The following is a 288,358-nucleotide window of genomic DNA, read 5'->3' on the forward strand; positions in this document are numbered from 1 at the left end:
GAAAGCTGTAAATTTTTTACACAGATACATGTGGATCAAATGTCATTTCACTACTGGCTGCTATTCTGGAGAGAGATTGGTGGCTAGGAACAAGCCAAGCTCACTTCCAAGGGGACTATTTAGCTTAGAGCCATCCGATGGTGTTGGGGGAGGAAGCTATATTCATTGCCACTGGCTAGAACAGATATTAGAAGGATAAAGGGAGGGACGGGTTTAAAAATGGAGGGACCAGTTTAAAAATTAGAAACTCTGTACACGTGAAGGGGGAAGGGAAGACAGAGAATGTTCAAGGTTCATTCTCATAACAAACCATAGTAAATCATGCCTGAACGAACCCAAGACACATACAGAATGTATAGGTGACTGTTCATGAGTTCTTCCCTATACATCAAAAATGTATATAAAAACCCTACACAAGAAGCTAAGCCACATCTTCAATCAGATACAGGGTTGTGATATTTCCCTCTTCCCATTCTTTCCAGCAACCTTCTAATGGAGGAGGAGCGGACATAGGATTTGGAGAGGCAGCTAGGTACAGGCCACAGTTGTAACATAAATGAGTAGCTTAGAATTTCAGGTTAGAGGAGAGAGGGGTTTTCCATAGTTGCCATGAATGTATATATGCAGTTATGCACTCAGTACATGTATTGCCAAGAAGCAACTGTTCTTGACCAACAAAGGATATGGAGGCAATAGACACAAATTGTGTGGGAAAATAGATTTTATTAAAACCTCTCTGGTGATTTACGGAAAAGAAATCAGAAGATTATGCCCCTTCTGCTGTCAGGAACCCTGAAATGACAATGGATGGATCCTAGAACTGGCCAACTGCACAGTATTACTCCCTGGTTTCAGCCTGGGCTGAAGTTCACAGTTGGGGTGGTCCCCCAGAACTTACAGAATATTTGGGATACATGAATTTTACCTGATAAGCAGTGGCATGTGATGCTATCCACCCTCTATTTCAGTACCAAGTGCGTAAGTTTAACATATAAACAACCCACTCCCAGGTGCAATAACAAGAACATAAAAGGTAAAGGTGCAAGCACCGAGTCATTACTGGCCCATGGGGGGATGTTGCATCACAACATTTTCTTGGCAGACTTTTGTTACGGGGTGGTTTGCCATTGCCTTCCCCAGTCATCTACACTTTACCCCCAGGAAACTGGGTATTCATTTTACTGACCTTGGAAGGATGGAAGGCTGAGTCAACCTTGAGCCAGCTACCTGAACCCCGCTTCAGCCAGGATTGAATTCAGGTCGCCCTGACTCGTGAGCAGAGCTTGGGCTGCAGTACTGCAGCTTACCACTTTGTGTGAGTCAAAACTCAGACATACTCTTTTTTACTACCATGACTTTAGCTGCTTTATAGCAGGTCAAAGTTTAAGAGGTGCCACATTTTCTAGCATGAAAATGACATCCTGGGGAAAGCCCCGCCTGTTTATGCTGACACTGTAGGTATGAGCCCTTCCCATGGGTGGGTGGAAACATGGCCATCCTGGCTTGGATACATCCCTGCACTGCTGGTCGAGTTATTATCAGAGCTGGTAAACTAAACATTAGGAAAATGCAGAAAGAATTCTAAACGCAAAGAAAAGACAGTCAAGTGCTGTCAGGTAGTCAGCCAACCACACAGAACTACGTACAGTGCAATCCTACACAGTAATACTGGTCAAAATCAGGGATTAGAGCCGAGTCAACCTGCAGAGGGTTGCATTATTAACACTTTTATACGCTGGAAACATTTAGAAATAGGAACTATTTTAGCTGCCAAACTGCTCTTTTTGTACTCACCCAAATGAAAAAGGATGGACAGTTATGTAAGAGGGACAATTCAAGGCAATTATCTTTTCTGCTCCAAACAAGCTTACGATGTGAAAGCTCACAAGGATCAAAATGCCTCCTTACGCAACACAGTAAATATGACATTCCTTTACCAAATGCGCCATGGCTTTGAAAATCTTGGCTCCTTTTATTTGTTTGCAAGAAGGGAACATAAAACTTGCTGTGCTGGATCAGACTAAAAGTTCCTGCAATCCAGCATTCTGTTTTTAACGGCAACTCACCCATGGAAAGCTCGCAAGGAGGGCATGAATGCGATACCTTTCACCCTACCCTACTACCTATTAACCTGGTAATCAGAGGCATACGCTGTCTGGACATGGAGATCCCATTTAGCTATAGTTTACACTGGGGGTCATTATGTAGAGTTAAGATTTTTAATATTCTTTTTATTATAAGGGTTTATAATCTTTCATACTTTCATATACACGGGGCTTTTTCTCTGGGAAAAGAAGTGGTGGAACTCAGTGGGTTGCCAGCACAGGGGGCAACTCCTGGCAGGAGGTGGTGCCCCTGGTATCACATGTGCGTGCGCAAAATGCACGTATGCTTCCAGGGCCAATGATGTCACTTTGGGTCAGCTGGAACAAGGGGGGAGTTTAAATCGCCCTGGGCGAAAATGGTCACATGGCCGGTGACCCCGCCCCCTGATCTCCAGACAGAGGGGAGTTTAGATCGCCCTCCGCACCAGCGGCGCAGAGGGCAATCTAAACTCCCCTCTGTCTGGAGATCAGGGGGCAGGGCCACCAGCCATGTGACCATTTTCAAGAGGTGCCGGAACTCCGTTCCACTGCGTTCCGGCTGAAAAAAAGCCCTGCATATACATATTCGTAGAATGAATAGTGCTTGCAACCCCCCCCCCCTTCTCTTTCACTGTTCCATCTTTGCTGAAAGTTGCTTCAGAACATCACAACTGGCCGAAAATGTTTCTCTTTTCTCAGTTGCCTAGAGAACTTAGTTAAGGCCACACATTCTTTAGGCTACTGTCTCATGAGAAGGGAGAAATAGATACAAGAAGAGCACATTCACTCCCTCTATCTATAACTCTGGATTCTAAAGTTTGGAAGTCAGCAAGAAGTAAGAAATTCAGAGTAAGCAATAGGTAGTGACCAAATAAGGGGAATGAAAAGGTTACATTGATCGCGAGACTAGTTAGAGACCTGAGAAGTAGCCAGTTGAAAGAACTGTAGAGATCAGATGTATGTAATGACCAATTGCAAATTAATCTGCAGATAGTTCCTTTTGTACTGAAAAAAATGACTTTAAAACTGCTTGTAAGCTTTATGTTCTTTGGTACTCATGGCTCCTTTGAAAGCTGGGTACCCATATTGCAATATTCAATACAATCATTCAAAGAAGCACTTATCTGTCTCCTCCTTTTGCTCTGAAGAATCTGGGAAAGGGCAGAAGGGCACTTTTTGTGTAACAATTACCATGTCTTATGTTGATGTTATTTCTGTGATTAACATGTAGTAGGGTTGCCAGCCTCCAGGTAGTGGCTGGAGATCTCCCAGAATTACAACTGGTCTCCAGGCCACTGAGGTCAGTTCACCTGGCTATTTGGGGGGCGGGGGGTAGACTCTATGGAATTATGCCATACCAAGGTCCTTTCCGTCCCCAAACCTCACTTTCTCCAGGTTTCACCCTCCAGATCTCCAGGAATTTCCCAACTTTCCCTCCAGGAGATCTCCCAGAATTATAGCTGATCTCCAGGCTACAGAGATCAGTTCTTCTAGAGAAAATGGCAGCTTCATAGGACAAGTTCTATGGTATACCATAGAGTCTAGATGAAATCCTTCCCCAGATTCTCTCCTCCACAGGCACCACTCCCAAATCTTTAGGAATTTCCCAGGTGGGAGTCGGCAAACCTAGTGCAGTGTCAAGAAAAGGCTCCAATAAATAAGAAACGAAGGCTGCAAAGATAAACTGTGCAAAACTTTTTGTTGACACCAGTTGTGCAACTGTGAACCAGACTTGAGCTTTTGAGTCTACACTTTAAAGGCCATCCATGGGCAACATCTGCTGAATTAAAAGGCAAAGCAGTATTTTTGTGCTAAGGGCATCTGAATGAAACTGAAGTAACTAATTGGAATGTGTGTGGGACTTAGGGCCACTTAGGGTACATGATACACAGAGTTGGGTCTGGGTTTCTTGGACCTCACTAGTTTCCCACTAGTAAGTAGCCACCACCACCAATTCAAATGCAGGAGCCCTAAATGGGACAGGTACAAACAGCCTCTGCTGCAGAGTCAGCTGCCCCCATTCAGTGAGTAAGGGCAGCTGGGGCCCCGCCCAGTTTCAGACTCAGGGCAGCTGCCCCTGTGGTCCATTGGTTAAGATTACTTCTGAGCAGGGCTTTTTTTCAGCAGGAACGCGGTGGAACGGAGTTCCGGAACCTCTTGAAAATGGTCACATGGCTGGTGGCCCCGCCCCCTGATCTCCAGACAGAGGGGAGTTTAGATTGCCCTCCGCGCCACTCCAGCTGTGAAGTGGCGCTCCAGCGGTGCGGAGGGCAATCTAAACTCCCCTCTGTCTGGAGATCAGGGGGGGTGAGGTCACCAGCCATGTGACCATTTTCTCTGAGGGCAACCCACTGAGTTCCACCACCTCTTTTCCCATAAAAAAAGCCCTGCTTCTGAGGAAGTGTCATTTTTAAAATGGGAAGAGGATTCAGCTTGTAACCGCAGTGTGGAGATAAGAGAGGTTGCTGCCTCCTCCATATAATTTCCCCAAGGCAAAATAGCCCAGGAAACCTAGACCATGCTAGCCAACAATAGTATCTTGTAGTTGGGCCCTTAGATATGGGAGACCTGTTCAGCCACAAGTGTTTCCAAATAACCTTTCAGCTGCCTTGGTCTAACTTACCTCACAGGGTTATTGAGGGAAATAAAGGGGGTGAGACCACATACTCTTTTGAGACAGGGTGGGATAAAAATGTCATAAATGCATTGCTAGAAAGGGAGGGATTCCCCTGGTTGCTTAGAAGGTGAGTTCTATTATAAAGATTCACATGCACACAGCTAAGAACTTCAACTTGAATTTATTAATCAAATAAATGCACACATCTCATTTGGAAAAAAGAAAAAAGTCTAAACAGTCATGTATTTTACATTTTTTAAAAAATATTTCTGATCTGTTGATGGCTTGTCAGTCTTCAACATACTCTTTTTTTTTCAGTAAAAGCAAGTACTCCTGCCCCATATATAGGAAGTGGGAGCTCTTTAAAAAACACATGGGGGAAGTTACATAATGGGTTGGAGCATAATAAACATTGAAACTACTTATTCCTATTGCCATAGATATTTCACATACACTGACATTCAACGAATGACAAAGATGACTTGTTGCTATGTACTTTGATAAACAAAGCTGCAGCATGTAAGACCTTGATGGGACTGTGAGCCGTAAGCGGGGTTAATTGATGTGGGAGAGCATGTTTGTGTAGGAAGGAGAAGCTGACGTGATGCTGTTGCAATCTCAGTTTCAATAAGACTGGATCGGCTCATCTTGATGCTGGAAGGGTCCTTGTGGCAGCAGTGAAGAAGAGATGCCAGATGGTCAGGGGGTCAAAGACACCGGATCTCAAGGACCAAGAAGTTCTCAGTCTTCTTCAGTAGTTCAACATCGAAGCTCCAGAAACATTTGTAAACTTGGATGGACATTTGCAATCCAGGAGCAATTTCAGTGCAAAATCAGTAGTAGGTCGGTGGGTTTTTTGATGGGCCACTTGCAGCCCTATAATCCAAGGGGCCAAGAGTCATGGTCAATTAAAGGTAAACACTCATTGCATGCTGGCTATTTCAGCACCGTTTGAACATGGAGGAGTTACATGTGCTGCTCGCAAGATCCTTTACCTCCTTAGCTGATCCCTTCAAGGCAGGAGCTATATCAGATTCTGTATATGCACAATAGCAAATATTCCAGGCCCTGAACTCTCTTAGGGGACAAATACCAGATGGGGCAGGAACTTCAAATGACCAAATAGGGCAGCAGAGACAAGAGAAAGAAGATACAGATCGGGATCATGTTCCACACAATCAGATGGATTGGCATCAGCGAGAGAAACAAGGTTATCTGAATTATGAGTAACAGGTACTATGGTTGATAGCAAGGGATTTCATAACCAGTTTTGGTTGCTATAGCAGCAGAGTAACTTTCACAATGGCTGGATTTCAGAGGAGCCTTTATGTACCATGAGCAAGAATGATGACTGTCACATCTCTACCACCTAAGATTAAGATGTATGGAATTTAAAGGGACTGTGGTCTTAGCAGGTAAGCTGTTCACTATAGGCTATTCTGCCTGTTCCTGCGCCAGCTGAGGGACCTATAGCACATCCAGACAGTCTTAGGTGGGTTCATGAAGCTGGGTTCTCAGACTCCCTGGGGTTGGATGCAGACTAAATTTTCCATCAGTAATATGGAAGTTTCCTGCCTCCCACTGATCTCCACAAAATGCTGTTTCTGGAAGATAATGGACCTCACGGGTCTACATGAAGGGGAATCAGTGGAAACTGTCGATTTAGTTTGGATCCAGCTCCCTTCCTGAAAGATCTGAAACACAAGTCAGAGGTTCAGCAGTTGCCAGCCTGTGCTCCTTGGGGAAGTCTTCGGGGAGGTTCCTCCTCAGAATCAACCTCAAAGTGGGTTTGGAAGTGCTACAGGTCTTGCTGGTTGGTGTTCCTCTGGTTCAAGTTCACTATCAGAGGGCCTCAGGAGCTGCATCATAAAAATACGGGATCTAATATGAGATGTTATAACAATGGCTACTGAGACAAAAGCCCCCAACTTTAAGATATAGATGCCCCTGGATTTTTGAGGCCTGGGATGCTACTATGCACATTCACAACAGTATCGGAAACAGAAGGCATCATGACACACGTAGTTTCCCGAGTGCCTGACCACCCACCTTCTCCCAGCAACATATAGATCTGACTCGAACTCTGGGAAGCAGCAGGATATATATATATATATATTTGTAAAAGTGAATCTTACAAGAAAATGTTCAAAATTAAATCGGCTTTTGGTGAATGCAATTACACAAGAAGGAAAGAGCAAAGGTTGAAGGGGAGGAAATGCAAGGAGAACTTCAGGCACAGGTGGCTTCTTGATTGTCCACAGGTATCTCATTACCATAGCTACTGTCTCCATATTGGCAGTAGGGAGGTATCTGAGGAGCTTCTATGATCAGCAGCCCTTCTGGTGATAAGGAAGCAAACACTGTGGTGGGATCGACCTCTCCAGGAAGCCTAGAAAAAAAAATCAATGGAACATTTGATGATGTGTTCTTATTTAGTCTCAGTGCACAGCCTCCTTCCACCCCCCACCTCCCACTTCTATTGTGAGCACACTATTGATTATTGTGAAAGGAAAGACTACAGCAGCTCCAGTTTATTTTTTCCCCTCTTTAAGGTTGAACTAGACATGAAACCCAATATGCAGCTACTACCGAAAACAGCAGTCCTGTGTCAAAGTTCTTGTCGTTGTAACGCTCAACAGACTTACCTTTTTGTTACCCAATAAATGGTAACCAATGAATCAGAACAAGATGGGGGATGCACAAACATAACAATGTGTAGTGACACTGATCCTACATGTTATGGGGAAGATGCCAGTTTCAGTAGCATCTTTGTAGGGGTTTGCCACATTCTGCCCTTTGGGCCCATCTACACTGAAAATTGAAACAGCTTTGAAATTAACTTGGCTTTCCCCAAAGATTTCTGCTGCTGGCTAACCATGAAGCATGGTTTACCATGAAGTGTGAATGCTATCTTAAGTGGGGGAGACGAAATATTTAAAGACCTGTTCTTGAAGATACTCAGGATTGCATTACAAGAAAAATATAGTTTAACTTAACAGCATCTGCAGGGGTTTTTTTTCATCTTGCCCAGGGCTCATTTCGAGGGGGAACATGCAGGAATGCAGTTCCGGCAGTTCCCCAAAGAGGTCACGTGTCAGGTGGCCCTGCCCACCTGACCCTCGGCCATTTTGGGCCAGTTTCAGCCTGGATTGGGGCCAAAACGGCCTGGATAGGGCTCTGATGGTTGCTGGATCACTCTCCCACTCAGCAGCGGCTCAATCCTGACCATTTTGGGCCCTTTTCCAGACATTTTCAGCCCCTTTTTTGCCATTTTGGGCCCAATTTTGGCCCTGAATGGCCAGGATTGGTTCCAAAACAGCCAGGATAGGTGACATCAGGGGGTGTGGCATATGCAAATCAGTTATGCTAATGACACACTTCTGGTGATGTCAAGGGGCATGGCATATGCTAATGAGTTGTGCTAATGTGTTATGCTAATGAGTTCCTCCAGCTCTTTTTCCACGAAATGACCCCTGATCTTGCCTATAGCCTTTTCGTTTTTATTACCGGGCATGCCTGGTAGGGTTGCCCTCGGTGGGCAACCCACAGGAGGATCGGGGACCAGAGACAGGTATCAAAGGCATTGCACTCAGTTGTGGTGTCATTTCTGGCTGGAATAGCTGAAGTGACATCACTGCATTGCATCACTCAATTCTTTCAGCCAGAAACGACATCACAGCATTGTGCAACGCCATTCCCCCCATTTTCCCTCCACCACCCCAGTGACTGCTGACAGGGGAGGCAGGCAAATGACAAACCTAGCATCTATAACTCATAGGTTTTTAAACAAAACAAATTTATTTATAAGGACAAGAAGAAATGGCCTGCTGACTATTAGCACAAATGCTATTAAAAACTGACAATTGTTTTGCTGTTACTTTGCTTTATTTCCATTTTATTTCCATTGTTTTAAATTTTGTGACCGTAGGCTGACCCTGATGTTCCAGGATGAAAGCCAAAGAGAACTGTTCAGTAAATTGTTGGCAGCTGTAGAAACTCTGTGAAAAAGTTATAAATTCATTACGTTTGAAAAGTCCATTTCATTGTTTCACACCAGTAACTGATTTATTTTTGTAATTAGCAGAATCCTCAAAAACGTGATGATTGAAGTATCCTCTTTAACTTGTTCTAATAAAATTAAAGATTTTGAAATACTTGCTCCAATTGACCAAATCTTTTAAAAAAAACCAAGTAAATGATCCACTCTACCCACCCCAGCTGATCCCTAAACAATGGAGAAATAAGACTTGCACCCAGAGGGTTTATGGCTGAGGAGGGGTAATATCCAAAATTAACGTACTTATTTGCAGTTTCCCACTGACTTTGGACTAATGATTAATGAAAGAAATCTCCTCCTTAACTGATAGGGGTTACTTTAGTGTGAAACATTAACTGAAGAAGAGGGTGGAATGGTGAGGGCTGAATTATGCATACTTTTCTGCTGAGAGGAGAACCCATCCTTCTCCTGGTATTGTAATTCTGGCTTTGTGTGAGAAAAGTCTTTGTGTAAATCTGTGTAAATTCCTTGGCAGGCACCAGTTTGACTGGAAGCTGTTCTCATCTGGGGCAGTTTAAGCCAAGCAGAACACTCAAGAACATTTTGCATTAGAGCAGAAATGACACATGTCCAAAAAAGGAGCTCCTCCTCAGGCAGCAGTTAATACTCAAGAAGAGACAAACAGAGGCTGGCCTACTTCTCATTAAGCTAGTAAACCTGTGCTTGGGCAGCCTGTCCCTAAGGTTGCCAACAGGTTCCTCTAATGGAGGTTTAATGAGTGGAAATGGGTAGCTTTTCATGGCATAGGTCAACCAGAAAATAACATCCTATTAAGCCTTAATTAAAGGGACAGGACATTTCTTTTCTCTAGGCAGTTGGCAGGTCTAGCTGTACCTCTTCAGGCTGCAAGTGAGGACTCACATGGCCAAAATGTCCTTCAAAATCATGTTCATGTAGTCATTTAATTATTTTTATTTTCATTTATACCCTGCCTTTCTCCCCAGTGGGGATCCCAAACAGCTTACATAGTTCTCATCTCCATTTAATCCTCACAATAACCCTGTGAGGTAGGTTTGACTGTGTGACTGGCCCAAGCTCACCCAGTGAGCTTCCATAGCAGAATGGGGATTCAAACCTGGGTGTCCTAGGTATTAGTCTGAAGCTCTAGCCACCACATCATGCCACCATGTTATGTAAGGACAACCACCAGGGCAGTCTTTGTGATTCTGGGGCCCTGGGCAAAAATCAAGGATAGGACACCAGAATCACTGCCATCCCCTGCAAGGCCTCCTGCTGCCTCTGTCTCCGAATACCAGGATCCAGGGGCAGCCCTTGCCCCAAGTGAGGCTGGAAGAAGTCGCTGCCAGAAGCCTCCTGCCTGAGTTTCAGATGATTAAACTTATACCTCAGGAGGGGTCTATAAGGAAGAACACCCTCCTTATATCATTGCTTAAACTTATACCTCAGGAGGGCTCTGAAGCGTTGTGTGAGTGGAAATAAAAGTGGTTATAACCAGAGCCTTCCTGAGGTATAAGTTTAAGCAATGATATAAGGAAGGTGTTCTTGAGGTAAAAGTTTAGGTAAAGTAGAAAACACCTGAAGCTTTGTGTGAGTGGAAATAAAAGTGGTTATAACCAGAGCCTTCCTGAGGTATAAGTTTAAGCAATGAGTTTCAGATGGGGCAGCTGCAAGTGACTGATGCTTATGATTGCCAACCTCCACACGGGGCTTGGAATGACAGTTCCTCTAGAGAAAATGGCTGCTTCGGAGGGTAGACTCTATGGTATTATACACTGCTGAGGTCCCTTTCTTCCTCAAACCCTGCCTTCCCCACGCTCCACCCCAAATCTCCAGGAATTTCCCAACCTGGTGTGGGGCTGTGGGCAGTCAGCTCCCCCTCCCGGCATAGGGCATAGGGCACTTCCTTTGTTGCCTACTGGTTAAGGCCACCCCAGATGGCCACTTGCTTATATGCTTTAAAAGAAGATTTGATTGATTCATGAAGGAGAGAACCTTCTGGAGGATACTGGAACAATTTGTTAGGGAGAGATGGCACAAATAGGCATGTACAGAAAGATCTTAAGCCCTTAACCAGGAGAAATATTCAGCCTTTGAGCCCAGAAGTATTCATTATTTATTTATTTACTTCATTTATACACTGCCTTTCTTCCCAGCAGGGACCTAAAGCAGCTTACATCGTTCTTCTCTCCTCCATTTTATCCTCACAACAACCCTACGAAGAAGGTTAGGCTGAGTGTGTGTGACTGGCCCAAGATCACCATGGCAAAGCAGGGATTCAAACCTGGGTCTACCAGGTCCTAGTCCAGCACCACACTGGCTCTCTGGTATGAGAAGCATTCATGAACAGATCCCATTTGCTTTAGCTTCCAGTCCTATACTTGGGATTCCTTGCAACTCTGAGACTTCTCTCTATGCCCCTGCCAGGAAACGATTTAAAACAAAATACTTGGATTTAAGCCTGTTCAACCTTGGATATGTCAACGTTGATAATTTCAGTGCCATGTCACTGATGTAAACCTTTTCTGTCTTGCCATTAAATGGAATTGTTTCATGAACAGTTTTTCAAAACCATACACTTCTTTTTGCAACCTGTAGAATAAATTGTTTATTTTGTAGATGCTATCCTTGACATATATCTCTTTCTTTTGTCATGCCCCTCCCAATAAAACAATTGTAACAGAATGATAGAGATTACTGGGGGAGGGAGAGGAAGCTGACAAAATAACTTTTGTTCTTGATTCCATTGTGAATATTTTTTGTTGAATGTCAGGGACAGTTGTTGCAGAGACTTGGAGGCAGGCAAAATGGGGAATGCAAGTTTTTAAAAACCACTAGGTCAGCTTTTGTTGATGTTGGGGAATGAAGAAAATGAGCCCGTGTGAGATCAGTTGGGTAGTACTGGTTTAGCTGTGGTACAGGAGGTCTTCCAGTTGCTAGAAACTTTAACCGATTTGGAAACTTATTTGGACTGTGATCTGAATGTTTTCAAAGGAGGGGTGGGTTGTGTTCTTTCCTACAAGGGAACTGTGTCATCTTGCCCCAAAAGGAATCTTTGCTTCTTAATTCTAAGGATATAAGAACTGACTGCAGCAGTTAAACAGGGAGAGAAAGACATTCTGTATATGCTTAGAAGTACTTTTATAATCACTCTGTAAGTCTCTCTACACAATACTTTTGATACATGTTCTTCATGTGTTAGGAGACACAATGTTAGCTAGGAAGCGTAGTTTTAAAAACAGAGCCAGTGGAGATTGTTTAGGAAGGAATGGATTCTCTCATGGCCCTCTGCCGCCTCTGGTGTCTCCCCTTCTGGAGCCTTTGCCCTGCCAAGGCTTGGTTAATTCAAAGTTTTATGCAGCAAGGGTGGCAAGGTAAAAGCTGCAGAAAGGGAGACAGTCCGGCATGCCAGAGGTGGTGGATGGCAATCTCTGGTGGCTCTGTCTTTCAAAGCTACGCTTGTTAGAGAGAGACTAAGGCTGAGGCATTTACTTAATTTAGATGCAGGTTTTGGCACAGTGGGAAAAGATGTTTCTCAGAATGCAGTGTAATCCCCCAGAATCTAGAATTTAGGTCAGCTTAATTAATTAAAAGCATCTGGATCGACTAAAAAGGTGGCCCTTATTAATTGGTCAGAATATTTTAAACAAAAAAAAAGGATTTTCAATGCAAACCTTTATAAAAGAATAAATGGCAGAAAAGTTTCTAGAAGAGGCATTCCCTCTTGTGTGTGGGAAAGAACTGAGTTCCAAGGACAGAACTCATAGCATGCATCTGATCGCCAGGGCCCAGGCAGGGCACAATTAAAATGTAATGTTTAGGTTAATGCCTCTGTGGTTTCCAGAGAAAGGATAAGAATCTCAGAATGAAGAGACATTATTTCCTGTTACATTTGCCATCCTCTAGGTAGAACCTGCGTATCTCTCAGGATTACAGCTGATCTCCAGACAACAGAGATCAGTTCCCCTGGGGAAAAAATGCCAGCTTCAGAAATAAAATTCTAGGATATACCACAGATTCTAGGTGAAATCCCTCCCCAAAATTTCTCCTCAAAAACACTGCTCTCAAATCTCCAGGAATTTCCCAGGTCCTAGTTGGCAACCCTATTTCCTGCTTGTTTCAAAAGCTCTGCTCCATCCCAAACTTTCAATTTGTGTTCTGCCTTTCCGTTGACCTGAGTATCATTCCTTCTCTCCACTAGGTTCCGTGCCATCTCAAGTAGGTTCCAGCCCATAATCTAAGGCAAAATTTGCACTAGCCCAGTGATAACCAAGCAGCTAATATGCGACAAAGTGTCCAAAATATAAAATAGTATGTATTACAGGACATGCACCATCATTTCCCCCTCTTGCCTAATGTGATTTCACTTCTAGTCTATTGAGTCAGGGAGGATATAGCAACACAAACCAGGAAAGGCAGGACCCCACAGGCTGCCTTGCTCCTGCTTGTGAGAGTCATAAATCCTATCTGCTGCTGCCTCTTTTGTGTGCTTCAGGCAGGTTGGCCATCAAGGCACAAGTCAATTCCATTTCAAAAAAGCCTCTGAGCCTTGCAATCCCGGGGCTTAACAAAATAGGCAGAGAAAGTTCTGGAGCATGACTCAGTGTTTAAAAGTAAACAGCGGGGGCTAGAGACCGTGATGCATGGATTCCTAAATAGATTTTTAAATGGTTGCTGGTGATGAGTCACTTTCTAGGGTAACTCTAAGCCTAAGCAGGAAGTCACCACCACTCAGCCACCTGTTTTCTCAAAATTCCCCTTCCTTCAAGGGCCATGAGCCCACAATTTGGGACAACCTGTGGGTCTTTCTTGGTCATCCTCTGCCTAAGGACAGATTATAAATCTGAACACACCTGTCTGTTAGCTACCAGGATTTCGACTAGGGTTGCCAGCTCCAAGTTGAGAAATTCCTGGAGATTTGGGGAGGTAAAGACAGGAGAAGGCAGGGTTGGGGGAGGGAAAGGACCGTGGCATGGCATAATTCCATAGAGTCCACCCTCCAAAGCAGACATTTTCTCCAGGTGAACTGATCTCTGTGGCCTGGGGCTCAGTTGTAATTCTAGGAGATCTCCAGCCACCACCTGGATACTGGCAACCCTAATTTCAACTGCAGATGAAAAGACACTTAAAGCCAGGGAACTGTTCTACAGATTACTGGGGTCTTCACCTGGTAAATCAGGTCCCCTAAATAGGGAACATGCTTGTAGAACCAACACCAGCTTGGGGGAGGGCTTGGGTTACAGTCTATGAAAGAAGGATCCTGGAAGATAGGAAGAAACAAAAACTCAATTGGTGAAGGAAAGCAGGATGTGTGAATGGAATGAACACTGTAGATTCCCTCTTGCTATCATAGGAGACTCTGGAGCAGAGGTATCTTACAGGCAACTTCTTGAGCTACTGGTAGCTTTCCAGCTACTGCAGAATAGCTCATGCATGACTTAAAAGCAGGGCTTTTTTTCAGCAGGAACGCGGTGGAACGGAGTTCTGGCACCTCTTGAAAATGGTCACATGGCCGGTGGCCCTGCCCCCTGATCTCCAGACAGAGGGATGTTTAGATTGCCCTCTGCGCCATGCCAAGGGCAATTTAAACTTTAAAAAACTCTCCCCTTGTTCCAGCTGACCCAAAGTGACATCATCGTGCAGTCCTAAGTTCCACCACCTCTTTTCCCAGAAAAAAAGCCCTGCCTAAAAGACTTAGGAAAAGATCTCAACCTGAAAAGATATGCTGTGTTTTAATTTTTTTTAAATGTCATACGATTTTTCTTCGTGCTGTTTGTACAGAACAAAACTTGGTAACATGCCAAGGGGGTGGGGGAAGTAACTGTCATTAAAAAAAGGTTGGTGACCCCTGTTCTGGAGCATACTCTGATTTGGTATAAGGCCTGGTCAACTCAGAGGCCATACACTTGGTCCCTGAGTTGGCCATTGGCCACATTAAGAGAGAGACAAAATGCCAGCACTGGTGTCACTGGGACTGCCTGGCAGCTGGTACCAGTCATCATAAGCCCTTGCCCAGATGCAAGGTGGGTCAGCTTTGTAAGTGTAAAGAAATATGCAGAAAGGACGCCTTATTAGTATTTCTAACTCTCCAAGATAGACACACAATAAATCTGTATAAAAGAGCCTGTTTTTGTATTATTCTCTATCATAAAATGGATTTTAGACAGACAGAAGTTTACATCTGAAGTATTTCTGTGTGCTTTTTGGCCCACAGCCTTTTCCTTTATTTTTAAAACTCTACTTTGCTATTCTCTTTTTGGTTTTTATGGGTCATAAGTCAATTCCTCCTTTTTAGAAATATCTTTAATTGTTTTAAAGAGGAGGAGAATGATGGCATTGGGGGAGAAGAGAGAAAAGAAAGAAAGATGCAAACATTATGCCGTGTCACAGGCGAAGGCTAAAGATATCCCTTGAAAAGACCAGCCACGATTGTATGGGCTGTTTCATAAAAGTTCTAAAGGCCAGCAGTATAGAATTGAGATCAAGAGCTGAAAATAAACAGTGCAATGATGAATACTAAATCCTATAGGCCTAACAGGGCTATAGGCAAAAAGCAAAACCCTACAGCATACAGAACAACATCACAAAGCAGACAGAACAGCATGGAAATTAGTGTTTCAGACATTGGTACGGCCACAAGAGACAGTGCCAATGTGACTGTTTTTTAAAGGGCTTTTGTTGTTTAAAGGCTGTTGTTCACATGATGCTTAGGGACTGGTGAAATATTACCCTTACAGGGTGGGGTTCCAGCCAAACACTGTGACGTAAGTACCAGAGAGTTCCCAAACATGAAGAGTGCCCCATCTTGAACCTCTTGTGGGGTCTTTAAAATTCATAGCAACTTAGGCCACTATCAGAAGATAGTGAACCTGGACTATGCTACTATACCAGGTTGCTGGAACGGTCAAAATGGTTTTAATATTATTGGCACCCTCCACCCCATATCAGTTCGACAGAAGAAAGTTTCAGAACTAGGACAGGCTGAGGGCAAAGAAGTTTGTGTGCCGCTTTGCTTTCCTGGGGGACAGCTTCTGTATGAATCGTGCCAGACACAAATACTCATTCTCCTGCCATAGTCATTTACGAACACAGAACAAAGGCCCAAACGGGTGTAATATGATCTAGAATGGAGCCTTCCAGCGTTTTTAAATGGCAACAGCAGTTTGTAGGGCCCTCTTCAAATCAGGGCTTTCGGGTGGTGGTACAGGGGTCTAAACTTTCCCTTTTGACTTCTTTGATCAAAACTGATACCCACAAGCTATTATTAGACAGGAAAAGAGAAAGTGCCTGTCTTCTTTCCCTTTTAGGGATAATAACAGTGGAAGGGGCAGGGTGTTTTTCAGTTGGTGAGACTACATGAGCCAGGGCAAAGTCCCCCCACCCCATCTCCCCACACTGCAGCTGCTATTGTCCTTTTAAAAAGCTGGGAAGATCTGTTCATGTATCTTTTGGATCTGCATCTATTTTGGCCCCCATGTTCCAATAAGGTGACCGTGTGAATCCTGTGGATTTGAAAAGATGCACTGTGCTCCCTCCACCCCCGGTCCCTGCAATATTCAGTCCTTTCCCCATACATTTAACAATGATTCAATGCTAGTCAATACAGTAATCAATGTTGCTCATCAATATGGTCATCAATCATATATACTGAAATGTATCACTGATAGGCAAACCTGCCAAGGAGGTGCGTGTCCCTAACTTTTAACACAGATACTGAATGTAGAAAAAGAAAACCCGCCATGTTTATGTAATACACACGATCCTCTCCAACCCTGTGGTAGAAAACACTACCACACAATAAGCCAGTCATCTGTATTGCTTTCAAGGTACATAGTGCTCCATTTTCAGATTTTTCAAGCATAGGACTTTAAGAAGTGACAGCGTAGGAGTGAAACTGTGTATTACACTGGCTGATTCCGCACACGTTGGATAATGCACTTTCAATGCACTTTATCAATCGTTTGAGGTGGATTTTTTGTTCTGCACACAAAAAAATCTGTTCCAAATGATCTATAAAGAGGATTGGAAGTGCATTATCCAATGTGTGCGGAATCACTCAGAGGGGAACATATCCTCCCCGCTTCCCTCATGCAATGGTCCCAGTCCAAATTAGTCTCTCTCACACTTGCTATATGAAAAAAAAAAATCTGGGAGCTCCATTTGTAGAACTACCATAATCATGTGTGGTTTGGCCCTTAAGGAGCCTGACTTGAGATACATGCACATGGTAACTTTATTTGCCAGTGTCTTTTGCATCTCCTTGCACAAAGGGATGCATGTGTGAAGGGGTGAATTGCAAAGATCCACACAGAGATACATGAAGAAGATCAGTAGAACAAAACTGCTAAAGGCCTCAATACTTACTGGATTTTCTTAGTGAAGTTTTTGGAGACTATTCCTCCTTCTTCTTGCTGCTCTTCATGTTTACCTGCCAATATTAGAGTGGTGGGGGAAAAAAAAACCTTCAGTAAACTCAGACAGAACACGTTTCCAAACAATACCTCTCATTAAAAAAAACCATTCTGGGACTTTCCTCATGTCAGCTGTTACACTCAATTCATTAGACCCTCCATCCTGTAGATTATAGCTAGCTAACTCCTTTTTTAGTCTACTCTTGCTCCATCATATACAACTAGGGTTGCCAGCTCCAAACTGGGAAATTCCTGGAGATCTGGGGGGTGAAACCTGGAGAAAGTGGGGTTTGGGGAGGGAAAGGACCTCGGCATGGCATAATTCCATAGAGTCCAGCCCCCCAAAGTAGCCATTTTCTCCAGGTGAACTGATCTCTGTGGCCTGGAGACCAGTTGTAATTCCAGGAGATCTCCAGCCACTACCTGGAGGCTGGCAACCCTATACACAACTCTTCCCTCACCCAGTTTATCCTTACAACAACCCTGCGAGGTAGGTTAGGCTGACAGGAATGACTGGTCCAAGGCCATTTTGTAAGCCTGAATTGGGACCTGAGTTCAAACACTTTAACCACTATATGACGCTGGCTGTCTTCTACCCAATTTGAATTCTATTAGCTCTTTACCTTGTACAACATCTTACATTAACCTCCCGTTTCAGTGGGGGCCAATAAGAACCACCACATTTTATTTTTGCCTACTGCCTTGCAAGAGACTGTCTCATTTAATGCTGGAGAGATATTTACCCTTCTGCTGCCTCTCATATTCACAGAAGGAAAATGCTATCCTTCCCCTCTTTTGTTCCAGTAATTTGGTACACTTAAAAACCTGTTCTGCATCCAATGCCATCTAAATTAGTCCAATTTAGTCTGCAGCACATCTTGTTTTCCACGTTGACATTGCAATTTCAGGTCACTGTACTTTGAATGTACGAAGCTGCCTTATGTTGAATCAGACCATTGGTCTATCAAGGTCAATATTGTGTCCTTTGACACTACAGAGTCTTGGCTGGAGGCTATCCCCTTCACCTACTACCTCATCCTTTTAACTGGGAAATTCCAGGGATTGAATCTAGGACTTGGTGCATGCAAACCCCTAAAGGCCTCACTTCGAAACAAAGCATTTCCTCTCACTCTGCTTTTTTTTGCCTTTCTTTCTAGTGAACATCCATCCTGAAGAAGAGTTTTAGAGAAGTCAAAGGCCTGTAACCATGCTTCAAGATGCACACCATTTTGTGATGTTTGGGTTGGTACTGCATGATTGTTGCTTTTGGAATTTGTCTGCAAACCAGCATAGCTACTTGGTTGCAACCTGAACTTGCAAATGGCTCACTTCAGGTAGGACTACGTATTATGTAGTTCTGTAATAATTTTTCCAAGAGATATTCTTTTCTTTTACTGATTGCAGGATGGAATTTTAAAAAGGGGAATGGTGGGTATATGATTCTTTCCCCTTATCTTATTTTTTTGCCCCAAATTGCTCCCCTTCTGCTTTTACTCAGTGCTGGAGAAAACTTTCCCTGAACACTGAAAATTAGATACCAAAGGAAAAGGTTCTTGCCCCCTTGACAAGCTAGTTTTCTCTGTTCAAGGGACTCCGTAGGAGCAGTCCATCACATGACTGATATGTGATATCACCCCCACAGTCTAAAACACTGGCCCAGTTACGGTTTCAGGATTTCCATGAGAGTTAACTAACTTTAAACTAACTTACATTGTAGAGATACCAGCTCCTGGCTGAGAAATTCCTGGAGATTTTGGAGGTGAAGCCTAGGGAAAGCAGGGCTTGGGGAGGGGAGGGATCTCAGCTGGGTATAATGCCATAGAGACCACCTTCCACTGCAGTCATTTTCTCCAGCAGAACTGATTTCTGTTCCTGGAGATGAGTTATAATTCTGGGAGATCTCCAGCCACTACCTGCGGGTTATGTGAACCCTAGTTTGTTGTGAGGATAAAATTGTCTTGCATGAAGAGTGGGAAACAGCTCTGACCAATTAACTGACCCGAATTCAGTTTATTTTTCTCTTTAAGCTAAGTTTTGGAAGCAACTCCCTGTTACGTCATCCAAGCATGTGGTGTTTGTTTAACAAGCTGAGTCCTCGGGAACAGGTGTAGGCTGAAGCAGCTTAATATATAAACACTCAGACGAACTATGAGCAGTGGCATTTTCAGGCAAAGACAGGCCCATAGCCTACTGCATAGCAGACTGACTGGCTCTGTTTTACTCCTTGCCAACTTCAGGGTGCTCTAGCAAAAAGTAAAAGGCGTAGGTGAGAGTGGACACTTCCCAGATATGACTTTGGAGGAACAGCTGAGGAAATGCCTCTATGCACAAAGAGCTCACATTAATTTTGGAGCGGAGGCCCCCATCCGTTCTAGAGAAGATCACATATGTTCAGATTACAAGACTGAGGACGTTGGGCCTCGGGATTTAATTTGAGCGAAATTTCACTGCGGCAGCCTGAGGCAGTCAGGGTTGCTGAGAGCCACCACGGCCCCCCAGACAAAGATTCCTTCTGGACTTCTGCTCTTCACACCATATTTGGGCTCCACCTCACATTCAGAAGAACACACACAAAATGCTAGATTGGAACTGCTATCCCCCCATGTGACACTTTACCAGAGCCCCCAGGATAAACTGGGAAACCATAATTTTGTACCCGTGGGCAGCCTTGTTTGGAATTTTATGCTGGAATCCTCCAGATGTTGTTTTGGCTCTAAAACAGCTGTGGGACATCTGGGCCATGTCACTAGAGAAAGAAAGGATGATTCCCCCTCCCCTTCCCCACAATTTCCTCACTTGAGAATAGTCTGTCTAAGCTGCCATGGCAGGGGGAAAACAGTATTTACACTGGCTGCTTCCACACACGTTGGATAATCCACTTTCAATACTTTTTAGTGAAGATTTGAAACTGATTTTCCATGTGTGGAACAAAAAATCCACTTCTGAAGGATTACGAAAGTGCATTGAAAGTGCATTATTCAACGTGTGTGGAAATGGCCATTGTGTCTCAATGGCTGGAAGGGCAGAAGAATCACACACACACACCCAATTTCCCCTAGTAAGTAATCTGCGGAATTATGGTGTTAAAAAGGAGTCATCAATAAAGGTAGTTGCAGAACTTAAAAAAAAAATCTACCCCAGCTTTTCTTTCTGCTGGTATGCATGAATCTTGTGTCCCTTGTGTAAGCACCGAGTCATTACTGAGTACTGACCCATGTGGGGGGATGTCACATCACAATGTTTTCTTGGCAGATTTTTTGTTACGGGGTGGTTTGCAATTGCCTTCCCCATTGTCATTGCCTACATGACAGTAGGCAATCAGATATAACACATCCCTCTTTACTAGAACTTAAGGGGTACCCTGTGGAATTGATGGGCAATAAATTTGAGGCCGTCAAAATGCAGTACTTTCCCCATCTATGACTAATTAATTGTGGCATTCATTGCCAGGGGATGCAGTGATGGCCATGAACACAGATGGCTTTCAAAGAGAATTAGACAAGTCCATCGGTGGCTACTAGCCATGATGACTAAAGAGAACCTCTGAATACTAATGCTTGTAGGCATTGTCAGGCGAAGGCCTCAGCCCCATTAGCTGGCCCTCCAGGCCAACAGAGTAAAACGGAGTGCTAGAGATGGACCACAGGTCTGATCCAGAAGGGCTCTTCTTTTGTGTTCTTCTTACCACAGACTGGATCTTCATGGAACTTTACCCACAATGCCCTTCACAGCAATGCACTCAAACAGTGAGAAATCAAATAATTTACATGCACAGTTTCAATTGGTCCTTCCTTAGTGGATTTGCTTTTTTGTGGCATAGGTGGGGAATTTCAGGGTTTCTCTCCACATCTCACATTTTGGGGGACCTTTTAATTGTTTTAAAGTAGTTCCCCTCTCATCTGTTTTGGAATCCCGGCCTCCAATCCCTGCTCCCTTTGTCTCCCTCGCCAACTCTCTTTGGGCTTTTTAAGATGTTGTCAGGTACATGAAATTTAATCAAAGATACAAAACTGGGTTGGCAGCAGTGCTGCTTGTTCATCTCATTCCAAAGCCTGGGGGAAAGGCAGATCAAAGGAAAACCCGCTTTTCAGAGCTGCAAATAAGACAGCTTGTAAGAAGCAGGGAGGGAAGCACGGCAACTCAGCAACATCCTTGCCAATCCCTGATGATGTGGCATCTGGAAGTTAATTAAAAACAAACCAAAACATAAGGAGAATGGCCCCATTTTAAAATTGGAGAACTAAATCTGAGACACAGTCCTGGGGCGTACAAAGCAGAGATAGGGCCAGCGCACTTCCGGATCTAGGACTTGCACATTCTTCTGACCCAGCCTTCTGTGCCACCCTGCCGCCAGTCCTCTTTCCCACCGGAATCCAGTTTGTTATAGCAGGCTAGGAAGGAGGCTGGTGCATGAGGGCAACCTGCACGGAGGCATAGTTTGGTGAGCCAGTTGGGTGTAGTGGTTAAGAGCGCAGGACTCTAATCTGGAGAGCCGGGTTTGATTCCTCACTCCTCCACTTGAAGCCAGCTGGGGGACCTTGGGTCAGTCACAGCTTCTAGCTCTCTCAGCCCCACCCACCTCACAGGGTGTTTTGTTGTGGGGATAATAATGACATACTTTGTAAACTGCTCTGAGTGGGTGTTAAGTCATCCTGAAGGGCGGTATATAAATCGAATGTTGTTATTGTTATTTATTATTATTAATTATTATAGCTGCACTTGGTCCCACTAGCCTTGTAATATTTCAGCAGGATCTCCAGGTTGCAATCTGGGGTCTCTCAGATTCAACTACAAACTCTGTGGCTAATGATGGCTCTTAAAAAAAATCTACCAAAAATGAAGGAGTGCAAACCCACTAGGGTTGCCGTCTTTCTTGAATGAAATGTGGCCCAGAAAAGTCAACCTTACATTTTTCCTTCCCTGCATGAAGATGCTGTGTTGCGAGAACTTGACGTGTCCCCTTGCTGCCTGCTAAACATCTAAGACAGAGACCATCTGTCTTTAGAAAAAGGTGGCAATCGTATTTAACCAGGGCTTTTTTTCTGGAAAAGAGGTGGCGGAACTCAGTGGGTTGCCCTCGGAGCAAATAGTCACATGGCTGGTGGCCCCGCCCCCTGATCTCCAGACAGAGGGGAGTTTAGATTGTCTAAACTCCCCTCTGTCTGGAGAGCAGGGGGCGGGGTCACCGGCCATGTGACCATTTTCAAGAGGTTCCGGAACTACGTTCCACCGCGTTCCTGCTGAAAAAAAGCCCTGTATTTAACAATGGCACACGCCCTTTTAAAGAATTGCTTTCTACTGGGAAATAGACAAGAGGAGGGCCTGATGCTTTCCCAGTGGCTGATACTCTGTATTTAGCCCAGGAAACACTGGTGTGTGTGCAATTAAGATATTCATAAGGGATATGGTGGTATTTTGTATATTTGGTATATATCAGCATTTAGATATAAAACTAAGCTTCACCTTTCCACATGGGGGCAATTCCCCATTGCGCTCTCATTGCTGTTGCGGACACAGAGACATTCACAGCTGCAACGCAGTCTCCACACATAGGAATGTGTATGTTTCCCCCCTGTGCTTGCCATTTTCTCCCCTCGTTTCTGCAGTTCCTCCTGTAGGTTTTTCAACCAGTTGCAAGTATATTACTATAGTTTAATGACACTGCAGATTTTTTTTAAGAAATGCAGCAAAAAGCCTGGCATGAGGAGAAATGGAGTCGCACCACATCTGAACTTGAAGGTGTGGAAATCCACGTCTTCTGATCCACATGAATCCCAAACTCATTTTGGGTAAGATCTTTCAGAAAAGATCTGAAGCAAAGCAGGTTTGCGAAAACCCTCAGATGAGACAATGAAGACCAGCAAGGTCTACGGCTGCACAACAGTGTTGTGTTGAAGCACACCCCAAACCACTGCAGTTCGAGGCGGGGTGGGGTGGGAAATGTGGAACAAAAACTCCATGTGGAAGTAACCCCAATCTCCATCCCTTTAAGACTCACTCTCCTGTTGTAGGAGCCATTCAGGGTTTCTCAGTGTATATGCAGACGCTGCTGGCTCAATTCAGACAAACCAGCAAATTGCAGGATCTGAACCACTCAGACATGTGACTCATTTTTCCCCCTGCCTCCCCTCTCATGTGCTGCATCCTTCTCAGAGCCAAGCTACAAGTGACGCCTCACACAGGTTGGACACTTATCAGCTTCCCTCAAGTTTTGATGGGAAATGTAGGCATTCTGGTCTTGCAACTTTAATGGAGAGCCAAACTGTAAAACCAGGATGCCTACATCCCATCAAAACTTGAGGGAAGCTGACAAGTGTCCAACCTGTGTAAGGCGTCACTTGTAGCTTGGCTCTCAGTTTCCCATTTAATGCTCTCAAATTTTGCCATAATATATGAATTTGCCAGTTCTAGCTCGGTTAAGAGTCTAGGGGTTATATTGGATCCAGCACTACTACTAGAGAAACAAGACAGCTGTAAAAAATGCTTTCTACAATCTCACTCTAGCCTGGAAGATGGATTCTTATCTCGACACAGCCAACCTGGCCACCTAGATCCATGCTATGGTAACATCAAAACTTGACTATTGTAACATCAAAACTTGACATTGGTTTTCCATCTAAGTTAACTAGGAGGCTCCAGTTGGTGAACAATGCTGCCGCTCGACTGTTATCAGGAGCGCGCAGGAGCATGGACATCACTCCCATCCTACAGTCACTCCATTGGCTACCTATCAGTTACCGTGCTCAATTCAAGGTATTGGTTATTACATAGAAAGCTCTTCACGGCCTTGGACTGACATACCTATGGGACTGCCTCCCTCCCTATGTTCCTCCACAGCAACTTCACTCATCTGAACAGGGTCTCTTGCAGGTGCCAGCCTGCTCATGGGTGAAATGAACAGCAGCCTGTACATGGGCTTTCTTTGTGGTGGCCCCTGCTCTATGGAATAGCCTGCCTGAGGTGGTCAGGAGAGCCTCCCCCCTCTTCTGGCTTTCTGCAAACGATGCAAAACCGAATTACTCACAAAGGTTTTTTACTCAGATAGGAGGGCCGTATTGTAGGGAGGGGGTCTCAGATGTTTTGCTAATGCGTTAGGGACCATAGACTTCACCATTATGTTGCCTTACATATTATCTATTGCTTTAAATATGTACGCGTATATACTACTTGCGCTTCATCATGTTGTCTAATGTCAGTCCTAGAATTGATTATGTTCTGTTTCAGCAATTCTTCAACCCCGTATTGGAACCTTGCTAATGCTATGACTTTGTAAACTTGTATTCATTTACCCTATGACATTGTTTAAGGAAAAGTCCTTGACACTGTATGGAAATGCCTGCCATTGTCCTTGCTATCTCACACTATGTAATCCACCTTGAGTCTCAGTGAGAAAGGGCAGACTATAAATGATGTAAATAAATAAATAAAATAAATAAATAGCTAGCATTTGCCTTCCAAACCAGATATGGGAGCTATAGTTTGAAGTGGGTTTCCAGTTCTAGATTTGAAAGGCTAGAACTAACTTTATTCATTAATTTACTTCATTTATATACCACTCTTCTCCCCAATAAGGACACAAAGTGGTTTGTAACATGCTCCCCATCTCCATTTTTATCCTCACAACACCCCTATGAGGTAGGTTATGTTGAGCATGTGTGACTGGTCCAAGGTAAGCCAGCAATCTTCTATAGCAGAGTAGGAATTTGAACCTGGGTCTCCCAGATCTTAGTCTAACATTCTACCACACTGTACCACACTGGCTCTGTATCCATAATTTGACCATTCTGATGTCATTAAAACTATGATTGGTGGTGGAAAAAATGAAAAGGGAATCCATTCACAGGATGAAAAATGAGCATATTTGTAGCTTGTTGAAAGGACTGGATGAATAAACCCTGTAAAATCCCGAGTATTCATCTGTCCCTTTCTTGTTGAGTTAAATCAAATAAAGGTCAGCACAGAACTGAGTTTTTGAATGCAGATTTGTTTTCCTTCCATTGACATTATCCACAGGAATCATAGATGTTGTGTTTTAGAACACATGTGCTTATTTATCAAGAGCACCTCTATTTCTGGCCAGCTCAGTATGCGTCACTTGTTGTAAACATTTAAGTAGACCTGTGTTCTAGAAATACACACCAAAGATGCAAACCCCTTTTCTTCTGTTCTTTTTTTCTGTAGGACCGTCAACATTTTTTAGTTGATTGATCACCTGCCTTTATAATGATCAATCCACTGAATTAAGGTAATTTGATTTAAATGTAATGAAAAGATCAACAGGGTTTAGATTCTGAAACCTAAAATAACTTGTGGATTAATTATCAAAAGCTACTACATGCTTAGTAGGAAAGGCCATTTTTTAAAGGGCCACCCTTTCCGCTTTTAATTTTAATAACACATCAGAAGCAAAATAGCTCCCTCCTCACTGAAGAACAAACAAGCATTTGCCCTCTAAGCCAGACCTGGGAACCGTATCCTGAAAGGGATTTCCTAGTCTGACTATAATTTACCAACTCATAATTTAAGACCAAAAGTACTATGAAGTTAGAGATCTTTGATTTAATTTAGTCACAAAAAACAGCTGCTGAGAGGGGGAGGGAGGGTGAATAGGGGCTACAGTACTCGGGAGATGGGGTTCTTTCCATAATATTTCCCCAATCAAAAGTGCCTCCAGCTGCTTTTGGTTTGGGGGGGGGAGTAGGGAAACCCCATAGGTACGACATATTTAGCTGATCGGCTTACCTGTGCATGCTTGTGTAGTGTAGGGGGTTCAAATGTTGCTTTGGGGAGACAAGAGTTCGAATCTCCATTAAGCTATGAAATACAGGCCACATTCTCTTCTCGGCTAACCTATCTCACAGAACGGTTGTGAGGATTGGGTAGCAGGGTAGACAACCATATATGTTCCACTAACCTCCTTTATAGGATGAGCATGTACAAAATAAACAACAGCAATTAAACTTTGCAATCATATCCCACCCCCCCAAATCTAACCATAAAAAACTTCTTATGACTTATACCCACCACCCCATAGGTCAACCAGCACCCTTGCTTTATTTCCCTTTACCCACCTGACACTTCCACATAACCGTCTTTGGTTTTCACCGTCAGTTCCTCAGGTTTGAAGCTTTGCACATTGACACACACTTTCCATGGCTCTCCAGAAAAGGATGAAGGGTTTCCCCCAAAAGGAGCCCCTTCTGTGTAGCCCCCAAACCTGGAGCCGTATCCTGGTGGAGAAAGGCCAGTGGTACGAACCATTCCAGATCTCAGCGGGCCTGGCCATGCTGTGGTCAGCCGTGGACGAGCCCAGTCTGGCCAATCTGCAGTTAGGTCTCCTGAAAAGGGGGACATTCCAAAGTCATCATCCAAAAGTCGAGAAGACAAGCTGGATTCTCTGAAGGGGTCTCGAAGACTCCGGTGCCGCCCGGGATAGTGGCAGGAAAAGGGCATCTGGCTATCAGCCATGATTCACTTTTTGTTGGAACCCACAAAGGGGAAGAAAAATCTAAAACAGAAAGAAAACGCAACAGCTGTACTTAATTGCCCTTGAAAGTTTTCAAGTAGTCCTTTCTAGTCCTGGACACAAAAGTGGCACTTGAGTGACGTCCAACAGCAGAGATCTGTCTGCTCAGCTCGCAAAACGTCGCAGCTGTCAGAAAGGTGGGGAGGAAATTAAATTTCAGCTTCAGGATCCTGTTTCAATCTTCACAGCCTGTTTATCCCCCCTTACCTTGCAAGGCAAAATTTTTTTTAAAAAAGATTTAAATCTGAAATAATGAAGTGCGGCTTCAAAGCTCAGTCTTGCACAAATTAAGTAGAGGTCTTGTTTGCTTGAATTCCAGAGAGGAAGGAAGAAATAATTCAGCTACAGGATTAAAAGAAGTTCACCTTCTTCCCCCTCACTGGCTTAAAAGCCTCGTCGCCTGGTCCCAAACAGGAACTTAAATATACTTTTCAGGGAGGAGCTGAGAAGCTTCTCTAAAGTTCCAAACTACCGTGTGCTCTTTTTATATATGCTTTGTGGCTGGGGGATGTTGCAATTCCTGCCTGGCAAGCTGTATTTTTGGAGAAGATGAAACACCCCTGGAGAATCCGAGCAGCAACAGCTGACCTCATCCCAATGGGGCAAGCATACCGAAATGGAGATCCAAGTTTAGGCAGCCTGTCTTATATGTCCCACCCTCTCTCCCCCTCCCCTTCTCTTGGCACCATTATATATACTGCAAGACAAGCGTGCTATTCTTAGCTTTGGGTGTCAGGCCTGCCTCCCTGGGCATGCCTCTGAATATCGACTCTTGGGACTTGCCAAAACAACCTAGTCTTAGTGCAAGGACTGGGAGCTTTTGTTCAGAAGAGTTGTCCCCCATTTTTTACTGATTCCGTTCCTGCACTTCAACAGAAATTAAACCAGGTAAAACTCCTCTTCCCCACCTCCCCCTATGCCTCCACTCCAGGAAACTTTTACCTTAATTTCTGCATATCAGCCGATAGTGTAACTAGGGTGATAAGGACATAAGAAGAGCCCTGCTGGAACTAGCCCAGAATACACCAGATGCTTCCAGCGCCTTTTTTTAACAGGCGATTTTTGCTGCTTTTGGCCCCATGCTTCTTTGGGTTTTCTGGATAATTAACTCCCCCTTCAGATTTCAATGTGGCGTTTGGGTTCTCTTCTGAATCCCCCCACACACACACACAGAAAAAGCGCAGGCAGAAAACTCGGAAGAGAACCCTTGAAACGCCGTATTGAAATCTGAAGGGGGAGTTTATTGTCTGGAATTCAGAGGAAAACCCAAAGAGGTATGGAGTCTAGGGTTGCCAGATCCAAATTGGGAAATTCCTGGAGATTTTAAGGGTAGAGCCTGGGGAGGGTGAGGTTTAGGGAGGAAGGGACCTCAGCGGGCTATAATGCCATAAAGTCCACTCTCCACAGCAGCCATTTTCTCCAGGGGAACTGATCTCTGTGGCCTGGAAGTCAATTGAAATTCTAGAAGTTCTCCAGCCATTACCTGTAGGTTGGCAACCCCAAATAGGGGCCCAAAGCAGCAAAAATTGCCCATACAAAAAAGGCCAAGGAAGGCAAGAAGCCCTCTTCCAATGTTCCCCGCTACATGGCAAACAGAAAACCAGCATAGCAAAGAGGAATGTTCTACTATCCCCCTCTTTGCTTGCCATACTGGATTTCTATTTGCAGGGAGTACTTAACATAGGTGAGTATTCCAAATGTGGTTCTCCACCTGTTTAATCTGTTCTGCCATCATGTTATCCTGCATGTGTGAACAAGGCTGGCGCCCTTGCATTAAATGTTATGAGGCTTGGTAGCTCCGTATTTATCATCTGACACAGAGCTCTGCCCCAACAGATAAAAGGAAAAACTGAAATGCCATACAACAATTAGTCTTAACAAGGCGCAATCGTTCGGCAATCCCCAGAGGCTGCTGGCTCCAGCACAACCAGTGTTTGCAGGTTGGCATTCAACTTGCTAACATCACATGCAAGGTAATTATTGTTTGCAATGAATTAGCCAACTCCAGTCCTAGTTAAGGCCTGAAGATACAGCTTCAAAACTGTCAAAATTCTCCATCTTAAGCAGTTCCACACCCCATCAAGCTGGCGTAACACAGTGGCTGAGAAGAGTATGAAATATAAACTGTGACAAATTCATGACAGAGAGTTCCATCGGTGGCTGCTAAATAGAACCTCCTGGTTCTGAGGAAGTATATCTTGGAATACCAGGGTCTGGGGGTAAACAAGGGCAGAGGCTTGTTGCCTTCATGCTCTTCTTGTGAGATGCACAGAAACATTTGGTCAGCTGCTACTAGAAGGATGCTGGACTAGGTAGAACTTTGGAACCTCCATGTTTAGGGGCAGTGTACCTCTGAATACCAGATACTGTGGATGAACAAAGAGAAGGCCTATTGCTTTCATACCCGAGAATGCTGGGCAAGATGGTCTTTTGGTTTGATCCAGGAGGGATCTTGTTTGCACAGGAGTCAAGTAGCACCTTAAAGACTTAAAATGTATTTCAGCCTCAGATTTCATGAGTCAGAGCTGACTTCTTCAGATGTATAGGAACATATACCCAGTTAAGCCTGATTCTATAAACTGTGTGGAGGTGGGAAGTTATAAAGAATGGCTGGTTTAAAACATGAGCTAGTCAAAGGAATAATTCATATAGAGTGGGCTTCCGGGGACCACAGTTCTCTTTGTCAGATGCATCTGACGGGGAGAGCTGTGGTTATCGAAGGCTTATACCACATTGGAATTGGATGGTCTGGTTATTTTGTTGCTACAAACCAACACGGCAAACTCCTTTGAAGCCTCACACAAGCCAATTAATCTCCACACCAAAAGGTGATGTTTACATTTACTGGCAAAGGAATGTTTTGGTTGCATCCTCCCTCTCCCCCCATAACTGCATCTTCTCTCTCCTCCTCTCCTCCCCGCTCCTCTTCTATATTTGACCAGTTTCTGTTCCATGCATCTGACGAAGAGAACTTCATTCTCGAAAGCTTATGCTACAGTAACATTGGTTAGTCTTAAAGGTGCTACTGGACTCTTTTTGATTTTGATTCATATAGAGTGGGTGTGAGACATGCCTTGGTCAGGCCTTGGTCAGGCCACACCTGGAGTATTGTGTGCAGTTCTGGAGGCCTCACTTCAAAATGGATGTGGACAAAATCGAGAGGGTGCAGAGGAGAGCGACAAGAATGATCAGGGGTCTGGAGACTGAGCCCTACGAGGAAAGGCTGAGGGCCTTGGGAATGTTTAGTTTGGAGAAGAGGAGGTTGAGGGGGGACATGATTGCTCTCTTTAAATATTTGAAAGGCTGTCATTTGGAGGAGGGCAAGGAGCTGTTCCAGTTGGCAGCAGAGGGTAGGACCCGAAGCAATGGGCTTAAATTACATGCACAAAGGTACCGGCTGGATATTAGGAAAAACTTTTTCACGGTCAGAGTAGTTCAAAAGTGGAATCAGCTGCCTAGGGAGGTGGTGAGCTCCCCCTCACTGGCAGTATTCAAGAAGAGGCTGGAAGAATATTTGTCAGAGATGCTTTAGGCTGATCCTGCACTGGGCAGGGGGTTGGACTAGATGGTCTGTATGGCTCCTTCCAACTCTATGATTCTATGATTCTATGTGCAACTAACCATTGCAAAGTAGAAGACACTTTGGGGATTTTCTTCTGCTCTTATGCCATACTAGACATTTGTTTAATCCATTGACATATTGCACAGGTACAGACTTGTTTTGAACATCAGAAGGAGAATGCAGGTGAGGAGAGTGGAATTCTTCCCTACCTTATGTTACCTAGCCTGACTCCTATACAAGAAGTGAGCTGGTCTGGGAGAAAACAATCTGAGGAAATGATGAGGGGGTGGAGGGTTCCACTCACCTCGAGTCGTTCACACTTCCTTTTAATATTAAAACCAGAGCCTCCGTTCCTCTGCTTTATACATGAACAGGGCAAATAACCTGGTTCAGCAACAGCGGCTGCCATTACCATATCTAGTTGGACCTACTGTAACCTTAGGAAAGTGGCTGTTTTTGCCAAATCAGTTCCCCCATCTGCAACATGGGCTTAATAACAGTGACCTACTTTGTAGTATTATCATAAGGCTTACTGAGATAATATATGTGACACCTTTTGAATGCTCAGGAGTGCTGCATCCATTTTAAATTGTTATCGATCCTTCAGGAAAAATTCCAACAGAGTGGTTGTATTTCCAACAAAAGTGTCTTTTTCTGCCCTAACGATTAAACAAATGTGTTCATCCCCTTCGTGCCCTATCTTTTCTTTAAGGAACCCACAGGGGGATCATTTTATCCTCTCAACAACCCTGTGAGGTAGATCAGGTTGAGCAATAGCAACCAGCCCAAGGCTGCCCAGTCAGCCAGATGTGTTTGGTCCAAGCCTAGCACTTGATCCACTACATCCCATGGCATCTTTGGGTCAATTCTCACGGTAACGTTTTTATATGAACCTTAGATTGCTCCATATGTACCTAATCAGCCTGCCAGTTAAGATCTTTGGGAGAAGCTGTTTTCTGCATCACCTCATGCAGGTAAAGTAAATGCCCACTGGTGGGGGTAGACAGGGCTATGTGCCCTTTCCACAGAGAGATTTGCATGGTCTGTGTAGCTTTAGGTGCTAAATAAAAATAAGCATTTTTCTCTCAGACTTTTAGTTGACATCCCCCTTTTCCCTCCAAATCCCCTTGTAACTGCCCTTTTATATTGCTATTACATTGACAGAACAGAATTTTAGATCTCTCACAGTTTTAACTTTTGCCCTACTGGATATTACAGTTGGTTGTTGTTATGTTGCGGCTGTTCTAAAATGGGGTTTCCTCTTTTTGTTTATTGCTGTGTGCACCTCCTGGAAGCATACAGGTTAAGCACACAGGGTAGAAATATGTAAATAAATAAATGAGATAGTTTAAGCTCACATCTTTAAAAAATACCTTTCAGGTTGTGCTTTTGAGGAGAGGTGGCAAGATTCTTCTGTACCAGCAAAGTTCTTGGTGGGCCACTGGAGGCCAGGATGAAGCAGAGACAAGCCCCGGTGGTACTGGCAGGGCGTCAGGGGCTGCTTAACTCAGACCCAGAGGCTGGCAATGGTGAGAATATAAAGTTGTGTGTTGCCTCCTTCTTCTCTGCTGCCAGCCCTGGTGGTAGTGGTGGTGATGGTGCTCCATAGGGGCTGTTCAACATTTGATCCAGTGAGCTCTGGTTCATGAAAGCTGATGCAGGAATCCGTGTCTTTAAGATGCCACTGGACTCCTGTTTTATTTCATTGCTGCTGACTACGGCTACCTCTCTGGAATTATACACAGATCTAGGTGTTCCACTGAATACATGGAGGTCAAGGGTGGAGTTTACCACCATGATCTCATCTCCACGCTCATTCCTTATTTCCCCCTTGGAACCTCTGGTATGGGTTAAAAGGAACGAACAGATGGCAGGGTTGCAACCTTATAAATTCAGCTTTTTGTTTGACTCTGTGTAATGTGCAACATGACCCTTGGCATACATTCTAGAGAGTGTTGTTTTGATATTTACATTAGAGAGTCACCTGTTATCATTCGGCTAAGAAGGGTGTGGATGTTGTGTGTATTACATGAGGGTACCTTGCATGCCCTCTCAAGACAATCCTGCTGGTAGATGCTGAGCCCCACACTGTCAGGACTGGTGAGCATGTTTCTGCCCCACCAGAATATTAACCCCATGTGCAGGGCTTTCTCTCATGGGGGTGAATGGCCACCATTCATTTATATGGGAGCAAGTAAAGGAGTGCATTCTGGGCTAACATTGGGACAGGAGCTAAACAGGACTTGGATAATTCCAGCAATGGGAATGGGAAGCATATTTTGTCCCATCTCAAAATCACATCCCAGGTTGAAGCCCATTTAATTTGCCTCACAGAACTGAATGGGAGCTGCTGAGAATCAAGCCAATGCTCATCTCCATAGCCCCTGCCTCAGGGGTTCTGCTTCTTGGTCATGGTAGAATGTAAGTGGATCAGGGGCAACAGGGGCAGCTGCCCCAGGCCCTGTGGTGGGAGGTTGACCGTGAAGCCAGAAGTGACATCATGACACCAGGTAGGGTTGCCAGCTCCAGGTTGGGAAATTCCTGGAGATTTGGGACGTGGAGCCTGGAGAGGGTGAGCTTTGGGGAGGGAAGGAACCTCAGCAGGATATAATGTCAGAGGCCACCCTCTAAAGCAGGCATTTTCTCCGGGGGAACTGAACTCTTGTCACCTGGAGATCAGTTGAAATTCTGGGAGATCTCCAGCCATCACCTGGAAGCTGACAACTCTAACACCAGGAGTGGCACTCAGAGATTTGCCAGAACTCTGTGGTTAAACTCCATTTCCCCTCATTTCTCCCTGCTGGGCTTTGGCAGCCAATGGATGAGATTACCAGGGGGAGGAGGGGAGACCTGGCCTCCCTAATTCCTGCAAAGGTTAGGATAACACTTCATGTAAATAAAGATGAGTAGTCATGCTAGTCTGTATGTAGCAGTGTAAAAGAGCAAGAGTCCCGTAGCACCTATAAGATTAACGAAATTTGTGGTATGTTATGAGCTTTCGTGATTCACAGCTCTGAAGAAGTGAGCTGTAATGCATGAAAGCTCATTCCCTATCACAAATTTCGTTAGTCTTATAGGTGCTACTGGACTCTTGCTCTTTTAAACTGCATGTAAATAAAGTGTATCTCTTTTCTTCTCTCTATCACATCCTGGAGGGTAATTTGACATTAGCGACCCTTGAATTGTGGTGGAACAGAGACAGGGTGGTGGTGTTGACAGACAATCCTTTCTGCTGTTTGCACAGATGGTGTGACCTGAGGACTTCTGGTACTGTTAAAATAATGTGTTTTAAGAAGACAAGCAAACATTTTGGCATGGAAAATCCACTTTGGGAGAACACTCTGTTTCAATTGGGAGGGGCAGGATGCAGAGACAAAAAAAGGGCTTTGGGAATAATATCCTCCTAGATAATGAATGTAAACACAAGCATTATCAACAGTGCTGGGGCCTCTGCATGTCTCGCAAAGTGACAAGATCAAGCTGGCATTAGCATGTTAACAATTCACAATGGATTCTTTTTTATTTTTAAGAGAGTGACATCATTTCCAAGGAGTCAATCAACTGATTCCCTGTGAATGGATTAAACCAAGGGTGGGATGAATGCAGCCTTGGTTGGTCTACTTAAAAAAAAAAGTTCAGCCCTTACGGTTCACTAATGTATTTTAAAGTTACAAAACAAGACCAGTAAAGGGGCCACACAAGGAAGCTTGAGATGGCACGGTAGAAGAGAATTCTTAGTCGGTATATTCACCTGCTCCAGGCTAAAGAGGCCCACTGGAAGTGCCTTGGCCAAGGCAGCCCCTCGCTCCTAGAACGTACAAGGACTTGATGGAAAGTTACTTCAGTGTTGCAAACAGAGGTACAAAGGAGGTCACAAATGCACTTCCCATGGGTTTCTCTCTGGTGGTCTCTGGAAGTGGGCAGGGGCTTTCTCTGAATCCAGTAAGATGTTTGCAGGGGACTCCGTGGCCCTATGTATCTGGTGGGACAAGCCCGCAGCCTACTCCCCAAAAGGAGTGGTGTTGGGTAATGGGCAGCTGCCAGGCTCTCGCACTTGTGGGGAGGTGTATCTGCTTCCCCAAAGGAGAGGGGAAGAAGAAAAGCAGTCTCTGGAGAAAGCTGACATGTTGATGAAGTCCTGGTGTCCTTCCCCTCTCTGTTAGAATCGCTGCCTGAAAAGTCAGAGAAAGCCTGCGATCTTTGGGGGCGGGCAGCTGCAACTTTCTCCCTTCCCTGGGTGCCCTCCTCAGTTTCACCAACATGTCAGCTTTCTCCCCCCCCCCCACCCCCCGAGCAAGACGATTTGCAAAAGCTGCTGCTACCGCTGGCTTTCTCTGTCTCTTCAGGCAGTGATTCTAACAGAGAGGGGAAGGAACAGAAGGAAAGGGGGTGGGGGAGAGGGACTTCAGTTCCCAGAAAGACTTGCGAAAATGATCAAGTGTCCTTCACGTGAAAAATGTCACTTGTAGCGAGGCAGGCTTTTGCCTGCTTTGCACCAGGTTGTTGGAATCGGCGACTCAGCCTGCCTTTGGACACTGGGAGGCGCTGCATGTCTCTTTGAATGTAATGTATAAGTCTAGCAATCTGCCACTCTCTTGTCTAAGGTGGGAACGCCTACTGACTCCTCCTCTCTTGCCTGTGGGTCTCTTGGGAAATCTCTCTCTCCACATGGTCCTTCCAAAGAGGAAGGATGTAAATCCTCCGTGCTCCTCTATGGAGCTTCTTTTTGTCCACAAACCCACATCTACAGCCTCGCTGCCTACTTTTTCAGGCTGTGGCATTAGAATAGGGAATGCAACTCTTTAGGAGCTTTCCCTTCTTATTACCAGAAGATATTGCTATGGAAGAAATCTGCTACAATAAACTGTAAGTTCTATCTTTCTATGATTTTGTCTGAAGATTAATTAATTAATTAGCACGTTTTTAAGGGTTTAAACGCTTCAGACTAAATAACTCTGCTAAATTACTAAACTAAACCAAACTAAATATATATTCCCAATACAGGTGACCCCCAGAGTGTGGTGATGGTGGTGGTGTTGGAGTTATTCTGGGGTCTTATCCTGGAGGTATCAGGGCTGGGCAGACCCATGGCCTCAGAATCACTCTCTGCCCTTGCTGCAGGCTTCACGCTTGGAGAAGAATGTACAGAGCTTCAGAAGCAGTAGATTCCCCTTCCCCTTCCCCTTCCCAAGAATCTCCAAAGTACTACAGGGATGTCCAAATCTACCAACCCAGCTAAGTAAAGGAGGGTAGAGGATTATCTCCAGAGCCGCACCAGGCTTTGCAGGTACTCAAAACACCTCCAAGAAAAATGTGACACTACAGCAATACCAACATGTCTATTTTGCCCTTTCTTAGCATTAGGGGTTGGTTGTCTGCCACTGCAATTTAGAGCTAAATCGTAGAAGTGGAAGAGAGAGTAGGATGGAAGCCTTTTCCTGTTGCCATGCGACTATAGGGAAAATTTCCAACATCATCAGGGTGATGTATTGTCGAAGGCTTTCACGGCCGGAGAACGATGGTTGTTGTGGGTTTTCCGGGCTGTATTGCCGTGGTCTTGGCATTGTAGTTCCTTTTACGTTTCGCCAGCAGCTGTGGCTGGCATCTTCAGAGGTGTAGCACCAAAAGACAGAGATCTCTCAGTGTCACAGTGTGGAAAAGATGTAGGTCATTTGTATCTACTCAGGAGGGGTGGGGTTGAGCTGAGTCATCCTGTAAGAGTTTCCCAGGGTGTGGAATGCTAATGGCGGGAGGCTTCACTGTATCCTGAGGAGGTTCCTTTGCATATGGATTGGTACTGATAGGAACTACAATGCCAAGACCACGCCAATACAGCCCGGAAAACCCACAACAACCATCATCAGGGTGGCCTGGATGAAACTGGAACAGATGTGCCATCGCTAGGCAACAGCAGATGTTTTCCTTCCCCCAAATCAACAACACAGCTGGCTGAACCAACAGTGCATACGCTCACAGGATGTTGGAAGCAAGTCATAGAGCTAAGAAAGAACAACAGGGACCCACACTTTCCACTTGAAAATAGTCAGTTAGCTGGCAGGACCAGGACCAAATGGGGGAGGTGCTTTATCTTAGCATCACTATTTATTTATTTACATTTATACCTCACCTCTGTATAAATAGCTTTGAGGCAGATTATAACAATAAGCATTCTTAAAAAACGAGATAAAAATATATAAAGAGCAACAAAACCAAAAAATGAAATGAAATAAAACAACATTAGATTCAGATTTGCAATCCTAAAGCAACCAATATAAAGCCAGGAAAAGCCTATTGTAAAAGCCATGGGATAAAAGCAGGCCTATCTAATGAAGCATTTAATTAAAAAAAATTGAAAGAAGGATCTAAAAGAAGAAGAAAAATGTCTTTGTCTGGTGGCTGAAAACTTGTAATACCAGATGAGCTTCTGTAAAGGAGGACTTTGAACTTGGCTGCCTCTGCTGAGAAGGCGTTGTCTTTATTGTTTACTAGACATGGGCACGAACCAGAAAAAAACCGAACCATGGGGTTTGTGGGATTTCCACAAACCACAAACTGGCACGGAACTGGCCCAGTTACGAACCAGTTCATTGTTTGTGGGGTTTAAATGCCCCTTTCCAGCAGGGAAAGGGGGATTTAATAATTTAAAAAGCCATTTCCTGCCACTTGCAATGGGCAGGTCCCTTTAAACGATCAGCTGGCAGGCGGCGAGGGGGGAATCCCCCCCTGCCACCTGCCAGCTCATAGTTTAAAGGGACCTGCTGCTTGCAAGTGGCAGGAAACGTTTAAATGGCCATTTCCCCTGGGAAAATAGCCATTTAAACTGGCCCTTTAATATGACCCAATGAACCAGTAATGGAAACGAGCTTCCACGAACCCTGGTTTACGACCCCCAAACCGGGCTGGTTTGTGGGTTTTTTTGGTCCGTATTTAGGTTCATGCCCATCTCTATTGTTTACCCACCTAGCCTGTGAAAGTGGGGCCACAGGGAACAGAGCCTCTCATAACATTCTCTATTTGTGAGCTGGCACATACAGGATGAGATGTACCTTCAGGTCCTCAACTGTGAAGCGCTTCATAGGTAAGCAGTTACTGTTTTTAAAACTGATGAGATGAGTTTTCTGTAACTTATACCTGTTAGTACTGAGCTGGGCAAGACCAGTATTGATCCTCACATCCCAAACCACTGTTTTCAGTTAGAAACCACAAGTGCCAATACAGCTGGCACTGGGAGAGAGACCCATTGGTTTCTGTAGTTTTTTGAAGAGCATTCTCTGTCAACACAATCCAACAGAGACTGTTGAGAATAGGGAAAGTTGTCATTGCTTAAACACAGTCCCTATTTTGCTTTTGAAAAAATATTTGCACATGCCTTTTAAAATACTTATTAGCTTGGACTACAAGTTCAGGTTCCGGTCTCTTTCTGCCAGTCTCTTTCTGCCAGGATAAATCTCCATGGATAGAGGTGGGCATGGACCGAAAAATGGACCTAAATTTGACACAGACTTGCCTTGTTCAGCATTTGTGAACAGGTGGCTTGTGGGACACGCATTTTTCATGGATGTCACAACTTTTGGGCAGGTCTGTTGGTCCATTGCTCCATGAACACAGACATCCTGGCGTAGAGTAATCAATTCTCTAGGCAACGTAGGAGCCCCCTGCAGACCTTTTGCTGCCTTTAGAACACATCAATCTTAGCACTGAAAACCTTGATAGGCTGCCAATCAGAGAGCTCCCATTATTCTCTGTAAGCGTTTAGGGTGGAGCCGCAGTTTCACTTTCCAGCCCACAGTTACCAAGGGAGGAACTGCTTGTTGCAGTAGTTTTTTTGCATTGTGCATTGCGAGAGGGAGGCTTGGGGCTTGTGCTGCAGCATTGCTCTGGGAGCAAGCTTATTATAAATTATTGGGTTTCCTCGGCTGAGGGCTCACTCTTCTGTTTCATTTCCCCCCATTTCTGTTCTTATTTGCTTGTGGGTGGTGGGCTAGGGCTCTGAGTTTCTGGAGTTAAACCTGTGTCGGCTGACTACATTTTTAATTGATCTGTAGTTTTTTAACACAGAGCTGTGAGGCCCCCTCCAAAACATGTGCACAATGGGGCAGCCCTAGTTGAGTGTGCTTGCTAACTGGCCAGCTTGCCCAAGGAAGATGCAGGAGGAAGGCAGCAACCTGATCTAGCTGCCTCTCTCCATGCTGTTCTGATCATAAGGCTGCTGAGCTCTGCTTGCCTGCCTCCCCTTGCAGAGCCTAGCGTTAAATCTACATTCAGAGAGGGGAAGGCTTGGACTCAGCTTCGGTGGTGCTTCTTTGCAAAAGGGCCAGGGAGAGGGAGAACAAGACAGGCATGCTGGGCTTCTGTGGGCATCTAGTTTTCACCCATCCCAGCTCCTCCTAGTTTCCTGAATCCATCGCCGTCAGCATTTACAGAACTCCGTGCCAGCTCGCCCAAGGAAGATGCAGGAGGAAAACAGAAACCTGATCCAGCTGCCCTTCACCCCACCTCTGCCTTTCCAGCATGCAAGACTAGGACTGACCCACTGAGAGGAAGTCGGAGCCTTCCCCTCTCTGCATGTTTGCTAGGCAGGGCAACATGCAGAGAGGGGAAGGCTCAGACTTCCCCTCAGTGGGGAAGCCCTAGTCTTGTGGGCTTGCTTTTCTCCTGCTCTCTCTCACAGGAGGAAGATGGGTAACCTGGCTGGTGAACTTGGTTGCTGTCTCCCTGCTGTTAATTGCACCCACCAAATGTGTTCAAGGGGTATCACTTTGCAATCCTTACTGTGTACAAAACTGAATAGATTTTGTAGTGTGAGCTGACTTGTATTTGCTTCTTTTGGAAAGCAGGATCGAAGTGATTCATGAGCATGTTACTATCCTGGCAAGTGGCGGCCGGGGGTGGGGGGTGGGGATTGCCTGCCTTTGGACACTGGGGGGCGCTGCATGTCTCTTTGAATGTAATGTATAAGTCTAGCAATCTGCCACTCTCTTGTCTAAGGTGGGAATGCCTACTGACTCCTCCTCTCTTGCCTCTGTGCCTCTTGGGAGATTTCACACCTTCCCTCATGCTCTTCCAAGAGAAAAGATGTAAAGCCACCATGCTCCTCATGGAGCCCTTCTCTTTGTCCACAAACCTGCACCTACAACCTCGCTGCCTAGTTTCAGGCCGTGGTAGTCGCCTAGAGAATGTAACTCTTTAGATAGGATCTTTCCCTTGTTATTACCAGAAGATATTGCTATGGAGAAATCTGCTACAATAAACTGTAAGTTCTATCTTTCTATGAATTTTGTCTGAGGATTAATTAAAGCACGTTTGTGAGGGTTTAAATGCTTCTGACTATATATTACTCTGCTATGTTACTCTGCTAAATTACTAAACTAAATATATAAAATACCATAATCTCTAACAAATTGCACCCACCAAATGTGTTCAAGGGGTATCACTCTGCAATCCTTACTGTGTACAAAACTGAATAGATTTTGTAGTATGAGCTCACTTGTATTTGCTTCTTTTGGAAAGCAGGATCGAAGTGATTCATGAGCATGTTACTATCCTGGCAAGCGGCGGGGGGGGGGGGGGGCGGGGCGGGATTGCATTGTGAAAACACCTAAATGAAAGCACAGATTCTGCCCATCTTACAGACCCTGCATGGGGTCCTGTAAATGCTGATGATGATGGATTCAGGGAACTTTCCAAACTAGAGGGAGTCAGATTTTTGGGGGGGGGGGGGAGGACTAAGCCACAGAAGCCCAGCATGCCTGCCTTGTCCTCCCTCTCCCTGACCCCTTTGCAAAGAAACGCCACTGAAGCTGAGTCCAAGCCTTCCCCTCCCTGAATGTAGATTTAATGTTAGCCTCGGCAAGGGGATGCAGGAAGCAGTGCTTGTCTGCCTTAGGATTAGAACGGCATGGAGAGAGGCAGCTAGATCAGGGCTGTTTCCACACAGCTTACCTTCTTCCGAAAACTTCCGAAAACCAGCATCTTTGCAAGCTGTTATCGCACGAAATTGTGTAAGAAGATGGGGCAGGCGAAAGGCAGCGCGGGTGGCTGGGAGGTCAGCCGCGCCATTTGCCTGCCCTGCAGGACAGGGGGTGCGCGACAAGCCGGCCACCCGCTGTCCTGCGGGGCAGGCGAAAGGCAGCGCAGGTGGCTGGGAGGCTGCTTGTGCCATTCGCCTGCCCCGCAGGATAGGGGGCATGCGGCAAGCTGGCTGCCTCCTGTCCTGTGGGGCGGATGAATGGCACGGGCGGCCTCCCAGCCACTCGTGCTGCCGCTGCCAGCTCCATGGTGCGCCAGGACAGCTGGCTTGCCATGGGGCGGCATGCACCGCCCTGCGTGATGATGTAACGGAAGTGATGTCATCACACAGCGCCAGGAGCATGCGCGGGCGGCTGGTATTTGGTTGCCCTGGGCACCAGCAACTGTAGATGCGGCCCTGTCTAGGAGCAAGCTTATTACAATTTACTGTGTTTCCTTGGCTGAGGGCTCACTCTTCTGTTTCATTTCCCCCCTTTCTATTCTTATTTACTTGTGGGGTGGTGAGCTAGGACTCTGCCCCAACCCAGTCTCAGGGCATGCAATCTCCCCATGCTCAGGTCTGCCTCCTCATGATAATTCTTCTCCCTCCCAGAGTCGGCGCTTCCAGACTCCCCTCAGCCAGCCTGATGGGGAGATCTTCAATATTCCCTCAAGGAGACTTTCCTTCCCCCCAGGATTAAGCTCCCCTCATAGATTGCCTCTGTCCTTTCCTGTTCCTGCCTCCCCAAAGAACATCCACTCCCTCCCCCCAAATTTAACCTTCACTCATAGATTGTCTGTGTCCTCGTGTGCTTTAAAAGAATATTCCTCCTGCTGTCTCCCCCAAAACATCTCCTTGCCCGTCCCCTCAAAGAGCACTTCTCTTCCTTCCCATTCCAGCCCCGGAGCAGGTTTCCTGCTCACAGGAACCATCATCCCACTCTGGGGCCTGTCATTCTGTTCTCAGAGGAAGATTCTCCAACTCAATCCCACATTTTCATAGCAACTTTTTGATGCTGCAAGCCAATGGAAGTCCATTGGCATTTGCAGCTCCTGTTCTATCTACTGGAAGTTTCCTGGGATAGCGGCTTTGGGGGTCTGTAACTTGGACCTACAAAATGCAATCTTGGCCAAACTTGGAGGGAGGCTGGAGGAGAGCCTGTTGAAGACTCGCTGCGAATTTGGCGTCTGTGAGTGCGAAGGGGCGGTACCAAGGCCCCCAGAAGTGATGGACCACGGACCAATGAAGCAGTCCACGAATTGGGGCAGGTCCGTAAATAGTCCGTGGTCTGTGTCCGTGGTTCGGGAAATGCGACAGACCATGTGCTGATGGGCCATGGGTTTTCCCCAGTCCATGCCCATGTCTAGTATGGATACAACTTTTTTTTACCATATATGCATGTAAACGTGAGTCCATGAACCTGTTTTTGAACTGTTGATACACTGAAGGACAAATTATTTTGAATCCGAAAGGACAAACACTCCTTTAAGCTTCTGGTGGTGCAATCCACAGCAAAGTTAATACCCTTCTAAATTCATTGACTTCGACTGAAAAGGGTATAACTCCACACACCAGATCTTGCACTGCTCACTGCTGCCAAAACCTGCCCTCCCTTTCCTCTGTTGTGTGTTCACAAAAGCACAGCATAACAGCAGTGACACCAGCTACCCTACAGCCTGTAATCCCTCTTTCGTCTCACTTTCCCTTTCTCAGCCCAGCCATTCTGTAAGATACATTGCAGTTGACCAGGAAAAGGGAAAGTGCCCTTTAGAGGGCTCAGATGGGCTGATGGCACACAGCAGCCAGAACCATTTTGAAAGAGGAGCTTAGCTCTGCAGTGCCCCCCCTGCCCCCAGTGGCAGCACCTGTAGAGTGCAGACTGGCTTTCCACCCACAACCACTTTTGCAGTGGCTTCCTCCTTTGGATTGCAGAGGGTTTGTTTTTGATCTGGTTTAAAGGGTTGTGCTCAGAAGGGGCTTCCTTCTCTCTGTGGGGCGAAAATTCCAGCATGGGAGCATTTTAAGATGGCTTTAAAAGTGGACTAGACAAATTGCATGGAGGCTAGGTCTAGCAAAGGCCATGATGGCTGGATATAACCTCCGTGTTTGGAAGTAGGGTATATTGGTCAGAGGAGGGCAAATAGCAGAAGATAGCTGTCCATGCTCAGCTTGTGGGCTCTTGGAGGCTTCTGCCTGGCCACTGGGAACCTTTCTTCTGGTCCAGGAGGCCTTTTTGTGCTCTGCTACGAGTCCTGGCGCTTCTCTCCAGTGGCATTGCACTCCACCCAGCCATACGACTTAATTGCACAGTGTTGAGTTGTTCAGCAATTACCTGCTGTAGCAAATCCACAATCATAACCTGTCCCTTTGGCAGGATTGGTACAGGAGCTGGTTCCTCCCGTTTGCTCGTCTTCCAGTTTTCTTCAGTCTCGGAAAATGCCTGGCTGGGATTCTACCTCTTACTCCAATGGCTCTGGGACAGAAGCTGCTATTTTCCCCACGGGCAAAACATGCACGTCCTGATGGCTGAATGCAAGTTTGCTCAAAGGATCAAATTAGTAGCTCAGGTCAGGAAAGCATTATGGGGCTGGAGGCTTAAGCTCCAACTCATTAGGGTTGCCAGGACCTGATACCATTCTAGCTGGGGGGGGGGGGCTAGTACTCACTGGGATGACGATTCTTCTGGAAGTGACATTATTGCGTCGGTGACCAATTCAGCCTATTGGGTTCCTGTGAAGAGAGGGAGCGCTCCCGTGGCCAGCATGATGATGTCACTTCTGGAAGTGACATTGTCGTGCCCCTCTTTCAGCATGACCCACCAGCACCCTTGTCTGGATTGCCTATCAGTGGTGAGTGATCGTGGGGTGGTTTGCCACCTTCAGCAGTCATTGGGCAAAGGGGAAACCACTGGGAGTTTGCCTACCACTGGCAGTAGGACTGCCAATTCCCCAGTGGGGGCAGGGGATTCCCTGCTGCCAGCCTCTGCTCCACCTTCATTCACCGGGCTAGGGGGGGAGGAAGGCGTGGGGAACAGGCCCAGGAGGCAAACTATCTCCTGGGCAAGCCTGCAGCAGGCGAGTCCTGGCAGGGTGCAGTGACATAACTTCCAGGAATGATGTCATTATGCTTTATGTCATTATGCATTATGTTCCCATGCTTTGCTTGAGGCTGATATAGGATCATTCCCATGGCCAACGTGATGAGGTCACTCCTGGAAGTGATGTCATCGCACCAGTGTTGGGAGCTCGTGCACATGCAAAGTTCTTCAAACTGATAAGTACTAGGTCCTCCACTCCAGCTAGGAGGGCAACACTAACCCTAACATGGGAACCCTAGACCCCATGTTCCTGGGGATTGAGTCACCAGCGTGGAATTCCAGCTGCACATTTGATTCAAAGTCGTGGTGGTGGTCACATGTCCACCAGATGGACTTTGTAATGTGCGCTCCCATTAGCCACTCTCAACATTCTGTTGCTTCTAGAGCGTATTTAGTCTTCCTCACTCTGGGTCTCCCCCTCTTGATTAAGCCAAAGTCATTGTTTTCTGCTTAATCTGAGAGTTCCTTGTGTCGATAAGAGATGCCACCTCTTCTGTAGGTGGCCCAGTTTTGCTGCTTTTGCTAAACAAGGGCCAGTTGAATATTAGAGTGTTATTAGTTCCTTTACAGAAGCTGCAGGGACAGAGATGGAAGGATCTAGTACTAACTGGGCCTGGCTAAAGGAGAAAGGCAGAATCACAGGAACAACAGTACTTGCAAGAGGGCATTTTCAGGGTAGGGGGAGACATACCATGTAGGCCCCATATATTGCAAAGTCTTTTATGAATGACAAGTTCTCCCAGCAGGCGTCTCCAAGACTACTATAAGAGCACAATCTCATTTGAAAACCCATGACTTAAGTATGTGCTGCTCTGGCACAGCCTCTACTCATAGGTGCAGCCGCAACACAGTAGGCTGGGCCATTTCTGTACATAATTCCAGGGTTCTCCTGCTAAATGGGATGCAGGCTTGCCAAATGGCTACTTTTAAAACTCAGCCTAGCAAATGGTTATTGGAACCAAACCACATAAACATATAGCTGTTTGGTCTGCTTCTCTTTTGATATGACAAAGTCCACCAGCAGTTTCCTTCGAATGGAGGAAACAAGAGGCTTTAGTCACATCCTGTCCGTAGTCTTCAGAAAGAGAGTAAGGGTTGGGTCGAGATGAGCCACGTGACACTAGCTCACCAGGATCTATTTATTTATTTAGAGTATATCTTGGTTTTTCACCCCAATGAGACCCAAAGCAATTTACGACATCATTCTCACTTCCTCCATTCTATCCCCACAACCCCCACTCTGGGAAGTAGGTTAGGGTGAGACAGCATGACATGCTCACGGACCCTCACCGAGCATCTGTGACAGAATGGGGATTTGAACCTGAGTCTCTAAATCATGTTGCCTCCTCAGTGGGGAGAGCTGGAAAGGTTCCTATGCAAAATAAGCATCTAAGCATTTCAAACACAAACTGGCAAATAAGCTGCATGTACAACGTGGTAGACTTTCTCTCTCTATTTTAAAGGCAGCGGACTATGGTAAACCTGGCTCAAAGTGCCTCGCACCTCAGGAAAACTGGCCCTTTGAAGAAGAAACCCTCCTCAGAATTTTCAGAGCCTCATGCTGGTTTTCATTGAGGTATGGGAGGAAAATAATGAGGGGGCATTCCATGGAGGTGAAGTCTGCATTCTCATGGGGGCACAAAAACGCACCCCTGCCATAGCAGTAACAATAAGTCAGCCTCCCATTGCTGAGCATCTCACAGCAGCCACAATGCTGCCTCACCCCGCTGCTCCCCCTTTCGCTCATCACACCTGTACAAAAGTGCAGACAAAACAGCGATTTCCCCACCCTTGTCCTGAAAATCCCCCTTTCCCTATTGAGTTATGCTGCAAACATTACAGCATGCATCAGCAGGGAAAGGAGGGAAGGTCTTTAAAGGGCTAAAAAGTGCTGGATAGGGGGAAGAAAATCTAGCTCAGCTCTGCCTGTTTGCTGTTCCATAGGGGAACTCATGGTTAAAAAGTGGTTCCTTGATGGCTGAGGAGCTCTTTGGTGTTTTTCAATGAGATACCCATTAGAACTTGAAGTAGGTGAAAGGAGGAGCAGGGAGTCAGCAAAAACAGCAAGCTGGCAGAGACAGGGAGGAGACCGAGGCAGAGAGAGTGCAAGCGGAGCTTTCTGACCAGAGTTATCTGGAACTGGGGAGAGAGGTCTTGGGGAAAACTGCCCCAGGTGCTATCCAGAGGATCCTTTGCCCACATTGAGAGTGCCTCTTTGCCTCTATCTGCTCTGCTGGTACATTTGCAAATATGACAAGCCATGAGGATTCTTAGGTCCTCTTTTATTAAAAAGAAACCGAACGCTCAGAAACAAAACCTGGAGGTTCTCACCACTTGGGGAAGTGGGGAAAATGTGCCAATACTTGGGAGACAGGTACAGTTAGTGAAGCCTGTTCCCTCCTGCAACCTGAAGCACCCTTGCTTTAGCAGTGTCTTACCCACAGTGCTCTGGCAGGAGGGTCCTGGCGATGTCCCGTTTCCTGGTGCTGCCCAGTAGGCTTTGGGGCTCCGGCTTCCAACCCGGCAATGGCAGTTGCGGAGCTGAGTCAGGCAGGCACAGACCTTCACTTCTCTGGCAACTCAGCAATGCAGAGAGAAACCTTTTGCAGTGTCCTCTGCTTCCCTGGGCACGCAGCCACGGCAAGCTGTGTTCTCAGTGGGCAGGGGTGGAGCAAGGCAGAGAGCCAGGGAAGCAAGCCGGGCCCCAGGAGGCATCTGGTTTTTAAAACAGAAATGCTGTGGCTCCTGTCCAGCTCTGGGAAGGCCTGTGGTTCCTGAGTCTGACTGGTGACCCTGACACTCTGAGGCTAGAGGAAGGAACTGCACTTGCTGCTCTCAACCATAACTTGTCCCACACAGCCAGCTGGGTAGCACCTGATTTATACAGATTATGGTGGCCACCTGATTAGAGGAGAGCCCCAGCTAGGCTTTCAAGCTAGCGGGCAAGGAGATTCTTTCAGCTTTGGTGAATAGACTGTTTTTGTGCCAGGCTTTGTCTCACTTCCAGGATACTACCCAAACTATCAGATAACCACCTGGGGTACTGGGGGTGGGGGTGGGGGGTGATGAGCAGGGGGCACCTGTCAAGGATTCAATAGCTGCAACAAATAGCGCAAATAATTCCTTTTCCCTTGTAATGGTGGCAGCACTGACCTAGGCAGATTCCAGATGACTAACCTTAAGGCGTTTCATGCCGCCCTCTTCCGGATCGCGACGGGGAAAATGCGAAATATTGCGTTTCCTCACACGAGTTTTGCGCGACGACGCGCAAAACTCGTGTGAGGAAACGCGATATTTCGCATTTTCCCCATCGCGATCCGGAAGAGGGCGGCATGAAACGCCTTAAGGTTAGTCATCTGGAATCGGCCCTACATTGTGACTAGTGTTGCTTTCATGTCCCCTCTTTTTAAAAAAAAATGTGGGGAAATTTACAACTTGAGTGTCTGTCAACAAACTCTGTGCCTGTGAGTGACTCTGGTATCATAAATGCCCTGAACAAAAACAAAACACAAGATCGGTAAATACCAAATCCCAAACAGATCGGTTTTGTTTTTATTTGCTTCTATGGGGCAGGAATAAATAATAAATTTATAGATCCTAGTGTGCCAGTTTGGAAGCATGTATGAGCTTAGACATGTTCCTTGGCAGGATCCAACAAGCTTTTCCATTGGTGAAAAAAGGAGAAACGAGTCCCCCAAAAGGCTATGCTTGGAAGCACGGATCCTGCCTGGATAAAAGTCATGTGGGACATGTGATGTAATAAGCAGGGGAATCAAGTGAGAGTGAATGAAATCCTGTGTGTGCTAGGGTTGGCTTTGCCTAAGTTCCACAGACCCACTCAACTCTGCTGGATTCCATCCAAGTGCCCGATCTAAGAGCCAGACTTTGATTTCAAGGATTAGTAATTAGTATTGAGATCCACAAGTTAAATGAAGCAATGCATACCACATAGGAGCAAGACCACAACCATGGGGAATAGTCTGGGGATCCTCCCCCCTCACAATTATTCCAGGAATCTTCCTTAAGTTTTCAGCTTTTCTTAAAACATTATCTAGCCCATTTATCCGTAGAAGCCTCTCTACACAAGACATCTTACACGGGGATGCTCAAGTGCGGTCTTATATGAAAGTATATTCTTGTCTCCCTAGCAGTGCGTATGTGTCCACAATGGGAGAACAAGTGTACAGTCTTTGACACAAGATCCCTGTGAGATGTCTTGTGTAGAGAGACTCTTGGGGAAAGCACAAAGGCTGTATAATAGCTCTTTAGGAAGACCAGCTCTCACCTTCCACTGCTTTGAACTATCCAATGAGTGCCAAGACTCTGGGGATAATTAATAACGCCAAGCACTTATGGGAATGGCAGAGATGAGAAGATCCAGAGAAAAACTTTAAAAAGTATGAATTCTGGTCATAGTGCTGAAAAGCAACTGTAAACCTGTCAGAAAGCACGTTGCTAAAAAACATGCAGCAGTACACTATTTTATAACATTAAATACTGCCCCATCTTTCCCTGTGCTTTGCTTGTAAAAAGAACAGGCATGTGCTCCTCCTTAATCCTTAGCTGGTAGAGACTGCCTGAGTTTTCACCACCCTTACAATCTGTGTTTGAAGGGCAAACACCAGCTGGTGTGTGTGTCTGTGTGTGGAGGTGCTCATATAAAATTCACTATGATGCAATATCTGCTTTGAGCATTGAGATATCCCAATGAAACTTGGTATTCATGTTCAGGACACAGTTCTGTGTTTCAAGTTCAAACATCAGTTTGACTCTTGCAGATGTACAGAGAAAGATGAAAAGGCATGATTATGCAACAGGTCCCTTGTTTACTGAGATATCACAGTGCAACTTCTCATGTAAATGCACAATGTAATTCTGCATTTGAAATTTTAACATCAGCTGAAATCCTATGCTGGGGAGTAGGATGAGGGAAGTAATCATGCGTATTCACCGAAAGGGGGTATCAAAAGCTTGAACAGTGATTTACTATAATGCTACCTCAAACAGTGCCCTGACCTGGATAGCCCAAGTGAGCCGATCTTGTCAGATCTCAGAAGCTAAGCATGGTTGACCTTGGTTAGTAACTGGATGGGAGACCTCCAATGAAGACCAGGGCTGCAGGCAAGCCACTCTGTTAGTCACTTGCCATGAAAACCCCACCAGGGGTTGCCATAAGTCAACTCTGACTTGAGGGCACACTCCACCACCACACCCCAAAGAGTGCTATTATAACAATGTTAAAACAGTACTATTTATGCACTGATGCATTTGAAGGGCTTCTGAGAAACAGAAACAGACAGAAACAAGTTGTGAGAATGAAACACTGCTGGATCTTTTATTGTACTTTCGAGCGTGTGTGTATGTATGAAAATTCTCCAGGAAGACTAAGAATACAGCCAGATCAAAAGGTAGTTTGTAAAATCTGAAGTCCAATGAATAAGATTGCCAAGGGGCTCAGGAACCACCATCCATCATGAGAAAACAAGGGAAATGCATTTCCCCCTCACCACCATGATCCCTCACCCTGCTTTGCTTTCATTTCTAATTTTGTTCTAGAATATTGCAGTTAATATTACATGAACTTGCCTTGGGGAATTCTTGCAGGGCTAAAGAATCTTGAACAATTGCGGTTCTTGTCAGGAGGTTTGTGTGGGAATTTGCCCGAAGTTTGTGTGTGTTCAGGCAGGGAGTGCTCGCCTATAACTCAGGAAATGCTGCAGGAAATGCCTCCTCCGAGTCCAGCATCTCTCTTCTGTTAAGCAAAATGAAGATGCTTTCTGAAAATGAGTTGACAACTGTTCCTCCTAAGCCTTTTCCAGTGCGTTCTTCCTTGGAGGCTTCAGCCACAAGATATGGATGGTGTTGCAGAGAATGCCTTGGGTCCAGACATTTGTTTTGGAGGTTCTCTGCCTAGGTCGAGCGTTTCTTGCTAGACTCAAATTTCTTTTTCTGAGGACATTCTGTTGGGTGCAGAGGGTCAGTTCCCCCCCTCCCCCCAGTTTTTGGTAATCCGTCTGCAAGAAACCCAGTGGCAGGACCATTGTCATTAAAGAAAGCAATCCCCAAATAAATACAAAGGAATAAATAATAAATAAGAGGAGACATCTTATCTGTTTCTCCTTAGATATACAGTGCATAGCAAAAATAATACCCACTGACTGGAGTCAGAAACACATTGATTATAACTTGAAATGAAAGAACAAACAAATATATAAATATATTTCACAATCGTAGGACAGAAAGAGAAAGAGAGTGAAACTGCCAAGGAATATTAATCTGGATGTGGAGAAGGCTGCTGTTCTAGTCCCAGCGAACTCAGTGGTTCTTGGACTTGGTACTCCTGCCCTTGCAGCTGGTATCATTTGCTGCTGTCATAGTGGTCCTCTATCCTGTTTTTTTTTAACCTGTACTTTTATATTGAAATATTTGATAAGTGCCAGACTTGTCAGCTTGTAAAACAGGCTAGTCTTACTCTAATAACCTTTAGAGTTAGCAGAGGCCACTTGGACGGACACGTGTCAGATGGTAATATTTCCCTATCAACAAGGACCGAATAAATGTAAGGATCTCCTTGAGTGGTTCCACTGATGCCAGTTTAGCCTCCATCTCATCCACGCGCTGCCCAACTGGACTTGTTTGAATTCTGTGTCTCAGTTCCTCCCTCTTTTCCTTTCCTCTCCAGCATTGTTAACATGAGCAGTGGTGCCTGCCCAACAGCAACTCTATATAACACCCCACACCAAACTCAGAGCCAAGCTACAAGTGATGCCTTACACAGGTTGGACACTTGTCAGCTTCCCTCAAGTTTTGATGGGAAATGTAGGCATCCTGGTTTTACAGCTTGGCTCTCAATTACAGCTGCAAGACCAGGATGCCTACATTTCCCATCAAAACTTGAGGGAAGTTGACAAGTGTCCAACCTGTGTTTGGTGTCACGTGTAGCTTGGCTCTCACTCATGCTAGGAAAGTAGCACAGATATATTAAATCAGGGATGATCAACTTGGATGACAGGGTGGGTGGGTTTGGACCTTGCTTGGTGAAAGGGCTTGGTGGGCTGGCCATCTCAGGCCATGTTAGCCTGCTGAAGCATCACTTGAGGCACTGCTTCTGAAGCTGTCACATTATCCCCAAGACCTCTGTGGCATCATCTCATTTTGTGCGGGAAAAGGGACAAGCTAAGTCAGCGCATGTCTACGCCGAGCTATTCCCTGAACAAAGACAGCAGCTTTTGATTTGAGACGGGGTGGCATGAGGAAAACAGGGAGCAACAGGTAAGTAGCAAAGCGTCACCTGGATGAAGCTTCTGGGATCCCAGTTGTTCATCCCTGTGTTAAATGAAACAAAATAGCCCCCCCCCCCAATAACTTAACATTCCTTAAAACTGGTTATAAATTAACCACAATAACCAGTTCACACTCATTCCCACACAGAATTCCAAAGATAATAAATAATTACAGTAATCAATAAATAACTTAGAAATATACAATGTACTGGCTGACTGGGGGAAACCGAGGAGATTTTAGCTGCCATGGAATAATATGGCTATGGACAGTTGTCCTGCTGGGGTCCACCGAGCCACACATTTCCCTGCCTCATATTCTTCAAGCAGTGTGTGAGGGTATGCAACATGGGGTTTTGTTCTGACATGTCCCCCAATAAATAAAGGAAACCAATCAAGCTATTTGCTTCTATTTACACTATTTTTAAAAAACAAAGTCGTCTCTTCTACTTTCTACAAGGATCAGTTCTCCCCGTACAGTATTTGTGAGGGTGGCTCATTCTGCTACTGAAATGTTAGCCGAGTGTTGCCAGCCTCCAATAGCCACGTCACAGTAGGAAGTGAGACTGTGAAATGCAGTGAAAATGAGTAGAAGAAAACTATATATTTTTTTGTCAATTGCTAAAGACGGAAGGAACGTCTGCTTGGTTCCTTTCCTTTTCTTATTTCCCATCTGCAAGTGCTCTTTTGCTCTGCACCATCTCCACTGTCAAATCACATGCATTTTAATCGCTTAATAAATTACTTTATTATCACTGTATTATTACTTTCCTGTCAAAAAGCTGACAGGAAAAATTGATTCTTTCAAAACATGGTGCTGGAGGAGAGTTTTATGGATACCATGAACTGCCAAAAAGACAAATAAATGGGTTCTAGATCAAATCAAACACAATAATGCTAGGAAAAGTTGAAGGCGGTAGTAAAAGAGGAAGACACAACATAAGATCGATTGGCTCTAAAAAGGAAGCCGTGGCCTTCAGTTTGCAAAATCTGAGCAAAGCTGTCAATGATAGGATGTTTTGGAGGTCATCAATTCATAGGTCACCGTAAGTCAGAAGTGACTTGACGGGCACATAACACCCCCTTACAATAAATTACTTTGGGAGGACCTGAATTTGAGAACTACAGTCATGGAGCTCCTTTCCATAACTAATCCAGCATTTGGCACACAACTTCAGTGGAGTGAGGCCACAGTAGGCTCAGTGACAAGTAGAGTCCCAGCACAACATTACTGGTTCTGCTGCTGGTATCTCTACTTGGCTAAACTAGAGGAGACAGGAAGAGCCACGGTTTTATTTCTTAGGTTGTTTTTATTGGCTGGGTTTTTAATGGCTGTGAATTTTAAACATTTTATATTTTTATGATTTGATATTGTTTTACTTTGGCCGAATCCACACTTACCGGTACAGCGCTAAGCAGGCAGAGTGAGAGCGTCTTTCTGGAGTGATTTATGACATCATCGCGCCATGATGCCGCTCTTGTGGTGCAATGACATCATAAAACACGCCAGAAAAACGCTCTCACTCTGCCTGCTTAGCACTGTGCTGGTAAGTGTGGATTCGGCCTTCGCCTGCCTCCTCGAGCAGGTCTCTGAACAGGTGGCATACAAATGTTTTAAGCAAACAGACAAATTACATGGCTTTTGCTTTCATGTTGACAATTGGTAGCTTTTTAGAACAAAAGTGTGCAAGTGAGAGGAGTTGAATCCTTATGACCTAGCCTCCAGGCACTCTAGCCTGATTTAAATGTGACATTGGAGGGACAGAAGAACTTACCTATACAACATTGCATTGGTCAGTGTCTCATCATAGGCCAATACATGCACAATAGCAGGCCAGAGATCTGTAGTCCAGATGCATGCTATATCCAGTACCAGAAGTCAGGGAAAAGGTGGTTGAGGCCATGGGTCTTAGGGATAAACCACAGAGGAGGATTCAATGCCTCTTTTGGTATGTAAAGATCCATCCAGCCTCTGCTTTATACATAAATTAGGAAAGATGCATGAACAAACAAATATAGCTGACTTAAACGTTTACTCCTAGGGGAAGTGCAGGAAGGGGTCTCTGACAATCTTCAAGGGGAAGAAAGTAAGGGTGAGTTATTGTAAAAAGCCTTTGGAAACAAGTCTAAGGTGCAAAGTAGTAGAGTCCAGTAGCACCTTTAAGATTCACCAACACATTTGTAGCATAAGCTTTCGAGAACCACAGCTCTCTTCCTCAGATGCAGATGAAGAGAGCTGTGGTTCTCAAAAGCTCATGATACAAACAAGTTGCTGAGTCTTAAAGGTGCTACTGGACTCTTTACGATTTTGCAACTACAGACTAGACATGGGCACGAACCAGTTTGTGGCATTTTCATGAATCAGGAACCACGAACTCCCATGAACTGGGGAAAGTTCATGAACCAGTTCGTGGTTCATTGGGTTTAAATGCCCCTTTCTGGCTGCTTAGCAGTGGCAGGGAAAGGGGCATTTAAACCCCCAGATTAGCTGCTTGTCGGAGAGATCTCCGACAAGCAGCTGATCAATTAAACGAGCTGTTTAAATGGCCGCTCCCAGCAGCGGGGAAATGGCCATTTAAACTGTGGGTGGGGCTTGGTTGGCCACCCGGGAGTTCCTGGCCGGGCAGCCAAACCCCACCTGCTCTTTAAATGGCCATTTAAACAGTGGGGCTTGGCTGGCCAGCCAGGAACTCCCGGCTGGCTGGCCAAGCCACACCCATAGTTTAAATGGCCATTTCCACGCCGCTTCAAGCAGCGGGGAAATGGCCATTTAAACTGCGGGTGGGGCTTGGCTAACTCACCGGGAACTCCTGGCCGGCCAGCCAAGCCCCGTTGTTTAAATGATCAGCTGCTTGTCGGGGATCTCCCCAACAAGCAGCTGATCCACAGGTTTAAATGCCCCAAGGGGCATTGCTGCTTTAAAACGATCCAAACGAACCAGTAGACCAGATTGCGGAAGTTCATAGAAACAAGCTTCCATGAACCACTGGTTCACGAACCATGAACCGGGCTGGTTCGTGCATTTTTTTAGTTCATATTCAGGTTTGTGCCCATCTCTACTACAGACTAATACGGCTAACTCCTCTGGATCTAAGTCTACAGTGGTGATTAATGTTGGTGGTTGCAATGTTTTAATGTTTACAGTTGTATCTATATATTTTTGGAAACTGCCGAGTGTTTGTCCAAAAAGTAGTATATAAATATTTATATAGATATGGTAAGCAGGATTTACTGTAAGAGGGCCAACAGAGGTAGCCATCATTATTGATTAGAATTTTTTTTCTCAGATAGTAAGATGGGAAACAAGCTGACTCAGATCACGAATTTGGAAGTGACCCATGGGATTTGCTAATCTAAATTTCCATGTTTTACGATACCTACACTTTGAATTTGATAGGGCCTAAACCAATTTGCTTTTATGGATCAGATGCGAGCAAATCCTCTGAATCTTCTATTTTCCAACACTCTTTGGCCATTCCCACACGGCTTACCTGAACCCGGAACGCTGTGCAGCATGCTGAAAAAAACATGGAAGATCGCATTTTCTCTCGCAAGTTTTGCACGATGTTGCGCAACATCGCGCAAAACTCACGAGAGAAAACGCGATCTTCCGCAGGTTTTTTGGCATGCTGCGCAGCGTTCCGGGTTCAGGTAAGCCATGTGGGAACGGCCTTTGTGAACTACAATGTCCAAAACTGAATGGGATGTTCTGAGCTGAGCAACATCTTAGCCTTACAGAACAGAGTGCTAACAGAGAGCCAGTTTGGTGTAGTGGTTAAGAGCAGCAGGACTCTAATCTGGAGAACTGAGTTTGATTCCCCGCTCCTCTGCTTGAAGCCAGCTGGGTGACCTTGAATCAGTCACAGTTCTCTCAGAGCTCTCTCAGCCCCACCTACCTCACAGGGTAATTGTTGTGAGGAAAATAACACACTTTGTAAACTGCTTTGAGTGTAGCATTAAGTTGTCCTGAAGGGCAATATATAAACTGAATATTATTATTATTATTAACACTGGTTTCTTCAGTCTATTGAGAAAATCAAAATGGCCTCTGACACATTCAAGCCCTTGGAATTATTCAAAGTAATCCAAGGAAAGGAACCATGTTTATATCAAATGTGTGCAATGGCTTGGATGCTGAGGCTCTCTTAACCCAAGAAACAGCAGTTTGACGTCCCAGGCTAGAAAACTTTTAACAAATTTGTTAACAATCGCTTCCTTGATCACTCACTACAAAGGAATACTTCTGTAATTGTTTAGTTTACTGGGAAAGATAATGTCCCCTCACAGGTGGGTCCAAGCAACCACCACAATGGTATGGAACTTACTTGAAGGGTGGCAGCGACGGTATGAAGACATGGCTGCCACCAGTCAGAGGAGAGAGAAGAGAGTCCTAGCAGGTGAGACAGCAAAGCAATCCTCCCTTCTTTGGGAGCAGCATGAGCTAGCTACATGACCTCCTGAGCAGTGAGGGGGACTAGGGTAGAGGCCCAATTACGAGAGGAGGGCACAGCAAGCTGGTGGGACCTTTAAAGACTGGATTGTGCTGTTTCAGCCTTTCCAGTCCTTGCAGGAGAAATGTGCCAGGTGATCCAGCTTGCACTGGTTGCCCACTGGTCCACAATTGACAGGCACCAGCTGCATGGCTAGCTTTACAAGCAAAAGGAGGCACTCTCCATTTGCTCAATTACCATGTAAAGTTGTTTTGGGTCCGGTCATCATGGAAACTGCCATTTGGTTTTGCCCTTAGAGAAAGGCAACTGGTCGACTTGGAGTAGGAGGAGAAAAGGAAAGCCTGTCCAGCCCCTGGGTGCAGGACAGCTGCTAACGCCGCATGCTGTCGCAACTGCCTGCTGATTCAGAACTCCTGCTGCAGCTTCGACGGCTGTTCCTTGCCCCTGAGCTACGGCTACGGCCCCCATTGCAGCTCCTGCTGCTCCAGCTCCTGCTACGGCTGGTCCTGTCGCTGGAGTGGCTGCGGCTGCGGCTGGGAGAGTGGCTGAAGTTGCTGTACCAAGAGGAATAGCTGCTTGCACTGCTGGGGGATGAGGAGGAGGAAGGGCTGGGTCTGTAGTAGGGGATGGGACGTTTCCGAGCACTGCAGGGGAAAAAAGGAGAATGTCAATTGAGTGAATACATTCCTATAAATCATGTTCTGTGAATATTAATGTTCAAATCTTCTCCAGATGCTTGTACATTAGCTGAGCATGCACTGATTATTTGTTATTTGTATTTTGTGTTCTATGAGGTTTTAATATTGTTATTTTATTATTAAGTAAAACACATAGGAGGCTGTATAGCGCAGAGCAGGGCTCATTTCAAGGGGGAACGCGCAGGAACACAGTTCCGCCAGTTGCCCAAAGAGGTCCCATGTCAGGTGGCTCCGCCCACCTGACTCCCAGCCATTTTGGGCCCGTTTCAGCCTGGATTGGGGCAAAATGGCCTGGATCAGGCCTCTGACAGGTGGTGGATCACTCTCCCACTCAGCAGTAGCCCACTCCTGACCATTTTGGGCCCCTTTTCAGCCATTTTCAGCCCCTTTTTGCCATTTTGGGCCCAATTTCGGCCCTGAATGGCCAGGATTGGTTCCAAAACAGCCAGGATAGGTGATGTCAGGGGGTGTGGCATAAGCAAATCAGTTATGCTAATGAGTTCCTCCAGCTCTTTTTCTACAAAATGACCCCTGGCGCAGACTACCCCAAGCTTGGAAGCTACGCAGGGTTGGTAATAGTTAGTACTTGGATGGGAGACCACCAAGGAAGACTGTGGCCGCTATGCAGAGGCAGGCAATGGCAAACCAAGTGTGAGTTGATTGCCTTGAAAATCCCATGAAGAGTCACATAAATGGGTTGCAATTGATGGTACTTAATAATGATTAATACACATAACCAAAAAAGCAAGTGTCTTTCTGATGGAATATTAATACATCTAGAATGCCCCCCCAACCAGATAAAAGAGAATCTGTTTATCCACAACTGTTACTTGCTTATATATACCAGTTCTTTTTCATACTTTGTTCAGTTCCAGCAAAAAACAACATTTTAATAAGTAATTCCAATACTGCTGAAGTAGTTAATTTCCTCCAAAATCAATCTTTGCAGCAACTTGCAGCATCAATTTAATGGCTACTTGATAATCTTCATCAAAATAATTGAGAAGAAAGGCTAAAAGATCAAACTTCAATTGAATTCTAGTAGTTGACAATGCCAGTTAACATGAACAATTTGAGATCTATATTCCTGAGCTGAAACACAATCCTGCTTCTGGATTTCAGTATGTGATATTTAAGCCAAATTTGTCCAGAATGTCTGTCAGGTAAAAAGTAGGTTGAATGTTGATCTTTCAACATTGGCTTTGAATTACTTTGCAAGTGGTCACTATTGGAAAGGGGGGGAGTGGGTTAAAATTAATGTCATTCAGTGTTTTGACGCCTGCAAAAATTGTCTCCGCTAAACAATGGAAGAAAGACGCTTCACCACCTGTGGTGATGAAATGGCTGATTAAAGTTCTGCAAATTGCACACAAGGAGAAAGTGATGGGTTTAAATCACTAAAGAAATGGAGAAGTGATCTCTGTTTTCCAGAAACTGTCGTTATTTATTACATACATTGCAATTAAATAAGACCGAACCTAAGATGCTATCTTGTAAGATATTTACTGACTAGCAAGTAAAATGAAATATATTGCTTCTTTATCATATTTTTGTCCTTCTTCAAAAGCCAGCCAAAACCTGGCTTCTAAAAAAAAAAAAATAATTAAAAACCTGTATCGTTACCAGTTAAAAAAATCTTTTCACTTGGAGGTTTTCCCATGGTTTGGGTGCTGACCTACAGTGTTTTTTCTCCCAAGCTTTCTCACATCCATTGGGTGTCCCTTCATTGTTTTTCTGTGTTTTCTCAAATAGGATCAAAGGTGTTTGAGAAAGCATGAAGAAATGACAAAGAAAACATGGAAAGACAACAAATGAAAAACATGAGGAAAGCTCAGAGCAAAAATACTGTAGGTCAGCACTAGAGGTGTGCACCCAAAGTGGGAAAACAATTTGGGATAACACGAATCCTGAAGCAGCAAGATTTGGGAATCTTTATGGAGGACACTGAAGCTCAATGCCGTACTATTCTTGCAGTTTGCAAATGGCAAGAAAAGTGTTGCTTTCAAATGCTGGCCACTTTACAGCTGATGGGAGCGGAATCCCCCTCCTGTAAGCTGAAAAAAGCTGCTGGGGTTTGAAAGCAGCAACAAGAAAAGTGTTGCTGTTTCAAACGCCCTGCTTTTTTCAGCCAAGGGGAGGGAGAGGAGGGACCCCCCCTTCCCCACTCCACTCAGATGAAGGGGGGGGCATTTGAAAGCAGCAACACTTTTCTCACCATGCAAGAAAAGTGTTGCTGCTTTCAAACACTGCAGCTATTTTCAACTGACAAGAGGAGAATTCCCCTCCCATCAGCTGAAAAAAGCTGCTTTCAAATGCTGGCAGCTTTTTTCAGCTGACAGGAGAGGGAGAAGAAGGTCAGCACCCACACCATGGGAAAGCCTCCATGTGAAAAGGCCCAATAATACAATAAAAATGTGCTCTTTGATCCACGTGCAGTGAAGGGTTCCTTGGCTGCTGCCCCTTCTTCCTCTGATGGCAGCAGGCAGCTTGAGAGAGCTGTGAGGTGAAACCAGGGATGATGGAAGTGTGTCTGCTACATCTCTTGGCCTCACTGATGGAAACTGGTATCTGGAAGTCTCTGGGGATCGCAAGATTTTTAAAAAAGAGGAGGCATAGCAGAGGATTATAAAGTTGCATCATGTATCTTAGTGGTTCCCAACCATCTGGATAGTGATCCACAAGTACACATTTACTTGGTGCAGTGACCCACCCAGAGTTGGCCCAAGGTTTTCTGGCACCCTAAGCGAAATATGACCTTGGCACCCATCTAGTCCCGCATTCCCTTTTCTACAGTGGCCAACCAGATGTTTTTGAGAAACCAACAACCATCATATCCAATTCCAGGCAAGTAGCATTCTTTGCATATGAAGTCTATATTCTGGTTTACTCCTTCTAATCCCCTTTAAGATTCTAAGAAACTCACTCAAGTAACCATCATGACGCATTTTACTTGATTGTTTATCAATCAACATGAATATGCAGTAAAGAAAAAGTTGCCAGCTAATGTATGACATGGAAGACACTGTTTCCCAGGTCAAGTCTTAGTTTCTAAAAAACAGGTTAAAGTCTTGCCTCAAATTAAGCACTGAAATTGGTTCTTATGCAGAATCACACATGATGATATTCCTACAGAAATATTATTCTACATAGGAAAATGTGTCCCTCTCGTTATTGTTGCTAAGTGGGGAAGTGGGAAATTGAAAGCTGACATGGAGGAAGAGGCCAGAAAAAAGGGGGTAGGGGAAGCCATTAGGGAGGGCAGGCCTCACTTTCACAGGCTTCACGACCCACTTCTGGGTCCTGACCCACAGGTTGGGGAACACTGATATACCTAATTCTGAACCTGGCTGCAGAGTATGGATCAAGAAATCAGGGACAGATTGGGAGAATGTTTGTATAAACCCAGGGGACCCCTCAAGTCTGCTAACACCCAGCTGAAAAGTTAATTTTTTTTTTTACAAACTGAAAATTAGAGAAGTAAGGTTTGTGCCTGCATGGGGCTCATAACTGAAACAAACAAGCAAAAACGCCAGCCAAGATCTTGCAATTAATAGTCACTATTACAACCAGGCAATTTAAAAAGTTAAGGATGGCCAAGGAGAAAGAGAGAAAGCAGTGCAAGAGGGTTGGGGAAAAGAGGACAACAGGGCAATGGTGGGAGGGAGTAAGAAGGCAGAGGTAGGCTGGGGGGGAAAGAGGTGGCAGGAGACAGTTGGTGAGGAGAGAAGAAGAGAGGGAGTGAAACGGCCAAGGCCATGATGGGGCAGCGATGGCAGAAGAAGGAGGAGAAAGAGGAGGTAGCAATAGCATAGAAAGGAAATGTGGATCAAAGGGGGAGGCTTACAACAGAAAGCCAGCAGGATAGGATTTCTGCTCTCAGTCTCCTCCCCCATCCAGGTGACAATGAGTCCGGCTTGCAGCGGAAAGAATGTCTGGCAGGCTTTCTTCTTCAAGACCTCTTAAAGCTCATGGAGGCAGAAGCTTGGAAGAGGAAGCCCTTCTTGCCGTCTCAGCTCCAAGCCCCCACATCATCTGGTTGGTAAGTGGGGTGGGGGGCTTGCAGTGGAAAGTGTGATGTCCTTTCAGATCTAGCCTGCCCACTCACTCAGTCCATTAATGGCTACCAAATCTGGGGAAGCTTGGAACTGGATTGTGCTGTAGGAACTTAAGGACATAGATGGCCTCTATTCATCACTGATGCAACATCTTCCTTTCCTGGGAGCTCTCCAATGATTAGTTTACGTTCATGTATGTGATTGTACGGGTGTGATCTAGAACAATGTGGTTCTGAATTTTGAGTAGAATTTTGGTGAGCCTAGATCCACAGGGTGTTGTAGGTCTGGAAAAGGCAAAGAAATGAGCAAATAGAACAATCTAGGGATGGGGCACCTTCCCTACAAGGAAAGGAAAAAGGAGTCTGGGGCTCTTCAGTTTAGAAAAGGAAGATGGTTAATGGGGGACATGACAGAAATGCTTAGTGAAGATAAATGGATTCCCCTCCCCCAATTACTGGAGTTTAGGAGTCACCCAATTAAACCAATAAGCAGTCGATTCAAGACAGTCCAAAAGAAAAGATTTCATACTACGCATAATTATCTTATAGAATTCACTGCTGCATGATGTGGTGCTGGCTAAGGGATTAGATGGCTTTAAATGGAGATACTGTACAAATTCAGGAATGACAGGTCTAACAAAGACTATGCCTTTGGACACTGAAAGAACTCTGGTCTGATCCAGGAGAGCAATTTTTGTGTCCCTAGGTGAATTAATAGGGGGATTCCTCACCTTGTTATGCGCCGTGCTTCCAGGTGGCTTGGGGAATCTCTTCTGCGTTTCCTCATGGGGGAATAAGATTGTTTGCGACATCGACGGTCATGGTGTCGGTGAGATTCCTTCCCACTGGAACTATACTTGTGATCTCGTTCATGATCCCTAAGAAAAGATCATTCCAGAAAGAATCAAAATAGATTGGTTTGGCTCACCCTTGTGTGGCTGTATGACTCATCTTCTTTGAGTGTCCCTATGAAAACAATTTCTGCCACCTCTGAATACCAAGTCAGGTCCCTCTTCAGTTATCATCCCACTAGAAGCAAGGCCTTTACAGTGGTGGCCCCATAACTATGCTATGATCTCTCTTTCTCTCTCTCTCTCTCTCTCTCTGGAATTGTTCCTCTTGCTTTTGCTTAAGAACATTTGTAAATCATTCTCATCTTGCTTGTTGGCTGGGGATGTGGCTTGTGTATTCTTTTTACTGGCTGTTTGATGTGTCTAAAATTGTTTTGTAATAGGAAAAAAAACCTTATTTCATTGGACTCTCCATGTCCAAAGGCAATGGTCCTCTGCACACCAGCTGCTGTGGGACAGCAAGGGCAAATTATTGCTTTCATGCCCTACCTGTGGCTAGGTGGTCATTGTGGGAAACAGGATTCTGAACTACATATGTCTTAAACAGTTTCTTGTTTTCATTGTTTTCTAATTCTGTAGCCCTAGCACTGTTTATTGGATGCCTTTTGCTGTCCACTTGAATTGTCTTCTGCAGTTTGTAATCCACCTTGAGCCTCAATGAGAAAGATGGGTTTATAAACAAATTAAGTAAATAAATACACAGACCTTTGATCTGATCCAGCAAGACTCATCTTATATTCTTATGAACATATGCAGATCTGGGATTATTGCCTGAACTCGGTCCCTGAAGCAAAATGGTCTTTCAGAACATTTATTGATTAGATGTGTTTGTGTAAATTTTCGATGTGACGAATATTCAAGCCTTCGGGGAACCCTTTCCACATCTATTTGTCTGGGATAGTGGATAAGTGGTTTTGGGAAGGGTGGCCTACTATTACTGATTTTCTTATTGAGGAACACTGACAGCTTTCCAAAGAACACCAAGCTCAGGAAAACAGTTTGCAAACTGAGTCAAATTAGACACAATGGAGGACACCTATCATAATTTAAGATACTGCTACAGCCGTGCAGGATACTAATTTCGATGAGGGCCATATGGAGAGATAAACTCTTCCACCCCTGTATGTTCACTAGTTGACCCTCCCCCTATATTTATTAGCTCTGTAAAAGGGGGGGGGAAAGGTTACATCAGTGTGGGGAGCCGAGTTCTGATTAGCAAAACCACGTGTTGGTAGAAGTGTTAAACCCCTCTCTCCATTCTCTATACAGTCCTAATCCAGACTGGGCCATGTGTGCCTGTTATTGTACTTTAAAAGGAGAGAGGAAGATTCCATCACGGATCTCTCAGCATCTGATTTAAGGCTTAGAGAACACTCACCGTTCTATAATTATATATTGCGTTTGCAGTTTCTTTTTAAAAATGTTTTGATACCTATATACACAGAAGAGATTTTTATAGACATCCCTGGAACAGCGCTAAGAGTAAGTACATAGAGATAGGAAGCCGAACCTCTCAGGGCTGTATCGAGAATAGCTGGGACTTCGGCGTGATCTTGAGCTCCGGCTTCCAGAACTTCTCCTGCATGACTTGGATGAATAGCTGGGGGAACGTGAATAGGATCTAGAAATAAGGAAGAATAATGGAACAATAGGGAATAGGCAGAAGAGAAGGGGTGGGATTCAGACCCAACCTAAATCACATGTATTGGAAAATTGCTCTTATTGTGCAATCCTAAACAGAGTTGCTCCAGTCTAAGCTCATTGATTTCAGTGGGCTTAGACGGGAGTAACTCTGCTTAGGATTGCACTGCTAGGTTCATGTACATAAATATGTATGATTTACTTTCTGTGATTAGTTACTTGGAGTTAGGGTTAGTGGTGCTGCAATCTTTACAAATATGTTAAAAAGAAATCAAAGATATCCTGCTTGCATTGCTTGTTTTCTGTTGAAAAGAATGTTTTCTATTGAGCATCATAGACGTGGCATGCGTAGGTCAAAGTCAGCTATATTTCAAGCATATGAGCTGCTTTTTGTACTTGCGCAATAAGTTCATCAAGTTGCTCAGAATGTACTGGAGAATGTACTGGACTGATCTACAGTTCCCAGGTGGCAGTGCAAAAAATTAAAATTTGTAACTCAATTTAGAACTCTCAATGCATTGTTTGGCTTTGGGCAGACACATGTCTGGAACAGTGGGGAAAAAACAAGGCATGCAGCTTTACTTCCCATCTCAGTAGTACTGAGACAACAAAGAAAAGTACTTCTTTGGTAAGTTAATTTTTTTGATGGGTGGTGGAGGGGAATAGCCTTGGTAAATCAGTGCAGAATGTGGAAGTACAAACATCTGCAAAAAAACTGAAACAGTTTTATGTGCTGGGTAAAATTTGCTTATTTAAAAACATTTACTTAGAAAAGCTTTTATTGTGCTTTTCTCCTATGCAGCTCACAATATGGATCATGCTGCAATTTGAGAAGAGGGATGATCAGACATCACAAGCTAGACTTCTGCTTCACTATGCATTTTCTGTGGATCAGTACATGCAAGCACTCTTCCTTTTATCCTTTCCATCCTCTGCAAAGGGTTAATCTACACTGTATAAGCCCTTCTTTAATTTTGCCACCAGTTCTTACCGTGCTGCTCTTACAACCAACAGCACGACTACTTGTGCACGACAACAGCACAAGTAGCAGAACAAAGCACTAGCTCACAAAAATGATCCTGAGAAAACTGGAGTCCTTTCTTCAGTCTCAAGCGTCAAGAGGAAGAATGCATTCCACTTCTGTGGGAAGCAAGAACCCTATATTTATATAAGCAACCAACCATGGAGGAAAGTGAAAAAAGATAATTCACAGAAGTGAAACCTCAAGGAAGTATTTTCATTGAGCCATAACACAAAGGAGAGGAAAGCCTTGTGAAACACTCATCACACAAACAAACAAAATCATTCTAGGATCATGGAAATTCTTCTCTAGTGGGTGTATTTGGGGGGCTTTCTGACCTTTTCTCTGACCCATCTAAGCAACATGATTTTGAAAAACAGGCAGTCCTGCCAAAGGAGGCTCACCTTGTTCCTGAAGAGCAGGATCTGCTTTGGGAGGACCTGGGTCCTGCCTTGGGATGCAGCAAATGGGAATGGCTGGACTCTGCTGATGATCTGCTGGTGGAGGACTCATTCCGGACACATGATCTAAGCGGAGAGCTGGAAAGAGGGATGGAGGCTGGTCTGTCTCTCTTCTCTGAGCGTCTAACAGACTGCAATGGCCGACCTCTGAAAAGAGACATTTTTCATCCAGAAATGTTACACAGGACATTGTTGCAAAAACAACACCCTGGCTTTATTCTAGGATTAGTCATGATCCCATACCAAGCGGAGACCTGGACACTGATGCCAAGGGATAGATGTCAGAGATCTCAGAGAGCAGAAGGGTGCCTGTGATCCTGCACCTCTTTCCACAAAGGAGCCAGAAATGTAATCCATACTGAAAAACCCTTGTTTTTAATCTGGACCCAGAATCCAGTAGAATAGACTCTAGATGCAGGCCACCTGAATCCGTAGAACCTAAACCCCTCCAAGACCTGACAGGCCATTTATCCAAAGCATCATGAATCCACTAAGAGCACCACCAGAAAGCGCACCACCGTAACTCCCCTTTTCACACCTTAGAGAGGAGGCACAACCCAAAACTGAAGGACACAAGTGCTTTGTACAGCTCTGGAACTTGTTGAAGCATGTTGTTACCTATCTTGGAGCTGTCCTTGGTCCTGAAGAGCTCACCTCTGACCCTGTCTCATTTCTTGCCATACTTTGGTGCTTGTACCTAACAAAAGCACCCGCAAATGAATAAATATACACACTTCTAATAATATTATCACAATATATTAAGATCTTTAAAGTGCTTCATGCTACAAATGTACAAAGAATCAATACTCAAAGAAACAACATTCCTGCAAGGAAGTCCCTAGGGTATCATGAGTCCTTCACTACCGTGTTTTCTTGCTTGAAGAGCTCAAGCCCAAGGTCGGGATCCCAGGAGGACATGGTACAACAGCCAAATGGAAAAGACCTGTTGAATCTTTTTCACTTTTTCTTTTTCTTTTATATTCCAGGTGAAAATCAAGAAAATAGGAGGAAAAAGGCCCCAGAGCAGGGCTCCCCTTACTCGACTCACAAGTAAACGTGGCACAGCTGCTGACTTGAAATTAACCTTCTTAAATCTGCTCTCTTTTTTCTTTACAGGTTGAGTCAAGAAGACAAAAGGGAAAGGCCCAGCCGGGCTCCCCTGGCTCGGCTCTACAAGCTGCCGGCTTTATAACTCAGCTTGTTTCAGGATGCTCAGTCTTCATCAGGAGCCGCTCTTGTATCACCACAGCAGTCTTGAAACTCTATGACTGAACCACAAGCATTCATGTGCAGAAATTCAATGCACAAACTGAATCATGAAAGAACCCAAGAGTTGCCAGTGCCAATACAGTTTATTGATACTCAGTTTTCACTTGCAGGAATCCTTTGAGGTAACAACCACCCATGCCAGGAAACTGGGGGCACTCCCCTTAGAGAGATGCAGGGGTTGAGCATCTCCCTCCCTCAGCATGATGGTTGTGCCACTCAAATGGTGACTTTTCAGAGAGAACTGGAAGTGAGGGTTGTGTCCGATTCTTCTTTTTTCTTATCTTTATAGGCAATCTTCCTGCTCTCTCAGCCATCAAACTATGGAGAGCAGACCCTTGGCAGCAGTTGAGATGACAAACAACTACTTCATAGTAGCAACTGGGCTGCAGAAGTAGCTTTGAGGGCATTTTAGTTGCTGATGAAACAAAGATAACTGTATAGATTCACATGGCATGGCTCTGTCTTCAAATACGTTTTGAGTCTCCTTAGAAGGTGGGATCTGTTATCAGAGTCATACTCAGTAAAGCTGGTGAAATTAGAATCAAAAGAATGTCCGGCTAGCTTTCATCACTATTCTTTCTAGAAAAGAACTACTCCGTTGAACACAAATCTGAGAACAGTTTTCGCCATCTCCAAAGTGCAAGGATGGCAAATATTTCCCTCATTTTCATCAGCTGCCTCCCCTGCCAGCATTCTTTACAGGCAAATTGAACAGCTTGCTCCAGAGCAGGGTGATATGTAGGCTGGCTCTGATGCTAAGGGCAATCACTTAAAAAACAACAACGTTTTAATATAATTTTAAAACAAATATTCAAAGTTTAGCTACACACAATTGCAGCTGTCAGCAGGAAAAAAATCCTGCAGTGAAAGAGAAGAAACAAACCGTGGAAAGAAGAAAAGAAAGGAACAGGAAGAGAGGAGGAGACAAGAGAGGAACAAGGGCACTTTTCAGTGAGTGATCTCTCCCCTTGGAGAAGATGTGATCGATGTACTTTCATTCTGCCACCAGAGTGAGGGAGGGCACAGGAGGACAAAGGAAAAAAGGACCTCATTTAAAAATGAAGAAAAGAAGTATATAAGTTTACTCCACATTCAGGGACAGAGTTAAGGAAAATGGCTGCCATGTGGGCCAGAAAATCCAAGTTTGCCCACCCACAAAGTAGCCACCCATGCTTAACTGCAATCTTTCCCAAAACTGCAGAGCAAAGCAGGCTTGAGAAATATTGGAGACAAGCGAGGGGAACCCTAGGAGGTGCATGAATGTAGAAGTGGGCTGGAGGTGGGAGTAGCTTCCCCAGAGCATTGAACCTGGGGCACATAACCGCTGTAGAAATGGCCTATTAGGAAAAGTGATACCAATGTTCGAGTTAAGTTTCAGTTGCACAATTACTCCACTAGTCTGGGCAGTCACTTTACCTATTATTACTCACCTTTGATCCTCTGCTTGGAAGTGTGGAGATGGGCGTGGATCTTCTAAAGTTGCTCCCTTAGTCCGGGAGAAACAGCTGGTGAAGGAATTTCCTGAATCCGAGCTGCTGCCACTGTTGACCTTCTCAGAAGAGAAAGCCTGGCCAAAGCCATTGTGGGCTTGACAGCTTGCTTCCTGGCTGCTCTTTGACCTGGATGAGCTTGTCTGAGTAGACGGAGGGGAAGAAGTATCATTTCCTGAGTCATATTCATACTGTTCTCCATTCAACTTCTGTCTGGCTAGCTTGCCAAACTGACCCTCTGCTTTTTTAAAGAGGACAGCAGAAGACCCAGACTCTGAAATCTGCAAGCAAAAGAGCCATTGGTGTTTAAATGGATTTGCAACAAACCATGTTAGTTTTGTCAATTATATATATCTATATATGTACATATTTTCAAATAAACCCTTTTTTACCATCATGATGCACAGTCTGTAACCAAAAGAAAGAGAGGAAGGAAGAAAAGAAGAAGAAAGGAAGAAGGAAGAAAGAAAGGAAACAAAGAAGTCAGAACTAAAAGCACATCTCCCTGAAAGAAAACCACTGAAAGAAGAAATGACTTTTCCCCCCCGGATATAACTGGAAGATTTTAAGGCATCATGCAAAGAGTATTAAGCATGCGAACCATGTTGAATGAAAGATTTTTTTTAAATGATGTATAAATAAAAAGGACTCAAAAATCAAAAGATTTTTCTTAAACCAACAAAACAAAATATGTTGCACTTGAAAGAAAATGATATGCTCCTTAGAAATCAAACAAAATAGGGGAAAAAATCCAGTGACCATGAGTCAGCCAAAGCTAAGCACTTCTACATCCCATGGATTGCAAAGGGAGAGATCTAAGAATCCCGCTTAGATCCTCTCCTATGCTCAAACCAGCCGAGTTTAATGTTGCAATCCAAAGCACACTTTGGGCACGATTAGATGAACTCATGGAAATTTGTGATCAGATCTTTTGATGTCTTTTTTAAAGGTTAAACAGCAGATTTGGATCAAGACTACAGTGCAAGGAAGGGGGATTAACCCTCCCCCCATGCCATGTTCCCAATAGAAATCAGCATCCTTGAGCTATTAGCCTTGGTACTCATACATACTTGTCTTTTCCCCTAATGGGGCAAATAGCAGATACTTTTATTGGGGAAACTGTACAGGGGAAAGGGTTAAATTCACCTTCCCACTGACCTGTAGCCACGTCCCCTACTTAAACTTAAAAAAATACATCAGGAGATCCAATCTTGGATCTCCCATGTCCCATCCAGTTGTGCCCTAGAAAGGAGTAAGTTCCATTAAACACAGTGGGGGATTATTTCCAAGTATACATACATTGGTTTGGGCTGTGTAAAGGGTTCACTTTGGCTGGATCATGCCCTATATGATTATCTCTCATTTGTTTTCAAAATGTGCCCTCAGTAAGGATAGAGGATGGATATATCCACAAATAAATAAAAATGCATATTTAGGTATGAAGAAAAAAAACTAGCAAACAACTTTAATAATTAGTAATTGTGAATAACTGAATAAAAAGGAGAAAAGGAAAACAAAACAAAAAAAGAAAGGAAAAACTCCCTCTAGAGAAAAGGTAGACATATATTGCTTTGTGTGTTTTTCCCCTTGTAGAAGGTATTTCTAATATTTTTGAGTGACCTCTAAGAAATGCCCTAGGATCTTGCGTTTAGCATCCACTTACCAATCAAGAATTCCTCCTTTAGTAGGGTAAGGTGTAAGAAAAAGGGAAGAGCGGGCAATGTAAGTCCAACATTAGAGTCTCAAATTACAAGAGAAAAAAAACATAAACCCTCTCTCTTCAATCCACAGTGCCAATCAAGTCTTTTGATTCCTTTGATTGTAATGCTTCATTATTGTTTTAAATTCATCTTTCAAGTCAATTCTTTTAGGCTTTTCATTTTTAGTATCTGGGATTAAAAGGCACTAGTTCAAATCATCACCCTGGATTTTTATGAGGGCCCACAAAGAATACAAAAATTAAAAATAGTAATCAGAGAGAGATGATCAAAAGGAAGGTTTCTTGGGGTTGTGCACTGAGATTTGCAGGGGGACCCTGGATCTTGGCAAATCCTTGGGGCCCCAATATAATCAGATCCATGTAGACAGGGATCCTGGATATAGGAGTTCAGATCTGCCCCCTCCCTACCCCCCATGTTACAAGATCTAGCAAAACATTCCAGCTCTCACACATTGTTACAAGTTTGCACAGAAGCCACATTCGGTACATGGCCACTATTTACTGCCAGTAGGATACCTGCACCATACATGCTGAATCTCTTCCCCCACTCATATTAACCTTTGCTTTCTGACTAATATCTCTTCTGGAGAAGCTTTTCTATTTGTTTGTCACATGGGCTGCCAGGAAATTAATGGTATGATGTGCTCAGGCATTTTGTAGGATCAGACTCACTAAATCAGGGGTCCCCAACCTATTTGAGTTAGCAGGCATCTTTGGAATTCTGACCTAGGATGGTGGAGCCAGCCACAAAACATCAGGGAGCAACGTTATGCAAAACTTTAATACTAATTATGCAACATTTCAGGCAGAAGCTGTCTTTAATAGGATGCCTTTTAATCTGCACAGCCAATCAGATCTCCAGTGGCTAATTAGAAGCCTACTGGGCAAAAGCTCTGTCTGGCCCTACCTACTTTCTAAAAACATTTGGTAAGCTCCAGGAAAGGTGTCAGTGGGCACCACAATGGGGATCCTTGTGGTAAATTAATGCAACTGATACGCACATCCCTTCCCAAAACCACTCTGGGCACAATCCAGAACCAATTAGTTAAAACAAACATGAGTGTTATAGCACCTTAGTGACTGATAGATTTATTGTGGCAGAAGGTTTTATGGACTAGATTGTACTTCATCATTTGTATGCAGTGTTGTTTTTGATTGCCATGCACACACACACACACACACACACACAAACTGGGGACCTGTGAGGAATCCCAGGAGAGGGAGGCATTATGGAAATCTCCCAAGTCACTCCCTCCAGGATTCTCTAATCTCTCAGGAAATTGTGTAGGCTGATGTCTTGTTCTCTCTCTTTAAACTGACAGCTGCTCTCAATATTCTATCCCTTTTGGAACAAACGATGGTCTGGGACACACAGTTTTGAACCCCCACTCTGCCACAGAAGCTTTCTGGGTAACCAGGCTGTCTCAGCCTAACCCACCACACAGGGCTGTTCGCGAGAGTAAAACTGGGAAGAAGAGAATGTTTTAAACCACTTTAGATCCTCATTGGGAATAAGGTGGGGTATAAATGGAGTAAAGAAATTGGACAAGGATTTTTAAAGGGTTTTACTTTTTCCCTACAAATTACATTTTCCTACAAACATGAAGAGTTTCCTCAATTCGCAGAGCCCACCGTCTTGCCTATGCGTGGTGGCTCCATCTTGCAGCACTGCTTATCCTCAAAAGAGCCACTTTACTTTCAGGAGATAGATACATGTGGGAATAGAGAAAAGGGAAACAGTGATGCCAAAAGCCCTGCAATGGAAGGAGTAATAGGTTGGACCTTATGGATCTATTCTATTATTAGAGGTGTTTTTACCCTGAGCAGGGAGCTGCACCCTGTCACAAGGAAGGTTCCTCATGCTGGAAGAATAGCAAAGAGTCCAGTAGCCTAACCAACTTTACTGTAGCATAAGCTTTTGAGAACCACAGTTCTCTTCGTCATGCTGGAAGAAATTACCTCAAGTAGCAGAACAGATCAGTGGGACCCAACACAATGTGCAAGATTCCTATGCAAAGCTCAATTGTACACAGCGGCTCATTCACAACAGCAGCAATTGCCAGGAAGACGGCATTACCACCAGCAATAGCTGTTGTGATCCTTATATACAACAGAGCTTTGTATAGAACTGACTCAGCAATGGCCCTTTGTTCTTCATGGTCTTCTGGCTGATAATTGTTTATATTTCTTGTTCACTTTTCTATCTTAATATGAATGCCTACAGCAAGGCTTGTGTTTGGCTTCTATATCTGTCGAACAACAATAATGTTTCATGCATCTGATGATGTGGGCTCTAGCTTTTGCCACAATAAATCAGATTGGGTCGAAAGACTCTCTTTACTTCTAATGCAACAGTTAGTGTCGCACCCATCCCCAAAGCATGCCGCCATGGATTCCTATTTAAATTAATGGGCTTGATAAATCATCGCTAAATTCCATTTCATTGCTTCAACTGGGACACAGGAACAACTAACAATAGCTAGATTTTCCTTCTTTATGTGGCTGCATCCTAAATCAACAGCTGGATGCCTTCTGTGATTCAATGCAAGCGCAGGAAAAAAACCCACATACACACATGATATTTGATATTGGGTGAACAGTTCACCCCAGCCAAATATTCAGCTCTTAGGGAAATCTTTGAACCTAAAAGTGAACTCTGTAAGGTTCCAAGGTTGCACAGTTGAAACAATGTATTACGCACAATAAAAATACACATTTGTTTGAGTTACAGAAAAAGGGAGCTATCCATGGTGTCAATGCATTAGGGAAAAAATCCTAAAGCAGCAATAAGGTAATACCCTTAAGAAGGACCAACTAAAACACCCCAAAGTAGTGAGCAAGCTTTCAAGTTTGGCAGCACTCTTCTTCAAGTAGGATATTCAGTTAAAAAAAAAGAGGGGGGAGTTTGATGGAAAAGGAACAGCGGGCAGATGGCAGAACTGTCAACTTGTGAAAGCAAAAACTCTGGTATCTGCGCAGGGTCTGGAACATTCTGGACCCAGGGACAGAGCCCTGAGCTGGTAAAGAAGATCTTCTCCAGAAAGATGGGTTTCAACTCCGCACAAGCATTGCCTGTGCTAATATGTACTGCTAAATACAATACAGCAGAGGGGGGGAAATAGACCTTGCATCAGGCCTGGCATAGACAGTGGGCATCTTCGTCTGTCTGCTAAGGTCCTTGGCCAGTGAGGAGCCTATCTACCTCCCAAGAGATGCTTGGTCCACCTGTTCCCACTTGTTCAGCCATGAAACTCACTGGGCCATTTGGGCCTGTCAATCTTGCTCTGCCTAGCCTACCTTACAAGACTGTTGTGAGGATAAAATGGAAGCAGGAAGAACCAGGTATGCTAAGATCCTTGGAGGAAGCGGGGCTAAAAAGAGTAACAGATAGGTAGAAATAAACATTACAGGATGCTGTTAATCCCAGTTGTCCATCCCTAACCTGTTTAAGATTAGTGAACATCGGCTATGCAGTCGGATAGCTGCCCCCAAACACTACATCACTGAGCTCCTGTCCCTTGTCTCCATGGCTTTCTCTTTAGCTGATAGCCGTGACAGTTTTTAGGTTGGCAGCCAATGTGAACTTCCAAAAACAAAAACAAATCCGTTCCTATCTTTTATTTTAAACCTGGGTGTGTTAAGTTCATTGTGGATGCATGTTTTCTCCTAGCCTCACCTTTACTTTGTCTCCTTTTTAGTAGAAAACAGGAAAATATTATCTGTCTAGGTTTTCATTTTATCAGTGTAGCATATGCGAAATGCACAATAGCCCCTGGGACTGATTTATTTGGGAGAAGCACAATGACAAGGGAGTTAATCCCACTGAACTCAGTGGAACAATGTTTGATTAAACACAGTTCAGACCGGACTATTATTATTAAGTTTTAGTTTGGTCAAAACATGATTTTATTGGGGCTGGGGAAGGTGGGGGGGGAGAGAAAAGAAAGAAGACTTCCACTCACACCTCAGGCTTTAATTTCCATTGAATGCTTAGCTCAAGGGGCCATGTACTTAATAGGTTACAAAAGTATAATCATAACCAGTTTTCCAATTAAGCTAAACAGGCCCCATTTGCTGTGCTTCAAAATGGCCCCTTGGAGAGAGATGGAGATCAATTTTCTGAACCATATGGAACTGGCAATCTTACAACACATTTAAAACACTCCTTTTTAAATGCTCTCACTTCAAAGTTAAATTCCCTTGCCCTAAAGGAGATGCCTTAGCAAAACAAACAGAGACCAGGGTAAAAGAATAAGTGCCATGTGCATGTATATGTGTATGCAATGCTTTCTCTGTGTCCACTGTCTCACACTCTCCCCATTCCTATATACCTGTATGCATACGTACAATGTTACATGGGACTTTTACAAGTTTAGTCTAATTGTTGGCCAATTCTTGAATAATACTGCATACTCCCTACTCTACCTCCCAACAGCGTACAGCTTACCTGCCCCCAGGTCTTTCGTGCTGACTTTAAAAAGATAACAAACTTCTGATAAGTTTGAATGTTCATGAACATTCCATGCCTCCTCAATACCCGAGCCAAAGTTTTGGGCTTGCTCATTTCAATGTATGATCATTTCAATATGCAGCCAGAGATACTATGTTGCTGTGCAAGACTAGTTGAGCACAACTAAATATAGATTTGACCCATAAAAAATAACAACTATATAAATGCAAAATCCTATATCTATAAATGTTATTTAAAAGCATAACAGTAAAAAAGAATCTCATTTATCCCCAACTACAAAATGCCTTCCCAAACTTAAAAGTCTAATATAAATGCAATGGTCAGATGCTGTTAAACCTAAGTTCCAGAGATGGATATGGCCCTGTGTAATATTTATGTTTTTCACGTGGGATACTTAAAAGTTAACTAATGACAACTAATTACTAGCAGAAGCCACGTTCTGAATTGGGCAAGAGCCAAAGGGCTAGTGACTCTGGCTTCATCCACCAATTCACGCCCCTATGAGCCAAGTTGCAGGCAAAGGGCTCTGCACCAGTGTGGAGGCCTTTGCGCAGACCATTTTACTGCATACCTCAGCTGCTCGCTTCAAATATGTAGGCAAAGGCCTCTGTCTCTCACTGCAGTGAGTATTAATAGCAGAGTGCTATTAATTAGAATGCTCTTCTTACATTCCTCAGGAGCTGATATCTTCCTCACAAGCTAAGAAACAGGCAAATGGGAGTGGCTGAAGAGCATAAGGAGAGAACTCTGCTTGGCCTCTGTTGCCCTTCACCCTGAGGAGAATGGGGTTAAAGAGGCTTTTCTCTGCATCTTGTTTCATACTCTAGAAAGTAGGGGAGGTTCATCAAGATTTTGGTATCAGGGGCTATGATGAGTAGCAAATAGGAAAACCTTGTGGCCAAATTAATTTTCCCAGCCCTCAGTAGGAGGCAGAGGTCTTTAAGGTATGTAGGGAGATTTGCCAGCTTTCTCACTGTCCCTTTGCCTTTCATAGTAACCTGACACACAGAAATGAAGCTTTTTCTGACACAGAGAAACAGCAACAGAGAATGCTTTACCCGATCAACTCTTATGAGCTTGCTTACTGTTAAAAGCATAGGAGCAGGGACAACACGAAAGCTGGCAGGGTTCAAGCTGCCTAAACTTTGAAGGACCCTAGAACTGAGCACCCTAGGAGCTAAAATTGAACAGTATTCTTTTTTAATTACCTCCTAATTAGTGCCTTTGCAAGCTATCTCAACAGGGGGTGTCTGAATTAGATTTTACAAACAACACATTAATACTTAAATCTAAAAGTTCATCCTCCGAGCATGGCAACACAAAGCACATAACAACAGCTTCATTTTAAAGCATAAGAGTTGTCAGTTCCCCTTCCTCCCACAGCCATTACAGCTGCTATTTGTCATATTTCGGCCCTTTCCTCCTAGGTCTCTAGAAGTGACAGCTCTGGATTTGGAAGGGGGTGATTGCACCTCATTTCTAGCATGCACACATGAAAAGACTTTTGCCAGAATGGTAAGGCTACAGGGGTTGGATCTGTGGACCTGCCCCGTTAATGACGGTGCTTTCCTCTTTCTGAGGATGCAAGATGTTCTCACGCTGGAAATAATCACGGCCATTAGCAAAATGGGTCCATGGAATCCATTCCATGTAAAACACAGTCTGCCATTTCCCATGACCCAACATGATGGGGTTCATTTAGTGTGTTAAATGTGATCACAGACGACAGGGCAATTGCTTTTGTCTAGTCTATTTTTTGTCAAACAGCTTCTTGGCTGTGCACGTTGAGCCATGACAAGAAAAATTAAGACAGTGCACAGGAGACAATAGAAGAGCAATCAGAAAAGTGGGGCAGCTGTTAGGGCTCAGGGTTTCTAGTAAGGCCCACTTCTGCCACCCTCCCCGCCCGCTCACTTGCTACCATTCCATCACACCAGCTAGGATTGCCAGGTCCCCCTACCCCTGGGTGGGAGGTTGGTGTCCTGGCACCTACCTGTTTAATGGCCTTCTCATGCACAGAGCGCATGCACGCTTCCGGTCTGTGTGATTGCATCTGGGAAGTTATGTCATCACACAGGTCCTATGCCACCCTGGGAGCACTCCAACGCTCCACAGGGGTCTGAATCAGGCCCGATTTGGGCTGATATCAGGCCCATCAGGTCAGAATCCAGTCAGGTAGGTGGGGGTGGGGGTGGGAACGGGGGATCCCCCGCCCACCCAGGAGGGACTGGCAACCCTAGCCCCAGCTCCCCACTGCATGCATTGCCTAGTGCCACTGGGAAAAGGGATACAGGCTGCTCTGAGCATTGGCAGTGGTAGGGCTCATAATCAGACCAAAGAGGAATGCACAAACAGGTGAGAAGCACATGGGGCCCTGTGGATGACAAAACCTGGAATTGGCCTAGGATCCTCAGAGAGAGGATAGGGGTGTTACAAATGTCAGGATGTCTCCTCCGCATGGCCTGTTTGATTCTGCAAGGCCTGTTTGACTCTGTGTGACTCTGAGGTTAGAAGCTGTTCTCTGCCTGGAATGAGACAGCCTGCTCATCTCCTCCTCAGCCTGCAGTTTTTCTTTCACCTGAAAGACGGTCTCAAGGTCTTGGAGTTTCTCACACATCATTTCTGCTATGTCCTGCTGTTCATTTATTAAGCTTAGCTAACTGCTTACTAAAGGGAGGGGATGGGAACTCTGGGGATGGGCTTAGACTCCTATATATGTTATGTGCTTGTAGAGAATCACCATTCCCGGCAAGGAGTATAATAGGGAGTGAACTAGTAGCTTATCAAATAAAACGCTTTAACTCATGCAGTTCCTGGACTCACGCAGTGAAGTCTTTGAGAGTTACTTGGCGGAACGTCACAACAAAAATGTTTATATCTGTTCAGTGTTAGAAGGGCAGCTAACGTGAGCCAAAACACATGACAAGTGGGGATCCATTGGTGGGGTGGGGACCCAGGGGAAGCCAGGGATTTAACTCTTCCACCCCCTGCACAGTTTACCTGATTAGAAATGCCTCCCCTCATAAGGATAAAAGACAAGCACGATATAAGTATCTGTTTTGATTCCCTCCTGAGATTTAAAGGCAGCATGAGAAGGTCATATGACACAGGGAAGAATTACCCCTTGCCTTCCCCAGTACTGTGCCCAATCCATATCCCCCTTTGCAGCTGCTTTTTGCAGCTCAGTGACACATCTATGGATCTGAACAGCATCTTCTATGGTTTGGCTCCCAAGTGGGAGCACGAAAGATTTCCTAGAGATAAGCAATTTCCTCCTTCTTCCCACAGTACAATCTCCCCATCACTGCAAGAAATCAGAATGTAGAACTGCAATGTCTCTACCTGATGGGAAGGCTGACATTGGTTTGAAGCTTCTTCCGTTTAGCCTGGAAGTGCTGGAAGGGCACACATGACCTCTGGAGTGAGACTCCTCTGGGCCTGCCTCGTGTGCAAATAGACCCTGCTTTGAGCTGACAGCACATGTTGGACCCAAGCCAGCATTCTGTCTCCCGCACATAAGAGGAGAATGCCCTTGGGCCTGGAGCATGCATTTTCCCCTTGGATGCTCGCTCAGCACTTACACAGCCTCTATTACTATCAAGGGAGCAGCAAGCATACTTGCTTGTAATGGGGTGGGGTGGTAAACATCTCCTCACCTATAACTGTCCTCTCCCCCACACCCTGTCAGATGTAAATGTTTTCTTTTATAGGTTTAATCTTTCATGCCTGGAAGGTCTGAACCACTGGGCCCAGGAACCAGCTGGGAATGATCTCATCCATGGTGCAGAAGAGGTACATAACAGACACGTCCCCGGTAAAATATCATTGCCTGAGGCCACTTCCTTGGTAAATGTCTTCTCTTTATTATTCATGGGCTAAAGCCTGAGCAATCTCCCCCCTCAAACCCCCGCCAGCCCTTGTGCAAAATGCAGGGGGGAGGAATGACTTTTAATACATCAGAGAAACACTCCATTAATAATGAATACAACTTTAAACCAACTTCGTCTTAACATGGCTGTAATTGAGTCATAAAAATTTCACACGGGCTTCTTGGGCCTAAACTGAGGAAAGAAGCAGATAGGAGAATACTTACAACTTCTGTGGCAGAGGGAAAGCTGTTGTTCTGGACGGCATGGCCGAGAAAAGGGGGGTCTGTCACCTCTGTGGCACCATTTGACTTTCTAGTGCTTTTCGAAGAATGCTGCGACCGCTTCCATTTAGCCTTGCGGCTTTCCTCCTGCAACCTGGCTCTAGGCCTAAGTGGAACACAATGTCGAGCGGTTACAGCAGAGCCTGCTTGGAAGGGGCACCTTTTGTGCAAGATGACTAGAACTAGGATGAAGGACAAGGCCAGCTTGCATGTGGACGAGCAGATATAGGACAATGAAGGGATAACGTTCAGCAGGGCTTTTTTTCTGGGAAAAGAGGTGGTGGAACTCAGTGGGTTGCTCTCGGAGAAAACGGTCACATGGCTGGTGGCCCTTCCCCCTGATCTCCAGACAGAGGGGAGTTGAGATTGCCCTCCGTGCTGCAGCGGCACGGAGGGCAATCTCAACTCCCCTCTGTCTGGAGATCAGGGGGCAGGGCCACCAGCCATGTGACCGTTTTCAAGAGGTGCCGGAACTCCGTTCCACCGCGTTCCTGCTGAAAAAAAGCCCTGATGTTCAGGCTTGCCTAATAATCCTAAACCTAGTATGCTTACCTGCTTCCATAGCTTTCCGAGAGGGAATTAGTGCTCTCTGAGCCAGAGTGGTAATGATGGTGGCGGCGGCGTTGGGATTTTCGTGGCCGACTATGAGTGCTTTTGAAAGAGAAGTCAGGAGGAGAAAAAAAAGAACATTAGTCTCCCAGGGGTGTTAGAACAACTTGGTAAGCTGCTCCCAAACAGGTTTTGGCATAGATTTTCTGTAGCTATATAAAATTAACAGAAGCTTTATATCAAGATATGAGGCAGTGGCTCTGTGTGGGTCATGCCTCTCTGACCAAGCAAGGAGCTATGTGTGGGGAACTCCAATTATGTGCCTGCAAGGGTCGCTTCTACCCACACATTTCCCAAAGTTATTATCGGAACTGTGTACATGCTGCAATTGAATGGGAATAAAAAATGAACACAGATGTACTCTGCTTAGATTTCAGCATCCTGGGAATCTGGTTTGGTTTTTAAAACTGAGATTGTTTCTAGTCCTTGTATTTTTCAAAGGTCTGTTTAAAAGTGCCTGTGGAATCTCAGAAGCCAGAGGGATTTCTGAATACATTTATTTATTTTGCTTGGGAGGAGAGAAGAGGTTCATCTTCCTGTAAATGTTCTATGCTCCTGTCTATGAGCAGCAGAAGCAGAAAAAACGTACCAAATTATTACTGTTTCAAAAGTATGCAAAATAAGATTTATGCAAAGGTGCTAAATTCATACCTATTTACCCGAAAGGAAGACTAGGGTTTTTCCCCCATATGTGCTGTCAAGAAAAAGAAAGCACAATTTTAAATTCACATACAAGTTATAGTAATGTACATTAATTAACAAAAAAACCCTTTTGTGTATAAACGTTTCTTTATAGGGATTGTCCTACATTTACAGTACAATCCAGTGTAAGCTTACTGATTTCAGTGGCCTTAGACAGGAGTAACTCTTCTTAGGATTGCATTATTAGGGTTATCTTCCTTTTGGGTAAATATGGTAATGTATACAGGCAGTTTTGCTTGGCATAGAATGTAAGTTACCTCTCATATCTATTTGCATACCCAGCAATCAATGGGATGAATACTGCCATGTTATATATTTATTCGGGGTCGGGTCGGGGGATTGTTTTGTAGCAGAACTTACACCCTTTTTTAAAAAACTGAGTTAATAGTATTCACCAGCAGTTGAGAAAAGTTTAAATAAGAGGAGTCTGGAAATTTCTAGGATCATTATTTCTACGGATAGCACTGAGTTGGCACAGAGGAGTTTTTGAAGTATTACATTTCGGCTCACAAATCATGTTGGTGCAGCATAATAAACAGGCAAGTGACAAAGCGACAGATCACCCTCTGCGAAAACAGTAGAGAGAAAGGGAACCTGTCTTGCTACGGGGTGGTAGCATGACTACAAAAAAGGTTGACAAAGAAGAACTTGTTTGATTCACTATTATGATTGTGTGAGCTTTCCTTACCCATCCCAAGCTTTCATTACTTTCCCAATCCTAACAAACATATTCTTATCTAAAGGCAAAAAAAAAAAAAGTTTTCCAGGAATACTGATGGGTTGTATAACTGCAGTGGGATTGGTATCCATAATGCTAGTTTTTTAATTAATAGAGATAATAATAATTAAAACCTCCTAGAACAGGATGTAGGGGATTGATTACATTTAATAGCCCTCCCATCCTGAAGATTCAAGCCAAGCAGCAAAAGCAAAGACCCCCACCATGACACAAACACAGAAAACCAGAATGAAATCTCATCAAATACACTGAAAACTCTCCCATTTTTTTCCCCAGACGAGGCCAAGTCAAGCTCCCCAAATGTGCCAAGTTTGGCTTGCACTTTGGTAGATTGGTAGAGTAATGAGACGGTGGGAGGAAGTATGTCACACTTAGGGTCTTCAAACAATTCAAAGTGCTGAATCAAAAGTGCATGCCGGATACTGCCCTAGCTCTGTTCTTGCCATTCTGAACTCAAAAGTACATGACATCTCACACATCAAACTAATATGGCAGGTTCGTGCTATTATCCTGGACCTGCTTCATGCACAAGGTAGAGAAAGCAAAGCATCAGCAGAGTAACGTAATGATGATGCTAGCCAACCCTCGTGTATCCACCCAGGCACACAAACCCACGCACTGTTTAGCCATGGAGCACTGATGAATCCATACATGCCCCCTACTTACTGTTTCTTGTGTTTTCTTCCTTCCTTCCTTTTGCTTTTCGGGCTTGAAGAGCTAAATAAAAAAAGAGCCGATTAATTATTCCACTTAATGAGCCACTTAAAGGCTAAGGGCCAAGCTACACATGACGAATGACACTTGAACAGCAAGTGTATTTCTCCCTGTTCACTTGCCCTCCACTCAATCCACTTGCCGTTCAAGTGTCATTCGTCATGTGTAGCTTGGCCCTAAGATTTAACTGGGGCATGCATCACAATTGTGAAAAGATCACAAAGCTTGTTTGTGTATAATGGTCATTTGGGTGCACGAGCACAGCCACAAACACTGCTTTCAAAATGACACAGGGTCCAAATGTCCTTATTTACCAAGCACAACCATTATTTTCTGGCCCATGATGACACTGGTAAATCCTTATGACACTGATAAATCCTTATTTTTTCCTCTTTTTCGAAATGTACTTGTTACAACGTTGTGAGTGTAAGATGTCATTATTCGGGGTTCAGCCCCTTCTGAGTTTCTAGAAGTTAATACAGGGGCGAATTCACATGTTACAAAGTTCACAAGAGAGATTGACTCACATGACTGGACATTCCCTTCCTTGGATCTCTTGATTTGGATTAGGACCACACAGAATGGGGAGGGGCCTTAAGCCTCCCCCCTGGCCCCATGCCATATTCTTGACTTGAAATGCCACAAGGAGTGGCTGTATTCTTCACTGCAGAAACTTACATGTTGCCTGCTGGGATTATGTATGTAATTTTTCTCAGTGGAGCAAATAGTGGCTCCATGGAGGTGTTTCTGGTTGGTAAAACAAACAGGTTGGGGGTGGGGACCTAAGACCCCTCTCCCTGCATGCTGTGGTCCCAATGCAAACCAGGTTTCCACATGCCAGTAGGAAACTCCCAGCACCATCTGATTGGAAGTCTTTGCCGTGGTCACAAGGGTTTTGTAACATGTGCATTGGTCCTAAGAGTGTATAGTAGCACCTTGTGTCTAGTGTACATCCTGGTAAATGCCTGCACATGAATGCTAAGGTACCACGCAGTGCACAGCCTGCCATTTTGCACACTGCTACTGCGGTTGAGGTCTATTTTGAACTGCTGAACATACATTATAGGACAATCATGTTTTTCTAACAGAAAGAACCATAATAACTCTCTTGGTTTATCAATGAGGGGAGGCCAGGCAATTGCAGAGGAAATGAATTTACAGCATGCACCATGGAGGAAAGTAGTTTCAACAATAGCGGAACTAACTAAGTGATACTTGGTATGATCAGAGGTGGTCTTAGTGACTCTGGGACCCTGAACAAAAGTCCAGGATGAGGCCCCTGAATCACCACCATAGCATTGGTGGTCCCCTTGCCAGGATCAAGCAAAGGGTGGCCCTCACTCCATACAAGGTGGATAGGAGCCACTGCTGACCAGGGCTTTTTTTCTGGGAAAAGAGGTGGTGGAACTCAGTGGGTTGCCCTCAGAGAAAATGGTCACATGGCTGGTGGCCCCGCCCCCTGATCTCCAGACAGAGGGGAGTTTAGATTGCCCTCCGCGCCGCTGAGCAGCGCGAAGGGCAATCTAAACTCCCCTCTGTCTGGAGATCAGGGGGCGGGGCCACCAGCCATGTGACCATTTTCAAGAGGTTCCGGAACTCCGTTCCACCGCGTTCCCCCTAAATAAAAGCCCTGCTGCTGACACCAGAAGCCAGTTGCTCAAGCCCCAGATGGGGCAAGTGCAAGTGGTGGCAGGAGCTTGCTCTGCTTATCTCCCCCTTGGGTGGGATGTGGGCAATTGGGGCTCCCCCAAGTATGGGGCCCAAAGTGGCTGCCTCTGCCACCCATTGGCTAAGACTAGCCCTGGGTATGACAAGAAGAAGGGATATTGCATGTCCCTACTTTTGCCTGTGAAATGTTGGAGGAAACAATACGGCAAGGGAAGCGGAGAGAGAAATTAATTGAAAGGAAGGAGGGAAAACCTCTGAACCTGCCTTCTAAGCAGCTTTGAATCCAAAATGTAAAGAGATATTTTTGCTATGTTAGAACATTGCCTGCTGCACATTATGTTCAGCAAAACTTGGTACATCCAGGGGGAGGTTTCCAGGACACACAAGGCTTCACTGCAAAGGGGTGGAGGTTTCCTTTGCATCAGTGGGGCAATAATTGGCCAATGCAAAGCAGAGCTACTGGGGGGCGGTGGTGAGGTGAGCATGGGCCAGATTATGGACAAAAAAACTCACTCAGACCAGAGAAGAGGAGAACAGGCAGACAGGAGAGAGAGAGTGAGATTCAGGGCAGACAACAGGCTTGGGAAAGGAGAGGGTGAAGAGAAGGACAAATACACAGGCCAGTTTAGGGATAGAAATACTGGCAGAGAGAGGCATAGCCACGGAGTTCCAAACTCAGGCTGCTGATCAGCCTTCCAACAGCCTCTTCTGCTCACTTTGGTAAGGGGCTGCTTGGAGACAAGAGCCAAAAGAAAGCAGGGAAGTTCAAGAGACCTCAGTTGAACTTGTATGCCAAGCGAGGGTAGGGGACAGAGCATGTGGAACACTTTCCAAGAATGAAGAGAGGTAACTATGGGTTTGGACTGGAGTTCCTTCATGGGGAAATCGTTCAGATAGGATCAACCTCTAGTGGACAGTCACATCTGCTTAAGTTTCTAGCAATATCCTAGATTGGAGAACTCAACATGGTACCTTTCCTGGTACCTGCCAAGTGTTTTTAAGGAGTGGGACCAGGTAGGGATTTTAACCAGTAGGGCTTCTGATAGGGCACTACTGATCTGAAAGCCAAGCTACAAGTGACGCCTGACACAGGTTGGACACTTGTCAGCTTCCCTTAAGTTTTGATGGGAAATGTAGGCATCCTGGTCTTGCAGCTGTAATGGAGAGCCAAGCTGTAAAACCAGGACGCCTACATTTCCCATCAAAACTTGAGGTAAGCTGACAAGTGTCCAACCTGTGTAAAGCGTCACTTGTAGCTTGGCTCTCATTGGCTAAACAGAATTTTTTTTTAAAAAAAACCCTGTTTTTGGCAGCAGCTGCTACCACAACACAAGGATTTTTGCTGTGTGATTGAAGGTAAACTATGTATATACAAGAAAATATTTTAAAACAGTATGTTCATTTTTAAAAAGAGAACTTCTGCCTGAAATGCTGAAGTGTTACTATCTATATAACCTTACTTCCTGACATTTTATGGTTGGCTCTGCCTCCTGTGGCAGCCATTTTGTGGCTGTGCCCATTTCGCTATGTCAGAATTCAAAAGGGCTTTGAAAGGTTGGAGACCCCTGTTCTAGATTGCTTAAGTAACTACCAAAATGCTCAATGTCCTCACCTGTGTCTTTTCTTCTTTGAAGATAACCTGCAAGAAAATTGAAAATAAAAATCTGCAAGTGAGCATAAAAACACAAATGGACATTTCTGTATAAAGTCAGAAATGTTTAGGCACAAAAAAGGACTTCCTGGTAGGTCTCTTGGACTTGATATAAATTATAACCTCAGTTTAATGGAGAATCTGAACAACGTTGATGGCGGCATGTTGCATCCCCGTGTTTTACTGGTGGTTCTCCCATCTTTTTTTCAAACCTGATATTTTTTTTTTCTGTATATAACATAAAATGCAGTCACAGCTCCAAGCTAGTCAAAGTGCTACTGAAGATTCGTAGTGCCACTCTCTCTTTACATTTTCCTACTCTCATTGGCATACATTAATTAATTATCAGTTCTTTGGGGGGGATCATTAAATATTGCTTTTCACTTTGCAGCCAAAACCTCTTTTTATTTTATTTTTCATGTTTGTTATAGTGCTTTTACAAACTTTTAATAAAAATTAATGAACAGTGGATTTGATTGCAAAGTGCAAAGCAGTACTCCTCCCACCTTATAATTAAATATTGATTGCGGAATACTGTGGCAACAGTAATTAAGTGCAAATGGAAGACTGCAGAGCGATGCAGAACCTTTGCTAAACAGGAGCTACTTCCAAGTAAACGTATGTGGGAGTTCATCTTGCTGGATTTTATGTGTAATTTAGCACTACGTTGCTATGTGAAATCCCATTTTCAATTGTGCTTGCCACTGATCGCAGAAAAGGAATGTCGGAGCAGTAGAAAAGTATCCTAATGTGGAAGCAGCTGGGATCAGCTAGCAGCATCTTTCCTCCAAAGTATATCCTCTCCGACTCCTTTTTAGACTGCATCAGTGGACCAGACCAAGGTATTCTGTCCAGCATCTCCTTCGATCTTCAGAATTCAGTGGCAACTACAGTCTTTTGCAATAAGGTGCTTTCCCCTCTTTTGATTCAGTCTCAAAATGATGGATCACCCTGAGCAGGAACAAACTCTGAAGCCACTTAGGAAAAAAAAAACAGAACAGACATACCTGTTTCTTTTTCTTTTCTTTGAATTCTTCTTTTTCTTTTTCTTCTTCACAGGGGAGGGGCTACAGGATGGAGATCTAGGGAGAAGTCATTAGGCAATGTATTTGTTTCTTAGTTGGCTGATACACAAGTGTTGTTTGTGGTGAAGTGCTAGGGATTCTGCCTTTCTCTTTTTCAGGCTGCATCCAGGTGGGAAATTCTCCCAATCAAGCACTGTATGACTAAACCATAATCATGTGATACTGGGATGACCGGTTGCTATAATAATGAGCCACTCTTTCTGTTGTGCGGGGGATTCTATATTCAATTTGGTCCTATCTGAGCACATAAGAAGAATCCTGCTCTTTCGGACCAAATGTCCATCTATTCCAGCATTCTGTTTTCAACAGTGATCCAAGCAGATGTTTCTAGGAAGTCCACGAACAGAGCATGAAGTTAACATTCTCCTGCCATTTGTTTCTAAGCAACTGGTAGCTAGATGCGCTGCCACTGAATGTTGAGGATTCATTTGGCTATGGTAGCTATTGTCAGACCTCTCCTCCTCCACAATTTTTTGAATCTACTTTTAAAGCCATTCAAACTAGCGGTCATCATCACCATAGCTTGTTGCAGGCAGTTCCATAAGCACTGTGTGAAAAATTCCCTTTGCCTGTCCTCAATTGACAGTCCATCAATTTAATCGTGCAAACAAGTTCTAATATTATGGGAGACGGGAGAAAAAGTTCTTTCTAGTCCTTTTCCCCTCTCACAGTAGAATGTTATAGGTAAATATGTACATAGGTATAGTCTGCACATTTTTTTTTTGTGCAAAATGCCAAATCAGTATGTGGAAGCACTCTACCACTTATATCTGTGGGGGGAACAACCTGTATTGAGTTCTGCTATTTTGTTGGTGAAAAAGTAGGAAAACATTTTGCCATAAACTTTGGAAGGACTGTCAAGGGCTATATAAGATTGCCCTGGGTGTCAGAACTTGCCCAGGGACCATCAGCTGGTCATCCCTGATGCAGCGGAAAGAAAACACAGTGCCAAGAAATATTGGAATTCTAAGAAGTTAGGAAACTGCTTTATGCCTAATCAGATTATGGGCCAATCCAGCCCAGTTTTGGCTCTTCTGATTGGCAGTGGCTCTCCTGGGCTTCAGACAGGACTTTCCCCCAGCTTGGTGGTCTAAGATCTGCCAAGGATTAACCCAGGACATTCTCCATGAAAAGTATGTCCTCTTCCACAGAGCAATGGCCCCTTCCAAGCTAAGGCTGTCCTCTCGCCAGCCATACCACTGAAGACCATCCATCACCCATGCAGGAGCCAGTCATAAGTGTGATGCAGAGAATGATGCAAGAGCCAAGCCCTGTGTCTAAAATGCTGTATTTTAATATTTATATCTGCCAATTTTAATTGTATATGGAATAATGTTTTAATGTTTTTATAATGTTTTTATTGCTCAATCTTTATGTAAAAATCATATGTTGTTACACCACCCTGAGCCTGTCTGACGGGGAGGGCGGTCTAGAAGTGTAATAAAATAAAAAATAAATAAGTTAAATTCTGTTTTATGACAATCTAAATTATGCAGCATTAACTTCCTAAAATGAAGAAAATGTGCATATGCTATTTTGCATAATATGAACTGAGAGTCTCACAGTACAATCCTACAAACACTTTCCTGTGAGTAAGACCTGAGTAGAAGCCTAAGGAGGCTTTTTTAGGATCGCTCTCTCAGGAACATAAACTCTGTACCCTAAGTGTCATTGCTTGCAGTCCCAACTTCCAAAGGTATCTGCAACACAGTTGATGATTTGGATCAGGTTTCTTCATCCAATGTGGTGTAATGTTCAGAGTGTCAGATTTAAGATCCAGCAGACCGATCCAGGTTTGAATCCTTGCTCTGCCATTGATGCCTGTTGGGTGACCTTGGGCAATTCACACCCCCGTTCAAACTAACCTATGTCATAAGGTTTTTCTGAGGATAAAATGAAGGAGAAGAGGAGGATGTAAGCCACTTTGACTCCCCTTTTGGAAGAAAGCTTGGGTATAAATGAAGTGAACAAATAAACTCTAAAAGTGATTTTTGAAAAGTGGGATATACATGAAGTAAGTAAATCAATACATTCACAACTTGAAATATTTGTTCAGCCCCTCTCCCATTGCTGTCGTCCCATTACAGTGTTACATGTGCTATTGTTGGATTTCTCAAGCATTTGAAGCCCAAGCAGGAAAACTGATTTATTATTGCATTCCTGTGCTTGATAAAACACGTATGATTTTGGCCTTAGACTATCAGCATGAGGACGAGCCCAGCCCCCATATGGCTTGCAGGCATCACTGTCAGACACACTGATTTAGCTGAACTGATGCTCACAGACCCTTTTTTCTGCAAGCCAATTCATCCCTAGCGGTTGCTGGGTATTTTGCCTGCCTAGGGAAAATTTATGACACTGCTGTGGACTGTTCTCCAGATATTCCCTAAATGTATCAATATTTCTTGAACATTCACCAACCATTTGTTATCCTATGATATTTTAGTTCAGTATTTGATATTTGACTGCATTAGATAATTGACATATGATGGTGTTTAATTTGATGGTATTTAATGATGACAATGTATTAATATTATTAACAATATCAGTTGCATGTTACAAATGTTGTGAGCTGTTTTGTGGGGTCCTTGGCCAAAAAGCAGGATACAAATTCTCTAAATTAAGTAAAATAATATTCGAAAGGTGCAACAGTACTTAGCATCTGAATCTACTTGATATAGCTGCTACGCAACAATATTTGCTATTTGTAAGTGTATGAGATTTCATATCTGAATGACTGCTAGAAACAATTAACATCTTAGAAAGTGCAACCCTATGAAGAGTTATGCCGTTCTAGGTCAATTGAAGTATATGATCTTAGAACAGTATAACTTTGCTAAGCATCGCACTGCAAAGCATTGGTGTTACAAGGTAAAAATCTGCATACAGAATGCAAACCTGAAATTTGCCATTTGATATTTACAGATGTAAATTGAAAATTCACCAAACTTCTGTTTTGTTTGATTCTATTCCTTTCTCCACAGGGAACACAATCAAATAGCTAACCAGTGCCCAAGTATTTTTGCTACCTTTTTATTCAAAACTATTCAATTCTATTAATCTTTTACTTCCACTCCAAAGGGATTTTTCTTTCCGTAGAATGAGAGTAAAGCAAACCTACATATTACACTCACCTCCTTCTCTTCTTCCTTGTTGATTTCTTCTTCTTTTTCTTCCCCCTGGCAGGAGGTGGTGTAAACTCCTCATCATAGGATGGGCTTCCAGAAAGAGAGAGAAGAATAAAAAATTAGATCCCAAGTTTGCAGGTGTCAATCATGCCCATTTGTCAATTTCCTTGACAGCACTGATCTCTGAAGTGTGGCTGTTTGTGAAGGATGGCATTTTGTGGCAGATCTGCAATGTAGGGTGAATGTTTAATTGCCACGTTGTAGGTAATTTGGTCATGCTTGAAATTAACTATCTCCTCTAAGGATTTAATGCAGATATAATGGGAGAGTTACTGTATGTTAAGTCAGTAGGCACTGAATTATTTAAGCCTTATTTATTGAGGTTAAGCACTCCATAATAGATTTATACATTCAGCTTCCCTCTGTAAATATGTTTTAAAATAAATTAATCAGCATTTAATTTGCATAGGATGATGGTTGCAAGTCCAGGCACCCGCTTAACATCTTGTTAAACGAGAGCTAATGCACATTAAATAGCGATGGCTTGTTCAGAACTGTGAGCATTGTGGCATTCAAGGGGGTGGGGGAAGAAGGACTCCAGACCCATGAAAACTTCATTGACTTACTTCTTTAGATTTTTACTTTGTCTTATTTAAAAGGCTCATGGTGGCAAACAGTTTGAAAGAAAAACAACAGACTATCCACAAGAACATAAGAAAAACCTTGCTGGATGAGACCAAAGATCCATTTTGACCAGCATCCGATGTCCCACCACTTCCACCCAGATCCTTCCAAGAAATCCACAATCAGAGCGTGGCTGATTCCGCACACGTTGGATAATGCACTTCGAATCCTCTTTATAGATCATTTGGAACGGATTTTCTCATGTGTGGAACAAAAAATCCACCTCAAATGATTGATAAAGTGCATTGAAAGTGCATTATCCAATGTGTGCATAATCAGCCCATGAAGGCAATGTTCTTCCCTTTTGGTACGTACCCAGCATCTTTGTTTTTGGTCCTCAGAGATAGTGTTTATCTAACCATGGACTAGCAGCATAAAACAGTACTTCCCAGGATGGTGTTTGGCCCTAAGATGGGATTTGTGGGTACAGCTGTCCTGATACTGATTTATTTGAAAATATGTGCCCTGCAAAATTCTCTGCCAAATGGCTCCCAAGGGGGCTCCAACTTTTAAAACAATAAAAAGCTCATCCATTAAAAACATCATCATGGAATAGCAGCATAAAATAGCACTTTAAACTTCCCATAATGATGAAAACCAGAGTCAATAAACTGCTGAAGCGTAACAGTTGAGAGCAGAAAGATCTAATCACAGCAGTAAAACATATACACACATACACATCAAGTAAAATACTTGATTCTAAAAAAGTTGTCACTACCTAAAACTGGATGACCTATTCCTCGGAAGAGCAGCTGCAGGGATTTTCATCATCAAAGGGCCACCACGGAAAAGGCTCTGTCTCCTGTAACCACTTACCTCACCTCTGAACTCAGAGGCAAATTGAGCCGAGCATGTGTAAAAGAACTTAACTGATGGGCTGGGTCCTATGGGAGTGGATGGTCCTTTAAATACATAATGCCCAGGTTATTTAGGGGCTTTAAAAGTGGCTTTAAAATGGCAGCTAACAGCTCTCCAAAATCCATTGAGGTCTTAACAATGTGAGACCAAACAAGGTGCAATGAAGGCTTCATTGCTGTGAGCTGGTTCGTGCTGAGAGAGCCTTTAAGGTGGATTTAAAGTGGTGTAACGGAGGGCAGCTTTGCTCTCCCATCTGTGGTTCTTAATTCAGGCACATATTGTAGTTTTCTTATGGGAGATCACATCCCATTATCGCTGAAAGAGCTCCTTTTGCTTTTACTTTTCTCCCTTTAAGGGTTTCAAAGATTCCAAGGAAGATTTGTTAACAGTTGCACATGGCACATGCTGCTTTTTTGATAAGGCCTGAGACATACTATTCTATCTGCATTAAGATACAAGAGCTATCTTTGCCAGGTGCCCTGCTGTCTTTCTTTAAATTAGATTACCTTTTCAGAGGCTTGAGTTATCAGCACAAATGCAATGCAAAAATGTCAGTTTCCAAGAAGGAGCTCCCCCCCCCCATGTTTTCCTTTCCTTTCTGGTGACATCCCAGGTACGGATTTGGGTGCCTCTGGACCAGCAAGACCGGGGCATTTTTGTCTCTACACCAACATTGTCGCTTGACAGAGCAGGGGGTGGCTTCTCTGCTTTCTGCTGGGCTTCAGCGCTAGCCCTGCAGGCGACTCAAAGATGATATTGCAACTATCTGCCCAACAGGAGCAGGTGACATGGACCAATGGGTATATCCCTTGGTCCTATGACTTACTTAGTACATTTACTCGTCATCACTTTTCTCCCGGAAGGAACCCAATTTGCTGAGTATGGCATGACTTTTCTGTCTACTAGAGCACCCATCCCTCCCATCAATCTTTCAGAATACAACTCTGACTTCCGCTACCCACCTCCTCACAACCCCCCTACCTTAAGGAAAAGAAATTTAGTGTAAGCTACCTGTTTCAAAGATTTGTATGGCTATATGAAGCTGCTGTATACCAAGTCAATCCATTCATCCAGCTAGCTCAGGGCTATCAAATCTGATTGGCGATGGCTCTCCAGGGCCTCTGGCTGAGAAAGGTCATTCCTAACATCTGCTATCTGAGACTGTCTAATTGGCAGGAGATGCCAGGGATCAAAACGGGGACCTTTGGCATGCAAAGCATGTGCTCTTCCACTGAACCCGGGCCCCTTTTGGCCTTTTCTGGAAGCAAAAGTATTATTATGGCCAATAAAAATATCAAACTTCCAAATTCATCTAAACTCTTCAGCATGAAAAGTTTTGACAAACTCAAACGCTCATTTCTCCCTTCTTTGTGACTTGATAATCCGCTATAATAACGGGCCTTCTGCTATTGTTGCTTTTGGATATTTTTTTCGAAAGGGCTAATACCTGCTATGTTCAGGTTACGCGACAACGTGGGACTGAACCGCAGCACTGTGAGTTTTCGGGCGGGCATCATGACACCTTGCTAACATGAGAATCAAGCCTTAGTTTCTCCTGAGGTTCTCTTCTTAGTTATTTCCAGGGCTCATTTCCAGGGGGAATGCACAGGAACACAGTTCCGGTAGTTCGCCCAACAGTCAGGTGGCCCTGCTCACCTGAGTTTTGGACATTTTGGGCTGTTTAGGCCTTGGTTGGGGCTGAAATGGCCCGAATTGGGGCCGAAACAGCCCGGATCATGTTGGTACCAAGCGGGAGAAACGTCCCCTGCCCAGCACTGACCATTAGGGCCTGCTTCAGCCTGGATTGGGGCCGAAACGGCCCAGTTCAGGTTGGTGCCTGCAGGGGAATGCTCCCCTGCCCAGCACTGACCTGGTTCCAGTCGTTTTGGCCCCGAACCGTGCCCATTTCCACCAAAACCACCAGGATTGGGTCGGTCCCTGGTGGGGCAATGAGCCTATCTGGGCTGTTTTGGGCCCGATCGAGGCCAAAATGTGCCCCAAATGGGCATTTTGAACCATTTTGGGCCGTTTCAGCCTGGATTGAGGCCAAAATGGCCCTGATTGGGCCACTGCCAGGTGAGGGAACACTCCCCCGTCTGGCAGCAGCTGAATCTCAGCCATTTTGGCCTGATCAAGGGGCGTGGCATATGCTAATGATTTATGCTAATGAATTCCTGCAGCTCTTTTTTTAGGAAACGACCCCTGGTTATTTCTAAGCCATATATTACCCAGAGAGTCACCAGAAGTATGTTACAGGACTCCTCACAATACAAGATGCTGATCCTAGCCTAGAAAGTCATAGGGTGGTCAGGGCCATCCCATGGCTTGCACACTATCTCCTCCACTTCATCTCGCTGCAATCTGCCGCAAGCGCTTTCTTAACCGTTCAAAGCAGTATCTCCGTTACGTGATTTATTTATGTAGAACATCTCTATGCCAATTTATCTCCTCAGACTCAGTGTAGCTAACAAAGTAGCAATGAGGACTTGAATTATAACAGTCTAATCAACAACATAAAACAGATTAAAATACACCAACTACAAATTTAAAATCAGTCAAAATTTAAAACACACAAGCATTAAAAACACACAAGATTAACAAATACATAAGAGTAGAACGAGCTGAAACAATTTATTCTCCACCCAAGGGTGTTATTCCAGACCATGTAAGATCACCTCATATGCCTACCTAAATGTAGCCAGTGAAGGTGCCCCTCCTTGTCCTCTTTGGTGGTGGTGGTGGTGGTGGAGGGAGAGCCAGTTTGGTGTAGTGGTTAAGAGTGGCAGGATTCTAATCTGGAGAACTGGGTTTACCATCTTCTGGGCATGCAGTAAGGGTCACTGGACGTGTGTGTGGGGGAAGTAACTGAATTTCCTGCATGCGCAGGGGGTTGGACTAGATGACCTTAGAGGTCCCTTCCAACCCTATGATTCTGTGATTCTCCACTTCTCCACTTGAAGCCAGTTGGGTGACCTTGGGTCAGTCACAGCTCTTTCAGAGCTCTCTCAGCCCCACCCACCTCACAGGATGATTGTCATGAGGATAATAACAACACACTTTGTAAACTGCTCTAAGTGGGCATTAAGTGGTCCTGAAGGGCAGTATATAAATCTAATATTATTATTACTATTATAATGTGCTGTCAAGTCATAGCTGACTTGTGGCAACACCTGGTAGGGTTTTCGTGGCAAGAAACTAACATAGGTGATTTGCCAATCCCTGCCTCTCCAACCCTGGTCTTCGTTGGAAGTCTCCCATCCAATTACTAACCAAGGCTGACCCTGCTTATCTTCTGAGATCTGACAAGATCAAGCTTGCCTGGGCTATCCAAATCATGGAGTTTATTTTGGTCAGCCATTCCAAAGAACTCTGCTGTGTGACAATCATGGCGGTTGTTCCACAACGATCACAGAACTTCTTTCCCCTGAAGAATCAACTACCTCCAGGCCTGGGCGTTTGCAAGAAGTGCTGCAAGACTTTCTTGTTGCTATAGGCCTTTGACAGCCAGGGTTGAAGCTGGTATCATTCTATTTAGCTGCAATGTGAGCCTGCAGTGCACTCAGCAAGCATGGAGAATGGGACTAGTAGGAGAGCAGCAGGAAATAAGAAATACGTGTAGGCTCTGAGCTGGATGAGCTAGCCAAATATTGTCAGATCATAGAAACTAAGCAGGGCTGGCCCGAGTTAGTACTTGGATGGGAGACCACCAAGGAAGACTAGGATCTCTAGGCAGGATCACAACCACCTCTTGCCTTGAAAACCATACAAGGTTGCCATACATTGGTTGCAACTTGACAGCACTTTCCACCAGCAGTAATCGTAGGTTGTGCAGAACCTTCAAGAGCACCACATGAATGCAATGTTCAATGCTCAACCTAAGCCTTATGTTCCCTTCTCAGGTAGGGCCCAGTAAGCTCCCCTGTTAGAACTGGTTGACCTCAAGTGACAGGGGGATTTTTAGTGGCAACTGTAAGACTATAGCGCTCCCTATCCAAGAAGATCCATTCAGCTCCACCTCTTCTGGTCTGGTGATTAAAACGATCAACCTATGAGCATTGCGTTTGGCACGAATTATTGTTAGGTTTCATTTTGCACAGGGTGCTTGTTTCCCTTGGGTGCCTCCCTCTTCCATTCTCTTGGGTCTTGGTGAGACTTTCTTATTTATGACTGGATGTGATAGATTATTCATTCTTTATAGAGGAGAATTAGTCATTTAAAAATTGTGGGGAGGGCATGGCATGGCAGCACCATGCATTGTTGTTTCCCCTCCATGCTTTTTCAAGTGCCAAAATAGTCACTGGTCCAGCACTGCAAAAGATATGGGGTGGGTAGGAAAAGATCGCACAGTGCTGCTGTGCCATAGGACCAGTTAGCATTTGCCCCTGCAGCGATTTTTAAACCAATAAATTCTCCTCTAAAATGGCGCCGGCCATAACATCAACCATGATGTGTAGTTTGGCTCTGAGACTGATAAATAAAGACCACGAATGAGGGTAATACCCTTGGCATTATTTGGCATATTGAAGCAGATTTGACATGAAGCCTGAATATCATTTTCAAGAGACAACTTCTTTGCCTTTGATGTCTCCTCGAGCTGATCTAACTTTAATTGTTTCTCCCTGATTGTAATCAAAGTCTAATTAAAAATGTGCCTTAGATCATTGCTCTGGCTGGAAATCTGGAGATACGTAGCAAACTTGCTTGCTGGCTTTTCCCTTCTCCTGGCAGCTGTTTGCAGCAAACTGATATACTTTAATTCCAGGGACAGTGTAGCAAATGAGGTCCTTTAAATAACTATTTGCTTCGCTACTGACTTCATTTCTTCCTTTTGAATCATCAAAGAGTAAAGACTGCGAAGATCAATCACAGAAGGAATGCTCACGAATTAGAAAGTGTGGAGAACCAGCTTGGGTTTCCTCCCCATCATAATTCATACTGAGCAGTTTGGGTCTCCCCTATCAATCACATTTTTATCTCACCGTTCCTCCAAGGAGCTCAGAGCAGCATATGGAGTTGTCCCCTCCTCATTTTACCTCACAACAACCCTACAGGGCAGGTAATAGAGGGTGACTGGTCAAAAGTCATCCAATGAGCTGAGCAGGGCTTTGACTACACTCTCCCTATTCTACTGTTATACACTAACCACCACACTTCACTTTCTAGCTATAGGCCTTTCTCATACGCTGTTAAAGGGACGGCCCACTCACTAAATGCTGGCAGCTTTCCCCCTTGACTCCAGATGCCTCTGTTTTCAAAATTGTTGCAGGCTGCTTGGCTTCTGTTTTTTTGGTGCCTTTTCTGGGAGCACACTTTCCCACGGTCCCAGAAAGATGCCAAAAAAACCAGAAGCCAAACAGCCTGCAAACAGTTTGAAAATGGAGACATCTGGAGTCAAGGGGAAAAGCCACCAGCATTTGGTGAGCGGGCCGTCCCTTTAATGACGCATGGAAAGGGCCATAGTCAGGGCCTGGAAATGAGGGGTAGTAATACCCACTGAACACCCCTGTTTATTAGGGACACCCCTAGGTTTTGGTACCTATTAGATTAAGTCTTTTGTGCACGTCTTTAAAAAACAATATTAATATAGGTATGGGGATCCAGAGGGGCCCATGATTTCTTGGTCCTTCCATCCTGTTCTGTGGTCCCAGCAGAGGCCCCAGGGCTGGCAAAGTTCTCAGATGCAAGGAAGGAGTTAACTGCTGCCACTGCCACCACCACCGCAGCAGCAGCTGCTGCCATTTGGCCCCTTATACAGGCCAGGCTTAATCTCATGCATGCCCAACTGCCTTCCCCAAACGTATCTATTATAACAGGGGGATGGGCATTTCTAGATAAAGTGTGTTTAAAATAAACTGCCACTCTGAAAGCCTGGAACAATCAGGAGCTCTGGGGAGCTGAATATATTTAGGTCTCTCCCTGGGGGCTGATTTGGGTATATAAAGTCCTTTCCAAGAATATGTTAACTGAGCAACCTAGACAGCCTCATGCATAAAATGTGGGTGCAAATGGATGCCTCTTAGGCAGAACTCTTATTAAATTAAAATGTTAAATTAGAGAAGAAGCAGAAGACATAGTGCATTAAAAGTTGCAAAAAGAAAAGCTTACATAAGCAGATGCATTAATTCACAGTTTGACTTGGTAAAAATTATCAGCTAGGGCTCACCCCCCCCCCTTCAATCTTACTCATTCCAAAAGTCTTTTGTTCAGGACATTTCAAAGAGTCTAAGGTGGCTCTGATCAAGTGAAGTTTTTAATGATGCTGGACTTTATTCATGCAGGCAAAAAGAGAAATGAGTGGCTGTTTTGCTGTTTAATAGTTGTATTCTTAATGTGGTATTGTTCTTTTGTGGTTTTAACTTGTTTCTGCTTGCACTGAGGGTCCACTTTTTGGAATGAGAGGGCAGGATATATTTATTATTATACCAACCTCTTGTCTTTCTTCATGTACTTAGGAGTGGTTTGAGTGCCAGAATGGGATGGAAGAGATCCAAGTTCAAATTCAAATGTGTAGGGCCTAACTACACATTACACCAGGGGCCAAGCAACCTGTGTCTTGGGAGCCAAATGTGGCTTGACACGGAACCCAATATGGCTCTGGTACTCACTTCCACAGCAGATGTGCTTCTTGTGCTACTGTGGGTGATACAGCAAAGCAGGAGGCAACCTCAGGTTGTCACATGAGCTACGGACAGGGAGCGGAAACACCCAGAAGCAGCAAGAGCCTCTTATCATGTGGAATGTTCTCATGCAACTTCAACCTGCTCAGCCACTCCTAAGGGTCACTCTAAACATTACTTCCTTCATGAGTTTGCCACAGAGCCAACCTGGGCTCTGCACAGACACACGGCAGCTCTGAGGAATGACTTGTATTAAAAAAAAATAGAGCCTCAATGGGCTTGAAAAGCTGCTGCTGGGGGAGGAGAGCTCCTGCCTTTCTCCCAAGCTTTTTTCCCATGGAAAAACAGTGCGGAGGGGAAGTTTTCCCATTTCTGCTGCTACACATAGAGGTATTGTGTGCATGTGCGGCAGCAGAAATGGGAAAGCTCCCCCCACCTGGCAGGAGACTTGGGGGGGGGGAGAGATGGAGGGCACGATAGCATTGATGACTTGATGTCATTTCTGCGTTGAGCCCCAAAGTGACATCACACTGTTGATACGATGCTCTAGCCTTCTAAGTGAATACTAGTGTGTCACATGGGCAGCGATTTTGGGCTTTTCCCATCAAAAGATCTGGCAGCCCGAAATTAGGCCCTAATTAGCCATGAAGATTACTAGGTGATCTTGGGACAGTCACACATTCTGTCAGCCTAACCTAGAGAGAAGAGAAACCATGTGCGCAGACCTGAGGTTCTTGGCAGAAGGGCAGGAGGAAAATATGACCGACAGAAAAATAGGAAGCAACATACATAGGTTTCCCAGGAGCTTTCTCATCCAGACCAGCAATGTTTTAAATGACCAAACAAAATTAACAGGTAGCTGTGCAGAAAGACATGTCCCCCCTGCCCATCTCATCCCTAAAACATCACTTCTTGACCTCCCCACCCCCAAATACAATGCCTATGCACTTCCAGTGGGGCCCGTGTCTTACCTACGTGGTTTGTTCCTGGCTGATTCCCGGCTGTCTTTCAGCCTCACACAACCATTGGTTCTGTTGGTCTCTTGAGCTGGTAGCGGCTCCACTGGGCGTTTGTCATCTGGAAGTGACAGGCTGCTTGGTGCTTCGCAGCTGTAACAGAAAAGCAAAGAAACTTTTCAGTAAAACATTAGCAGCACAGAGCATTATAGGCAGGCAGTGTAGGATATGTGGCAAGCTCCCTGTGGACAAATAAAAGGCCATGTGGCCATCTGGGGCCAATGGAGAAGCACGGATGAGCTTATGCTAGCAATTAATCACTTGAATGCAGCTAGAGCTATGTATGGGGGTGTATTATCATCAGGGCAGTTTTACGTTAACTTTCATAGTTTTCCTGGGAATTGTAACTGGAGGCTCCTGAGAATTCATGTGAGAACTCCAGCCACTTGAATTCTATTTCTCTTAGTTCTCTGGGAAGAGATACTGATTTGTTAGCCAGTTCCACTTTTTAGTGTAGATAAATACTCCTTCATATTTTCAGGTTACATCTAACTTGTGTACCACTGAAGGACGGCAACATTTTTAAGCAGAACTGAAACAAAGGTTCGGTCAATATGGTCCCCTTAGGTACAAAAGCACTTTAGCACATAGAACACTTCCTCCCAACATACCATCTTATTTATTTTTTATTTAGAATATTTTACTTATCTTAATAGATAATTGGGTAAGCGTGTTCGAGACGACTCATATTTTATCCCCACTCAGGCGCACTCGCAGGGATAAAAAGTGAGTCTCGCCTTGCCTTTCTGCCACCATGGCAGCCTCCTTGGAGGCTGCTAGGTGTGACGACATTCCCTGCACCCGTCTCCAGCAGCTGAAAACTGAGTGGGCAGAGTGCCCCAAGCAGCAGGCATAGAGGAGGAGCTGCTGAGCAGGAGCCTCTGGCACGGGCCCCACAGAAGCCTCCCAAGTGGCAGCACTGCCCCTGCGAGCGAGGAGGCCAACCGAGACCTCCTGGCGCTTCAGGTTTCTGGGCCTTAACAGGTGGCCAGAGGAGGCTAGAAGCAACAGGGCTGGTGCTGGGCCTGACTCCAGCTGAGGGCCAGGATTTCTCAATGCCCTCATGAGGCAGCGCACTCTTAGGGGTGGAGATGGAGTTGCATGCCACCCCTCTCCATGCGAGCACTGGTGGGGCTCCAGAATGAGAAGCAGGCAGCCGACAGCCCCCTGAGCCCACCGCACCCTGCAGGTGCTTCAGCAGGCCACCATGTTGCCAGCTCCAGGTTGGAAAATTCCTGGAGATTTGGGGGGTGAGGCCTGGATAGGGTGGGGTTTGGAAAGAAGAGGGACTCAGCAGAGTGTAATGCCATAGTCTGCCTTATAAAATAGCCATTTACTCCAAAGGCTCTTTTAAATAATTCAGCCTTATGTTTGTTTTGTTCCTAAAGAATTCCAGGGATCACTTGCCACACTTCTCTAGGAAACCCCAAGGGCTGGGGCTGACATTGAAAAGCTACAATATGAGCTGAAATAATCTCACCCTCACTCAGCACAGGGGAACATAAACTGTCCTTGTTGTAACAAGAACAGTTCTCTTTTTCTAGGCTCAGATTGTGTTACCAGAACTGCTCTTTATTATAATGGGGAATTAGCTGCAGCAGTCTGTAACTTTAATATTAAGCGAGGATCATAACCTATGTATACGGAGGTCCCGATCCCAGACACTCTAGTGAAAAAGAGGCAGATAAGGAGTAAGGTCCAAACACATGTATTGAGTGTAGCGTAAGCCTAGCTTGCACAATCATACAAAGAACATACAAGGTCTAAGAAATACAGAGTAGGAAATACAGAGACGTTCGCATTAGCGGGTTCCCAACGATGATAAGGGAAATACTCACAATCCTGGAGCGAAGCAGAGACACGGCAGCGAGGGTGGCCCAATGCCAGCACTGGGACCACAGACGGACAGCAAGGAGGTCTGGATAGGGAATGGCCGAGCACCGAGTGGTCTGGGAGACCAGCTTAAATACCCCAAAACGTACCCTGGGGCTGGTGCTGTACTTGGTGGTTCTCACAGATTAAAACAAAGGGTCTAATGGGCTACTGAATGGCTTGGATGGGCCACTTTGGTAATCAGATTGTGGTAAGTGACACCTCAGGAAGAGGGGACAAAAGAGGGAGGGGGAAATCCAAGTGGGCTGAATGGATGTTCCAGCGGACAGGGCTTGTCCTGATGTCATCAGCTTCTGGAATGCGGAGGTTTCTTTGAGATGCATTCTCTAAGTGCTTGGGATGGTCGGCACTTAGTTCCTTCTCCGGGGCGGCTCCTAAGATATGCATAGCGGGGCGAGGGGCTCTCGCTGTGGACGTGGTGTGCCCGCTTCGCCGAAATGGCTTCCCAAGGTCTTCTGGCTGCCTGAGAACATGGATGCCGGCTGGGCATAGTTGGGGCTGGATAGCAGGCTGCCCGGTAGCGAGGGCAAGCTCGGCGACCGGCTCGCGGGAGGCTCCAGGCGGGAACTGACCAGGGAGCGCCTAGCCAGGCCCGCTGGAGGTTTCCCCGGCAGGCGCCCGGCTGCTAGCAGCGGCTTGGGCCCATATGAGGCAGGCTTCCATGGAGGCAGGGGAGCAACACTTTAAAACACAGTCCAAAACAGGGAACAGGCACAGTCCGTGGCAGATGGCAATGCAGGCACGGGGCACACTTGTAACAGAGTCCAAACACACACTGGGAATTCCAGATACAGGTCAGGGCAGGGCTGCCCAGAAAGAGAGTCCTTTGTGCAGTTATCCAACATGGAGTCAGTAAACTACACAGTCTATTGCAGCAGCAGGGTAATTGACACGCAGGCAGGAAACTGACACGTGTATCAGAACACACACATGCAAAGCAGTCTTTGGTGTAGCAGTGAAACAGCAACGCAGGAAACTTTAGCACAGTTCATAGCAGGCTTCAAAGCAGGGGAGGGGGCCTACTTGGCAACAATTCCCCCCCTCGGAGACCCCGGGACGTCAGGCGCGCGGGTCTCCGAACTTGACTTCAAAGGCGAGGTGGTCGAGCTTCGAGCGAAAGAGGAGTGGGAAGGGAAGGAGGGGGAGGCGTCACTCAAAAAAATTTAGTTTGGAGAACCACCTAACCGAATAAGTGCAATTTCGATCAGCCAATGGGCTGCAGGTCTCTGGGTTCACACCAGGGGGTGTGCTAAGTGCAATCGTCAGAATAAATAGTAATAATTCATAAGTAATAGCAATTCATAGTAGTAGGCAGCAATGATCAATTCATGCATATAAATAGCAATAATTCATAATTGTGTACATTGATTAATTCATGATTGAAGGTAATTCATACGGAATTCATGATGGGTTAAAAGCACTAAAAACCAGGAGCAATTCATATACATGGATCAATTCATGGATAATTAAAATCATAAATACATAGGACTAAAAGCAGGGATAATTCATACAGGGTAAAGTGAAATGTGCAAGCATGGCATAATTCATTGAGGGTAGGCTAATTCATAAATGGTTAAAATCATAAATACATATATGTGATTAAAAGCAATAGTTCATGAAGTCAAAAGCAGCAAGAATAAAAGCAAGTGCGTGGAAACAATTCATGAGGGGTAGGCGGCGGAAGGGCTCATGGGGGGGCAGAAAAATACACTCTGCAATTAAAAACCAAATCAATATGGCTGGATTAAAATCAAATTCATAGACTAGAACTGCCTCGGCGGAGGGAGTCGGGTTAAGAAGGCAATTCAAAAGGTTAAAACCAAATTCATCGGGATAAAGTTCATGGGCGCACTCGCAATAGATAGAGAGAGGGACTAGTTCGGGGCTAAATTCATGGGAGTGAAATTCATGAAAGCAATGCAAAGAAATTCATAAAACAATAGAGCAACAAAGATCACAGACGGCTCAGTCCGCAGTACAGCTGCTAGACTGGGTTGCATATTTACAAGAACAAGCAGGCTTAGTCCATGTGCTCCAAAATGCACTTCCACCCCCCCTTGCTGTCTGCGTCAATCCGCAGAGCAGGGTCGGTGAGCGGCGAGAAGGGCTTCAGGCACACAGTTCTAGTCCTCACGGAGGTAGTGCCGCTAGCAGTCGTTTGTAGGCTGGCCGTGGGCTGGGGGGCAGGGAAATATGTTCCCCCCTAGTCCACAAGAGGGCCTCGGAGCGGTGTCCAGCAGCAAAGCGTCCATGGGGCCGGTGCAGGATCCATACACATAATAAAACATAATCACAGTTCATAACAACGTAAGCAAATAAACAAGGGTTAAAGGAGGGCGCCAAGAATAACCTTTAGGGCAAGAGGAGGTCGGGGTTGTAATGATCCAAGCGGTAAGACAGCTGGAGTTGCTGGAGCTGTCGGCGGCTCCAACAGCCCAAATAAAATAGTGAGGCACATAACAAAACTTGGAAGGCCAAAATAACGATGATCGGGTGCAAAGCCAAATTGTAAATTCCAGTGGCAGTGGGGCTCCAGCCAAAGAGGGTCTCCCACCACGAATGCTCACCGGTGATCTTAATTCGCTGGGCAAGATCCAAAATTTCCTTGCCGTTGTGGGACACAACCAAAGCAGTAGTATCCCCGTCCCTCTGGATGCTCTGGAGGGTGCGGTGGAGCTGCGGGTGGGCCAGGAGCTCGTGGATTAGTTCCAGGCCGATGCCAAGGGATACTGGCTTCACATAGCGATAGATGGAGGGTGCCACCAGGATCTCTTCTTGGGTCCAGACCGGTACCGTGTAGGTGAAGTCGCAGGCTGCCACCGAAGACAGGTTGCAGAAGCAGCGGTTGACTCCCGGGATCACGGGCTTGAGCTGGAACAAGTTCAGGATCACAAAATCGCAGGCCGTTCGCACGCAGGCACATCCTTTCCCAATGTAGACCACAGCGGAGCTGTTCTCCCGGACGACCTCGAAGGGGCACTCGTTGAGGGCGTCGACTTGCGGGGCTACACAGGGGTGATGAGGTGCAAAGGCTTGGTCTTGGCAAATGAAGCCGGTCTGGTCTCGATGCTGGCACCCTTGGAGGCTGACGAGCTGCCATCCGGTCGGGGTGAAGCGGGCCCAATGGTCGGGGTGGCGAGCGTAGAGGACTTCGGTGTCGCTGACTTGGAGTCCCAGAGGCACGACTGGATACACATGGAATGACTCGTGCGCACTGGCCGTTAATAAAAATAATTTAAGCTCCTGGGTGGTCGGTGAGAATGAGGAATTTACGAGAGACCACCAGGATTCAAGCTCCAGTTCTATGGGTGACAATTTGGGCACAATCAATCTTTTAATTTCCAGGGGCAAATGCCCGTCCGTGGCTTGCCGAATTAGCCCCATGGCCACAGCCTGGTTTAATTGTTGGGCTTGCATACATGCCATGGCTATTGACATGTTGCGTTCCAAAGACTGTGTTCCTTTGAGCAGCAGAGAAAAATCTCTTTCAATTTGACTCTCCCAGTTAACTAAAATGGAGCTGATCTCGTGTTGCCCATTCGAAATGGAATTTAGGGACTGCACCACCGGTTTACCTAAGTCGGAGATGCTAGTCGTGACATGGGCAAACTTATTAGCGAGAGTCTCAATATTGACCGAATCCATGATTGCTAAGCCTCCGGCTGCAGGAGCAGTCCAGTCGGCAATGCTTTGTCTGGCACGCGAGAGAGATGGGGAGGGATCGATCCACAGTTGTAGCCATGCATTCCAACCCTTGCTACCGGCCTCCAGATAGGGAGCGCACTGCGGCAGCCTCTGGGTTACATTTAGCTCAGCTAAGTTATTGCGGATCTCTTTTAAAGACATTTGCGGGCGGACTAGAACTCTCTCTCGAATGTCAGTTTTCAAAACATGGGAGCCCACTATATGCGTGCCGCCTTGGCTTAATTGTTCATTGCTAGCAATCAAAGGGTCAATTTGGATGGTGTGGGCCTCCTGGGTCCGGATCAGCAGGGAATAATTGCCTGGTTCGTGAGTCAAATTTACAAAGAGCAGCCCAAGCCGGTGAAATTTCTCTACTAGGGGCTTGGTTTGGCATTCGGGCGTCTGTTGAACCAGAATCCAATCGGGTGGGCCGTGTTTGGCTAGGTCTTCCTCTTTTACAATCCAGGTCAGGTTCTCCCAGCGCTCTATAGCAAAGAAGAGAGCCGTGCCTGAAGGGGGCGTGATAGTGACTGATGCAGATTCAGTGGCAGTGGTGCCTAGTAGGATGGTCATTCTAAAGGGGTCTCCCGCCTTCCATACTGCGGCCGACACTAAAATAACTTCACAGTATGGTCCGAAAGCCTCAGTGACAAATGGCGAGGTTTCGAAGTTGGCAGGGGTGGTATATTTGTCTACCACCGGGACTGCGGTGGGGGCTGGCCTGACACGGGGAAGAAACATACATGGAATCGGAGCAAGTGGTGAAACCGTATCAGTAGTTGAATAGCACACTAGCTCCTGGGACATAGTTTTGACTCCCACACATAAAATAACAAGCTCTGGGGGTCGGATCCACTGCTCTTCGCAACTGCGGAAGTTAGTGCGGTCCATGGGGGTGGTCATATTGCTCTGCTGTACAACTTTGCAGACCATCATTTCATTCCCTGCCAGGGTATTGATACATCTCCAGTGTGGGTAGGGCATTAATTTGGACGGGCGTCCCTCTATTAGGGTGCCTGCCAGCACGAGCAAACACAGAGTAGCCAGGTGCCTCATCTCCTGGCCTTCCTTTTTCCTTTTGTGGTGAAAAATATCCTGGGGAGACCTGCGGATATAAGTACAGGTTCCCTGAGTTTCTTGCAGCAAAATAAGTGAAGTAAAGCGGGGAAAAAAGGAGGATGTTTTTCTGCCAGCACTGTCTATTAGGTGGGGCTCGAACGAGAAGTCCCGGAGCACTAAGCGAGCCTTCCAGCTTGTTGCTCTGGGGAACTCCTGTACGAAGGCTTCTTTCTAAAGCGTGTATATTTCAGAGGGTAACGTCTTTACGTCGGGCAAGGGTCGGCTGTGCGTTAGGCGGGATTATGCAAACTCGCCCCAGGGGTCCCTGGGTGCCTAGACTATGTGGCCTCCAGGTGCCCCTTGCTCGGTGGCGGGCTGCTTTTATTTTGCGGGCTGAGAGCTATCGGTCCGGCTCGGCCTGGCCTTGCCGTTTTAAAACGAAAAAAAAACCTAGAGAGCGGCTTTCATTAACTATAAGGGTTGCTGCAGACGGGGGCCCTCGTTTTAATTTTTCAAAAATAGGCCTTCGTCATATGTTTGCAGGACTAGCAATTTTTGGAGGGACTCCCTCAGGAGGCCCCATTTTCTGGTTTAAAAAAAAAAAGGTACACCGGGCAAAAAGAAAAATACACTGAGCAAGAAAAATATAAGGAGCAAGAAGCATACGGGTGTGGGGTACTTTCAGGTTGCCCTCACTTGGAAGGCCTGGCAGGGCTTCGTTATAACTTCAGTATGTCTCCCCCCCTTCTTTTCCCTTATACGGTACGGGCAAGGGAAAAGATTACGTGGGGCGGGCGGCTGCTGGCGGAAAGGGCCGAAGTGGAGCCGAAGGTGCTCGGCAGCGTTTATCGAAAAGCGGCGGAGGCGGCAGAGATCGGCCGGCGCCACTGGGTCTGGGTGAATCGGGGGTCATCTTGGCGCGGGGGATTCTGGCTATGTAAATGAGGTACGCTGCCCCTTGTGCGTGGCGAACGCACCCCAATAACACATTCCAGAGGTAACATATTTACAAAATACTGGCGGGTCTTTTACTTTTGCACTAAAGCGTACTGGCTGGTGGCGCCGTATAGCAACTCACCGTGACGGATATGAACATTAGTAAAAGAGGGATGTTGGGCTATCTGGGGGTCCTTTTCCAGGGGAGGCACGGCCCTCAAAGCCAAAGCCGACCATCATGCGAAAGCGTGGGTCTGGCAGGTGAGACCCCGAATCTACGTAGATGCGGGATCTTCACCAGCACGGCGGGTGAAATGTTTTCAAATACAGAGATCACCTTTATTGGTGTGTCTCCAATATTGGAAATGCATTCACTCTTGGGCTAAAGCCTCTCCAACTACTTTCACACAGCAAATCTCTTTTGCCTGTGCAATTTTTTTCCGAACATGCGGCTTACAATCCAATTAAGAATCACTTTCGGTGGTGGTCCTATTTGGCTTTGATTGCCGTGTCTTTCCCTAAGGGTCCCAACTGTGGGGCCCGCCTAATGAAGTTAAAGAATAGAACTGACAAGAAATAACAAAAACACTAAATGATTATATGAAGCCAAGTTGGCTTTTTATATCTAATTTCAAAAGGGAATTGGGCTTCACACATAAAGTTAAGACTGCACAACGAAAAGGGACGGGGGCTGCAGGGACTTGAACTCAAGTCTCCTTAAGGTGGCTTTTCCACTCCTGGTTCCAATCCCTTCCAAATTCTGACAGGGAACCAGTGATTACATTTATTTGGGCTTACTCCAGCCTGGGAGAGGACAAAAGGACGAACTGGGAGGAGGTCAGAATCCTGGTCTGGCCAGTTTTTCCATTTCAATGAGGGGTGGGGGTGCAACGCTGAGTGGGAACAGTCTGTTTTAGATGCTGCTAGCAACTGGGAGTCTTTCTGGAATTTGCTCACTTGCCTTATTACATTCCTGACTGCACTTACTGCTGGAGGCTCTACCTTTTCACTAAGTTTTGGGCTTGAGCCTTTTAAAATGAGGAAACAGATACACAAATATCTCTGAATTAGCTCAAGCACTACTAAACCACACAGGCACAACATAAGGTTTTCTTCAGGGGTGTTAGTCTGGGAAGGCTGAGAGAAAGCTATTTGGTGTGTAGTTGCAAGCACTGGATTCTCAAAGCAATTTAATTCTTTTAAAGGAACTGCATTTTTACTCTCGTCTGTTTGGTTTTCAGGGTCATTGCAAGAGGGCACAGTCACGGTGGGCTGTGTATAGCTTGGCTGGGGGCAGTCTATGGGAGCCAAGACAATTTCTTGGGGAATGACTTTTAAACTCTGCACATGCTCAGAGGCTAAAGTGAATTCTGGCTTCTTGGGCGTGGGGGCTGAGGCAGAAATTGGAGGCAAAGGTGACTGACTACCTGTTTCACTGCCTTTGGCGGGGCGGGGTACTGATTCAATCACTGATTGTTCCTCTAAAGTCTTTAATCTGGCCTCAGTGAGTCTCTGGGATTCCAGGAGATTTTGCATCAGGGTTTTTAAAGTGGCAGTTTCATTATTCTGGTTCTCCAGCAAAGTCTGCATGTTAAGGAATTTATTGTGGAGCTGCTCTTTCTCTATTGTGCAAGCATTTAATTTTTCTTTTAATTCCTCATTCTCTTTATTAAGATAATTTATTTTTAAATTCTGTTCCCTATTTACACTTATGAGCTCCTGAATTTTATTTTGCAGCTCTGCCAGATTTCTTTCAGAGGTGTCTGGCAAAGTTGGTGCTGGGTTCTGGGTGCGAATCACCCTTTGGAATCTTTCCTTCTCTCTTTTAAGTTCCAAGCTATTTTTAGTTCCCGGAGGTCGAAGGCTAGCCTCAACCTTTGGTTTTCTCCCACGGGCAGTTAAGTGGGGAGAATAATGTGTGACCCCCGGGCATCCCTATTGGAAAAAGGGGTTCCCAGCTGGCGGTGGCTCTCCTAGGTCAGAGGGCTCCTCATGGTCCTTTGGCCGCAGTCTCCAGGAGTCAGCCTGACTTGGGGGAGGGTAGACCTGGTGATTGTAGGGGTGAGGTGCCCGAGGGGGCGGGGGCGCTGAGGGCAGCGCAGGTCTCCAGGGCTCAGAGGGTCCCTGTGGGGAGGAAGGGTAGCGACTGGGGGTGGGCGCAAAGGTTACTCCTGGATGGGAGTCCCTCTGGCTGCGGCCCCGAGTGAAGCTACCGCTTCTACCACGCAAGATGCCACCTCTAGGCTCCGAGTACGAGCTATGCCCTTGGGGCCGATATTGGGAGTGGGGACCATGGTTGGCATACGTGACTGTGTTGATGGGCTCACTCTCTTTCCTATGGGGGGCCGGGGACTTTACATGGCGGATGGCGCCGGTTTCTCGCAACAGGCCAGCAATGCTCCTGATGCGGGCTTCCAGGTCTCCCCATGAGATGCTCCCGGGCTCCACTCCTGCCAGTGCTAGGCGGGTGGTACTATTGAGTCCATCTAAGACTGCTCTCCTGAATTCTAACTCGTCAAAGTCGGGTACATCGCTGGCATCCAGGTCCACTTCGTCTGCTAGCTCTGCAAGAAGCTGTTTCCTAGCTAAATATGCCTCTGGGTCCTCTCCAGGTTTCTGGGACTCCGCGATATACAGGGCTTTCAAACTCTTGGTGGGCCACAGGAATGCACAAATTTCTTTAATTGCTCCATACTGGCTGCGTGTGGCTAACCTTCGGTTAGAGATATAGGCATTGAGGGCCGAGACTATTTCAGGGGCAGCGCATTGGCGAGCCAGTTGGGCTACATCGGAACCACTAGCGGAAGGCTGAGAGGTGGTCACATGGGTGAACCACTGGATGGCTGTGTCTCGGTTTAGGGGTCCCATACGATCTGCTATGGCTTGGAGCTCATCGGGCCTCCAATTGCGGGTTTCTTTAACGACCCGGTCTGTCTTTCTGCCATCCTCGTCCATGGATACTATTTCCTTAGTAGCTATTGGATGGAGGGGCTGTGGGGCTTCCTCGGGTTGGGACGACTGAGATGCCCAGCTATCCTTACTATCTTCTGGGAGGGCCAAGAGGGCTGAGGGGTGCACGGCGGAAATTACGGCCTGTTGCATCCCCAAGTGTCGCTTTAGGGCCTCTAGCTCCCTCTTACAAGCTGAATGGTCCGCGGCTGTGGTTTTAGACTGGTTGTGGTCCGCCATGAACCGGGCGGCATGGGTGAGCTTAGTAATCTCTTCTTGTCCCTCCGTTAACGCGTGCTCAGCCATATCGGCACGAGCGGTGGCCGCTTCAGCCTTGTGCTGAGCGTCCTGGAGGGCGGTAGTTAGTCCTTGCTTCTCTAACATGAAATTAACGCGTTCTGAACGCCACTCGGCTGCTTTTTCCTCATGTTCCTTCTTTTCTCTCCTTAGCTTTTCTATCTCCTGTTCCTGTTCTTCCTGAGCTACTTGGAGCTTATTAATTAGGGACACGCTGTCCTGTAAGGCGGTGAAAAGTGCCCAGGCTCCATACCTATCCTTCTTACTGGACCTAGGTTTCTCTTTTTCGCAAAAATCTTGGAAGGCGCTTCTGACTATCTGGAGCGGGTCAGGTCCCTTGAAGGAACCGGCTTCCCAGGGGCAATCTCCCTTCTTCACTAGCCACTTCTCCAGGCAGGGCACGGTGGGGTTTGCCCGGTACATTTTTCCTTTTTAGTTTAAGGCTGATCTCGGGGGAGGTTAAAGAGTGGATCAGCGACACCAGGGGTGGGGCGATTAAAACTGCTCAAGGGTTTTAACAACTTCTTCCTCTCTATGTTCCTTTTGGGAGGTTTATCCTTCCCTCAGGTCCTCAAGGGTTTTCACCAGGGGGTTTTAAGGTTCTACTTTTAGGTTCACAAGGGTATTTTTAAGGGTCCTACACTCGGCTCTTCTCCACCGGGGGAGAAGGAAAAATTCCTATTCCCGTTTCAAGCTTGTCTACAAGCCACGGGACCAGGAAAAGTGTACTGGCTCAGAGGGTGCTCTCAAGCTCTCTAAGCCCAAGAACAAAAACGCTCAGTGCTTCCAAGCCTCTGCTCAGAAGCCAAAGCTCAGGGGTCTCCCAAGCCTCTACTCGGAAACCCAAAGCTCAGGGGTCTCCCAAGCCTATGCGCTCAGAAAACCAAAAAGTGTTCCCAAGCCTCTGCCCAGAAACTGCAATTAAGGGGTCTCCCAAGCCTCTGCTCAGGCAACCAGAAATGCTCCCAAGCCTCTGCTCAGAAACTACAAATGCTCTCAAGCTCTCTGCCCAAGAACTAAACTCAAAGTGTCCCCAGGCCTCGTGCTCAGAGACAAATGGTTAAACTGTCTCCAAGCCAAGACCAAAAGACTGAAGCGCTCAAGGACTGCCTCTGCAAGTCCCCAAGCAAAATTGCTCAGGAGTAAAGCTTACTGTACTCCCAAGCGAGGTGCGCTCAAGAGTTCTACCAACTCTCAAGCAAAAATGCGCCCACGAGTCTGACTTAAAACTCGCAAGCGGAAAGGCGCCCAAGAGTCTAACTTAAAACTCTTAAGCACGGTGCGGCCGGCTGCCGCGGGGCTTCAGGAACCTGGCTTTAGATTCCCAAAGCTAACTGACTGAACAAACGAACGGACTATCGATCCCTTCACGTTTCCTCCGGAGCGGGGATTGAAGCCTAAGTGCTGGCAGGAACGGGGTTTGGACGGACTTAGGAGAGACGGGGGAGGGCGGAAAAGAATTTTATATGTGCTGCTTCAGGATATATATAAATCTATAGAGCCTACTTCTGGGATCCCACCCACATAGACGCGTTTAGGCGGCCCGGAAGGTGGCCAGGAACTTCACCAGTTCAGAGGTCCTCACCCACAGTACACCGGTTATAACGGCTGGAGGGCCTCGCGGTGCACCACAAAAGGCAAGTAGTCCAAAGCTGGCTGAAGGAGGAAATGGGGAAAAGCCAACCCACAAGATAGAAATGCTCACTAGAGCCACACACAATCACACTTTTAATTCCCTGAGCTAAATTGCGCTCTTTACACTGAGGTCTGGAAAATTTTCCTCTAAGTCAGTTCGCCGAAAACACGCGTGTCGACTCACGTGTATTCACACGAACTGGGTTATGCCCGCATATTCTCCACCAGTAAACTGTTACCAGAACTGCTCTTTATTATAATGGGGAATTAGCTGCAGCAGTCTGTAACTTTAATATTAAGCGAGGATCATAACCTATGTATACGGAGGTCCCGATCCCAGACACTCTAGTGAAAAAGAGGCAGATAAGGAGTAAGGTCCAAACACGTGTATTGAGTGTAGCGTAAGCCTAGCTTGCACAATCATACAAAGAACATACAAGGTCTAAGAAATACAGAGTAGGAAATACAGAGACGTTCGCATTAGCGGGTTCCCAACGATGATAAGGGAAATACTCACAATCCTGGAGCGAAGCAGAGACACGGCAGCGAGGGTGGCCCAATGCCAGCACTGAGACCACAGACGGACAGCAAGGAGGTCTGGATAGGGAATGGCCGAGCACCGAGTGGTCTGGGAGACCAGCTTAAATACCCCAAAACGTACCCTGGGGCTGGTGCTGTACTTGGTGGTTCTCACAGATTAAAACAAAGGGTCTAATGGGCTACTGAATGGCTTGGATGGGCCACTTTGGTAATCAGATTGTGGTAAGTGACACCTCAGGAAGAGGGGACAAAAGAGGGAGGGGGAAATCCAAGTGGGCTGAATGGATGTTCCAGCGGACAGGGCTTGTCCTGATGTCATCAGCTTCTGGAATGCGGAGGTTTCTTTGAGATGCATTCTCTAAGTGCTTGGGATGGTCGGCACTTAGTTCCTTCTCCGGGGCGGCTCCTAAGATATGCAGAGCGGGGCGAGGGGCTCTCGCTGCGGACGTGGTGTGCCCGCTTCGCCGAAATGGCTTCCCAAGGTCTTCTGGCTGCCTGAGAACATGGATGCCGGCTGGGCATAGTTGGGGCTGGATAGCAGGCTGCCCGGTAGCGAGGGCAAGCTCGGCGACCGGCTCGCGGGAGGCTCCAGGCGGGAACTGACCAGGGAGCGCCTAGCCAGGCCCGCTGGAGGTTTCCCCGGCAGGCGCCCGGCTGCTAGCAGCGGCTTGGGCCCATATGAGGCAGGCTTCCATGGAGGCAGGGGAGCAACACTTTAAAACACAGTCCAAAACAGGGAACAGGCACAGTCCGTGGCAGATGGCAATGCAGGCACGGGGCACACTTGTAACAGAGTCCAAACACACACTGGGAATTCCAGATACAGGTCAGGGCAGGGCTGCCCAGAAAGAGAGTCCTTTGTGCAGTTATCCAACATGGAGTCAGTAAACTACACAGTCTATTGTAGCAGCAGGGTAATTGACATGCAGGCAGGAAACTGACACGTGTATCAGAACACACACGTGCAAAGCAGTCTTTGGTGTAGCAGTGAAACAGCAACGCAGGAAACTTTAGCACAGTTCATAGCAGGCTTCAAAGCAGGGGAGGGGGCCTACTTGGCAACAATTGGGAGATGTTGCCTAGGGTTCCCAGCTCCAAGTTGGGAAATTCCTGGAGATCTGAGGGGTGAAACTTGGAGAAACCTGGAGAAAGTGGGGTTTGGGGAGGGAAAGGACCTTGGCATGGCATAATTCCATAGAGTCCACCCCCCAAAGTAGCCATTTTCTCCAGGTGAACTGATCTCGATGTTCCCCTCAAAATCAGGATATCTCCCTGCCAGTATTTGAAATGACCATCTATTTACTGTATTATCTCTTTAAGAGATGGGAAATGATAGACCTTTTCCAGCAGAAACTCTGGGCATGGCAGGTTCTCCCCAAGCTGAAGGCTATGGTTTGGGAAGGTCTGCCTTGGAAGAGGCTGGTTTCAGTGTTGCTTGTGGTAGGCAAGAGCAGTGGTTCATAAAGAGGTGTAACAGGCAGCCTCTTCTGAGGGTGGGTAATTCTGCCATGTTATTGCATCAGTTATGACTGATTTGGTCACATGCAGAGATACAGCACAACTACCCCCTCCCAGCAGAAGGAAATCCAGAGCATTAGATCATGCAGAGGTACAACAGGGAGCCTCCACTGTGGGAGGGTGCTCCTAGAGGCTTTAATTACTGCATTCCTCTACTTTTCATGGTGGATAAGCAGCTCTCTTGAGGCGAATTGAGAATTACTCATTTAAGGCGTTGTAAACCCCTAATTTCCTCCGTATTTTATAAGACCTAGTAAAACTATATGGTAGAAACGAGGTTCATGAGTTATTTATTCATTTGAAGGATTCATGAGGCCGCTAAAGAAAAGTCTCTCATGGGATAGTATCCCTTAACCTACCACATTATCCCGATTCCAAAGCCTAGAACTGCACAAACAGAGGCCCATGGGGAAAGAATCTATTGAGGTTTTGTCTTCATCATATGCATTTGACAATTGCCACTCCCTAATCTCCCCACCACCCTGTCCAATTCTCCCTGGAAAAGCTGCTTTTGGCAGCTGGGATGAGAAAACAGTAAACCAAATCAACCCACCCAGTAAGAAATATGGTCTGGGGGCTGGATGGGGTGGAGGAGCTGCATGACTACCCGCTGGATTGATTGGGAGTGCAGAATGCTGGCAAGCACTTCCTGATTTGCACGGGCCAATGGTCTTGTCAGGAAGCATTAGCAAGCCACCTGTTTCATTGTGCTGTGATCAGGCATCTAAGGAGGGGCTGTTAGCCCTGGTCATGCAGAGGCCCTGCAAGGTGAGAGTCAGCAACACAAAGGAACAAGAATGTACCTGTCCTACCTGCAGCTAAATTCAATGTTAACCAAGGCTTTTTTTCAGCGGGAACACGGTGGAACAGAGTTCCAGAACCTCTTGAAAATGGTCACATGGTTGGTGGCCCAGCCCCTGGATCTCCAGACAGAGAGGAGTTTAGAGTGCCCTCCGCGCCAAGCGGCGTGGAGGGCAATCTCAACTCCCCTCTGTCTGGATATCAGGGGGCGGGGCCACCAGCCATGTGACCATTTTTGCCGAGGGCGATTTAAACTTTTATATACTCCCCTTCTTGTTCCAGCTGACCCAAAGTGACGTCATTAGCCCTGGGAGCATGCATGCCCTTTGCGCGCGCACATGTGGTACCAGGGGCACCACCTCCTGCCAAGAATTGCCCCCTGTGCTGGCAACCCACTGAGTTCCACCACCTCTTTTCCCAGAAAAAAAGCCCTGATGTTAACTATATCACCACATGCTCCAAACTCCACAGGTTGTGTCCAAGCACTTTCAAGCAGATATGCGTTGTGAGATCTCCACTGGGAACCCAGTTCCTGGGTACATGGGGGCTCAATTCAGAGCCACTCCCCCAGCTATTTAACTGATATGAAATGGTCCCGGACATGAAATTTGCTCTGTTGGGGGCCTCATGTGGAATAGCACCAGGACCATTTCAGGCTGTGAAAGCAGTTCAGGAGAATGAAGGTAGAAACACCCTGTCTTTGTTTGCCATGTTTGTGATCCTGGGGCTCAACCCATGTCCTCTGGAAAGTCCTCATGGCAGAACTGGATTCAACTCAAGGGCTTTGATTGTATAATTAGACCCTTAAATAAACCCGGGACCCTTTGTTTGAAAGTTGGCAGGCACTATCTGTTGGGCAAAGGGAGAAGACTGTATTTCATTGCACTTGAGCGGAAAGCAAAGATGTTCCTTCCAGATGTGTCCAGCATTTAGTTGACAGCAAAACAGGGACCCTTTGTTTTAAGTGTCCAAAGTTTGGCAGAGAGGATCCCCTGGATAAGGTCTGCAATCTCAGAACAAAAGAGTTACAGCTGGATATAGGTTTCTACTGAAAGCCATGGCAATGAAAAGAAACAAAGGACTAAAAGCAAAATGGGATTAATCACAGAAAAGATGAAAACAAAGGGCATTTTTGAAATGAATTGTATACTTCTACCAGGAAGCTCATAGCTAGGTTGCAAGTTCCACTTTTTAAATCAACATGACTTTCCTCCCTCAGCCACCACCTCCCCCCTCCCCCCAATGACTTCTATGAGCCTCAATCTCCATTCCCAAACCAAGGCTTAATTGAACTATGACTCCCCAGTGCTTAGCCCCAGCTTGCACGTAAATAATAACCACAGCTGTCTCAAAATCTTTGGCTTTCTTAGGGCTGAACTACGTGATACATTGCTCTGAATACTTTGCTCATTTACGTCTTTATTTATTGGATCTGAATCCTACACGCTATTCATGGAGTTTAGTACTTCTTATTTTATCCTCACAACAACCTGGCATGGTAGGTTAAGCAGATAGTTTCTGGTCCAAAGTCACCCCGCTTCACGGATGAGAAGAAATCAGTTCTCCCTGGGCTACTCAGTATTCTGTTTTCTAAGCCACACTGCTTCTTATGCTGTAAAGATGAGTGTTTAGGAATTATGTTCTTTTCCTTGTCCACTCAGCATCCACAAGCTCCCCTCCATGTTTGGAAGGGGTTGCTTTTGAACGGGAAGGTGGGCTTTAAGATTCCTGTTAGGTGTTTGGGGGCAGTTTTAAACCACTACATTTTCTTGTTGCAAACTTTTATCATTAAACTTCCAAGACCAGCTGGTTAACAGAGCGCGCTCCCCAATTTTCCATCAAACGGTTTGTGCCTCCTGCAGTACCTGGGGAGGGACGGGCTTTGGGCATTTCTCCTTGATTGCATTTCCTGCAGGGAGCTTTGTGATAATCCTTTCCTTTAAGATTAGAATAATCGTTCATATTAAATTGCAAATGCTCCCCCACCACAAACATGAAAGTCTATGAGGGAAAAAAAACCTTATCCAACTGATATCCCAAGAGCCTGATCCAAAGGGATTACTAACATTTTAGGGCTCTGAGAAGCTCTGCAATTCAGTGAGAAGGAGAACTGGGTGGATGTGAAGGTAGCCTTTGATGGAACTGGGGAACAATTATTTCCATCAATAATTGCTTGCAGCCTTGAGGGAACAGCTCGGCGCTCAGAACTCCTTCCAGAACAGTCACACTCGATTGTCTCAAAGCTAAGTATGAATTAACCCTAGAAACCAATCACCATCTAAAAAGTACTGCGGAGAGAAAAAAATATCCCATTGTTTAAACTTGAAAGTATTATTTAGCTACTCCTTTTTCCTGCCACTGTATTAATGGATTGCTATTCAAAATCAGGTGTCAAAACACACACAGCTTATTAGAAAAATACTCAAACTGTAGGATTAAAAAAATCCCCTTTTATTACAATCAACCAATCACCACAAAATAATGAGCCTTACCTCTTATACCTCTGTAATAAAAAAAGATGAGAGACTTCATTTATAAATGAAAACTGTGAACTCTGAGGTGCGACTAGAGAGTCAAAAGATCATTATAGTGTTATCACGCTGTACTGATTTAGCGAGGGAATCCCCCTGGTGGTGAAGAAGGAAAATGACAACTTCAGGGGCGGAGGCAAAGGAAGTGGCACAGATGTGGGTGGGACCTTCGAAACTACACATCTTCCTGTCCACATGGCACACAAAGATGCTTGTATTGTGATTGTTTTTTTAAAAAAATCATATCAAACTAGGTTTAGGAAAGATTTCATCGAAACAGGGAAACCAGTGGAAAATTAAAGGACGATGTCATGTGGCTGCTAAAAAAACATCCAAAATGAAACCACAACTGCAGTGTGGATGCCAAATGGGAATAGTCTGGGCAAGTTGCTGGCACCATACATCCTCCCACTCTACTGCCCTATCCTCAGCTCAGTGGAGTCACAGGAACAAATACCTGGGGGAGGGTTGCCAGGTCCCCTTACCCTCTCGGGGAGGGGGGATTCCCAGCACTCACTTGCGATGACATCATTGTGCAAGCCTGGGAGTGTGTGTGTTTCACACCAGGCCAAATTGGGGCCCAAATTGACCCCATGCAAAACATGGGAATGCTCCCAGGGCCACGCAGTGACATCATCTATGGGAGAGACATTGTCATGCCACCCCGTGAGTGTGCCTGGGGGGTCTGTTCCATTGCCATTCCCCCCTGCCAGCCAGGTGAGTGGTGGTGGGGGCGGAGAGTGAGAGTGGAAGATCCCCTGCCCCCACCTGGAGAGCAGCAACTCTAGAGAGGGGGCATTGCATAATGCTCTAGGAATTCCCCAAATCTCTATAGTTTTTACCAGATTTTTGAGAAACTCCTGAAGCACCACATGATGACATGATGTCACTCACCTGGAAGTGACATCAAGGTGTCACGTGACACCATTCCCCCTGCTCTCCATCCCTAGATGCTCCCCTCACCCGGCACCTTGGCTGGCAATCCTAAATAGGAGGAAAACCTCTGTGTAGAAGCATCCTGAAATGAAAGCTTTCTTCTACATTGTGGCTCAAAAACAAAACAAACAAAAAGAATTGGGAAGTATAGTTCCTTAGGAGAAGATGCCAATCTTCCCACCTACTAACTGGGTCACCACTTGGAGGTTCAGGGCCAGATATGGATGTAGAGTGTAGTAACAAGCATAGAGCTAGAAATACTACAGTAATCCCAGTTTCTAGTTTAATCTGTGAAATCCCTCAGTCTCTGCCTGATGAGGTGGAGCAAGCCCTCCTCCCAGCAAGAACTACAAAAAGCAGCACAATCTGGTGGGCGGGGGTGGTTGTAATTGGAGGTGCATGCTTGACCCTTGGTGGTGGAAGGACACTGTCATGAATGGCTGATGCTAAGCCCATGAGGGTAAATCAGGGGCAAACAGCAGGGGTTCTTTCAAAAATGTATTTATTTATTTTTGTATTTTATATTCCACCTTTTGACCCAAGCAGGGCCATCAAACCTGAATGGCTACAAGGCAAGTGGTGTCCCTTGTGCAGAGAGTAGACCTGCACCAAAAGGGGTCTTTTCCTATATATACACCAGGGCCCTATGGGTACTACAATAAGGAGGCAAGAGAGCCAAAGTGGGTGGGGAGAAAAACAGGCAGAATCGACTATCTCCCTGACTCTATTGCAATTGTAGGGAACAGCAGATTCAACAGTCAAGCACAATAATGGGGATTTATTATTAACAAACAGACAAACAATGGAATCGTTACGATGGTACAAACTAGAAGTTATATAAACAAAAACATAAGAAAACAGGGGAATATTCACTTGTACACACTCCGTATCTTATACAGTTACTGATGATGCACAGTCATAGCTGCCAGAATGCTAAAGCTGTCCTGATTGGTCTAATGTTTCTGTTTCTAAATATGTTGGTGTATATATGGGTATGAGTGCTACTTTTATACTATAGGCCAGGGCCTTTTTTCTGGGAAAAGAGGTGGTGGAACTCAGTGGTGGAACTCAGGACCACACAGTGATGTCACTTTGGGTCAGCTGGAACAAGGGGGGAGTTTTTAAAAGTTGAAATCTCTCTCGGCGAAAATGGTCACATGGCTGGTGGCCCTGCCCCCTAATCTCCAGACAGAGGGGAGTTTAGATTGCCCTCCAAGCCACGGTGCGGAGGGCGATCTAAACTCCCCTCTGTCTGGAGATCAGGGGGTGGGGCCACCGGCCATGTGACCATTTTCAAGAGGTGCAGGAACTCCATTCCACCGCATTCCAGCTGAAAAAAAGCCCTGCTATAGACTATCTTCACAAAATGTAAATGAAACTAGTTAATATGGACATGGTATGTGCCTCAGTCCAGATTGGGCAATGTAGACTAATTCTGGCTACGACTGGACATTTAGATCTTTAAAGATATAATGGAAAAACGGGATGGATAATTGATTAGGTATAAGAGCAGAGAAGAGACAGAACACTGGATACCTGGGGGTTTAGGGTTGTCTGATTTCTGTAATGTAGGCACTCAATTGCTAGTGACACAGCTCTGTTAAAACACATTGTTTGATAGGATAGCCGGAATGGATTCTAAGGGAGTGAAATCCATAGCCTTGTAGCAATTAAATATCCCTTTGTAGTTTCGATGTACAAAGTCAGCCAGTCAAATTTTAGTATAAGTTGCAGGGAATTGTGAACATTAACAAAATGGGGGATCAAACGGTCTATTTAAGTGTTGAATGGGAATCCATCTCATTGAACTGACTTAAAAGTGATTTGGCTAACTACAGCCAAACAGCAGGTATAACTGCCAAGCCCATAAAGCTATGGGGCAGGGGTGCAGATGAGACCAGTGGAGTCTATTTGTTTTCAGACCTCTTTGATTTCCCGTGCATATAGGAAACCCCAAGTCATGCCTCCAAAGTGCTGAATTCCTCCACAGCTCCCACTGTTCCGATATATTGGGCTGTGGACTTGGGTTGTTCTTAGCCATTAGGGTGTGTGTGTGGTGTGTGGTGTCATCCACCGAGTACAGCTGCACCCATTTTAGTAAAGGACGAGGTTTTGTAAAGGATGAGGTTGCCTTTGGGATATCACTTTTCTTGTGGTAAACATTCTGTGTTATAGTATTCAAATGAGTGCCTTAGGGTTTATCAATATGAATGCTGTGACACCACAGTGGAACAATATGAAACCCTTCATAAAATCAGTTAAACCCACCAATAAAACAGGTATAAAAACAGCAATTAAAACATAGGTCGAGAAGGGGCGGTCACTAAGGGAACACCAAATAAAAAGGAAAAGTCTTCACCTGCGAGTGGAAGACACTGATGGATGGGAACTGATGATTGTCCCAGGAGAGGAAGTTCAACCGTTTTCATGTCATGAATGAGAAGGCCATCTCCCGCTTTGCCACAATGCCACACACCCAAACTCAGAGGGCAGGGGCACCCAAAGCAAGAACTTAGAAGATGATTGTAGTGATCAGGTAGGTTCATATGGGAATAGTTGGTCCATAAGGTACGCTGGTCCCAAACGATATAGGTCTTTAAAAGTCAGTACCAGCACTTTGAATTGGACCCAGAATCAGAGTGGGACCCAGTGAAGATAGATCAAAGCTGGAGCAATATTGTCCCTACAACCCACTCCAGTCACCATCCTGGCTGTAGCATTCTCTGCCAAGTGAAGTTTCAAGGGCAGACCCATGTAGAACACATTGCAGTAATCTAATCTAAATTAATCTAAAATAGTGATTGTGTGTGTTTTAAGTGACAGGCTTTCCAAGCTGTACCTGTTGAATAGCATCTGTTTTTCTTCGATGCATCCAGATTGTGTGCAGGAATAGTAACACCAGAGCAGTTGTTTCTACTAAAAAGAAAGAACAATGTTTGGCTCCCACTCAGCGAGTTGGCTGCTTTTTGGAACTGAAAACTTAGCAGAATGGACCAGAATTAGGACCCAGGCTGATCCTCCTGCTTTGCACTAAGCCTGATTAAGTGCTACTCCGTCTTTCGATATATCATGCCCCTTAGCCAGCATCTCCAGAGGGCTTTTGGAATCTGTCTCTTTTTGGCCGCAGAGCAATCTTCCCCCTTTGATTAACTGCAAGTCACTCATGCCAGTGCAAGCGTCTCAGAGGCCTCTTGTTGCTGGCATTTCCAATTGATGTGTTTCAATGATGAGCAGGCACGCCAAAGGGCAATTATATCCCCCCCCCACTCTTCCAATGAGGACTGGGACTTTGCGATTCCAAATTGAAAACAAGTTCTCCTGCTGCCTTGCAAGCCTAGTAGCCAACATTCCTGCCATTAGGGCTCATCCCTCGCTGTATTTCATCTCCTCTTTCCAATTGATGCTGACTTCCTGGAGACATCCCTGCCTCTTCCATTCTATCATTCACGCTCGGCCTGGCCCCAGGAGCCCCTCTCTGTTTCTGATGGATCTGACTCGTGCAGCACTTTGAGGATAGGTTCAGGCCTGGCTCCTCTCTCTCTCTCTCTCTCTGGCTCACAATACAGTCATAACTCCTTGGTACTTCATGGCAGCTTCCACTTGGGGCTGCAAAACTGCCCCTGCCTTGGGAGCAGAAGCAGCAAGTAGTGCAGGAGTGGGAGAGAACAGCACTCCTGCACTCCTGTCCCTGCACCACTTGCTGTACTGCCACCTACCCACCCTGCTCCTTCTAGCATCGCCAATTTCCAGGTAGGGTCTGGAGGTTTCCTGGGATTACAACTGGTATCCAGGACACAGAAATTAGTTCTCCTGGAGAAAATGGCTGCTTTAAAGTATGGACTCGATGACATTATACCCTGCTGAGTTCCCTCCACTCTCCAAACCTTTCCTTCCCTAGACTTCACCCCCAAATCTCCAGGAATTTCCCACCTGGAGTTGGCAACCCTAGCTCCTCCTTGTGTTTGCACAAACATGTACGCTTGATGATTATGCTGGGTTCCCTGCAGCCCCGAAACCTCCCCTTTCTCCTCACTTTCCCAACCTCCACTGTCACATGGCTCAGCAAGTGTAGCGGCGTTTGCGGGAGATCTTTGTAAATCCAAGGAGTTCAAGGTGTGCCACGGGTTCTCCATCTCGTACCTAACTTGCCTTGTGAGCCAGGCCTGAATATTCTCTTCTGTCCTGGAGATGTTTTTCTGTCTTGACCTTGTTATTGCATTTCGGAGAGGGTTCGTTTTTGTGTTAAACTTATGCACCTTGTTGTAGAGATGATAGTACACTCTCCACATATTACTGCTTATCACTTGGCCCTGAATGTATTACTCCCCTTTAAGGCCAGTTAGAAGTAAACATGCACATGCATTGGTGAAATCAAGAACCAACTTATATAAGTCCCATGAGTACACCCCAATAGTTAATCTCAACTGTGGTGCAGTGCTGTGCATTTTACCAAAAGGAGCCTGTCTGCTGTATACATCTGGGATTTCAAGCAGCTGAAGGGACATCAGCATGTATTATTCTGCCGCACGGACTCTCCTATGAATCTGATTTCTTTCCTGTAGACTTTTCTAAATAAATCTTTCTTTTCTAAAAGTGTCTTCATTGCCCCTTGACAACACAGAAGGAGAGGGGAGGGGACCTTTATTGCTAAGGAGGGAGGGAAGAGTACATAGCAGTGAGTTGACCTGTGCCATTTTCTCCTCCCTGCAGTTGCAATGGAGGTGCTGCCCACATGGTCACACCCTGGCGGTCGCTCTACAGATTCCCCTGTTCAACTGGAGTAAAGCAAGTTGATACCATTTTCCAGTTTGAAGGGGAAGGCCCCAGGAATGCCATAAGTCATGCTCAGAATGAGCATGAGGTCATGCAGACGCTTCCTTGTAATGGGGGGGGGGTTGCTTCCTGCTTTCTCCATGGGGAGAATCCTGATGTGGACGTATTCCACATCATGCAACAGAGAGATCAATGAAATATTATGATAAAGTTGCCCCGTGGCAGGGCAACACCAATATTCCCCAGCCACATTATTGCTGAATCAAGGAAGAAATCCAGATGTTATCGTGGAGTAATTGATTTGATTTTTATTTTGTTCTTCCTTCAGGGAGCTGAGTGTGCAATGTGCACGGTCTCTTCACCCCTTCCCCATTATCCTCAGAACAATGAGGTGGGTTAGGCTGAATCAGTTGATTTATGCCTAGAAGGATGTAGCTTATTCTCTGAGATGCTGATTAAACAAATGAGGAAGTCCCAGGCAGGGAATCAAATCTGGCAACTGCTCAGAATATGACTGTTCAGGGAAGTTAATGCCTTAGCCAACCGTGGCAGCTAGCACATCAGTTTAGGTTACCATGGGGGGGGCGGGGCGGGTGAGGATGGCAGCAATGGTGCTTTCTGAGACCCTCTTTCTTTTCCACTAAGCCAGCTCTCCTGCTTTAGGTCCCACAACCTTCATTTAATTTCGTATAGCACATTTCATCCTTTCTGCTTTCAAGAGCCCTCAACAATATGATCAATAAATGCAACCAATTAACACTATAAAATATAAATCCAGAAAATCAGTAATAATTAGTCACAAAACTAGCACAAAATAGCAAAAAAAAATCCTGCAGAATGGTCAAAACCAGCTAAGAAACAGCAGCTAGCCACTAATAGCGTAGTCACTACGAGGAATAACATATTCTAGAAATGTTAGGGATGCCAGAGACTGAAGGAGCTCAATGCTCGAAGCGAAACCTGTTCTTACGGAGCAAAAGAGAAGGCATTCTTTCTCCTACCCTAGCTGTGTTGGTCCATGGCAACATCCAAATAAAAAAAAACCATTTAATTAAGGCTAATCAAAATAACTGTGCACACTGTGCACACACTATATTTGGTTGATCTTAATGAAAAGACATTACCTGGCTTTTTGTTTGTGGATCCAGCCCTTATACAAGGCTCACATTTTTCTGGTGTGCCCAATTAGTGAAGCAAACTGCCCCACCACAGCAAGCAATGCAGAAATTGGACATAGGGAAGCTGTTTCCATCTGTTCCCACACCACTTGTTACTGCTGCTACCTTGGCAAAGGCGCCTTTTCATGCCCTCCCCCGTGTGGAACCAGCCAATGTGCAGAGGACAGTGAAGGGGCTAGAAACAATGGAGTATCTGAGAAATAACCACACACTTTCCCCCTTAAATACAGCCCATGGTTGATGTCCCCCCCCCCAAAGTATCTTGTGTCAGTCAACGTTAGAGATGGGCACGAACCGGAAAAAAAATGAACCATGCGGTTCGTGGTTCATCAGATTTCACGAACCATGAACTTTCACGAACCTGCCCCCCCCTTCACAAACCGGCTCATTTGGTTTGTGAAAAAATCACACCCAGGTCAGAAAATTATCACTTCCAGGGCAGCAGAAGGTCACTAGTGGGCCAGCAGAAGGTCTGCAGGAGGTCCATCCCCTGTTGCCTAGGAGACTGATTGATCGGCACCAGGCTGTCTGCAGTGATGAACCAAAAAATGAACCAAAGGAACCAGCCTAAAGTTCGTGGCAGTTCGTCAGAAATGGGATCTGATGAACCACTGGTTCGTGAACCACGAAATGGCCTGGTTCGTCATGAATTTTGGTTCGTATTTTGGTTCGTGCCCATCTCTAGTCAACGTACACCAGTTCTTTAAAAGGGGAGGCATTCATTCATTCCCAGCTAGAAATGCCTTCTAGATAGATGCAGATTGATTAAATCAAGGGGAAATCAATTACATTTAAATAGGGGGGAGGGGAGATTAGAAATCAGGCACAATGCTTTCTTAATTACAGCACCTAATCACTGACTTTAGAAAAATAAGTTTAGCTCATTTCCTTTCCTGCAAAGGTATGATGAGTTGTCTGTATAACTCCACTTGAGTAACAGTTCTCGAGGGATCCTACTCAGATTCATCGGTTTTTTAAAAACTCAGATCAGGTATAATAGCCAGGCCATTTCAATGTTTTATTTGGTGTCCCCCCCCCCCAAACCTTTGTGACTTATCATTTTCCCCCTGGATTGTGTATTTATTGTGCAGTGATAAGAGCCAAAAAAAAAAGTTTATGGACAAAACGTGATTAAATGCCTAATCTAGTCCTCTTTGTAGGCTGGTGGAATTAGGTTACCGCAAGCACATAAAGCTCCAAAGAAAACAGCTTGAATTGCAATCAGAGACGACTTGCTGGAGATATAAATTACTTGGAATGGGATCCTCCTCCAGTAATTGTTCTCTCTGCCTGTGCTAGGTAGGGCCCCTCCCTCCCCCTTCCCAATTCAATGGAGGCAAGGCTTAATATTTCACAACCTCCCATCCCATCTGCAGTACATAATACAACACAACCCTGTGCTGTTTTTTGTTTTTAAGAGAACCTTTCACAAAGCAAGGATAAGACAATCAAAATGGGGAGGAGGGGGTGGGGGGTTCTGCTTGGTTTTTAATGACTTGCTGGCTGGTGCCAAAGTTAACCTGTATTGTCCTCTAACGGAAAGAGTGCAGAGACTCACAGAAGAAGAGAATAAAGAGCTGAACAACTTTATTTAAATGTCTGACTTTGAGACCCATCCACTTTCAGATGCCGGCCCTCTTCTGGAGGCTATCTGGGTCACAGCTTGTCCACTTTCATAGTTGCATGTTGATAAGCGAGCATGCGGATGTGGTCTCATGCTCTTCTCCCTGCTGCAGAGAGCACCGTCACTGGAAACTTCAGGAGGTGTTGTGCAAAGCCGTTGTATGTGCCAGAGCTTTCAATGGAGTACAGATTGCAGGCCCTGTATTGCATTTTATTAGGGTGTGAGCGGCATGGTTGTGGATTTGGGATTTTCTTGTTACTTGATGCTTTACTTATTCATTGTAAGCAACCTCGAGCCATGGAGAAAGGAAGGAAAGAAATGTTTTAATAAATAGATAAAATTTCCAAGCCCAGTTAAGAAATGAAACCTGATTCTCTCTGCTACAGGTTTATCCTACCCTTTCTTCCAAAAAGCTCAAGGTGGCATGGAGCCTTGCTACAAGTGACATTTTACACGTGAAGGATAAAGGATCATTTTCGCAAGTCTTTCTGGGAACTGAAGTTCCTCTCCCCCACCCCTTTTCCTTCTGTTCCTTCCCCTCGCTGCCTGAAGAGACAGAGAGAGCCTACGGCAACATCAGCTTTTGCAAATCATCTTGCTGGGGGTAGGGGGTGGGGAATGCTCTGGAGAAAGCTGAGCAAGTTGCAGCTGCCTGCCCCCAAAGATCATTGAGAGCAGGCTTGTGAATGGAGGAACAATTTGCAAAAGTTGCTGTTGCCGCAAGCTTTTTCTGTCTCTTCAGGCAGCGAGGGAAAGGAACAAAAGGAAAAGAGGTGGGGGAGAGGAACTTCAGTTCCCAGAAAGACTTGCAAAAATGATCCTTTATCCTTCACGTGTAAAATGTCACTTGAAGCAAGGCTCATGGTGTGGTGATATATGACTTATGGCGGCCTCTGCTGGGGTAATATATGACTTATGGCGACCTCTGCTGGGGTTTTCAAGGCAAGAGACTAACCGAGGTGGTTTGCTACTGCCTGCCTCTGCAACTCTGATCTTTGTTGGAGGTCTCCCATCCAATTACTAACCAAGGCCAACCCTGCTTAATTTCCAAGATTTGATGAGATTGAGCTTGCCTGGCCTATCCAGGTAAAGGCTAGGGTGGTGTGCAAGGTTTTTACTTCTCCAGGCTGAGAAAGGGTGTCTAACCCAAGGCCACCCATTGAGCTTCATTGCTGAATGGGGTAAAGCGGACCTTTAACTTATAGAGCAAGTTCACAGTGGGCTGCTGGCAGTTGAGTCTACACCTGTTGCTGTCATCGCTGGGCCCTTATGGTAATGCCTGCACAGCAGGGCCCACTTGGCTCAGTGTGTCCCATGGACACTTTTAACACCCCTGATCTTAGACTGTTACTCTCACCACTGCTTCACAATGGCTCTCAACATGTTTAGGATGCTGCAATTTTTCTAGCGTTCACACCAGGCTACAGATAGCTGGAGTGGGAAGATGCAAGTCCCACCCTTTGTTCTTTCACTGTAGACTCCTAGCTTCTGCATCCTGTTTGTACAGGAATCATAGCAAACTGCTTATTCCCCAGAACCAAAAAAGTTGCAGAACGTTACTCAGACTTCTTATAGCCAAGTTACCAATTGATTTATTGATTGCACGGCATTGCTGAATTGGGTCAAGTGGCTGTATAATAAAGAGACTGGAATGGAATAGCCAAGGCAAGCTTTATTTCTGAATTAATATTGGAGGCATCCTTTAGGAGTAGATTTAAAAACTACGACTGTACAGAGGAGTCCATCCTTTGTGCTTCTGCATGAGTCACTGTTCTGGATAGGCCTCCTTTAGGGACAGATAATTTAGCTGTCTCTCTACATTGGATGCAATGGAATAGTCTAGTCATACTCACTGCAGGGCTTGCTGAAACTTTGGCCTTAAGTGATGGCTGGATGGTAAGAGGTAAGGCCAGAAAGGCCCTGACCTGGATAGTCCAGGTGAGCCTGATCTCAACAGATCTCAGAAGCTAAGCAAAGTTGGCCTTGGTTAGTAATTGGATGGGAGACCTCCAATGAAGACCAAGTTCACAGTGACCGGCAATGGCAAACCACCTCTGTTAGTCTCTTGCTATGAAAACTCCACCGGGGGTCGCTATAAATCAGCTATGACTAGAGGGCTCTCCCTACCACCACCCAGGTCAGAAAGAACAGGCAGAGAGATAGCAAGCTACCTCCTTTGTGATGGGGTACTTTGAGCTTATGGGCTTCCTATCAGCTCTGGAGCTCAGTTCAAGGTCATGACTACCACCTTCATAGCCTTGGCCCATCACATCTGTGCAACCACCTCTTGCTCTATATTCTGCCATGGCAGCTTCGCTCATTTGGACAGGGCCTTCTGCAGATACTCCCTTGCAGTTGGGCTGAATTAACAACTGCCCACACAAGTGCTTTCTCAGTGGTGGCCCCCACCTTGTGGAATGGCCTGCCTGAGAAGGTCAAGAAAGCTCCCACTCTCCTGAATTTCTGCAAACTATACAAAAAAGAATGATTCAGGAGGGCCTTCTGCCCAGATTATAGAGCTGTGTCAGAAGAAATAGCTCAGAGAGATGCTTTGTGCCTACTAGGGAGTTTCCATGTTGCTAAACATGCCATGTAAATGATTTAGGTGTTGTTTCAGAAAGATTTCATCTCTGTGTAGGGTTGCCAGGTCCTCTTACCCTCCCGAGGGGGAGGGGGAATTGGTTGGCACTCACCTGTTCCCCTGCCTCTCCCATCTCCCCGTGAAGTAAGTGAGGGCCGGGGGGTGGAGGGTGGGAACAGAAGATTCCTTACTCCCACCAGGTGGCTTGGCAGCTCTAGCCTGTGGTACAAGTCTTTTGGGGAACTTGAAAGAAGGCAGGTAAATGACTTTAGGGACCCTGGCAAAAGCAGTTATTTGTGTCAGTAAAGATGGAGGGGAACTCATCAAAAAGATCTGCATGCGGAAGGGGAGGGTGATTTTAGCTAATTCCTCCCTCCTTTTCCACAGGAGCAGTCCCACAGGAGCTGCGGGGGGACATTTGGGGCAGCTGTGAAGGGGGAGGGGGAGGAAGTCATGGGCTATAATGCCTAGGGTTGCCGTTTCCGTAGTGGGGTTGAGAATCCCCCACTCCCACCCTCCACTCCCTGCCACCACTCACTTGGCTGACAGAGGAGAACGGCGGGGAAACTAGGGATGCCAGCCTCCAGGTAGTGGCTGGAGATCTCATGGAATTACAACTGGTCTCCAGGCCACAGAGATCAGTTCACCTGGAGAAAATGGCTACTTTGGGGGGTGGACTGTATGGAATTATGCAATGCCAAGGTCCTTTTCCTCCCCAAATCCCACTTTCTCCAGGTTTCTCCAGGTTTCACTCCCCAGCTCTCCAGGAATTTCCCAACTTGGAGCTGGCAACCCTAGGGGAAAAAGGCCTTCTGGCTGTGCTCCTGGGGTGGCGCAACAATGTCACTTCCTGGAGTGATGTCATCTCGCTGCCACAAGAGTGCTCCCAGGCTTCACAGCAGGCTGATTTGGGCCCCAAATGGGCTCAGTTAGGGTCGACTGGGGCCCAAATTGGCCCAGTGCAAAGCGCACGTGTGCTCCCAGGCCTGTGTGATGACATCACTTTCTATTTGTGTAGATTTGGGAGTCTGAGGTGGGCAGGATTTGACCTCAGCTGCGTATAATGCCATAAAGTCCACCTTCCAAGGCAGCTATTTTTTTTCAAGAGAACTGACCCTGGATTGCTTGGAGCTCAGTTGTAATTCCAGGAGATCTCCGGCCACCACCTGGAGGTTGGAAAACCGACCCACTGCCCATGCTTCCCACGTCCCCAAGCTACTTTCTTAAAGCTTATATTTTCATAAAAGGTGGAAAGTGCAGATGGAGAAAGGTTCTGGCTGTTCTCTCGCACTCAAACCCTGCCATTGGCACGACCCGATTTAGATCCTGCTAACATTTTGTTTAGTTTTCTGCTCCTTGAAAAATGTGTTCAAATTTCACCGTCCTCTTTAAACTGTAGCAGCCAGTCGCGCTGGCAGCCAGGTTAGCAAAGTGATGGAGAAGCAATTGGTTGCCCAAATTACCTCTTTATGCTCTCTCTTTTGTCAAGTGATTGGGGGGAAAAGGAGAGAGGGAGTGATTGCAAGGGCCCAGGACCCAGGAGACTGCACGATCAAAATGGAAGATCATAAAGGTTATTTCTATGTCAAACCTCCAGCAGATGCATTTATGCAAATCAGTTTGATTCATGATCTAAAAATACCTTGCTGAAAAAATGGGGGGAAAGGAGATACGTATAAGGGCCAAAGTACATGCAATGATGGGGATCCGTGATTAGATTTCCCAATGTGTAATTTATCGGGGGGGGGGGGAAGCAAGCATGGGCTCAGGGTTGGGGGAGACTGATGTGGTTGCAGTGACTGGGAAGGGTAAATACCTCCTCCTTGCCCCCATTCCCTGATCAGACATGCTGCCATGGGCTACTTTAAGCCCTGGTAAGGGAAAAAGACAGGTACCCATAACTGTGCCAAGACTTTTTCCATACCAAGATTTAAAACCGCCTGAAAGATGGGCATAAGAAACAGCACACAGTAGAATACTTAACCCTTCTTTCCCAGCTCCTCATCCTTAAGTTCGTATTTGGACTCCCCATAAACATTAAACTGCAGGATGTGGTCACGGGTCACCCAACATAACTTCTACCCCATGTACAACACCTACCCCATGCACAATATATTTCCTTTCATTACAATGGGATGAAGCAGTCTGCATACTCATTCTGAAAGCATTCCTCCACTGCTTTGAGTGGGGAAGATTGTGCATACTCCAGAGCTCTGTATGCATACTTGTGATCCTATTTGGTTTGGTGCATTGGACTTGCTCAGGCAAACACACACTGCTCATGCTCCAAAGCACTCCATGACATTATTTCATTCATTTATACTCTACCCTTTTCCCCAAGGGGAAGCCAAACTAGCTTAACATCATTATCTTCTCATCCATTTTATCCTCACAACAACCTTTTGAAGTAGGTTAGGCTGAACGTGTGCAACTGGCCCAAAGTCACCCATCAAGCTTACAGGGCAGAATGAACATTTGAACTGGGGTCTCCTGACACTCTGGCCTCTACAGCATAGTGGTTTAGATAATACGTTCTATAGCATATATTCTACAGCTGAGCACAGGCCCTGGTACTGAGCATTCAATCAACCCCAAACTTGTGTATGCAGGTGTACAGCAAGCTACTCTGTTCCATACCTAGTGCAGACATCTTATATTATCAGTGTTTTGGCAGGAATCTCACCATCGCAGATTATACAAGCAAATCACAGGGATATTTCCCCTTGATTACACGCAGCCCAAACCAGTTTAGTTTTAATCTTCTCCTTTTCTTTGCCATCAGAAATAAAATGAGCTGCCAACCCCAAATGCATTTTAAGAGAGGGGGGAAAATCCCTGTTTTTCATCTAGCCTCCCTACCTACTGCCTCTTCCTCTCTCCCCCCAACCCCATTTCTGAACTGCTTCGCCTCTAGGACTGAAACCGTTTCTGCTTTAGAAAACGCAGAGCTAGTCGTGGGGCTTAATTCGGATGTTAATGCTATTGCTTTACTGCCTTTGATAATATGAGATCCAAATATTCTACTCTAGCACTACAGATCCTAAGCAGAGTTGCTTCCTTCTAAGTCCACTGCAGTCAAAGGGCTTAGACGGGAGTAACACTGTAGGGGGTAACACTGAGAAGGGGGTAACACTTAGGAAGGCTCTGTAAATCAACAGACTTATGCCTACTAACCTAGCCTGACACAAAATATTTCTCTGCCTTTGGAAGACTTAAAATTGTGCTTGCACACCTCTGCCATACTACCACTTACGGGGCTCTTCCAAAGCATATCCTTCTCTGATCAGATGGAGGAACTTCTGGGCCAGATCGAGAGGGGGGGTGGGGGGGTAGTCTGTCCCTGGCACCGCCAAAGAGGGGGCACCAGGTGCAGCTGCCAGCTGGTGGCAGCGCCGGTGGCTGAGCAGCCGCCCATGCCATTCACCTGCCCAGCAGGACGGAGTGCGCGGCAAGCCGGCCGCCCCTTCAGCCGGGCAGGCGAGTGGTGCGGGCGGCCTCTCAGCCACTGCCGCTGCCGCCGCTCCACTCACGGCACGCCGCCCTGCGTGATGTCACGAAGTGATGTCATCACACAGCTCCAGGAGCGCGCGCGTGTGCTAGGGCGGCTGGAATTGGGTTGTCCTGGGTGCTGGGAACCCAAGATACGGCCGTGGGAGGAATGCCAGGAGCTGCTCTTTGCTTTGGGGAAGAAGGAAGTGTGCACCAGAGAACACTTTGGTGGGCACATGGAACCAACAAGCACCACCTTAGGAGTCTAACTAGAGATGCTTTAAGTTACTAGAGGTGTTTGGAAATGAACCTGGGATTGTCTGTAGGTAAAGCATCTGCAAAGCCATAAAGATGCGGATCCTCCCCAATTTCTAAGCATGCTGAAGCAGCTCCCTCCCCTCCATATTATAAAAGAAATAAACAATAGCCAACAACCCAGGTGATCAGGTAGCCACACCGAGTGTCAGCGGCAACATAGGAGTGCTCTGTTCAATTACTTTCATCTGTGGGTAAACAGCTCTGGTGTAATGGGCTGATTAATCTTCTTATCACACAAAGCCCATAAGTGTAATTACATCAGAGACTACGGATCTCTGAGCACAGTATCAATCAAGTGGCCATGGATTTTTCCCCCTTTCCTGTCAGAGATGAAGTAAATAAGAAAAGCTGCACTCGCATTCATTTTGCATGGTGGAAGGAGGCGGAAAGATGAGTGGCAAGAAGGGAGCAGTTTGAGCCTGAGTCAGGACCATTCTGGGTGGAAGGGTTGCCAACTGCCAACTGTTGACTTAGGCACACCTGGCCCCACTGTCACTGCAGAGGGATGATTCGAGAGCGATACACACAGGGATGTTATTGAATTTTATGAACCTGCTGTTCCAATCCAAACATCCCAGTTTCTCTTATTGGTTCTCCCTGCTTGAGACGAAACTGCAGCTGTCTTTTTTTCCCCTGACTATGTAACAAGATTCAATAGACTTAAAATTGATGTCCTTTTTATATCAGTTGTGTAAAAATGGCATAATGGAAACAAACAAATCAGGCACATTTCCGAGAAAATGGGCAGAATGAAAAGGCAGTCACAACAACAGCATACAAAAAAACCTTTAAAAGGGTGTATTTGTATATTGCTACTATGCAAGATGGTCTTTTGGGGGGGGGGCAGGATCTACCATAATTTTTCATATTTCACTGCTGTCTATTTTCTGTATTTATGAACCGTCTTTCCGCTAAAAAAGGCCAATGCCTGAGAATATGCAATAAGAAGAATATATATATTTTGAAATGGGGTACCGAAGTTTCAGCCATGAACTTGTTTTTGGTTAAGGATCTGCACAGGCCAGCCTCTGCATCCATGCCCAAGGGCCACATGCAGCCTGCAATGCATTGTGGGCCTTGCCAGGGAGACTTAAGAAGATCCTTAAACAGAAGCGTTTCTTTCCTTGGCAGACTCAGACAATATTAACATACGCAAAATGATAAGCAGACTCTCAGCAAATACATAGGCAGTAAATACAGACTGAGATACTTGCAGCAAAGTTCAGTCTGTAGTTTATGTACACTTAGTATGGTATAGTTAAAAAGCCTGGTATCAATCCTTTTTTTTTTTAAAAAAAAGGAGAGTCATAAACAGCACTTCTCAAGCCCTCCTAACTAGAGATGGGAACGAACTGAAATATGAACCAAAATTAAGCACGAACCAGGCCAGTTCGTGGTCTGCGAACCATAGTTTGTCAGATCCCATTTCTGATGAACCGCCACAAACTTTTAGGCTGGTTCATTTGGTTTGTTTTTTGGTTCGTCACTGCAGACAGCCTGGTGCCGATCAATCAGTTTCATAGGCAACAGGGGATGGACTTCCTGCAGACCTTCTGCTGGCCCGTAAGTGACCTTCTGCTGACCCGGAAGTGACAGTTTTCTGACTTGGATGTGACGTTTTCACGAACCAAATGAACCAGTTCATGAACCAGAGCAGGTTCGTGAAAGTTCGTGGTTCGTGAAATTTGACGAACCTCGAACTACATGGTTCATTTTTTTCCCAGTTCGTGCCCATCTCTACTCCTAAGCATTGAGAAGAACATCAGAGGCCCTGTTTTAGGTGTCTTTTTACCCAAAGTATCATCAGCAAGGGCAAGGAACAGGGAGTTCACAGCAGCGTCTCATCATCTAAGGTGTATGTGTGGCTCATCATCTAAGGAGTGTGTGTGGCTTAGTGGTAGAGCATCTGCTTTGCATGCAGAAGGTCCCAAGCTCAGTTCCCAGCAGCTCCAGTTAACATCAGCATCAGGCTGTGGGTGATGTAAAAGGCCTCTACAACACAGCTGCTGCCAGTCAGAGTATACAATACTGTGAGACCCATGCTCTGACTTGCTACAAGGCAGCTTCATGTATTCATAATGGTTTGTTTCCTCTTTTCAGTGTCACTAAGTTCTCAGCATATTAGCATCAATTCCTTACTGTAGGGTCATCAGACAGGTGGGAAAGGAGATCAGAGAGAAGGTAGATTTATAATCTGGCTATGTTTCCAATAGGATCTTCCATTTGAGGCCAAACTAGACATGACAGCATCCATGGGTCAGACCCATGGATGCTGCCATTTTTAAAGTGTTTTAAAAATGGCACATAGCACAGTGGGTTGAGCTCCTCTTGTTCTTCCCCTGTGGCTTTTTTAAGTGCAGGCATTTAAAAATACCTTTAAAATGCCAGTGGCTTCCATGGGTCAGACCCATAGACACTGTCATGTCTAGTTTGGCCATGAGAGAACTTTCCTGCCTTTCTCTAAAACTTTCCATTTTCCTTAGTAAATGTACGCAGGCCCCAGGAAATGTTTCTTTTCAGAAGAATGCTAATCAGTTACTGCTGGGGGACTGAACAATGCAAATAGTCACAGTGAGAGAAATGGGAGTGGTGTATTGACTGGCAATATCCCCAACATGTTGGGGTTTGGTTGACCTGGTGGTGCTGGAGAGTGCCCTCAAGTCATACCTGATTTATGTTGTCCCCTAACGGGGTTTTCATAGCAAGAAACTAACCTAGGTGGTTTGCCATTGCCTACCTCTACAACCCTGGTCTTTGACTGACCTAGAGTTGTAACATTTCCAGAAATTTTGAAGTCATGTTTTTTGTGCTTTTAACAACATAAAGTACATTCTTTGTAACTTACTTGGCATACAAAATTGCACCATTTGACATATGTATGGAATTTAAAAGTTATAAATGCCTTAGTTTTCTACAAGCAAAACTGCAAATATGTCCAATATTTGAGACAGAACTGCAAACCCATCAATGCACCTATGCTACCTTAGCACATGTATCTTAATTTTCGCTATCTGAAAAGTAGAAAAAATAGGAGTTAAACAGAAGACACAAGCATTGTAACATAAAATATATTATTTGGTCAAAAATGAGTCACATGCTCACAATAAAACTAATAGTATATTTTGATGTGCAGTGAAGCTTAATAACATTAAAGAATTGAACCATTCAGGAGTGTATTATCAGCATACAAATTATAGCATTTTAATCATAGATAAAATTATCAAATTTAAAAAGAAAAGTATCAGCCCCTCAAGTCTCTAATCAGAATCAGCTCGCACGTTTTAATGTTTTACCCTCGGACGTTTTAACGTTTTACCCTCTGAAATTCTGATTGGGAGATTTACAAATACACCCTACCCCAATAGACTATGCCTTTGTGGAAGGATGCAACCCGAATCTGTAACTCATGTTTTATTGCGACTTTTATGTTCACGTGCGGGACTCCTTGATTAGCCCTCTGCTGATCAATCGTCAGGGGATTAGTTTCTTTCTTACTATCAGATCATTGCCCCCACATTACGTATACGATTGCATTGTATTTCTCAATTGCTATGTGGATTAGGGAGTATATGGTTAATTCTGTTGACTGATTTTGCTGCTTTTTGGTTTCTGCCCTGCTCAATGTAAATTGTTTTATTGAATGCCAATAAAAGGTTGCTGATGCTGATGCTGATGCAGTTTCTGAAACTTCTGATGCTGAGCCTTCATTTTTATCTTCATGCAGCTCTTGAGAAAACTTGGGGTTTGCACAAGTTAAAATGAGCATCTGTTTCACACCTTCTAGGTGCAGAAATGCATTTTGGATTATGAGCTGCATATGTCTACAGCATGCCCAACTTGTCTTTAAAAGTATTTCCCTCATTCTACAAGAGAAAATATTTCATAAGATTTTTTTTCCCTACTCCCCAAACTTCCACATTTTTTCCATCAGAAAAAAATTGGGGGGAAAAAGGCCTTGGGAAAAAATGGGAACCCCTCCCTCTATTTTTTTCACTTTCCCCCTGGGCTTTCACTTCTCTGGATTGACCATCCTATGGTTGCACCTAGATTCCTTTTCGTTCTGTAATTTAATTCATACACGTATGTGCTGGTGTGCACAAGTAACCTGAAGGAAAATAAGACAGAAACTGAAAACTGCAACAAACTGCACATGTGACAATTCCTAAATGAATTTAAAAATACTCCAGATTAATTGCAGAAAAGTGCAAACCTACAAACCTACAAACCAAGAACAGCTCACGTCTAGAAATACATTAAATTAATAAAGTGGCAAGTTGTAAGCTTTCTATATCCACGCCAGTGACATTAGTGGGATTTTGATTCTGCTATTATATTCTGCTCACAATCCAGTTTCTAAGCTTCTTTCCCCTTTTAGGATCAATTAACTTTTAACAAGCACCTTTTATCACCTTGCTTTTGAAAGCCATCAGTCGTTTTCGATCAAGGCTGTGTATTGCTGAAGCAGTTAGCGGCAGCCCTCCTTGTGAAGCTGTGATATCAAGGAATGGTGGAACTTCAAACACTCCCTTTTGGGGATTATTGCCTTGAAGACTTGCAATGGAAAACAGATAAAGCAGCAAAAGATTTGGCAGGATGCGGAGAGAAGAAAGCGCCAGTTAGGTCTGCTTTGCTGTTAAAAATAACAGCAAATACAGGAGGGGATATACAACGAAATCCCAAGCAGTTATACCACTCTAAGCCCACTAAGTAAATGCGCTTTGAAGGATGTAACTACTTAGAATTTTATGCATTTATTTTCTTCAGCTATACCTTGCCTCCCGCCCCCCCCAAAATGGGGATCCAACGCATCTTACATTGCTCTTCTCTCCTCCATTTTATCCTGCAAGGAATGTTTGGTTGACAGTGTGTAACTGGACCAAGGCCACCCAGCAAACTTCCATGGCAGAGTGGGGATTCAAACCTGGGTCTCCCATATCTGTTCCCACCAATCTAATACCACATTTGCACTAATAGTCTCGCCTTGAAAACTTGATTAGTGTATGCTTCAGACATTCTTTTCCGATTTGTCTGACATAAACCTTTCTAAGTGCCCTGACTTCAATGGACAGAACTGTTGAGTTTGTATCTAGATCTGAAGGAAAGTTTTTGATTTTACTTTGCTCCATAGAAATGAATGACAGCATTTTTTTTCAACTTAAAAGAGATGCACTCAGGAGACAGAGGATAAAAACACACCCTGGTGATCACAGCATGCATACACCCCCCCTACCGCTACCACTATCACATCTCCGTTCTGACAAGCATGCATGCCATACAGCTCAACAACCAATTTTTAAGTGTAGCCCTATTTTGATTTGAGAAAACCCTTGGGCCAGTAATATCAACTCCATCCATTGATTTGGTTCAAGGGAGCAGAGACACAGGCAAAGGGCTCTTCAATATCCTTCTCCACCAAGGTACTGGGTAACAGAGGCTCTGGATGAGGCCTCTGTCACCCTATACCTTGCCTCAGGGCTTTTTTTCTGGGAAAAGAGGTGGTGGAACTCAGTGGGTTGCCCTTGGAGAAAATGGTCACATGGTTGGTGGCCCCACCCCTGATCTCCAGACAGAGGGGAGTTTAGATTGCCCTCCATGCCATGGCGGTAGGGGGGGGGGGTGTATGCATGCTGTGATCACCAGGGTGTGTTTTTATCCTCTGTCTCCTGAGTGCATCTCTTTTGAGTTGAAAACAAATATATAACAAGGTATAGCTGAAGAAAATAAATGCATAAAATTCTAAGTAGTTACATCCTTCAAAGCGCATTTACAAAGTGCAATCTAAACTCCCCTCTGTCTGGAGATCAGGGGCGGGGCTACCAGCCATGTGACCGTTTTCAAGAGGTTCCGGAACTCCGTTCTACCGTGTTCCAGCTGAGAAAAAGCCCTGCCTTGCCTATATACCTAAGCAAGGTACCTATACCTAGGCACTTCAGCTGTTCACTACCATTTGCCTGTGTCTAGCTTGAATGTAGAGGCAAACAGCTGCCATCCACAAAAAGGGACCAAAAATTCGTTTTCTATTCATACGGGAGAAGAAAGGGTTAAAGAGCCCTTTGCCTATGTCTCCACTTGAGATAATGTGAGAGGTGCATAACACCATGTGTGAGTAAGTGAAGGTGAGAGGGATCCGGTTATATTGAATTGAAAGATTTAAAAGGTCAGAGGAGGTCCCTGGACTGCCCATTCTTAGCATTCTACAAGGTCTCCAATAAAGTTTGTTTTCAATATCTTTATACTGCATTTTGAATATAACAGGCTGCAGATTCATGAAAATAGCGGTATCCAGGGCTTTTTTTCTGGGAAAAGAGGTGGTGGTTGAACTCTTAAGAGGGAAATGTGAGAGAAACACACAGGACGCCTTACAAAACAGCCATTTCCTCCAGGGGAACTGATCTCTGTCTGGAGATCAGGGGGCGGGGCCACCGGACACAAGAGGTGCCGGAACTCTGTTCCACTGCATTCTGGCTGGAAAAAAGCCCTGGTGGTATCCCATGAATAAAGCACACCTCCCCCTCAACACACTTCCCCTCCCCAACACTTTCTCTCATTGCAGTTCTCTGAACTCATGTCTGGGTGTTAATTTAGGTGCTACCTTGGCCATAGTTACTTCCATAAGTGTGGATCAACAGGTGCAGAAGAAACTCACCCCAGGATGGCTTTGTCCCACATGGTGAGTTCTAAGCCATGTATGTGAGACAGTCACCCCAGGGATGATGATGTAGTTGATGTAATATCAAGGCTAGCTTTCCCTGACAGAGTTGCTCTTTCATGCATCTCAACTCACAAGGTGGTATCAATAGTCTTTCGACCAACTGTCTGTGGGTATGTACATAAATTCACAAAAACAGGAACCAGATTTTTTTTTTATCCTGTGGGGTGAGGCTAGATTTCCTCCCTTCAACTATTCAAATGCAAGCATGAATTAGCCCTATTATTTCCCATCGCCTCCTCCGACACAATACTTCCAACTGCAGACCATTTAAAAATTCAGTTATGTGTCAGTGAGTAATGCCTTCCCACATATGAACCAGCGTTAAGTTTGAATGGCTGTTTCCAGCTTCCCTACTAAATTTCACCTTCATAAAATGTTGCGCTTCCTTTTTAGACAAAAACATGTGAAGAATATCCAGGAATGCAACAATGAGATTTGATACATCTAGCAAAACTTGTCAGGGGGTGGTGGTTGGCACATCCCTAATTATCTGACTTTTTTATGTACTGAATTTCTAGGCTGCTTTTCAACCCACACAGTCTCAAAGAGTCTGACAACAATCACACCAAAAATTAAAAGCAGCTAAAATGTATACAAAACAATAAAACATGCTATTATGCAGTTAAACAGAGCAGGAAGAAAAAGCAATTTAAAAACCTTCAACACAATTAGCAGGATTTATCCTTCAGGTCCTAATGCTCCTAGAAAAAAAAAGATTTACCTTGGGACTCATTTACACAATTCAATAGACCCTCATAGGGAAAAAAAAGATCCTGAATGGCACCATTTAAGATTTCAGATGGGGAAATGGCATCTTTAAATGCTCTCCTCTGCTCACACACAAAAACTCCCTGCATACAGAAAATTAGCACATCATGGTGATAAGTGAACTCATCTCTTGTTGCTTCCCACTCCTGGTATTCAAAGGTTTACCAGCATGTGCCCTTTAACCAACATGGCTAGTAGCCACTGATGGACCTTTCCTCCATGAATCTGACAAATTTCTATTTAAAGCCATCTTTGAAAGTAGCCATCAGCAAATTTTACAATTGAATTACTTGTTGAGTAAAGTAGTACTTTCTTTTATCCATACTAAATTTATTCCCCATCAACACCAAGAACATACCTGACATTGGTCTGACTCTTTGAAAAAAAAATGTGTGCAGTCATGTGGGATGCTGGAGGCATGGATACAGTTTGTGGGGTCATTCATTCATATAATATAGAACTGGTCAATTGTTTTATTTATTTTTTAATAACAACAACAACATTCGATTTATATATCGCCCTTCAGGATGACTTAACACCTACTCAGGGCGGTTTACAAAGTATGTCATTATTATCCCCGCAACAAAACACCTTGTGAGGTGGGTGGGGCTGAGGGAGCTCTGGAAAAGCTGTGACGGACCCAAGGTTACCCAGCTGGCTTCAAGTGGAGGAGTGAGGAATCAAACCTGGTTCTCCAGATTAGGGTTCTGAGCTCTTAACCACTACACCAAACTGGCTCTCATGTATATGCTGCCTTTCCACCCTAATAGGATCGCTGAGGTGGCAAACATATAAAACAATTAAAACAGGATTTAAAATAATACATAAAATAATTATATTCAAACATATAAACACACATCATCAATGGTCTGGGGAGAGAGGACATTGATGGAGTAAATAGAACCTTGAGAACAGAATTAAAACTTGTGGGTGCAAATAAGTCCACATGGCTATATTCCAAACTGATGCAACCTCAAATTAGGTCACAAAAATGAACTTTGCAAGCCCACCTGATTGCAAATAAACTCTTACTTGCAAGTTTGGAAAAGAACTTACATACTTTCAATATGCCATCAGACAACCTAAGTGTTCTTACTAATTCAGAACGGATAACCGTGATAGACTTATATCAAAACATTTGGATGGCATACACAAGAGTTTGTATAAAGGCTGGAAAGATAAAATGTTTGGGTACACAGATGAATCTTGTTATAAAAGACAACAGACTCCAAAGAAAGTGCTGCATTACCCTTCCTTCCCAGCTTGTTCTTCACCTGCTTTCTCTCTTTTACCATTCTAGAATTTGTATTATTTGTATTATGTATTAAAACCAAAACAGAAGAAGCAATTTAAGTCATAATATGTAGTAAGTATCTTGTCAAATACAGGATTCTTGGCCGTCGTCACACGGGCTTTTATTTAGCGCTAAAATGGCGCTATTTCCCGGCAAACACCCACCTTATTCCAACACTGTAGCGATTTTCTCTCTTCTGCTTTGTGCTTGATAGCCGCGCTATTTTGTGCCTCAGTGTGAATGCCTCACATCGATGTATTTTGCCTCGCAACGTCCTATGCCCTCCCTTCAATCCCAGAATCCATTTCTTCCTGCGACTCCCCTTTTTAAAAATTTTATTATGTCCTTATAACGCCATAACGACATAACACAATGCAAACTTTCTGCTGAAGTAAAAATGACTCAATCGCCATGGCAGAGTCTTCAGCGCTGGGGATCACATCAGACAGGGAGTTTTCTGCGGGCAAAGGGCTATTTATATAATTTCAAAGTTGGAAAAACAAAAGGGTCGTAATGTTTTGCTCTAACGGAATGTTTATATGCTGTTATTCTGTTATAGTGGAATTAAATGCCAGAATAATAAAAAAAAGGGGGGGAGGAGCTGTTTCTGCGCGGTTAGAGAGAACAGAACAGAGTGCTTCGGTGTGGACAGCTGGTGGTGCGAAGAGCCGTTAGGTGACCCAAAGAAATGTTACTGTGCCGATAACAGGTAGGACGCTATATGCTGTAAATTTAACGGAAGAGATGCCCATGTGACGACAGCCCTTGTTGAAAATGCTCAGTTTATGAAGGAAAGTGAAAAGACCAAATAGTAAAAGGAAAAAAAAGTAGCTGTACTACACCTGCAGTCTAAAGGCTTTCTCTTACATAAGACTGAAACTGAAAAGAAGGGGCAGGTCTCACACAACCACACTGTGCTGAATGCAGGCAGGAAAACAGACACAGACATAACTTGAGTCCAAAGTGTACCAAGCTGTCCAGGGAACAAGGAAGAAAACATAGTCCAGAAAGCTGAGTCCAAAGATTAGAGCCGAGAGAGCAGGTATAGCCAAGAGCTGGGTCACAGTACAGCCAGGCAGGTCTTTGCACAAGTGCTTCTGCAACAAGGGAAAGGGCGTCCTGGCTTAAAAGCAATCACCTCCAAGGCAGTGCTGCATCCTGCTAGGACTCAAGGTCACTATGCCGCTGTTTCAGTGCCTGAAGCCTCGCACTTCGTCTCCTTTCCTGTATAACAAGACGCTGTTGCCCCCTACGCTGCTTATCAGGTTCAGGGGAGCTGGGTGGGGATGTTGCCCTGGTCTCAACTGCTGGCGCAGGTAAGGGAACAGCTTCTGTCTCTGATTCTACCAAGGATTCCTCAGCCTGCTCTGGCAAGGGTTCCTGTTGTTCCACTCCCTGCTGGTCCTCCACGTGCCTGACTCCTGAGGAGCTTGGAATACTCTGTCGCCTGTCGTTCTCCACGAAGTCTTCATCCTCAGAGGAATCAGAGCCCATGACACTCACAAACCAAAGGGGACAAAAAGTCCTAAGAAACCTGAATTAATTAAGTTATACAATTTTTATAGTTTTTAATTTTAAGGGGCAAGTGCAATTGGTGTAAGCATATTATATAGACATCCACTGTAAACAAAAATCCATTCAATCCTTGCAGGATATTCCTACTCTGGATTAGAGATGGGCACAAACCGGAAAAAAATCAAACCATGTGGTTCGTGGTTCATCAAATTTCACGAACCATGAACCACGAACTTTCACGAACCTGCCCCTGGTTCGTGAACCGGCTTGTTTGGTTCGTGAAATCGTCACAGCCAGGTCAGAAAATCATCACTTCTGGGTCAGCAGAAGGTCACTTCCGAGCCAGCAGAAGTTCACTTCTGGGTCAGCAGAAGGTCTGCAGGAAGTCCATCCCCTGTTGCCTAGGAAATGGATTGATTGGCACCAGGCTGTCTGCAGTGATGAACCAAAAAAACAAACCAAACAAACCAGCCTAAAGTTCATGGAGGTTCATCAGAAATGGGATCTGACGAACCGTGGTTCGCGAACTACGAATTGGCCTGGTTCGTGCTTAATTTTGGTTCGTATTTTGGTTCATGCCCATCTCTACTCTGGATAGCCAATATTCCTAAATAGGTAAATACCACAGTTTATCTGAATCCAGTCCAAACCAACGCTCATTGAGGAGGTAAGTATCACAATTCATATAACCATTCCATATTTCATGTAAATTCTTCTTTCTCTTTTGTAAGCAGATGCCTGTCCTGCAGAACTGAAGTACCCAACAATGGGGAGCAATGTTCTGGGAGAGTTAGCAACGAGTGCGCCAGCACTTAAAACATCCCGTTTCGCAATGCTTCTTCATAAGCCAACATTTTAAACTGCATCTCCAATCATAATCAGTCCTTTACATGCATTGGTACTAATTACCACAATTTTCATTTTCCCTTACATAATATTGCTATTTCTGCTACTCAGTACTAATGTTATCAATATAAGAGGGAAATCTTAAAGAGATTCCTTTGCACAAATTAATGTATGATCTGCTACTAAAAGTGGCTTTCTCAATGTTAAGGTACAGTCAAGGGCTGTTCTTGCTGCTTCCATTTCTATGACTTTACTGCTGTCAATCAGACCATCCAATTTTCTATTTTCAGACCCCGCCCCACCACCTAAAGTTCTAAATATAGCTGTGCTTGCACGAAGTTGGCAATTTTAGACTCTGCAGCTTCAATACTGAACCAGCATTTTGCTCAAAACTGCAGGGATGAAGGGTCTACATATAGTTTGGCACAGCTGTGGAGTTTTCACAGGTATTTGAGGGAAATGCTTCAGAGTAGAATATATTGGGGACTAATGACTCAAAAGCAACTCCATCAGATGCACAGCTTCAGTTTTACAAGGGGAACACACACACACATTCTTCTTTCTCTCATCCAACACCATTATGCACAGCATTGGCTAAAAATGAGGGATCTTTTGAAAAAAAGAAAGACAGCAATAAGAAAGACGGTGACTTGGAATGGATACAACACAAGAAAGTTCCTACAACGATCTTTGGGCTTATTTATACAATCCCACTTCCATGTGCATGCTATGAACTAATGAATTGCCTCCTGGTTGGCAGCAAACTGTAGCTTGACATCAAATCTGAACTGTTGTTTGTGCTTGGCTCTTAAACCAGGAACTAAGGGTCTCTCTAGACGTGCAAGTTTTTAAAGAGTTGGGTTCATAGAATCATAGGGTTGGAAGGTACATCTAGGGTCATCTAGTCCAACCCCCTGCATAATGTAGGAAATTCACAACTCCCCCCCCCATATTCCTAGTGACCCCTGCTCCATTCCCAGAAGATGGTAAAACACCATCAGGATCCCCAGTCAAACTGGGGGTCCCCAGCCCCAATTCATGTTTCTGCAGCCATACAGCGGTTAAAACATAAATGGCTGTTAAAAAATAAAGGCGAGCCCAAACGGCCTCATAATGCCTCTGAGGAGGGAGGAGGGGCTCTCCTCTTTCAAGCCGTATCCCCATGTCACAATAGCATGGGGGAAGTCACCCCTGTTTTTACTGCTTCGCATGCACAGAATACTCTACATGGAGCAGAAAAAACAGGGAAATAACTCACTCCCCTACTATTGTGACATGGGGAAACAGCTTGAGGGGGTGGGGAGGAGCCCCTCCTCTCCACATGGAGGCATTCTGAGGCCATTTGGGCTCTCCTTAACAGCCATTCCCTAAAGGTACTGTGTGGCTGCAAGAAACTTGAGTTCCCAGACTCAGCTCTTTAAAAAGCTGCACATGTAGCTGGGCCCAAACTCTGGCTTGCAATGCGGGTTTGGAGAACAAACACTAACCATAGCTAGGATGTAACACAGAGTGCCAGAAAGAGGAGGGAAATCTCACAAGCATGCCTGAACCTTATTCATGTTTATTGATGTAATGGCAAACTGCAGTTGGGCTTTGTCAGAAACAAAATATAGGGCTAAGCAGGGGTTTTTTTTCTGGGAAAAGAGGTGGTGGAACTCAGTGGGTTGCCCTTGGAAAAAACGGTCACATGGCTGGTGGCCCCGCTCCCTGATCTCCAGGCAGAGGGGAAGCTGAGGGCAATCTAAACTTCCCTCTGTCTGGAGATCAGGGGGCGGGGCCACCAGCCATGTGACCATTTTCAAAAGGTTCCAGAACTTCGTTCCACTGCATTCCAGCTGAAAAAAAGCCCTGGGGCTAAGTAAATCAGAAGCTGGGAGAGAGTGCCTGTCTTTTTCTTTTTTGCAGGGCTAACAAAAGTGCAGGGGTGGGATTCACTTCAACTAGGGTTGCCACTGGTCCCTGTACCCTCCTGGCAGGAGGAGGAGACCTGGCACTTACCTCGTGCCCTGTGCATGCTTCTCTTCATGCACGTGCTCTCACTTCCGGGAAGTGACATCATCGTGCCAGCCATGGGTGGACCCCTGCACTTTACCTGGGGCTAATTATGGATCCTACCAGCTTTTCTGCTCAACCTCTTTGAATACCCCTCCTCTCTGTAGCCACTGCCATATGTGGGTTTTGTCCACATGAGTCCAATCCCTGTGGCATAGACTTTGGTGGTAAACAGAGAGCTCCTCCTTCTTTTGCCAGTAGGAAAGCTGTGGTTATGCTGCTAGTCTCAGCAGCTCTCCCCTCCCCATTTTATCATCACAACCACCATATGAGGTAGGTCAGGCTCACATAAGGGTAGCTGGCTCAGATTCACCCAATGAACTTCGTAGCAGAGTGCAGGAGCAGTCTTAGGCAATGCGCAGTTGTCCTATGCCCAACAAGTGGGGACGCTCCAACTACCTACGGCCTCCCAAGTAAGGGCGGAGAGAAAGAAGAGCAGGCTCCTGCAGCCTCTTCTGCCTGCCCCATTTGGGGCTCAGGCAGCTGGCTTCCAGTAGCAGCAGCTCCCACCCACCTCACACAGGGTGAGGGCTACCCCTTGCTTGGCCCTGGTGATGTGGGTGGAGTGGCTGTGATGCCAGGGGCCCATCCTGGAATTGTGCCCAGAGCCCAGAATCACAAGACTGCTCCTGGCCAAGTAGAGATTTCAGCCTTGCTCTTTCCAACCCCATTTTGACTGCTCTACCACTTTGGTCTTCATGCGTAGAAATGCATACACTTGAACAGAGAGCTGACATTTCATGTGCAGGTAGCCTTGCCAACCTCCAGGTGGTGGCCAGAGATCTCTCAGTATTACAGCTAATCTCCAGGCCACAGAGAACAGTTCTCCTAGAGAAAATGACTGCTTTAGAGGTTGGGGTCTATGGCATTATGCTCCACTGAGCTCCCTCCTCTCCCCAAACCCTACCTTCCCCAGGCGTCACCCCCAAATCCCCAGTAATTTTCCAACCTGGAGCTGGCAACCTTATATGCGGGTGAGATTTATTTGAACTCTTGACAAGAGACTGTCGGACAATGATGTCTACTGAGCGTATCTGCAGCCTACCAAGGCAGGATGCGCTACTGGAGACTGAATGAATATAGCAGATGGAGCACAGCCTTCAGCAGTGTGTAATTGGGAGGAGTTTGGGCAGTAATCCTTTGTACAAGCGGAAGGGCATGACAAACGCGGCCCTATTTTCCATCTGTGAAATGCTGATGGTTATGGCCACTCAGGGGCTCTTTCATCTATTCTTACATGATTTGTTCCAGGGTTAAGCACTGTCATTGAAAACAGGTGCCAGGGGTGAGCCTTGGCACAAATAAAAACCATGTTTGGTGTGCCATGTTTAAAGAGAAAAAGCCTGGATGGAGTCAGCTTGTGGAGACATTCTCCAAGGGTAACCCACATGGGGTTGGAGGGACCAGGTCTGCAGCAGCGAGCTCTGCTCCCAACCTATGCATGTTCTTTGGACTGTATAGAGAGCTCTTCTAAGTTTCTCTCCATGTGATATGCAACCAGGGTAGATACACGGTTCCTGAATGCATGGAGATAGCCCATAGCCACCACAGGCCACCCAGAAAAGGACTCCCTCGGCCATCCCCACTACATTTGGGCCTCATCACATTCAAAACAACCATACAAATTGTTTGATTAGGACAGGGCTGCTGCAGTACCTTGCCTGGTTTCCTGGATTTCCAGGGTGACTTGGGCTCCTGGAAACCTTGAACTCCTGCACTTTTAGAGACCCTGGAAAATTGTATGCATGAATATGTCCATACAGTTTGTTCCAATGAACATGTTGGTCAGAGCTTCCTTCCGTGATCCCACTCCCTCCACCACATACATTCGTTCCAGCCCCACACAATAGGAATGTTTTCTTCTCCTATATGTTCATCCCCACCTCCTCTAGTCAAAGAAAGTACTTGCCCCATACTCAGTGTTTCTTACTGGGGAAATCATTTTGGGCATGAAGGATAGCTTTTCCGTGGAGCCCAATCCACTTTGAAACTCATTGCTTCCCTTCTTTGCTCTTTCTCCACTACTAAGGGGCAACATCCTATCAATACAAAAACTTTGCTTGGTTATGAATCCATTTACATTGCTGACATCTGCTGGTCTTGTACATTTTAGGGCATATTTTGATTTTTGTACTGTATTTTGTTTTGATTTTTTAAACAAAACTTGTGCTGTAAGTCATTTTGAAAATTTATTTTAAGTGGAAAATAAGAAAAAACATAATCCAACCTGCCATATTTTATCAAGGCAACATGGAGGCAGATCACACTCCTATTCATATGACATGTAGAATAAATTTGTGAAGCGGTGGGTGTGTATGTAAATATGTCACAATTGTGCCAACTGCTCCCTGGCCTAGATAATACATGACATATATAGATTGTTTCAAGTGTTCAAAGCACTTCACATATATTATTGTGTTGTAATCCTGACAACAACCCTCCTAGGTTGGCCACTATCATTATACTGCAGATTAGGGAGTGGGAAGAGTGGTTTGCCTAAGGCCATCTAGTGAGTTCATGGTAAGGGCGAAATTTGAACCAGGGATACACTCGGACCACAGCTTATAGCCAAGCTACAAGTGACGCCTGACACAGGTTGGACACTTGTCAGCTTCCCTCAAGTTTTGATGGGAAATGTAGGCATCCTGGTCTTGCAGCTGTAATGGAGAGCCAAGCTGTAAAACCAGGACGCCTACATTTCCCATCAAAACCTGAGGTAAGCTGACAAGTGTCCAACCTGTGTAAGGTGTCACTTGTAGCTTGGCTCATAGTTACACCATCAGAAGTTCATCAGAACTTTCCTGCAGAGCTGACACAAGAACAGTTATATGTGTGGTCTTTACTTTGCATAAATGCAGGGCACACATTACACACACAGAGAATAATGTGCATACAACTGAGTGCATGTATGTGCATTCAGAATGAGGAAGGGTCCAGCGAGCTGGGATCCCAACTCCCTCCCCTTGCATTCATTCAATGTACCATGTTACCAGTGAGCCTCATTCAATGAGGCGCATTGGTATCTATGTCATAGCAGTGATCCACGAAGGGGCCTTGGAGTGCTTGTCTTTGGAGCTGGCAGATTCTTGAGAAGAGAGACAGCTACATGAATGGGGACAGCATAAAAACAGAATGGTTAAGGAAGGCATGGAGCCTGAAATGAGGCACATCTGGTATTTCACGTACACCCATCCACAAGAGATGCTCATCTTTGGATGCCTGCCAGAGTGAGTCATAGTCAGGGCTGTGTGAACTCTCGGCATGAAAATTCAAATTATTTTCCTGACAATATAAATCCTACACACCCCCAGCTCATGAATTCTGTGACCTGCATACATTATGCATGCAGGTGGGGGGTGTACCACATAAGAAGAAGAACAATTGCGTAAGAGGTGCATCAGTAATGGCCCACCTGCCTTTGGTAGTGCTATGTACTTCTCACTCAGGGCTCATTTTGAGGGGAAACACGCAGGAACGCAGTTCTGGCACTTCCCCAAAGAGGTCACATGTCAGGTGGCCCTGCCCACCTGACTCTCAGCCATTTTGGGCCTGTTTCAGCCTGGATTGGGGCCGAAACAGACCGGATCAGGCCTCTAATGGGTGGTGAATTACTCTCCCACTCAGCAGCAGCCCAATCCTGACCATTTTGGGCCCCTTTTCAGCCATTTTCAGCCCCCTTTTGCCATTTTGGGCACAATTTCGGCCCTGAATGGCCAGGATTGGTTCCAAAACAGCCAGGATAGGTGATGTCAGGGGGTGTGGCATATGCAAATCAGTTATGCCAATGACACAATTCTGGTGATGGCAAGGGGCGTGGCATATGCTAATGAGTTATGCTAAATAGTTGTGCTAATAAGTTCCTCCAGCTCTTTTTCTATGAAATGACCCCTGTTCTCACTTCTCTAGGTGGTGGGAAGTTCTGGGGCCAGAGCTACTAAGGCTGGCTCCCTATGAAGGAGACACAGCACTCACGGCATTTTTATGGTATTTTGTGAAGCTCAGATGGAGGCCCAGAGGCAGTCCAAAAGGGCGGGAGTCGAGTATTCCACACTCTCCTCCCAAGGAGAGTGATCCTGCACCCTGAGGCTCTTCAGCTAACTCACAGAAGTCTTTCCCCCAGCCTCTCTCTGTCTTTTCCAAATTCAAAACTTGACACAGCAGCCAAGAGGGGGAGGGACGAAATCCTGGGGTCCCATGGAGCTTGGGAAATGGTTTGGTTTGTTTTCATGAGGTGGTTGGGCCTTCGTGATGCAAGGGAGGGCCTCCAAAGGAAGCCTTTATGTGCAGGCCCATAGCAGGTATCAACAGCCCGTTTTATTTAGATATTTGTACCCTGTTTTTCTCCCCAACGAGAACCCAAAGTGGATGCTGACAACGTCATTCTCCCTTCCCCCATTTTATCATTGCAACATCACCCCTCGGAAGTAGATTAGGCTGACAGAGAGTGACTGGCCCAAACGGGGATTTGAACCTGTCTTTTGTACATTCTAGTCTTCCACTCTAACAACTATACCACATTGGCATTTGTTTTTCTTCTCTCTCCCCCTCCCCTCCTCTGGGAGAAGCTGTCTTTTACAAGCTCTTTGCATCCTTCAGAGAACTGAATAGGAGTATCCCCTCACAATTAGCACCCATTGAAGGCACATCAGCTTACCATTCTGTGCCATTCACCTAACAGTGGAATGGCCAGCCAGCATCTGCAGCAATACGATTCTCCTTTTGCCCTTGGGGGAAAAGGCCACTTCCTCACTGCCAGGAGATTATAATTACTGCCAGGCCCCTTAATCTGTTACTGTGAAACTGTGTGGACTGGAGGATTTACCGGAGTCTAGGTTTAACTCAGCTTTTTAATGCACAGTGCAGCAATGCGTTACCTCTGGCATAATGCATGTGTTGTTCATGACAGGGAGGTTAGGGTACAAGGCAGTGTCTGCTGGAAGAGACCAGAAAGAGACATTTCTTCCTCATATTGCTTCAGGATGTTCATGGGTTCAGAAAAAGGGAGGGCGATACAGCTGTGATATTTTGGCAGAGCCTGTTAGGATATTAACAACTGGAAACATCTGTCCCCAGCACTATGATAAGCTTTCTTCAAAGGACTGAATCTGACATGAGAAACAGAGCCGTCCATGGTGCATACACTCGTACCACGATTATTAGGTCTTACAGGTTTTTGGGTGGCATTTCAGAAATCTGCAGAACCTATTTGATCACACATGCCAGTCAGAGGAAAGAATTGTGTGTATACACTATGAGAAATGACACAACATTAATCATGCCACTTTTTCTCCCAGTGCAATGAATAATTATCATGTTTCCAGTCATTGATTGAATGTGGAATATTGGAGTGGTCATTTCAAGTCCCAATTCAACTATGGACCAATAAAGTATCTTCCAGCAATTGCAACTGTCTCATCATCAGTTCCTATTTAACAGCGCAATCCCTGTTGTTATAGAGTTGTTGTTACTGAGAAAGTGCATGAAAAATTTATTGCCATATATTTGGACTCTTAAATGGTAAGGCTCCATGAGGTTTTCATTTTGCCTAATAGATACATACCTCTATGTTCAGAAGTAGCTGATGAATACAATGATGAGGGGGGGAAGAGCACAAAAGGGATGCTGCCTTCACGCCCTGCTTGTGGTTTTCTTATGGACATCTGGCTGGCCGCTGTTGGATGCTAGAACAGGCAGACCTTTGTGCTGATGAATGACAGGAATCCTGGTGCTTGTTATTTGGTTTGCATGTGCTGGTTTAGCTCCTATGATTCACACGTGGCAGATGCTGGGTGGGGGGAACTACAAGGCTGGTGCATGCCCCAAGCTTATCAGGGACCGTCTTTATTGCTTCGTCAGATGCGCATCTGACGAGGAGAACTGTGGTTCTCGAAAGCTTATGCTACAGTAAAGTTGGTTAGTCTTAAAGGTGCTATTGGACTCTTTTCGATTTTGCTACTACAGACTAACACGGCTAACTCCTCTGGATCATTATTGCTTGAGACTTGTCCTTGGTAAATCACTATTTTTACCTTTTGGAGGGAGGGAGCCATGTTAACATTTTGCTTGTGTGAATTTTTCTTTCTTCGTACTGCATCTTCCTACTTTGGATATCTAACGGGGAGGAAATGCTCCTGGCCTATAGAGCGCATGAGTATACATCCTTGTGCACTAAGGCTACATGCAGTACACAGCCTACTGTTTCAGATGCTACAACTGGTGAGAATTGTTTTTAGGTGTTGAGAAGACATCAAGCAAATTATTTTTGTATTTCTTTAAGAACATGCATCCTAATGGCTTTTAAGTCAGTGAAAGATGTATTGCTGCATAGTAAAGTAATGCAGCATACAAGAGTTAGACGAGCATCTTCAGCAACATGAGTGGGGGGAACTGCTGTGGCAGTGATTCTTGGCATGATAAGAGATTGTCAACAATCACGTCCCTTTTTTCATCTGAGTCTCATTGCATTTTTCATCAGAGTGCTTTATGACAACTTTTGTCTCCGTTCTGCCCCCTGCAGCAGCCCGTTGCCATAAAGCATACAGGAGGAGCAAAATCCAAAAGACAAGCCAGAATAAGGTTTTGTTGTTTGATAACACAAGTCTGAAATTTTATCCTGGATCTTCCAGATAATTCTTGTAAAGTTAAACAGAGCAGTGTTTCAGACTGTATCTTTTGTGTTCGTGGCACCATAGTGGCCAAATAGTGTTTCTTGTAATTGGGGAAGTGGTTTGGTGGCCTGCATAACTCCTTGCCCCTTGAATAGCAAAAAGCAGAATACATTATGCAAAACAGTAAGAACTGCAGAATACATTATGCAAAACAGGAGAAGCCATGTAAGTTTGATTATTTACTTAATTTATGCAAGTAAGAGTTCAGAGGTCTCTCTGACCCAGAATTTGGATTGCTTGAATGTAGAATTAGATTAATTTAAAGCATGGAATACTAGCATTTTTAGGTTCACAGCATACTGCTCATAGACTTTTATTGCGTCTTTATTCTTTACCGTGTTCCATTTCTTGTCTAGACCACATTTTTTTCTAGTCTTCTTTACTCTGTGAATCCTCTTTACTGGCCAAGCGTTTATTCAGAATCTGATCCTATTACAAATTTCTATTGATTAGCCAGGTTTGAGAGCCCCATCCTTAACAGAGGCTGGACTAGATATCTTCTGGATGGACTTCTGTTTGTGATTCTATAATAATCTCCCTACATATTCCAGTTATTCAAGGAAAAGAAAAGAGAAAAGGTGCATGAATTATTTAATGCTACTCATTTCTCCTCTTCATCTTGCATTTTTAATTATTTTTTTTCTTTATAAAAATAATTAGTCTCAATCAAGGCAGAAGCTCTTCAGAATTACAGCTCATTAGCTGCTCTCCCATTTTCCAGTTGCTATAAAAAGTCAGGCTGTGCTGATGAAAATTAGACCCTTGGAATCGGCTTTACACACAGACCGTGTTAGCATCCTATTACCATCATCTGCATCCGTTTAGCTCGGGTAATTGCAGCTGGAGACAAAAGCACAGAGGTTGCATCTCTTTTGCAGCCTTGCAACAGAAGTCCAGAAGAAAAAATGTGGGCTGACTGCTGTCTAAGCCCTTCATCAGTACTCAAAGTCAAAGCAAAACTTACAAACTAGTCCTGAACATAGAGGCACACCAGATCCTGACTGGAGATGTGACAGGTTTTTAATAGATGTAAAAGCAATTTGAAAAGAGAATTCCTACTTATGTTGTGTACAAAGCTCACTCCATTTTTGTCTCTAGTAATAAGGCTTTTGCCTAGGGTTTCTAATTCCCTGGTGGGAGGGGGAGATCCCCTGCTCCCAGCCTCTGCCCGCCAACTGCCTCTTACTGGGGGGGGGGAGGTGCAAGGAACAGGCCTGGGAGCTCTGGAGTGCACTCCTGTGTGCTCCAGACATTTTATTGTCACGCTGGGAATGATGTCATTCCTGGTGTGACAACAAAGGGAAGCCCCCACCATGGGGTATTTTCCTTAAAATCAGTGTGACATCATTTCCAGTGTGACAACAAAGGTAAGCTCCCCCATCCCCATCGAAGTATTTTCCTTAAAATCAGCGTGATGTCATTCCTGGCGAGATGTAATTCCCAGTGTGACAATGAAGGTACCAGAGCATGTGTGCTTTGCACACGTGCATGGTGAGTACCCCCCACAACATGCCCCCCCATGACACCCTCCGATCCGATCCCCAGTTTGAATTCCAGGGGACCTGGCAACCCTACCGTTGTATCATCTCCCAAACTATTTGGCTCAAGGTGACAACAGGACAAAGAATATTTATATACATTATGAAAAATGATGCTTGTCTTAATCACCTTACAAGCTACCCTGCTGACTTGGACCAAAAGTCCATCTATTCCAGCATCTTGTTCCCCACAATGGGCAGTCAGATACCTTGGGGAGGCCAACAAGGAGGCTAGACTTTCCCCACCAAGGTCTTAATCAGCAACTAAAATTCGGAGGTACACTACCACTGAACACGAAGGATCCATTAAGCCTTCATGGCTAATAGCCATTGATTAACTCCACAATTTTTTCCTCATTTCTCCCTTTAAAGCCACCAATAAGTCATATTTTTAAAAGAACTGCCTAGCTACAGCCTTCAATTTGCTTCTTTACATTCTACCCTTTTCCAGAGTTTCTTACATGAGGGAGGAACAAGTATTCACAAACCCTTCCATCATCTGTTACTATGAAGTAACATAAGGGCTTTGCACATACTGCCACAAGCTTATTGGCTGGATTAATTAATTATTATTTTCCTTCCCAGTTGTCCAAGAATCATGCAAAAATATACAAGTGCACACACAAAACCCTTGCTTACCTTCTTACCATGTACATGATGGCAAGGGGAAAGTACCTGCTTTTTCACACCATTCCCCCAATTTAAAGCAATTTCATGCAAAAATGTGCATAATATTTGTACATGGGCATGTACAGCCTGCAGAGATTTCTTATGGCTGGATAACTGGGAGCTGAATGTATAACCTGCTTCCATCAAATGTATCGGGTGATGACAATAGGACTTTTCAGACAGCACATCCATGACTACTGGGACTCCTGTAATTACACCTAACAGGAGCACATGCTAGCCACAATGCTTCCAATGTGCAATCACCATTTTGTGTGAAGAGGGCACCACATGTATTTTCTATGCTACGCAACCCCTCACAATTCATAATGCTTCATTCAGACATACTAAGTCACCCTTGGGTGTTGCAGTTTTTGAGTGATGGCTCTTAAAAGAGTTTCTAAAAAATCTCTTGGAGGTGTAGCATGTTCAGCATGACTCAGCCTCACCTCAACTGCAACAAGCATGGGTGACCAATGCGCCTGCATAGCACACTCAATAATTGGCTGGCTGTCAACTCTCATTTGCAGCCTTCCGCTTATGCATTTGCTCTATGGCTGTTGGCTAAGTCTGCCCGTTCTTAAAGATTAACACTGATCTGCCCATTCAGCAACCAAGCTTTTCTCTGCTGTCGCAGGGGAAACTGAAAATCAACGTCTGCTTTTTGGTTCATATGAGAGAAAGAGAGAGAGAACTAAGTTCCTGGAGGGAAAACAGGGCACAGGACACATTTCCCTGCAGGGCTATCCGGAGACCATTTGGTCTCTAGGACGCTCCTGTCACTCTGCATCAGTCAGGCAGAAATTGGCCTCTGGCAGCATCAGAAAGGCCAGAAGCGATAGAACAAAGCCAATTCTCTATCCCCCCAGTTTGTGTTCTGTGCTGGAACAAATAGTCTCTGCTTTCCAAGGGACAGGAACCACGTTTCATCTCTCTTTGCTAAAAACCTAGATTTGAAGATGGTTTAGTAACCACAGTTCATCTTATCTATGTTTTTTGCATTATGTACAGTGATGACATCTTGGCTTAGCCTTGGCTTGTTCACTGCATGGTAGGCTGGCATATCAGTGGGGTATATGCAGGAAAGTGGGAGAAAGAGCAAGTGGTAACAATACCAGCATTTATTCAGGAAAATCAGGAGTGGAATGTTGGTTCGAAAACTGAAATCTGAACTGGCCACAGTTAAAATAAACCACGTTTTCACATTACAGCTGAACTGAGCCATCATCTGTAAAATGGGTTGTAAAAAGAGTAAATAAATAAGTTCTTTGCTCCTCCAGTTGCCATCTGATGTAGCGATGGGTGCTACCATAAATGGCTTTAAAAAGATACTGGCCGCCAGCATTGAGGTTTCTGGATAGATTAATTGAGCATGCTCAGAGTAATGTATCTCTGTGTATAAATTACTGGGGAAGGAATTTCATGCACTGTTCGTTGGCTTTCCGGAAGTTAGTCACTGTGGAAAACAGGAAGCTGGGCTAGATGGAGCTTTGCTTGGATCCAGCAGAGTTCTTCTTTATTTGTTTACTTCATTTATATCTCGCCTTCCTTTCAATTGTGATGCAAAGCTGCTTATGTCACTCTCCTCTCCTCTATTTTCTCCTCATGACAACACTGTGAGGTAGGTTAAGCTGGGAGAGTCTGACTGGCTCAAGATCATCCAGCAAGGCTCCATGGCAGAGTGGATTCGAACTTGGCACTCCCGGATTCTAGTCCAACACTGTCATGTCTACACTACACTGGCTAATCCTACCATCCAGTCACCAAACATCTCCTGTTTTCTTAAGTGCTCTCTCCTGTCTATTTTCTCTTGCTACCTTTGTGCCTAGAATACCCCCTCTCCTGAGACACATATGTAGTGTCCTCTCCCCCCCTCAAATCCCACCTCAGCACCCCCTTAAGACACCCTGACCTGGATATCCCAGGTGAGCCTGATCTCAACAGATCTCAGAAGCTAAGCAGGGTCAGTCTTGGTTAGTAATCGGATGGGAGACTTCCAACAAAGACCAGGGTTGCAGAGGCAGGCAATGGTAAACCACCTCTTTATGTCTCTTGCCATGAAAACCTCACCAGGGGTCACCATGTCAGCTATGACTTGATAGCACTCTCCACCCCCCCTGAAGGCACCAACTCTTCCTACAAGGAAGATAACATAAAAACTCCCTTTTCCTGACTTCATCATCACAAGTATCCTGTAAAGTACATTAGTCTGAGAGAGAGTTTGGTTTGAGGTCACCCAGCAAGCTTCAAGGCAGAGAGGGGATTTGCACCTGGACCTGCCAGATCTTTGAGTGTGAGTAGTTTGGTGGAGTCTCCCCCTTTTTTTTGTTCAGTAAATCTTTGAGTGTGAGATCCTAACTGCTGCATCATATTGGCTTGTAGGCTAAATGTGACTAAAGCCAGCACAGGTAAATCTACCCTTTGGGGATGGTGAGCTGGTTACTTGTTACTGTTCTCTTTTAAAAACATTGACAGAAGGTGAGGAAGGTGGGGAAGGGAGGATATGCCAAGGGGGGCTAAGATGAAAAGAGGAATGTAAAACATGCAAAAATGTTTGCTCGGCTTTCAAGGCAGAATTGCTTGCAAGATCCCTAAAAAGAAAGCGGGGGGTGGGGGGTGGGATCAGCAATTCAAATCCCATTTAATTAAAAACCATCAACAGCAGCTTCCTCTGTAGCATCAGTTAAATGGCAAATGGTTGACTGAGCAGCCATGTTTTTACTAGCTTTCTAAAAGTCTAACTACACAGTATATGGCAGGTACATGCAGCGGGCTCTTGATTATTTGTTTAAACGAAAACAGCCATGGTGCACGTGGTGTGGGGGGAGGCAGTGAGTTTGAGAGGAAGGGCAGGGGCTCAACTCTTTTTTCTTCTCAGTCTTTCTCTATATTTTCCCCTGTTCGTGGAAGAGCAATATCCGGGGGGGGGGGGTATTTAACAGATAAACTGTAGGGTTAAGCCATCTTGCCTGCAATTCCTCAACTCAAACTTGCTGAATTTCATTAAATAAAATGTCAGGGGACTGTGTCATGCATCTGTTATGTAACGTCTAGGGTTGGATCCAGACTAAATTGGCAATTTCCACTTATTCCTCCTTCTTGATGCAGAGCCCCCTTCATAAAATCACAAAAACAGGGGTCTGTCTATCCCCAGAAGCAGCATTTCATGAGGATTCATAGGCTGCAGTGTGTGTGTGTGTGTGTGTGCAGGGCTTTTTTTCTGGGAAAAGAGGTGGTGGAACTCAGTGGGTTGCCCTCAGAGAAAATGGTCACATGGCTGGTGGCCCCGCCCCCTGATCTCCAGACAGAGCAGAGTTTGGATGGCGGCACAGAGGGCAATCTCAACTCCCCTCTGTCTGGAGATCAGGGGGCGGGGCCACCAGCCACCTGACCATTTTCAAGAGGTTCCGGAACTCCATTCCATCGCGTTCCTGCTGAAAAAAGCCCTGTGTGTGTGTGGGGGGGGGGGGGGGGGAAATTCCATTCCACTGATGGAAAGTATAGTATGAATCCAACCCCTAGTTTGGCCTTACCAACCAAAAAAAGAGTATGCCCTCCCTCAAAGTCCCTTTACAAAAACTCCCAGTATACCACCATACACTTCTAACCAGTCAGCTAGCTGACTGATACAGCAGGTGGCTCTTCCTTCGAAAAATCTCTCTGAACACAAATTTATTTATCTCGTGTGTAGCACTGGCTGATCCATCGTCTGGACAGTCGAGTAATGTCAGTGAGAGTCACACAGATTTTAAAAATCCAATAAAAAATCCAATCCTGGCTTCACAGTGCTGCTTGCTCCCCATCACCCCCCATCACCCTCTGTTCCCTGCATTCCTTCCAGCTGAGATGCACTGCTGGCTGGTTTGTGTTAGCATCACACACACACACACAAAATCAATTTTCTAGTAATGGGCCTGGGTCTCCCGAGTACTCTGAAACCATTTACATCTGCACGCAGGGTGGCCTCTTGGCGCACTAACCCCAGACTCTTCACTCCCTGCTGGGAATAGGGATTAAATTGCCAGGAGAGGAAGGAGGTGAACTGCATGCTTGAAAACCCTATGTAGACTTTCGGGGAGGGGGGTCCAGTCTCCTCCTTAACCTTGCAAACTGAGTCTGCCAAGAAGCAGCCACCCTGCAGCTGGTACACAGAGACAGAGAGATGCTGCAGAAATGGTAACCATAGAAATAGGAGAAGCTATGCTCGAACATCCATGGAGCTTCCGTGCTGTAGGCAGCTAGCAATGAAACACAACCATGCATAGAGCAATTGGTGTCAGGAAGAAAGGGGAGAACACCCCAGAGTTGGGTGGTGTCAAGGGCAGAATGGCTTCTTTTATCTGGCCAATTCCCTGGTTGGAACCCCTGACAGACTGTAGTCACACAAGTAGGTATGCATGCCAAAGGCACAAATCCCCTTGCTTTAAAACAAGCAAAACGCTCTGTTATAAGATATTGAGCAAGCACTCTTTATTGTACAGCAAAAAAAAAAGCTTGAAAAAGTAGCATAGTTATCAAAATAAATCCACACATAGTGTTGCCAAGTAGGCCCTCTCTCCTGCTCTAAGGCCTGCCATGAACTGTTTGAGTTTCCTGTACTGCTGCTTCATAACTACTCCAGAGACTGCCTTGCAGGTGTGCACTCTTGTACACGTGTCAGTTTCCTGCCTGCTTGCTAGTTATCCTGCTGTTGCAATAGACTGTATCAGTTTCCTGAATCCATGTCTGGACAACTACACTAAGGACTCTTTTTCTGGGCAGCCTTGCCCAGGCCTATATCTGGACCCTCCTGTGTGCTTGGACTCCACTACATGTGTGCCTCCTGCCTGCCTTGCCATCTCCCACGGGCTGTGCTTGTTCCCTGCTACAGACTGTGTTTTACGTGCTGTTTCCCTGCCTCCATGGAAGCCTGCCTCACCTGGGCCCAAGCCATGCTGTTAGCAGCCAGGCGCCAGCTGGGGAAACCTCCAGCGAGCCTGACCAGGCACCCCCTGGCCAGTTCCCGCCTGCAGTCTCCCGCGGGCTGGTCACCCAGCTTGCCCTCACTACCGGGCAGCCTGCTAGTAAGCCCCAGCCATGCCCAGCCGGCAGCCATGTTCTTAGGCAGCCAGAAGACCCAGAGAAGCAGCCTGCTTTGGGAAGCCATTTCGGAGAAGCGAGCCGACCACGTACGCAGCGAGAGAACCTCGCCCTGCTCTGTATATCTCAATAGCTGCCTGGAATGGAAGCTAAGCGCCGGCCAGCCCAAGCCCTTAGTGAACGCATCTCAAAGAAGCCTCCGCATTCCAGAGCCGATGACATCAGGACAAGCCCAGTTTGCTGGAACATCCATTCAACACGCCCGGATCTTCCACTCCCTCCTTTGTCCCCTTTTCCTAAGGTGTCACTATAGTACAATCAGAATCCTAAAGTGGCCCATCTGAGGCATTCAGAAAGCCATTAAAACCTTTGTTTTAACCCGTGAGAACCACAAGGTACAGCACCAGCCCCAGGGTACGTTTTGGGGTATATAAGCCAGCCTCTCAGGCCACATGGTGCACGTCATTCCTCTCCTGATCCCAGCCGGCACGCCATTCCTATCCCGACCCCCTTGCTGTCTCTCTACTCGTGGCTCTGGTGCTGGCATCAGACCACCTCGCTGCTGTATCTCTGCTCCGCTTCAGGATTGTAAGTATACCCAACTTCATCGTGGCGTACCTGCTCATGCAACCGTCTCTATTTTCCTACTCTATGTTTCCCAGTTCTTGTATGTAACCCTGTATGTGTGTACAAGTTCAGGCATATGCCACATTATTAGTAAATACACGTTATTGATTGAATATTCGTAGTCTGCCTCTTTATCACGGGAGTGTCTGGAGAAGGGACCTTGGTATAGATGGTTAGATCCGCACTAAATTTAGTTCTGGACTGCTAAGCTAATTCCCCATTCAAAAAGAGCAGTTCCGACTTCCTGTTTGGGATCCATGGAGGTCTAACGCAGCTCCACTTGCGGAGCTGACCGGACTGCCGTTTTAACCGGCCGGCGGGGTGAAAATAGCCCGCGGCCGACTGCTCTCAGGCGGGGAGCAGGCAAAGAACGCTCAAGACCCTAGGGTGAGCTAGATCTCGGACGAGGGGGGGCTTTACACAACGAGTCTCCCCCCGATCCTTGAGGTCCCACCTTGCGACGGGTCGGCTATAATCTCTGCGGCAGTTTTGGGGCCAATTCGGCTGGCATAAGACCTACATACCCAAGCATCGATTGGGGGAAGAAGCTGAGAGGAGAACTTAAAATCGAAACAGCGATTACAACCCGAGAAAAGTGAAGAGAAGGTAAAGATCATTATCTTCTGAGACGGGACAGATTGATAAAAACAGAGAGGAAAAAAAGTAGATTTTTAAACTGCAACAGACTAGTGAAAAGGAGGGGAAGACTCGGCAGGAATCGAATTTAAAAAGAGACTAAGTTTAAAGAAGTTATTAAAGAAATGGGACTATTGTTTTGAATACCTGTGGCTTTGGAGCTGTGAGAAAAAGACACCATCGCGAGATCTGCTGTGGGAAGACAGGAGACAGGAAGTGCGTAATAACAATAGAGTGGCTGGAGAGAAGCGGCCCTTGCTGGAGGGCAGGAAGTAGGGAATCGCCATTTTTGAAAGGGGAAGGGTCGCGGCTTCAGCGGAAGAGGAAGTAGGCCATCTTGGATTACAAAATCATAGAGAAACCATAGAGAAAAGACGCCCGACATTTTGGACTCTTTAAAACTTAATTTCTATAAGAAGACCGGGACATTTAAAATAGAAAAACGTTAAATTTTACGCCACGGAGTTAAGGAAGAGAGCGGATTCGTGGGAGCGAGCTAAAGCAAGCCCCACGATGTCAAAAAAAGAGTGGCAATCGGCAATAGAAAACCTGGATAAAAACCTGGACAAAAAACTTTTAGATATGATTAAAGAACTTAAGGACACGAAATTGGAGCTGATAAAAGAGGTTAAAGAGGTTACACAGACAGTAAAATCGGAGCTGTCAGAAGTGAAAAAAGGTATGGAAACAATACGAAATGAATTACAAGGAACGCAGCAGAGAGTTAAAACAGTAGAAGACGCGATGGAGAATTTAGCAGACATGCAACAAACAGAGATGAGATTGGTGAAGGGGAGAATGTCAGTTGCAGAAACTAAACATATGGAGAAGCAGCTACGTTTTCGTGGCTTGCCAGAAGTGGAAGGAAAGTCAGCGCAAGAACAGATGACTGAGGTGTTGGCTGAGTACCTGGGGAAGGAGGAGGAGGAAGTTGTGGCTATCCTAGATGTGGCATACCGTGTGAATTCGAGAATAGCAACCCAGAGGAAACTACCAAGAGATGTGATTGTGCAGTTTACAACACGAAATATGAAAGAGAGGATTGTGACAAAACAGTTTCAAGATCCATTGGAGATTGATGGCAAGACGATTATTATAATGAAGGAACTGCCCAGATCAGTGTTACTGGACCGGAAAAAATATAAAGTGCTAATTCAGATTTTGAAGGACATGAAAATCAGGTACAGATGGGAGTTACCGGAAGGAGTGTCCTTTGAGTTTGGAGGGGCCAAAAAACGCATCAGATCTGAGCGAGAGATGGAGCGATTTATTAAGGACAATGAAAAAGACTTACCAACAAGATCATGAGTATGGAGTGTAAAGTATTATCTTGGAATGTAAATGGACTAAACTCACCGAATAAGAGGAAAAATACTTTTCACTGGCTACTAAAACAAAAATGTGACATTGTTTGTTTGCAAGAGACCCATATCAGAAAGCAGGATGTAAAATATTTAAAATCTGGAAAATTGGGCAAAGAATATGTAGCGGCCTCCAACAAGAAAAAAAGAGGAGTGGTGTTGTACATAAAAGAGGAGCTACAGCCAAAATTTGTTATGAGAGATGTGGAAGCTAGATTTGTAGCAGTGGAATGTATTTGGAATTTAAAGAGAGTGTTGGTAGTCGGACTTTATGCACCTAACGGTGCAAAAGAAAGCTTCTTTGAGGATTTAAGGAAGCATTTAGACGATCTTGTATACGACCAGATAATTCTTGCTGGAGACTTCAATGGAGTGACAGACTTGGAACTAGACAAAAAGACTACAACGGCACAAAAGAAAAGAGGACTATTACCAAAGCTTTTTTTTGAGTTGATTCAACAAGAGACTCTTGAAGATGTATGGAGGAGAGAATATCCTAAAAGCAGACAGTTTACCTTTTATTCTGCAAGGCATTCTACATTATCAAGAATTGATATGATCTGGGCCTCAAAAGACTTAGCATTATGGACTAAGGAGGTAGAAATAATGCCTATGGTAGGCTCAGATCACAACCCAATTATGTGGAAATTTGGAAAAAAGAGAAAAAGGAAAGCATGGAGAATAAATGAGGACTTGTTACAGGAAAGAGAGAATATGGAAATACTGAGAAGAGAGACAAAGTTTTTTATACAATACAACGTGAATAAAGAAGTACCAACCAATAAAGTTTGGGATGCTTACAAGGCGGTTGTAAGGGGCATACTAATGGACTTAAATGGTAGAGCAAGAAAGAAGAAAGAGGAGAAAAGACAAGAGATTGAGGAGAAAATAAAAGCCAAAGAAATACAGCTAAAAAAGAGACCAGGGAAAAAGAAGGTATACCAGGAAATTAAAATACTTCAAGAACAGCTAACAGCAATGAGCAATAAAGAATTGGAGTGGAATCTCAAAAGACTGAATCAAAAAGCGTTTGAGGGTGCTAATAAACCTGGGAAGTACCTGGCATGGCAATTGAAGAAGAAAAGGGAAAAGAAGATAATAAATAAAATTTGCGAAGATAACAAAACGTATTTGGAGCAGGCTACCATTAGTAGAGCCTTTTATAAATTTTACGCTAAGCTGTATAATAAAAAAGAAGTAAACAAAGAATCAATAGCGTCATATTTGGAGAAAACCAAACTTCCAGAAATCTCGGAAGCTTGGAGAAATAAGTTGAATAGTGAGGTAACTGACGAGGAAATAAGTAAGGCAATACAATCTGCAAATCTAGGAAAGGCGCCAGGGCCAGATGGACTTACGGCTAAATTCTATAAGACAATGGCTAATGAACTGGCACCATTCCTAAAAGAGGTGATGAATGGGGTTTTAAGGGATCAAAGGATTCCAGAAACTTGGAGTGAAGCGAATATATCATTGATCCCAAAAGAGGGCCAAGACCTGACTAATGTGAAAAATTATAGACCTATATCGCTACTCAACAATGACTACAAAATTTTTGCGAAGATATTGGCGGAGAGATTGAAGGGGTGGCTCTCGGAAGTCATAGAGGAGGAACAAGCAGGCTTTTTGCCAGACAGACAAATAAGAGACAACTTAAGGACAGTGATCAATGCTATTGAATATTATGACAAGCGTTGTGACAAAGAGGTTGGTTTCTTCTTTGTTGACGCTGAAAAAGCGTTTGACAATTTAAACTGGGACTTTATGTTTGCCACTATGGAAAAGCTACAATTGGGAGAAAGATTCATCAGAGCAATTAAGGAAATTTATAGAGACCAGACTGCAGCAATTGTGGTGAATGATGAATTGACCAAGAAATTGACGATAAGTAAAGGAACAAGACAAGGTTGCCCGTTATCTCCATTGTTGTTCATTTTAGTATTGGAGATTCTGATGATACAAATACGTCAAGATGATGAAATTCGTGGAATAAAAATAAAGGACTATTCATACAAGGTCAGAGCATTTGCGGATGACATAATGTTAATTGTAGAGGACCCATTGGAGAACATGCCAAGAGTGATAGATAAGATCAAGGAGTTTGGAGACTTGGCAGGTTTCTTCATTAACAAAAAGAAGTCAAAGATATTATGCAAAAATATGACTAAGCAGAAACAACAATTGTTAATGGAAACAACGGATTGTGAAGTAACAAGTAAAGTGAAATATTTGGGAGTCGAATTAACTGCAAAGAACATAGATCTATTCAAAAACAATTATGAAAAACTATGGACTCAGATAGAGAGAGACTTGATTAAATGGAATAGATTGAATTTGTCATGGTTGGGCAGGATTGCAGCAGTTAAGATGAATGTGTTACCAAGAGTAATGTTTTTGCTACAGACAATACCAATCATCAGAGACTCCAAACAATTTGAAAAATGGCAGAGGAAAATATCAGATTTTGTTTGGGCAGGCAAGAAGCCTCGAGTGAAAGTGAAAGTTTTACAAGATGCAAAGGAAAGAGGCGGAATGCAACTGCCCAATCTGAGACTTTATTATGATGCAATCTGCCTAGTTTGGTTGAAAGAATGGATGACATTAAAGAACAAGAAACTATTAGCCCTAGAGGGATATAAAAAAATATTTGGATGGCACGCATATTTATGGCATGACAAAGTAAAGGTCAACTCGATGTTCCTGCATCACTTTGTTCGGAGAAGTCTATACATAATCTGGAAGAAGTACAGAATTTATCTACAAGAAGGAACCCCTTTGTGGGTGGTTCCATATGAGGTGATAGACCCGAGAGCTGTTGATAATGAACAACAATGTTTAACGTATAAAGAAATAACTAAAACTGAAGCATCCAAACTTAGAATAAAGACACAAGAGGAACTATCACCTAACTACGATTGGTTCCAGTATAGACAGATCAGAGACTTATATAATTCGGACTCTGTAAAGGGAGGTATACGAATAGAGAATTCGGAACTAGAGCAGACCCTTCTTAAAGAAGATAAGAAAAGAATATCCAAGGTATACCAAGTACTGTTGAAGTGGTATACCGAGGATGAGATAGTTAAAACACAAATGGTGAAATGGGCTATAAACTTTAATAAAGAAATAACAATGGAGGCATGGGAATACTTGTGGAAAACTACAATGAAGACAACGACATGTATTAATATCAAAGAGAACATTTATAAAATGATCTATCGTTGGTACATGACACCAAAGAAGATTGCGCTAGGGAATTCGAATACTTCTAATAAATGCTGGAAATGTAAGAAGCATGAGGGCTCCCTCTATCATATGTGGTGGTCGTGTGAGGTAGCCAGGCAGTACTGGGGGGAAATAATAAGAGAAATGAGTGAAATTTTACAATTTCAAATTAATAAGAACCCAGAACTCCTGCTACTGAACTTGGGAATGGAGGGAATTCCAGCCCAACACAGGACGTTGATATTTTATATGACAGCAGCAGCTAGACTTTTGTATGCGCAAAAATGGAAAGTACAAGAAGTGCCAACTATTGAAGATTGGACTTACAAATTGCTGTATATGGCTGAAATGGACAAGATGACAAGAAAATTGAGAGATCTGGACTCAGGGCAGTTCAACACAGACTGGGAGAAGCTGAAACAATACCTGGAGAAGAAATGGGAGGTGGGAGGAAAACTGTGGCAGTTTGAGAACTACTGAAGTATTGAAGTAGAGGGGGGAGACTTTACCGGGGGGAGAAGAGATAAATGTGATTAATAGATTGACATATATATAGATATATATAGGTTAACAAACAGAACATAGAGAAAATAATTAATTATAAGGACTAAATATAAGGAGCGATTAACTAACAATATTTTCTTTTTTTTTCTGACAAGTTTTGTACCAAACTGAATGTCTGAAGATATAGATGGGTCAAATTGATTGACTACGTGAGGAGAGATATATAGAACTATTATAAAAAGATAGAATGAGTAATATATATAGAGAATAAGTCAAATTGTTTGATATAAACGAATGTATGATCTATATGGTTTATGACATATAGAAATACCTGAAATTGAAAAATTGGGATAAATTGTTTATCTAAGATGGAAACAAAGGCTTACAGTTTGGGCATATAATGTTAAAAATAGTTAAGGATGTACTGCTTAGAATAATGGAGAATATATATTTGTTTTAGATAGAGGAAGCTAATAAAAGTAAGGGAAAGGGGACAAAGGGTTGGAAAGCTGTTGGAAGTCAACAAAAAGGGGGGGGAAAGGGAGGGGGTTAGAGATGAAAAAATTGGGGAAAATTGAATGTAAATGTGGAAATAATGGATTCTAACCCAATAAAAATTTTTCAAAAAAAAAAAAAAAAAAAGAGCAGTTCCGGTAACAATAGTTCCAGGATAGTTTCCGTTCCTATAGTGATGTAGCGAAAATGGGTCATTATGAGGCATGAGATAGTATAACAGCATCAATTATTCACCATTATTGTTCCGATTCTATTTCAGCTACATCCAAGCAATAGCCTTATACTTTGCTAAGGGTGTTTCCCCTTCCCTAACACAGGCCACTTTATAGGTAAGAAGCATCCCCCCCTCCCCGCTGTCTCATGCACCTGCTTGCGCTTCCAAAACAGCCACTCCAACTTTTGTTTATTAAGAGTCACAAAGGTGCCGTAAAATGTTGTGTTCTAAATGAAGCTATTCACTCCAAAAACAAACTCCCTTGAGCTATCCGTAAGGAAAAACATAGGCCGAAGAACCCCTGCCCTCATTCCCACACACACCTGTTGTGTTGTGAGTGTATGCAACAGTGCTAATCCATCATCAGCTTGAGGTAAGAGGAGGCTGGTTTTTGTCTCCCTGAGACCACGTGCATAATGCCAGCCATTGCTGAGCAATAACTGAAGAAGAAAAGAAGGTCTGATTAGCATAGCACAGCTGTTGCAAACCTGCTCAGGCCAATGAAATCATCAGTTGGTGCCTTGCAGATTCCTCTGAAGTGGTGTAATGGCTGCCAGGATTCAAGGTCACGACCTCAGTAACTTCACACTGGGCTTCGGCCTTTGCACCACTGCCAAACTATGACTAGAAGACACCTTGGTCAACCATGTAGCCTTTTAACAGCAACAGGCTACCCAACAGGTCATATGGCAGAAAGCTGCCTTCCATAAAAGCCACCCAGTCAGGCTTTTTGGGAGGTCTGAAGAAGTAATATGGACTTGGCTGCTATTTTCATCTGACTTCCACGTTTCGAGACACAGGGAAGGGGGCTGAGCCCGAGGACACGTGTTGTCCCAGAAAAACATATTTTGCCTCCAAAGGCAAAACAGAACTGTGATCTACCAGGGATTGTCACATTTTAGCGGAGCCAGAACAGAATCATCAAAAGCTGGGGTACTATCCAGCAAATCAACCCATAAACAAGGGAGGACATAGGAATCAAATATTAGAGGGGAGGTAGGGTCACGCAGGGTAGGCCAAGGCTGTAACTGTCCTGACCCATTTCCTCTACCATCTGTAACACAAAATTAGTTACACAATGGAACAGAAGTAGGGTTGCCAACCTTCAGGTGGTGGCTGGAGATCTCCTGGAATTACAATTGATCTCCAGACTACAGAGATCCATTCCCCTGGAGATGAGCTTCCAAGAGTCAGAGCTCCCTTCATCAGAGGAGCTCTGACTCTCAGAGCCAAAACACACGAGAAGAAATACCTAGATTCAGCACGTGTTCTCTTACCTCAAGGTTTGCCGGGATCTGTAGGCGTCCTGGAAGCTTAAAGTTTAGCATTTACAGAGCAGCAGGAAGGGAAATACAGGCGCCTGTATTTCCCTTCCCCTTTCTGCTGCTCTGTAAATGCTAAACTTGTTCTCTTACCTCAAGGTTTGTTGGGAATTGTAGGTGTCTTGGCAGCTTAAAGTTTAGCATTTACAGAGCAGCAGGAAGGGGAAGGGAAATACAGGTGCCTGTATTTCCCTTCCTGCTGCTCTGTAAATGCTAAACTTTAAGCTTCCAGGACGCCTACAGATCCCGGCAAACCTTGAGGTAAGAGAACACGTGCTGAATCTAGGTATTTCTTCTCGTGTGTTTTGGCTCTCAAAAGCTCATATCCTGTTCTTTACGGTGCTACAGGACCCAAATCTTGCTCTTCTTCCACATAGTACATGAAGAGCCAATGTGGTATGATGATTATAGCTCCAGGGTCATCTACCCACTCTGCCCTGAAGCTTGCTGTGTGATCTTGGGCTTCTTTCTCTCTCTCAGCCTAACCTACTGTACAGGGTTGCTGTGAGGATAAAAAAATGGGAAAGGGAGAACCATGAATGCTATTCCGAGATAACTGGTTGAAGGCTGTAGAAAAATGTACTAGATTGACAGAATACATAATTATCTTGCAGCACCCACTGCTGTAGGACTTAAATGATAACCACTAGCACAGAAGGTTTTAAAAGGGGATTAATTAAAATTCATGGAAGATAAACCTATCAATAACCATGAGACATAGTGGCTTAATGGAACTTCCATGTTCAGAGGTAGCGTATCTCTAAATAACAACTAGAGGAAACTTTGGGACTGGTTATTCTGAGATAGGTTTTTGGGCTGGATGAAACTTTGGGCTAAACCAATGGAGCTTATAAACTTCTTTGACCATAATAAAGCTTTCTTGCTCTGGGGAGGTGAGATTTCATCCTACAACATAGGTTAAGATGCACAGAACAAGACAGAGAGCTGCAAACAAAGATTTTACATTTTAGCTTGGTGCCCAACATCCGTGTCCCTTTAATCGGATGATTAATGAGAAACTCAGTCCTAGCCAGTGGAGAGAATTAAGCCTTGAAGCTTCCTATGCAGTTCTGCCAGCTGGCCTGGCTGCTCTGGGAACTGCAGGCACTTAACATAGCACTGCTCAGTCATTCAACAAAACGCCTCCACTAAATGCGTCACTCTCTTCTCTTGCACAGGTCACGTCATCCCTTCTCCTTGCAATCTAGATTCTCAAACTGTGGGTTGGGTTCCACAGGGTAAGCCACAGGGTTTATTTCAAAGATCTCTATCCCTTCCTTCTAATAAAATATTATTCTGGATAGCTTACCAATAAATTTAAAAAATGAAGAATACAAAATGTCACATTAGTTTTAAAAACCATATAAAGCAATAAAAGCAGCAGTAAAGAATCCAAAGCAATAAAAACAATCAAATCATCAAATGTATGAAACACATCTGCATCAGAGGGTGCAGAGTAAAATCAGAGGTAAAAGCCAACCATCCAGAGAAGAAATGAAAAACAAAACACCGGTGGGGACCAGCACAATTGACCCTATTGGGTCCGGTGGAGTGGAGGCTAAAGAGGACAATGGTAGCTTGAACAAGATCCAACCAATTTTGGGTTTTTTGTCCATCCTTGTGCCTTGCAACACTGCTGAAGAAGACAATGGCATTTCTCCAGTGGTACAAAAAGGGAACACTGATCCCTATGTATGTGCCAACTTAATGCAAACTCTGCTTTTGCTACTGTCTTTGCAACAACAGCAGGAACACCCAATGCAGGACTGAAATCCTGCCACTGCTGCCACCACCTGCTTTCCTAAAACCCACTTCTCGGAATAGTAGTCAGAAGAGTAAGGTTTATGAGACAAAGAAGAGAATAAGCAATGCAGGTCTCAGTTTGATCAACTCTCCAAATCCCTCACTCAAGAACTCATTTTCCATGTTGCAAACTAATGCAAAGCAAGGAGGCCTTTAGCCACTTTTACAAGTCAAAGGCATTCTCTCATGACAGGATGATTAACTGCAGCCCAAACCTGATTAAGGAGGTTCTGGAAAAGAGACTTTCAGGGGCCTCAACACTCTTCCTTTCTGAAGGTAACATTTCTGAAGATCTGGTAACACAAAGACTGTGCAGGATGCCTTGAATTTACCACTCAGGGTGTAAGCAAGTGTGTATAGAAGTGCTGCCTGAAAAAAAGTTTGGTTTTCTTTGCGGCAAGGAAGCTTATATGGAGGAAGAGAATGATACTCTGTTCAACAACTGAGTTACTGAAGAATTTAGCTTCCATAACCCATTTTCTACATCTTTTCAGAGCCAGGGAAAAGGCTGAAGGGCAGTACTCCCCCACTACTCCCCATAAGTTTCTTTTAATCTCCTTTCATTCTGGAACTACAGAAGCAAAATTTCATTGTGAGGCACATATCTTTGAATTCTCTTCTCCAGTGTTTCCACTCTATAGAAAATGGCTATCTTCTCCTAGTTTGGTACAGACAGGCTAAATGTCCTGACGGAAATGGTCAAGAGAAAGGGGAGGGGGAATCCTAGCTTCATTTTATTGTATAATAAGCCTAACTCTAAACAGGCAGAAAATTGAGGCTTTAAAGAGACAGTACACTAATGCGTTTGAGTGCAGGTAGCCATCAAATTTCTCCGAGAGAGTCCCTGATTGGTCACTTCTTCTTCCCCTCCCTCCTCCCAGGGCAAGAGGAAAGATTGACAGTCTTTGAGTCTTATGGGTCCAACAACCAACCAGACATTTGGAGGGAGCTATAAGGATGGCTACCCTTGCCCAATGAAGTCTGCTGCTCTAGGTGAGCTGTCTGTAAAGAGGAAGGGGGAGCTCTCTGCCCTTCAAGGTGCTACTTCACCTTGAGCTGTCTGAGTTGGTGGGATGCTGCCCTGTTTGCCCTAAAGGTAGGGTTGCCAACTCTGGCTTGGGAAATTCCTGGAGATTTGGAAGTGGTGTCTAGGAAGGGCGGAGTTTGAGGAGGGGAGGAAGTTGAGTGGGGATGCGACGCCACAGCTGTCATTTCCTCCAGGAGAATTTATCTCTGTAGTCTGGATCCAGGGTAGACTGGCCATTTAACTTAGAGGGAAAGTTCCCAGTGGGTTACCACACTGGAAGGCTCCTGGCAGCCAGAGGCAAGATCTTTGCCAGCTCTGTGGGAGGCACTCCTCTCAGACCAGGCTGACACTGGCAGTGCCAGTGGATGCAACTGGTAGGGCTGCCAGGTCCCCTGGTTGGGGATCCCCCACTCCCAGCCTCTGTGCCCCACTGCCACTCACATGGCCAGTGGAGGGCAAAGTCCCTGGGAAACAAGCCTGGGAGGCAAGAAACCTACCGGGCCAGTGTGCGGTGGGCATGCTCCCCATGGGCATGATGATATCACTCCTGAAAGTGACATCATTGTGCCCACCGCTGGTGCGATGACATCACTTTTGGAAGTGCCTGCCAGGAGCATGCGTGCACTTTGCACATGTGTGAGAAGATCTGCAGGGTAAGTGCCAGCTCTACCCCCTCTCGCCGGGAGGTTAAGGGGGCCTGGCAACCCTAGCAACTGATGAGCTGACACGTATTGCAATCAGGACTCAGCTGAATGGGCCCTGCAGCCTGGCTTGCATTGCTGCACAGCCTGCTCAGCTTGGCTTGCTCTTGGGCTATTTTAACACCCCGGTTTGCCCCCATTTCACTGAGCTATAGAAGGCCAGGAATGAAGCACTAAGACGGCTTTCTTCCTGGGAGCAGTAATTCCAGAGCCTGAGAAAACCGTGCCATGCATGCATGCTTACCAATTCCAGTTCAGTAGCTCATACGGCAAAGGCCCTCTGCAAAGTGTTAGGGATGCCAGCTTCTGAACCATCCCCTGCAGCTGGGCACTGAACACTGGATGGATCTACAGCTGTTAGTAAGCAATAATTGGTCCATTAAAACAGGGAGGGAGAGCATCCTGTAGCAGCCAGAGCCCCCCTTCTCTCTCAGCCCCCAACCCTCCTAGCAGCTGTGGCTCAGCATTGTCCTAGTCACTGGCAATCTTATTCAACATCCTCTCTGCCTTTTGAAGTTTTATCAGGCATTGCTCTCACCTTTCCAAGTGTATCTTTGTATCCACAAGATGGAGAAACTTGCTTTTTTCTGAAAATGAAAGCTAGGAAGCTGAATTTTGCCACCAATACCTTACTTAGCAGTCCCCCCGCCCCTCCACCATTCTCAGAACTGTGATAAATATGGTCCTGATTGCAATGCTGAAGAAAATGTTATGTGGCATGGAAGAAATCCTTTTGGAGTCTAAGATGCCCCTTCATTGCCTCCTAGAGATGCCTTTTATTACGATTTTATTTCTTACATTTATAGGCTGCTTCCTAGCCAAAACTCTCTAAGTGGTTACCAATGACATTTATACCAAAATCAATAAAAGGTTATCGTATAAAGTCACAATGGTTCAAACAATAAAAGCCAGCACCCGCTAAAAAGACAATTCTCTAATCAATGCCTGTTTCTTGTAGAGTTGCTGGAATTTGGCCAGCTAGAAAAACAACAACAGCATCTCCTCGAATTGCAAAGAGCCCTGATGTCATCCGGCCTTGCCTTCAGTGCACCAGTTCTCGGGAGAGCAACGTGCAGCATGCGGGACTCTGAGAAAGCTACAGAGCAGAAGTTATCGGCAGAGCAAGTCACTTCAGCCAATGACCTTCAAATGCCTAGCAGCATGCTAAAGCAAAAGAAAAAATCTTAAATTGCCCTACTGTGCTTTGCAAAAGCTTGGGGAGCAGCTCTTCCAGTTTGTAGCTCACTGTTCCAGTTCTTAAAATTATCAAGGTTTTGTTGTTTCTGCTGGGCTAGCAAAAGGAAGCCAAATGACAGTTTACTAGGAACTGGGCAAAGTATCTGGCAGGACCAAAAGAGTGGTGAGAGATGTAAAATATTCTACAAATGGGGGAGGGCAATCAGCAGCGCCGTCCTGTCACTGACCTTTGCATTGAAAAGTGTTCTGTGTGGGAGGTGACCTTGGGCCAGGTGCGTCATTAGTCCTTAGCAAGTAAATTCCCAGGCTCTCCACATCAATCACACAGGTGTTTTGCAAAATAGAAAAGAGTCCAGTAGCACCTTTAAGACTAACCAACTTTACTGCAGCACAAGCTTTAGAGAACCACAGTTCTCTTCATCAGATGCATGGAGGGTAAGAAGAAACTGGCCAGATATATATACCTTCCATGCATCTGACATGCATTCTTACCCTCCATGCATCTGACGAAGAGAACTGTAATTCTCGAAAGCTTATGCTACAGTAAAGTTGGTTAGTCTTAAAGGTGCTACTGGACTCTTTTCTATTTTGCTACTATAGACTAACGTGGCTAACTCCTCTGGATAGGTGTTTTGGTTGAAGTAACTTTTATTAGAGATCTATCAGGTTCAAGGTGCTCAGACAGTCGAATTGGCAGAAGTGACGTATCGAGGGAAAGCATGGTTAGTTATAGGTTAATGTCCCGCCCCCAGGTTAGTAGCCCGTTGATATTCTGGCGCCAACGCCAGAGGCAAAAAGTATCAGAGTTTAGACTGCGATAAGCAACAATAGCAACTTGGGTATGAAATCATCCCTGTTCTCAGGGAAGATACAATTCAGACTAGCTGCATCTGGCCTCAAGGCCGTTGGCTACGGAAGTGAAAGTGTTTAACTTCAAAGCAGAGATAACACACTGAACTTCCAAATAACTGACAATGAAAGGTACTCAGAACTCTCCATAATGTCAGAGGATTAATAGGTTGCACATAACATGCACATGGCATGAACTGCAGGCAGGCATACATGACATGCATACACCTAGCCTGACCTACCTCAAGGTTTTATGAGGCTCAAATGGAGAAGGGAGAAATGTTGTCAGCCACAATGGGTCTTCCGTTGGGAAGAAAAGAAGTGTTTAAATGTAGTAAATGAATAAAACAATTAATGTTTATTTATTTAATTTATTTATATCTTGCCTTTCTCCCCAATGAGGACCCAAAGTGGATGATATAATTCTTCCTGCCCCCATTTTATCCTCACAACAACCCTGTGAGGTAGGTTAGGCTGAAAGAGTATGATTGGCCCAAGGTCACCCAGTGAGCTGCCATGGCAGAGCGGGGATTCGAACCTGCATCTCCCAGATCCTACACTGACATTCTAAACACTAGACAAACACATTTTCATAGCTGAAAATGAGGACCTGCTTCTGATCTTCCTGTTCTTATACCAAGGATTACTGCCTAAGCCTTGCTAAAGGGACTGCCTCTACATTTATTTCCTCTGTCTGGCTTGATTTCAAATGCCAAGAATGACTTTTGTTATTTATGTTAAAGTTGTGCTATAAAACAACAGCAATTCTAAATATGCCTCACAAGTGTGTAAAATGACAAGCTGTACAATACCTTAATGCCCAGGCACGTACGCTAGAGATGACGCATCCACCCACCCAATCAGCAGTTTTATTCCCATTCAGTCCTGAAGAATAACAACTTCAGGATCTCACATGAAATTTGAACAAGTCCTGCTCAAAGGCAAAGTTGAGGACAGTGATTTCTCAGGGACAGGAATTAGAAAAGAGAAGCTGTCCTTAGTAAACAGGGACAGTTGGGACGTATTTGCTTACAAGAATTTAAAAGTCCACATGATGTAATTTTTAGCAACAAAATCACATGGAAGTAAAAACAAATAGAATCAGCAGAAACATTGAAACCATATTTAACTTAAAAGACAAAGCCATCAATGAACCCTGAAATTTCTCTGAAAAAAATGTATTTACTTTGATATGTAAAGGGAAGAGACAAAACATCTTCCTAGGAATCAAGATCTAGAGTCTTGGTGCTACAACTGAAAAGCCCCCATTCCATGTAGCAACTTACCTCAGTGGGGGAACAACAACAACATTCGATTTATATACCGCCCTTCAGGACAACTTAACACCTACTCAGAGCAGTTTATAAAGAGTGTTGTTATTATCCTCACAACAATCACTCTCTAAGATGGGTGAGGCTGAGAGAGCTGTGAGAAGCCTTGTTTATTTATTTTCTCTTCACCTCCTAGGAGGGGAGGTGAAACTGATAGAGCCTTTGGGAGGCAAAGAGGAAATTAGCAAGCCCTCTGAGGAGTGATCTTTGCTGGCTCTGTGGAAAAGGGAAATTGACAAAACCTTCTGATCTCTTTCAAAACTCAGCTTCCCAGTCAACATTAGTATGAATCCCTTCATGTGCGCGTCCTCCTGTAATTTGTCTCTTGTAGCTTAGCTCTGACCCAAGGTCACCCAGTGGCTTCAAGTGGAAGAGTGAGGAATGAAACCCGGTTCTCCGGATTAGAGTCCTACCACTTTAACCACTACGCCAAACTGGCTTTCTGAATGTGAAGCATAGCTTCCAAGAAGAGTATTAATACAAGAGTTGTATTGTACTGAGTTGTGATTGAAAATAGTTCTTAAACAGCCACTTCAGCATTTAACTATCCAGGCCAGTGCTGGATCTAGGTGCGCGGGCACCCGGTGCAATCCTTGTATGGGTGTTCCACGTGCACAGTGTGCACACACTCCTGCCGCTGCATGATGATGTCACTTTAGTGATGTCATCACGCAGGGCGGGGGACATGCCTGCCCACACAGCAAGCTGGCCACCCCAATGACCAGTGAGCTGTGGAACTGGCGGCGGTGCGGGCATGCGCTAGGGCGGCCGGCCGGCTTGCTGCGCGCGCAGGACCTCCCAGCCCTGCACTCAGCCACCCACGTGGTAAGCCAGCTGCCCCAGCGCACGCCTTCGCTGCCACCAGCTCCGCGGCTCACCGGGCACTGGGGCGGCCGGCTGAGCGCAGGGCTAGGAGGCCCTCCGCATGGTTTGCGTGCCCCGCTGCCCTATGCCACCTGCGTGGCAAGCTGGCTGCCCCAGCGCCCAGTGAGCCGCAGAGCTGGTGGCAGTGGCAAGGGCATGCGTGGAAGCAGCTGACTTGCCGTGCTGGTGGCTGAGTGCAGGGCTGGGAGGTCCTGCGCACACGGCAAGCCAGCCGCCCCATTGGTGGGGCTGGCGAGGGTCTCCCAACCCTGCGCTCAGCCTCCCAGGCGGCTGGCAGCTGCGCCCGGCGCCCCCTCTTTGGCGGCACCGGGGGCAGGCTCCCCCCTGCCCCCCCTCGATCTGGCCCTGATCCAGGCTAAACATGCGGGAAAATGAGGTAGTAATAAGTGTAGAGATGGCAGATTGGACTGCATCATTTCAGGCTGCAGGTCAGGAATTGTGACCATATTTTTTTTACAAAAGAACCAAACTCCTTGTAAACAGAAAAATCACAAAGCAGGAGAAGAAATATCCTACCCTCTTTGCTTGTTATGCTGGTTTTCTATTTGCAGGGAGGTTTTTTTTTAAATATAGGGAGCATTACCAGCTATGATCCTCCCCGTTCCGTCAGAAGTGATGCAGTCCATTTCTCCCACCTCATAATTCCCTGCATGTGTGAAATGATTTATAAAGTTGCCTGGAGAGGGACTTCAGTTTCCCCTAAACTGTATGGTATACTATAGAGCTTATCCTCTAAAGCTATTATTTCCTCCAAAGGAACTGGTCCCTGAAGTCTGTAGATCAACTGTAATTCTGGGAGCACTCCAGGTTCGACCTGGAGGTTGGCATCCATAGAAATGAACATGTGAGCTGTGTGTGTGTGTGTGTGTGTGTAGGAGGGCGCTAGGGGCTTCGCACCTTCCTGAGTCCTGCAGCGGACTGCAGCAATCTGCCTGAGAAAGTGGGCCGGGCTGTCTGTCTCTGCTAATGGGCTGTGATCAGGCAACATGGCAAACTATAAGCCTCTCTTCCCCACCATCCTCTCGCCCAAGTGGACAGAAGCCATTTCCACAAGCAGGAACAACAGCTGCCTAATTAGCCGCAGAGCTCATTGAACTCTCGTTATGTGCTTTGATGCTCTTCATCGCGCTAATGGCAGGTGCTGCTGGGATAGGATTTCTCCATTTCTGAACAGACAGAACCTTAATAATTACGTGGGGAAAAACAGATCTATTAACTGGGTGAAAATCAGGAGTAGCACCCACATACATTACACAGGAGTAAAACATAATGAACACTATCCAGAGATAGAGCTGGTTTTTTTTTCCTTTCAAAACTCCAGGAAGATCGATCCTTACTCCCACATCTTAATGTACTCGTGCCAGTCTCCACTGCAAACCTCAGTGATGGCAAGAGAGAAAGAGTAGCTATTTCAGGCTCAGCATTTGTTCAGATTAGTTTTCTAAACTTATGCTGAAACAAAGGCATTCTGTTTAGATGTATTTTACCATCGGGTTAAGATCCATCCCACAGTGGTGGGATCTGGGATGGACCACTGTGACCTGGATAGCAGAGGCAAGCAGATTTCATCAGATCTCGGAAGCTAAGCAGAGTCAGTCTTGGTTAGTAATTGGATGGAGGACATATAAAGAAGACCAGGGTTGCTATACAGAGGCAGGCAATGGCAAACCACCTCTGTTAGTCTCGTGCCTTAAAAGCCCCAGCAGGGGTCACCATAAGTCAGCTATGACTTGAAGGCACTTTCCACCACCACTGTGGGATGGATCTTGACTCGATGGTAAAATACATGCTTTGAATGCAGAAGATCTTTGGTTCAGTCCTTGGCATCCCCTATTAAAGGCAGGATTTGAGTTCAGCGGCACCTTAGAGACCAACAAGATTTTCAGAGTGTAAATCTTTGAATGGCAGAGCTCCCTTCTTCAGACTTGAGTGGAAGAGAGCTCTGACTATCAAATGTTTACACTCTGAAAACATTGTTGGGCTCTAAGGCGCCACTGGACTCAAATCCTGCGGTTCTACTGCAGATCAACACAGCTACCCACTTAACTATCCTATTAAAAAGATCAAGGATAGCAGGAGGCTGAGATATTGGAGATCTGCCACCAGTGAGGATAGCTGATACTGAACTAGGAGGGCCAATTGTCTGACTCAGGATAAGAAAGCTTCATAGGTAAGGGGCAGAATCCTGGCACATACATGCTTTTCCTACAGAAGGTTCACTTCTCGGCAAATGAAGTTCAAGGATCTCAGGAGCTGAGAAAGACTCTTCTCTGCCTGATATCTTAGAGAGATGCAGCCTGTCAAAACAAGCAATAGTGGCCTAGATGCACCACTGGCAGGACTTGGTAGAAGTCACCTTGCAAACTGCAAACTGCTTCAAACCTCCCTTCCCTGCCATTAATCCGAGTCTTGCCAAAGTGGACAGAAGCCATTTCCTCAAGCAGGAATAACATAATGATATGTGCATAAATAAATGTGTGTGTGAAGTTGTCCTCTAAAGTAACTTCACCATAAACTCTCATGGCACACTACAGACAGCCATTGTAGTGTAGCGTCGGGCTGAACTGGGTTCAAATCCCTTGCCTCAGCCACAAAGCTCCTTTGAGGCTGAGCCAGAGTACAACTATTGCAAGAGTCTTCTACAAGCCCAAAGACAAAAGACAACAGAGCAGGTTTACAAGCTAAAACTAGATTTGATTATCTAGTTCATGTTGATTTTTATTTTAAAAAATTCCAAGCTGCCTTTCCCACCTATTGGAGGGTGCATTATTTATTCATTTATTTAATTTGATTTATACCTCACCCTTCCTGCAATGGGCTGAGGGCAGCTCACATCATCCATAAAATACAATAAATTAATCATCAACTATAAAATCAATAGCAGACTTAAAAAATAATTAGAATAGTTCAGGCGCCTTATACATAGGCTACTTTAGAGAAATAATCGGAAACCTGCCATATAGGCCATTGCGTATGGGCAGAACACATGGCCGAGGGCAGTCACAGAAGAGGTAGTGGTCTTAGATAGGATAAGGAGGGGACACCCGCTGGTCCTCAGCCAACAGCCTGGCAGAACATCTCTGTTTTACAGGCCCTGCAGAACTGTAGTAGGTGCCGCAGGGACCGAATCTCCGGCAAGAGAGCGTCCCACCAGGCTGGCAGAATAAGCCCTGGCTCTGGTCAAGGCCAGACGGATGTCCCTCAGGCCGGGGACCACCAGGAGTTGCTTGTCTGCTGAGCGCAATGCCCTGCAGGGGACATAATGGGAGAGGTAGTCCTGCAGTTATGCCGGTCCCAGTCCATGAAGGGCTTTAAACACCAAGGTTAACACCTTGAACCGGATCCGGAACCCCACTGGAAGCCAGTGCAGCTGGCACAGCACAGGATGGATGTGCACTCGAATTGGCGTTCCAGTAAGAACGTGTGCCGCTGTGTTCTGGACCAGTTGTAGCTTCCAGGTCAGGCCCAAGGGCAGCCCAGCATAGAGTGAGTTGCAGTAGTCTAGCCTGGAGGTGACTGTTGCATGGATTGCTGTCGCCAGGTCCCCGGGCGACAGATAGGGCGCCAGTTGCCTGGCCTGCCAGAGATGGAAAAAGGCAGACCTTTAACCATCAATTAAACATCACCCAAACTGAAAAAGTGAGCTGTGGCTCACAAAAGCTCATACTCTACCACAAATTTTGTTAGTCTTATAGGTGCTACTGGTTTCTTGATCTTTTCTACTGTTACAGACAGACTAACATGGCTACCCATCTTGATCTATCACCAAAACTGAGTAACGTACACAATCCATGTCATTAATAGGCAATGTTATCACAAAACTGACTCTGGTCTTTTTAGTCAAAATCCTTTTAAAAAACTCCTGCCTTGCAGCATTGAATTGTACACACATACCCACCACACTGCCTTATGTGGTTATAATAAGTTGGTCAAGGTCAGTACTGTGTGTGCCTCCCGGCAGCAGCTTTCCAGGGTCTCAGAAGAGGTCTTTCACATCACCTGCTATCTGATCCTTTAAACTGGAGAAGCCAAGGGTTGAACCTGAGACCTTCTGTATGCAAAGCAGCTGTCCTATCATGGAGTCATGGCCTCATGCCAAATGCTCCCAACCTCTAAGGGGATTCTGGTGGGTCCACTAAGTTGAAGCCTATTGCAGAAAAAGCTTGAGAAGAAGCAAAAGCTGTTCTCAACATCCTGGGAGATGGTACAACAAGAAGACAATTAGAGATGGTGTGCAACGGGCACCCAAGTTCATACAGGGAGAAACAGCCCCTAAGGAATGTGTGTCCCAGATCAGGTTGCCAATTGCCTAGAGAAAAAAATGCCCTGTCATAAGAACACTAGAAGACCTTGATGGATCAGACTAGTGGTCCACCTAGTCCAGCATACTATTCCACACAGCTGCGTGCCCTGGACGGAGAAACAAACAGGGCATCAGGGTTGAAGCTCTTTCCTACTGCTACCTCCCAGCACTGGTATTCAGAGGTTTTCTGCCTCTGTATATGGAGGCTCCTTTCAGCCATCATGGATAGTAGCCATTGATGGACCTCTCCTCCATGAATCGGTATTCATGGAGCGATATTTTACCATATGTGGTGGACTTGTAAAGCGGTGCACAGATTTTGGACAATGGTACACACATTTTTACAAACTATCTTACACGTTTCGATTCCCTTTAAACCAGAGTTATTTTTATTAAATTGTATGCCAGATGTACTGAACAAAGAACAGAAATACCTTATAGTACATGTAGTAACAGCGGCGAGAATTTTATTAGCGTCTTACTGGAAACGCCCAACAACACCCCTGCAAGAGGATCTAATAACGAAGGTAATGGAAAATGTGGAAATGGACAAATTAACTTCATTAATGAAATGACAAATGCAAGAAGACTTTTCTGTCCCATGGACCCGCTTCTACAACTGGATTAAAATTAAATATAAAGACAAGAATATAGTAAATATAGAACGTCACTATTGTAACGTATTACCAGTAACCACAGTCAAACATTTGGTAGGAAAAATATGATGTATAGATAACTAGAATGTTGATATAAGCAGTCTAAATGACTTTCTTCTTTTTTTCTCTTCTATCTCTCCTTCTTTACCTTCCCCTCTCCTATTTCTACTTTCATGGAAAAACTAATAAAATATATTTTAAAAAATAAAGCTATCAGTGCTTGTGGCCATCACTACCTCTGTTAGGATTGTCAGGCTAAGCCTGGCAACTGGTGGGAAGGTTGGGGGCAGGGACATGGACAGTATCTCTATGGTATAGGGTAGCTCTAGGAATCACCAGAAACTCTATTGTAAAACCATAGTTTCTGGTGATTCCTGGAGCAACCTTATGTCATTTCCAGGTTTGCCTCCAAAAGTGACATAGTGATACTATCAATGTCTTCTTTATTTTTTTTTCTCCTGCTGTTAAGAGTGGTGATAGGCGAAGAGGGCTGCCAGTGGGAGGTCTCCCACATTGGCAGGAAACCTGGCAGTTCTAATGGCAGTGAATTTCACAGTTTAATTACTCTTTGAGTAAATAAGTATTTTGTTTTGTCTGCCGTGAACATACCTATAATTCCCTCCTGGTGGTGCTGTGGAGAAGGAAATCAGGGCTACAGAGAGTTGCCTGGAGCCCTGAGACAATGATTCCCTTTGGGCTCCTTCCTCCCACCCAGATCCAACCCAAACATCATATGAAAAGCAATCAGATGACTGACTAGCTCAACTCCATGGGCCCCCAGGGTGAACGGAGAACTCAGAATTTTGTCAGCCCCCGTGTTAGCGGTCCTGTAAGAACTGAGTTTCTGGCCCACAACCTTGAGTCCCATGTTGCCTGATGTTCCCCAGCACTAAACTCTAGGCTGGAATTATATTGTTCATTTGTTCCTGTTACCCCTGGCAAAATGGCTGAAAGTGATGCTGTTACACCAACCTCGCTATTCTCCCTATAAAACCTTAAAATGTGGTAAGGGGCACTGAATGGAAAGTAGCTATTGCAAAGGTATCCAGCAGAGGGCAGCATGAGAGCTCTTGGCCAAGTTTTTGTGGTCTGGCTTGTAGCATCTGCATGCATGTTGGGTGGGGGGGGCACACCAGAAACAACCTTCCTGGCCATTGAACCAAAATAAGAAATAAACATCTCAGCCTTGGCCAGTGTGTGTGTGTGAGGGGCGGGGCGGGGGGGGGACAACAGCTGGCTTTTCTGATTTGATAGGAAGGAGGAAAGGGACAGAAGAGAGGAGTATCAGCTTCAAAGCACTTAGAGATGCCGGGCCAGAACTTTACTAGAACATGCCAAGCATGTTGTTCTAGTAAAGAAAGCATTTTGGAAGAAAGCCCTTCTTCAGTCTAAAACCATTTAATAGAGATCTTGTGCCTCCTAGGGATTTCTCAACGAGGGCTGTCAACTAACCTTTGCTCCCCTCACCTGCTTTTGTAACAGTAGTGCGATGTACAGAAATTAGCAGGCTTTCCTGGCCTGGAGACAAGAATCATTGCTTGGATATGCGTTTCTGAATATCAAGCAATTGAATATACTGTTAAAGGCACAGCTACAGGGGCCGATGGAACACTTGGCTACTATTTCCTAAGGTTTGCCATGTAGGGTAGCCATTAACCCTCTTTTCTGGGGACCAGAACTGTTGCGAGGATAAAATGGAGAGGTGAGAATGTCGTAAGCCACTTAGGGTCTCCGTTTTGGAGAAAAGTGAGGTATAAATAAAGTATGGTAAAATAAATAAAAATCCAGATATCCATTGTATCATATCCAGAAAATAAGTAGCAGCTAAGGAAATTTTTAAGAACTAGCAGAATATGATCTCAATAACCCACACAATCCTATTACTTTGTTCACTTATTTGGCATCGGTGGAAGTCTCCAAACCAATTTTAAAGACGGCCTCGTGTCCCACACACTGCAGTTGTAACCCCTCTGAGGTTAATTGGTTTAGCCCAGTGGGGTGCAGTCAGAAGCTAGAGGCAGGCTGCTGAGGAGGAGGCTGTTTGCTGGGGAACTTAATAAATTATAACCTCTTATTACCTTGAATAAGGTAATCAAATGTTGTATGTAAAACATGATTTAAAGTGGTGTTTGTGTATTGTGTTTAGTTGGTGTTACTGGGATTGTATTATTTTTGCAGGGCTGTAATTCCCCAGCAAGAAGACAGAAGCCTGGGGCACAGTTGCTTCGAATGGATGAGAGAGGACACATCACTTCTTGAATGTTCAACTGTTTGCCTTTTCAAGGACATTGTTGATTTGGAGGGGTTTTTTTTGTATGGTTGCACTTAAGAGTTAAATTTTTTTTAAAAAGTTGTATTTTATTAATTGTTAAAAAGTTTAAAAGAAAAAAGTTATTTCTTAAAATTGTGTGAAAGTTGCTTCCTAAGCCCCATAGAATCCATGAAAAGAGAAGTTACACAGTCATGTAACCTGGGCCTGACCATAGCATGAGTAACTGATGCCAGATCTCACTTCTCAACAAAAGGTTTGTGGCTGGCAAACCGACTGAAGACGACTTTTAAAAACCCTCTCGATTACCACTTTGTGCTAGTCTGATTTTCTCTACCTTTCCTGGCCTTACTGAAAAGCATAGAAAGCATCTGTTCGTCTGGTTACAGGGTGTATTTGGAAAACATAATTGGCCTATAATATCAAATCATGCTTAACACTTTAAAATTAATGTCACCAGTGCTGTAGAATTAAGATACATCTGCCCCTCCTTTCATACACAGACATGTGAGATGGAGGGAGTCGCCTTTAAAATTCTGCATCTTTTTGCAGAGCGGAAATCATTGGCATGTTAGGGTGTCTGGATATGTGGACTCCATCATACGGCTGCCAACTACCTGGAGGAAAAAAATGTCCTGTCCCTTTAATAGAGACTTAATTGGATGTTATTGACTTCCATTGTATGGAAGTCATTTCTGCATATTAAAACTGTATTAAAGGGACAGAGCATTTTTCTTCAGACTTCTTGGTCAACCTGGTAGCCTCTGGTAGTCTCTGGGCCAAGCTACAAGTGACGAATGACACTTGAATGGCAAGTGAACAGACTCACGTGTATTCCTCTCTGTTCACTTGTGCTCCGCTTGCGCTCCACTTGATCACTAAGTGGAGCGCAAGTGAACAGGGAGGAATACACGTGAGTCTGTTCACTTGCTGTTCAAGTGTCATTCGGCACTTGTAGCTTGACTTTCTGTTCTATCAGAACCCCTAGTTATTTATATAACATTGCAGAAGCATCTGATAAATTGGGCTCTGGCTCACAAAATCATATACCACAAGCAATTAATTGGCCTTTAAGGAATTACAAGGCTCTGTCAATGGACTATAGTTTTCTTGAACACTCAGTCCATATACCATTTTGGAAACCAAAGATGTAGGTGATTCTGTATAGCAACTACAGGCCACAAAGCTTTGGCCCTTAACCACAATTATTTCATCTCTAAGGGATAGCTTTTACCTCCAGATTATGCCAATGTATTCATCTCTCGCTTAGATCAGCACTTCATCAGCTCCTGTCCCTCTGCTCAAGAAAAAGAAATGATTTCTTCATCAGATGGAGCCATAGGAAGGAGGCTTTTGAGAATTTCTATGTTTGTTTAATTGTCTTAGTATTTTTGTAGGGTGCTTTGGGGAGAAAAATGGGGGGAAATATGCTCAATAAAAGAAAAGAATAAATTCAACCTACCGTACTGGTGTCAAAGCTCCTACAAGGCAGAAGAAAATGAAATCCTAACACTACAGCTACTGAGTCGTTGCAAAGCTATCTGGCAGTTGCTTTCGTCAGATGGCGGAGAGAAGGAAGAGATCCAAGGCTCGGTGCATGAATGATTGCAGCTGTCAAAAATGGTATGTTTTCCTGCCAAACGTAGTTGCTGAGAAGTGCACAGCACCTTTAACAGTACTGGCAGTGGCGCTCCAGAGACTCATGGAAAAGGTCTTCCCAATCCCTGCTACCTGTGATCCTTCAAATCTTGAGCCGTCTGTATGCAAAGCACATGCACCACAACTGAGTTATGGCCCCTCAATGGGTAATCCTCAAGTGGTAGAGAAGAGTGCCACCATTTTTTCATGCATTGGCTGCCTGCAGCTGGGCACTTCAAGCTGACACCTACTGGCCCAGAAGAAGCCTCTTCTATAAATCTGGCATCCCTCAGTCCCTCTTGCATCATCTTTGCAGGGAAGGAATGAACTGTGAGCTGCAGCTCCATAACGCTCAGCCACACACGTGAAGAACACACATTGAAGACTGTTGTGTTTCCCATGCATATTGGGAGATATGGAAGCTCTACTGTGCAAGTACCAACTCATTACTGGCCCATGGGGGGACGTCGCATCACGATGTTTTCTTGGCAGATTTTTTGTTACGGAGTGGTTTGCCATTGCCTTCCCCAGTCATCTACACTTTACTCCCAGGAAACTGGGTACTCATTTTACCAACCTGGGAAGGATGGAAGGCTGAGTCAACCTTGAGCTGGATATTTGAACCCAGCTTCTGCCAGGACCAAACTCAGGTTGTGAGCAGAGCTTGGGCTGCAGTATTGCAGCTTACCACTCTGCGCCACGGGGGTCTTACCTCTCTGGTGATTACACTGGCTCAATTTATAGATACTAGTCTTTGCACAGGGAAGGAGGGTGGCAACTGTAACACAGGTATGTGCACACTAACAGCATTTAAAGGAGTCTTTCCCCAAAGAGGCATAAAACAGAAAGAATGGTTTACCAAGCAGAGGTACCAGAAAACAGAGGCAGAGGGTAGCCTAAAGACAAAATAGGATCCCTCAAACAAGGGATGGCACCTGATCATAGATAGCCATGCCAATAAAAATCTCTCTAACAACGTTCCAGATGTTAGCAGACCAATGAGTCTATTTACTTCCAGTCCAGTTTACTGGCGCATGTTGTTGTCCGAAAGATGAAATGGAGAGAAAAGCAGATTGTTTGAGGAACACCTAACTATTCATATGGGAGGGCAATTCAGTCAAATGTCTCAGCCCGCTATGAACAGGCTTCCTTAATGCAGAGTTATGGGCAACAGCCAGTAGTAGACCAACCATATCCAGCTGCTCACACTACATTTTGCATGTTTGCTCTAAATGGCAAGCTTGCTGATGAAGCTAAAGAGTTCAAGAACTTAGAAGCACTTTGCTGGAGTAATAAGTAAAGGAGTGTGAAAGGCTATTAGGGCCTAGTTTTTCTCTTCCTTATGTAATCAGACTAAAAGATTTTTTTAAAGTACATAGTATTAGAAAGGCACCCCTACATGAATTGAAATCAGTATAACACTTATCTGAACGGGGTCTTCTGCACACACCACCCTGCAGTTGAGCAAAATCAATAGCTGCCCGCACACATGCTTTCTCTGTGGTGGTCCCCACTTTATGGAACAGCCTGCCTAAAGAAATCGAGAAAGCCTCTACTCTCCTGGCTTTCCACAAACTATGCAAAACTGAATTATTCAGGGGGGCTTTCTGCTTAGATTATAGGGCTGTGTTGTAAGAAGCTCAGAGAGATGTTTGGTAGGGACAGGGACCATACACTACTCTGTTGGGTACTGCCTGATGGCATGGTATATGCACCTACTAAGGAGTTTCCATGTTACAAAACAGGCTACATAAATTATGCTTTGTTTCAGAAATTTCATCTCTGTGTTTGGGTTTATGCTTATTTTTCATATTTCTGCTATCATACCCTATTGTATCTTTTTCACTGAACGTTCCGACTGTTGTTCATTATTGTACTTTGCTCAGTGAATGTCCTAGCTGTTTGATTATATTGTATTTTCACTTGCACTGTATAAACCACCTTGGATCTCTGTGAGAAAGGCGGACTGTACACAACAACCATTTGTTAAAATACTGACTGCTAAGAATATAGACTTATTTAAAAACAACTATGAAAAACTATGGACTCAGATAGAGAGAGATTTGATTAAATGGAACAGACTAAATCTGTCATGGTTGGGAAGGATTGCAGCAGTTAAGATGAATGTGTTACCAAGAGTAATGTTTTTGCTACAGACAATACCAATCATCAGTGACTCTAAGCAATTTGAAAAATGGCAGAGGAAAATATCAGACTTTGTATGGGCAGGCAAGAAGCCTCGAGTGAAAATGAAAGTTTTACAAGATGCAAAGGAAAGAGGCGGAATGCAACTGCCCAATCTAAGACTTTACCATGACGCAATTTGCTTGGTGTGGTTGAAGGAGTGGATGACGCTAAAGAATAAGAAATTACTAGCCCTAGAGGAATATAAAAAAATATTTGGATGGCATGCATATCTATGGCATGATAAAGTAAAGGCGAACTCGATGTTCCTGCATCACTATATACGGAGAAGTTTATATATAATCTGGAAGAAGTATAGAATCTATTTGGAAGAAGGAACCCCTTTGTGGGTAGTTCCATATGAGGTGATAGATCCGAGAGCTGTTGATAATGAGCAACAATGTTTAACTTATAAAGAAATAACTAGAACTGAAGAATCTAAACTCAAAATAAAGACTCAGGAGGAACTATCACCTTATTATGATTGGTTCCAGTATAGACAGATTAGAGATTTATATAACTCGGACTCTGTAAAGGGAGGTATACGAACAGAAAACTCGGAACTAGAGCAGATCCTTCTTAAAGAGGACAAGAAAAGAATATCTAAGGTATACCAAGCACTGCTGAAATGGTATACTGAGGATGAAATAGTTAAAGGACAAATGGTGAAATGGGCCATAAATTTCAACAAAGAAATAACAATGGAGGCATGGGAATACTTGTGGAAGACTACAATGAAGACAACAACATGTACTAGTATTAAAGAGAACATTTACAAAATGATTTACCGTTGGTACATGACACCAAAGAAGATTGCGCTAGGGAATTTGAACACTTCTAATAAATGCTGGAAATGCAGGAAGCATGAGGGCTCCCTCTATCATATGTGGTGGACGTGTGAGGTAGCTAGGCAGTACTGGGGGGAAATAATAAGAGAAATGAGTGAGATTTTACAATTTCAAATTAATAAGAACCCAGAACTCCTGCTACTAAACTTGGGAATGGAGGGAATTCCAGCCCATCATAGGACGTTGATATTTTACATGACGGCAGCAGCTAGACTTTTGTATGCGCAAAAATGGAAAATACAAGAAGTGCCAACCATTGAAGATTGGATCCACAAATTGCTGTATATGGCAGAAATGGACAAAATGACAAGAAAATTGAGAAACCTGGACTCAGGACAGTTTAACACAGACTGGGAGAAGCTGAAACAATATTTGGAGAAGAAATGGGAGGTGGGAGGAGAACTGTGGCAGTTTGAGAACTACTGAAGTACAATAAAATGTAGAGGGGGGTGACTTTACCGGGGAGGAGAAGAGGTAAAAGAGAATTTCTAAGCAGTTATGATATTAGATTGATATATATAGAATAAGAGAATATTGATAGAAAACAATTAATCATAAGGGTTAACTATAAGGATTGATTAACTAATAATATTTTCTTTTTGATTCCGTATAGTGTACCAAACTGAATATGTTTATTTGAAGCTGTATATGAGTCAAATTGATTGATATCATATATAGACTTATGATTGAAGGGGAATAGAAATACCAATGTAAACAAATATATTTAAAATAGAAAGAAGAAGATAGAATGAATAACATATAGAGTATAAGTTAAACTGGTTGATTTATATGAATGTATGGTTTACATAGTTTATGATATATAGAAATATTTGAAAGTGGAATAATGAAAAATGGGATAAATTGTTTATCCATTATGGAAAAAGGGACTCACAGTCAGGGTACAGAGTATTAAAAATAGTTAAAGAAGTTTTGCTTAGAATAAAGGGAGAATATATATTTGTTAGATAGAGGAATATATAAAGAGTAAGGGAAAAGGGATAAAGGGTTGGAAAACTGTTGGAAGTCAACAAAATGGGGGGGGGAAAGGGAGGGGGTTAGAAATTGGGAAATGGGAATATTGACTGTAATGTGTAAACATTTGATCCTACCCCAATAAAATTTTTTTCAAAAAAAAAACCCATTTGTTAAATAAAAGATGACCATTCACCTTTTTGCAACACCCAAAAAGGATCTCTCTATGGGGAGGCAGTTTTCCACGTTTGCAAAATATGTTACCTCTTTCCTTTTATTGGCCATTAAAGCCAGCTTTTCCAGGCTCACTGGTGTCCTGTGATTCAGAGACGTTTCTAATACGGCTTCCAAGATACTCATAATGGTCTCCCAGATGGGCAATTTTCCAGAAGATAAATTGGATGTGTCTAGTTATTCTCTCTGAATCCCAAAGAAAGTCAGAGCTGTGCCAATATCTTATGTCTTCTTATTAATAAGATGTGTAGGTAATGAGAATTATTTAACATACACAGAGGAGAGACAGGAAAGTAGTAGAGGGACCATACCATCAGACAATAGTGTTTGATTAGGGTTACTAATCATCAAGTGAGGCCTGTAGTTCTCCTGGAATTACAAATGATCTCCAGACTACGGAAATCAGTGTCCATGGAGGGTAGACTGTATGGTATCACATCCTCACCGAGCTGCTCCCTCTCCAAACTCCACCTTCCTCAGACAGCACCTCCAAATCTCCAGCAATGCCCAAAGCTGGAATTGGCAACTCTAGGTTTGATTGACCGATCTGCTCACACAAGGATTTGCTTTCCCTACCAGCCCCATCGGACCATGGGAAAACTGGTTCCCAGAGTTAAGGTACCCACATCGAGTAAGAGCCAGTTGGGTTAGTGGACTGCAGGGAGGAGGAGGAGGAGAGGGGGATGGTTTCTTCCTCCACTTTCCATCAGCAGATCTCCACTAATGGAAGAGGCGGCTCCTCTGATGGAAGAGTCAGGAAAAGTTTTCAGCTCCCCGCCCACTCTTCATTGCAGCCCACTGACCCACAAGGCTGTTATTACTCCATGTGGGTTCCATCACTCTGGGAATCAACTTTCTCTGGGGTCAGAAATGGCAATTAAGGGTGGTGGTGGTGGTGAAGATCCACAACTGTCAATGCCTTCTGTTTATGGATCACTGGATCTAACCCAGCATTTGGTGTTCAGGGCTCATTTTGAGGGGGAACGCGCAGGAACGCAGTTCTGGTAGTTCTCCAAAGAGGTCACATGTCAGGTGGCCCCATCCACCTAATTTTTGGCCGTTTTGGGCCCATTTTGGCCTAGACTGGGCCCAAAATGGCCAGGATTGGTCCCAAAACAGCCAGGATCAGGCCTCTTATAGGTGGTTGATCACTCTCTTGCTCAGCAGCAGCCCAATTCCGACCATTTAGGGCCCCTTTTCAGCCATTTTGGGCCCAATTTCAGCCCTGAATTTCCAGGATTGTCCAAAACAGCCAGGATAGGTGAGGTCAGGGGGTGTGGCATATGCAAATCAGTTATGCTCATTACACACTTCTGGTGATGTCAAGAGGTGTGACATATGCTAATGAGTTATGCTAATGAGTTCCTGCCTCTCTTTTTCTATGAAATGACCCCTGTTAGTGTTGATACATCAAAATTGAACATGATTAAAAAGTCCCATGGATTTCAGCGGGTAAAAGCATCCTTCATTGTTTGTTAGATTGGGGCCCTGGCTATGTAGGCATCTTGGGGAGAAGGCGGTTGAGACAACAGACAAGGCCCTGCTCACTGTTGCAAGTCTTTCATCTCCAGGTCTCCAAATGGTGTGCAGACAGTCAAGAGAACAGACAAAGACAGGCCTGTGTTCACTTTTGATAGTGTTGTGTACTGGGCTGAGTTGGCCGAGCAAGGCCTCTAAGGTTTTTACTGTATTGATTGTAATGCACTATACTGTGTTGAGCTTAAGGTTCAGTCAAGGCTCCCAATGCCTGCATTCTCATTGGTCCATAATCCCTGCAATATCACTGGTTACTTTCTCAAGGCAGCAGCCAATCGGTCCTCTATAATAAAGACCAATCAGTGGCCTGCCTACTTCATACATTGTATATAGTTTATGCAAATGATGGTATTGTAAAGTATATGTTCTCATTGGCTATCAGTTATTCTTGGGGTGGAGCTGCTGTATATATATTGAGGGCTTCTGTTCAGTCTGTCTGTGTTCTGTGTTCCTACTGAATAAAGAGCTGTTGAACTACATGGTGTCTGAACCCACTATTTAACAGATAGCTAAAGAGATCTGCTAATTCAATTTTGTGTGTGGTGCGGAAGACTGCTTTTAACTACAAAGTGTGTATTCATATGTGGGGGAAAGATCTCAGTCTCATCAGAAGAGAATTCCGCAACTGGGCAAGAGGGAAGCTGCCAGGAATCCTTTTCTGCATTGCCTGCTCAAGGGGCAGACAGGAGATATTGTTACTAGTGTGCTTCTGGCTAGCCTTCCAGATGGCAGTACGGCATAGGGGAGCAGATGGTCTCCTAAGCATGCTGGATAATCTAAGGGAAGGAAGCTGTTAAGTGGCTGAAGTGAAGAGTTGCAGAGACTAAGCACCGCTCTCCCAAGAGGCATCCATCAACCGGACACATGGCACACACCTGCCAATATGGCTTGCCTACACAGCTCACTGGCAGAGCACGGATCCCACGATCTATTGCTTTCTCAGCTCACTCTCCAGGCTCAGCATGTTGAGATTTGAAGATAAGCCTCATTAGAACTGCTAGTGTCACTAATGTGGCGAGGAAATGAGAGAGAACGTGAGAGAGAGAGAGCCGCCATACTTTATGTAGCATTAAGACATCAGATTTTTCTGTAAATGAAACAAAAATCCTAAGTAGAACTGTCAAAATTTAGGTTTATCTTGCTTGCTTAGAGCAAAAGAACCGTCACGCTCTAACTAAGCCAGTTCAAGAAATGAGCAATGAAGACTCCACAGTGCTAACTATGGATTCAGATTTAATTAGCACAGATATCTCCCATCCTTGCATGTAGGTTTTTATTTAATGTTTTATCTGTGACGTGTAAATGGCTACATCCTAGCCACCTCATCCAGCCCTTCATCTTAATGGCTGCAAGATCAGCTACAAAGAACTCCTCTGAAAGATGCTAAGATTCCTGCCTCTTAAACTATTACAAGGACTTCTGATGGGCTTTCCTGTTAGAATCCTAATCTCGTTGTGCAGGGAATTTCCGTAGGAAATTAGTTTATGTCTTCCATCAGGGATGTTTTTATATCTAATTTGCAATACAATAGTCAAGAAAAAAGGTGACGAGAAATTGTGCCAGTCAGTCCCTCATGGCTGTTTTAAATATTTGTTTTAAGAGAAAGAAATCCCGTGCAGATGATCAGTTCATGATGCAGCTGTAGCTGTAGCTGACGTCTGATAAACTCCGCCTTACCATTTGGCGGAATAATATGTAAAAGCGAGCTACCCCCGCATGTGGGTCGCACAAGGGTAATCTGGTGGCCTGCGTGTGCTTCCGCTTTTGTGATCTCTATACAGGCCTGCTTTATCTGGGACAATCCCTGCGTTTCCCATTTTTTAATATTTTTCAGTATTAGAGCTCACAAGCAATTGCAGCATCTAGGATTTCCCTATGTATCTGTTGAGGGTCTCTCGGATGCAGAGGAAGGAGTATAAAATTTTATATATAAGACGCCTACACCAAGCTTATGCCCAGGAAGGCTACAGAAACAGACCTGGTTTTATTTCTCCGAACACCCGAGCACCTATTGAGAGAGGCAGATGGTAGTAATGCGTGTGAGTGAGAGAGATTCAATGTTCGAGAAAGGATCCTCTTGTCCTGAAACAAGAAGCTCTTGCATCTTCCTTCCCCCGGTGATGCCCCCTGCTCCCCTCTTTCTTAATCCTAGCCTCCCCCCCTTCCCTCTCCATCTTGTATCTGCCACCAGTACTGCCTGCATAGCCATGTGGCCTAGTAATTAGAGAGCTGAATCCCTGGCAGCTGGAGCCGGGGTCAAGGAGCAGACAAAAGCGTCGCTGTTAATTGCTTCAACACACGTCTCCCTCCCTCTTCTTTCTCCCCCCCTCCTCCATCTAGCCCCTTTGCAGTTGGACTGAGGCTATTGGGCAGGGGGCTCATTAAGGATTCTGCTTCTGGGGATCAGGGAAGGCTGGGGCAGAGCAGATGGCAGACAGGCAGGCGTGGAGCACCGCCCGGCCGCCTCCTCCTCCTCCTCTTCTCGCTAAGCAGATGCCCAAGGAAAAAGAGAATGAGTGCAAGAGAGAGGATTAAAGGCCACTGTGTATCAATTAACATCAAAGGTCAGGGAGAGATCTGTCAGCAGGGAAGGAACAGGCCCGTGGGGATCACGACGACCACAGCTATGCCCCCCAAAAGAGCCTAGCTAACCTCAGGCCCGGACACGGAGACCTCCGGGGCACAAGCAACTTGCTATTCTGTAGGAGAACAAAACCTTCCTGGTTATTTTGGTCTGCAGCCCAGAGCTTGAGGGTTGAATTTCGTATCATGCTAGCTAACTGGGGTGTGTGGGGGGGGACACAGAGCATGTCATAAGAATGCTCAGTGAAAGCCTCTTAGTTAGCCTCCACCCCTTCCTACTGATACCAAAGCCAAAATCACCTGGTTGTAAGGTTGCCAGCTCTGGGTTGAAAAATTCCTGGAGATTTGGGGGGGGGGGGTGGAGCCTGGGGAAGGCAAGGTTTGGGGAGGGATAGGATCTCAGCAGGGTTTAATGCCACACAGTTCAACTTCTAAAGGAGCCATTTCCAAAGGAGGGGAACTCATCTTTGTCACCTGGAGATCAGTTGTAATTCTGGGAGGTCAGCCGCCACCATCTGGAGACTGGCAAGCCTATTGGAAAAAGGCACGATGCAAACTTTGCTGTGAACATGATCCCCAGGAAAACTTGTTCATAATCCTTCAATGATACATGAGGCGAGCTCCTTGTTGGGTAGCTTCAATGTTCCCTGGCAACGTTTATCTCAAGTATGCAGTTTCCAACAGTTAGCAGTCAACTAGATGCCCCCTGCAATTCACAAGCAGAGCATTACAACAAAATCTCTAATGTTAGATATCCTTGGCACCTAGCAGTCAGAGATATACTGCTTCTGTACATGGAGGTTCCGTTTAGTTATCATCAATAGGTTTGGCTATGAAGTCCTCTCGCCCGAAACGTCTAGCATGAGAGAAGAAGTGAAACATGCATCTACAAAGGCCGAATCCACACTACCTATTTGTTTCCGCGGCTTTTTCACAATTGGTGCGCTATTCATGCAGATACTCACACGCTTTCCCATTCCGCGTGTTCCCCGCCATCACCGCACCACTATTGCGCGTTCCCTCCAAACCACGTGATATTCGTGGAAATCCGTTTTCTTCCCTTTTTTTTAACAGTTCATAATGGTCGGTATACCGGTAAACCAACTGTAGTGGGCAGCGGTTTGCGTGGGAAAAGAAACAGTCACCGAAGCATGCGCATGTCACACGGGGACCGTTTCCCTATTGAGTTCCCCAATTTTCAAGAGTGCGAGGTGCTAAGCTGAGCAATCCTGTATTTCCCACAGCAGTCGTCTCCAGTGAACGGCAGGTGCGGGAAACATTGCCACTTCTTCAAGATATCGGTATACCGGATAATTGACCCCTTTTTTAAAAAGAAAGGGAAGTGACGTGCGCCGTCAATTCTGACAGCAGAGGATGGAACCGCCCATGGTAACGCTTTACTCAGTGGCGTGTGGAGAACTGATTGCGCCATGAAGATGCACTGGAAGGGTGGATGTGAGGATGCACAGCCTGGTAGCGGAATAAAGGCAATTGCCACGACAGCGCAAGATAAGCGGAAGATGAGTGAGTGTGGATTTGCCCAAAGACTCAGCATTAGCCAAGATGTCCAATTTTGTTTTCATAAATGTGAAATTTGAGTGCCAAATGTCATGTTTGCATCTTTAATGTGAAAGTTTGGATTTCTAAAAGATTTTTAACCTTTAGTAGACTGGTTGGCATCTCTTGACTGTGTGTTTGATTGTTTCAAGCCCTCCTGGAGGCTCTTCAGACAGAAAGATGGAGTAAAACTGGAAACACAAACAAACTCCTATAAGCTGTCAAATGCTGAATACCATTGCATACCAGCCAACAACAAAATGCCATTACAGATACTGTCCAACTGTCAAATACTGAAATAATTACCGTTTGATGCAAAATGCAGACATCAAGTGACCACATTAGTAGGCAGATACCTGAACATTGCAAGAATATCTGGAGAATAAATATACTCAGGAGGAGAATTTTAGGGACTAAACACTGGTATTTTAGCCTACACTGATATGAGCCAATTGTCAACCTGAGGACTTAGCCCTAGAAGTGGTTGTGGCCACTGGTAGAGGGCTTGGTTTGCATGCAAAATAAGAGGTTCAATCTCAGGCACCTCCAGGTGATGGGAAAGACCTTTTAGTGTTTGAGACCTTTGAGAAACATGTCAGTCAGAGTAGATATTACTGAGCTTGATGGACTAATGGCTTCACTCCGGGTAAAGCAGCTTCATATATGTTCATCTGTAAAAAAAACAGAGGGAAGATCGCTACTGAGTATGTACAAATTGGGTAAGACACATTTCTGGTGTAATTGTTGGTTTCAAATTCCATTTTCTAAACTGAGATGTTGCATGCCAAGTGTGAAACAGATGTACGCAGCCCGACTGTGGTCACTTTGAGGTTTTCGTATGGTTTATTTGCCCTATTGGGAAGTGGGGTTTTTTTTGCCACTTCCCACGCTACAGCACTGTTCCTGCATCTCCCAGCTTTTCTTCAGTCTTTCTCAAACTTACTTTGCCGCAACATTTTGGGAAAGGTCGCAGCAAAGCTTAGATGGCTGCCATGTGGGCGGGAAGGTTTGGGTTTCCTAGTCCTGTCCGCATGGAGGTCATTTTCCCTGTGCTTTTTTTTACAATCCTGCCCCACCCACCCCCGGTAAGTGACATATCAATATTGCAAAATAAAATGGTGTATATCACTATGTCAATACTGGGGTGGGCATCAAAAAAACCATCCAGTGACGTGGGCTGGGTGGCCACCATGGCAGGGAAAATACAGAGAAACTTGCCACTTGGAAGCTCTGTGGCTACTGCACTGCATTAACAGCTGTAGCAACAATAGGGCTTTGGAAAGAAAGTATTGCTGTGTAGAACAGCCCATTTTTGTTGGAGAAAGTGTTAAGAATGAATGAGAAGCAATTCCATTGTCACAGCAGTCTCACAACCAGCATGTGAACTAGACACTCTTGCAAGAGATAATTTTCCATATCAACTAATCAAGCAGTAAGATCTCTTCCTCGCCGTCAACCCCACCCCCCACCCATACAGTATCTGCAGGGAGACTGTGGGTTAAAATGCAAATTCACCACTAGCACTAGCCTCAAGTGACTCCCTTAAGAGGCCATCTGCCATCTGGCTAGCTCGTTGTCCAGAGGGGGAAGGGAGACCTCCGGAGCTAGACTGGCATCTTCCAGTTTGCCATGCAGCACTTTCTGGTTGATGCTGTTCCCAGCTTCCTTTTCCCGGACCAGAAGGAGGGAGGCTAGACAGGAAAATCTGGTTTCCTTTGGAGGGGGGGAGGTAGCATTAGAAACACACAAGGTGACTCTTACAAGTGGTGTAGGTCGAGTAAGTATTACATGCTGTGCATAGGGCACAAGATCACATTGATAATAAGTGCAGTAACTGGCATGTGCTGAATTCCAGCTCCTGGGATCCCAGCTTCAGGACAAGGATCAAAGCACATGGAGATGCTGGGAGATCCATGAATGGGTCATTGGAGTATTTTTAAACTGGAAAATATTAGCCAGTGCCAACAACCTGATTTGGAGCATGCTCATGGTGCAGGAAAAGAGGAGAGTTTAATCATCTTCCGTTCAAGCGGCTATCTGTCCCGGTGGGAAGGTATGTATGGGTTGGCTACATGCCACCTCTATGCCTAATCTACTATGCAGGGTTGTTGTGAGAACGAAGAGAGAGAACTCCCTGTAACTCCCATGTTTGTGAAGGTTTGTTTCTTAGAAATAGGCTGAACAATAGTCTCAGACTTTGCTGAGCAGAGCTGTAGGATACAGGCAATTATTGCCTACTCTGACAGGTTGCAGCTGAGCTCTCCCTGTTACCTTCTAACTGGGGGTGCTAGGGACCAAACTGGGGAACTTCTGCATACAAAGCATAACTCTCAGAGCTGAGCCATGGCAAAATAGCAGGTCAGGTTGGTCTAAGCTATTTGCTGGTGCAGCAGTCATGCTCGTAACAATGCAGATGTTGCCTGCGGATACACTCTCACTGAAAGTTTCCAGGTGCTCAGGCATTGAGCAGATTACGCTAGCCAGAAACGCTTCCAGCTCACTCAAATGTTGGGGAATCTGAAGGCAGGGGGATGGTTTGTACCTGGCAGCCCCTTACTCAGAAGGAAAGAAGCAAACTGTTCATTTTGTGCAACTGGCCTATTCCTGTTTCAAAGGCCCATGCATGCATGCACACACATGTACAACACACACACAAAGTATAATTGAATTTTACGGTGAGCCACAATGGAGGCTTCCTACTGTATGCCTGCATGTATGACTTCCCTGGGGGTTATCTCCTTACAGCCAGCCTCCCCTGGAATTGACTAATTCTGACCTGCTGTGATTCATTCAGTTGCTTCAGATTGAGAGATGCAGTATAACTATTTGCCTTTGAGGAGGCAGTGCATTGCATCTCTGTATAAGTTACTGCACATACATAGCTAATCAGAGGCATGCTCAGTGATCCACAGGGACACAAAAGATGGATCCCTTGAGGATGCAGAACTTCCTACTCCCCCCTCCCCCCTGCCCAAACAGAGGGTAAGCTATTGCTAACATAATATAACATTAAAATGTTATATCTGTATATCACAAAGTTCTGATAGCTTAGGCACAGTGGGTTTTGGAGATTAGAACTGTAGCATCATGTTGGAAAGAGCCTGACTTTTGGATTGGTTGCAACATAATCTCTGCAAATCCTACTTACAACCAGGAATTGAATTTGATGATTCCTGAAACACCATTCCAGCTAGGAGGCAAATTCCAAGACAGTAGCTATTTCAGACAGTTATCACATTACAGTCTTCTTTGAGCCTCTCCATTTGTGTGGCTGTCCCATAACGGTCTTTTCCACATAGGGCTTTTTCATCCATTCTGAACCATACAGCATTAATTTCTCTCCAGAGATCCGTATGGATAGTCATAATAGCCCGATTCAGTCCCAAAACTGCTTCCCAGACTGTTTTGCATTCTGCACAGAAAAAGGCTGGTCAAGTTACTTAATGTGACCCATTCTTGGAGCACAGATCAGTTATAGATCACCTCTTCTTTGGGCCTGTGCAAACAGGATGCATCATTTAAATAACCTACCAGTGGTGGGGTGCAGAAAACTACAATACCCATAAGGCAGTTGCAAATCCAAACAGTTTGCCTGCCTTTGGCATTAATTACACTGAAACTGGCAGCCATAAGAGACATATCTGTAAATTACCAAATATGACATTGTTAAGGGTGGTCAGCCTCCAGGTGGAGGCTGGAGATCTATCGGAATTACACCAGGCCATACAGATCAGTTCTGCTGGAGAAAATGGCTACTTTGGAAATATGGATTGTATGGCATTATACCCTGCTGATGTCCCTTGCCTGCCCAAACCCTGGCTTCTCCAGGCTCCACTCCCCGAATCTCCAGGAATTTCCAACCTGGAGCTAGCGACCCTAGTTCAAACTGTAAGTGTTTTACACATGACTTAAGATTGTGATAAATAGCAGATGAGGAGGGGAGGTGGCAGGCGATGAGGAGGGGGAAGGGCCTGGGAAGCCAGTATGGGAATGGGCGTTTTCTTTGCACCATCCAACATATGCAAACTCTTCAAATAAAAACACATTGCACACGTTAACCACAAGGGCTTGAAACATGATTTTTTTTTAAGTCTCAAGACTCTCTGGAAGCCAAATTTTACAGCCAGCCCAACACCACATTCAACAGCTTTTTTGTACTTCACAGAATGATCACTGAGATACAGCCTTGCCTGTAATGCTCAGCGAATGAATTTTGACCACTTTCTATGGCTTCTGTGGATACCCTCTTGATTTTGTCTCCCAGACCTTTTCCCCCTCTCTCTGTAGTATTGCTTTTTAATAATAAAGGACTATCTGTTTTTTCTAATGCTGGTGCTGAAACAAAATAGTTCAAGGGATTCTAATAGGCATTAAATTTGCCAGCACTGGTGCAGAGCTTGTTAGCGAGCAGGCAGGGATATTAAACAGATCTTTATGAAAATGTTTATCGATCAGGAATTTCCTCTGCATTGGCGCTTCCTCATTTATAACGGGGTTAAAGATGCCCTTGTCACCCAGGGCTTTTTAAGCTCACATGACCCATTTTCTCAATGTAATTTGGAAGTCAGGCATGTCTGCTTATGGATGTGTTACAAAGGCCAGGAGGCAGCAAGACTGGGGTGCATCAGATGCAACTAGAGCTAAAATTTTGGAAGAGATGAGACTTTAAGAATGCAAATGAAGGGATTCTGATCTCTGGCCAAGAATCTTGGTGCCCAAATACTTTGGGAGAGGATTGCATCAAACTAAATTACTATGGCAACCAGCTGGTACACACAAGCTTACCAAAAATGGCAACAGTATTAGTAATAATAACAATAGTAATACACATGGTGAGAAGTCAGAAACCACAGTCTACTTCTACCCAATCACTCCATTGAGCAAAGCTGAAAGTATTCTTTGCATTGCTGGAAGAGCCATGTAATTTGGAGAAAGAAGACTCGATCCACACCATCACGATGATCTATTCAGATGCAGCCAAATTCCCAAAAGTTGTGTGACAGCAAATTGTGGATTAGCTGCTGCTGAGTTTGTTCCCTATTACAAACATGAGCCTGCAACTGTCTGAGAAAATGCTAACTTTGCAGTCCACGGCGCATGCCTGTCAATGCTGACAAAACTAGACAGAATATTTGCTGTCGAAAGAAACGAGCAACGTGGTTAGATATAGCAGTGCCTCTTCCATGTAAGAAGCTGAGAAGAGGTCCCAGTATCAAAACCTGGCAATCAAAATCAAAAGAAATATGAAACCTTGCCAGCCCAAAGGCAATTCCTATTGTTTTGTCTGCTGTGCAAGGGATACCTAAATCATTTTAAAAACTCTTAAAAGAAATACACGCTCTGATATATTTTTGTTCAAATTTATCAATTTCTGAGACCAGGGCTGTTTTCACACTTACCAGCCTTGGATCATCACGCCAAGTTTCTGGAACGACAGCGTCTTCCTGGTGCAATTTCACGTATTCTCACGCAAAATCGTGCCAGGATGACGTTGTTGTTCCAGGAGCTTGGCGTGATGATCTGTGGCCAGTAAGCAGTGTGAAAATGGCTCAGGATTTCTGGGACCTTCTTCCATATGTGATATGTGTAGGAAAAATATAGCAGAGTTTGTGCAAAGATTGTGCATTGGATGTAATGAGAATAGATTCACACACACACACTCCAGCGTAGCTCTGTAAGAATACTTTACTAAAGGATAAAAACAGGGTTACATTAAATAATAATAAATTGCTAAGCTGACTACATCTTGTTAGAAAAGTAAATTAGAGAAGACTAGAAGACAAAGTGGACAAAGTGAACAAAGTGCAATAAAACTTCAGTACATAGCCTCAATTAATTGCCCCCAATAAACAAACTGCCCAATAGAAAATCCTAATCCTACTTCATTATGCTTAGTGACTCCCCTTTCTATGGTGGGAATCTTATTCGAAGCTCTAATGGTTACATTCAAAGTATGTTTACTAATTAAGTAGGTAACACAAACAGTTTAACTCGTTCATGACTGAAATGAAAACACTTGCTAAATTCCCAACAATATGCTGGTTATTTGTCAGACTAGAACAGGAGAGTTTTGGGTTCAAATGCTTGTCTGCCATGAGGTTCACTGGGTAACCTTGCATCAGTTGCCATCTCTGTCTAACCTATTTTGCAGTGTTGTTGCATGTTTCAAATGGAGGAGACCCAGTACACCATGAAGAGCAGACGCTACTACAGAGCCAGAGGCTGCCGAGGAGGGCGCTGACCCAATAACCCATTGCCATAATTAATTGGTTAGTCTTTACAGTTCCACAACAAGACTTTTTGTTGCTTTTGGCTGCAGAAAACTAATACAGTAACCCCTCTGGAATAAATACAGATTAACCTATATAATCAAGGTCAGTTTACAACAAACAGATTGCAAGAGCCCAAACAGGTGCAAAATGCATGCACGCAGAGACACACACAAACGAATACTTAGAAAACAACAAAGGGGAATCAGTTCAGGAGTGCTTGTATGCTGCGTGGCTTTCCTTTCAAATACAGGCCTCAATGCCATACCTGGCTCTGACAAGCTCCTGGAAAGGTTAATTGGAAAAAGTCCTTTCTCCTGATTGTCTTATTTATTCTGCCACGGTACAAGCAGCTCAATAATCCATTCACTCAGACATTATTCCAACCCTGCTGCGGAACCAAAGCCCTCAGGCCCAACTCCAAAACATTTACAATAATGGGGGGGGGAGGAGTGCTTGGGGGTGTGTATATGCTAGCACTGTTTTCTCCTTTCTTTTCAGAATAAAAAGAGACAAGTTGTGTATGTCTCCCTTCTGTAAGGATTCCCTTTGGAAATTAAAATACGTTTTGGAGGGAAGACATGAGAACAAACACGCTCAAGTGTTGGCTGGGCTGAGGGCCTGAATTTGGACTTAGTTGGCCTCCTTCTCAGGCAGTAGGTTCCACTCCGCACATGCTCCAAATATCTGTATTTACCAGGGGCAATGCTGTATAGACCCTGGTTAGAACCCTTACTCTGCCATTGAGGCTTGCTGGGAGAACTTGGGCCAGAGTGGTCAGTAGGGCTGCCAAGTTCCTACTGGGGGCAGGGGATGTCCTGCCCCTAGCGGGTGGCCCTTTCCACCACTGCTCAGGAGAAAAGTAAGAGGGAAATGGCGGGGATGATCACCAGCATCTTGATGTACTCAGGGCTTTTTTTCAGCTGGAACACAGTGGAACGGAGTTCCGGAACCTCTTGAAAATGGTCACATGGCCGGTGGCCCCGCCCCCTGATCTCCAGACAGAGGGGAGTTTAGATTGCCCTCCGCACCACTGAGTGGCGCGGAGGGCAATCTAAACTCCCCTCTGTCTGGAGATCAGGGGGCGGGGCCACCAGCCATGTGACCATTTTCTCCGAGGGCAACCCACTGAGTTCCACCACCTCTTTCCCCAGAAAAAAAGCCCTGGATGTACTGATGTCACTTCTGGTGCAACCAGTTGACAGCACATCACCAGCAACTTCATTATGTTGCTGGTGAGGACACCCCGCCCCCGCCCCTGTAAGTCTCCTAGTTGTCAGTTCTGTGCCAGCAATTCCTGAGAAGTTTGGGAGGGAGGGGTGTGATGTCACTTCTCTTTAGTCTGGAGATCAGTTTATTCCCAGCAGATCTCCAGGCCCTGCAGACCTGTTCTTGCACCCACAATAATAGTGGTTTGAAAGAAGGGCCACCTAAGTTTGAATGCTGCTTCAAGAAAAGCTGGGCTCTGCTCAGCAAAATGCTCTCGGTTCCTGCTGTTTTTCTTTTGCAGACTGATGCACCAGCAGGGTGCTGTTCTTTCTGGTCTCCCCTTCCACCTTGTTTGACTGAAGTCAGTGGGGCTCACTTCTGTGCAAACATGCATATGATATTAAGAAGGGTACACTTGGCTAAATATAGTAAGAGAGGGGAGACTCTGTATGGGCAAGTATTCCACAAGACCTAAATTGCTTTTTGCCAGATCCACTTGCCTGAATGAGACTTGCTTCCAGGAAAAGATTGAGTGACAGCATTATCAAGTGAAATGACTAATTTAGGGATTCAGGAGGTAGATTTGCCAACAGGCCTGGAGAAAAATATCATGTCCTTTAATAGGGGCATACAGTGTAGCAGAAGCTTCATCTGATATTAAAGGGCCAGGACATTTTTCTCCAGGCTTGTTGGCAACCCTAGCAGGTACACAGCACCTTTTTTTTATCCCCACTGATCGATTGGTTTATAGGGAAGGCAGTGACCCTTCTTATGTAAGAGTGCCTTTCACCGCTTCCAGTCAATCTTAAGCAAAACTACACCTTTCTAAGTATATTGACTTAAGTGGACTTAGGTTATAAGCTTGTTTAACATTGCTCTGGTAGTTATGTAAAATTAAGTAACTCCATTTAGGATTACATGGTAATTCACTAATAAGGGATTCTCCATGTTGAATATTACACTATTGTAATTATTCACTGTTTGGATTTTCCAGGAAAATACAGGAAATGAATTGTAACAGCGCAACCCCAGATCCAGGTAGATCTCAGCCTTCCCATCTGCAAAGGAATTGTGTTGACTGCCCTGCTGAAAAAGGGGTTGTGTGCTTTGTCTGTCTACGTGCTCAAGGAAGAAGATGCCTGTCTGTGTCTGCTTTCATTTATCATGTATATGTAGGGAAAAGTGTATCTGTGCATGGTGGCAGGGAGATTAGGTGCATGTCTGCTTTTTAAAAAGGACATTGACAATATAGACAGTGCTTGAAATGGGAGAAAAGATGAAGTGGGATGACTGTTTGTGTGCAATATGCATTTGTTTCCCTTCCTAATTGCTCACTTTTATACACCACCTTTTCTCTGAGCTGCTCGGGGCACTGTGCATTGTCCCTCCACCCATTTTAAGCTGCCAATGAACCTGTAAAAATTAGGCTAAGAGGTAGCATTTGGCCCAAGTTCTATTCCCCCTTCCCTAATCCTCAGCAGAGGAGATGCTGAATTTAAAGCTGCATAGCACCAGTGTCAGGAATGTAGTCTCTGAGGGTCCTGCTTAGGTGCCCCCCTAGACGTCCCAATCCTTGTCATGGGCTCCAAGAAAGGAAGGGTAGAGGAAACAGAGACAGAGGACCCTGCTGCTTCCCCAGCCTCCCTGAAGCCACTTGGCTCCTGTTTGCCCCTAAACAATAGCCCATACACTCTGAACAGGTAGCAGCCACCAGCCGTCGGCTGAAGATATTAGGTGGAATCTGACGGGCTCAAGCCTGCCTCTTTCTGCCATCCACCCCCCTCCATCCAGCTACATGCACAGCCTGACTCAGCCGAGAGCTGCCATGCAAGTAACTTCTACACCCACGCAAGCTGGGGGTGAAACAGGCTCTCTCAAATAATAAAAAGGTTAACTTAATTTGGGGGAAAGGTAAAGGATTTCGGACACACAGGAGAATACAAAACAGAAGTAAAACAAGACAGTAAGTTAACACAATCTGATTAAACTGGTTCCCTAGCTTAATGGCTTCATCTATCTATCTATCTATCTATCTATCTATCTATCTATCTATCTATCTATCTATCTATCTATCTATCTATCTATCTATCTATCTATCTATCTATCTATCTATCTATCTATCTATCTATCTATCTATCTATCTATCTATCTATCTATCTACCTACCTACCTACCTACCTACCTACCTACCTACCTACCTACCTACCTACCTACCTACCTACCTACCTACCTACCTATCTATCTATCTATCTATCTATCTATCTATCTATCTATCTATCTATCTATCTATCTATCTATCTATCTATCTATCTATCTATCTATCTATCTATCTATCTATCTATCTATCTATCTATCTATCTATCTATCTATCGGCCTGCCTGCCTGCCTGCCTGCCTGCCTGCCTGCCTGCCTGCCTGCCTGCCATCGATTTTAATGCATTGTAATGTATTGATTGTTCACCACCTTGAGTATCTTAAGTTGGGTGGAAAGACAGCATACAAATGTTTTAAATAAATAATAATTCATGAGCCATTTTGGTCTGATATGCATCTACCCGACAAGGGACTCCTCTTTCTTTGTGTGTTCCTGGAAAAGGAAAGCAAACCTCTCCTGCTATGTGTCCATCAAACTTCACCCCAAGGTATGAGGCAGAGCCAAGCACTTCCCCTTTTGATCTACCCAATTTCTCAACACCATGCTAAGTGGTATAGCACATGATGCGCATGCATTTGGTTCCAAGTTCATTCTCTTGCAGCTCCAGTTTAAAAAGTAGCAGGGTTGACCTTCTCAGCTTGAGAAAAATGGAGAGTCACTGAGTGACCAAACAGATTCTATTGCACTAACTGGATTAGGGGGTCAGATTTGATATATGGCACCATCATGCATTGCTATGTAGCCTCTGCTCTCATCAAGTCCCACCCTAATTTGCCAGGTACTGCCCTTAGCTTCCAGGCTCCATCTCTGAGCCTCAGGAAACAAACTCAGGGCTTTTTTTCAGCAGGACCGCGGTGGAACGGAGTTCCGGAACCTCTTGAAAATGGTCACATGGCTGGTGGCCCTGCCCCCTGATCTCCAGACAGAGGGGAGTTGAGATTGCCCAGGGCAATCTCAACTCCCCTCTGTCTGGAGATCAGGGGGCGGGGCCACCAGCCATGTGACCATTTTCTCCGAGGGCAACTCACTGAGTTCCACCACCTCTTTTCCCAGAAAGAAAACCCTGAACAAACCAATATCCTTATATAACACCAAAGGATGAGAAGTGCCTCCTTCCCTCTGTCCTTATGATGCTCATACCACTGAAGAAAGAATACTTTCACTCGTTTCTGTCACTTTTTTAAAAAAATCACACTCGTCTTTCTAGATTGTGTCCATCCTCAAGCAGATAAGAGGACATGGTGCACCTGAAAGGCAGCACAGCCAAAAGACAGAAATAATGAAATTGGCTTTTCGGTATTAATACATATACATATACATATACATATACATATACATATACATATACATATACATATACATATACATATACATATACATATACATATACATATACATATACATATGCCCTAATCTGTTTGAGAATCAACAACTCTGAAGGAAAGAGGGAAGGAGAGAAAAGCATATTTGCATATCTAATCAAGGACTAACAATACACTGTTCAGTAGATCCTAAGGGGACAAAACATTCCAAGAACCAGATGTACACTTTGAAAACTGTTTGGCAGGGTTTCCAAAGATTCCATGAAATCCCTTCCGTATTTAATGCAAAAACAGCATCCCTGTATTTCCCCATCAAATACCATAGAGTATGCATCCTTCAAATCTGGATTTCCATCTGACGGTTCTCGAGATCAATTCAAAGTCTCTCACGTCACAGCACAGATGGTCCCTTCCCACCCACTGGAGCATTCACATTGCTTTACAAAATGAAAGAACATTCCTGTTTGAGAACCCCTCCAGCCTGAATCGGAAATAATTGCCTTCTGCTATTTCTCAATAGAGCTGCTGAGCCAAAATCAAGGCCCTTGCAAAACAAGCAGCCCAAAGCCTCTGACTCTTTGTGTTAATGTAACATTATGGCTGAAAGACTGGATTCTGACTCAGTAAGTCTCCAGTTCAAATCTTGAGTTTGCCATGGACTTTGTGAGAGCGTTACCAAGCACCAGAAAGACGAACACAGAGCTACTGCTGAAAACGGTAGGCCTGTGTCAATCCCTCCTTTCCCAATAGCATCTAGTACAATTTACGCTTTGGCCTGTCATCACTGTGCTGTATGTTTCTCAGTAGCCAGTGGTGTGAGGCAGAGAAAATGCTGAGTAAGAATATCAAGATAAAGGTCAACTGTAATAGGTAGAGTGGTGGACTAAGGCCTGGGAGATCTGGCTTCAAATCCCCAATCTACTCATCTGTACTATATGGAAATAATACTAACCAACTTTACAAAACTGTCATAAATCAGGATCCCCAACCTTTTTGAGCCTGCAGGCACCTTCGGAATCCTGTGCAGGGTGACAGGTGCAATCACAAAATGGCTGCCATGGGACATGGAGTCAACCACAAAATGGCCATGATGGAAGGTGGAGCACGCCCCCTCCCCCCCACACACATGCAGAGGAAGTGCAAGTGCAGGGAACAAGAGGAGTAATTTTAAAAAATACACCAACATCCAACACTGTGGTAGCAGCTGCTACCAAAACAATGTTCTTTTAATCTGCACAACCAATAAAATCTCCAATGGCCAATCAGAAGCTTTGCTGGGCAGGAGCCCCACCTAGCACCACCCACTTTCTAAAAACACATCGTGGGCACCACGTTGGGGAACCCTGTCTTAAAGGAATATAAAGTCTGTTTAACCTTCTAAAGTGCTATACAAATAGTGCTGTTATTATGAATCTTTCCACTGTCATAAGGAATCAGGCTACCAGGCTAGATGTCAGAGTGCCAGGTGAGGACATTCTGGAACATATGTGTTCTTTGACATTTCTAATCAAACAGGCACACAAAGGATGTTATGTGGCCCCATCCGTCTTCTGAAACAGAGGCCTCCAGTACCAAAACACTGGCTCCCTGTTACAGAACTGTTAAATTACAAGAGTGGCATAAAACTGAAAGGCACATAAATGAAGCATATAAAGGTCTATGACTTTGCATCCAGGGCTTTTTTTTCAGCTGGAATGCGGTGGAATGGAGTTCCAGAACCTCTTGAAAATGGTCACATGGTTGGTGGCCCCGCCCCCTGATCTCCAGACAGAGGGGAGTTTAGATTGCCCTCCATGCCGCTCCAGCTGTGAAGTGGTGCTCCAACGGTGCGGAGGGCAATCTAAACTCCCCTCTGTCTGGAGATCGGGGGCGGGGCCACCAACCATGTGACCATTTTCTCCGAGGGCAACCCATTGAGTTCCACCACCTCTTTTCCCAGAAAAAAAGCCCTGTTTGCATCTAAATAAAACAGGAGTCATCTTAAAGACTAACCATATTTGTTCCAGCCTAAGTTTTTTACTTCATCAGATGCATAAGGATGAAAATCTCTCGGTCCGGTTTATATATATATAAAACAGAAAGGGTAAGGGGGAATGTTAGAAAGAGAAGCTGATTCAAAACAAGATCCAGTCCAAAGAGTAATATATAAAACAGGTCCAACTGTTGTTAGATTGCCAAAATGTAAAACCTAGTATAGATGTAATGAGAAAGCAGATACAGCAGGAGGTTATAGAAGTATAGCTGTTGGGGTGGGATATTTATTTATTCATTCATTTTAACCCACCTTTCTTGCAGAGATCCGAGGCAAGTGCAAGTGAGATACATTGTAATCATATTACATAATCATTATATATTACATATTCAATTCATATTACATAGACAATTACATATTACATAATCATATTACAGAATACATGTTACATTACATAATACATAGTGCAAGTGAGATACAATATAATCAGATATAGGCACCTATAATGGGTAAGAAATGACAGGTCCCAGACCTGGTTGAAAGGAAGTGTTACATTTCTTGAAGAATCTCGCATCTATATGCAGTCCCGAGGAGCAAGCATGCATATATTTTAGGCCCATGGACTAGCACAAGCCTAGACTAAAGCGTGGAACTAGAACTCAGACCTGACTAATTAGAAAATATAGTGGGAGGTTTGCCTGTAATTCTGTCCTACACCTCATGCAGGACAATTCTTAAACCAGATCTTACCATGCATCAGTTTCACACTCAAGCATCTTATAAACTCAAAGCCAAATCTTTTGTTCTGTTTCCAGTTCGGGATCAGTAGACGTTACCCTCCCTGGATTCCATGCTGCAGCTGCTGCCTGAATGACGGTGAGACTCCAACTACTGCCCCAGCTAACCAAGAGGTAAATACCCTGTAGGTATGACACAGCCTGCTACAGACTGCTGGCTCGGCTCCCTCTTATCCATCTCGATGTCAGCACAGTGTTCACACTGGAATTACATCTGTAAACTCCTCTGCAGAAGTGGGAATGCAGTTTTTCAGGGTGCCCTGATTGTGGGATTATGACCGCGTGCACGTATATTTTGTTAGGCTGAATCTGCGTAAGGAAGGGTGGGGTAGTGGACACAATCCTGCTCCCCCCACTTCTATACAAGTTGCTTGTATATGGTTATATCAGGAGTGTATGTCTCCTGTTGCTAGCAAGGGGCCTAATTACAGGTTAGGGTTCCTGGAATGATCCCAGATTGCAGAGGCTGTCAGATTCCATTCAGTTATCTGCATTTCAGTTTCGTTTCTTCCTTGCGAGAAAAGAACTCGCAAGTCTTTATTTTTGAACAATTTTATCTTACATCATGCTGCATTTTTTTAATCTGAAGGTTGCAGGCTCTAGTCCACAAAAGCTTATCCTGGAATAAAATTTTGTTAGTCCGTTGAAGCAAAAATAAACAGGAGCCCAGGGGCACCTTAAGGACTAACAGAGCTACTTGTCTGTATTTTTCCTGTTAAAGCAAATATCTTTCCAACATCAGCATCAACTTTTCATCATGTAACATAACCAATGGCATAAAACGGGGGAAAAAATGTCAGTGACAACAACACAAATTTGGCAGAAGAAACCCATGTCAACAACTCCAAATGGAACAAAAATGGCCATTATTGGCTCATCCCGAAGGTTGCCCTGTCCTTGGCTGTAAATTGCACAATGCCCTTTGCTGGTGATTCAGCATGCCTTTTGAGAAATATGGAAATAGCAGCCAACTCTTCTGCTTACAGTATAAATATATCTTGAAGCAGAGGTGGGGAGACAACCTGAGCGATCCGATGATGACATCAGTTTCTTCTTTCAGCACAGATCACTTCCAAGAGCCGGACTGTCCATTACCGAGCTCTTGAGATAGCTAAACAGTTATAACCACAGGCTGTCAAAAAGAGAGAAAGTACAGGCGGGCGGATGGAGCCCTCCCCCCAGCATACCTTCTGAATATGTTCAGTGCAAGCAGAACTTTGAATTGCGAACAGATCTTGGGCATTAAGTCACAAAAGTTGATTGCACCAAATGGGTAGAGATCCATTCTCACACTCCGTTGAAATGACAGCCACTTGCTTTTTTTAAAAAAAAGATGACAATGATGACGGCGGCTTCTAAATGACTTTCTTCCTTTTATATTTTGTTTTATGAGCAACAGATAGAGCAGCGGGTTACAGGACTGACAACCCGAGAGAGATTGTGGAGGGCGGGGGAGAAACACGACTATTGGACTCATTTTACCAAAATGGGTGTAATTTGCTTGCAGTTGCCATTTGGAAATCTTTTTCATGTTTCATAAAGTACGGCAGAGAACTGAAGAGTGGAAAACTGCTTTAGAAATTGCCTGACAAAATAACAGACACAAGGTTTTCAGTCCATCTCAGTGCTACCACCCCACCCATCAAGAAAAGAAGATAGAGGCAAGAATAGAGGCAGGAAGAAAGGAGTACCTGGAGTAACAGCCCGATGACGAGCAATAGCCCAACTTTGCTGGCTCTCCAGTTTTGCTATTCAGCTCTGTTTCATTATTTTTGTCTGTACTATCCAGCTATATCGTATACTGTTTTGTTAGTGCTCTAATTCTGTGATCCAGTGTTATTCACTGTGGTTGTACGTTCTACATGGTTCTTATTGCGTTTTTTAAAATTATGTAATCCGCCTTGAGTCTTGGTGAGAGAAGGACAGGCTATAAATTAAGTAAGTAAATAAATAAATATATGTCCTCTGGGGGTTCTCAGAACTGAGACCGGAGGCTGCATCTTAAGTCTTCAAGTTTAACTACCAGAGTCTCTAGGGCAGGGGCTTTTTTAGACCTGGTTCATACATTACCTATCCATCTACCTGGTTATTTAAAACATTTGTATTCTGCGCATCCAACACAATGCTCTCCAAACAACTACTGTGTACAAGGAAACAACCATCGTCAATCAAATCCAACCGATAAAGCTAATAAAAACATATACAGCTCAACTCACAGCTAGTCGAGCCATGAAAAACAAACAAGAATCGTTAAAACTCTAAATTGGTAGAGGACATAACAACCTGATGCTTATATACGAGTGTGAAAGAGAAAAGACACATGCAGGAGAATACATACAAGAAGCAAATTAGGGGGTAAAATGAACACCTAGCAGCTTAAATAACCCAGACAGGGCTTTTTTTCTGGGAAAAGAGGTGGTGGAACTCAGTGAGTTGCCCTCGGAGAAAATGGTCAAATGGCTGGTGGCCCCGCCCCCTGATCTCCAGACAGAGGTGACCATTTTCAAGAGGTTCCGGAATTCCGTTCCCCCGCGTTCCCCCTGAAAAAAAGCCCTGAACCCAGAGCTTCTCAGAGCTTGGAAACTGAGCAAGGTCGTCCATAGCCACTACTTGGATGGGAGACCACCAAGGGACACTGGGGTCGCTATGCAGAGGAAGGTAATTGCAAACCTCTTCTGCTCATCGGTTGCCTTGAAAGCCCCATCAGGTGGAATTTCATGGATTTGCCATAAGGTGGCTGCAACTTGACAGTACCAAACTATTGATCATAATTAAAATGGACATATGGAGCTGTCTTATATCGAGTCAGACCGTTGGTCTATCAAGGTTGGTATTGTCCGCTCTGACTAATAGTGGCTCTCTAGGTCTCAAGTCATGATATTACCTGGAGATGCTGTGGACTGAACCTTGGAAGTGCTGTGTACCAATCAGATGCTCTACCACTGAGCCATAGTGAGAATGGACCTCAGTACTTCAGACTGCAGGTGGAGGGTGATGTTTTGGAACTCCGTCCTGTGTTACACCTGTCCCTGCAAACAGGACAGCAAGCAAGCAAAGAAGAAGGGGCAAAATCATTCTCCCAGCTTTCCGTCTGCAGAGAAGTTTGTACATGAAGGGACATTCAAAGCTGGAATCCACCCTCTGAAGGCCATGCTGTTATTTCTGAGTGCTGCTAACCTAGGGTTGCCAGCCTCCAGGTAGTGGCTGAAGATCTCCTGGAATTACAACTGGTCTCCAGGCCACAGGGATCAGTTCACCTGGAGAAAATGGCTACTTTTGGGGATGGAATTATGCCATGCCAAGGTCCTTTCCCTCCCCAAACTACACTTTCTCCAGATTTCTCCAGGTTTCACCTCCCAAATCTCCAGGAATTTCCCAACTTGGAGCTGGCAACCCTATGCGAACCGGTTCCCACCTCACTCACCAAATATAACCCGGGTTTTATTTGGCCCATTATACAACATTCCTGAGAAGGAAAAGATTGTTTGCAGGAAGAATAGATTACCAAAAACTCTCCCCCCCCCCCTTCTGGGCTAAAAACAATGGGGCAGTTTTGATAGGAGAAATGGCATGGGGCAGAAAGACTTAGTCCTCCCTTCCTTGCTCTGGGGCTCTAGTCCATGCCAGGGTCGCCTGCAACTGCTTTGTAGGCTGAATTTCATGATGGGGGAATCATGCCAAGTCACATGTACTTTGGCCTAAGCAAAAATCATCATCAGTAAGAAGGCCCAGAGAGCCGGGACAAGCCATTAAGGAAACAAACTGGGTTTTCTGCCACGTAATGTGTGGAACAACCACTGTTGCTTTAATAGCTGCCCAGGTGAAGAACATAAATCAACATTATTTACCAGAATACTTCATGTCGCTTGGAACTGCAGAAGGAACCAGCTCGTAGAGCAAAAAGAGAAGATATGCGCAGGATGATGGCTTTTAATAAAACCTAGCAGAAGGGAAAAGCTGCCGGTGGCAGCCTCAGTAATAAAGAGAAAGGTTCTGGAATTAGCTGTGTGGCAGTATATTTCCAGGATAATACAAAAGCGTTTTCCTCTGGATGGAAACTGCAGTCGACTTGGAGGATTCATTGGGCATCGGAGGATGAAATTAATGGCTCCCACTCGAGGCAATGACGAGGCAAGGATGTTAAACAGCTCCCCCCGCCCATCTCCTTAAAGAGTGGAGAACCTTCCTTCTTTCCTTCCTTCCTTCCAAGTTCCTGATCCCGATGCAAGTTTCATTCATTCTCTTCCCACATGCTTTCATCTTCCTAATTTACCTTTCGTGCCTGGGATTGTTTTGGTGGAAAAGAACCACAGGGAATGAATGAATTGTTTCCAAGAAGCAGAAGAGAAAATGAGATTGTGTCTCTAAAAGCAACTAACATGCAATCCTAAGCAGGTCTACTCAGAATCCTGCTGAAGTCTACTCAGTGAGACTGAATTCAAAGAGTGTTAGGTTAGCACTGTTCCAGTGCAATCCTAAACAGAGTTATATCCCTCTAGATGCATTGACTTCAATAGCCTTAGAAGGCTATAACATTGTTTAGGACTGCACTGGATGTTTGAGGATGCCCCCCCCCCTTTGAAGCTCAGCTCTCTCAAGCACTCACCAGGTGGCCTCATTTAGCTAGCTATGTTTCTTAGCTTCTCATCTGCAATATGAGGATTATAACGAGACTCACCTACTATGCAGGATGTTGTAAAGAATGCAAGAAGATTCATCTTTCAAAGTGCTATGTAAGTGCTATTATTGGAACACATGGGATTATTGTTCCTTTGATGCTGCTTTATTTTGAGCCAAACTCATTCGTTCTATGGAAACCATTTCAGAGGGTAGCTGTGTTAGTCTGCTGTGGAAAAAAATTAGCCAGAGTCTAGTGATCTGTCCAGGCTAGCCTGATCTCTTCATCTTTTGGAAACTAAGCAGGCTCAGCCCTGTTCATATTTGAATGAGAGGTAAAAGGTAAAGGTAGTCCCCTGTGCAAGCACTGAGTCATTACTGACCCATGGGGGGATGTTGCATCACAATGTTCCTTGGCAGATTTTTTGTTACAGAGTGGTTTGCCATTGCCTTCCCCAGTCATCTACACTTTACCCCCAGGAAACTGGGTACTCATTTTACCGACCTCGGAAGGATGGAAGGCTGAGTCAACCTTGAGCCAGCTACCTGAACCCGGCTTCCGCTTGGATCAAACTCAGGTCACGAGCAGAACTTGGGCTGCAGTACTGCATCTTACCGCTCTGTGCCACAGGACCACCAAGGAAGTCCAGAGTTGCTGTGCAGAGGCAGGCAACGGCAAACCATCTCTGAATGTCTCTTGCCTTAAAAACCCAATGAGGTCCTCCTAAATTGGCTGCAACTTAATGGCACTTTCTACTGCCAGCGGTAGCCTAAAGACTAAGAATTTTATTCCAGTGGCTGCTACTGGATAAAGTGGGCTCTAGCCCATAAAAGATTAGGCTGGAATAAAATCTCGTTAGTCTCTAAGATGCTGCTAGAATTCTTTGGGAGCAATTCTAAGCAGGTCGACTCAGAAGTAAGTTCCATCGTATTCAATGGGGCTTACTCCCAGGGAAGTGACCTTAGGATTGCACCCTATGAGTTACTCTCCTAAGAGCACCCATCCATCATGTTTGGATTGAGTCCCCCTCCTTCAACTTCTTGCATTGTTGCAGTCATCAGAAGGATAGCTAGATGCAGCCAGGCACCCCCCATCATGTGGGAATTCAGGTCCATCTGAGCATGTCCCTCCTTTCAGCTTCAGCTGTTATCAGCGGGCTAGCAGAGAAAGAGCAGGAAGTAGCCAGACAGCCTTTAGAGGTGTTGGGATTCATCTCAGCAAATGAATGTTTTTGATTCAACCTGCGTTATCACGTGCAATTTTGGTCCTTATGAATTAAATTGGGAGTCAACATTTGACTGAGCAGCACGGATAAAAATATAATTAATAAATGCTGGTATAAACATTGCAAAAGGATTATGTGTTTGCTGTTCTGTCTCCAGCTACCAGGGGGAGAAGGATCTTACTTGGTGGTCAAGAGCTGGGGTCGGACTCAGGAGGAGCCATGCAAGAGCTGGAGCCCTGCAAGCTGGTTGAGGGCAAAGCAGGCCACCCAGCTCCGAAGACTACTCCTGGGATTCAGCTGGCCAGGGTTCAACTGGGACAGAATCCTGCAAAGGTTTAGTTATATTCACTAGTGTGATGATCTAGTGCCGCAGCTGGGGCATGGGCTGCAAGGCTGGCTCTGTGCCCCTGCTGGGCTGCTTCTGTGCTTCCTCTGTCTCCCCTGCTCCTGCTGGGTGGAGGCAGACCCTGGAGGGCTGGTGGTTCAGGCCCTGACCGGCACAGGGAGACAAAGCTGTGACCGAATCTGGAGGCCCCGGGGTGAGATCCTGGAGATCCTGGCTGCAGGCTGTTTGGTCATGGTCTTGGGAGCTGAGAGGAATCCCGTTGGGCTGGAGTCTCCCCAGGCACCCTGACCCTCCACAGACAGCATTCCCGACTCCTCCTGCTCATCTGATTCCTCCTTAGAAGAATGTGGGACTACGGCTGGCTTAATGCTCCATTGACCATTCAACCCTAAGCACTAGGACTATGGCTGGCTCAGAGCCAGTGTAGTGAAGTTGCTAGAGTGACAGACTAGGATCTGCTGTTTTATTCTCTGCTCTGCCATGGAAACTCACTGGGCGACCCTTGGACCAATCACTCACTCTCGGCCTAACCTACTTCACGGGGTTTGTTGTGAGGAAAAATGGAGGAGAGGAGAAAGACATCCCCATTCTCTCATTGAGGAGAAAGGTGGGGTATAAATGAAGTTAAATAAATGAATAAAATGGGGCCATGTCACTCACTATGGGGGAAAGGCCTTTGTGGTCCAGAAGGGAGACGTGAATTGTCTACCAGCTTCAAGATCACTGATGAGATAGTCCCACATTGTCGTTCAGCCTAACATTCCCAGTATATCCCTATCGTTGAACTTCAAGAAATACTAACCTTCAACAGCAGCAAAATCTCCTGATATCTGACATGACTCGACACCTTCTCACTCATTGCCCTGCTATGCTATACCTGGAACTCCAATCCAGAACACCTGTGTGATGCCGCCTCTTTCATATCCCTCTTTGAAACCCATGTGTTTTTTAAGCCTTTGGCACAACATTTTATTAATTTATTTCATTTTTTCGCTTTCATTTGTACCAGACCTTTCTCCCCAAATGGGGTCCCAAAGCAGTATACATCATTCTCCTCTCCTCTATTTTATATGCACAACAACCCTGAGAGGTAGGTTAGCTTGACAGTATGTGACTGGCCCAAGGTCACTCAGCAAGCTTCCACAGCAGACTGGATATTCAAACCTGGGTCTCTCAAGTCCTTGTCTGAAACTCTAACCTCTACACCACACTGTCTCTCACCCCTAATGGAAACTACACTTTACATTGAAATAGGTTTACTCTTATTCACCCCTTTCACCTCCCTCCTTTCTCCTTTTCTGTCTGCCATTTCAGAATTATGACTGTAAACTCCCTGGGGGCAGAGACCTGTCTTTTTTTATTTGCTTGTGCTGTTGGTGTAAAGTACCATCTCCGTTGATGGTGTATAAAATAATTGCTGTAAAATAATAAAAATTCCCTCTTCACATGTTAAAGATGGTGGGATTCCCTCCTAACGTAGGCTTGGTGTCAGGTGCAATCCACATTAGGAATTACGAGGATAAAAACTTGGAGTTAAGGTGACCCCTGGTCTTCCACCATGTGAGATTGAATCTGAATTAAATTTATGAGAATTTAAAATTAAAAGAACAGGATATTGTGAACAAGACCTATAACTCAATCTTTCATTTCTTATATTTATTTATTTATCTATTTATTTATTTATTTATTACGTTTCTAGACCGCCTTCCCCGTAGGGTGGTGTAACAACATACAATTTATAACATACAGTTTAAAACAATAAAAACATGAATGATCATTTAAAAACATTATCCATGTGCAATAAAATTTCTCAGATGGCGGATATAAATTTGTGTCACACTTTATGAGCTCCTGCATGGGTGGTGGACGGTCTTCAGTGGTATGGCCGGTGAGAGGACAGCCTAGCCCCACCAAATGCCTGGTGGAACATCTCCGTCTTGCAGGCCCGGCGGAAAGATAACAAATCCCGCCGGGCCCTAGTCTCCTTAGACAGAGAGTTCCACCAGGTTGGAGCCAAGACTGAAAAGGCCCTGGCTCTGGTATAGACTGGCTGGTATAAGCTCTGGCAGACTGGATAGAAATGCAGAATTACTGTGAAATCCTAGCCCCTTTGCCGTTTCTGTTTGTAGTCTTAGCTAGCCTCATAAGCAGATCTTGGTATCCAAAGAGCAAAGGCTTCGCTATACCTTCCAAACAGCCTACAGAGTGCTTTGGCTCCCAGTTCCCAACCCATTCAGCAGCGCTTGGCAAAGACACTCATCAGTATGATGATTGCCTTTCCCTACCTATCACTGTTAACGTTAGCAGCCTGTGGAAGAATGGAGGATCTTGTACCCCACCTTGTAGGAACAGAAAAGAGCAAGAGCCCCGTAGCACCTATAAGACTAACAAAACTGTGGTAGGCTATGAGCTTTCATGAGTCAATGCTCACTTCTTCAGAAGGGTGGGATGCAAATGTGATTGATAGTTAGAGAGACAAACACCCAGAGTTCATGTATCGCAAGCTTTCCCATACTCATCCCACTCTAAAGGTGGGTTCAAGCTCAGAGGTCACTTAGAGATTCAAAACAGCACCAGAGGGTTGGTAAGGTATCCCTCGGCTACCCCTTGCAAGTACTGCCTCTGGAAGTCATTCTCAGAGTTAGGGGGACATGGTTCAGTAGCTCCTCCTTTCCCAAAAATGATGTTGATACTTCCCATAGTTCCCTTCTCAGGATAAAGATGAATAAATAAATATGACGGCACATAGACTCTCTTGAAAGCTTATACCCTGGATATCTTGCTGGTCCTTATGGTGCTACTGGACCTGAATCTTGCTCTAAATAAATAAATGAAAGAAAAACAAGAAAAGAATGAGGAGGGCATCATATTGTACAGCTGGAAGTCAATGGATAACAACGTCCACTGAACTAGTTGTGCAGCTTGAGCATCACTATTTTCTGTCATCGCAGTGATAAAAACGAGCAAGTTGTCGTCCACATGAGACTGCTTTCCTAGGGCTTTTGTTGGGTATAATATTTTGTCTAAAGACTTCATGGGCAAAGATAAAAGGCAGTTTAATACTAAGAGAGTTTCACTAGCTAGCAGTTTCTTTCTAGTCACAAGTCAAAATGCTGGTTCTTACCTATAAAATCTTAAATCTATGGCTAGGGTATCTAAAGGAGCACCTCCTAGCACATGAACCCTCCTGATCATTGTAGGTAAGGTAAAGGTGCAAGCACCGAGTCTTTACTGACCCATGGGGAGACGTCGCATCATGACGTTTTCTTGGCAGACTTTTGTTACCGAGTGGTTTACCATTGCCTTCCCCAGTCATCTACACTTTACCCCCAGGAAACTGGGTACTCATTTTACTGACCTCGAGAGGATGGAAGGCTGAGTCAACCTTGAGCTGGCTACCTGAACCCGGCTTCTGCCAGGATCGAACTCAGGTCACAAGCAGAACTTGGGCTGCAGTACTGCAGCTTACCACTCTGCGCCACCTTTTGCGCCACTACCCTCAGAGGTAAGGTGGTGGTTACCTGAGACAGCCAGCGCCGGATCTAGGGTTGCCCGCACCCGGGGCAACCCTAGGCTGACCACCTCGCATGTGCGTGCAGTGCGTATGTGCGTTCCCCGTGCTGCATGATGATGTCACCGAAGTGACATCATCACGCAGGGCGGAACAGCGGAGGCAGGTGGCGGAGCTGGGAAGCCGCCCGCGCCATTCGCCTCCTTGCAGGTGAATGGCGCGGGCGGCCTCGCAGCCCCCCACGCTGCCTTTCGCCTGCCCCGCAGGACAGGGGGCAGCCGGCTTGCCGTGCACCCCCTGCCCTGCAGGGCAGGCAAAGGGCAGTGCGGTGGCCCATGTCATTTGCCTGCCCTGCAGGAGAGGGGGCAGCCAGCTGCCCCCTGTCCTGCGGGGCAGGCGCATGGTGCAGGTGGCCTCGCAGCCCCCCACGCTGCCTTTCGCCTGCCCCGCGGGACAGGGGGTGACTGGCTTGCCGCGCACCCCCTGTCCTGCAGGGCAGGCAAAAGGCAGCGCGGCCACCTGCGCCATTCGCCTGCCCCGCAGGATAGGGGGCGGCAAGCCGGCCACCCCCTGTCCTGCAGGGCAGGCGAAAGGCAGCGTGGGGGGCTGCGAGGCTGACCGCGCTGCTGCCTGCGCCCTCTGGCATCTGGCAGCTGCTCCCGGAGCCCCCTCCCTGGTGGCGCCAGGGGCAGACTACCCCCCCTGCCCCCCCTCGATCCGGCCCTGGAGACAGCATATTGTTTGCTGTGGTCCCTTGTCTAGGTCATTCTCTCCCCAAACCCATTTCTTAGAATGAGTTTGGGGAAGTTCTGGCATGTGGTAAAATCACAGTTATGCACTCAGGTGGGGTCCCAAAATGTCTTGGCTGTTAATTTTAATCTTCGATTTGCTGATATTTTTTTGTTTCAATTTAAACTGTCTCAGTATATCATATTGTCTATATTATATTTTAAAGTTGCTTGTTTCTGCTTACTTGGTGTATTCTGTTTTATTGTTAATGTTGCATTTGTGGGGCGGGGGGAAACAAAATTGTATGATACCAAATCTGATCTCCTGCAGTATTGACTAATCTACTTGGCAGCAATTCTCCAGGCGGAGAAGGGTCTCCCTCAACACCTGCTACCTTATATCCTTTTAAATGGAGGGGCTGCAGAGTGAACATAAGACCACCAGCATGCAGAGCAGATACAGTACCACGAAGCCATGCTTCTCTCAGAGCTAGGTGGGATTATAAACACTTTAATCCGATTTTGTTTGTTTATAAACTGTCTTGAGAAGCCTGGGGGTTGGAAGGCAAATTAGATATATTTTAAATAAATATGAGCAGGCTTTCTCAAGGCATATTTTAAGAGATACTAGCCTCTTGCCCCCGCTTTTAGTTATCCCCCCAACTTTAGCTACAATATGGGGGGAATCATTAGAGGGTTTTAAAAAAATGCTGTTGATGTTTTAATAAATGTGCCTGAGCTTGTGCCTTAGAATGTATAGCTTCAGAGCTTTTTGTAGCAATGGCTAGTTGTAACAGTACAACCTGCTTTTATAGTCTGATAGCAGATACAATTTAAATATATGGATGGTTAGATGGATGGTTAGATGGATGGTTAGATGGATAGAGAGACAGACAGACTCAAGCAGAATTCCTTATCAAAGTACCATCCCTTGCAGATTTCCTTTGAGAAATGAAATGACAGCATATCTGTTTTTCAAGCTTTAAAGCCTTCCTTGGTTGACTTTGTTTGAATTATGCCCCCTCCTCTTTACAAAGCTGACCTGCCTTAGCCAAGAATCTCTTGCTGAAGTATCAATTAACGCCCCCCCCCAACTATTGTATCCTTTTGGGGCCAGTAGACACCAGACCAGAAGCCAAAATGATCTGACACAGGCACCCATGGTTGGATTTTCTAATAAAGTTGTCATTGCCTAGCAACATGAGCTTCAAAAGTATGGACTATTTGCACTCACATGTTACGGTAGCAGTAGGGGGAGAGCGAGGGACTAGCTTGCTTCCTGAAAGTTCCCCTCTTAGAGACCAATGGGCTTTGGTCCTTTGACTTTTCTGAACGTGCATGAGATAGCAACACCATGACACTGATATGAAATACACACCAAGTCTCATTATTTAATTTTACTTAGTAGTGAAAGTGTACGTGAGTCAGAGGCAGAGGGAGACAATTAGTAAGGTTACCAGATCAAGTTACTTTGTGGGCTGTATGCAAACAGTGAACCGTTCAGTGGAAATCCTCAGTACAGGTGACACAGAAGTGTTAGACATAGTCCCATGGACACTCACAGGTGATGCCTCTGCCCCAACTGTGCAATTGATGCAAACATAACCAGAAACTGATAGAACAAAGGGCAGCATGAAAATTTGGAGTCATTATGTAGTTTAGCCATTGGACAAGAATATTTCTACATGGGGTTTTGTCTAAACTCAGCTGTTACCTGCAAGACACCAAGCAAGAGTGCCAGTTCTGGCATTATCCTTATTAGATCAAATGATAACCGTGGAGAAGTCCCATGGTTATCTACAGGTGGTACACAAAAGCTCAGAACCGGCAGTTCTGCCCCAAGGAACGACTTAAGGAACGAAGCATAGGGCTTAGAGTGTTGGACTAAGACCTGGAAGACCAAGGTTCAAATCCCAAATTGCCAAGAAATTTTTGGTATCTTTAGGCTAGTAACTTACTCTCGTTCAGCTGATAAACCTCACAGGGGTGTTGTGAGGATAAATGCAGGAGAGGAGACTATAAACCCCATTCCTTTTTGTATGTGTATATAGAGGCAATCCTAGTGCAGCTAAGTCATTACAAAACATAAGCATGGCAATTCTTCTAGATGCATTTATTTCGATGCATGGTCCACCCCATGCAATATATTAAAAACCAGTTTAAAATGCTATTAAAACTCAGATGCAAATGAGTTACAAATGCATCACAGAAGGCTAAAAACTGTCAACTAGTGAACAGCTCTTTGATATCTAGTAAATTTTTTATCCCATCCTCCTTCCGAAGAGCTCAGGGTGGTAAACAACATCATCCAACCCTCCTCTGTTTTAGCCTCACAGCATCCCTGTGAGTTCCGTAGGGCTAAGAGGGAGAGAAGGATTGCCCCAAGGTCACTCAGGGAACCTTAGGACTGAGCAGAAACTCTAACCCGGGTCTCCCCTATTGTAGTCCAACAGTCTAATCTCACAATACCATGTGCTGCTGCTGCTGCTGCTGTTTCGGAATAATGAACTATTCTCCTGCAGTCCAGCAAAGCTAAGAAAAGTTTCCATTCCCTCCTACCCATCCGTACAGGTACCACCCCAAGACTCAGCCCCCCCCCCGCCCGGGAAATGACAAAAGGCAACTCCATTCCCCTTGCAGCAGACTCGACCCAGCGCCCCCCCCCCCCCCCCGCGGGACAGTCTCTTACCTGGGCAGCGGCTTGCGGGAAGTGATGCTGGCCACGATGCTGCTGCCGGGTCTGGGCGAGGCCACTGCTTTGAAGGTCCCCCTCCAGAACTTCTCGAAGAGCTGCTTCTCGCCTTGCTGGACGCTCGCCATAGTTTGGCCACAACGCCTCTGCCGCGCTTGGAGCTCTCCAAGGTGCTGAATTTTACATCCAAGGTGGGCGCTCTGTGCACCGGCGCCTCGCGAAGCCGGGGAGCACGCCGGGCTACGGCGGACAGCCTCTAAAACCAGGAATGGGTCTCTTGAGCAGGGCTGGGGTCGGCAAGCCGTGCGGGGCGTGGGTGCGTGTGGCTGTCTCGCAATCCGGCTGTGCGTGCGCGCCGGCCAAGGCGTTTTGTCTCCTGTACAATGTGACGTGCGATTGGGGGCCGGTCAATTTCAGGAGCTCTGCGCGCTCTCTCTTTGGCTTGCTCCCTCCTCCGTCTGCTTCGGAGACGCACACAAAAGGCAGCGTCTCCTGCCGGAATCAGCATCACAAAGGACGGCTAGTCCCCGGGGTGGTCGGGCGTGTGCCTGTTAGTGTCTTGGGAGGGGAGACTGGAGGGCGGGGGCGAGCAGGACTGTGAGCCAGAAGGGATTAATCTGATAAGGGGCGGAAATGAACGCTCAAGTAACTCTCCCAGCTGTGAGCACCCCCGAAATGGAGATGGAGGGCGGTTGGGAAGGAACAGTCCTAATTAAATAAATCACCTCCATTCTTGGAGGAGAGAAGAAAAAGGACCCTGCCAACTGCAAGTCCATTAAAGCTGGCTTGTCTGAGTAATGCCATTTTCTGTGGAAGCCCCCCCCCCCCGCCACATCCATCTTCATCTGCCAGTGCCCATTGTCTGGATCACTTCTGCCCCAAAATACTTCATTCACACATGGCAAGGTAAACTTGCATTGCCAAAGTACATGAGAAAGGATGAGCCCTATTTTAATGTTAAGGCTGGCCCCTGGTGCAGGGCATCACAGCAAATGCATCGTGTGGATTCTAAGTGATCTGTTGATCAAATCTGCAGACACCTGCCTCTGAATAAAACAGGAATTCTGAAGGAAAAATCCAGTTTGTTTGGATCATCCTAAAATGGCACCTGCAACTCATGGATGGGGCCCATTTAAATTCTTGCATTAAAATGATTAATTTGTTATTTAAAAATATCTGATGCTCAATCAATTGGAATATACCTATTTAATATTTAATACATTAAAGCTCTTGATTGATCAGTGTAACTAATTGCTCAATTAAATGTTGCTGCTCTAGTTAAACAAGTCAGATTTCAACTTGCCTGTAATTATCCTCTAATGAACTGAAAGCAGAACCCTAATCCCAGATGGTAGAAGAATGATTATTGGTGCAGTACAGAATGGCACTCAGCACATGTTCAGAGACACTCATCCTTATTTCATGCGTCCTAGAACTGAGCATGGATCACTGAAAAGTGTTCTGTGGGTCCAGGTTGAATATCAAATTGAGTTCTCTAAAGATCTTGATGCCAGATGTGGTAGATACAATATGACACCCTGGCCAAGGAGCCATTCAGTTCCATGACACCAAAGTAGTGTTGGCAAAAAAAGATGCAGAAGTGAAAACAGCAGCAGAAGCCAAAGAAGAAGAAGTAGAAGAAGAAGCCACCTATTGTAAAGTTCCAAAGGGTCTCTCCAAGCTTGGGTGAACGGGCAATAAAATGGTAGAGTGTATTGTAAGTGTAAACTGATGCTCAATAGAGAGAAACATTCTTAACTCCACATAATAATATACATCCAGATACACACATGTGATGAAGTGAGCTCTGACTCATGGAAGCTTTTTCTGGAATAAATTTTGTTAATCTAAGATATAATTGAACTCCTGTTTTATTTTACTGCTAGGGACTAACAGTGCAATCCTAGAAGACAACCTTCTAGATCCACTGAACTCAATGAGCTTAGAAGGCTCTAACTCCACTCAGCATTGCATATGGAACAAGCTTCTTATATATGATCACAGGGTCTGAGCAAGCTCTTACTGCCTTCAAGAGAGATCTTGGGGTTGCAGTGGACAAACCTTTGAAAAATGTCAACTTAGTGGGCTGCAGTGATGAAAAAAGAGTCAGAGTCAGAATTGGGAATTATTGCTGATTGGAACAGAGAATAGGCTAGTATTCCCCCCACCCCTGCAGCGTTTTCTGCAAGTGGTCAAAATCATGAGCTTTGAGCTGGGACACCCTCAATACAAAACTCAGCCACAGCTTACCAGCCCCCAACATTTTGGGAACCCATTAACAAGAACATTGCCCTGCATTATAGATTTCTTGTAAAGATGACTTAGGCAACACACATTAAAGCCAAACTAGGCAATACACAAGGGATGCATTGAACAATCTTTTGTTTTTAATTGAACAGCAGCATTGGAGATTGTGATGAGAAGCAGAAAACTGGCTGCTTAACCATTGCCCTTCCTGCTATTTTCCTCCCCCCAACTGTCTTCCCATCTACAATAAGAAAGATATGGGATCCCAGAACTTTTCTTGTGCAAGCAGCTTAAAGAAAGGTGACTTTGAGCAAACAAATGGCAAGAAAGGAAAGGGCTTCTAAGCCCTCGTCCCACTGTTACTCAAGGGGTAAAATTAATAATAATGAGACAATGCATCCCCCACAAATTGTCTGCTTTGGCCCTAAGAGCTTTGTGCATTTAGAAAATGCATTTTAAAACGACAAAGTATGACATGTTAACATTTTTTTAAAAAAAAAATGGAAATAATTTTTGATAATTTGAAGTACTTTTCTCCTCATCTTTTTCTACTTTTAACTCTAAAGGAGAAAATAGAAAAGACAATGATTGCAAAGTTGTGACACTCTAGAGCCTAATTGGTTTAAAGTATTAGCTTGTCTGGAAATGCCTTACTCCATTAGAACAGTCAAAAAATACAGGCAGCCACGTGGGTCCATTCGGGAGGGGAAGCAAATTGGAACATAATACAGAATTACACCCTGTACCAACAATATTTCCCCCCAGTTTTTCTCTTTGCAGGAAGAAGATCCCCGGATCTCCAGCTATAAGGATTTCTGATAACAGGCCTCTTCTCTGTTGGAGAGTTGCTTCCAATGTGACATAGTATTCAGTGCACGTGAAGCCCCACAGAGATGCAAGTATCACCCCCCTGCAAGCAATTTTGGCCCTGAGAAAATGGCAGAGGGAGGAAGGCTGAAGCCCTCTCCACCTACAGCAGTCCCAAGCTCAACTGAGAGACGAATTACACCAGGAGGAGCAGGTGAAGGGAGTTGCAATGTTAGCCGGGAAGCTGAATTTTAAAAGAGACCGGAAGGCTTTGTTAATTTCCCCTCTCTACAGAGCCAAGGAGATCACTGCTCAAAGGGTTTATTTCCCTTTTGCCTCTTAGAAGGGGGTGAAACTGACAGAGCCTTCCAGAGGCAAAGGGGAAATTAACAAACCCTCTGAGCAGTGATCTCCCTGGCTCTGTAGAGAGGGGAAATTAACAAAGCCTTCTGAGCACTTTTAAAACTCAGCTTCCCGGTGAACATTGCGACTCCTTTCACGTGCTCTTCTTCATGTATTCATTTCTTGTAGCTTGGCTCTGAGCCTCCCCAAGCACACTTGGGAACGACTCTCCCCCAACGTCACATTTGGCTGTGCAAACTCAACTCAGGCCAGATATAACCTAGTTTGGATCCTGGATGGACTGGCAGTTTGGTTAGACTAAGGCAGATGCAGCTGCTCCTATTGAAGAGGAAAGGCTGTAGCACAGCAGTAGAGCACTGGCTTTGCAGGGAGAAGGCCCTAGGTTCAAATTCATGTGGTCATCATGGAGTCCTGGATGCAGTGGCTGCTAGCTGCAATAGACAGCATTGAGCCAGACAGATCAATAGTCTGACTCCATATGAGGCAACCTCATCATATGTCTTCCCAGCATCCTGCCCTTTGTCTAGTCTGTTTAAGGCAGGGCCCTGCCTGCTGAGCAAATGGAGAAGCTTCCACAGGTTTCCTTGCATTGGGAAAAGTAGCAGGAGCCTTGTGGCACCAGAAAGACTGATATCTTTTTATTCTAGTGTAAGCTTTTCAGAATGCATCTGAAGAAGTCCACAAATGTTTATACTAGAATAAAAATGTTTAAAAGATGCCACAAGGTCCCTGTTTATTTTTTGCTGTGACAGACTATCATGGCTACTCCTATGTGAGGAGACTCCTAGAGCACCCCTACTTTTCCCCCTTGCGATGATGCTGGTGCCCCTATATGGGCAGAGAGGCTGGGCAGAGACTCTCTGTTCTGTGTGGGGGCTTCTTTCTCCATGGGGAGAAAGTCATAGATACATTCACCGCAGCATCTTCATTTCTCAAGGTTGTCTTCAGTTCTTGTTGCAATACAAAGAAAGGAAATTAAGTGAGCTGATAACAATAACTCTTTGTATTCATGTAGCACTTTAGCATGTTCAAATATATTAACTCGGCAATACTTACAACCATCCTGTAAAGTAGCTAATCCTATATTACAGGTGGCATTTACCTAAAGCTACTTATTTATGGTGATAGAAGACCCAAGATTTGAACCAAGTACTTCTTGGTTTAGAGATCAGTGTCAGACATTATGCTACATGGTAGATATAGACATATATGTGGGGTGAAAATCAAATAAAAGACAGCTGATCCATAGCAACCCTTGCAGGCTTTGATTCACCAAGATCCAGCCTCACTGGGCATACCTTTCCACCTCTTTTACGTTCATTCATACAGCGGCAGGTAGGTTTTTTGACACTGTGGCCACATTGCTCCATTCTCTAGATCATGCTACATCCATATCTAATTTTTGTTTACCATACAGAATCTATGCTCCAGGAGCCGGCAAGTCCGTTTTATAAAGATCTTTTCAAAAAAGATGTTCAGCTAAATGATAGCCTCTCCAGTTATTGGAGGAAACAGAAAACTTTCTGCTGAATTTGTGGCTTAAGCCATAGGCAACGAGGACCACTGGTTACTTTTGTCAGGACAGGAGCTTTAAGAGGTCTTCTGTAACCCAGACAGGTATCTACGGGTAGCTCATGATCTACTTACTGCCCAGTCCTGCTGCTATTGGGGCCTTGCCTCCTTGTTTAGCAGATATTTAGGAGTATAAATTTTATATCTAATCTTTTACTGAACAGGCAGTTGGAACATAATACCACGTTGCACCCTGTACTAACAACATCTTTCCCCATTTTTCAGGAAGATCTCAGGATCTCCAACTGTAAAGATTTTCTGCCGGAGACTTGCTTCCAATATGACATAATACTCAGTGCACGTGAACTCCCACAGAAGAGCAAATAACCCCTGGATGGAAAAATGGCACAGGGAGGAAGGCTTGTAGACACCCGCCCCCGCCCTCGCCCCCAGCCCTGGTTTCAGCAGTCCCAAGCTCAATTGAGGTCCTTTGCAGGATTGGACAGTAGATCTACCAGGGAATTCCTGTCTGAGTTATGGAAGACCTCAATTGAGCTTGGGACCTCGGCATGTCAAAGAGCAAGAGGGGTTGCTGTAGCAGTTATGGTGTGTGTGTGGGGGGGGGGGGGTCATGTTTCCAAGCAAGGAGTCCCGTTACTCCTAAGAGAAACATATATAGATTGGGAATGCATTAGGGTTCTCATTGCAATTAGCATGATGCCCATCTTCTGCACCTGCTTTGCAGGAGGAGAAGTACAGTTCATACTACAGAATATAGCCGACCAGAGAGCTCAGAAGAACTCTGGGCGAGCATAGATGAATGGCCAAGGGTGCCCTCTAGTGGAAGCTTGGAGCTGTGCCAGAGAGTGCTCTTTCCAAGCTGGGATGAGACATAATACCCCCCCCCCGCCCTTTCATTCACTTTGCTTTAGCAAACTTTACTCAGTCAGAGAAGTTATCTTCTCTCATGTTTTTTTAGAAATGGTTTAGAAATGGGGGAGGGGGTACATATTTCTCTCATTATTCTTGAAAAAGGCTAACTACAAAGCTTATGATTTTATGATGGTTGTTGTGGGTTTTCTGGGCTGTACTGCCGTGGTCTTGGCATTGGCATTGTAGTTCCTGTAGTCCAATACAGCCCGGAAAACCCACAACAACCATCGTTCTCTGGCCGTGAAAGCCTTCGACAATACATCTTATGATTTTACATTAATTTATCCCTCCTTCTAAGGAGCTCAGTGTGGCTTAACTGGTCCTCTCTATGCTTATTACCATTACACATGAGTGGCAGGGTAACCTGAGCGGGAGCAGCTTGCTAAAGGTCACCTGGTGAATTGCCTGGCTGAGGAGAGATGTGAATCCAGGTCTCTCCAGTCAAGTCTTATATGTCAGCCACAATATCTTGCGGGAGCTTAGAGAGTTTCACTTCCTAGAGAGGAAGTGGAGGGCTCAAGGTTGGATTATGTATTTAAGAAATTTAGAACTCTTAGCTCTCAGACCAAAAGGTTTTGGAGGTAGCTCCTAAGGTAGAATTCAAACAATACCAGCCAGAAAGCCAACAGGGAATTGTAGGAAGTGGAGAACAATTTGGAGCCCCCACCTCTCTCTTGAAATTCTGCCTCCACCCAGATTCTATAAACTTCCCAGTGCTTGATGAGGCTTATTTTTCCTCTTTAATTGACTCTCAGCTGCTGTCCGCAAGTGGGACTGGGGGACTTTATGTGCACTGTGTCTACAGGGCACTGTCAGACCTTTCCAGGCCATTTTATTGTTGTTTTTATTTTCATTAATTCACAAAGTTGTATTTTTCTGCTTCTCCTCTGAATATGTAGTGACCCGAACCTTGTGGGTAGGGGGCCTCATGTTGCAGCATACATAATTGGCACGGGTAGGGGGCAGCCAATTTACTGTTAGTTAAAGAAGTAAAACCACATAATAGAAACATCAAACAGCACTTTTAAAAAGCCCTGACTATCACAGTAGCTCAAAAAAATCAGATGCAGAAATCAAAAAGATATCAAACCAGCAGAATATTTCTGTCATCTATACCCTACTGTGGACTGTTGAATGCCCCGACTGTTGATCGTATCGAATTACACTGTGTAATCTGCCTTGAATGTCAATGAGAAAAATGGACTATAAACAACAACAACAACAACAACAATAATAAAATAATAAAATAGTAGAAGATGACACAAGGTCATGGGGTTCCTATAATATTGGGGGACAAAGACAGACTGTACCTAGCAACAACAGTGTTTCCCCCTTGTTGCAAAGGTAATGAACCAGCTGGCCCTAGGAGTTTTTAGTGAAGATTAGTGCATATCACCCATTTGACTCTGGCCTATTGTTATTCAGACACTTGTATGCCTGGCTGCTCTTTCACAGGTTTTCTATTTTGACCAGCACTGGGCGTGATGCACAAGCTGACGCCTGGCAGCTGGCTGTTCTGTAAAATCTGCTGCAGCTGTAGTTCAGACGGCGATATCCTCAGGCCTCTTGCCATAAATAAATGCAATGTACCCCTTCCCAGGAGGGGCAGAACACTATGTCCAAAAGAAATAAGATTTGGATGTCAGAAATCAACCTTTTTGTATTTATCTCCCAGCAATCTATTACCAATTCATTCTTGTGATCATCCAGGTGTATAAACATGGGACGATCCTTCGGTTGGAAAGAGTATGCTTCAGGTATACCACCTACTCATCTGGGGAAGGGGTAGGGGAACACTGCAAGCTGAATTTATGCTCTGCCTATTCTGTGTTCTGTTCATCTGTTAAAGTTTTGATCCCAAAGGAATTAAAATCCCCCCAATACAAATGACAGGAAAATTCTATAGGGAGAGGGTCTTTCAGCTGGAAAGGGGTCTAGGTATGATGCAGAGGAATCCAGTTCCTTCCTGCCCTTCTGCTGATAGACCTAGATTTAAATTCACATCAAATCAACACTCTCTCCTCCTTGGCCTTCTCACTCTGTTCTCTGGGAATCTTCCATCGGTACGGAATTTCAGTGAATTAGGCCAACATGTGCCAAAAGAAATGGATTGCCCTTTTGCTGATAGGTCCAGAAGAGTTAACTGTGTTAGTCTGCAGTTGCAAAATAGTAAAGAGTCAGTAGCACCTTTAAGACTAACCAATTTTATTGTAGCATAAGCTTTCCAGAACCACAGTTCTCTTCATTAGATGCTGACAAAGAGAACTGTGGTTCTCAAAAGCTTATGCTACTATAAAGTTGGTTAGTCTTAAAGGTGCTACTGGACTCTTTACACATTTGCTGATAGTAAAAAAAACCCTCCATGCCAGCAACGGAGACAAATTTATTCTTCCTTCTGCCCCTGGCTTTGCTGCTGGCTTCCATTTAGTAAATCTTTCATTGTTCCAGCTTTCAGCTTATCAGGCTGTAAAATAAAACACAGAATACTGTTTTCAATCATCCACAAACAGGTTCCCAAATCCTTTGTGACCGGATCAAAGGCTTCATCTCAAAAGAAGGGAAACCTTTCAGATACTGGTGTTTTCTGGCTCTCCTTGTTGAATCTAGTATTTAAAAGCACATTGGCTGATTGCCCAATCTACCTGTGGCGCATTGGTTGATAATTCCCAACTGTGTGTTTTTCAGGTTTTAAGGGACCAGGGAATAGCATAACAAAAGAAAGAAGAGCTTCTGAAAGAGTCAGGGATGGATTATGATCACATTCAGTATCTGCCTGATTAATCACTATCACTGGGAATGGAAGACTAGAAATTGTATTATATGCTTCTACTGGAGAACACAAAAGAACATACTCTGATCAGTTCTGACCCAGAAGAGGACAAGCAAAGTGGCCTGGGAGGAAGAACATGGCTGTGTGCTAGCTAGACAACTGACCCATCAACTACAAGCGGTGCTGAATTCAGGCAAGCTCTTTTTGTTTTAAATTCTGAACTAAGTCCTTTCCTTGTTAAGCCCATAAGAAGTACCTTGCTGGCTCAGGCCAGGGGTCCATCAAGTTCAGGAACCTGCCTTATACAATGGCCCACCAATTGTTCCTCAGCAAGGGTCTGCAACCATTTAAATTAAAGAGCCACCTGCATCAAAATTCAGAGCAAAGAGGTCAACAAACAGGCAGTATTCGGAAAGCCCATTTGCATAACTGAAACTAGACAACTGAATGATACTCATAATTGACAAGTTGGTTAATAGTCCATGAAAAATCAGCAACCCAGATACTGGTGGTAGCAAGTTCTGTATTTAGAAGGGGCACATCTCACCATAAGTAATATACACGGGAGCACCCTGTGCAATGGTTTTAGTGCACTAGCATAAATCTGCACTTGGCTCACACTTGGATTACTGTTCACCTCTATCATTTACCTTGCTGTAAAGCAGATCTAAGAAACCCTTTAGTCTCACCAAAACCTTTGCCTGCCATTCTCTTCACATACTAGTGATTCTAGTATCCTGTCTACCCCTCCAATATACCTTAACTTGAAGATTTCGTTTTCTTTCTTAAAGGGCAGTATTTGGTTCCACATTCAACTACAGATTTTGCCACTGCTTGCCCTGGAGGGCTAATAACAGGGCAGAGGGGCTGAGGATCCCCCCCCCCAATATTTCTTCCCAGCATCAGTATTCAGAGGTTTGCTTTATTTAAATATTTATAGCCTATTTCCCCCACCAAAATGACCCAAAGCAGCTTACAACAGGAAACACACTAAACACATTTAGTTAGTTCATTTCTACCCTGCCCTTCTCCTAAATGGGGACCCAAAGCAGCTTACATTGTTCCCCATCTCCATTTTATCCTCACAACGTCCCTGCAGGGTGGGTTAGGGTGAGAGCATGTAACTGGCTCAAGGTCACCCAGCAAGCTTCCATATAAAAGTGGAGATTCTGCTATGGAACCAAGATCCTAGCCCACCCCTCTAACCACTACATTGAACACGAAGCAAAGAAAGCAAAACAAACAAGTGCTTCTCCTGGACTCCTTGGCTGGCTTGAATGAAGACACAGGCTGGGAGCCATGTGCCAAGAGCCACTTGGCTTAAGCCCAAGGTCTCCCACCTCTGTCCATGGCAAAACTTTATAAGGAGGAGAGGAAGGGGAAAGGCAATGCTTAGCAAGGGTTCCCTTTAGCCATTATGACTAGCAGCCATGATTTGACCTATCCTTCAGGAAGCTGTCTAATCTCTTTTAATAACATCAGTGCTGCTTACCATCATGACATCCATTTGCAATGAATTCTACAATTTAATTACCCGTTGAGTGAAGAAATACTTCTTTTTGTCTGTCTTGAATCTATTGCCCATCAGCATCAATGGGAGTCCCATCGTTACGCAGTGAAGCACATCAATATTGGTAATACATAGAACACAAAAAGAAGAAAAAAAACCCTCTAACAGAATAGTGGGCAGGTAGAAGGGGGAAAATGCAAAATAAAAATAAAGCATGATTAAAAGGTTAATCCACTCAAAATCAAATGATGCTTCTAAAGAAGCATCTCGGAGGGCAAACGTGAAAAATGCAATTACATTGGTACAGACTTCATTTTGAAACGTTGCACAGCCGGCGGTATGTCAACAGACTCTAAAGGGGCTGTAACTTAACCACCAAAATAGAGATGGTGGGGAGAGGGGTTGATGAAAAGGTTGGCAAAAACGTCAAATTACCATGCTGAGACAAAAAAAGAGAGGCAAATTCACCATTAAGAGTTATTAGGAAAGGGATTGAAAAAAGTTTTAAGCTCCTTTCCCCACTAAACAATGTCATTTGTGTTATCTCTAAATTGCTGCTTTGGGAATTCTTGCTACTTCAGTTACGTTGTGCTCTACTATACTTTTTTATAGGCAGTGGAGAGTGCTGTCAAGTCACAGCTGACTTATGGCAGTTATTATTATACTTTTATAAATTTCTTTGCTATAAAAATCAGTGTGCAGCTGCTTTTTGGAATTAGTAGAAGTCTGCCAGGATGAGTACAGCGTACAACCCACTACCTCCTTAGAAATGAACAAAATCCAGGTTGGGGTGGTGTGGCTTCCGCATGGAGCTCTGGCTCTGCCCTGCTTCCCCCTCCGCAGTGGATCTTCTGGAGGCGTTTGCATGACATCATCTTCCCCCTTCCAGGTTTTCCCTGGCTCGACTGCTGCTTTGGTATGCTCTTTCCTAAAAGGTTATGCCCAAAGCAGGTTTGGGAAACTATGAAGGGGAAGGCGAGGATTTCTGCAGCTTTCTCTCCATGTTATCATCACAACCACCCTCCAAGGCTGAGAGGGAGTGACAGGCGTAGGGTCAGCCAGTGAGCATCATGGCCAGGGGACAATTTGAACCTGGGTTTCCCCCAACCTAGTTGGGGACTTTAACCAATATACGACTATGGCTTTCTTTGCATCAGCAACCAGCAGGTACTATAGACTATCTTCTGAGCAATGTGTCATACAGCATCACTCCAGCTTGGGCTTGTGTGAGCTTTATTGCTCTAGCAATAATGACACTGCATGGTGTTTGGAAGGTCTGTAAGCTGTGTCCCACATGCCATGTTTTTATCTCACTCTTCCTCCAAGGAATGTAGCATACCTAGTTCTCCTTCCATCAGTTTAATCCTCAAAATAACCCTGTGAAGAAGGTGGGGCTGAAAAAGAGGAAAGTGAAGGTCAGAAACCGCAAATTCCCTAGTCTTAGCCCAGCACTCTAACCACTGTTCCCTACTGGCTTGTTTGCATTTACTGCCTATGGTGTCAGTGCAGAGTGGCTTCTAGCATTGCTTATATGGATGGACACAGGAAGTGCCTGTTCTGTGAAAGGCAAGTAAAGACCAAGCCAGTCAAGGGCAGGATCTGGTAACTAGAGCCCTGTTCCGCACAGGAGCTGTCCAGTGCTGCCAGAGGCTTGGTCACTCATGATCTGAAACCTGGTGGAGGTGTCCCCAGAGCGGCAGGAGCTGATTTGGCCACGTTGCACTGGCAATTACCAAAGATAGTCTCCCTGATTCCCCTCTCTCTCTTGGTATGCTAGAGGGCCCCGATCCTAGCAATGCTCACACTTCTGGATCAGTTGCTATGCCAGGGAACTCTCGACAGGCAAAATTTGCATCTTCTGTCTTGGGATTGGCAGGCCCATTTTTTTAGGCACTGGAGGAGACTATGGGGTCTGGAGTTGGGCAGTTCCAATTGAGGTGCCCTTGGTCCCCCAATTCTATTGGCTCTGAGTAGAGATTCTCCCAGGTGGCAGCTTCTGGGTTTCCTGAGGGGGGGGGTCCCATCTGGAGCATTGTGGAGACTGCAGAAGGGGGCCCTTCCTCGAACAGGAGATAATCTCCCATTCTAGGACTGGACTTGGGGCAAAGAAGTGGAGTGATTTTCCTGTAAGTTAAACAATGTTGGCATGTATTCTTTAAAAGATGCCATTACAATTTGTTGAACTAAACTAAATCACGTAAGACTTTTAAAAAATCTACAAATGCTACAGCTGTTGGCTGTTGACAGAATTAGTGGAAAGGTTTCGTTTAACCTACTCAGTGTTCAAGAGCCAGTGCTGTGTACTCCTGACTTTTTGTCCACAAGTACACAAAATGCTACCCCCCCAACAGTAAAGAATGATAGCAGAGAACAGAAAGGAAGGAAGGAAAGAAGGTCCTCCTAAAACCACATGCATGCAAGTGAGCACATCTCCCCCCCCATCCGAGCACCTTAGAATAAAACCTGACAAGGTGCTCTGCAACTTCCAGCATCTTTAGCTTCCAAATAGTCTGCTTTGAGCTGAGTCATAAGAGTCCACGCCCCGAGCAGACAGATCTCTCTAGTTCAGAATTAGATCTTTGGATTTGCAGCTACACCAGGGGCCCAACTAGAGGAAATGCTGGGGGAACGGCACTTGAGACTCTCTGCAAGCAAAAGAGGTAGGTGCTCAACCCCCTTGTCCTTCTCAAGCCTGTGGTGTGAGAGTCAAGGCAGGAAAGTGGAGCCCACGGCGTATCATAGAGCAAAGGCGATGGATGAACCAGTTCCTTAAATACTACTGCAAAGAGGTGGAGATTCAGTCTCAGGCTTAAAGGTGCTGTACCTGATTACAACAGACAGTACTGCAATGGGCTGAGGTGGTTCAAGACTTGGAGAGGCTTGAAAGGTTGGCTGGAGAGAGAGCTCTGGTTCTGTGGCAGGCTCTGGGGTGGAAGGTTCTGAGTCTGAAGGCAGGCCCACTTCCCACGATGATCTGGCCAACCCAGACTCTAAGGGGCTTCTAGCATATCAAAGGGGGCTCCTGGAGGTGTCCAAAATGCCTCTTTCTGTGGTGGTGATGGTGGTGTGTCCTGCTCTCTCCTCCTCTGAGTTGTCAGCCTCTTCATCTGATGAGGTGAAGTCTGTATGCTATGAACCCTCTGCAATGAGCTGACTGCATACAGAGAAAATGAAGCCCAGAAGGGGGCCCACACATGCTGGCTAGTCAGCTCTTCAGAAGAAGCAATGGGAGGGGGGATTGAACAATTCAAAGCAGAATCCCAGTGCTGCAAAGACAGTAGGAGGGAGGATGCAAAGGACAACTTTGTCTCCTTTTGCAATTGCAGCTGTGGCTGCCTAGAGGCAGCAGTCGTTGTGATGGAAAGCACGTCTGTCTCTCGGAGTTTGAGGGGCACCTCTGGAAATGGCTCGGGGATTTGATTACCGTCTTCAATTCTAATGGCTGCTGCTAAAAGCTGTTATTTCCTTTCTGTGGATCAATGGCTGTTGAAGAGCTGCCAACTGTGCTTGCTACAGGAGGTATTGGATTTGGCATTACCCAGAGGGCTCTTCTCTGGTGGTCTTGGGCTCCTGCTGGCATTTCTCTTCTACCACCACTTCAAGTGGGGAAGTTGACAGAAACAGCACCTTTTCAGACAAGGAAAGGGGAAATGTTTTACAAAAGCCCTGATGGACCGGGGGGGGGGGAGGTTAAATTTCTTTAAATATACCAGAAGCAAGAAACTGGGCAGGGAGACAATTGGGCCATTAGTTGACACAGGAGCAAAAGGAATGCTAAAGGAAGATAGGGAGATTGCAGAGAAAGATGAATGCATTATTTGTGTTGGTTTGGAATGCAGAAAAGTTGGGGAAACTACACATGTTTTCAGGAAGGGCGGTGGAAAAACTGAGTCAAATGGAAGATGGAGTTCCAGAGCTAATGAAGAAATTAAAAACTAACAAGTCACTTGGTTTGGATGGCAAAACATGCAAGTGTTCTCAAATTTGAAATTTTTGATCTCCTAACGAAAATCTCCAATTGACACTAGAATTGATCTCTCTTCCAAAAAGCTAGCAAGGCAGCAAATCTAACACTGATTTTAAAAAAGAGACCCAGAAGAAATCCAGGAAATTACAGATAGCTCCACATCTGTTTTGGGAAAATTGCTGGAAACTCTTATTAAAGACAGAATTGTTAAGCACACACAGGAACAAGCCCTACTGGGGAAGAATCAACTTGGCTTCTAGAAAAGGAAGTTCTGTCATATCAGCCTTTTGGGGTTCTTTGAGAGGGCTAGCATACATGGGTAAAGAGTGATCAGTAGACACTTCATATTTGGACTCCCCCAAAGCTTTTAAAAAAGTCCCTGCCAAAGACAGCTGAAATAGAATTTCCATATTGTGAGAGAGTGTATCTAGTAATTGAGGGGAGGGACTGATGCCCTGGTTGGCCATTATAGGAGACAGGATGTTCAATTAGATGGACCATTGGTCTGACCCAGTGGGACTTTTATGTTCTTAATCAAGATACAAATCTCATGAAAACAAAAATACACCACTGACAATGTTGCTCCTTGTTGACCTCTGTAATGAAATGGTTACCAGGGATGTGATGGGTGCTGGTTGCCGTTGATCTGTCTTGAGAAAAGGGGAATGTTCCCCATGAGGTTTGGTGGGCTGTGGGGCCAGGGAGAGGCCTGCAGGAGTCTTGGTGTGGGACGCCCTTCTTCCTGGACTACAACTCCCAGCTGCCCCGGGCCAAGAAAGGGCAGGAAAAATAAGGGGTGAAGCCTGAATAGATAGACTCAGCCGATCCTGAGGAAAAAGGGAGTCGCCTTCTTGGTTGAAGAAGGAGAGGCTCCTGCTGCTGGGTGAAACCAGGTTGCCTAGGCCCTAAATGTGGAGGGCCTGGGAGGCAGCAGAAAGGAAATAAAGGGGGAATCTTCCCTAAGGCCACCACCCCCTTAAGGTAGAGTAGGGAACAGTGTGGTAGGGAAAGCAGACAGTGGTTCTCTTCAGTTTGATTTTTTGCCCTATGAGTTCTGAACAGGGGGGTCTACCACTATGTGTTGTGCCGTTACCTGCTTTGTATATAGTGCTCTGTATATAGTTATTAAGTTATATATTTTTTGAATATAAAGAACCTTGTGGTGCTCTGACTACGTAACCTCCTGCACTTGGCACACTACAGGAAGGGAGGGAGCCCGGGAGAAACGGATCAGGCCAGACCTTGGTAGGTTGCCAGTTCTCCAGGGCCCAACCAAAGATTGGGTAATTCATTTCCCAGTAAGGAAATTCAGCCAGAGGGGTCTCACTGCCCCTCAGTCAAGTGGTGTACAAATCAGTGAGTGGTGGCAGCGACGAAGAGTGTGAACCACACCCACCAGGGCCGGTGGGAGGCAGATAGCGGGGCTAGCAGGCCATTGATGGTGGCTCAGTTGCCCGGACTGAGAGCCAGCGCCCATTCCACCACAACCTCTCCCACCTTTGAGGTGGAAGCCAGCCCTGTGGTGCTTCCTCCTACTGATATTTTGGGTTTGGTCCCAGATTCCTTATCTCAGTCAACTGCGTAGGGATAGCTGCCCCCCCCCACACAAGTGGCAGTAGCAGAAGAAATTAATGCATTTTGGCAAGATTCTTAGTAGCCATCAAGAAGAAAGAACAGCCTGATTCAACAAATGAGACTGGGCCATAAATCTGAACCTTTCCCATCGATCTTAGGGCAATCTGTCGGCTTTGTCTGCAAGCAGCTCTCCAGAGGATCAAGGAAAAAGAAGTTGCATTCTACCTATATCTGAAGAAGTGAGCTGTGACTCATAAAAGCTCATACTCTACCACAAATTTTGTTAGTGTTATAGGTGCTTCTGGACTCTTGCTCTTTTCTACTCTCTATTCATGTGTTAGTGGGGACTGTTGGATCTACTCCACATCCTGCCTGAGCCTAGACTGAAATTAACTACCATATGTTCTTCCTTCCCTTCCTCCAAGGAGCTCACAGCAGTGAACAGTTTTCTCCTCCTCTGTTTTATCTTCATAACATCCTTGCAAATTACACTAGGCTGAGAGTGAACAGCTACCCAAGATCACCTAGTGGCTATATGGGTAATTGACCTGGGTTTCCTCAGTCCTAATCTCTAACCACGTTGGCTCTCAGCTAGTTAACACATTAACATAAATGCACATGCCCTTGAATAGTATTTGTCATTTGTATAGTGTTGTCAAGTGTTTGAAACATTTTACACAAATTATTCTGTTACGATTCACCACAGCCCTGTGAGGTAGGGCTGAAGCTTAGTGGAGCTTGCCCAAGGCTGCCTAGTGAGTTCATGATGACACAAAACAAGGTTTGAATCAGGGAACCTTCCAGATGGTAGCTAATTCTCTTAGCCAGAGCTCTTCTGTTCAAGAAAGAAAAGCATTCTACAGCTCCTGCTTTTAGGAACGGAACCCTCGCTCTGTCGACACATCAAAGAGGCCAAGGCAGTATCTGAAAGTTCCCTTGGCTGTTATTCCTAATCAAGCAACAGCCACAACAGACTCAGTTGAAAGAAAGAAAAGCTGGCCTTAAGGATCCAGAATAGTCTCCCACCATTTCCTTGATACCCTATGGCTTTTCCATCTGCTGTTTTCGGTTGAACAAGATCCATATGGTGCAGAATAGGTGAGATATTTGGCTTGTTTTAAATGCAATCTGTTATCCCTAGGAAGGAAAGCTTGTGCCTCCGCCTACAGATATTTTGGGTTTGGGCCCAGATTCCTTATCTCAGTCAACTGCACAGGGATAGCACCCTCCCCAAGTAGCTGTAGCAGAAGCAATTAATGTATTTTGGCAAGATACTTAGTAGCCATCAACAGAAAGGGACAACCTGATTCAACTAATGGGACTGGGACCTTTCCTATTGATTTTAGGGCAATCTAGCTCTGTCTGCTAGCTGTTCCCCTGGGAATCAAGCAAAAAGGAGCTTCTCCTATCACCTGCTAGCAGATCCTTTAATTGGTGATACCGAGGATCTTTTAAGGGAAGGCACATGGTCAACCTCTGAGTAGAGTCCTCCCTAGCTGGATCTAGGATTGCAGGGGCCCTTGACTAAGACCCATCAGCAACTCAATTAATGGGAGATGCAAGAGGGAATATACCCAGAAAGTGCTTTAATATCTCCCATCTTCCCCACTCCCCTCTTCTCCATTCAACTGGTCTTGGTCCCAGGAAGTGAGAGATTCTCCAATCCCAACTGCTGTAATTCCTGCAGTTGGAAAGAAACCCAGGATATTCTCCCTTTGTGTTAAACACATGGAATGGTCAGAAAACGAGGTCAAAACCCTTACAAGCACTCTAGGAGACACACTGGGCAAGTATCATTCATAGAAACATAGAATCATAGAGTTGGAATGGACATCCAGAGTCATCTAGTCCAACCCCCTGCACAATGCAGGAAATTCACAACTACTTCCCCCCACATATCCTCAGTGACCCCCCACTCCATACCCAGACAATGCAAAACACCGCCAGGATCCCTAACCAAACTGGCCTGGGAAAAATTGCTTCCTGACCCCAATGTGGCAATCGGCGTTACCCTGGGCGTGTAAGAAGGGCCAGGAGAACTAAGCTCTGATGTAACCCTTCCTGCCCTCCCTCTCATGATCTGCCTAGGTTCACAGAATCAGCATTGCTGTCAGACGGCCATCTAGCCTCTGCTTAAAAACCTCCAAAGATGGAGAGCCCACCACCTACCAAGGAAGCCTGTTCTACTGAGGGGCTGTTCTAACTGTCAGGAAGTTCTTCCTAATGTTTAGATGAAAGCTCTTTTGATTTAATTTCAACCTGTTGGTTCTGGTCTGACCTTCCGGAGGCAATGGAAAACAACTCCATGCTATCCTCTATATGACAGCCCTTCAAGTACTTGAAAATGGTTACCATATCACCTCTCAGTTGTCTTTTCCCCAGGCTAAACATACTGAGCTCTTTTAACCTTTCCTCATAGGAGAATGTTGCAAAAATCTGGACACATACAGCTGCCTTATACTGAATCATTCCATTGGCTTATCCAGGTTGGTATTTCATGTGCTGACTGGCTGCAGCTCTCCAGGGTCTCAGGCAGAGGTCTTTCCCATCACCTGATCCATTTAGCTGGAGCTGTTGGGGATTGAACTTCGGTGTGCAAAGCAAACATTCTACCATCAGCTTAGATACTGTTAACGTGGGTCATCTTTAGAGTGGTACAGCCATAGTCTTTGGTCTGTGAGAAGCTGGTGGATAGAAAATCATATGTATAAATTGTGTGTTTATGTCCAGCAAGTTGGAGAGAAAGAGATTGGTTGTGTTTCTCAACCGGCCTTTAGTTGTGACCACAACAGAGGCCACAGAATCGACAGCATCACTTTACCTGTACCAATAGTGTGGGCCAATCCACCCCACACCAGTGGGGCAAATGGCTGCCTCAGTGGCCACATTCAAATCCTCTGGTGGTAACATGAGAAATAGACTAGATGGCTTTTTCGTCTTTTGTCTGGAACTATTTTTCTTTCGGCTCTTTAATGTAGTCATAGAAAATGTCATAGCTGTAGCTAATGGACTGAATATTGCAGGAGTTCTTTCTGGGGAGAACAAAGGGAGAAATCAAGGGTTTCTTTTATTGGGGAGGGAATTTTTTTTTTCATTTCATTTAAGAGGAATTCACAGACAAAGCAGTGTGCTTTCCCTCCCCGTGGCCTACTTGCTCCAGAATAAGAGAGTGTGTGCTTATTGTGTTCCCTTTTTTCAGAGCTGCTGGAGCATGCTGTGTTGTGACTGAGGCTTTTCTTGTATCTGACTTGCAAATGGAAAACAAACATGCCAGAATAGAAAAAGAGCGAGTGAGAGAGCAATGACTGAACACATCATAACTGGGAAGCAATCAATGGGATGCACATGGGAAAGGGATGTGACAGATGTAAAATATTTCCAGCAGTAAGGAGCCAGGTCAAACCAGAAACTAGGAGTTTCTGAATAAAAAAAACTTCAAAGGAAGAGTTCAGTGTGAGATTGTTTAATTAGAATTCATTAAATTCAAGACTATCCCCACGATCTTAACAAGTGCTTGAAATGTCTTGCTCACTTGCTAATATTTTGCATATCCAACCTTTTATGAGTGTAAATTAGTTCAGCTTCAGCGATGTCTCTGTAAAATCCTTTCATACCTGCTTTTTGTGTTTCATCTGGTCCTGCTCTAGATTAGATTTTAGTTCTATTTTGCCTGCCTAAGAACAATTGAGAATGGTCCTCAACAACTCTGATTGTTCTTTTGACTGGCTCTTGTTTTCAATTGCCCCCTTTTAATAAATTCTCACCTATGCCTTTCTGTTGTTAATATAAACACATATTGGTCTAATGGATATACACTGATGAAGTGAGTTCTATCTCACTAAAGCTTACACTGGGATAAATTCTGTTTGTCCTATTTTATTATGAGTTTTCCTGCCACATGTTTCTTTAGTAAATTTTTATTGTACCATTCATCCGAGGAGCTCAGGGTGGCATATATTGCTCTCTCCTCTTCACTTTTATCCTCAGAGCACCCTGTGAAGTAGGTTGTAGGAGTGCACGAGTGCACACACACACATACGCAAAAATCAGTTGTATCTGGAACTAGGAATCAGGGATACCATAAAAATTGGTATCCCTGAAATCCAGGTCAGATTCTTTAATTGGTTTAGTAAGATTAGAGAATCTCATGTTTACCCTGTGATTATTCCATATGGGGGAAATATCTGGGGGCCTGGAAGGGGCATTCTTCAAGAAAACTCCATCAAATTTGCAGGGAACCTACTCCTTCTTGTCCACCAAATTACTGCTGCTGCCACTGCCCCCCCCCCCCCCGTTTCAGGAAGATTGGGCCCAGGAGGCTGATTCTATGGGCCCTTGAACAAGGTGCTGCCAGCCCCTCTGTATTATTTCCTATAAGGGAAGCATTTCCAAGGCAAAGAGAAACCTTCAGTAAAGGCAATGCTAGCCAACAGCCAATCCCAGTGCAAGTTCCACCCCCAATGCTGAACCAACAAAGCCCAACAGAACCAAACTACAATTATGGAAACAACATTAAACCAGAGAATCCCAAAGTGAAGCAAGGGGGTGGGGTCATTGGACAAGCCAGTGAAGGGCTCTCTGGGGGCTTGGGGTGGAGGTAGGGTTGCCAGCCTCCAGGTGGTGGCTGGAGATCTCCCTGAATTACAACTGATCTCTAGGTGAAAAAGATCAGTTCCCCTGGAGAAGATGGCTCCTTTGGAGGGTGGACGCCATGGCATTATACCCTGCTGTGGTCCCTACCTTCCCCAAATCCTGTCCTCTCCATGCTCCACCCCTCAAATCTCCAGTGGCTTGAAGGGCCAAGGCAAGCTCTGTAGCAGGAGAGAGGCACTAGGCTGGTGGGGGACAGGAGGCAGCAGGCAGAGAGGCTGGAGAGGAGCCAGGCAGAAGCATGGGAAGCTGTGAAGGAGGGAGACAGTCTTGCTCCCCCTGCCCCCCCCCCATGCCTGGAAGGACAAAATAAAGCTCAGAGAAACCAGCCTGCAGCATTTGTCAGATTAAACCAAATGAACTTGGTTTAATCTGGCCCATCAGTATTTGGCTTCCTGGATCTGATCCAGAATTCTCTAATTTGAACTGGCATAGCCAGATTATGACAGATGGGCATAAATCCAGCTATATAATCTCTGCATATGGATGGAGTAAGGATTGAATGTGAGTCTCCCTTAACCTGGCCCATCATTTTAATCACTACAGCACACTGAGTACATTTCTTTTAATGCTTGTTAAACCGGACTAGCAACAAAGCCCATTGTGGGAAAAATACAATGGGTTCTAGAAAACTGATATGACAGGCCCCTGCTGTGGGGCCTTGTGAGAGCAGCACCACCATGCCGGGCCGCCCTGGCACCTCCATGGCCCAGATCATGTGACTCCAGAGACTGGGAGCACTGCCAGGGGTGGCAAGAGCCATGGACTGCTCCTGCACTGGCAGCTGCCCAATTCAGCCCAAATCTGGTGGCCGCAGAGGCGAGGAGCACTGCCGGAGATGTGGCAAGCACCCTGGCATGCTCCTGTGCCTGGCAGCTGCCTGATTTGATGTCATTGGTGCTAAATTGGGAGGCTGCAGAGGTGGGGAATGCTGCGGGGAGGGGGGCAAGTGCCCTGGTGTGCTCCTGGGCCAGGCAGCTGCCTGATTTGGTCCCATTGGAGCCAAATGGGTGGCTGCAGAGGCAGGGAGCACTGCCAGGGGGTGGGATGTGCCCAGGCACGCTGCTGTGCCAGGCAGCCACCCAATTTGGTCCCATTGGGGCAAAATCAGGTGACTGCAGAGGTGGGGAGCCAGGGTTGCCAGTCCCCCACTGGGGTGGGGGCAGGGTTGCTATTACCCCAGCAGGGGTGGGGGATTTCCCTACTCCCATCCTCCATCCTCCACACTCTGCCCCCACTTACTGGCCGGCTGGGGTGAGCACACTTCAGAGCACAGCAATGCTCCTGCACTCCGCAGTGGCCTGATCCAGGCTTAATTGGACCAGATTTGGGCCAAATCCAACTGAATCAGGCCCAAATTGGGTTGCTGTGGAGCACCAGAATACTCCTGTGCTCCACAGTGGCAGCTTCCGCCATGTGTGATGAGGTCACTTCTTGGAGGTGACATCATCGGGTGGGAGCATGCTTTGCACGCAGGGGGCACAGGAAGGTGAGTACCAGGTCCTCCATGTCTCGCTGGGAGGCTAGGGGGGATCTGGCAATCCTATAGGGGGTGCTGCAGGGGCAGGGGCACTTCTGTGCTGGGCAGCCACATGATTTGGCCCCATTGGGGCCAAATCAGGCAGTGGCATACAGGAGCATGGCCAGTTAAGTGTGCAGGGGAGGGGGAGGCACTGCAGCCTCCTCAACAAGCCCTGTTGCCGAGGGCTCACCTCTTTCCCAGCTAAAGGCGTGCCACTGCACCTGCACTCTGGGAAAAGAGGTGAGTCATCTGGAATGTGGCTTGCCTCTTATAGGTATAGATGGGGGGATGACATCCTACGCTATCTTGAAGAAGATTGGGGAACATTGGTGATCCCTGCTCAGCTAGGATCCTACTGATCTAATCTGATATCTTTTTGAGTAAAAACTGTTTTTTACATAACACTGAAAACTGGGTACCTACACCTGCTTAAGTGGGTCTGCCACAGGGCCCAACCACACCAGCCCTACCATCAAGACCAAGTCCACCTGCGCATCTCCCAAAGTGATACATGCCTCCCTGTGCCTTCTGCCGTTTATTTGCATTGGCCATGCTTGACTATCTCTATGCAACAGAATAAAGGAACACAAATCAGAAGACATTAAAAAATAGAAACACTTGAGAACCAATCAGGGAGCATTTCAACCTCCTTAGAATTCAATAATAGGGTTGAAGTCTGCTGTTCTTCAGCAGAAAAATTTCAAAGTGAGACTCCAGTGAAAAGCTGCTGAGGTGGAATTTCTGACACTATCTGACTTGGGATCAATAGACAGTAGGAGCAGACAGGACGCTATATAGAAAGTAATTGTCCCAAACTGCTTTGTGTACCCTAGTCCTCTTACGCTGTGCATTCATCACCGGTAATTGGGAATGTTCTATACTCATGCTGCGTGGATCCTTTCTTCTGCTGGCTAGATCTCATTTTCATCCGTGAACTGCAGTGGGATATCTCGGACCTTCTTCCCAGGAAACTGGAAATTCAAGAAGACTCCAAGACTCATGGGCCTGCAACCTTTTCCACTTAAAGAGCCAAACTATGTCAAAATTCAGAGCAAGAGATCAATAAGGAGCCAATATATGAAATTACATTTGCATAACTGAAACTATACAACTTAACTGATAACTGAAATAATAAACCATAAAAAGGTAGTCCCCTGTGCAAGCACCAAGTCATTTCTGACCCATGGGGAGGACGTCGCATCACAATGTTTTCTTGGCAGAGTTTTTATGGGGTGGTTTGCTATTGCCTTCCCCAGTCATCTACACTTTAAAAAGACCTTTACTTATGTATGTTATTTATAGTCCTTCTTTCTCACTGACACTCACAGTGGATTACACAGCATAGTCCTCCCAAATCTCCTGCTATTCCCTTCACATACTGCTTGTTGTAGCATCCCACCTACCCCTCCAGTATACCTTATCTTGCAGATTTCATTTTCTTTTTAAAAGAGCCATATTTGGTTCCATATGAAACCTTATTTGGGTCTAGAGCCATAGGCTGCAGAGTTTTGCTCACTCTTTTCCTCTGTCTACCATTCTGTAGATTGTTGCCCAGAGCTATGTGTCTCCGTTTGTGCTATCACTTGGCTCAGTTACCTTTGTTAGGTCTGGAATGGACTGTAAGATTTTACAGAAACCATTAGGTAAGAATGCAGCTGACCAGCTGAAAGGAGTATGAGGTGGGACTAGCCTCTCCATATGTCTGAATCTAAGCCCCCTGTGACAATGGCTGGCCAATCAATGAAGAAGATAAGATATGCAGGAGCTTTAGAAGAGTCCTGTTGTAGATTTGAGCCTATCAGTGCTCTAGTCTAGAGACAGCAGCTGCCTTTCTTCCCTTTGTACCAATGATCCCTTCATAGCCAGTTCTTGTTCAAATGGACCAATCAAGCCTCTTCCACATCTCCAATCTTTATCCTCCTCCTCTGATTAGCAGAACAGCACACCTTGCCCTCCTTCCTGTACCAATCAGGAGTCCTAATTTCTTAGAATTTTCCTAGACGTTCCTTACCTGTTGGCAAGCCCCTGAAAACCAACCTTTTACTTGTCGTGCTGGATAACAAATCCCTTGCATTCTGCCAGCACAACACATACCACTCTGCCCACGTGCCTGCACTCTTGCCTGCTTCCATATCTTCATTCCATTGGTTCTGACATGCTGTCTGAGTTCCATGGCTACTTTGCTATTGAGCAAGATGATGCGCCTTGGGGATGTTGGCAAGGTAAGCCTTCTTTCAATTCACAGTCCATGGTCCTTATTTTAACCCCTATAGCAATATAGCATGCCATGTTGTCTGCTATGCTTAATCCATTTCATTCACAGGTAATTTTACTACCATGCCTGTCTCTCCAGTGTGGTATTCATTTGCATCATGAGCTTCCCTTTCCAAATAATCACCACTACTTGGCTTCTCTCCCCATTGATGCTGAAGCCCCCATGGCCCCCACTATATTGATCCATCCTAACAGGTTGGCTGCATCATGTGCCCACTTTCATTCATGGCATACCAAAGATACTGGGAAATTGGCATGTTGCCCCCCCCCTTTCTGTAATCCCCTCCTTCCATTATAGGCATTACTGAGAGGAGATGGGGGCTTAAGAATGCTTGGATAATATGCCCCCCCCCAGCCTTTGGGACTTGGTCAGGGTGGAGATCAGTGAATCAGCTCCTACCATCTTGCAGGTTCCCCTCCCTGTTCCTCTCTAGGCAATTCAGAAAAAAGGACAACTCTTTTTAATGGGAATCAGAGGTGGACCGCATCATATTCTTGGAAGGAGGGGCTTATTTGTGGGCCAGTCACCATGGCTGAGCGTGATTGACTTCATGTGGCCATAGTAGACAAGAGAACTAGGGGGCAGCCACTGACCTGATTTCCTTAGTGGATGAGCAAGATGCAAACATGAGAAATATAGTAAAGCAAACCATTTTTTCATTATACCTCTGCATCTATAAATTGTTATAATGCTATAGCAAAAAAGGTGGCAGCAAGCTGTCAAGGGAAAGGTAAAACAATGCAGGTAAGGGGGACTGTAAGTGGGACTGCTTGTAACCTACCTTTGTTATCTAGTCTCCAGTGATTTTCTGTGCATCAAGTTGGTTATCCTCAGATCTCACCCAGCACTCTGCAGACTATTCACTCAGACAGGACACTGGCTGCATTTGTCCTCCTGTCCTTGGTAGGTTTGCACTGGCAGCAAGAAAGCAGCCCTGTGTCTGCCTCAAAGGGGAGCTCTGCTTCTGACCTTCCGGTGCTCAAATGAAAAACAGGGAAATCAGCTCAGGGGTGGATTTGAACCCAGGTCTCTGTTGTTCCAAGTCCAGCAGTGGATGAAAGTGGTCCTAATTATAGCTGGAAAAATTAACTGTTTTATTTGTAAATTGGCTTTTATTTAATGTCAGTATTTCAGTCAACAGCATCATTTTGCAACATCAAACATTAAATAGAGAGAGCTCAGTTTCTGGTTTAATGGGCAGTTTAAAATGGAATTAAACAGCTGTCAAAAGATGGCTTGAGCTTCATAGCATTATAACCACATTATCTCAATATTTGGAACAGTGTAAGAACAGGAGGAAGAAATGAAGAATGAAAAGATGATCCAGGGAGGGAAGCAAAGCGGAAATGAGACTCATATTTCACAACCTAAATTGGATTTGATCTTAAATGCAAAAAATAAAAATAAAAAAACACCAGCAACTCAGGAATCTTATCTTTATGTTAAAAATGTTTAGACAGGAAAGCTTGTGAATTAATGGGCTGATAAAAATAAAATGATATCCATGTGCCGTAGGATAAGTTGCCATGGCAAGCCCGTGTGCCAGATATTTCTCCGAGTGAAAGGCTTTGTCTGGCTACCCTGGGAGCCATTCTCTGGCTCCGTGCCACCTGCCTTTAAAAGTTATCTCTGAATGCATATATTAATTACAAATCTTTGTATAGTGTTAGCAGCACAAAGGCAGATTCCAGCCCAGCTCAGCTTCAATAAGATCTGGAAGAGGACTGCCACTGTTTAAAAAAGTTGTTCCAGGACCACGGAGAGCTCCTGTTTTCTTAGCTGTGGAAACTACAAGGAAATCTGTGTGACCTCAACTAACTCACATATGATGAACATCTTATTGTACGGAAGTTCTCTGCCCCCACCCCCAAGATTGCCATTGTTTTTAGGAAGCAGAAGCCATTTGGTGTTGCAATGGCCAAACTAGCACATAATCACAATATGTGGACTGCTAACACTTATCATTTTTTCTTATTTACTTATACCCTGCTTTCTCCCCAAATAGGGACTCAAAGTAGCTTACAGCATCATTTTTGCTGCTAAATGTCTGCTTGCGACCATCGTGACTGTGGCTATTCCAGAGATGCGCTGTGATCCAGACCAAACAAAGCACAACTGGCAGACACTCATTTCTTAACAAGAAGCCCTTTCTGGGTGGCCTACATACATACAATAAACACAGAAACAGAATGCCCCCTACCAACATGCTTTGTGTAGATCTTATAGCTTTGTATTCATGTTATTTGTATGTGAGGAGGTGGGGGGCTGCACATAAGGCTTCCCCATATCTTTCTGGGGTTCCAAATTATGCAGAGACCACCATGTGCATAGGTTCTATGCATAGGATTCCCATAAATGTGAGGTCTGGGAAGCATGGGGTCTCTGCAGGCTCTTCCACTCTCCCTTTTCATGGCATTCAAGTGATGAGCATGGTATTAAATTTGTGCAATTATTTACTTGCTTATTTCATTTATAGCCCACCTTTCTCATGGGACTCAAGGCAGATTACATAATTGTATTGTTTTTCATCAGTACAGTATACACATAATCAATATTGCAATAAAACAGGCTTGCAAAAATAGGAGTAGTACACCAAATTGAGAACCTAGCTGTCTGCAGGGTTCCTAATCACACAGTGTACACATAGCCTAGTGAATATATGTAAGGGGTGGGTGGGACTTGCTGCCATGATCCCAGTTTCTTGCACATGTGTTCACTGCAAATGCTTAGATCACCTGTGGATACACATTCAGTCAAGGGTACCTGGTGCCACAAACCCACATCCAACTCAGGCTTAGGCTGACCTTCCCCTACCCTGAGGTAAAACTTCTCCTCTTTAAGCCTGTGAAGCTGTATACTGGGCTGGGAAACCTCTGGTAGTGTGGTTGATGATAAGTTTCAACTTTCCTTCTTGTCCCACCCTTAAGGATTATTAAAAATGGTTACCCAGCCAAGTCTTAGTAGGGAACAGATCAGGGGTTCACGCTTCCCTTTAGCAGAAACTGGCACACAAGGCTTGGGGAGGTTCAAAAGGTAACAGAAGGTTTATTTACAGTAGGTTAAAGGCAAAAGGCAGGTAGGCAGGTGTTTGAACTGAAGAAGCAGAAAGGTTTTTGTACAGGAACTTCACTGGTGTGAGGCACAAAACACTCAGTATAGCACTAGGTTGCTGGCTTCGTTCAGAGGTTGACACTGCTTCACAAATGTTTCCCTTTCAAAGCACAGACACAGCACGACTTCCCCTCCTCTCCAGACTTAAGGGTGCTCCACTGAGACAAACCCTTACTAGATACTGGGCAGGTGTTATAGTTATGAGCTATAACCCTGTTCCTGGCACTGAAGGGGAGACTCCTTTCTACACACTTCCTTGGCCCACTAGAATTCCCAGATCTCTCGAGTCTAAGCAGGAGTTAGTGCTGGTTTTTCCCACTTTAGTCCAAGGACTAACAGTGCTTCACAAACATTATTTCCTCTCACAGAGGATTCTCTGGCTGACCCTCTCTGGTCAAAAGCCAGGCTCCAACTCCCTTTCACTCCCTTGTTTTCTCTCCAAATCCAACTGACAGCTTCCCCAACATTCCATCCTCAACTGCCATTTCAGGCTAGTCACATGGGGGCGGGGGGCGGGGAGGAAACATGTCAATCATACTTTCACTTCTGGAAATCTCAGCATCTCAGTCCCTCCCCAGAGTGGCAAGTTCCCACTCTGTATTTTCCTGCACCTTACTGGGAATTCAAAAACTTGTTCTCTCAGACTAAGGGAAAGCTGCCACAGCCTTCCTTGCAAACAACCCCTTTTCTAACTTATGAGACGCGTGCTACATAATACTAATACATGAACTTACATGAAGCTGCCTTATACTGAGTCAGACCATCAGTTTATCAATATTGCCCACTCTGAGAGGCAATGGCTTTCCATGGTCTCAGGCTGAGGTTGTTCACGTCACTTACTAACTGATCATTTTAAACCAGAGATGCTGAGGATTGAACCTGGGACCTTCTGCATGCCAAGCAGATGTTCTGCCATGGAGCCATGCCCTATCCTCTCACTAAGGAGTGAGCAGGTGTGACTGCTGGATGGCTATCTTTGCAAGGCAGCAGACTATAATGGGATACATTGCTGCATCACTGCCCAAGCAGAGAATCCCTCCAAAAGTTGTTGACACCACGTTTGCAGACCTCACACCAGTGAGAAATAATGCCGGCTGGGGCGTCTTGTGTGCTGGGGTGTTATTTTTAGAAAGCATGTTTGAGAGCAGCAAGACCCAGAGTGCTTTCAAGGTCACACACCAATGGGCATCTGGCTGTAAATATTTCCAACTGTGACATCTTTGTAGAATGGGATTTTGGGGCAAGACTGCATTTACTTACCTATTATTTTATCCTGACCCATTCCAAAGGCTCCTGATGAATAGTGGCATATTAAAAGTGGGGCTGTGAAGTTGCATGGATGTAATTGTTAGATTAATCAGCTAAAGTATGATTAATCTAGCCATCTATTTAATTTACTTTAGCTGATCAACTGGTGAGGGGCAATTTTAATCAGAAAGGTGACGTTTTAATAGGTAAGTAGTACAATTTGTTGTTTAATTTTGGAGGATATTTTTGTTCTGATGTGCTTGGTAATGGAGAATGACAACATCACCCCTATTAACGCTGGGCTCTCTTTCTAATGATAAGTGCTACCTTTTGGTAATTACACTGTAAGTTCTCATACATGGTCTTCAATAACCTGACAGTTTGATAATAAGCAATTTTTTAAAAATTAAAATAAATAAAACAGGCTAAAGGCAAATGATTAATCAGTTTCAAAATTCTTTAATTGGTTGACAGATTCCAGAGTAGCAACACAAACAACCAAGAATCTTGCACTACCTGAAAGATGAATACATTAACAGAGTAGTCCTAAAGACAGACTCACACCCTTTCTAAGCTAACTGACTAATGGACTTGGAAGGGCATAACTCTGCTAGGAGTGCACTGCTGTTGTGACTTCACCTTCTGTTAGCCAGAGGACACCTGCAGCTGTAGAAGAGAACTCTGGCTCATGATGAAAGAGTCCTCTGAGCAAAGCTACAAGTGATTTTTTCACGTGGAGAACACTAGATTTTTCTCGCAAGGTTACCTGGGAAGTGAAGTCCGAGTGGTCCTTCCCCTCTCTGTTAGAATCGCTGCCTGAAGAGCCACAAGAGGGCTTCGTTTGGGGGCGGGCAGCTGCTACTTTTTCCCAGGGTGTCCTGAAGGCTGCCTGCTCCCAGGGAGCTGCTCTGGAGAAAGCGGCCACGTCGGTGAAGCTTCAGCCGCAGCGAAAGCAGAAGAATCTGCAGCAGATCCTTCCACTGTCACTGCGGCTGAAGCTTCACCGACGCTGCCACTTCCAGAGCAGCTCCCTGGGAGCAGGCAGCCTGCAGGACACCCTGGGAGAAAGTAGCAGTTGCCTGCCCCCAAACGAAGCCCTCTTGTGGCTCTTCAGGCAGCGATTCTAACAGAGAGGGGAAGGACCACTCGGACTTCACTTCCCAGGTAACCTTGCGAGAAAAATCTAGTGTTCTCCACGTGAAGAAAGTCACTTGTAGCTTTGCTGTCTGATTCAGGAAAAGTGTCAGTCCAGTGATACGTACTCCACAGCTTACAGAGAGCCACATTTGCAATTATGATGAACCAAAAGTGCCACATATACTTTCACCTCTGGCGTGAGGCCTGTTGCCTAGGGAGGCTCACAACTTAGCCATTCTTCCAGCAGCAGCTGGTTCAAGATGGGAAACTCCTATTAATCAGAAGCAGTTCTACCAGACAAGGACCTTGCCCGTTTTTCTGAAACACAGCGCAAGTGCCACCTTGAGGAAGAGTGCTCTGAAGAACCACAGGTGGCACGTGAGCGAGTGTCACGGTGTTCGGTTCTAAAATGCCCCAAGACCCTTTGCCATTTTTAATTGTTTGACAGCTTTCATTAAATCATGTATGAAATTTTCTAAAAAAAAAAAAATCAATGAAATTGATAAGATTAAAAAACCATATCTCATGAACACAACTCTTTTAAAAGAAGTTGAGGCCTGTGCTGCATCTTACATGACTAACATTTGTGGCTCCACCTCTCACATGCCTGGTCTATCCGCAGAGCAATTGCTTGAGTTGATTCAAGCGATCCAAGACTGCATACATTCATGTTTGGATACTGCATTACTGTTATGCTCTAGCTATGGTCCACACAGGAGAATCCAGTTGGAAATATATTTATTTATGTATCCTGCTTTTCTCCTCAACAGCAACCCAAAGTGGCTTACATTGTTCTCCTTGCCTCCATTTATGCTCACAGGAGTGTGTGTCACTGGCCCAAGGTCAGCCAGCAAGCTTCCACGGCAGAATGGGGATTGGAGCCTGAATCTTCCAGAGCCTAGTCCAAGGGCGGCCAAACTGCTGCTCAGGAGCCACGTGTGGCTCTTCTAGATATATTGTGCGGCTTCCAGAGGTATCTGAGTATTGCTGTGGCCATACAGTTTAGTTTAGTTTAGTTTATTTCCCTCCCTTCCTTCCCTTTCCTTCTTTCTTTCCATGTCTTTCCCTCCCTTTTCATTTTTTCCTTCCTTCCTTCTTTTTTTCTATGTCTTTCATATTTTCAATAAAAATGTTGGGGTTGCCAGGTCTGACTCAGAAAATAACGGGGGACTTTGGGGGTGAAGCCTAGCAAGGATGTGACATCACTTTTGTGATGTCACTTCCAAGTCAAAGGTCAGGTGATGGCTCTTCACAAGCTCCACCACTTCCGATGATGTCACTTCTGGCATACTGCAGCAAAACTCTACCCCTTCTTGTGATGTCACTTTCATGACACTGCCCCAAACCTGCCTCTTCATCAGAAGTCACTTCAATGCATCATGTCTTGCAGCTCTCAAACATCTGATGTTTATTCTATGTGGCTCTTACATTAAGCAAGTTTGGCCACCCGTGCCCTAGTCTGATAAATCACTACGCCACACTGGCTCCCAATTATTGCTATAGTGGTATGATAGTGTGAGTCACTGCGGTGTAGTGGTTGTGTTAGTACAGGATCTGGGAGACTGAAGATCAAATCCCTGTTCTACCTTGGAAGGTTGCTGGGTTACCTTAGGCCATACTCATTCTTAGCCTAACCTGCCTTTATTTATTTATTTATATTTGTCGTTTATAGTCCACCTTTCAAGGATGTTTCCATAAACAATGCCATAGGGTAAATAAACACAATTTTACAAAGACATAGCATTAGTAATGGATGCAGAGGAGTTAGCCGTGTTAGTCTGTGGTAGCAAAATCAAAAAGAGTCCAGTAGCACCTTTAAGACTAACCATGCTACAATAAAATTGGTTAGTCTTAAAGGTGCTACTGGACTCTTTTTGATATAGCATTAGTAAGAATCTAATACAGAGTTGAAAAAATGCTGAAACAGAACGTTAGCAATTCTAGGACTGACATTAGATCACATGAAGCTCAAGCAGCTCAAAGGAGTACATATTTAAGACAACGTGTAGTACGTAAGGCAACATAGCGATGAAGTCCATGGTCCTTAACTCGTTAGCGAAGCATCTGAGAGCCTCTCCCTATGGTACAAAAGCCTTTTGAATAATTCGGGTTTGCTTCATTTGTGGAAAGCTGTTGTGAGGATAAAATGGAGGAGAGCCACCTTGGGTCCCCATTGGGGAGAAAGCCAGGATCTAAACAAAGTAAACAATTTTTTAAAAGGTGATTATCCAGCGATGTGTTAATGCATTGCAGACCAAAGGCATTTAGCTATAAGTACTACCCAAGTATTCACAGGGATAGTTATTAAAGAGAGAAAATGCAAGTCCTTTGGAGAAAACAATAGTTAAAAATAGACAGGAAAGGAAATGCTGGGGCATTGTTAGCCTAAGATTTTAATTACATCAACAACAAAAGTGTCTCATGAATGCTCATGCAATACAGCGAATGAGCACTCTCCCTGTAACAACTTTCACAACCATAATGAGAAACCCCTTAACCTGCTCTGGAAATTGGGTGGTGGAAAAATGCCTGGGATGGGAAGCTGGTATTTGACTAGCAGAATTTGGGAAGAGAGGGCTGAAAAGTGATAGATAGATCCCAAAGATGTTTACCAAAGGCCGCAACAAATCATGGCTTATAAACAGATCAAACTCTGATCAGCTGTGATGTCTAAACATGTATGAGCCAATAAACCAGAGCAAGTTTTGATGGCACAGAATCAGGATTCCAAACAAGGGTTTGAAGCTGATACATTTAATGCACTTTGCACCAGGGCTTTTTTTCATCGGGAACGCATTGGAACGGAGTTCTGGCACCTCTTGAAAATGGTCACATGGCCAGTGGCCCCGCCCCCTGATCTCCAGACAGAGGGGAGTTTAGATTTCCCTCCATGCTGCACGGCGCAGAGGGCAATCTAAACTCCCCTCTGTCTGGAGATTAGGGGGTGGGGCCGCTGGCCATGTGACCATTTTCGCCGAGGATGATTTAAACTTTAAAAAACTCTCCCTTTGTTCCAGCTGACCCAAAGTGACATCATTGTGAGGTCCTGAGTTCCCCCACTGAGTTCTACCACCTCTTTTCCCAGAAAAAAAGCCCTGCTTTGGACTAATTGCAGCTGGTGGACGGGCCTATTTTTGCTTATTTATTTAGATATTGTATATCCTGTAATTCTCCCCAATGGAGCAGCTTACAACATCATCCTCTCCTCCTCCATTTCACCCTCACAACCACCACTCAGCAAGGCATATTAGTCTGGGAGAGACTGGCCCCAAATCATCCAGGGAGCTTCCATGCAGTGGGAGGATTTGAACACGGGCCCCAATGCTGTAAAAGAGAATCTCCTCCTTGCTGGGAAGTAGGAGAGGGCAAGAAGTACTGGGACTGCTGCACAAACCATTATTTCAATCAAACGGATTCCCGAATTTAAAAATGACATCTCTTTTTATTCTCCCTCTCTGCCCCCACCCATGCCCTATTTTCCTTACTCGTGAGTGCTTTAGGGCAGGGCTTTTTGAAAAATTGTGTAGAATCCGCCCCACAACTTGAAGGCTTGACATTATATCAGTTATAATAGGACTCTCCACCAGGTAATTCTCTTGCACAAGCTACATTAAGATGAATGCAAGTCAGCCAAGTCCAGCAATTATAATTACTTTTCTTGATGGCAGATAGTAACAGGAGGCTGCACAGTTCTGAAGGAGGGGATTTTATGCACAGAAGGGTTTGTTCATCGAACTGCAGGTACAAGAACTGTCCCATTAATTAAGACAAAAATTGCAAGCCTCCATGCTGATCCATTGAGGGGGGAAAGCCTCCAAAAGCAACAGCAATGTCAGACCTTTTTATTATGGCCAACCAAAACATCACAAAGTAGTGAGTGAGCAGGCATCAGGGTTCCCATGAATTCGGATACTTGCTGGATATTCTAGCAAAGGAGATGGGGAGACAAAAAGATGTTTTGAGATTGGAAAGGGAAACCCAAAAGTCTGCCGTTTGTCACAGGCTTAAAAATGAATTTAATTTTGTGGAGCGCAAAACAGATCTCAGGCTGCATGAAGGATAGAGAAATAAGTAAGGGCAGCTTCCCCCTTTGAAAAAATAAAAAGCCAGGGATAGACTGGTTCTCCAGCACTAACTGGGCACAGCTCTGGAGAAGTGGCATACGAATTGTTTAAATAAATAAATAAAAGGAACACATGGCGCCTTTGGGAGGCAGGGAGTAGAAGCAAAGAAAAATGTAGTAGACATTGTGTTTGCCATGCTGAGATTAATTTTAGGTGGTGCATTAGTGTAGTCAATAGATATCTCATTGAGTAATACTACATAATGGTTGGAGGTGACATACCTGTAAGTATGGCTCCATCATTTAGACAGGTTGAAGGTCATCTCCCTCCACTTTCAGGAACCTTTTTCTGGATCGCTATATTCAGTATCTTGCAAAATGAACAAAAAGTGCTGGTAACCTTGCTAGTCCATTAGGGGAAAACCACCCAAACAATCATCATCGTTCCGTTCCAAATGAAGGGCAGGATCGAAGTACTAGTTTTATATATTCAAAGACACCTGGGTTTGGAATACCTTTCCTCCAAAAGTTTGATCAGCCTCATTTTTGCAGGCTTCCCACCAAGGATTGAAAACTTTTGGTTTGCATTATATTCCTTTTAACTAATTAAACTGCTTACTGAGCCGTTGACTAAACTTTTACACCCTGCCTCTTTGTAGGCTATCATATTTTAGGTAAATGTTGAATTTTTTTAAAAGTGTCATTAGCTTTTAGGTTGTTTTCACAGTGTTTGCATGATTCCAAGGCTGTTTCCAGATGACTTACCTGAAGCCGCTCCATGCCGCAATGTTGTGGATCGTGCCGGGGAAAACGTGAAATATCGCGTTTTCTCGTGCGAGTTTTGCGCGACGTCACGCAAAACTCGCACGACAAAATGCGATATTTCGCATTTTCCCCGGCACGATCCACAACATTGCGGCATGGAGCGGCTTCAGGAAAGCCATCTGGAAACAGCCCTGATTTTATTCTGCTGTGCAATACTTGGGAATTTTGAAAAGTGGCTAGGAGATCTTGCAAGTAAATAGGTAACCAGAATGAAGCTTTTTTTAAGTTTTAAAAAGTTTGCTTCTCTATTTTTAAAATAGCAGTGGTGGCAGCTGTGATTAGACTCAGTGGCTACGTACAAGAGGGACAGCCCACCCTTGAGGGCAGAAATCTGCAGACAACTTAACCATGGACATAGGATTGTATATGAGAGGAAGGATTATTTCAGCTACCACCCCAGAGCAGCCAGAGCTGTGAACTGAAGGCAGAAAGCAGAAGCAGGGGATTTCCCTTCATATAATTCAGCCTGGAAGTAAAGTTCGGCTGAATTGGTGGAAACCAATCTGAGGTATGAGCTGTGGGCCACAGGTTTGAGAGGGTGCAAATTAATAGATATTGAGAAAGTGGCATTGTTTTGCAAGCTGTTGAACTGTAGACTGCAAGTCCTTGGTTGAAATCCTGCTTCTGCCCGGAACTCATCTGGCACAACACAAGCTACACATTTTTGGTTTCAACTCACCCTCATTTCAAGCCAGTCTGATTAACAATGGCACAGGAGAGGGGAGGGGCTAAACAAAGGAGCTCCTCCTCCACAGTAGCATCTCTTGGTTCCAATAGGTTCTGATTAGCAGAAATCCCTTTGGCATGGCAGGTCAGAGGCTCTAGGCAATAAGGTAGCACCATTCAGGCTGTCCATGTGTTGCCAATTCCATGACAAAATCACAGAACACAGCACTGGAAAGGTGTCAGTAGATACCTATTGTGCCCTATCTCAGTTCGTTTCTTCCCCTCATTTCACACAGCCCCATTTTGTCCCTCTTCTCCTGTACCCATTTTACACTGTGACTCCACCTGTGGGGCAGCTCCCTCATTTCGCATCAGGAAGGGCTCCAGGAGAAGGCTCTCCTATACTCTGTTTTCTCTGCTGCTGCCAGGAAGTTTTGCCATCAGGAGGAGGGCCAAATGCTGGAGACAGATCCTCTGCCAAGCCTTGAGCTTAAGCCATGCTGACTTTTGATGCTGCTCCCAGACAAAAGATTTAGCTTCCAAAGAATCTTAGTTTTTGATGACTTAAAAAGCAAATTTCTTGTCCTGATGACTGCAAAGAGTACGTCTGTGTGTGGCATTTGTGGGTGGGCAGTGCCTGGCCTCTCAAAAAGCTAGATGATTTTGAATAAGATTTCCAGTGGTCTGGGGGCAGAGCCATAGAAACCCTCAATAGCTGCCCCCCTCCAGCTAGCTACAGCAGAATCAATTATGAAATGATTAAAATGAATCAATACATTATGCGAAACAGGGGAAACAATTTTGCTTTGATATTTTGGGCATGAAGTGCTCTAAGCTCCATGTTTACCCCTCTCCCCGTTCCTGATCCACTTGTATTCAGTAAGGGGAAGGCGGACTCTTATTGCCAAATGGCCAGTGGAGAACCTGAGGCATCAATTACCTAGTTGGGCTGTCGAGGGGAATTCATGTCCAAGGAAGTCATAATGGGGCTTTCCTGCCCTACTCTCCTTCTTACCCCAAATCAAAGCCGTGCAAATGCTGCTCATTTTCTTTTGTTCTGATTTGCAGAACATAACCAGACACCTGGGATGTGAGTAAGCTACCATCACAAAATGGATTTGCCATCAGGAGGAAAACACAGGAAAACAAATACAATAAGAACATTCCAAAATTTAAGCAATTGCTTTCTCTGTCAATCTCATGTTTGTTCCTCTTCCTTTCCCCCTTGCAACATGTGTGCTTTTTCAGAACAATTGCTGATTTACATGAGTCTGGAAAGCAGGGAGAGCATATGGCTCCTGCTGGATTAATTGTGAAGGGTATTGTGCACAGAAGGCAAACAGCCTGGGACAGTTCTGTACTTAACGAGGAAGGAGTTTTTACCAAGAACTACTTGGAAGACTGGGGTACAAACTTAGACCACAGTGTAAGCTAATCAAGTTCTTAACACATCTTTCAGCTAAGCTTACTTAAATCCTGTCTGACTCCTGGAGATGATGAAGCCACAGCAGCTACTGCCTGAAAACAGTGGGAAACATTACTGCTGTGAAATTGCTTGTACTTAAGGTTCAAACCAGGAAAGAATTAAAATTAGCCCCCCTACCATGCTACCGTCCAGCCTGGATGAGGGGAGGGTCATGGCCACTATTTAGCCATTTTAAAAATGCAGGAGAACCACTTTCGGATCTTCCAGGATCTCAACTAGTTGAGCCAGTTTGGTGTAGTGGTTAAGAGCAGCAGGACTCTAATCTGGAGAACTGGGTTTGATTTCCCACTACTCTGCTTGAAGCCAGATGGGTGACCTTAGATCAGTCACAGCTCTTTCAGGGCTCTCTCCGCCCCACCCACCTCATAGGGCGATTGTCATGAGGATAAGAATAACACACTTTGTAAACTGCTCTGAGTGGGCATTAAGTTGTCCTGAAGGGTGGTATATAAACCGATGATGATGATGATGATGATGATGATGATGACAACTAGTTTGACCCTCTGTTAGTTGACCTAAATTGACTGATCCAACTTGACCAAGTCTTATAAAATGGAACTTGTTCTTCAGTCTGAAAATCATGGGGAAAGACAACTGTTCCAGGGTAAGCACCTATCCCATTCCTCCACACAGCTGCTTTTGGAACCTGACTCCTTTCTTGCCTTGGACTATGCTTCTGGCCATTCTGGTCCTTTGTTGCCATTTTTGAACTTGATCTCTGCCTGTTTGCTCACCTCTTGCCCTCTCAGAAAGCTCTTTGCAGACTTGGAAACCCGACCCTTTGAGGTTTGAATATTACTTTGAAAGACTCTAACTCTAACTTGCTTGTTGTTCTGAACCACTAGGAAGCTTGATGTTGAGCAGAAGTCATGTCTGCCTTACTAACTCCACCCTCAGCTGTTTGGTTTGCCCCACTGCACAGAAGCATTCGTGAGGAGGGTTCGTGAGTCAGTGGTAGATTATCTGCTTTGTATGGAGAAGGTCCCAGTTTCAATCCCCGGCATCTTCAGTTAAAAAGACCAAGTCAGAAACACCTTAACCTAAAAACTGCTGCCAGCCAGAGGTGGCAATACTGACCCTGACAGAATAAGGCAGCTAAATGTGTTCAGGTAGTCTAGCCAGATCTGACACAGAGAAAAGCGGCATGAATATATTCAGTGCACTGCTGTTGGTATATCTTGTTTCAACAATTAACAGTCCCTACAGAAATAACATACTCTGAGTAAGAGAGACAGAAGTATATTACCAGAAACCTTTTGCCAGACAGGCAAGCCAGCCTTCCTGCCATACCCGGGAATGTATATCTACTGGGGGGGGGGATGGGTAGTACTGTAGCGTTCTTCCTTCACTGTATCTTGGCTACGCTTTGCTTGGGTTGAGTGGTGTTATCAGAGCAGCTGGGACTGAGTGTCTGGGAACTGACCTTGGGGAAACTCAGCTCTGCATCTCTTTCAGGACTAGAGATGGGCACAAACCAGAAAAAAACCCGAACCATGCGGTTCGTGGTTTGTCGCATTTCATGAACCACGAACGTTCACGAACCTGCCCTGGTTTGCAAACCGGTTAGTTTGGTTCCTGAAAACGTCACATCCAGGTCAGCAAATTGTCACTTCTGGGCCAGCAGAAGGCCACTTACGGGTCAGCAGAAGGTCTGCAGGAAGTCCATTCCCCGTTGCCTAGGAAACTGATTGATCGGCACCATTTCCTGGTGGTTTATCAGAAATGGGCTCTGACGAACCACTGGTTCGCAAACTTTGGTTCATATTTCGGTTCATGCCTATCTCTATTCAGGAGTCGGACTTCCATGCTTTGCAGCTCCACACTAACTTCAACTGACTCTTGCTTGAACTGGGGGGAGGGGATTGGAGGTATAACTTCTCGGGGAAGGCTTTGCTTTGGCATTCCAGGCAATTACTATGTATAAGTGCACTTCTAGGGAGCAATCTCTAATAAAGACCTTTAACTTGTACAACTGCGTTTGATGAAGTGGAGTGTCTGAGGGAATCCCCTAGCCAGGCCTGACACCTTTCTTCCTTTAAAAAAAAATGATTAAAAAGCCTTCACCACATTTGAATGGTTTTGCCCAAGCAGTACTACCTGTCTGGGATTCCTTTATTCCTTTAGGCTGCCTTTTCAGAGTCCTGCTTTTAGATATGAAACACAGAGAGAGAACTAGAGCAACACAGTCTAACAGCAAAGTGGTTGGCCCCGTGCCAACTGCAACAGCCCTGAAGTCAAGCCAACCACAGACAAGGACAATGTGCTGTATACTTGGAGGACTCCCCAAGTATGCATAAAAATATGAAAAGTAACCAAAAGGAGAAAAATGTTCGAGCGTGCTCCAAAAAATACAGAATGTTGACAGCAGCTGAGCATTGGTTAAAGGGGGAAACGTGGGAAGAGACATCAGCTTGCTCAAGAACACACACACACACACACAATATTGAGCGGGTCAGGAGAAAGCAGTTTCCATATTCCTCCCTAGCTTGTTGCACTGATTCATATCAAATAAATGAGTGGAACTGGAGGTAAAAATGCACTCTTCTCACAGGCAGAGAATACCCCAGAGAAGAACTCGAGCCGCTTCCCCCGAGTGCAGCACCCCAATTTTCAGACTCGACTAGAATCAATTACAGGCAATCCTAAACAGAACTATACCTTTCTAAGTTAATTGAAGTCAATGTTCTTAGAACTGCACAGCTAACTGTTCTCTCCTCTTTTCTTTCCTTAACAATTACAACAGAAAACTGCTGTTCGCATTCTCCTCTGTTGGCCACCAATCTTGGGTCTGACCTCTGTGGGTGAATTGCCCATTCAAGAAACATCCATAGTCATTAAGGAACATTAACATTCTTTAGGAAAAGGCCTTGTCCATTCATTTGGAGAGGTCAGACCAGCTAAACTGACAATATATACAGCATCTCTGGAATTCACACAATTAAAATCAATATATTTTCCCCTCAGATTTATAGGAGTAGCTTATAATCAAACATACAGCCCTCCACAATTCACCCAGTTAACCTCAGCAAAGGTTTTCCTTGGCTTGAGATCAGCCCCTACAAATCTGATCTATCTTGATTAGACAATAAAAATTGAACTTGCACTTGTACTGAGGGCCAGTTTGGTGTAGTGGATAAGAGCGTGGGACTCTAATCTGGAGAACCGGGTTTGATTCCCCACTCCTCCGCTTGAAGCCAGCTGGGTGATCTTGGGTCAGTCACAGCTTCTAGGAGCTCTCTCAGCCCCATCCACCTCACAGGGTGATTATTGTTGTGGGGATAATAATAACATACTTTGTAAACTGCTCTGAGTGGGCGTTAAGTTGTCCTGAAAGGTGGTATATAAATTGAATGTTATTATTATTACTGTGTAGTTTGCTGCTCTTCTCAGGTTCAAAATGCATTTCTCCATAAGATTGGAACCATCAAACAAGCTGTGATACAGACTTTTGGCTATGGAGGCTATTTTACAGATGATGCAGTCCCTCCAAACGCTGGGGGAAGAGCACTGCATGAAATCGCAGTGCCAGAAATGGCTTACAAAAAGGGTCTGGCTGTCACCAAAATCATCTGCAAGCAGGAATATTTTTTAGAAAGTGCAAATAAGAGCTTTGCTTAAACTGTGCTTCACACATGCCGGGGAGCAAGATGGGAGAATGGACCTCACCATTTCAGATTGGGGAATCACATTTTTGAATGTTCCGCCTTTATTTAAAAAACAACTCCCTGCAAATAGAATACCAGCAGATCAAGCAGGGGTACTAAGGATAAGACTTTTCTCTCTGCTGTGCTATTTTCTATTTGGGTAGAGTTTTCTGTGTGAAGGAACATTCACAGCTGGAAGCCACCCCCTGCAGTCTGGAGCCATCCATTCTACCACTTTGAGGTTCCAATTAAAAAAACCGGACATCTGGGGGAAAACTGGGCACCTGGAAACCTTACTGGTGACCCCAATCTTGAGTGAAATAGTCATATATGTGTGTTGGGAGGGGGACACACCCTAGATACATTCTGTTGTGTAGTGCTGACTCTGAAAAGGCAGAAAACAGAGGCTTTAAAGAGACTAGTTCATTTGGGCACTGGCAGCCATCGAATTTTCACCATCTTAGAGAATTCCTGATTGGTCAATTGTTTCTTCCCCTCCCTCTACCCTAGGAAAGGAAGAAAGATAAACTGGCCTGGTCAGTGGAATAGATTCTCAGGGTTCCATAGCTACCTTGAGAACAGCTATCCTTATCCAAGGACATGGGGTGCTGGTGTGGACCAGTCTGGTTTAGGGGTGGGCGAGGCCTAACTGCAATGCTGAGTTAAAAACAAGATAAAGACTGACTGACCATATCACTGACAGCCTGCCCCCCACCCCATCCCAGAACTGCCTGGTGAGAATAGTAAGGAGACAGGCAAAAGGAGGCTGGGGCAGCTTGGTTTGGTGGGGCAGTGCCCCAAATTGCTGTAATGGACCTGCCTCCACTGTCCACTTTTAAAGGTAGGGTTTGGCTGTGGGTATCATTATTTAATCTAATGCAAACATCTGCTATTCACAATTTGATATCCAGATATTGCAGTTATGGGACTTGAGCCAATTGTGGGGATCTAATTCTCTCCCCAAAAGAAACAATTTCAAATCGTGCTAGAATCACCTATAGCCCAATGCTCCGATCCTGATGCCCACATGTGCAGGCATGTTTGAAACAAAACCATCATGCTATGAAGCTATGTGGTCATCATGATCCCCAGTTCCATTTTCAGCCTAGCATTGGGCAGAGCATCGCTATGGGGTGGAATATCATATGGGACATCACTACGGTAAGATTGAATTAGGTAGGCAGTGGAAGCGTTTTGTCCTTTTGGGACAATAAGGAATCTGTGTAACACACGGAAACATTCAGAAGCTAATCAATTTGCTCCATCAGAGCGCACAGTTAGAATAATTGCCTTGAAGCAATTCATGATATTTTAAAGCATTAACATGAAAGGTCTAGAGGGGTTTCCCCCCATTAATTTGTTTTCCCCTAAAAACGTGTACTGTTTGTTTTCACTCTTAGCAGCTGCAGGCATCTTGTGTTTCACAGGCAAATGAAGCCTTCCAGAACTTGAAGCTGATGCAGAGCGCTGGTCTTGGGAAAGAAGATCCTGTTCTCCAAGAAGATCAGCCTGTAGATACCTCTGGGACCCATGTGATCCAGGAACTTCATGTCTGGGGTCTGGGTCCCAGCCCCCAGACTTGGTAGGAGGGAACAGCAGGTCAACCGGGCTGACGGGCAAACAGAGGGGGCAGCCAGCAGCCAGCAGGTCAACTTGTCAGCCAGCAGACAGCAGGTCAACTGGTCAGCCAGCTGACAGCAGGTCAACCAGTCTGACTGGCAGGCAGAGGGGGCAGCCGGGGGACAGTAGGTCAACCCCTCCCACGGGCAAATGGAGCCAGAACCTGCCAGTGCCAGGGGCAAAAGCCCAGGGCCTCAGGAGGCAGGGGGAGACAGAGAGAGGCCAGCGAGTCTCACTCCCCTAGGGAAGGAAAGGGGACTAAGCAAGGCAGAAGGGGGCAAGGGCAGAGGGATTGGGAGCCCAGCAGTCACCCACCCAAAGACCTTACCTGAGGAGGAGAAGCAGCAGCAGCCCCAACAACCCAAAGCCACGCCCCAGCTAGAAAATAGTAGCCTGGCCCAGGAGTTGCCAAAAACCAAGCCACTCCAGGTGGGGCTATTGGAGGCACTCTGCAGGAAGCCCTGGGCAACCAGCCAAGGAGCCACAGCTGGACCCACCTTCAGCCATCAGCTCAGCCAGGGAGGCCGGGCTGCTAGCCAGGGGACTGCAGCTAGACTGGCCTTCAGCAATCAGCCAAGGCAGGGAGGCTGGGCAGCCAGGGAACAAGGCACAGCTGGTGCTGGTCAGTGGGGCCAGATCAGCTACCCCAGCTGCAACTGCTTGGTGCAGCCCAAGACCAGGCTGGAAGAGGGGTGGGGCAGTAGAAGGAAGCCCTATAAAAGCTGGCTGGGAAGAGCCCTGTGGTGGTGGTGGGTGTGAGTGAGGAGTGATGATGTGGAGGGAGAGTGGTGTGATGTAAGGGTGGAGGCTTGGAGGAGAGTTCTGGAAGGAGGAGATGAAGGAGGATGCAGAGGGTAAGCAGGCCAGGTTGAGCAGGCCAGCGAGTGGACTGAGAGGGAGTCTGGGTGAGGTATACTGCCCCTCCTTCCACAGAGCAGGGTCCTGCAGAATCCCTGGTCCCCCTATGATGTCAGGAGCAGACTGCCCAGTGCCATGCCCAGCGGCAGCGGTGGCAAGCCCTGACACTTCAGAACAGGCATCCACTTGCCATCTTACAAAATTCCATGCCAGTTTTGAAAGCCTGCATCAGCCACTTCAAAAACACATTCAACTTACAGTTTATGAAAGTGTTACCTAATTAGGGTTACCAAAGACTGGAAATAAGAATGCAAGGCACTGGACCAAGGAAAAATCAAGGCATAAAGATGTAGGGCTGGGACTCTGGCGCAGTGGTGGAACATCTGCTTTGCATGGAGAAAGCTTCAGGTTCAGTTGTTGTTATATCCAGGTACGAAAATGGATCAGGCTGATGTGAAAGACCTTCCTGGAGTCCTTGGAGAGCCACAGTAGACTAGTAGACTAGTATAAGACAGCTGCATGTGTGCAAATTCTATGAGGCCATCCAGGGAGAAGGTACTCATGTCCAATATGTAGGGCCACTCTGGAAGCGCAATCTCCACATTTTATCTGAGGGAGCGGACAGATGTAAAAAGACCGTCTTGGTGCTCTCAATGTGGTTTGAGCTTACTTTTAAGGTACATGTTGCTGTAACATACCAATGAATCAAATGCTCATAGAAGCCATAGTTACTCAGCTAGCTCTCCATTAATGCTACCTCCTTCTCTCCAACTCCTCCTGAGTTGGTCTGAGCCAACAGGAAACAGGGGCAGCTGCCCTGGGCCCCACACTTGGAGCGGCACAGCAACCCACAGTCCTGCCCCATGAAGGGCTGCTGCTTCCTCCTGCCACTTGTCCCTGCCCTGTCTAGGGCTCGTGAGCAGTGGTAGCTCCTGCTCACTCTACACATGGTGAGGGCCACCCCTTGCTTCATCCTGGGGTGGTGGTGGTGGTGGTAGGTGGTAGTGATTCTGGGACCCCCCCATCCTGGATTTTTGCCCCAGAACCACTAAGACCATACCTGTGGGGGGGAACAACATGCAGTGCTGCAGACTGCTTCTTTCCCTGCTCTTCTGTCTCATCTCTTGCTTACTGCTGACTCCGTCTTCTCTTTCTGCTGTCAATGAAAGCACCAATGGAAACAATTGGTCTCAGCAACTGGTTGCAGAGTGCTTTGTTCTCCCAATAGGAGTGAGGAGGAGGAGCTGGTAGTGACACAGCAGCCAGGCAATGGCTGTAGCATTCAACCAGTCTTACCTTTGCTGCTATGCTACAGCCAAACATACCTTCAGAAGACAGCTATAAGTGTATTCATAGTGGTAAGAGCCTCTTTTGAATGTCTGGCATTTGCCTACATGCATCTCTTCCCCTCCACAGTTGAGTTCTGATGGGGGAAGAATTCCAAATTGAAATTTTTGCAGAAGCCAGCTGTGCACAGAAATGGCTGTTCCCTGTGACATCATCAAGAGTAGTTTTGTACTATGCATTATTTGATAAGGGGATAAATGAACACAAAAACACATGAATTTTCATGCAGCTCTTTTTAAAAAGGTCCTGCCTCAGCATGTCTGTGGCTAAAAATATTACTTCTGATAATCGTGCATACAACTGGAATGTAATATTTTCTGCTGTGCGTTATTAAGGGGCAGAATTGGTGCTGTTCTGCAACTGGATAGAGCTAAGCAAGCTCTTGAGGAGGCCGTGTGCAAGAGAAATCCAACAGTCAGAAGACTGAAGTACGTTTCATGGTCTTCTAATCTAACATGAATTTACTTAGGAGTAAGTCTGATTGGAAACAGTGGGATTTACTTTCAAATACATGTAGACAGATTTGCAACTTCATGCTAAGAAAATAGCTTAGAATGGAATGGGTTTGTCTTTTGTTTGGGAAGATGGGAGATATTGATGAGATCAGGCATTTTCCTGTGCTGGCATTATGGAGCTTGGAAGGAGGCCGATTGTTGCTCTTTCTCCAGCAGAGATGCCTTCTGTCAGCTGATTAAACAACACATAAGGCTTAATTAAGCTTGGCATTTAACCTGCCTGATTCTGAGCCCCACCAATGGAAGAAGAATGACTTTGCACACCTTGAATGTCATGTACGGGTGTGAACTCATGCAGCAGCCTTTTGGGACTCATCCGCCAGCTATGCTCTCATAAAAGGCCTTTTTAAAAGGCAAAGAATGTGCACAACTCATGAAGTTGGAAATCAAGTTATTGTAAGTAAACTGTTGGTCCAATAGGTGTCACAGGTTTTTCAACACCATAAAACCTGCAAAACCTGTTTGTTTTTAAAAAATTGCTCCCATTTCCCTATCAAATTGCTTAGACCATTTCCATGGTCCTGTCCTCATTTTATCCTTACTGAGAGAATCAGGAAGATAGAGAGTTCAAGGGTATGTCCATCCTTTTTTACTATCCTGGTGCTATCCCTTTTGAAGTGAAGACTGTTATTCTCAGGGACTTCTTTCCTTCTGTCTTCACCTATCTCTCTCCTCATTGTCTTCTCTGTCTTACTGCCATGAGAGCAGAAAACCCTGCATGGTGGGCGAGACTGAGAGAGTATGAGTCCCGTGATCATTCATCGAAAGTCATAAACGAACAAAGATTTGAAACCACAGCTTTCCAGTCTTTAAGTGATAGTTTAACCAGATTGACTGTTTTGTTTAACTGAGATAAATTTGGGACATCTGTACAACCCAGTGATGCCCAACGTGGTCCCCAGTGTGGTAATCAGGGTACCTTGTCACCCACCAACAGGTTTCCTGGCACCTATTTGCTTCTTGATCAAAGTAAATAACCAGTCCTGGGTTTCTTCCATCTAATGGGAACAGGAGGTGCTTTAGAAGAACCCAGGGATGCAACACCTTTGCATCTGCATAGGGCATCCATTCAGAAACAGCAGCCCCTGTTTTGGCTTGCAACCTCCCAGTGTAAGCGGTTGGCCCTGGCCTTCACCATATGTGATACACCTTTAATACAGGCCTGTGATATAAAAGGATGAGATGAGACATTGCAATATTTGGAATATAATGAGATGTAAAAGAGGTTGGAAATCCAACAGGACATCGTTCTTCTTACCTTTGACACTTGCACTTTATTAGAGTTGTTATTGCATATAATTATTGGAGTGTTGTGTTCATTACGGGGATTAGTGTCTGGTGGATATCAGGGGACATTCCAAGCTGGCTAAGCAGAACGTTGCTGGACACAGCTCAAGAGATTCAGGTATGCCTGGAATATGCATGCAAATACAAAGGACCAAGGTGATTGGATTTACTATCTTCCCAGCAACTGGCTTGAGACCATGACAACAGCAGGCTGCGCTGTGTCACCCCATTCGCACATTCCAATGCCCTCTCCCCGTGATTACATTTCCTATCCCAAGCTCAAGAACATTCAGCATCCATAAGTAACATTCTATCTCTGGAAACCTATATTTTCTCATATCTAAATTCATCAACTCAGCTCTGGTAGATTCTTTTTTTTTTTTTTGAAAATTTTTTTATTGGGTTAGAATCCGTTATTTTTACATTTACATCCAATTTTCCCCAAATTTTTCATTTCTAACCCCCTCCCTTTCCCCCCCTTTTGTTGACTTCCAACAGCTTTCCCACCCTTTGTCCCTTTTCCCTTACTTCTATTAAATTCCTCTATCTAAAACAGATATACATTCTCCATTATATTAAGCAGTACATCCTTAACTACTTTTCTTGTTATATACCCAAACTGTAAGTCTTTGTTTCCATCTTGGATAAACAATTTATCCCATTTTCCAGTTTTAAATATTTCTATATATCATAAACCTATATATCATAAACCATAAAGATCTTACACTTAAATCAAACAATTTGACTTATTCTCTATATATTACTCATTCTATCTTTTTATGGTAATTCTATATAGCTCATCACATAGTCAATCAATTTGACTCTTCTGTACATTCAGTTTGGTGCATTATATAAATCTTATCAGAAAAAGAAAATATTGTTGGTTACTCAATCCTTATATTTAAACCTTATCGTTAATTATTTTCTATCAATATTCTATCTATTAACCTATATATATCTATATATATATCAATCTGTTAATCTAACTGCTTATAAATTCACATTTATCTCTTCCTCTCCCGGTAAAGTCACCCCCCTCTATTATACTTTTATTATACTTCAGTAGTTCTCAAACTGCCACAGTTTTCCTCCCACCTCCCATTTCTTCTCCAAATATTGTTTCAGCTTCTCCCAATCTGTGTTAAACTGCCCTGAGTCCAGATTTCTCAGTTTTCTTGTCATCTTGTCCATCTCTGCCATGTACAGCAATTTGTAGATCCAATCTTCAATAGTTGGCACTTCTCGTACTTTCCATTTTTGCGCATACAAAAGTCTAGCTGCTGCTGTCATATAAAATGTTAACGTCCTATGATGGGCTGGAATTCCCTCCATTCCCAAGTTTAGTAGCAGGAGTTCTGGGTTAGCTCTGGTAGATTCATTAGCTAGCTGCTCCCTTTGTGCAGTTCCAGGAGAAATTTTGCATTTCCTTTCACACACCTCGGCAATCAAGGTAATCAGAACTTAGTAATTCCCAGAGACTGACCTTTACAGTCTTTATCCCAACAGCTGAAGGGACTCCTACCGCCTCAGGGCACGTTTTGCCCTATAAGAACCAGGGCTCTAGCCCCATTCAGGTGTGCACGCTGCACCTCCAGATCTGATACTTTCCTAAGCCTCTCTCTCTCTCTCTTTCTCCTGGCCGAGAATGTGGGACGTTTGAAGCTACTCTCTTCCTCCATGGACCATGCTGCTCCTCGGTAAATATACTTCCCCTCTCTTCTGCCTAGCTTCCTAGGATTCTCTCTGTGTGTAACCATTTTATTATTTATTCTTATGTGTGTGTATGTTTCCCTCTTTTAATAAAAGATTGCTCTTTGAACTTAAAGCACCAGTCTCGTCTGCTATCCATAAACACTAGTGGAGATTTCACGTCATTACCCCTCTTGCGTAGCCTTACTCTTTGCTGTGAATTCCACAATTCTCTTACTCACAAGCAGGGCTTTTTTTCAGCTGGAATGCGGTGGAATGGAGTTCTGGAACCTCTTGAAAATGGTCACATGGCTGGTGGCCCCGCCCCCTGATCTCCTGACAGAGGGGAGTTTAGATTGCCTTCCGTGCCGCTGACCATTTTCTCCGAGGGCAACCCACTGAGTTCCACCACCTCTTTTCCCAGAAAAAAAGCCCTGCTCACAAGGAAACCAATTCAGGAAACACCAGGATTTTGTGACTAGCTCCAGCCTTCCTTGGCAGCCATTTTGCGACTGGCCCAGCGCTGATGGCAGCCATTTTGTGGTGGTGCCCACTCCCTATTCTCAAAATTCTCAGCGTGCCCACAGACTCAACAAGATTGGAGGCCACTGCCATAGGCCATGATAGCTGCTATATAACATCTCAAATACTGCAGGGAAGGGAGGGTAGAACTGAGTGCAAACCCAGAGAGTTAAACTTTAATCATCAGCTGGACATGGCTGAAAAGGAAAAAAGACGTGCAGTTGAATGATGGCAGGAATCTGACAGCAGCAACATGGCACAGAATAGTTTTGGAGGGTATTTTTTTTTTGCAGCTGTTCCTGGATGCTGATGAAGGATTAGTTCATTGCACGGGTCTCTTTTCTGTCTTTTAGCAAGTGGACCTCAAGGACAAACACTTGGAAGACAGGAAGGTGCTGAGTCTTCTTTGCCAGGCTGTCGATCAATAAGTGACAGGCATCATGTTCGGAAGCGTAGCCTTCCATGAAGATTGCAGGTCTCTGCGCATATATCACCAGCCAAAAGTGCCCCTATCCATCAAAGCTTCATCAGGAGTAAGGTTGCGAGGTTTGCAGAGACATGGAAACTAATGTGAGTAGGAATTGGGGAGGGGGGGAGGAAGTACCTGTATCCTTGGCCAAATGTGGCTGCCAAGGGAATAGGGACTGCGCTGCTTGAGATCCCAATAAGCACAATGCATCTCATACACAGGCACCCCACTTGAATCTCCTAAACAATATTATTTGTTTATTTATTTAGAAGATGTATATGCCCCCTCTCCAGAGACCTGCTGTTATGACCGACTATCTTTTTTAGTTAGATTTTTCCTTTAACCCTCTTCTTACACCCACTGGGTAGATTGCTGCTACCAGGAATTATATTCCAAAGTAAGTAATTTAAATTTCCCTTTTAATAATATGCCCAAGCGTCAGGCTCCTTCATGGGTCCATGTGGCCCTGAGGATAGGAATGGGATATAGGAATAACAGATACTCTGGGATTAAAAAAACAAAAACAAAATAAACTTTTTTTTTTTACAAGAAGCGTATTGGTTTCATACTGTTAATTAAGCTTGATGGTTTCAAAGATAGCTATCAAAGTTTCTGTTCATAGGCTCAGTCACACAGATATACACAAACTTTCTCTCTCAGGTGCATGCACAGTTTGCCTGCTTCAGATAGCATGAAAGCTCTCTCAGAGAGCCAAACTACAAGTGACGCCTGACACTAGTTGGACACTTGTCAGCTTCCCTCAAGTTTTGATGGGAAATGTAGGCAGCTTGGCAGAATGTTGGACAAGTGACAGTTGAAAAGTCAATTGGACAGCAGTCGGAGAGCCAAGCTGCAAGACCAGGATGCCTACATTTCCCATCAAAACTTGAGGGAAGCTGACAAGTGTTCAACCTGTGTCAGGTGTCACTTGTAGCTTGGCTCACAGACACACAAAGTTCAGGCTTCCACACAGGTTGCCTAACTGAACTAGAATGCGAATTCCCTCAGGCTTCCACATAGGTTGCCTGCTTTGCCCAGACTGAATCTTTTCTCTCCACTCAATAACTAAAAACTGCAGCTCACTCCGCCCACACTCTCAGTCATCAACCAATCATCTCTCACTCATCCCTCTTTTTCACCCCTACTCTTCACCTGTACCACACCAAGCATTTAAACACACACACAAAATCATCACACCTGCATATACAGAACTCATCTTGCTAAGTGCTCTGCAAGATCTCTGCTCCTTTAGGAGCTGATTCAAAACAGCCTTGCAGAACCTAAGCAGCTTGACCAAAGAAGAGCTGCTTCCAGAAGTCTCAGCTCACAGACTGATCTACTTAGTTAAACAAGAATTCCTCGGCAGCATAAGGTTCCTGAGCACACGCCAATTTCCTACACAGTAAGGAAAACATTCATTTCTGATGCAGCTCATTAACTGAAGGTGAAAGGAAGCCAAGAGATCTTTTGACTGCTCTTCTGACCCACCTGGGCAGCAACCTTCTCCCTCAGCCCTATGGAAGCAAGCAGAGCCTGAGGGCCAAACTACAAGTGACGCCTGACACTAGTTGGACGTTTGTCAGCTTCCCTCAAGTTTTGATGGGAAATGTAGGCATCCTGGTCTTGCAGCTTGGCTCTCCGACTGCTGTCCAATCAACTTTTCAACTGTCTCTTGTCCAATATTCCATCAAGCTGCCTACATTTCCCATCAAAACTTGAGGGAAGCTGACAAGTGTCCAACTAGTGTCAGGCATCACTTGTAGTTTGGTCCTGAGTCAGCTGACCCAGGGCAGCCATTTGAGTTTGCCCTTTAGAACTCCTACTTCATCCATCCATGTTTGCTCTGTGTTCCTTGTTTAGTGATAAATAAATTATGTAGGCCCCAGAAACCTAATTGAAGGATTCCATGTTTGAGCCGTTAGCAGAGTCTATTGTGTGGCATAGGAAGCATGATTATAGGTGGTTGTGTGAGCTGGTTCTGCTGGCTGATGTGTGTGCAGGAATGAAATGGTTTATATTTAGAAAAGAAATGAGAGTTCTTTATTGCAGGAACTCCATACTCTGATAGGAAAGGAGGAGAGAGAGATCCTAACTACCTATCTACTCTAAGCAGGGGCGGCGGGCCTATTGAGGCCAGGTAGGCGGTGGCCGCAGGCGCGGGGTGCCGGAGGGAGTGCCGGAGAAGGCTCGGCGGGCGGGAGCGCGCGCCACAAAGCACCAGCCTCCTATCCCTCCCACCCCGCACCGCTGCCGCCGCCAGCACAAGCCCCTGGCCAGGCGCAGCCACCACGGGCAGGCATCTGCGGCGGCGCAGGCAACTGAGCAGGAGAGCTCGGAAGCCGCCCGCCGCAGCAATCGGGCCGGCGGTGGCACGTGCGCTCATGCACGCATGGGGGTGCCCGGCCGGCCGGCCGCGAGCGAGGTAAACCCTTGATCCGCCCCTGACTCTAAGGATGGACATGGATGGCAGGACAAGGCCTGCATCCATGCTGCCAAGATGGAGGGAGGAGGAGGAGAGATGTGTTGCCTGGAACAAAGCCAGAAAGAGAAAGATTGAGAGGGAGGAAGTCAGGAGGAGGAAAGCCTGAGAATAGCAATCTGCATATTAAAGGACAGTCAGAGCAGTAAACAACAGTAAACAGTAAACAGAGTGCCCTGACCTCTCTATCTTTCTAACTCTTTGGTTTGTCCCCCTATGAAGCCTGAGAAGAGGGACAGCGCTGGATCCTCCTCTTCTAACAGCCGAGTTCTCAAAAAGAGGGTGAACCTGTGTCTGGATCATACACTTCAAGCTGCAGGTATGTGGGGAGCGGGATAGGGAGGAGAGGTTCATATGAAATAATGTTTCTCCATTTAAAATCCCTGCATGTAGAAAACCACCATATTGGTGGGCTGATGGGTGAGTGAGATTTAGTTTTCTATGTGCAGGGATTCAGGGCACATGCCATCACACGACCCGCTCCCTGCAGTCTGAAGCAGTACAGTCATACAAAGATCTGCCAACTCAGCAAGAATGGGGCTGTGGTGTTTTAGACCTCGGCATTAGCCTTACTTCTTGCTCATGCTATTTATTTAGAAAATTTATATTCCATCTTTCTCTGAAGGCCCTACAACAAATATGCCAATGCCCCCCTAGCTGTTTTCAAAATTCCAAAAGTGCCCACCTGCTGCACTCAGTTGGAGGGCCCCTACCCTGGCTAACCTCTTTCAGTACACCATTTTACAAGGCCAGAAAGGCCTATGAGGAGAATGAATACTTGTGGGATATCACAATAAATAAACCACTGGAGACAGGGAGGAGCATAAATGGACCACGGTGTCTATTAGCATCCTGATGCCCACCCAAAATCTTTTATCCTTATTCCCTACCTTCTGCCTTCTCCTGTTCCTGCAGAGGAAGGCCACTCTCCGGTCCTGATGAGATGGACAAAGCACTGGGTATTGTGTGCAGCTACATCTTCTGTATGCCTCTGCACTGAGGAGAAGGAAATGTAAGCGGTCATACCTGCCCTCACAATATTAAGGCTTAGGGATATGGCAATATCATAAGCTCTTCTGCTCGTGTGTTTAAAACATAGACAAACTGCCTGGCTGGGCAGGAGATGGAAAAGTACTGGAATGTGAGAAATGAAGTAAGACTAACACACCCCAGAGTTTGTGCATAACCACAGAACAATGGAGGTCTCCAGAAGTACTTGAAAGAATCAATTCACACATCCTACCAATTCTACCCTTTACCCACTCTCCTATCATAGCCTCACCCATCCAGCCATTGTGAGTAATCAAATAATCATTTTACACCTATAGTTCCCCTCAGGAAGATCAAAGGAAGCCATCTTAGTTCATTGTCTCACCCTGGAGACAGTTTCCCAGTCCTTTGTCCCACCCTGGGAAGAGCCATTAAGGCATTGTCTTAGGGCAGAGACTCTCAGTCCTGCCTCAGGGCATGTTTCACAGTATATCTGACTGTCCTGCCTCGTGCTCAGCGTGTGTGTATGTGTTTGGACCTTCCACACGCCCTCAGATGGCATGTCTGAGCCCTTCTCCCTCTTGCCATGATGTACTGGTCACTGAAGCTGCTCTCCCTTGGACACCCTCAATCTTCTGGATCTAGTAACTATAAAACCAACTCTGCAACTCTCTCCATCTTTCCTCCCTGTTTTTCCTAGTTAGCTCTGTGTGTGTGCTGTGTGTTTTGTGTGCAATTGATCTGTAATATTTTAAATAAAAACCTCTTTTTGATGGAACATCTGCCTGCTTATTGAAAGGGTTCTCTAGAGGAAGGGATCCTCATATACATTGGCGCCAAAGATCCCAGTTACCCCCTTTTGCAAGCTTCTCGTTGTTGCTAATTCCCCCTACTCACAAGGAGACCTGCTCTTTGGGTAATAGACAGGGAGAAGTGGACTTGGGTCTAAGGTTGCCAACTCTAGGTTGAGAAATTCCTAGCAATTTGGGGGCAGAGCTTGGGGAGGGAGCTCAGTAGGGGTGTGATGTTATAGGATCTATCCTCCAAAACTGCCATTTCCTCCTGGGGAACTGACCACTGTAGTCTGGAGCAGCACTGTAATTCTGCAAGAATTCTAGGCCCAATTGGATGTCGGCTACCCAACTTTGGCCAGTTTTTTAAAAAACCCATCCCTACTACTGTGGCTATAATGGGATCCATTAGGCGCGTCTTGAGCTAAATGACACATTGGATCATGGAACTCTGAAGTCATGTGCAGCATTTCCTGTTTTTGAGGTCGGTTTGTGTTCATCTATTTGGTTGCCTAGTGACTGATCTATTTTTCCTATGTAGCTAGCAGAAGGGCATTGTGGGCAAGTGATGGCTCATAATGTTGAGAAGGTGAAGGAGCCCTCGATGGTACTTTGCATATCTTGCTTTCTACAGGATTGCAATGGCCACAAAGGTGGAAAAGAGAAACCATACGTTGTGAAGGAAGGTGCCTCTTTCAGTCAGTTCACCAGATCTTTCTCTCGCCTGCCCAAGCAGTCTTGCTGCAGCACTTAACACATTCAGGCAAGGCAGTGAGACAAAAGCTCCTTGCTGAGAGATAAAATGCTGGCACTTTAAGGTGAACCGATTGCTCACCTTGAGGGCAAGAAAGGGCACAAAAGCACCTCCACCGCCTCTCCATTTCACAAGCTCAGATGCAAAAGTGGAGATGGGGGGAAGGTAGATCAAAATGTAATTTTCCCTTACAAGCTTCAGGAGAGAACAGGAGCCTGGTCGGCAACCTGCCCCAGGGGCCCCTGAGCAATAACTTGCAACCATTTTTTTTTTTTTAAAAGCAGAAGTGGTGCTTATGAAAGGTCAAATGTAGCCACAGGGCTGATAGATGCCAAGAAGGAATGGGAAGCTTTTCAGGAACGGTGCAAGGAGCATGTCAACAGCAGGGCCGCTGTGCACCGTTTTGTTTTCTCTGTATAATTTCTGTTAAGGTCAGAGGACCTGTGCTGATTTTCATCAGCTGATGGTGTAACTTACAAAGCCAACATTTTGTAAAAATCAATTGACCAGGAAACATGGGAAGAAACATTTCGGGGATCTGGGGCCAAACTCTTTTCCACCTGTTTGCTATTCCACATTTGGTCTTGCCTTCATTAAGCAATGGCAGTTCAATATGGCACGTGCTGTTGTTCTTTTCTTCCCTTTCTCTCCCTCCTTCCATTCCTTTACTGCATCATGGCCAAAACCAGCCATGAGAAGGGGATTGCAGGTACACTATCCCTCCACCGTGCATACATCAGGCTGGCTTACAACAGTCCCTCTAAGGCAGGGCAGTCCCTCTCTTCTGGTCTCTGTTTCTGCTGAAACGTTCTCCCTGTTTTTACCTTGTTAAAAAGTCATGCATGTGAGTTGCCAGCATTAAAATCCTTTGGAGTTGAGCTCCCTCCCCTGTCTCTCTAGAAGGTAAATCTTGGAGTGTGGAGTGGATGCACCGTGTTGCGAGTTGTGCATTTAGCAGATCACTAAGGTGCCATGCACTTTACTAAGCCTGCCGTTACACACCCATTGCAGTTGCTATTTTGAGCCACCTAGAACCTATTTTAAGACAATTATGTTTTTCTAGTCTATTTTTAATGAAAAGAATAACACTCTCCTGGCTTTTAAATTGGCAGCAGTTAATGCAATTGCAGAGTAAATGAATACAGCATACAGAAGGCAGATTAAAGCCTTTGGCAACATGTAATTGGAGGGGGGGAACCCTCAGGCAATGATGCTTGGTACAAAAATTGGGATATAACAAGCGTGTCCCTATTTCTGCTTGAGAAATACTGAAGGGTACATTATAATAATATTGCACTGCATAATAAAGCCACATGAACCATCAGATAGGACAGAGGAAATGGTTCTTTTCAGCTCTATTTTTTTTACATATTCCAAAAGGAGGCATTCTCTCTAATGGTGACTTACACTTATGTTTATGTGTCTACATGCTTTATTAAATTGTTTTTATTGTTTTATATGAGTATTTTAAAATTTCTTTTAATGATCTGATGGTTTGTTGCCTTGGGGACTATGAACTGGGTGGAAAGGTGGCCAGTTTGGTGTAGTGGTTAAGAGCAGCTGGACTCTAATCTAGAGAACTGGGTTTGATTCCCTGCTCCTCTGCTTCAATGCCTTTCCCAGCCATTCCCTAATGGAAGAAACTTTGGGTGACTTCCTGTTTCTAGTAACCAAAATTAGGTAATTTGTTAATCCATGCCTGGTACTTTGAGGTGAATAGCCAAGCTGTACCATGCACTTTATCATCTTTCTCTCCCCAACACTGAATATCTTGCTAGTGGTCCAAGGCTGCAAAGAAATATTCCTTGTGGTCGGCAAAGTTAATAGGGCTTGGATGAGTGTCACCACAGCTTCTTGCCTCAAGCTAAGTTCATTCAGCAGTTCGGTCTTAAGAAAAATTAGGGAAGCAACAAAATGAGTGAATTTTTGTGTGGGCTCCATATCCCCACTTAATTCTAACATTCTACCCAGGGACTACAAGATGTCACTGTTTTGGAAGAGATCTCCTCCTTTCTCCCTTCCCCCACCCCTTGGGGGGATTCTGATTCAGCAAAATGTGCTGTCAGAGGCCCAAACTACCCGTTTCATTGACCATGCGATCTCCATGGGGATTTACAGCCAGGTGACAGCTGTGAGTCCCCCACAGGAACTTAATTCTAAAGCATCACAGGACCAGATTTGGTTTGGGATAGAAGTACAAGGGGAGGAGCGGCTCTAGACTTCCCCTCACACCATTTTCCTCACCCAAAACAGCTCTGGAGGTGTTAGTCATCCCATGGGGGGCTGCACTCAAAAACATTCAGTGTGCATGCAGCCCCCTGGGGCCGTTTTGGGTTGGGAAAATGGCATAGGGATAGGCTGTTGCCCCTCTTCTCACTACACTGTAGTCCTAACCTGAATCACAACCCCCCCCCCTCGACATTTTAGAATTGAGTTTTAAGTTGCATGGCTGCTGGTTTCCCTGGCAATCATGCATTAAATGCAGGGCTTTTTTTGTGAAAATAGGGAGTGGAACTCAGTGAGTTGCCAGCACATGGGCAACTCCTGGCAAGAGGTGGTGCCCCTGGTACCACACATGTGTGCGCAAAGCGCATGCTCCTGGGACCGTGCAATGATGTCACTTCTGGGAAGTGATGTCATCGCATGGGGCGCAGCCACCCTCAGGAGCGCTCCCACAAGGGGGACTTTTTTCAGGGAACTGATCTCTGTCTGGCAATCGGGGCGGGGCCACTGGCCACATGACCATTTTCAAGAGGTGCTGGAACTCCATTCCACCATGTTCTGGCTGAAAAAAAGCCCTGATGAAACATGTAGTTTGGGCCAGAGACAGGATCCTTATGAGAGTTGTGCAGCTTCTGCCGAAAGCAGCAGAGCTGAATCATCTCCTCCTCCCCCCTTCCTTGGTAAAAAAATCTCATAAAACAAATATGAGTGACATGGTATCATCCCACTCTGAAACTCCTTGTCACTATGTCACTTCATCGGCTGTCAGCTGTAGGGAAACTCACAGCATGAAGATGCATTGCCATGTCACACTTTTTTTTCACTACCTGCTACTTGGAAGAGAAAGACAAGGAGAAGGTGGCCGTGGCGCGGGGATTCTGCTTTCAGCAGCAGCTCTGTGGTTCCCATCCAGAAATGGCCAACTGAAAACAGAAAGATTTGGGGCTGTAGCTCTCGTTCATTCTGTTACAAACAGAGTTTTGTCATATGAGCAATGAACTGACACTTCAAATTATGTCAGTTTCTGAACAGAGCTGAGTCTGACAGATGCTTCTGGCTGTTCCAGCCAGCCTTAAAAATCTGGAAAAGAAAATTGCCTTCAGAGAATGGTGATGATTGATATTACCACCCTGAAATATCACAGAGGTAAATGGTGGGGGTGGCCTTGTTTTCCGTGAATACATTTCAAGCGCAAGCTTGCAGAATTTATGGAGAGGTAGTCACAGCTCCTGGCAGGTCCCTAAGTACTGGGAGAGGGACACCTCCCCTTCTGAACTGGCAGCAGCAAGTCCCGGATCAGCTGCTGCGCCAAGTGGGTTGCCGCTCTAAGTGTGAGCCACACCGGAGTTAGAAGGTGTGAAGGATTTTGGTTGGTTCAGCATGTTCTATTTTTAACAGAACCACATAGGCTGTTATAGTTAGCACCGTAAGAACATAAGAGCAGCCCTGCTGGATCAGATAAATGGTCCATCTGCTCCAGCATCCTTTTCCACATAGGGGCCAACCAGGTGATTGCAGCATGGCGGGCACAGCTTCCCCTGTCGTTGCCTTCCTCCTGCCCCGGCATCCAGAGGATTATTGCCCCTGAGCAATGAAGGTTCCGTTTCATCACTGTGTCTGTTCAAACTGCCAGCTTTCCTTGCTTGGTGGGGAAGCCACAATTCAAAGTGAGGCTTTAAAAACACACACAGGGAATGAAGGTGAGGAACACCTCTACGGCATATGATCTATTCCTTCTCTGTTGCAAGAATGTGTCTTGAGCATGTCCAGAGGCACAAGCCAAAAGGCAAGAATCAGAGGGATTTTGACTCTTGGTCTTTAACCCGTGTTTGGCACCTGTAGCCTTGAGTGAGCCAGGCTAGCAGACCCACAACTTGTATTGTTAGTTTGTTTCCATTGTATTTTGTAAGCGGCTTTGGGTCCCCATTTGGCAGCCATTCCACAGCAACATGTGGCTCATGAAATCTGGCCAGTCTAACTGGCCTCTTCTTTTTTTGTTAATAGAATTTTATTAAAGTTTTAAAATTAGATATAAAACATACAAACAAACAAAAGGAAAGGAAAAAAAATAAGAAAGAGAAATAGGAAAGAAAAAAACATAGGCAGGCAGGCAGACAGACAGATAAGAATACATACCAAAATTTTCTATTTTGAAAAGGTATGTAAGAATATTACATATTATGTATTAATGTTAAAGTTACCATAAATAACTCCTTTTCCTTTCCATCCATCCATTCCTCCCCTCTCCCTAATCTTCAAAAGCACAGATCATTAGTTCATTTCTTTCTCTTTCTTGTAAAATGTCTATAAGGGGCTCCAAATGCTCAAATACTTATCTAATGTCTTTTCTCTGATGAAAGATGTCAATTTGGCCATCTCGGCACAGTCCATCGCCTTTTCTAGCCAATCTTCTACTGTAGGTTATGTTGTAACTTTCCATTTTTGAGCATATAATAGTCTCATTGCTGTTATCATATACAAAAATAGCATGCCATGTGTAGCTTCCTGCTGTTTATCCATTAACCCCAGAAAAAAGGCCTCCAGCTTCATTTGAACGTAAGCCTTTGAAATCTTCTAAATAATTGAATGTATTTCTTTCCAGGTTTTTTTTTGCTTTGTTACATGTCCACCTCAGATGATAACATGTCCCCTCCTGTTGTTCACATTCTAGCTGGCCTCTTTGGATATGTAAGGGAAATGAACAAGAGTCATGGGTCGGCAGCTGGGAGGGTTGCAACAAGAACTAGTGAGCTTGTAGTTAATGCATATAACTTTCAAGCAGTGTATGTCCTGCTCTCTGCTGGCTGGCTAAGTATGGGCTCCTTTGTAGTAGGGATGCTGGTTTGGCAGGCTAGGCTTGGGAGTGTGTAGACCAGAGCCAGGAGCTGCAGGCAGGGAGCTTTGAGCTGGGACACAGGGCTTGCACCTAGTGGATCAGTTGATCCAGCAATGCAGCCTTCTCAAGCCAATCTGGCTAAGCCGCATCTGCTGGTAGGTCTCGAGGCTCCTGAGACTGAGCTGTGCCTTGGCCAGGATCCCACAAAGCAGCACTATTCTTCAAGCTCTGTTCTGGATCCATGCTGGGATTATGTGCTGCTGTCGGGCACTTTGCTTCCTTTGTTCTGTCTCAGGCCGTCGTCACACGGGCTTTTATTTAACACTAAAATGGCGCTATTTCCTGGCAAACACCCACCTTATTCCAACACTGTAGCAATTTTCTCTCTTCTGCTTTGTGCTTGATAGTCGCGCTATTTTGTGCCTCAGTGTGAATGCCTCACATCGATGTATTTCGCCTCGCAACGTCCTATGCCCTCCCTTCAATCCCAGAATCCATTTCTTCCTGCGACTCCCCTTTTTAAAAATTTTATTATGTCCTTATAACGCCATAATGACATAACACAATGCAAACTTTCTGCTGAAGTAAAAATGACTCAATCGCCATGGCAGAGTCTTCAGCGATGGGGATCACGCCAGACAGGGAGTTTTCTGCGGGCAAAGGGCTATTTATATAATTTCAAAGTTGGAAAAACAAAAGGGCCGTAATGTTTTGCTCTAACGGAATGTTTATATGCTGTTATTCCGTTATAGCGGAATTAAACGCCGGAATAATTTTTAAAAAAAGGGGGAGGAGCTGCTTCTGCGCGGTTAGAGAGAACAGAACAGAGTGCTTCGGTGTGGACAGCTGGTGGCGCGAAGAGCCGTTAGGTGACCCAAAGAAACGTTACTGTGCCGATAACAGGTAGGACGCTATATGCTGTAAATTTAACGGAAGAGATGCCCGTGTGACGACGGCCTCAGTCTGGGTCTTCTGCAGATGCTGTTCTCATGGAGTGGGAGTGGGTCCTGAAGGGCTACAGGCTCAAGCTCGTGTGCTGACTGGTGGATACCTAGAGGTTATATTCAAGGCTGGTGGGAAGGTCGCCCTGGCAGGCTCTGGTAGGGTGACTTCTGGTGCAGCTGCAGCGTGCAGGTGCCTCTGCAGCATCAGGCCCTCCTTGATCCCTCTGGCACTTCTGGTTCCCTGGCTTTGGTTCCTCAGGCTCTTCCTTTGAGCCCTCTAAGTCAGAGTCACTGTGTTATGCCTGAAACAACTCACCCTCTGCACCCTTCCCGATTAGACACAAAGGGCTGGAGTGGAGGGAGTGGTCTTTAGAACTCTAATTGCAATGAAAGGAGAACAAAATGCCCAAAATGGTTCCCTCTGGCTCCTCCCTGAGCAGAGCAACTTTTATAGCAATTATGACTAGAGATGGGCACGATCCAAAAAAAATTGCCGATCCAGCTGATTGTGGATCGGCGCCGGTGACGATCCCAACTAAACGATCCACACCGAACATCTCCCATTCCTGATCCACAATCGTGGATCGTAGAGGCCATAGCGGGGCTATTCCCAGCTATGTGGGAAGGTGGGTGTTGACAGCGGCCACCGGGCACGGTGGGCACGGGGAGACGATGACAAGCCACCTCCTCTCAGGGGGCAGGGGGTCTGGCCACTTGCCGGCGGCACCCCCCATGTGCCTGCCCGCCAGGCCAAAAAGGAGCACGCTGGCGAGAAAAGAACGGTGGGTGATGCCAGTGGCATCTGTGTTTGTGTTTGGCCGTCTGTGTTTGGCCGTCAGAGCTGCCTATCAGGGTTTGCAGGGATGAGATTGGAGTGCCCATGGCTACAGAACACCCCCTTCCCCCTCCCTCCCCTGGCTGTCTTCTCCCAACTGGTGACTGATTTGCTGCTCTGTGGTTGGAAGGAAGCCTTGCTGATCAAGGAAAGCTGGGCTTCCATTCGGGTTTCCAGGGCGACAGAAGGAGGAGAAACAGCTCAGGCATTCCCCTGGCTCCGTTGCCCTGGGAATAGATTACTGGCGCCTGAGTGTCTGGCTTTCCGATCCGAGCACGATCCAGCCCCGATCCAGCCCCCTCCTGATCGCTGGATCGTTGGCCGTGGCCGATCACGATCTGCTGAGTCACGATCGCACGATCGCCATTATTGTGGGGGGTTTTGGATCGCAATGCGGATCGTGCCCATCTCTAATTATGACATCAGAACATCAGTGTAATTAATTAGAACATGATTGTTTCACAGTTATGTCGCAGTTAGAAGCTTTAGTATGCATGTCACCTTTTTTTGTGCAAAGTCAGCTCCTGTTACATTGTGCATGTGTGACCCTACAGAATAAGCCATTGTCTGAGTATGTTACCTTTCAAGAATTCCTTTCTGCCTGGGTGTATCTGGCACACATGTAATACTAGCCTGTGCTTGGAGCTCTGAATTCTTGCTCGATGTGAATTGCAAATTGCTTATAGCAAAACATAAGAAATCACTGCTTGTTTAGGTCTATCAGAATACAATTAACTGTTAATTATTGTAGCCAGGGGTCATTTCGTGGAAAAAGAGCTGGAGGGACTTATTGGCATAACTAATTAGCATAACATCAGCATATGCCACGCCCCTTGGCATCGCTAGAAGCATGTCATTAGCATAACTGATTTGCATATGCCACACCCCCTGACATCACCTATCCTGGCTGTTTTGGACCCAATCCTGGCCATTCAATCCTGGCTGAAATTGGGCCCAAAATGGCAAAAAGGGGCTGAAAATGGCCGAAAAGGGGCCTAAAATTGTCAGGATTGGGCCGCTGCTGAGTGGGAGAGTGATCTACCACCCGTCAGAAGCCCAATCCAGGCTGAAACAGGCCCCAAATTGCCAAGAGTCAGGTGGGTGGGGCCACCTGTCATGTGACCTCTTTGGGGAACTGCAGGAACTGCGTTCCTGCATGTTCCCCCTAGAAATGAGCCCTGATCGTAGCTGAGCTTGGCTGTGGTATCAACTGGGCTGGTCAGAGGAAGAGCCAGAGGAGCCAAGGCCAGGGAATCAGGAGGGCCAGAGGCATAGGAGAGGGCCTGACACTGCAGAGGCACTTGCACGCTTCAGTAGCACACGAGGCCACCCTACAGTGTAAGGTGTAAAATGTAATGGAAGAGGCATGGGGGAAATGAAACAAACAAATTGGCAATGAAAATTTGTGAAATTGAATGGAAACCAATGCCAACATATAAAACAAAAAGAAACCTATAAATGTTCTCTAATGCATCCCTACCAGAGAATATTTACAGGTGTGCATATTCATCACCATTGCATTCTTTATTCAGGGCCTATCCAAAAATACCATAGACTGCTGGACTTTACCATTACAGGCCTGAAGACACATTAAATGCTGTTCATATAAATAAAATTAGTGGAAATAGAGACACAAAGCAAACAAATATTAGGTAAAATCATTTGACCCAACTACTTTAATTTTTAAAAAAATCAAAATCAAAATACAAAACTAAGAAGCACGTTAGCACAAATCAGCACTTTAGCACAAATGTTCAAAGCTACTGATATATACTTAGCAGCAGCTTCTACATTAACTGCAAGAACATTTAAAAAGTGATCATCTGCAGCACTAATAGGGAAGGTAGCCATGACAGGGTCCATGAGAGAGGCTTTTGATTTGGCATAAAGCTTGCAAAAAATGGTTGAAAGATTCTAGTATCTGGACTCCATATGATCATTCTCTCTGCTCCAAAGGAATCCCCTCTGCAAATCTGCTATGAAGTACCACCAAAGGGAGCACATTAAAGTGTGCCAACAAGAATAACCAGCTGTAAGTTGAAACTGAGAGATGGAAAAAGTATTTGCTACAAAGTAAAGCGGGATATAGGCAAAAAAGCCCCGAAACACTGGTGAGCAGAGAGCCTTGGCATGAGCTAATAAAAGCTGCCAGTCAGGAACAGGCTTTGCATAGATCTAGGGCTGCTAGGTCAGTAATGGAGAAACCCATTTTGCTCTTGAAATAGGTTTCATCACCACTGAAAACTGATCACAAGCATATCTACACATGCATCTGGGATGTGTATCCAGGTGTGCGTTCCAGGCCAACTTGAGCCTCACTACCAATTTTTAGGAATGAAAGAAAAGCCAGCAGATTCCTCACGCTTTCCTGCAAACATCAGACATGCTAGCAACATTCAGACATACTGTGTGTGTATGCATGTGTGCACACATTGCCTATCTTTCTCACTTTCATGGTTTGGGCTCCAAAAGTGAAGACAGCAGGCCATCTTCTGGTGTCTGCTCTGCATTCATTAGATACTCTTAGCGCCAGCATCTGTTTGTGTTATCCATTCCAGGGATGAACATGCAGGGCCAGGGTGAACGGCTCGGCCTTATCAATCATTAGTGCAACTGCTAATGGTGAAACTTTTATAGCTCCGCAGAACAAACAGAGGATTGCAGGAGCAGACACTTCCCATTAAGAGGCACTAATGAAATGTGAAAATGTTTTACTAGGCCATAATTGTATATATGTTTGCATGCTTTTGGAGCTGCTGGTGCACTTCCATTTGTGGCTAATTTAAACAGCCATTAAACCTGGCTAAATTACAATAAAATAGCTCCGGAAACGGGTGCCACTAGAGACGAGTGCAAGAGCAATCAGTTTTTACCATAAACTTTGCTAGTCCGAGGAAAAGAGGATGCCTCCTGGCGAGCCAGGGATGGTTTTGAAATTCTCTTCCTTGCTGCCTGAATCCCTAGGTCCTCATTTCCCTTCTCCCCTGTGCAAATCCAAGCAGTGATTCTCAGTTTCATGCTTTTTCCTTTTCCTTCATACTGAATTTTTCATGTACAGTTTCTTCTGTGTTAGTTGTGCATCAATAAATCTGCATGTGTGGCATGTGCGCACACATACACACAGCTCCTAGCAGCAGCCACTATTCCTTCTGTGTGGGACAGCTAAAGCACTGGAGGCCACCTCCAATTCATCCCAGCTATGCCTGGGAGTAGTTCCACTGGATAGGATCTCACCAAATGTGGACCCTGCCCTCACTTCTGAATTTGGGATATAAATTGAAAACTAAATAGTTCTTCCTTGTCTGATCATGACCAGAAGAGGAAACGTCCCTGTTGGAGGGCCGTAACAATTCAGCCTGCTGTCTGACTGAATGTACAGCTGTCATTTTGTAGAATCTCGCTTACTTTCACCTCTGCACATTAAATGGCATCGCCCTTGTATGTGCCAGGCTTGGACGCTGGCATCAGAGCAGGTCCTTTTGTGTCTCATCTTTTGTCCTTTTGAAAGACAACTTTAGCCACACAATCCATCTTGAGCTCACAGCCGAATGTCTCTGCAGCCCATCAAGGGAGTAGAATGGATGTAGCTGTAAACAGGACAATTTTGCCAGCCCCCACATTCTGCCCCAGAGAGTCTTTGTGCAGTAAACGATTACCTACCATTACACTTCCCCCAAAAGAAGGATTTATGTCTATTTCAGAGAACAAGCTATGAGGAAGGAAAATGGTGCGTCCCCTTTTTCCTTTCTTAGGATTCCAGGGTCCAGCCCCCAATGATCTAAGGAACAGGATAAGGTCCTGCAGAGATGTGAAAAACATGATAGGTCATCCCTGCAGGGAGCTCTTTTAGGAATCAGATATGGTCATGCCCAAACTAGACCGAATAGAAGGAGACCTGAAAATGCTTCATATGCAGTTTATTTTTTTAAAATGTTAATAATGGACATGCACATATGGGGGAAATTGTATCAGAATCACAATAACAGTTTCCCTTCCCTGTAGCTTTCCCACTTTAAATTACTCCAAAGCACAATACACTCCCACAGTGGGAAACAGGCATAAGCACGAATAGTGGCTGTAGAATGGGGCAATTTAATTCTTGAAAAGGCACAGAAAGCTGCTCCCCAAGGACTGACAATCGGATTAATCTACTGCCCACCACACTGTTGCAAGAGATGCAGTCTTAGAGATCCTACTACCATGTCCACTTGCATCCATTCCTATGATGACACCCCTGGTAAGTCCTAGCAAGAGGTTTCCAAAGATATTGAAAGATAATACATTTGGCAAACTGTTCCATAACATTATCATGGGGTGCCTCAATGACTTATGACTGGGGTGTGGGGAAGAAGTCAGACTTCAGAAGGAAAAAAACTTTGTAAGTATCTTCACAATTCAATCCTGAAATGTCCTCCAATTCTAACTGTAGGAAACATTCCGTTTCAGCTCCAAGACGAGCTCGTCTGTCTGTCAGACTCAGGGCTGGAGGGAGTCTGCGGAGCTGCTCAGTCACTTCAGCAAATGGTTTAAGACTGCGGAGGTCTGACCAAGTCTGCAGTTCTGAAAATCAGACATGAGCTATTGGCTCCTCAGATCACCTGACCCTGAAGCTTCACTGAAAGGTGAACAGCAGGATTTGAGTCCAGTGGCACCTTAGAGACCAACAAGGTTTTCGGAGTGTAAGCTTGCAGGAGGCAGCTCTGACTCTTGAAAGCTTATACTCTGAAAAGCTTTGTGGTCTCTAAGGCGCCACTGGACGCAAATCCTGCTGTTCTGCACAGCTACCCACCTAAACTATCCACTGAAAGGTAAATATGGTTTCTTGCCCTTTTCAAGGGTAACTAGAGGCATGGTACCATATTTATTTAGATTTTTATACTCTACTTTTGTCTCCAATGGGGATCCAAAGAGGCTTACACAACATCATCGTCCTGTTCTCCATTTTGTCCTCACAACCACCCTGTGAAGTAGGCTAGGCTGAGAGTGTGACTGGCCTGAGCTCATTCAGCAATCTTGCATGGCAGAGTAGGGATTCGAACTCTGGTCTCCTGACTGCATGCTAGCCTTACAGTCCAACCACTACACTATGCTGCACAGGGACTGTGGTGTTTGGGCCCATTCCCTGGGTCCCTGGTTCGAGACCTCTCTGCGTTACCAAGAATGCCAGTCCATCTATTCCACCTCTATAGAAACAATAAAGAAATCTGCAATTAACTCAAAACTGAGGCTGAATCAAATGATACCCTGTTGATTTTTCAACTGTAGATTGCTGGTTTGATTTCCAACTTTTCCTCAGTTGATACTCTCTCTGCTTGGCCTGCCTTTTAGCAATTTCACTACCTTGGATTCTTTTCTAATAACTGCTTTGCCCTTAATTCTCTTTCATCATTGTTTTAATGCTTTTAAGCCTTATGCTGCTTTTATTGTGTGTTGAGCTCATAATGGGTCCTTTGTATTGATTTTTTAATGTTGCAAATGGCACTGACTGCCAATTTGAGGGGGTGGGGTAGAAGTTTCAAAAACAAAACAATTCCTCCCCCCTCCCCCTCATTTGCAACCTGCCCAGGATAATGAACATTTTGCTAGCCTACAATAGTCGCAAGAATTCAATGCAAAATTGTCCATGAAAACGTCTGTGGCAGCCATTGTGTGCTGGTGAATACCTCCTCCGTCGTGCTAAGCTGAGGCAGTGCTTAAAGAATAGTCTTGAAAAGAGGAGATTGTGTTCTCTCCAAAAAAACTGGTCCACCCACCTTGAATTCATTACAGTTCTAGCTATCTCCTCACAATGAAGAGATAGCAGAAAGGGGAAACGCTCTGATAAGACTTCCCTGGTGGTAAGCCGGAGGAAAGAAGTGAAAGACTGCTGGTGGGGATGGAGAGTAGAGGTCAGTGCAGGCGTTTCTATTTATAAGCTTTGAACACTGGGAGGTGGAGCCCTTTGATGTAATTAAAAAGCAGCACATTCAAGATTTAGGGGCTTCTTTCTGAAGACACACCAAGGCTGCCAAGGTGGTAGAGAGGGATGGGGCTTAGCAAAAAAGGGTGGGTGGGGGATTATTTGTTTTCATACAACAGGAAACAGTTACCCAGTTATCAGTGGGAACAAGAAAGCCTTACGGATCTAAAGTTTCCTGACTCAGGATACTATCTTTCACCATCCACCTATTCAGGGCTACTTCCAAGTTTTTGTGGACCCTAGCAAAGAGAGGGCTGCAATTTATTTCTTTTGCTACCCTTTCCCTTGAGCAACATAGGACTCAAGGCAGGTAGCAAACAGCGACAATATAAAGTGTAATAAAGCTGTGTACACCTGCTGAAATAAAACAATTTAGTGCTAAAATTAAAAAAAAGAATGTATTAAAACTACATTGATGCACTAATCTAAAAGCACCTTCTGCCGGCTGGAACAATTTCCCTTCTTTACCTAGACTCAGGCTGCCCTCCCCACAACTTCCCCAGAAGGCTGTCACAGCTTCACCACCAGGAGGGTCACCCTCACCTCCTTCAGGAGGCTCCCATGACTATGGGACAGCTACTGAAATGGCCGGAGACCTGGCAGACTGTGCGTTAAACAAAGGGGGACGTTGACGACAGGCCTTGCTGGGAAGAGGGAGGCAAGAGGTCTGCTTCTACCCCACCAGTACAGGCTGGCCCAAGACTGGTGGTGATCTCTTGTCTTCTCTTCTAAAAAGCAATGGAAGTGATGGGATAGAGGCAAGAGAACTGTAGCATCAGCAGATGGCAACTTAATGCAAGCAATAATGGGCTGCCAACCTCCCTGTAGGGCCTGGAGGTCTCCCAGAATTACAGCTGATCTCCAGCACTCAGAGGTCAGTTCCCCGGGAGAAAAGAACTCCTTTAGAAGGGTAAATACTGCAGCATTATACTCTGGTGAGGCCCCCGCCCTCTCCAAACTCTGCCCTTCCCAGGTTCCACCCCCACATCTCCAGATTTGGCAATCCTAATACAAGGTAAGGTTCTTAACATCAGGTTTTATTTTCTTTCCTGTTCCTCTTACATTCTCTGGTCTACTTTCTCCTCTATCTTTATTCCTCTTCCCTCCTTTCCTTCCCCTTCAGTATAGATGGGCCTAGCCTGCCAACAGCAACAGACTACGATCTCCCTAATGGAAAACACTTCTAAACTTCAAAAACGAAATAATTTGCAAAACAGCTATTAAAACAGAGCAAGGGAGTTTCGGGTAGTGGCCACAGCTGGTCCTCCTTATCACTGCTGGCCATCCTTAGGCCCTGGCAGGGCTTTTTTTCTGGGGAAAGAGGTGGTGGAACTCAGTGGGTTGCCCTCGGAGAAAATGGTCACATGGCTGGTGGCCCCACCCCCTGATCTCCAGACAGAGGGGAGTTTAGAGTGCCCAGGCACTCTAAACTCCCCTCTGTCTGGAGATCAGGGGGTGGGGCCACCAGCCATGTGACCATTTTCAAGAGGTTCCGGAACTCCGTTCCCCCGCGTTCCCCCTGAAAAAAAGCCCTAGGCCCTGGAGTCCCCATTGTGTGGGACGATTCATTCTCTCACAGTCACTCTACACGTTACTTCTTTACGAGTTCTGCATGGAGCCAACCCATGCTCCTCGCAGACACATGTCCTCGGTGATTGGCTTTTATAAAACAAAATGAGTGTGCAAATGGGCTCAGAAAGCTGCTGCTGAGGGAAGGAGAGCTCCTGCCTTTCTCCCAAGCTTTTTTCCCCATGCAAAAACAGTGTGGGGAAGGAGCCTTTCCCCCTTTCCGCTGCTGCTCATGCACAAAATACCTCCGCATGGAGCAGCAGAAAGGGGGAAATGTCTCCCCTTCGCAATGTTTTTGCATGGGGGGAAAAGCTTGGGAGAAAAGCAGGAGCTCTCCCTCCCTAGCGGCAGCTTTCCAAGCCCATTTGCATGTTTGTTTTGTTTTATAGAAGCCAGTTCCCAAGGTGATGTGTATCTATAAGGAGCACAGGTTGGCTTCGTGCAGAATTCGTTAAAAAAAGTAACGTGTAGAGTGACTGTTATCCTCTAGCCACAAAGAAGCAAACCGTTTGCTTTCCTCTCCTGGAGTTTATTTACCAAGCACTACTGAGCATTCGCCATTTAAGCCTCATGCCCTTTGGGGAGATTGGGGCTGCTATATGCTTGCACTTCTGCCCCAAACTACCACTCGCCCACCAATGAAAACCACCACCTGCCACTGTGTCGGCTGTTCACTAGGCTGTTACTTTTCTTACAAAAAGAGTCAACAGCCCCCCCCCCCCAATTAGTGGAGAAAACAATCTTGCAGTATGAGCCAAACCATGGCATGGATAGGCGGAGAGCAAATCCTCCCCAAAGGCAGAAGCTTCTAATAAAAAAGTTTTCATTATAGAAGGAAGTTAGAATGTACCTGGCATTTTGCATTAAAAGGCAGAAAATGTTTAAAACTGGCAAAAGGCATCAGAAGAGCACAATGCCTCTCAGAACTGGCTGGCCAGGCAAAAGGGTATACCTGGGTGGGTGTACCTGGGTGGCCTAGTCTTCCCTCAGGTCCGCCCTGCATGCTCTTAAGGTACAGCCACCCAGGCCCCCATGTGTTTCACTGTGGAGCTAGCTATCCCATCCGGCCCTCCCTCATTTCTTTTTGATTGTGGGGCTTTGTTCACTTAATCGTGCTTGGTTTGTCTTCAGGCATTTTGTAATCTGTCAACTGCTCATCACAACTTTTGGGGGTGGTTTGGCATTGGGCACAGATCCATTTAGGGTAAACATGATCTGCATGCTCTGTTTCCCCATACCAAGGGGATCCCCTTGGGGGTGACACAAGGCAGTGATAAGCCCAGCTCTTGGGCTATGGGGACATGCTTGTTCTCTGGTGACAGGGGAACCATGCAGAGGCATATGTGTTATGCACAAACTTGTGCCTTAGGTGTCCCTCTCGCCAATCACAATAAGAGACACACACACCACGGAGTCCTGTAGAATGAAGCAATATATGATTGTTTAATTTAAACAATGGAGGAGCCCCTTTTTCACAGAAGTAGGTGGTCTCCTTGTGTCTGGAGCTCATCAAAATTACAATAGAAACACAGGCAATTAATACTTTCAGATAATCATAACAATATTACAATATTCTAATATTTGATATCTTACTGGCTCGTAACATATCTAGGGTCAGTTCTGATTTGAAGATGCAATTCTGGGCTGGCCCCTCTATTTGGGGGAATTCCAGTCTTCACAGTTTTTTTTCCTCTGCCCTCATTTTGGAAGGACACTGTCTAACCTTTTACCTACTTTCTTCTGGGCATAGTACTTTCAAGGGCGCCAATGAATCTCAATCTGGTGCCTTGATATCTTCTGATAACTGAAATCTGTGGATAGGAAGGGATGTTTTCCTATTCGTGCCCTTTTCCCCAGTTCCTTCTCAGCTTTAAGGAAGATAATACCACAGGTGGCCAAACGAGCTTGCTGCATCAAATCAGTTTTCTACAAAAAGCTCTCTGGTACTGATTTCTATTGGAATCTATAGAATAATATAACATATAATATAAGTGCAGCCCTAAAAGCAGTATATCAGTTCTTACAGAGTTTCAAGTCTTCTTGTTTCAAGTGTCAAATTCTTACAGGTTACATTACAAGTAGTACTTTGGCTCCTGAGCATAGAAAAAGTGCAAAGCATGTAATACTGAAAAAGCATAGGTTTAGTATATAAAAATAAATATATAAAAAACCTCCAAATCTATATCCATCATATGTCCAGGTGCATTCCTGCTTACTGTCATCCCACGATGCCTCACCTCACCTACAGTCTGAGGGGGTGAGGGGGTTATTGGCCGGCAGGCAGGTCAGCCGATTGGGGATCTGTGCCCCA

The 288,358-nt window shown here is 45.1% G+C and overlaps 2 protein-coding genes across 6 annotated transcripts; both read right to left on the reverse strand.

Annotated features, from left to right (window-relative positions):
* Positions 1–4,866: 4,866 nt before the first annotated feature.
* HSPB8 (heat shock protein family B (small) member 8) lies at positions 4,867–45,946 on the reverse strand. Of its 5 annotated transcripts, none has more exons than XM_054996163.1 (4): positions 45,764–45,946; positions 26,199–26,635; positions 17,081–17,144; positions 4,867–7,090 (listed from the first exon to the last, which is right to left on the reverse strand). In XM_054996163.1, exons 2-4 carry the CDS (start codon positions 26,593–26,595, stop codon positions 6,931–6,933), a joined length of 621 nt encoding a protein of 206 aa, XP_054852138.1. In that variant the 5' UTR covers positions 26,596–26,635; positions 45,764–45,946; the 3' UTR covers positions 4,867–6,930. The 5 variants fall into 5 exon arrangements, with proteins under 5 accessions (XP_054852138.1, XP_054852136.1, XP_054852137.1 ...); XM_054996161.1 differs by having other exon boundaries at positions 45,760–45,945; XM_054996162.1 differs by lacking the exon at positions 45,764–45,946 and adding an exon at positions 27,019–27,236.
* Positions 45,947–55,422: 9,476 nt separating this feature from the next.
* Positions 55,423–218,177, reverse strand: SRRM4 (serine/arginine repetitive matrix 4). Its single transcript, XM_054996159.1, has 13 exons — positions 218,047–218,177; positions 96,305–96,442; positions 87,181–87,264; positions 83,969–84,043; positions 82,923–82,949; positions 79,595–79,645; positions 77,431–77,529; positions 76,822–76,978; positions 66,478–66,818; positions 63,722–63,925; positions 62,166–62,276; positions 60,536–60,682; positions 55,423–55,696 (listed from the first exon to the last, which is right to left on the reverse strand). Exons 1-13 carry the CDS (start codon positions 218,175–218,177, stop codon positions 55,423–55,425), a joined length of 1,839 nt encoding a protein of 612 aa, XP_054852134.1.
* Positions 218,178–288,358: the final 70,181 nt, after the last annotated feature.

The sequence above is a fragment of the Eublepharis macularius genome, chromosome 13, assembly GCF_028583425.1.
Source record: "Eublepharis macularius isolate TG4126 chromosome 13, MPM_Emac_v1.0, whole genome shotgun sequence".
NCBI classification, from domain to species: domain Eukaryota; kingdom Metazoa; phylum Chordata; class Lepidosauria; order Squamata; family Eublepharidae; genus Eublepharis; species Eublepharis macularius.

Bases quoted from the DNA above. Each gene is read 5' to 3' on its own strand.
- HSPB8 (XM_054996163.1), bottom strand. From the start codon at position 26,595: ATGGCTGATAGCCAGATGCCCTTTTCCTGCCACTATCCCGGGCGGCAC. The intron at 17,145-26,198 runs GTGGGTAAAGGG...TAATATTGGCAG, and splicing joins CGGTTATGTGGAAGTGTCAG to GTAAACATGAAGAGCAGCAA. The intron at 7,091-17,080 runs GTAAGTATTGAG...TTTTTTTTCTAG, and splicing joins AACTTCACTAAGAAAATCCA to GCTTCCTGGAGAGGTCGATC.
- SRRM4 (XM_054996159.1), bottom strand. From the start codon at position 218,177: ATGGCGAGCGTCCAGCAAGGCGAGAAGCAGCTCTTCGAGAAGTTCTGG. The intron at 60,683-62,165 runs GTTCGGCTTCCT...ATCTTTTCTTAG, and splicing joins TCTCGATACAGCCCTGAGAG to GGATCATGAACGAGATCACA. The intron at 55,697-60,535 runs GTGAGGAATCCC...TTTCCCCTGCAG, and splicing joins GAAGCACGGCGCATAACAAG to TGCTCGGAAACGTCCCATCC.